Here is a 282160-nt window from a genome sequence, read left to right as displayed (position 1 = left end):
GTACGACCTTGATGATGCATCAGAGGTATGTGGCCATGGTCCTCATACCGCTGCAGACAGGGAAGCCCTCCAACAGAATGCCTCATTACAGCAACTCTTGATGACCCAGTGCCCCAGGCAGGGACGTGGAGGTGACCAAACCTTTATCTAGCAAGGGGTAGAGTTCTGCCCAGGGTGGCCGGGCCAGGTGGGGACCGCTGCCCCCTGGGCCTCGGACAGGTGGCCCCTGCTCTCAGCCTCCCTCATCCGAGAAATGGGAATGAGAAGTCCTACCCTGCAGGGGTGTGGGGAAGACCAAACAGGCCTGGGGTGGGGGGCCTGAGGAAGTTACGATGCACAGGGGAGACAGGACACTGGAAGCACACAGGAAAGGGCCAGGGCTGAGAAGACATCCCAGGTCCCCCAAGGGCACCCACAACACTATGTCACCTTTCACCATCAGTCTCTCCTAGCAGCCCTGTGTCCCTCACACAGCCCCTAAGTCTGGGAGAGGTCAGGATGGGTGGCATGCACATGCCTGCTTGCCTCTTCCCCGCCACCCCCCATCCCTAAGGAGTGGTTGTTTTCAAACGGGGCCCTCGGGTGCACAGGTTAGACTCTGCCAGGAGCTCTTGCTTGGAACCCGCAGGGCGACAGGTGCCTGTGAGCACAGCCTGGGGACAAGCCCCTGCTATCTGGTCCAGGACTGGGACCGTGATGTCCCTCCCTTGGGTGAGCACTGATTTAGCCACAGGCAGACAGGGCAGGAAGGGGCCCCAGGTGTGGAGAGAGCAACTGACACAGCTGAGTGGTAAATGCAGAGCTGATCTCGGGGCCCCAGGGTGACAAAATGTATGTCCTCCTCAGTCTCCATGGTCCCCGGGACACAGCCTGGGCCTGTAATACAATCTCACAAAACAAGCCTGAAATCTCCCTTGCCCTTCGTCTCTGGAGTTATTGTTACCAGGAGGTTGGTTTCGTGTTATTTGGTTTTAACCTTGCTTGTAATCCAAAACCCAGGCTTATCTGAGCCAAAGTAAATAAAATAGGGAAACTCCAGGATTCCTAACAAGACCCACATCCCGGAGTAGGGAGGGGGCATCTCTCTGGAAAAGAAGATGATTCTGCTTTTGGTTTTTGGTTGTTTGTTGTTGCTTTTGTTTTTGTTTCTTCGTGGAAGCCACGTGAATTTGCCATGCTAAATAGAAACTTCCAGAACTAGCCTTTTGAGGATCTTGCCATTTTCCCTTCCCATATGTTGGTAACATTTTCAGCAGAAAGGCAATGTAAACAGGGTTTTTGTTTCCTTTCCACCTTGACAAACAACCACATTGAGAACCGAGAAATCAGATGCCTTGTTTCTGAAACCCAATTCGTTTTCTACACTTTTGAAAGACTGGATCTTCTGACATTCTTTTTTATTTTTATTTTTGAGTTTATTTATTTATTTTGAAAGAGAAAGAGTGGGGGAGGGGAAGACAGAGACGGAGGGAGAGAATCCCAAGTAGGTTCCACGCTGTCAGCACAGGGCTCGATGTGGGGCTCGAACTCACCAACCGTGAGATCATGACCCGAGATGAAATCAAAAGTCAGATGCCTAAACTACTGAGCTACCCAGGCGCCCCTGGATTTTTTTGCATTCTTCAACTCGGGCCTTGATGCAGGACAGAAGAACATCTACAGTGAGCGAAACTCTAACACACTTTCTGTGCAGAAGGTGTGCCCACTGCCCCTCAGAAGTGGTCTCTGAGCTCCACTCCATCATGTGTGCTGAGACCATGAGGAAGAAAAGGAAGATGAAGGTAAGGAACTGGAAGCATATTAAGATCCATCAAAATGAGGGGACCCTGGGGGGGTTAGTCAGTTGAGAATCAGACTTTTCAGATCAGGTCATGATCTCCTGGTCTGTGGGTTCGAGCCCCGCGTTGGGCTCTGTGCTGGCAGCTTGGAGCCTGGAGCCTACTTCAGATTCTGTGTTTCCCTCTCTCTGCACCTCCCCCGCTCACACTTTGTCTCTATCTCTCAAAAAGTGAATAAACGTTAAAAAGTTAAAAAAAAAAAAAAGATCCATCAAAATAAAAACAAAGGCCCTGTGGCCAGCGTGGTAGGAGCAGGAGAAAGGCAAAGAAACCCACGCAGCCTACACACATTCCTGCACCCCCTCTAAAGATACAAAAAGACATCTGTGTTTCAATATTCAATTTCTGAACCGCTTTTCCTGGACCCCTGCTCTGAGTAAGCTGAGACACACTTGAATGACCTTTAGTGACCCTCGGTGACCTTTGGTGAAGCCAGTTTCCCCCGGGGGCCAGGGCTACCTGCTCCCCAGCCCCCCTGCCGGAGACAGACTGCCAGCCAGAGGAAAGAGCGGCCATGGAGGCCATCCAGGGGTCTTCGCAGGGGGACGTGGATTCCCCTGAGGCTCCCGTGGCCACCCAAGGATGCCCTGCCTCCCTCCCCGCCATCTTGCTCAGCAGTGCCTGGTCTGCAGCTCCAGGGGTGCATGGGTGGAGGCCACCTGCTCCCAGAGGTCTCAGAAAGCACCCTTCAGGGCACCCCGCCAGGCTCCACTTTGAACCAGCAGCCAACGAGGACGCCCTGACCACAGGGATGGCTAAACCACCAGAGCCGCACAGGCGGTCAGTTCTGCTGAGCGCAAGGTTACCAGGGAGCAAGGCTGGCGCCACCAGGACAGCCGTCTGGGAGAGCGAGGCCCCAGGCTGTATCCCAAACCCAGCTCAAGAGGCCGGGTCCTTCCACGAGAGACCTGAGGACCTGCTGTGGGGCCAGAGTCACTGAGTCGAAGGTTCTGGGGCCCTGACGTGGACGGGCAGTGGACAATGCCAGTGTGGGCTCTCCCTCACTGCCCCACCGCAGGGGATTTCTGTGTGCCCAGGAGCCCACTCTCGTTGTTGGTCCAGTCCCCGCACTGCTGCCGACCAGACACGCGGAATTCAGGCCGCTGGCCTCAGCTGGGACACAGGCCCCTGGCCGGCAGGTCAGGCAGCTGAAACGGCCCAGAGGCTGCAGCCTTCCAGCCTGGAGGGGAGCCCATGCAGCTGGTGGTGATTCACTCCATGCTGAGCAGACGGTGGAAACGCGTTCTTAGGGGGACCCGTCCCTTCTCTTTGAATATTTATGTATGTATTTTTGAGGGGGGAGGGGCAGAAAGAGACAGAGAGAGAATCCCAAGCAGGTCTGTGCTGTCAGCGCAGAGCCCAACGCAGGCCTCGAACCGGCAAACTGTGACATAGTGACCTGAGCAGAAATCTCGAGTCAGGCAATTAACCGACTGAGCCCCCCAGGTGCCCCCTGGGGGCACCCGGTCTGATGAATTTCCTTTGTTTGACGGACTTCTTCCTTGAGAGAGGGGACAGAGTGTGACACCAGAGGTCACGCCACCCGGGAGCGCTGTGCCATTTAAAAGTCCCAAGCCACCCAAGGCGAGGGTTTGTCTCATCGAACCAACTTGTTAGAGCCCCAGGATGGGCCACGTACACACCCTGTGAGGGGCAGAATTGTCTCCTCCCCAGATTCACATGTTCAAGTCTGGACCCCCGGAACCTCAGAATGCGACCTGATTTGGAAACAAGCCCGTTGCAGATTTGGTTACGTTGAGATGAGGTCATGCTGGGCCTCACGCTGAGGTCAGGCCCGCGGTCCTGGGTCAGAAATGACCGTGTCCTCATAAAAAGGAGAAGTTGAAAGTCCCGGAAGCAACCTGTTTCATCTTTTCATGACAATGCAGGGGCACCTGGGGGCCCAGTCCTTTAAACGTCAGACTCTTGGTTTCAGCTCAGGTCATGATCTCATGATTTGTGAGATAGAGCCCCACATCGGGCTCTGTGCTGACGGCCTGTAGCCTGCTTGGGATTCTCTCTGCCCCCCTTTCTCTGGCCCTCCTCCTGCTCACACTGTCTTTCCCTCTCTTTCTCTGTCTCTCTCAAAATACATAGATAAACTTTTTTTTAAAAGCAGGGTTTTTTTAATTCTTCTCTATAATAATGTTTCTTTTAATATAAAAGGCATGCATTTTCCCCAACTGACTAAAACTGAGCGTCAGAAGAAAACGGAAAAAAGGACACACGTGAGCTGAAACAAATGTGGAGGGAGGGAGGTGCGAAGACACAGGGCGGAGACACTGTCCACAGCCAAGCAGACAAGGCTCAGAAGCGACTAGCCCTGTGGACTCCTGTTTTCAGACTTGGAGACTTAGAGCTGAGACGGTGTCTGTCTGCAGTCCCGACCCAGTCTGTGGGTTTGCAAAGGCAGCCTGAGCCAACTGGGGCTGGGTCCCAGGATCAACACGGTCCCTGGATCCACACGGTTCCAGGATGGACACGGTCCCAGGATCCACACGGTCCCAGCGCCAGCACCAATGCATCCCAGCTACCTTGCAGGTGACAGGAGAGGCCCCACTTTTGACTTCTCAGAACACCCAATGCAAAAATATTGGTAAATATTTTCAGCACCAAGATTCCATGCCGGTGACTTTTCTTTAACTTTTTCAATCCACAAAAACAACAAACAGGTCATTATTGTCCATAACCCCTTCCATAAACACTTTTCAAAACATCAGTCTGTTCATATAGTTACTATTGGAACTCCTGCACTTTCTTGTTTCCTCTAATATGAAGCTATTCTGCTGCTTTAAGATTTTATTTTTACGGAGCCTCCACACCCAACAGGCTCGAACCAACAACCCTGAAATCAAGAGTTGCATGGTCCACAGACTGGGCCAGCCAGTGCCCCTACCCCGCTATTTTAAAAAATATACACAAGAACTGAAGCATCTTTGGGTGTTTGGGTGGTTCAGTCGGTTAAGCGTCCGACTTCGGCTCAGGGCATGATCTCACGGTCCGTGAGTTTGAGCCCCGCATCGGGCTCTGTGCTGACAGCTCAGAGCCTGGAGCCTGCTTGGGATTTCTCTCTGCCCCTCCCCGGCTCACGCTCTGTCTCTGTCTCTGTCTCTGTCTCTCTCTCTGTCTCTCTGTCTCTCTCTGAAAAAAAATGAACATTAAAAGAAATTTTTTTAAGTAAGTGCAGCATCTTTTCAGGAGCCATCATTTGACCCTTTTTCAAACCTGCCTAGCAGAGGTCAGCTCCTAACCTTTGACCCTCTGATTCCAATTAACACTCCTACAGACCTTTATGGCAAAGCTGGAAACAAATAGTGGATGTGTTGTAATTATACAAAACCAGCCAGCATCAATCTCGGAGACCTAAACAATTTCCAAAAACAAGAAGGGCTACTTTACCCCTGGGGCTTGATAACTATAATTTCTTGCAATTTCAGAAAAATATAGAATCACGGCCAGCGTGTTGTTTCCAAAGGGGAACTATTTTTTGACACTAAATTGGGCTGTTAGCACCTACGTTCATTAGTGGACGAAAATTCAAAGATGTTACAAAAGCAGGGGCACCCGGCTGGCTCAGTCGGTAGGGTTGTGAGTTCGAGCCCCACATTGGGAGTAGACATCACTTACAGAAGAAGAAAGATCTACAAGGAAAACACACACACATACACACAGAAGCCCTGAGGTTTGCAGTAGTTGAAGCTCAGGTTGAAAATCTGTTCCTCAAATGTTAAAGAGAAGAAAAGTCGTTTCCCAGATGGTGTTTTTAAGGACCAGGCCCCAAGGCATTGGGCCAGGAGGAAGGTTCAGAGCAATGTGGCCTGGGTTGGGGTGGGCTTATCTGGGGCTGTCCCAGGGGAGTGGGGAGGCGTTGGAGTCTGGCCTTGTGCCAGTGGGGAGCACACCACAGCCACCACAGTCTTGGGGCTTCCTGAGAGCTGGGCCAGGAGACCCCGTAACCCTTGCCTGTGTCTACGAGCATTCTGCCACACGTGTGGCCCTCGAAAGCGAGAATGTGGGGCTTTATGGGTAGCGAGGGCCTGGGGTGTGGGGCCAGCAGGTGGAACCTGGTTCCTGGTCAAATGGTGGCCAGTACGGTTTCGTGATTTCCGTCAGCCCCCTCCGACCCACAGCTGGGAGCGGACCCCCGGTTTATAGGACCATGATGCCCTCATATTAAAGTGCGCCCCAATCCCCCTGCGCTAGCCATAAGGTTTGCATGCGCTTTTCATCGATGGAGAGAGGAACTAGAAACACAGGGCAGAGAGGAAGAATCTAACCCAGGCAGGAGACCCAGAGAACAGTCACTGTTCCAGGATTGAGGGGCGGGGACTGGTGGCGGGGGCGGGGACTGGTGGGGGGGCGGGGCTACTGCCATCCACCTGTGCAGGCTAAAGGGTCAGCCTGTGTCTTAAAAAAATGCGGGAAAGGGGAGCCTGGGTGGCGCAGTCGGTTAAGCGTCCGACTTCAGCCAGGTCACGATCTCGCGGTCCGTGGGTTTGAGCCCCGCGTCAGGCTCTGGGCTGATGGCTCAGAGCCTGGAGCCTGTTTCCGATTCTGTGTCTTCCTCTCTCTCTGCCCCTCCCCTGTTCATGCTCTGTCTCTCTCTGTCCCAAAAATAAATAAACGTTGGGAAAAAAAAAATTAAAAAAAAAAAAACGCGGGAAAACCTCAAAAGGTACAGAAAGAGGACGTCCCAGCAGCGGATGCTTGGCTTTCCTTATTTCTTCTTGTTGCTGCTATTAAATTATTAGCATGAGAGGCAACGAAGCAGATTGACTTATGTTAAAATGAAATGTAAAGGTGTGTGTGTAAATTCATGCGGCAAGGCTCGCGGCCGGTGGCCATTTGCGAGTGTTGGCAAGGTTGATCCGAAGTGGCCCCTGCGGATGCTCCCGGGGCACCGTCAGCTGCTCTGGACGTTCCCAGAGCACTGTCCTCATCCGACCCAGAATCCGGGAAACTCACTGCAGAGAAATGACCTAGCAGGAGATGCGTCCTCCAAGTCTAAAGATGTCATGTGGAACAGTAAGATCTAGGAGGAAACTTAACGTCCAGCGTAAAGACACGGTTTAAGAATTTATGTGTATCCAACCGACCTCCTAGTTTGCAACAAAACCGTTAAATTCAAAGACCGAAGGGAAACTTTTAAAATGTCGGGCTTCCGTGTTAAGGGATGGCAAAAAGCAAAAAGCTATGACTTTAATTATGTAAAAATATCACATCATGGGAGTGCCTGGGGGGCTCAGTCGGTGAAGCGTCCTATTTCTGCTCAGGTCATGATCTCACGGTTTGTGGGTTCGAGCCCTGCGTGGGGCTCTGTGCTGACAGCTCGCAGCCTGGTGCCTGCTTCGGATTCTGTGTCTCCCTCTCTCTCTGCTCCTCCCACCGCTCACACTGTCTCTCTCGCTCTCAAAAATAAAAAAAAAAAATTAAAAAAAATTTTTTTAATAATTTTTTCCCAAGAAGAGTGGAAAGTCACCAATCTATGGAGCTAAGCACAAAGATGAATATAAGGGTACTATTCATCCATTCTACACTATTCTAATTTTCTGTCTCAAGCGTCCACGATGAAGCATTTTCTAAAGGAATGATAGAATAATAAAATATCATGAACCAAAGGGGTTTTTTTTTTCTTTAAAGAAAATACAGAAGCAGCGTGAGGTGATAGCTCACTGCACTTTGGGTCTGCATCACCTCACAAAGAGCACCTGCTTCAAATTTACTCTGCAAACGGTTGGAGGCCGCCTGCCCCCTGGGGTCGGGGGCTTAGCCCACAGTTTCACCGATCCCCCCCACCCCATTGGCAGAGGCAGGAAGCCCTGTGCACAAACCACTCGCGGGCTATGGCTGGGGGCCAGGACACAGCTTGGAAATAGGTCAGTTTGGAGCCACTGGCACAAGGCTGGACTATTTCCAGTGCAGTGGGCACGGAGGGCTGGGAACACGTTCCCTGCCTGGGGCTGCTGTTCCCCAATGCGCAAGCAGAAGCTGAGCCATCCTGGGCCCTCCCCTATCCTCCGTCTCCAAGGCCACCTCCTTCCAGCACCTGAGACCTCCCAGCACCACCATCATCGCCCACGTAAGAAAATGATTCCTGGGGCACCTGGGTGGCTCAGTCAGTTGAGTGTCTGACTTCGGCTCAGGTCATGATCTCACAGCCTGTGAGTTCGAGCCCCCGCGTCGGACTCTGTGCTGACAGCTCAGAGCCTGGAGCCTGCTTCAGATTCTGTGTCTCCCTCTCTCTGCTCCTCCCCCCCCCCACCCCACCTTATGCTCTGTCTCCCTCTCTTTCTCTCAAGAAATAAATGAACATTAAAAAAAAAAAAAAAAAAGAAAACGTTCCTGCTCCTATATCGGGCACATATGTGGGCACACGGTGGGCACTAACTCACTTCATCCTTGCATTCAGTCTCTTCTTACAGGGAGGAGAACCAGGTCGGGAAATGTGCCTACTCAAGTGAACTAGGAAGTGGCAGAGCAGAGTTAGGAACCCAGGAGGGCGGGCTCCCCATTCTCCACACCACACCCCGCGCTCCCTGCGCCCTGTGATGTTGCCATTACAAGCAGTGCTGTGCCGAATAGCCTGCCACTAGTGTCATTTCCCGCTTGTGCAGGGATATCTGTGGGGTTTATCCCCAGAAACAGGCTCACGAAATATGTGCTTGTATATTTCACTGCTTTTTCTCTGTCCGAGCTGTCAGCACAGCGCCCGACGCGGAGCTCGAACCCACGAACCACGAGATCATGACCTGAGCCGAAGTCAGATGCTTCACCGACTGAACCCCCCAGGCGCCCCCTGACTTGAGGGCAGGACACAATTTGTCTGGCACATCCAGCATCTAGCATCTAATGGAGATTCAATAAATACTGTAGTCCTTTCTTCCTTTACTCTTGCAACCAATATTTATCGAACACCTATTGCGGGCAGATACCGTCTGGGTGCTAGAGAACACGTTGGCGAACAAATCAGAAAAAGTTCCCTGCTCACATGGATCTGAGATACTGAGGCAGGCTCCAGAGCAAGCTGACAAGTCAGTAAATCTGTGGCATGTTGTGAGGTGATAACTACATGAGGCAAAGAAGGGCAGCATGCAGGACCACACTTCAGTGAGTCGACATCAAATGAATGAGTGAAGAATGTCTATCTGAATGTCACCGTGACTAGGTATAAACTGACATTACAGGCTAGACTATCCTGGAAACGGCCTCCCTGAGCCGACAGACAAAAAGCCTGAGAAACTAACTTCCACCTGTGACATTTCTTCCGCAGGAAAATGGGCTCCGTTCCTCAAAACCTCTATGTCAGTAAAATTCGACTTTTGACTTACAAAGTCAATATGATTATATTATATAATGATATACATGATATAATGATGTCATTATAATATGATGTTCATGAACTGAAAAACACTAAGGCACTAACAATCAGTTAAGAGCAGAAGCCTCCTTGTTAGCTCCTGATCTTAAAACTTGTCAGGGGTGCCTGGGTGGCTCAGTCGGTTGAATGTCTGACCTCGGTTCAGGTCACGATCTCACGGTTTGTGAGTTCGAGCCCCGCATCGGGCTTTGCACTGACAGTGCAGAGCCTGCTTGGGATTCTCTCTCTCTCTCTCTCTCTCTCTCTCTCTGCCTCTCCCCCAACTTATTATTCTCAGAGTGAATACATAAACTTAAAAACATAAATAACTTGTGCAATCAAATTTCCAACTGAAGTCGTTAAATCTTGAAGGTCTTTGCATGAGAAAGAACGCATCTTTTTCGACATTTACCCTATTTTGAGAAAGAAGGAATATTCCGGATATGAGAAGTCAGCAAAATGAAATTCAATGTCAGTTACTGAATGGCTTCAAACAGAACAATGCGTCAGCAGGGAAACCCAGTGTGCTCAGTGTGGACCTTAGAATCGGAAACCCTGTGACGGCCAATCTACGTCTGCTGAAAACGACACTGAGACGCTGTTCATTTCAATCTGGCAGCGTTACAAATAAAGGCGAGGTCATCAGCCTAATAAGCCGGTGATTTCTGCTCCATTAAACCGCACGCACACTTACAGGCTCTTTGTGTAACACTAACACAAGCCTGGTTTGAGCAATTCCAATCTACTCAGGCGCCTTGCGATGTTCCCAAGAGATGAGAATTAGGCTCAAGGTGTGATATCAAATAGCCCCAAGTGGACGTGTCAGGCCCGCTCTGGCGACAGACACCGCTGCCTCCCGCCGTGGGGTCGCATCCGTAACATACTACGCATGCCTTGTCCCCTCAACCAGGGGGATGTGCAGTTTCATTTTTAGAGCTGATGCCCCGAAACACTGATCACAGTTCAAATTCCATCTTTATATTTTGGGGGGGGCGGTTCTAAGCTAGCCCTTTTCGCACCAGATGGGCGCAGCCTGTATCTCATCCCCCCCGGATTTCATGCCGGTTGTGACAGTTCAGCTATTTTGGCCCTGAGGGCAGGTTCTGACTTCCAGAGACCCAGCCCCCCTCCCACACTTCCCTGCAGAACGGGGCAGGCCCGCCAGGCCCACCAGGCCCCCCACCCCGGACCCTCCGTCCTCACACCGCACTCTTCCCTTCCCCGGGACCCTTGGGAAGCGTGCCCCGCACGCACTCACCGGGTGCCTGAGTCTGCAAAGCCAGTTCTTCCAGATCAGGGCTCCGAACTGGCGCCCAGCCGGCCCCATGCCCGCTCGCGGTCAGGAAGCCAGCTGGAGCCTGGGCTTATATCTGTGGGGCTGGGGGAAGGCTGGGCAGCATTAGTCAATCCCAACAAAAGTGAGGCAAGACAGATTACTAGTAGCTGCACACGGCAGGCATCAAATGTCCCTCTTGTTCTGCGTCTGTTGAGAAATCTTGCCTTTTCACGGGCGGCCCTGCATTCTGGGAGGGTTGGGTTACCGGAGGCGGCCCCCAGGGCCCTTTCCCGCGCAAGTTTCCAAGAGCGCACACCACTGATGACAGCGGGCGGGAGGCAGTGCTGGAGGTGACGCGGCCCCCCAGTCCTGATGTGAATTCAGTAGAATGAGTCCTCCCCTCCCCTGGCACCAGCTATCACAGAACTAGCCAGGACATTTTTGGAGGTCCCCTGGCAGAGAATCCGGGGGAAAGAGATGGAGAGCAGTACTGGTGTTCCCCAGGGGACAGTAGAGGGGTGGTTAAGTTCAAGGTCGGCTGTGCCCCTGTGCGTCCTCCTCCGTGACCCCTCACTTCGCCCTTTTCTCCCAAGGGGCCCATGCTTCCTACAACAGGCAGAGCAGGGGTCTGATCAGCCTCCCCCAACCCCAGGGCCTGTACATAAACCCTGGGTGGCGCAGAAATGATGAGGGAACCTTAGGCAAGCAGAGGGAAAGCACAAGCCAGCACCCCTACCCCCCAGGGGGGATGTGTGTGACATTCCTCAGGCACTCTGGCTGCCCAAGAACAAAGGAAAAGAAAGAAAACAGTTAACTGATAAGAGACCACAGTCCTGCAGTCTCCATCAGTTTGCAAATATCTTAGTAAATTACAAGAAAAATTACAAAATTACAAAAAATTACAAAAAGTTACAAGAAAAAGGCAATCTTACCCATAGCTTCAGCCACGGAAACCTACAAACTCATTCCCGGAACCCCAGCATCACCCTCCCCTCCGTAGTGATGTGGGGAACACAGGCAGAAGGAAATGGCAGGTAACATTAAATGCCCTCATAACCTGCAGCCCACTGACAGACACTCGAGGCAAGTACAGAGCAGCACGTTTGTCCAGAAACCCCTGCCCGAGTCATGTTGCCTTCCTAGAGGGAAAACAGCCATAGCTAGACAGTGGGGTGGGGGTGGGGGGCCTCCAGGATCCCCTGGGTCCTCTCTAGCACATCAAAGTCCTTCTGGAGGCCTCCCTTCGCCTTTCCCTCCCTCAACTCCACAGTATAGAACCAGTCTCTCCTCCCAAGCCCAGCACAGCTCTCTCTGCCCTCGGGTCCTGTCCCCGTGCTTTAATAAAATCACCTTTTTGCACCAAAGACATCTCAAGACCGTCAGCTCTCAACCCCACCATCACCCCAAAACCTCAACAGTGAGACAACAAAGGCCAGCCCCTCCCCCGTCTGTCCTTCATCACCGCTGCCCCGTGAAGGGGGCCCTTGGCAAAGCGCCTCTCTGGCAGCCTCGAGGAGCAGGAGGCCGGAATCAGCAAGTCTGCGGGGCCCCCGGGGCCCGGGCTGACTCTTGCACACCTTGTCTTTCTAACGGGCCTGCGGGATTCAGCTGGCCTGCGCTTGCCCCATCGTCCCCAGGCCCAGGCTCCCAGTTCCTGTTGCCCCCGTTGTGGTCACAGGGGTGAGAGGCAAGCCGACTCTTGTGGTCCTCCGTTTCATAAAGCAATTTTCACAAGCTGAGAACGCTCCATCAGTGGCTTTTGCAACAGGAAACAGGGGTGCAGGCTTCAGCAAAGGGATTGACTCAATTATCCCAGAAGCCTATTTTTTTAAAAGAACATCATTTTATTTTTTTATGTTTTTTTTTTTATTTTTTGAGAAAGCGCACGCACGAGTGGGGGAGGGGCAGAAAGAGAGGGAGACAGAGGATCCCAGGCAGGTTCTGTGCTGACAGCAGAGACCCCGACGTGGGGCTCAAAACCATGAACCATGAGATCATGACCTGAGCCAACGTCCGACACCCAACAAATGAGCCCCCAGGCGCCCCGAGAAAGGATTTTTTAAGTCAATTTCAGCACCCGTCTCTTGCCAGCTCACAGGCAGGCTCACAACAGCCTCACCACACGGCGCCCCGGACGGGTCTGCACTTGGAGCCCAACAGTCCTGACCACATTCACTCTTCCCAGTGTTCTCACCTGCTTTGTAAAGGAGCCGCAGCCAAGGTCTCCTCCCCAGCGGCTCAGGCTTATCTTACCTTCTGGGATAGGCTCATGCGGTCCACCCCTGCCCTTCTTGCTCCCCGAAAACACGAGGTGGGGCACACACAGGTGCACACAGAGGTTACGGCCTGACCCCCAGCTCGTTGGAGGAGGTCATCCGGAGGACGTGACCCCCGGCTGACCCGGGGGAGCTGGACTCTGGCATCTGGAAACTCCTCCCCACCAGCCTCCCCATCCATCCCCCCGCCCCCCCAGCTCCCAGACGCTGCCCCCAGGACTCAGCCCCCAGTGACTTGGTGCTGACACCATCTGTAAGGTGCACGGGACTGACTGAGCTCCCCTAAGGCCTCTTTAGAAGCTCTAAGATTTGGGGGAAGAGTGGAGACCTCTCCACCTTGCAGCACCCAAGACAAGCCTCGGGTGTATGCCCCCTCGCTCCAGACACCTGCTACCCACCCATCTGAAGTAGCCGCTGCAGTTGTCCGTCTGTCTGTCTCCCCGTGCCCTCCGTGCACAGGCAGGTTTCCGGGACGCTCCCAAGGGTGTGAACCAACAACACAGCCATGGCTCTGACCCACTGACCCACCTCCATCCCTTCCCTTCCCTTGGATCCCAAAGTGCCCTGAAGAAGCTGTAAGGTGTTAATAATAATATAATGGCAGTAAAAGAGGGTTGGTTGGGGGACAGGAGGATGAAGCGTAAGCTTTAGTTCTGTGAACTAGGGAATTAGGTGACACAGGGACAGTCACTGTCCTGCACGGCACCCCCTTGCACAGAGTTGAGTAGCTGCTAAGAGGTGGGGTCCCCACAGGACCTCCCCAGTGGGGGCATTGGCACTTCTCTTTCCACTTCCATCTTTCCAAAAGATGGAAGGAGCCTGGACCCTGGGCCCCCACACGTGGGTGGAGAAGCCCCTTGAACAAGGATGCTCCGTGGGCAGGAGACAAATGTCCCTGTGCTGAGCCACGGTGAGGGCATTTGCAGGATACAGCAGCCAGAGTGCAGAGTTCTCTCTGGAAGCTCGCCCCCCTCCTTCCCCTTCCTGACTCCCCCTCCCTGCTGGGGCGGTGGCTCCTATAGGTGTTGGGGGGGTGGCGCTCCAACAATCCCGCCCCTGCCAGCATGGGACACACCGGCTTCCTGCTGCCACCAGGCCAGCTCTTCTGACGCATGCATGAGTTCCCCACATTAAATGTCCTGTCTTTATTGCTCAACCTGATTTCTATTATCTTCATTGACCCTGACAGATAGGGAGCCTGCCCAGTGCTCCATAAAACCAGCTCCCAGGGCAATGACTGCACCCGGTTTGAGCCCAGCCTGTCGTCATGGGGAAGAGAGTGTCTCCCTCTCTCTCTCTCTCCCTCTCCTCTCTCTCTCTCTTTCACTGAGGAGGCACAAGTGGCTAGGGGTGCCTGGGGGGCTCAGTCGGTTAAACATCTGACTCTTGATTTCGGCTCAGGTCATGATCTCACGCACACGAGGCGCATGCGTGGGCGGCTGTAGGGGGCAAATATTCATCTAACCATTAACAAAAGGAACCCATCCGCCCTCACTCGGGGGGAACTCGTGGCTTTGGAAGCCACTCCCCGCAGTCTCCTCATTTGCTGCAAATAACAGTATTCCTCTTGTGACAACGCAGCCCGGTGCAGTTTGTGACTCACCAAGGAGCAAACTCACTGTGATTTGGTTACAAGGATGGGGGTGCCCGGCGCTGGCTGGATTTCCAAGGGAAATTCTGGTGCTGAAATCAGCCAAGCAGGAATTCCCAGCCTGGCTGTGGTTCCTCAGCTGCGTGACTCAGGCAGGCCATGGCCTTAGGGTTCCAATCAGCACATGAAGTGACCACCACAGCTGAACCACGAGAAAGCACCCCACCCAGCTCCTGGCAGAAACGGGAGTCTCAGAAGTGGCTGCTCGGGGGTCCTGCCCGTGCTGCCTGCTCCCAGAGTCCCCTTTGCCAAGATCCACTGAGTTATTGCCCACAGCCTGATGCCAGCCCGTTGCCCGGACGGCCACCTGTCCCACCTCCCTCCATTCAGTGGACGAGACCCACAGACGGAAGCATAAATGTTCAAATGTCACAATCAGAGGGAAAAACCGTGGGGCGCCTGGCTGGCTCGGTCAGAAGAACGTGCTACTCTCGATCTTGGGGTCTTGAGTTCAAGTCCCACGTGGGGTGTAGAGATTACTTAAATAAATAGAACTTTTAAAAAAAATAGAGGGGAAAACCGTGAGACCAGGCTCATCAGCCCCTCTTCTTACAATGCACAAGAGCAGCTCCAAGAGTCATCAGGAAATGGGAAGTTTGCCATGAAACCTGCATCATAAGGAGAGTCGAGGAAGAAAAAGTTATGGACTCAATTGTGCACCCCAAATTCCCATGTTGAAGCCCTAAAACCCAGTGTGACTGTATTTGGGGATGGGGCCTCCCGGGAGGTAATTAAAGTGAATGCAGTCCTGGGCTGGGGCGGGGGCGGGGGGAGTTGATCCATAGGACTGACATCCTTCTAAGGAGAGGAAGGGGCACCTTCCTTTACATGCATGCTCAGAGGAAAGTCCATGGGGACACAGCGAGGAGGCAGCCATCTACACTCCAGGAAGAAGCCAGCCTGGCCCACATCTCGATCTTGGATTTCCAGTGTCCATCACCGCGAGCCCCCCAGCCTGGGGTGTCTTGTTCCGGCCACCCCAGGAAATGAATACAGAGGGTTTGCAGAGCAGGGTGGAGCCGGGAGCTGAATTTGCCTCTGTGTACCTGCAGGTGAGGAGGCTGGCTCAGGACTTCAAGGTCAATGCTTGCACCTTACCCAGATCCAGGAGATTCTCTGACCCTGGAATACACCGAGGAAGCCACAGGTTGCCAGAAAGGTCTTTGTTATACAAAGGATCCTGAGAATGAAACTCCCTGGTTATTTCTCAGGTTGAAGTTTCCCCAGAGGAGAACTAGGCACACCGTGTTGACATGGTGTCATGAATGGGCCGTGCAGGGGCAGGCTGTAGGCCACAGGCACTAATCACTGCAGACCCCAATTACATATCCACCGGCCCTTTGTTGTAAGACCTTTCATATTGGTTTATAAAAATGATGCCTGCGGGGCACCTGGGGGGCTCAGTCGGTTAAGCGCCTCCTGATTTCAGCTCGGGTCATGATCTCACAGTTTGTCAGTTCCATCACCATGTCAGGTTCCACACTAACGGTGTAGAGCCTGCTTGGGATTCTCTCTCTCTCTCTCTCTCTCTCTCTCTCTCTCTCTCCCTCCCCTGCTCACTCTGTATCTCTCTCTCTCTCTAAAAATAAATAAATAAACATTTTTTAAAAATGATGCTTGGTCTTCTCAGTGGTTACACCTGCCCCCAGTGGCTGCTCTTTGCCACTCTCTCCCCAGCCCCCAGCCCTTCAACCCACCACCACTCAGCATGATCTTTCGACTTAATGTTTGATTTCTTGTCCAGGTGGATGGGAAGCCAGGGAAGGAGGGTTGAGTCCAGAACAGAAAGGGCAAGGACAGAGGGCTGAAAACCACCCCCACCTCTTTCCCAGCTGGCTCCAGTCCAACACTGCTGACTGCACCTGAACTTGAATGTAGGAGATTATCATACACACAGTTGGCTGGTCCCTTTGAAAGGTTATGGTAATGCAGCTTGAAAGTTCTAATGTAAATGATTCAGGATTTTCAGGTAAAATTGCCTCTTTGTGTCCCTGAAAAAGCTTGATTAAAATTAGGGACAAGCTGCAATTAGAAAGTTTCCTCGTTTCAAGAACTTTCATAACCCCCATTGTTTCTTATTTAATTGTAATTTCTAAACCTTAAAAAAATAATAACTTTGTGGGTAATTTAAATGACTTACTTCTCTCTGGTATCAAAATTCTATCTTGCTAATTTCAATTATTTCTCATGAATCTGAATGAGTTTCTCTTCTTGCCCTAATGGAAAATCAGTCGACCCTGTATCTGAAGGAGATTTGTTCAAAAGACAATAAATTGATAGGAACATGTGGTTTCCACCTTCTAACGTTATCTGGTGTCCAGTGACCTAAGAAAATTAACAAGAAATCCTCAGAAATCTACCAACAATATTGACGAAAAAGTTGCCCAGACCTATGACCTCAAATCTCAGGGCACTGAGCAGAATTCTCCTCTTAGTCCCCTCTGGCCGATCGGAGACCTCCATCAGTTGGCCTTGGGTGGCATTTCTCCAGGTGAAACCGTGAAAGGCAATTTCTGTTTACACTGAGGCCAGAGAGTCTAATTCCAATTAGGAAGCAGAGGGCAGCACAACAGAACGAACTCCAAATCGAAATCCAAAGTGGCAACAGACCCAGGATCACCGCTCTCCCAGTGTCCGGGTGAGGGCGGTAAAGGGCTGGAAATAAGGAGAGCCTCCCAAGTGGGAGGGAACAAGTCGGTCGTTTCTGTGTCACCGGTCTTGTGTGTCCCGAGTCTTGGAATTTCCAAAATACGTCTGCATGCATCCCCTGGGGTGCTCACAAACCTGCAAAGGAGGCAGGAGGCAGGGGGCAGGTGTGACGGGCCATACTCCGGGTGCACACACGGAGGCTCCGCGCTTCCCTGGGAGGGGAGAGGCAGCCGGGGGAAGCTTGCACGCAGTCCATCCCGGCCCTGTTCCGACTCTCCGGCAGCCCCACGAGGCTCCGCGCCCCGCCGCCGGCCGAGGGGTCGCGGCCGTGAGCGCGCGCGCGTGCACACTCACGCGCACGCACGGGAGCTAGCATCGCTGCCGCCACCGCGTACCAAGCCCTCGGCTACTGCGCCTGACCTTGTTCATTGGTACCCACACCCTCTCAGCCCTGCCTGCCTCGGTCCTAGACCCTCCGCAGGCGGGCTCCGTCCTCGCGCTCAGGCCACCTTGGCTCCGCGAACCCCGTGCTCTTCCAAGCCGAGGCCGGAGCCGTGCGCTCCCCTTGCCGGAGTTCCCTCACCTCTCCTTCCGCCTCCCTGCCCGTCCTTCCCGGCTTCCGCCCCCCGGTCCTGCGCGTCTTCCAGTCTCCAGGACCTCACGGTGCCCAGCGCAGTCTCCCTGCGCTTTGCCTGTGCCGGTGCACCTGCTCCCTGGGCGACTCCGGGCAGGTTCAGGGCTCCGGTTCCTGTGCGCATGGCCCGCTCCCAGATCCGTGCCTGCTGTGCCCTCCTCCCTCGCCATATTCCCTCTGAGGACCCCCGAGCCCCCCATCACATTCCCCAGAGGGACCCCTGCCCCACCCCGCATTTCCCTGGGCATTCCCAATGAGGACCACCCACAGGCCTTGGCACCACTGCGTCTGGGTCGCACTGCTGTGGTGCCTGCATTCCAGTGTGGTCTCTCGTCTCCACTCCACCCCCGACCCCATGCCCCCCTCCAGCCCCTGTGGCTGTATCCTGAGTCCTGGCCTCGGGCCCGTCCCTCCCTAACTTCCAGGATCCTGGAAGCACCGCGAACGTGTTGCTGCTCTCCTCTCTGTCGCCCACACTGGGTGACACCCTCAGGTCTCAGGCCGCACTAAGCGTCTCTGCCATTCTGCTGTCGTGAAGCCGCCTCCCAGGCTTCAGGAGGCAGCAGGCCACCAGTCTCCGTGAAACTCCTGCTGGAGATGTCAAGGCAAGGGAAGGCAGGGTGGCTGGGGGGCGGGGGGGGGGGGGGGGGGGGAGGGGGCCTCCCAAGGAACTTTCCCTGTCTTCCCCCCAGTAATCCCATCCACTTACATCACACAACTTTATCCAGGCTCCTGGAAGCAGAAAGCAACCAAAATTCTATGAATATTCCTCCAAAATAGTCTACCTTCTGTCGGGACCAGGGACCATGACCTTTTCACTTAAAAGCCAGAACAGGGCGCCTGGATGGCACAGTCGCTTAAGTGTCTCTTGGGTTCCGCTCAGGTCATGCTGTCACCATATCGTCAAGGCTCTGTGCTGACAGCTCGGAGCCCGGAGCCTGCTTCGGATTCTGTGTCTCCCTCTCTCTCTGCCCCTCCCCCGCTCACACTGTCTGTCCCTCAAAATATAAATAAATAAATAAATAAATAAATAAATAAAAGCAAGCCAGGACCTAGGGTAGATAAGAGCAGACAGATGGGTAGAGAAATCACCCTAACGGTGACCCGTGTGGCGGTGAGGGGGGGGCGGGGAGTTCCGCCCGGCCTGCGGGACTGAGAGTTTAGGGAGCCCACATCCTGGAAGTGTGAACAAACACAGATGGGTAAAACCACAGAACGGAAACTTCTAGCCAGGGACCCTATGGTATGGAGCTCGTGCCCCAGCCACCCTGCCTCGGGGACCCCGCAGGTGAGTGACCCACAGGCTGGGTCGTCTGCTGCAGGAAGTGTGCGGCTGCTTAGGGACACGCCACAACCCGTCTGCTCCTGCCCGGCGCACCAGGAGACACTGAGCTGGAAACTGCTCTATGCGCGACATCCCAGAGCAGCGGACAGGAGAAGGAGATCCTTACCATGCACGTAAGAAATCCTGGGTCCCTCTGAGCTACGCGTGCAGGGAATGGACACGATCCAGACACTGCGCGGGCCCCGGCTGGACCCTGGGTGGCACACGGGTGGAGCGGACCGGAAAAGCAGTGCAAAGCGCTTGAGAACTGAATTAACACTGGAGGCACAGCCCGCAGAAGATGGGTGGAGGGCCTCCTGCGTGGCTCAGTCGGGTGGGCGTCCGACGGGTCTTTTTTTTTTTTTTTTTTTTTAAAGTTTATTTCTTTATTTTGAGAGACAGCTCAAGCAGGGGAGGGGCAGAGAGAGAGGAAGAGTCCCAAGCGGGCTTGGCACTGTTAGCTCAGCCCGACATAGGGCTCTAGCCAGCGAACCGTGAGATCATGACCTGAGCCAAAGTCAGACGCTTAAAAAGTCAGACTGGGCCACCCAGGCGCCTCTCTTTTGGCTTCATTATGTTACCAAATGAGAAAAACCCTTCCAGTTTTGCAAAATGTTTGCTAGACTGCAGTTCAAAGAATGTTTAGCAATTTTCCAACAGACAATTCATTTTAGAGGCATTTTACAGGATAATTTACCCATTCTTAACTGTTGTAAAGGTATATCACAAAGATACATTGTGGTTTAATACAAAAAGGAAGGGAGGGAGGGAGGGAGGAAGGAAGGCAGGCAGGAGGGCGCCTGGCTGGCTCTGTCAAGTAGAGCGTGTGACTATTGATCTTAAGGTCGTGAGTTCAAGCCCCACATTGGGTTTAGAGCTCACTTAAAAAAAGGGGGGGGGAGGGGGGGGGAGGGAAGAAGGAAGCAGGGAGGGAGAGAGGTACAGAAAGAAAGACAACGTGGCCATTAGGTAGCAAACCAGAAGGGGAGGGCGTGTGTCTTCTTGCTCTCAAAGCCATCCATGACCTCTCCCACCTGTGCCAGAGTGCTGCCAGGCTGTTCACACCCAGCCCTGTGGTTTGAGCATAAGCTCTTTCCCTGCAGGTGAGGCCAGACTCTCTGCAGGGAAGGACTGGGCCATCCATGGGCCCCCAGGAGCCACAGCAATCCACTAAGAACAAGAGAGAGGGGCAGCAGGTCTGAAGACACAGTGTGGCCCATGCCCTCTGAGTTGCCATCATCCACCGGGGTGCACGTGTCTCTGGGGTTCATGATGTGTCTCTCACTCAACCAGAGAAAAGGCATCATGTAGCCGTCCTGGCGTTACAAGGACACATGGCCCTTGGGTGTAAGAGCGTCCAGAGCCAAACCTAGCCTAGCAGCACAGGGAGAAAGTGTAAGGGCTCCTCGGGGAGAATCCGGAGACTCCTGGGCCGAGAGGATTTGAGGAAGAAATGGGAAGCAAGAGTGAGTTCCTCCAGGTGACAAGGGTTGGTGAGGCTTAGCTCCTGTGCACCTGTGCCTGTGGACCATCTACCTGTCATCTCCACATAAGCATTCAGAACTGGAGCCATGATATGCCACGTTTATTCGAATAGAATTTACATTGGATTTCTATTCAAGTGCAAATGTGAATAGATTTGAAAAGAACCTTCCTTTTTTCCTTACAGGAAGTCTATTGTGACTGACTTGGCAATAAGGATGGGTTTTGTCATTTGGAGCATATGACACACACCTGAAAATTGAATGGACTGAATGTTCAGCTCTGAGGCCTGATGGGATATATTTAAAGCAAAGGTACAATAGCGGCACCTGGCTGGCTCAGTCAGGGGAGATCACAACTCTTGATCTCGGAGTCACAAGTTCAAGCCCCAGCTTGGGCATAGAGATTACTTTAAAAAAACAGGAATCAAGCAAAGGTACAATAGACATCCAGGAATGGCATCCTTTGCCTCTGCTAAGCTTATGATAAAAGTTGATATAAGCTGATTGTTAAATTGTCAAGAATTTTACCAGCCAGTTGTTAATACCATTCTTAAAAATGGAATTGCCTGACCATTCAATAAATTATGGGAAAAACAAAAGGGACAAATGCCCCAAACTCATCACTTTCCAATTATCTTACTGCATTTTACTGCTTTTATTTTATGGAAAATATAAACAGACTTTTATACCCGTTGAATCTGTACAACATACATATGACACCGCGCCTCATCCCAAATCCCAGCGACCGATGCCGATGGCTTCTAATCCAACATGGCAGGAGGGTCTGCACCATGGAAACTGGCAAACACCGTATTGTTGATTTTCTAGCTTAAAAAATGGTAGGGAAATGTAACAGTACAGATTAAACATCAAAGCCTGTCATGTCAGTAGCTGTTACCTTGTGAGTAACATACAAGCTTGAGAAAATACTCTTCAGGGGCACCTGGGTGTCTCAGTCGGTTGAGCGTCCAACTCCGGCTCAGGTCATGATCTCGTGGTCTGTTAGAGCCCTGCATTGGGCTCTGTGCTGACAGCTCAGAGCCTGGAGTCTGCTTGGGATTCTGTGTCTCCCTCTCTGCCCCTCCCCCGCTCATGCTCGCTCTCTCTCTCTCTCTCTCTCTCTCTCTGTCAAAAATAAATAAACATTAAAAAAAAATTTTTTTAATGCTCTTCAAATATTTGAAGACTATCATCCATCTGGCATTGAAACGGCTCATGTATTGATGGACGAGTAGAGTTCCAATATGCTGATGATGGAGGAGGTTTCCGTTAATTGGTGTAAATTGGGATTCGAAATTGGGGCACCTGGGTGACTCACTCGGTTAAGCGGCCAACTCTTGATCTCAACCCAGGTCTTGATCTCAGGGTTATGAGTTTAAATCTTGATCTCAGGGCCATGAGTTCAAGCCCTGCATTGGGCTCCGCACTGGGCATGAAGCCTACTTTTTAAAAAAGTCATGGGGCACCTGGGTGGCTCAGTCGGTTAATGTCTGACTTCAGCTCAGGTCATGATCTCATGGCTCATGAGTTTGAGCCCCGCATCAGGCTCTATGCTGGCAGTCAGCTAGGAGCCTGGGGTCTGCTTCGGATTCTGTGTGTGTCTCTCTCTCTCTGCCCCTCCCCTGCTTGCGTGCACACACACACTTTGTCTCTCAAAAATAAACAAACAGGGGCGCCTGGGTGGCGCAGTCGGTTAAGCGTCCGACTTCAGCCAGGTCACGATCTCGCGGTCCGTGAGTTCGAGCCCCGCGTCAGGCTCTGGGCTGATGGCTCGGAGCCTGGAGCCTGTTTCCGATTCTGTGTCTCCCTCTCTCTCTGCCCCTCCCCCATTCATGCTCTGTCTCTCTCTGTCCCAAAAATAAAAATAAAACGTTGAAAAAAAAATTAAAAAAAATAAAATAAAATAAATAAACAAACATTAAAAAAAATTTTTAAGTCATTTCCCAGCAGATTGCACATTAGATTTAACAATAATAAGTGTATTGAGGAAGTTTGCAGATTAGACGGCAAGTCTATCTGTCAAGTCACAGTTGCATTGCAGCTGTGGGTGGCTAAGAGTTCAGCAAAAATCAGTAAAAGCATTCTGCGAGAACCAGCAACTTACAATAAAGATGATTGCACATTTTGTTATTATTTCTAAATTGTACATTACACGTTCTTTATATCAGTACAATGTATGATAAGCACAGACGTGTATATACACATACATGATTCTGGGGCGGGGGGGGGGGGGTACTGAAATACAGAGAATTTGTAGTTGTCCAAAGTCTAATAAAGCGAACTTGGAGGAAAAAGGACATCACATCACAGACAAGTTGGAGCATTTGCAAACAGACTTGCCCACAGTTGACCCTCAACAAGCAGCAGCAATAAACACAGTCCCGCATTTTACAGGGGATGTGACCCTCTCTCCCCACCCCTCATGAACCCAGCTCAATGCCCTTTGTGGGGACAGCACACTGCCTCATCAAAGTCCCATGCAAGCCCCCCAACTTCTGTGAATTCCCATGTCCACACGGGAAATCCGCAGGCTCCTCCCCATCAAAGTTGGGGGGCTTCAGCTGGTCCCCTGGCCATCTCCCTACAGCCTGGGGAGGGTCCCGGGGCTCCCTTGTTCCCTCGTCCTCCACGGGACCAGGGATCTGCCTAATACAAAGTCAGACTGGCAGGTGGCCCCTCTCGGTTCCCAGGGATGCGTCCGGGCTCCAGGTTTTCTTCCGAGTATGGGTAGGAGACACCCTTACAAACGATTTCCCTGATCCAGGTAAATTTCCCTCACAAAAGGGCAAGTTCTACTCTTTTCAGAGCTTCGGTCTCTGCAGTTTCTCACAACAATCCTTGTGACAAAGGGGCGCGTTTTGGGGTGGCCTATCGTGCCCCCTTCACAGACATGCCGAGGCCCATGCAAGCCTCTCTAGGAACGAGGGAGGCGACATCTGTCTGGACATAGCGTCTGGTCCATCTGGGCACCGCGGGCAGGGACCCGTGCCGCACAATCCCTGCGGGGCAGATACGCAACAGCTGTAAACCGTCCACAGGGTGGCGGTGCAGCACCTCCTGAGAAAGGCTGTACCGTCCTTGAAGCCGCTTCTGATGGTCAACGTCTCTCCTTCCTAAAACCCCAACCCCCTGGAAGAGCGTTAGCACAATCCGTTCACAGACCGCCAGGCAGACACCGGGACTCCAGCCATGACCGTGACCTGCCAGGGTCGGATCTTTCATTCTCTCTCTCCTAGGGACCCTGTTAAGGCTTTATTATTACTTTTTAATATTTATTTATTATTTTTGAGAGAGAAAGATAGAGAGCCAGTGGGCGGGAAACAGGTAGATGGGGACAGAGGATCCCAAGCAGGCTCCACACTGTTAGCACAGCGCCCAATGTGGGCCTCAAAGGAACTCGCGAACCGTGAGAGCGAGACCTGAGCCAAAAGCAAGAGTCAGTTGCTTAACTGACTGAGCCACTTAGGTTCCCCTTTCCTGGTATTAAAAAAAAAAAAAATTTATTTGAAGTCATCTCTACACCCAACTTGGGGCTCAAACTCATGATCCCCGAGATCAAGAGTTGCACCCTGTAGGAGCTTAGCCAGCCGGGCTCCCCTCTGTATTAAAGCCATGGGGCGCCTGGGTGACTCAGTCAGTTAAGCCTCCGAATCTTGATTTTGGCTCAGTTCATGATCTCAGGGTTTGTGAGTTCGAGCCCCACATCTGGCTCCGTGCTGACTATGAGGATCCTGCTTGGGAGTCTCTCTCTCCCTCTCTTTCTGCCCCTCTCTGGCGCTCTCTCTCTTTCTCTTTCTCAAAATAAACAATAAATAAACTTAAAATAAAAAATTTTTAATGCCAAAAAAAAAAGGAGTATTTGCCTTTTCCAGAAGGGACCGGGTGTGAGAAGGGCCAGCTGCAAAGGAGGGTCAACTTAATGGCAACTGCCCCTCGGCTTCCTGCACGGAGATAAAATGATGCCCAAGGGGTTTTTCAAAGAGTTAAACGTAGAAATGCTACATGACCCAGTTGTCTACACTCCTGATACACACTCCAAAAGAATGAAAAGAAGGAACCGGGACAGGCATCCGCATAACCGTGTTCACAGCAGCATTTATTTGCAGCAGGCAGAAGACAAACTAGCGGTGTGCCCGTCGACGGATAAACAGATAAATGATGTATATGCGTACAATGGAATATCACTTCGTCTTTAGAAGGAACGAGGTTTTGACTTACGCCATTACACGGATAGACCTTGAAAACTGTGAAATAAGCCAAACTGGTAAAAAAAAAAAAAAAAAAAAAGGGAGGGGTATGATTCCACCTTCCTGAGCGGAATAGGCAAATTCAGAGGGATTCGGGGTTACCAAGGGCTGCGGGAAAAGGGAAAGAATCCGTGGTTATGGGCAGAGCTGTGTTCAGGCTGATGAAAAGTATCCTGGCTGCAGAAAGTGGTAGTGGCCGCACAACACTGCAAAAGTAACACCACTGAATTATCCACATGGATGATTAAAATGACAAATATTTAGGTTACGTATCTTTTACCGCGATAAAAAAAAAAGAAAGAAAGGGGGCGCCTGGGTGGCTCAGTAGGTTAAGCATCCGACTCTTTTTTTTTTTTTTTCAGTCTATTTATCTACTTTTGAGAGAGTAAGAGAGGCAGGGGAGGGAGGGAAGGACACACAGAATCCAAAGCAGGCTCCAGGCTCTGAGCTGTCAGCACAGAGTCCAACACAGGGTTCAAACCCATGGACCATGAGATTGTGACCTGAGCCAAAGTTAGATGGTTAACTGACTGAGCCACCCAGGCACCCCTGACTCTTTTTATCTTTATTTTTTGTGTATTTATTTTTGACAGAGAGAGAGAGAGACAGAGCATGAGTGGGGAAGGGGCAGAGAGAGAGGGAGACACAGAATCCAAAGCAGGCTCTAGGCTCTGAGCTATCAGCACAGAGCCTGACATGGGGCTCGAACCCATGAACCATGAGATCATGATCTGAGCCAATGTCGGATGCTTCACCAACTGAGCCACCCAGGTGCCCCTTGACCCTTGATTTCAGCTCAGGTCATGATCTCATGGTTCATGAGCTCAAGCCCCATGTCAGGCTCTGCACTGACTGCACAGAGCCTGCTTGGGATTCTCTCTCTCTCTTCCTCTTCCCCTCCTCAGCTCGTACACTCTCTCTCTGTGTGTTTCTCCCTGGCTCGTGCTCTCTCTGTCTCTCTCTCTGTCTCTCTCTCTCTCTCTTTTTCTCTCTCAAATAAAAATAAACATTAAGAAAGAGAAAAAAGAAAGCAAGAAAACCACGTGCTGTCTGCAGCACAGCCTCCCTGGCCATGACTCCCCATCACCGCCGGGAGACATCTGAGCAACTTGTCCCCAGTCCCTAAGCAAAACCAGCCACTCCCTGCCCCACAAAGCATCTGTTTCAACATCCCTGGCTCTCCCTCCCAGCAGTGTGTGCTTTTTCCATTCTCTGAACCCTTTATTTATTTATTTTTAACGTTAAGTCGTCTCTACACCCAACGTGGGACTCAAACTCACGACCCTGAGATCAAGACTCTCATGCTTGGGGCGCCTGGGTGGCGCAGTCGGTTAAGCATCCGACTTCAGCCAGGTCACGATCTCGCGGTCCGTGAGTTCGAGCCCCGCGTCAGGCTCTGGGCTGATGGCTCGGAGCCTGGAGCCTGTTTCCGATTCTGTGTCTCCCTCTCTCTCTCTGCCTCTCCCCTGTTCATGCTCTGTCTCTCTCTGTCCCAAAAATAAATAAACGTTGAAAAAAAAAATTAAAAAAAAATTTTTTTAAAAAGACTCTCATGCTGTTTTGACTGAGGCAGCCGGGCGCCCTGCCCATTCTCTCAAACCTTGAGAACATGTGCCCAGTTCTCTCACCGTAAAATACAGTCTTTGGCACATGCCTGCAGGGGTTTGTGATTTTATCTTTTCCTGAAAATTCTCTTTGTCACTGCCCCTTGCACAACCGGGGAGAACCCCGAGAGGCGGTGGTGTGGGTGGGGCCTTCCTTAGCTTTCGTTTCTCCTCTGTGACCACATTGTGACATCTGCCTGGAAAGAATTCCATGCCTAGCCGCTAGCTCCCCGAGGCTGGGGTAGCCCGTTGGCATAGACGTGTATTGCTGGCTACACAGAAGCGGCGTTTCCCCTGGACACATGAAGTCAGACCAGACTTCCTGGCTTGGGCCCCTGCAGGGTCACTCAGCTGGGTCACTGTGGGGAAGGGGGACAAGGGAGAAAGGCCAGGCTCACAGACTAGCCCTGCCCGCTCAAGGGGAGCGAGTTCTCTGAACAGAAAGGCTTGCACCTAAGCTGCTGGTCGCCCTTGTGATGAGACAAACACCTGTTGTGATTCTGTGTCGCTGCCCAGGCATCTGACAGCAGGACAACTTCCCCTCGGGCCTGGACGGTCACATTCCCACCTTCTGTTCTATTTATTCCCCTCCCCCCCCTCCCCCCAGGCACTTTCCAAACAACCACCTACATCCTCTGTCCCACCCCCTTGGCAAGTACCAGGTGCTGGTGCCCTGTGCTCCCCAGGGGCCATGTCCTGGGACAGGGGACGTGAGCCCCCACCCCATTTCTAGGACCCTAAGTGGCAGGACCTGTGACTTTACCTCCTCAGTGTGAAAACGGCACAGTTGGTGGCTGGCTTGTACCCCCCTCCCCGACCCCCATCCAGCAGGCCACCGTCCCCATGCAGAATTCAATACACAAGCCATGTGTCCCCGCACAGCCTGGTGACCCCGGGCGACCCCCATCCCGGGCCTCAGTTTCCCTCCTCTGCGGGATGGGAAACAGAACACCTGCTTCTCAGTGGGCAGAGACAAGAGAGCTACCGTGTCATTGAAAATCCAAAGATAGTATCTGATGTTTGATAGGCTGATTAATACTTAACACCACTCCTTTCCCCAGCCCAGGCCTAAAACTTCTTTTGTTTTTCCTCGTAAGTTTATTATTTTTGAGGGAGAGAGAGCACTAGTGAGTGAGAGGCAGTGAGAGAGACAGAGAGAGAGAGAGAGAGAGAGAGAGAGCAGGCTCGTACTGTCAGCCCCGAGCCCGAGCTCACCGAACTCGGGGCTCGAACTCATGAACCTCGAGATCATGACCTGAGCTGCAATCGGATGTCTAACGTGCTGAGCCACCCAGGCGCCTCCCAGGCCTAAAACTTCTGTGTTTACCATGCCAGGCTCTGCGCCAGGCTGTGCACTGTAGTTTCTGAGACTCTCCGCACCCCAAACAGAGGGGAAAATGAAAACATGAACCGGCCACCTTTCTCTCCTCTGTGACAGAGAAGAGAAGGGACAGGAGGGAGGGGACAGGAGACTTCCCCCTGGTGGGGCCCTCGTTGGAAGAGTGTGCGGGATTTCCAGTCGGCGAGAGAAGAAGATTAAGCCAGGCTTTCCCCTCTGATCCCAGCTGCCCCGCCCCAGAGGCCTGGGACCTCAAAGGCGCCTCAGGGCTGCGGTGCGGGTTCATCGGGGCTTGCAGTGACAGTGCCCGCCGATGGCAGAGGTGGGCGCCCTTCTGAGACCCCAGGGCTGCGAGGCACCTGGTCCCAGGACGGGCTGCTGGCTGTGGGGACGGGGCCCAGGCCCGGCCTCGTTGGAAAGCATAGCTGCCAGATAAACTGCCCAGTCTGCCCGTCGCACCACTAGACTGAAGGAGCTCACCCTGGTGACACCGGACATCCTGGGCCGCGGCCTGAGCCAGGCCAGGGAGAGAGGGCTGGGTGGCCAGGTCGGCAGAGAGCAGCGGGCCGGCCATCTTCCACACAGGCCACAGGTTCACTGCCGAATTGCTGTGCTGAGATCTTTTCTGCTAACACCAACAAAAATGTGGAGGCCTGTGCTCCCTCGGAATCCCACCCACTTTCTAGAGGCCAGTAATTCTCTGCAGGAAGAGCAGCCAGCCTTTGGCCAGGCCTCGTCCTCAGGCCTCGGGTGGCCCGTGTGGGCGCGTCTCAGCAGAGCCGGGAGGCCCCCCAGGCACGGCCAAGCCCACGTGGTGCTGTCACCCTACTGGCCACTGCATAGGCCACACGGACTCTCAGAACTGGGGGGACTGGCATGCCAGAAATCTGTAGGCCAGACTCCCAGGCTGGAAGCTCAGGCAGGAGTTCCCTGCTGCAGACTTGAGGCAGAATGCCTTCTTCTCCGGGAACCCTCAGGGTTTGCTCTTAAGACCGTCTACTGATTAGATGAGTCCCACCCATTTTATCGAGGGCACTCTGCTCCTCTTAGACTCAAGCGACTGTAGATGTCAACCACACATACAAAACACTTCCACTGCGACAGCCACGCTGTCGCACCACACAGGGCAGCACGGTCTAGCCAGGTCAACACATGACATTAACCATCACAGGGAACCACAGCCACTTTGGGAGGAAGGGTCTGTCCACTGTCCTGGCTCCGAAGACAAGGAAGCAGATGCTTGACCTAACGTAGAAACTTGCTGCCCCATGACCCGGCTGTGGGGCCTGCCTTAGAACGTGGCGGCAAACAGTAGTGTGTTATGTTAACTAATGGTATTATGAGCGGATTTGAGACCCAACGTTTTCCCAGTGCTTTGCATGCTAAATATTTTCACCTTGCCCCTTTCTCCTTCTGTACAAGCCGGGGGATCATGGACGTTCCTCAGCTGGACCACGGACTGCGATCATGGGGAAGAAGCTGATGGGCTGACAGGTGGGAGATTTGTTCTTGTTCTCTACCTCGGCCAGGTGCAAGTGTGAGGTCAGGCCCTTCAGCTGCAAACCAGGACCCCGACACCCACAGAATGAACGAGCAGGCCAGTCAGGGATCAGAGGTCACTGGAAACGATGGCCCTGAGAGTCAATTCTCGCAGACAGTGTGGGGTTACGGGAAAGGCCTGGGATCATGAGGGCCTCAGGTCCAACCTCAGCTGTGTGGCTTTTTTATTTTTATTTTTTTAAATGTTTATTTTTGAGACAGAGAGAGAGAGAAAGACACAGAATCCGAAGCAGGCTCCAGGCTCCCAGCTGTCAGGACAGAGCCCCACGTGGGGCTCGAACCCATGAACTGTAAGATCATGACCTGAGCCAAAGTTGGATGCTTAACCGATTGAGCCTCCCAGGCGCCCGTATACGGGGACATTTTTAACCACAGCTTTAGGAGACTCACGTTCCCTCTGAGTCTTGGGGGGCTGGAAAGCCCTTGGCCCCGACGCACAGCTGGCACCTGCCTCAGAAAATCAGCATCTACACAGACCTTCCACACTGCCTGATCCTACACCAGACCCGGGTGGGGGCTGCCTCACTCCGACTCTTGATTTCAGCTCAGGTCATGATCTCACGGTTCAGGAGTTTGAGCCCCACTCCAGCTCTGTGCTGAACATAGAGCCTGCTTGGGATTCTCTCTCTTCCTCTCTCTGTCCCTCCCCCACTCATGTTTTTTCTCTCTCTCAGAACAAATAAACATTAAAAAAAGCCACTTGTGTCATTAATGCAGGATTCTTTGCCTCTGAAATACAATCCAATTCCCTAAATTCCAAAATTTAAAATGAGCACAAAGACGTACAAAAGGAGATTTTGAAGGTGATTTTTTAAAAAGATTATTTATTTCAGTAATCTGCATCCCCAACGTGGGGCTCAAACTCAGGACCCTGAGAGCTGAGCCAGCCTGGCACCCGGGTGCTGATTTTATTTATAGCAACTGCAACTTGGCGTCTTCAGAGATCCCGGGGGTTTCTGGCAGCCGCGAGGCGCTTCTTGATGAAGTGACCCACCAGGCGCTGCGGCCGCTCCTGGTACTCGACCAGCACTTCATGAGGACTGTTGACCTGGTCCCCTTCCAGGCGGTTCAGCAGAGTGACACAGACCACGGCCACTGCAGAGACCAAACGCCACATCCACACAAAGTGCTGGGTTTCCAGCTTGCCTTGCTGACCCCGGCCGAGGCATCCCCTCTGCTGTCCCCGCAGGATCAACCCCTCAGCCTTCACTTCCAAAAGAAGCTCTCGAGCAAATCCCAGGACTGGCTCAGGGTGGGAGGAGCCCTATCCTGCCTTCCAAGGCCAGGCTTCCAGGGATTCTGGAAGGCAGAGCTGGACCCTGCCGGGGACACGAGGAACTCGGGGGTGGAACCCTCAGCTGCGTTGGCAGCTTCCTGACCTGAGCCGAGGTGGGTCTTTCTCATCCCACTTAGAGGCCCGGGGGCTCCTGAGGGCCCTGCAGCGGACTGTGTAACGGTCAAGGGTGTCTGAGCACAGGGCTGGACGATGCCAACCCGTCCACACGTGCCTCGGGGCTGGTGGGTGGTGGGGGCAGGAGGAGGGCCCGGACGGGGGCCTGGAGGCTGAGCCCTGGAGGAAGGACCCCCGTGACCAAATGCTCACCCACCTTGGAGGCCGCACGCGCTGCACATGGCAGCCAGGACCGAAGACTCCATCTCAATGTTGCGGATGCCGGCCGCGTGGGCCGCCTCCAAGTACTCCTGCTTGTCCTTCTCTGAGTAGGAGCAGAGGGCACCGTCCAGACGCCCTTGCCCTGAAGACACATGGAGACGTGCCAGCGTTGACTTGGGTGTGCTCACTACTTGCACGCAGTAAGCGCCTACTGCGTGCCTGCGACGTGCTTCCCGCCGGGACACGGGGACACTTTGGATCCCCCCAGGCCCTGACCGCCCTGGAGCCCAAACCGCCCACTCATAAGCAGAGCGCTATGAATGCCATGGAAACATTGAAGAGACAGGAGTCCAGGAGTGACGGAGACCCTCCCCCGTGCAGGAGTCCCCCGCCCCCACCCCTGGGAGGCCAGGCCCATCCCCGTCACCTTCATAGAAGTCAGAGGTGCACATAGTGTTCCCCAGGACCGTGGGGAACTCCCGCAGGTCTGCACCGCACTGCATCAGCTCCTGCGCGAGCCGCTCATCCAGGTGTGTCCTATGAACCACCCGCTTCCCCAGGACCATCTGCTCGAACACGGGCTTGAAGGAGGCATCCACCGCCTGGCGGGTGACGACCACAGAGCCAGGCTCCAAACCTGGAGGGAGAAGCAGACGTCGTGGCCACACGGGGCAGACAGGGAGGGCACCGCAGAGCAGAAAGGAAAATGACCCATCTACACCAGAAAATACCGGGACGCCCTGTAATGTTCGAAGAGGAAATCGCTAAGGATCGATTTTCTGCATCAAATTCTTTTTCTGATGACTGAGGTAAGACATTAGCATTTTTCTTTTCTTTTTCTGACGATAGAGGCAGAGAATATGGAAGAGCGAAGAGCAAAGAAAAAGAAATTGCCAGGAGGCCCTGTCCCTGCCTGATGTGCCGCGCCTTCCAGCCACCACTCTGTAACTGGCACCCCGCCGCTCAGGTGACCACAATGTGCCGAACTGGTCCCAGTTTTGTGCTTTCTCATTATGTAATATTTCAAGGAACTACAAACATAGGCAAGAAATCTTGTGCGTCCCAAACCCAGCTCGGGCAACGACCGATTCCCAACCCATCCTGCTCTCCTTTCATCCGCGTGTTACTAGGTTCCACGTCGAATGCTTTCTGGGCACACCTTCCTGGGGTATTTTGCTATTTGTAGGGTCATTCCTCGGCTCTCATTCCTTGATCTTACAATAGCTTCGTGTGGGATTTGACCACGAGCCTTTCCTGATACTTATCCGAATGGGAAATTGGGTTTCCTAAACATTAGGAATGGAGGAGGAGGAAGCCAGTGGATGGTTCTAGAGCCCCCAGAGTGGCTGTTTTCATGAAACATTACAAAGTATGTTCTCCGCCCCTGCATGTTTATCTGGACTTTCTCTCCCATGCTGTTTTGGTCCCTCCTGGTCATCGAGACCCTCCTCTCTGCAGCTGGTCCCACGCTGGGGTTGAAACTGAATGGTGCTCAGCGCTCTCCTTCCTTCATTAGCCTGGGGAGTTCATGCCCTTCCTGATGTCCGGTCACCCTCAAGCTGGGGTGTGTGAGCCCCTCCCCTTCCTCAGAGTCCCTGCTGGCTATATGGGGGGGGGGGGGGGAAGGGGGCTGTCTGTTCTCACGACCCTGTGCTTCTTCCCGAGTGGTGCCCCGGCACCCGCCCACCACCCTTATGCTGGTTGGAATTCGTGGAGATGCCACACCATGCGTTGTCACCAGCATCATCTAGGGTCTGGGTCAGCTCTCTAGTGGCTGTTTTTATGGGGCTATTTTAGGGGACTCAAAATCGACACCACGTGTTCCACCACGCTCTCTGATCATCAACTGTAAAAATCCCTCCAGAGCAAGAACTCAGAAACTCAGATCTTTAGGGTCTTTGGCAGACGCTGGTGTGATGTGCACACGCTGTGAGTATCCATCTGGCGGACGGCACCGGGGCCGAGACCAAAACCACTCAGGCACCCGTACTCTTCCCTGAGAACAGCTTAAACATTGACTTCTAATCCTTCAAGCACCGGTATTTACACAGCAATCTGTCTGTACACATGAGAAAACGGGATAATGCATCCAGAAGATTTGGGGTCTACTGCAGTCTCCGCCCCTGGTCAGAAAACCTAAATTCCAGAAGTGCGGTCAGTCCAGGAGAGGTCACAACCCCACACATGCAGGGCAGAACCAGTAACAGCTGGTATAGGCTCCTCCGGGCTCCAAGCCCCCCAGGCAGTTCCCCGCAGGGAGACGCCCACCAGGCACAGGGGCACAGGGCGGGAATGTCTGAGTCAGAGAATGATCAGCTTCTATAAAGCAAATGTGCCCCAGGGGCCTTGGCTCTGAACTCAGCCTTGGCTTTCTTACAACATCCTGTTCTCTTTGCTCTCTTTGTGGCTTTCAGGGACAAAACAAAACCCGTTCAGGTTGGCCTGGGGACCCTTTAGGCAACTTAAGGACACTTATCTTAACTTTGGGTTCCATCTCTGTCTTTGAGTTTCCTGTTGGTTTTCTCCTAAGGTGCTTGAATCCTTGCAGGGATTGGGGAGCACAGGGGACAGGAGAGAGGCAGAGAAGAAGCGGTTAGAAGGCACGGAGAGAGGCAGGCAGACAAGGAGACTCCACGGTCGCCCCCAAAAGGACGAGGCTCTGCACACGCTGGGCTTAGGGCCCTTCCGCTACCTACTTGGGCCTAGTGGTCCCGGCCGAACCGGAAACAACGAGAGCTTCTCTTCGTGCCTCCTGCCAGCCAGCTTCCTTGAACAAAGCCGGGTAGAGAGCTCTTCGTACCCAAGCCCGCCCCACACTGGGTCTGCAGCGGGGACACTGGCCCTGGGCGGAGGCCCTTGGCACACTCACCGATCCCACCCGAGGTGCCGATGCGGATGACAGTGACGTCGGAGCAGCGGGCGTGGTACAGAAGCTTGATGAGCTCGTGCAGCATGACTGAGGTAGAAGGGATGCCGATGCCGTGCTAGAACCGGGAGGGACATCGCGTTACCTGGTTGGGGGGGGACAGGAGGCGGGGCGAGGGGGCGGCCAGGGCGCTCTCTGTGCATCGCGCACCGGCAGGGAGATGACATGACCTTCCAAGTATAAACCTAAAACCTACTGGGGCGCCTGGGGGGGCTCAGTGCAGTGAGCGTCCGATTCTTGACTTCGGCTCAGGTCATGATTTCATGGTTCATGAGTTCGAGCCGTACATCGGGCTCTGTGCTGCCAGCACCAACCCTGCTTGGGATCCCCCTCTCTCTCTGCCCCTCCCCTGTACTCTCTCTCTCAAAATAAATAAACTAATTAATTAAAACTATTGACACTTTGGGAAATGCAAACGTTTGCATGAAGGGGTCGCACAGCTGGTCCCCACATCTGCGAAGCAGGTAGCAGCCCAGGAAATGGAGGCTTGGCGGGGAAGCAACAGCCCGCTACTTAAGCGCCAGGTAAGGAGCGTCCCCACCAGCCGGAGACGCTGCACAGATGCCCACGCCACGCACAACTGTCACAATTTTACATGTCCTGCTTCTCTCCCTGCGCTCTCTGCTTCTGCCTCAAAAAGTAACGGCCGGTACCTTGGCTACTGGGTGCCCGCCACCTCGCTGGTCTATTTCAGAGGCCCTCCTAGGGCACATCTCCCACGAAGCCCTTCCCGAGTGCCCACACACGCACAGGCACTGCTCCCAAGGCTGGGGCGAGCTCTCGCACCTATGTTGATCACGTGTGACCTTGCATAGCTCCTGCCTCCACGAACTATCTGGAACTGAACACCGTCTCCACACACTGGAGTGCTCTGGACGGTTCACGCTGCTAGAGACGTCTCACCCTGCCCCCAGCCCGACAGCATAAACAGGTGTCGAGGGGACCAGGCCTGTGTGTGTGCAGAGAGCAGGAGGCGGGGGTGACAGGGGGCTTGCGGAGCCCCAGGCCCAAGCCCACCGTCAGGGCAGGTACTCACGCTGACAGACAGCACGGGGCCCACTTTGAACATGACGTAGCGATCGGTCCCCACGCAGATGTTGGGATATTCTGCACCTGGGTGGTCAAGGCCCAGCTCCTTAGCCATGTATTTGGTGAACGCTTCCATCCGGGTGGGGCTTCCCCCGACACACACGAACTGCAGCCAGAGAACAGAGCCCCGTCAGCACAGGCACAGAGCACCATGAAGGGTGCTACCTAGATGCAGACATCAGCATCACCTAGACGTTGCTGGGGAAAAAGCCCTCACAGCTCCTGTGTCCGGGGAGCCCAGTTACGTGTGCTATTGTGAGTGATGCAGAGGCTTGTGCGTGATGCACACTCGCTCAGTGTGAGAAATACCGGGTCACAGTTCTGCACGACACAGGGAAACCAGACCCTTGTTATCTCTGGGGAGCTAATTCGAGGTTCCATGCCTACCCGGCCTCTGTCCATCAAGTGCACAGCTCGGCCGATGTCCTGGAGGGAGCCTCACCGTGCGACCAGGGCCCCCCAGCCCATCTGTACAATGGACTTCTAACCAACATCTCCCACCCAGACGTCCAAGAGCCCAACGGCCAAAGTATGGAAAGAGCCAAGGGCCCAGTGGGAGTTGGGAACTGGTAGAAATCAGGTGCGTGGGTGGCGCTCAGAGAAGTAAAACTTAAAATCTGCAAAGTATTATATATACAGTCTTACTTTCCATTTTATTTTACACAAGAAGAAAAAGTAAATGAGCTGGTTTTAAGGAGTTTGATGATGAAAGATTAGTTTCTAAACATGACAAAAGAAATCCCCACCACCTAGAAAGGTTAAATTCAAACGCATGGAAAGTAAATACATTAAGAACACAATGCACAGCAAAGAAAAACGACAACAGAAGGACAAAGCAACCCACTGATATCTGCAAATGCACACAATGCACAGCAAAGAAAAACGACAACAGAAGGACAAAGCAACCCACTGATATCTGCAAATGCCACATCCCATAGGAGTTAGTCTCCAAAACATATAAGGAATTTATACAACTCAACAGCAAAGAAACCAAATAACCCCATTTTAGGGGTGCCTGGGTAGCGCAGTTGGTTAAGCATCTGGCTCTTGATCTCGGTCATGATCCCATAGTTCGTGAGTTCAAGCCCTGCACCAGGCTCTGTGCTGACAGTGTAGACAGCACAGAGAGAGATTCTCTCTCTCCCTCTCTCTTTCTGCCCCTCCCCAACTTGTGTTTTCTCTCTCTCTCAAAATAAATAAACTTTAAAGCAACAACAAAAAAAACCAAAAACAAAATAATCCCATTTCAAAAAATGACCTTAATAGACATTTTTCCAAAGAAGACTTCCACATGGCCAACAGACACATGAAAAGAGGCTCCACAACACTCATCATCAGGGAGATGCGAATCAAAACCACAATGAGATACCACCTCCCACCTGTCAGAGTAGCTAAAATCAACAACACAAGAAACAACAAGTGTTGGTGAAGATGTGGAGAAAGGGGAGCCCTCGAGCACTGTTGATGAGAATGCAAACTGGGACAGCCACTCTGGAAAACAGTATGGAGGGTCCTGAAAAAGTTAAAAATAGGGGGCACCTGGGTGACTCGGTGGGTGAAGGTTCCGGCTCTTGGTTTCAGCTCTGGTCATGATCTCACAGTTCATGAAATCGAGCCCCACTTTGGGCTCTGCGCTGACAGCATGGAGCCTGCTTGGGATTCTGTCTCTCCCTCTACCCATCCCCTGCTCAAACTCGCTTACTCTGTCTCTCTCTCTCTCTCTCAAAATAAATAAATAAATAAACTTTAAGAAAGATAAAAAAATAAAATTAAAAGTAGAAAAATCATATGACCCAATAATTCTACTACGGAGTATTTACCCAAAGAAAACAAAAACACTAATTCAAGAAGTTGTATACATCCTTATGTTTATGGCAGATTTATTTATAATAGCTATACATCGAAGCAACACAAGTGTCCATGGATAGATGAATGGATAAAGAAGATACAAATAAATGAATAAATGTGTGTGTGTGTGTGCACACGTGTGTGTGTGTGTCCACATACAATGGGATATTACTCAGCCATAAAAAAGAATGAGATTTGCCATTTGCAACAACATGGATGGAGCTAGAGAGTATAACACTAAGTGAAATAAGTCTGTCCAAAAAAGATAAATACCATATGATTTCACTCACATGTGGAATTTAGGAAACAAAGCTAACTGATTAAGAAAAAAGAGACCAACAACAAAAAAAAAAACAGACTTTAAGTACAGAGAACAAACTGGTGGTTACCAGAGGGGAGAGTGTAGGGGGGATAGGGGAAGAGGTAAGGAGGATTGAGAGGCACAGACTTTCGGGTACGAAATAAATGAGTCATGGAGATGAAAAGTATGGCATAGGGAATATACTCAACAGGATGGTAATAACATTGATGACAGATGATGATCACATTATCATGGCGAGCACTGAGAGATGTACAGAATTGTTGAGTCATGATACTGTGCACCTGAAACTAATTTAACACCATATGTTAATTATACCCCAATTAAGAAAATACTATTAGTTCTAAGTAACCAGAGAAAATACCTCTCATAAAAAAAAGAATACATGGGGAGTCATCTCATAGCTGGAAAGGAATACGGTGGCTGCTAAGACAGACCCGCGGAGAAGCAGGGAAATTTTGAGTCATTCATTGTTTTGATTTTGAATCTAAACATTAGTCCATCTTTACCCACAGGGATCAGACATTTCAAAAGTCCTGTGCCAGGATAAACCAACACTGAGGAACTCAGGACTCTGTGGGGGAAATGGGCTAGAAGTTGCATTCAGCCAAGTAAGCCATTAAAAGAACAAACATGCACTTTAAATTACAAGGAGACACGTGTAATTACTCGCTTATTCTCCCTTGTTCCTCTACAGAATGTTTTGTAACTCCTTTTCTCAGAGTGGAGCATTAGGAAATTTATTTTATATGGTTTCCATTACACAGTGAATTTATAAAAGATTATTTAGGCACCAATATGGCAGAACTTACAAGGTTTCCTTCATAAACTCATTAGTTTACATATTTTAAAAGCAACGGTTAGCAAAAATCTGAAGATATAACTTGATGAACTTGTCCTCTGTGCCCATGTCTACCAGTATCACCTATGACGAGACTGATGTTAAGACAAATCCCCAGAATCAACAGCCCTGCCTTTTACCTTCACATCTCCAAACATAGCAGGGAGATCATGCGTGCTGGTGCTGAGATGGAAGTGGTACAGGACATCTTCTTGCATTGTTGCTACATTTGGGTTGGTGGGTTGTACAAAGTGGCCACTGTCACAAAATAGAAAGGCGAAAGGTTTATAGAACACCAGCACCCAGTGGCCAAAGTGAGAACAGAAGCATCCTGTGTCAGTTGAGATGGGACACCCTAGCACCACAAATGTTCCCACCTGCCTGTGTCCGTTCTGCCCCCTTCTTCCCCACATCTCCTCCCCACACCCCGGGCCCCTGTTTGGAGGAGAATCACAAAGAACTCAGAAGAGCCAAGAAAATAAAAAGATCAAAGTGCTAAATCACCCTATAGAAAGTATAGCCAGTTGCTACCCAACCCAAGTTCATTCGACACCTGAACTTGGCTTTATTTTCAAAATAATACATTCACAGAGGAAATATGGATGGGAATAAAAGAAAAAAGAAAAAAAAGCTTCTTGTTCTCCCTTCCAGAGGTAACCTTTCCAATCTGTACGCCTTGGGTTTAATTTTTCTTATCTTATTGCATTAGCCAGTACCACTCCTGTACAATGTCCAACGGGAGGGATGAGAGAAGACATCTTTCCATTTTGGTTTTCTTTCCAGTGTGGCCACTTGAAAGTGTGTGTGGCTCACATTATTCTTTCTTTCTTTCTTTCTTTCTTTCTTTCTTTCTTTCTTTCTTTTTAACATTTTATTCATTTTTTGAGAGTGAGAGAGAGAGAAAGAGTGTGAGTGGGGGAGGGGCAGAGAGAGGGAGACACAGAATCCAAAGCCGATTCCAGGCTCTGAGCTCTGAGCTGTCAGCGCAGAGCCTGATGTGGGGCTTGAACTCACAAACTGTGAGATAATGACCTGAGGTGAAGCCGGCCGCTCAACCAACTGAGCCACCCAGGAGCCCCTCACATTATTATTTCTATCAGACAGCACACTGCCAGCCTAGAATAGGGGTCAGCAAACCTTTTTTCATAAAAGGCCATATAGTAAATATTTTGAGTTTCACAGGCCACATGGGCTCTGTCACAACTCAATCCTGATGTTGTCACGTGAAAGGGACCAGAGGCAAATGCAAATGTGTGTGGTTGTGTTCCAATAAAACTTTATTTACACAACCAGATGTGTAGGTCTAGACCACATCTCCAACTTGACAAGCTTAAACACGCCTCCTTTGACATCTGTGCCTGCCTGACTCCCAGAGGCCGCGGTGCTCCCCACCAAAGCCTGGCCTGTCGGGCACCAGGGGTGCGCAGACAGACATGGATCCCAGTGAGGGCATTCAGAAGCTTCTCATTCTTCCTTCCACGCCTGACCTTCTGCCCAGAACCCACTGATCTGTTTCCTCCTCAATTTAACTCTGTAAGAAACAAAAAACAAAAAACAAAAAAAAAACAGAAAGAGATGTAAGAGAAGAGGCTCTCAGCTGCCTGTGACTTGGAAATTCCACCACATGACTGCACGGGCTGGCTTGAGTCTCTCACACCCTGTAAACCAAGCCCATCAGAAAAAGTATGCTGCAGAACTCCTCCGGGGAGATGCTTTATGGGACTCAGGTCCCCAGCGCAGTGGCTGTTTCCTTGGGGGTGTGAGAGTTCGGGACATGTGCCCAATGTTTCAAAATCTAACTGAAAACACACATTTCCCTACCAAAGAGATGTGCTGGATAGCCATAATGCCAATAATGCAAAGCAGGCTCCAGGCTCCGAGCTGTCAGCACAGAGCCCAACGCGGGGCTCAAACCCACAGACTGCCGGATCGTGACCTAAGCTGAAGTTGGCCCGTCACTGTCTGAGCCACCAGGCACCCAACAAGCAAACATTTCTAAGAATTTTAACTCGATAAGCAAGCGATGGATGTCTTGCAACGTGAGTCGTACGTGGCACCGAATGACACATGATGACAACTGAGCCAATGGTCCTTCTCTCTCTCTCTCTGCGGGATTGTGGGCGATCGTCTCCCAGGCTCGGATGCTCGGTCTCAGGCTGTGGTGTTTGGCAGAAATCAGTGATTTTTCAGCACGTTGGAAGGTGCCCACAACTGGCACTGGTGTCTTTTCTGTCACTTCAAAGCACCTGTGGACAGTCCTTTGCTTTTCCAGACAAGAGTGAGCTTAGGAACGCTTTGCTTCATTCTAGCTCAGGCTGCCTGGGGACAGAGACCCTTTCCTCCGCTGCCTTATTACCAGTTACAGTAAATACAGTCTATAACGAGAGTTTATTGATACTGCACTATAGTCAACATCCGTGCGAGCGTATACAAGGGCCCCCATGCAGAAAAAGATCCCAGGGAACCAATAGACAGCAGTGATTCCATTAGTGATCGTGAAAGTCGTCCTACACAGTAACCCTCCTCTCTCGTCTCCCTCACACAAGCCACAAAGGCTTTCAAACAGGTTAATTTATTTTTCTATTCTGTATTTTCCTTATTATTGTGTATTATGTGACAGTATTGTAATCATTTTTACATGGATATTTTTGGATTTTGGAGCGAACCATCTGGCAAACCAAGGTTTGACTGTATTGATTTTGGCTTAGGGTGCAACAACACGGGTGATCTCCTGGGAGAGCAAGCTATCCATATGACTAAGTCATGAGTTCCTGTTTGCACCAATCACTCCGCCAGACCTGAAAAGTCACTGTAAGGCACTTTGTGCCCCAAGATGCCCAAAATCGAGTAAGGAAAACAGATGGGAGCAAACACAGCTACAGTATGGTAGTAACTGCGGTAAGACAGAGAAGGGCACAGCATTCAGGCCACGACAGTGTCTGTGGCCTGCGGGGCAGATCCAGCCGGAGTCTGATTGGGGTTTTGTAGGCACACGGCCTCACTCATCCGTTTACACTGTACCCACGGCTGCTATGAAAATTCTGACACCTTCACACGGTCATGGCGTCCTAAGGTCTTCTCACGACAACCGTCACTGATGACAGGATGGTTGCTACATGCCTTCGGGATGTTATGGTCACGGAGGACCAAGTAGAAGGGCTGAGCGGCAAGCGTCAGAACTGACAAAACAGGATGTGATTAAGACAAGTTTGCCACATTATTTCAAAATGGGAAACTTTTTTTTTCCCCTCTCTGATTCCAGGAAGAGAAGGAGAAGGAAACAGAGCATTACTATGAAGAACACCAATGCTTTTATATATTTTTCAATTCTTTATGTTTTTATTTATTTTTGAGAGAAAGAAAGAGACAGAGCATGAGCAGGGAAGGGACAGAGAGGGAGGGGACACAGAATCCAAAGCAGGCTCCAGGCTCCGAGCTGTCAGCACAGAGCCTGACGCGGGGCTCGAACCCACGAACTGTGAGATCATGACCGAGCCGAAGTCGGACGCTCAACCGGGGCTCAACCTGAGCCACCCGGGGACCCCCTGCAATGCTTTTAAAATAGATAAATTGGACAAGGACCATAATGAACCAGACCATGTCAGAACTTACTTTTTAAAAGATGTTAAAACAAATCAAAGACATTACTTGGAAAGCTCGTTCTCTCCTCGACATACAATTTCCAGTCACTTTATCTGGCTTTGTCACTTGACTCATTTAACAACTATTTGTGAAACACCTGCTCCGGAAAGGAAATGCAAAATGGATGCAAACTGGCTGATTCTACAAGCTGTCCAGGTGCCTCGGGACAGGTGCTCAGGGACTAGAAGAGGCGAGAAGGGAGTCTGGGGCGGCGGGGGGGGGGGGTAGGGAGAGCTCAGGGCAGCCAGCCAGATCCGACCCCAGCCACGCATCAGGCCCCGTTCTGGACACAGATACAAACGTTAGTACCTGGGAGGCACTTGGCTTTGCGGTAGAACTGATGTAACTAATAGTTCACGCATGGGGAGCCTGGGTGGCTCAGTCGGTTAAGCATCCAACTCTTGATTTCGGCTCAGGTCATGATCTCACGGTTTATGGGATCTGGTCCCACATCAGGCTGTCTGCTGTCAACATGGAGCCTGCTTGGGATTCTGTGTGTCTCCCTCTCTCTCTGCTCCTCCCCTGCTCACGCTCTCTCTCTCTCAACAATAAACATAAATTTTGAAAATCGAATAGCTCACACATAAAAACCTACTTCACACTCACGACTGCTGTGGAAGCTGGGTTCTATCAGTACCCTTCACCATATGGGCTCACTTCAACGTGAATGTTTTTCATAAAAGGCTGCACTCGTGAGCTGGCCTCGAGCTCCTGACACCACAGCCGCCTCGCGGTGGTGGGCAAGGACACACCAGTGAGGGAGCGCAAGCAGAGGGCAGGCCAGGGGCCACTCTGGCTGGGTCCTGTCCATGACCTTGAGCCCAGCTCCAGGGCTCCCCCAGGTAACCCCAGCAGAGGTGGGGGACACCAAGGGGAGCGAGGAAACCAAAATACTGTTGGATTCAAGCCCAGGCAGGAATCAGGATGAAAGCAAGAAACTCTCCCTTGGCCAGCAATGCACAAATAGACATAGAAGATGGGCTGTAAGGATCACCAGCTGGAATCACGGAAAACCGTAAAGAAAGTATTTACAATTCCGAACCCCGACAGGGCCAGGAGACAAGCAGGGGCCGTGTTTCGGAAGGGGCCCCACCAGAGCCGTTCTGAGCCCAGAGCTGCCCGCGTGGCCAACACCACGTGTCCCTGGCACCAGACGCCAGGGCTCTTGTCATCTCATCCCCAGTCTCTGTCACCAGAATCAAACGTGTTACCGTACGGTGGCTCTCGGAAAAACATGTGTCACACAGTAATCGCCATAAACGTAAGGATCTAACCAGCCTGCGGTCGGCCGGAGCCTTACTTGTGATTGTCACGTTTCTTTGTTTGGAGTCCCGAGGAAGCCATTCTCTCAGCCGGGGCAGGAGCCTAGGAGAAAACAACACAGAATGTTATTTAAAAGTTTTGGAGGGGGCGCCTGGGTGGCTCAGTGGGTTAAACATCTGACTTCAGCTCAGGTCATGATCTCGCAGTTTGTGGGTTTGAGCCCCCCATTGGGCTCTGTGCTGACAGCTCGGAGCCTGGAGCCTGCTTTGGATTCTGTGTCTCCCCATCTCTCTCTGCCCCTCCCCCACTCGTGCTCTGTCTCTGTCTCTCAATAATAAATAAACATTAAAAAAATAAGAATAAAAGGTTTTTTTTTTAATGTCTATTTAATTTTGAGAGACAGAGTGCAAGCAGGGGGCGGGGGGAGGGGGCGGGCAGAGAGAGAGACAGAGACAGAATCCGAAGCAGGCTCCAGGTTCTGAGCTGTCAGCACAGAGCCCGACATGGGGCTCGAACTCACGAGCTGTGAGATCATGACCTGAGCCGAAGTCAGATGCTCAACCAACTGAGCCACCCAGGTGCCCCCAGAATATTATTTAAAAATAGACTCAGGCATATAAGAGACTCTTAAGAGCTTATTTGGCAAAAATCTATTGGAACAAGGCAGCGTCAGACTAGAAGCTGTCAGGAAGGCCCCAGGAGAGAATTAAAGGGAGCAGGTACGGAAGGGGAGCCAGGACATGGTTGGTAGGCAGATCGAGTATAGCTTGTCCTCAGGGATTTGACTTGACACCCTCGAGGTGTTGACAGGCTCAACACCAGGTGTTGACTTGGGACCTGGGCATCAGATCTGACACCTCTGTCCAAGGCCTCCTTGTGTAATTAACTTAACAACAGCGAGTCCCCCCCCCACCCCACCCCACTCACCCCCACTGGAGGAACCCAGGGCACTCTGGCTCACTGGCCTGTGGAAGCCCAGTGCTGAAACTCTGTGCACACTCACATCAGGCCCCATGTGCGCTATGTGACCTGCAGGGTTGCTAATTTCCAAGGAGCTAGCAGAAATACACCGGAAGCCAAGTTGGGCGGGCATCACCTCTGGTTTCCCAGCCTGGCCCCACAGACCACTCCCGGCTGCCCACCCCTGTGGGATCTCAGGCGTCAGGGACAGCCCAGAAAGAGGGGTGGGGGTCGGGGGAGAGGTCTGAACTGTGGGATTTCCAGCACCTGCCAAGGAAGGGGAGAAGATCCGAAGCAGGCACAAGTCAACCCTGTCTTACTACCATCCTAAAGCCGGAGGAAGAAGAAACCACAGATGCGGCCGCGTTCAGTTCCTGGGGCTCGGCCTCTTGTTCCCCTCCCCCATCTCTCTGTCCACAGACGCAAGGCCCCGGGGCTACTTTCCTCTGCTCTCTCTACACCTGCCCTGTCTCCACCCCCTCCTTCTTATCTGTTTTACCTTCCTTTTCTCCTGATGCTCCCCTGCATTCTGCATCCTGAACCTATTAAAACCGGCTCCTTCAAAGTTCAGCCTTCTGAGGATATAAATGGACTCCCAGTTTCCTATGGTCCCTGGACTGAGGCTGAACTGGGGGCCAGAGTTAACGAGCTCTCCAACGTGGCCGGGGACCCCCATAGGTTTGCTGAAGAATTGCACGTAGTTATTCAAACTTTCCAACCTGGCTTCTCGGATTTGTATCAGCAGATCCACACACTGATTGCTGGGGCCAGCCCAAACACTGGATGAAGCCAGTCTGGTGGAAACATCCCGAGCAGGAGTTAGAGCAACACACACCCGAATTTTGGCAAGATGCTAGAACACTCACTCACTGGAGCAATTATAATGGCTTTTCCTAAGCCTGGTGACGGGAACAAGGTTGAGGCGTGTACACGAAAGCCTGATGAATCTGCTCATGGTTATGATGATGGACTCCAAACTGACTTTAAAGACATTCTGGTCTTCCCTTTAGCTATTGAGTCCACCCAGGCAGTATTTAATTCTCTGCTTATCAACAGTTATATCTCTGTTTATATCTCTGTTTATCAAAGATCCAGGATCTTTCCCTTCCAGTTAAAAGGGCCAGGCCGGAATGGGAAACTACGTCCCTTCCAAATTTAGTTATCCTGGCAAACCAGCTTGGTTGCACCCTAGCCAAGTCTCATTTCTGCTGTTATTACAAGCAACCAGGATATTGGAAAAAAAGACTGTTAACAAATTTAGGCGTTGTAGGTGCTTCTAGACCGCTAGCCAAACTTTTCAACGTCCTGTCGGCCCGTCGCTGGTAATCAGCTCGGAGAATCCACTCTCCAGACTGGGAATGAACCTCCGTCCTTACTGACACAGGACCTATACCCTCAGTGCCCAGCCCCACTGCCACCCGCCCAGAGCACCTGAACAGTTCAGTTAGTGAGGAGGGGTCTCTTACAACTCAACAGTTTCCCATCTCTGAACCTACTCTCTTTGAGACATACTGACTCTGCCTTCTGCCCCTACTCATTTATTGGGTTGAGACTTCTTAGAAAAGCATCATGCCAGAATTTCTTTTTCCCCAAAGGGGAAGATAGTTCTAGAACTTGACAGTAGTCATCAACATAGCCAACCAGGGGATTTAAATGACCCTTTGACATCTTTGATTTGCTCTGTCTCTGACAGGACCACAGCTGAGTCTGGGGACACTGGTAATTTGTCACGAATGGATCAGCTACCATCCCCTTTAGGGGCAAAATCTTTAACTGATATTGGCACAGTCCACAGAGGACCTGCCAATACGGCTCAAATAGATCCCTCAAAACCTGTCCTTAGAATAAGTCTATAGCCTATAAATGAAGAAGCCCTTCAGGGTGTCAAGCCCATAATAGAGAATTACAGGTCTCAGGGCCTCATTATGGCCGGTACTAGTCCCTGTAACACCCCTACTTTATCTGTGAGAAATCCCGATGGCCAAGGATGGAGGTTTGTTTGGGACCTCGAGGCAATCGATAAGACTGTTATCCCTCAAAACCCTTTTATTCCTAACCCCCATACATTCCCAACATCCATGTCCACTGAAAGCAACGTTTTCACGTTTTCATAGGTAACTGACCTATGTGGTGCATTTTTAGTGTTCCAGTTGATAAGGACAATCAGTATCTTTATTTTCTTTAAGTTTATTTATTTTGAGAGAGAGAGAGACAGACAGAGACAGAGAGAATCCCAAGCAGGCTCCACATTCTCAGTGCAGAGCCCGACATGGGACTTGATCCCACGAACCATGAGATCATGGACCTGGGCTGAAATCAAGTCAGACACTCGACCGACACAGCCCCCCAGGCACCCCTCCCTTTTTCCTCTCTGCATGTGAGAGGGAGGGGGATGCCCTGGGAGCCGCTCACCCAAAAACACGGAGACCACCATCACCCCATGGGGTGTTGTACCCAACAATTAGACCCTGTGACTCAGGGATATCCCCCTGGCCTCACAGCCATTCCTGCCACTGCCCTCTCAGTTAAGGCCACTGAAGAAATAGTCACAGGTGTTCCTCTAACCATCCCAGTGCCCCATGCAGGAGCCCTCCTAAGTTCTCCTGACGCTCAAGACTTTTCAGCCTGTCGCCTCACCTCCCGTGACATCATCCTGGTCACTGTTCCTCTTACAATGACTCTTTCTGGTTCCAGGATCCTTAAGCCTCTCACCCCTCTCCTCTCCATCAAGGATAAAATCACTCACAGTGGCCTCACATTGACAGATCACCTGTTGACTCCCGTGACAATTCACAGGAAACTGCTCTAGTCAATGCAGCCTTTCATGGTTTACTGATGGTCCTTATTCAAAGCATCAAATGTCACACTGGATGTGCTATACAACTCCCCTGAAGTCACCAAGACAGCACCTTCACCTCAGGCTCCTCTGTTTGGCCGACAGGCTGACTTATGTGCCCTAAATTGAGCTTCTGTTTTAGCCAAGGGCAAAACCACAAACATTTATGCGGACACTCAGTGTGCCTTTGGGGAAGCTCATGATTTCAGAAGGGAAACAACAGTTTTCTTACCTCCCATGAGGATAAGATTCAGAATGGCTCCAATGGGTGCCGGGGTGGCTCAGTTGGTTGAGTGACTGACTTCAGCTCAGGCCATGATCTCGTGGTTCACGAGTTCGAGCACCCCCGAGTCGGGCTCCACGCTGAACAGCTCAGAGCCTGGAGCCTGCTTTGGATTCTGTGTCTCCCTCCTCTACCCCTTCTCTCCCCCCCCACTCTCTCTCTAAAATAAATAAAAAATATTTTTTTAAAATGGCTCCTATGTCCAACATTTACTAGGTGCCATACTTTTTGCTGGGGGCTCTAGTTATTACTAAGGGTTCCAGGCATTTAGCCTCATCCCCCTGAAGGCCAAAGGAAACCACTTTGCTTATATTTCCACTGAAAATGCTGTGCTAAAGGAGACCAACAGCAGGACCCCAGTCATGGTCCAAAGATATGTTTTTCCAAATGACGGCCTGGAAAAATTGACCAGAGATGCCCAACAATGGGCCCCATAAAAGGAGAATCAATATTGGAAATCTGACAGTTGTTGGTCTGATAAAAAGAGAGAACTCAGGTGTGGACCAAAGAACAATGTGGCCATACCAGAAAGTTTTAAATTCCCAGTATTCACAACTGTACACACATTAAACCATTGGTCTACCGTGAAAGGATAGTGTTCATGAACCAATATGGCGGGAACTCTGCTTGTCCCACTGGCCAAAATACAATCCTGGGAAACACCCATACTGCCCAATGGACCGTTTGAGGTTTGGCAAATGGGTTTCGTGCAAATCCCTCCATCTCATGGATATAAATATGTTTTAGTCATGGATCATATGCTTTCTCTCTTATTGGAATGAAGTCTTGCCTTGTAGACAGACCCACACCTTTTCTGTGACTAAAATCCTATTAGAAAAGATTATCCCCTACCTGGGGATCCCCTCTTGAACCACGCAGTGACCAGGGAACCATGTTACTGGCCACGTGTTTCAGCAAGTCTGTGCTTCTTGGCTAGTTTCACACTTTATATCCGATTAAGCCCACCTGTTGCGGGTAACTGGTGGTTTTAAGGGAAACAGATATATACATACAGTTGAGCCCAGAACAACGTGGTGGGGGGGGGGGGGGTGCACTGGAAAATCCGCCTGGTGCTTCTGCCTTTTGATTCCTCAAAGACTTAACTGCTACTAATAGCCTACTATTGACTAGAAGCCTTCCTGAAAACATAAATGGTTGATGAACACACATTTTGTATGTTTTATGTAGTATATACTATACTCTTAAAGTTGGAGAAAAGAAAATGTCATTTAAAACATCATAAAGAAGAGAAAGCACAATTACAGTACTGTCTGTATTTATCCAAAAAAATCCACATGTACTTGGATCTGCACAGTTCAAACCCCTGCTATTCAAGGGTCGGCTGTAAGTGGTCTTCATCCAGTTTCCCAGAGTGGTGAACGCACTAAGGGGTCTATTGTTATGTTAATGAGGTGGCTTGGAAAGCGCCAGAAGGTGGAGGCTGGTTGCCAGGGAAACCAATCACGCTCTGTCAGCCCCACCTCCCACCTCAAGGGTCTGGAGGTTGAATCAATCACCAATGGCCAATGATTTCATCAGTCGTGTCCATGCATTGAAACCCCCATAAAATCCCAACAGGCCAGGGTCTGTGGAGATGGGGGGACAGCGGGCCCTGGGGCGGCAGGGAGCTCAGCACCCCCTCCCCAACCGCACCCTGGGCAGCTCTCCCTTCCCTCTGTTCCTGACTTAATCCTTTTGCAACAGACCAGCGATCTAGTGAGCGATCTGTCCCCCGAGTCCTGTGAGCGGCTCCGGCCAGTTCGCCAAACCCAGGGAGGGGTCGTGGGAGCCTTTGGTCTGTAGCTGGTGGGTCAGAACCCAGGTGACACGTGGACTGGTGTCTGGAGAGAGGAGGGGCCGTGCTGGGGGACCGGGCCCTCAGCCTGGAGGGTCTGACTGCCATCTCTGGGTAGGTGGTGTCAGAAGTGAGTTGAATTCTCTGACGCCCTGCTGTCATCAGAGAATTAGTGGCAGGAAACCCACGCACACGTCAGAATTGTAATCGGTGATCAGCATTTTAGCTCCTAATTCCAGGCATGCACAGTATTCATCAAACAGATTTATACAGACGGCTGGGCTTCCGCAGAAGTCTGGTTTCCAGGAAATGCAACCATCAGCAGGACCATGCAGAGACTGGCCCCAGGTGGCCCCGCTCCCCTCCCCTTAGGGCCCTCACTGCACTGAGAGAAGTGGGGCCTGGGGTCTTACATCTGTGTCCCCAGGGCCGATGTCAGTCAGTCAGGCAGTGTTCCCTGCCAGAGCAGTACATGCTCCCAGCAACGCGCCTCCCCCGAAACCCCCAACAACCTGCACCTTCCAAGATGCTAATTTTTCCTCTGCGGGTGGGAAGCTGGGCAGCACGCAGAGAATCGAAAGAGGAAGAGTTAGAAGTGCTTTCCCGGGAGGCGGCAGACAGAATCCAGAAACGGAAACCAAGCCGCAGAGAAAGCATCCTGTCCGGTCTTGCAGAGAAAGCGCCACTCCCACACCCGCTTGCTTTTCTCGCTTCGGAAACAGAGAGATCATCTCCCTGCCCCGTTCCAGACCTTTCGCCCTCCTGAGTCCACCCCGGGGCCTCTTCCCCTTGCACCCTTAGTGCCGGCAGGCCCCCCTTGCAGGCCGCGAGCCTCCCCAAGACTGACCCCTCTCCGTGCCCCCACCCGGCACACAGCAAAAGATTTAAGCAACTTGGTGCCAAGAAAACCGCAGACTTCGGTGACCCTTTGGCTGGAAAACCCCCTGCTAACTGAGGCTGCTGGCAGGCAGCATGGCTGTGTGTGCAGGGTTGTGTGTGTGTGTGGGGGGGGGGTCCTGGTGTTCCGACCAGAGACGCGTTTCACTCTCCAAAGCATACATTATACAGTCCCCCTGATGAGAGAGCATGGGGCAGGCTGGGGGCCAAACACAAGCTAACAGCACCCCTCCCCCTCCCCCCCCCCCCACCCGCCCGCCCAGGTGGGATATGTGATATTCCTTGCACTCTCCTGGCCGCCCAAGAACAGGAGAGAGGAAAGAAAGCAGATGGTTGACTGATAGAGATCACAGTCATGCAGGACAAGGGTCTCCTTCAGTATATGGAGAACTTAGTAAACTGCAAGAAAGAGGCAATCTCATCCAGAGCCTGATCTCCAGAAGCCTAGAGACTCCGTTTTCCGGAGCCCTAATATCACCCTCAAGTGGGAAAGGTGTTCAAGTGCTTGCCGTGGTGATGTGGGAAACTGAGGCTAATGAAACATCAAATCCCCTTACTGCCTACGGCTCACTGACCAGTCCTTGAAACCGGCACAGTGACCTCCTTCGAGGGGCTCAGCTGCCTCCACGATGACACTTTGCGGGGGACAGAAGGGAATCTCAGCTTCACATCACCCCACCTCGAGGACCCTGTAAGTCTCCTTCCTTTATCTCAACTGCCCCAGGACACACGCTGGCATCATGCTCCAGGCTTAGGGCCCCCGATATACACCCGAGGGGTCTCAGGACTGAGGTTTTACAAACGGTAATAAATGGCGTTTCCCTGGCCACAGCGACCCCCTGAAGGTCCTGGAAACCTTGCTTCCAAAATTCCTAAGAGACTTACTCTATCCCTGCCCCCTCCCAAGCTGAGGGTATGTGACGAGTTACCCATGACGACCCCAGTGCAGCTCCTGCTGCCAACGGGTTGCAGGATTTTATTTTTTACCTCAACACCTAGTGTAAGGGTTAAATTGTAGTGTAGGGCTAACCTATAGCTTGAGAGATAACAGCTTTGTGTTGACACTATAGCTTGAGAAATAACAGCTTTGTTTTGACACTGAAGGTTAAGAGATAACAGCCTTGCTTTACTCTTGTAAATTACGCTTCATACTCTCGTAAGTTAGGCTTCACCAATTAAGGAAACAAAAGTTCAAAGAAAAGAGCATCAGAGGCAGGGTCAAGGAGATCAACTGGTTGCGACTTAACGGCAGAAAGTCTAAAATAATCACCCCATCCGGGAACTGTTTCCACCTCATCTGGAAGCTATTTCTTTTTTCTGTTCCCAGGTGATGATAAAATGAGGTGGTCGGCTATAAAAACCATGTACCACTCTGATCAAAAGTGTTGGTCCTGATCGGTCGGCCTTGCCTCTCATTGCAATAAACTTTGTTGTGACTGTCACTGGTGCCCACAGCATTCTGTTTTAGGAGTCGTGTGGATGCAACACCAGGATTTGTGGTCTCCCCACTTGGAAGAAGGAAGGGGTGGACACAGAGTGAGCAGGTACAAGGTTATTAGAGCATCAGATCTGGAAGGAAGAATACTGGGGAAGCTCTCTTTACAGAGAGGGGGCGCTCAGAGGGAATGCCCGTGACTAGACGCAAGGCTCCTTGTTTTAGGAGGTTCTGGTCAGCATCCCCTTCTCTTCCCCCTGGATCCTCCTCAGGTCCCACCCTTACTGGCTGGACAACTCCAGGTGCTGGGTGGTCCCTTCCCGATGGGCTCGACTCCATTGTGCGAGGGGTCAGACTGGTCATACTGTTGCCCGTATACACAAGTTTTAGGGTTTAGTTAGGTATTTTCACTGTCAGATTCCTGAGAGGAACCTGAGGGGGAGTAGGTGACGTCTGTTACATTCTTAAGTGGGACTCTACTCCCCAAGGGGGTTGCTGTGGTCAACCGCTCCCAGCTCCCAGCATTGTTCCAAAATACATGCTTTTGCCACCCAGGGACCTCAGGTCCTTTCTCTATTTTATCCTATTTTTCCCTATTATACAGGGGTCCTGTCTGTGCGCTTTAATAAAATCACCTTTTTAAAAAATTTTTTTTAACATTTATTTATTTTTGAGACAGAGAGAGACAGAGCATGAATGGGGGAGGGTCAGAGAGAGAGGGAGACACAGAATCCGAAACAGGCTCCAGGCTCTGAGCTGTCAGCACAGAGCCCAACGCGGGGCTCGAACTCACAGACCACGAGATCATGACCTGAGCCGAAGTCGGATGCTTAACCAACTGAGCCCCCAGGAGCCCCTAAAATCACCTTTTTGCACCAAAGACATCTTCAATAATTCTTTCTTGGCTCCAAATCCCCACCATCACCCCAAAACCCCATCACCTCTGATAAGGGAGCATTAAGTCAAGCTAACACACACCCTCCCCCACCAGGTGGGATGTGTGTGACATTCCTCAGGCACCCTGGCTGCCAAAGGACACAGGAAAGGAAAGAAAACAAACGGTTAACCGATAGAGACCACAGTCCTACAGCATGTGCGTCTCCAAGAGTTTACAAATATCTTAGGAAATTACAAGAAAAAGGCAATCTTACCCATAGCCTCATCTCCAGAAACCTACAAACTCATTCCCGGAGCCCCAGCATCACCCTCCCCTCTGTAGTGATGTGGGGAACACAGGCAGAAGGAAATGGCAGGTAACGTTAAATGTCTTCATAACCTGCAGCCCATTGACAGATACTTGAGGCAAGTACAGAGCAGCACGTTTCTCCAGAAACACCTGCCCGTGTCACGTTGCCTTCCTAGAGGGAAAACAGCCATAGCCAGACAGTAGCACGGCCTCCAGGATCCTGTGGGTCCTCTTCAGCACATCAAAGTCCTTCTGGAGGCCTCCCTTTGCCTTTCCCTCCCCCAACTCCACAGTATAGAACCAGTCTCTCCTCCCAAGCCCAGCACAGCTCTCTCTGCCCTCGGGTCCTGTCCCCGTGCTTTAATAAACCACCTTTTTGCACCAAAAATGTCTTCAAGAATTCTTTCTTGGCCGCCAGCTCTGAATCCCCATCACTCCAAAACCACATCACCCCCACCTGCCCACAGAAAGGTCAAAGCCAGGAGGAGGTAAAGGAGGTGTCTCACTTCCCAAGATCTTTCTCCCTAGACCAGGCAGAGCAGAGGGTGGAAACCAGGAGCCAATCCACCCCTGGGGGCAGCTCCCCACTCACCTGGATTCTTCCAGCCGCAGCAGGTGAACGGACAGGTGAACAGGCAGCGTGGGGAGCAGGTGTAAAAGAAAACCCTGGCGAAGAGTAAGAAAGAGGGAATCACTATTCGGACTCAGCACTACGTTTGCATTTTGAAGGAAGTTTTCAAGTTGGAAGAAAACACACAAAGCTACATTATGTTTTCCGACCTTCAAAGGAATCAGGAAACAGGACTAGTCCCTGAGTGTCGTTGAGGCCAGGCTCAGCCCAGTGGGGGTTCAGGGTATTCTAGAAAAGGAGGCACCCCTGTGCCAGGGCCCCTACCATCAGCATCCACCACGTGCATTCAACTGCAGCTCACGACGTAAAACCCAGACAGAAGGGCTCCCCAGGACCCTGTCTTGGGCACAAGAGGGAGCACCAGGGGAAGTGTCAGATGCACTGATTTTCAAGCACCGCCCACCCACCCCCACCCCCGGTGCGGTTTCATAAGGAGAGGTCACTCATCAACTCAGCGAAGATTTCCGATGACCGCTTTTTACATCATTTTGCTGATTTAAAATCGTCGTGCACCCTGGACATTTTCCCTCCCACCGAGAATAGGTATGGCACATTCCCAGCAACACACACTGGTGGTATACAATGGGACCTTTCCAGTCTGGGCAACTCAGAATGAACGCGACACTTCCTGTTTCTCGCGGGACTGAGAAAAGTCAGCTTGCAAAACCCAGTGACTGATGTAGCCCACTGTTGGCTGCACTGTCCCCCCTGCTCGCCATGAAAGGGCTCTGCCCCCCTCCTCAGTGGCCACTGCAGAGCAGGGTGAATTTAGGTGCTCGCCTGGTGCTTTCAGGTCACTTCACGTGTTTAGTCACAGAGTTAAGAAAGGCACGAACTATCTGTGAGGTACCAGAAAGGGCTAAGCATGGCAGGCAGGGGTCACTTGACTTGGGGCCAGGTCAGAGGCCAAGTGCTCAGGCGGTGAATCCATAAAAAACTTGAGCAGCACCTGGACGTGGCTGGGGACTCCTGAAAGGTTTGGAGGGGGCAATGACGGAGATGTGTCTTTGTGAAAGGGTCCAGAGGAAGCCACTGTCACATAACAATTATTCCCACCTGAAGACATAGGAGTTTCTGAAATCCCTTGTCTGCCTAAAAGTGGAGCCTCCTAGAAGAACTCAATTGTCATGAATTAGGTCCTAGGGAGCAATGCCAACTCTTCTTTGAAAACCAAAACCAAAACCAAAACAAAAACACAAAAAGACACTCTCACTATCTTATCTCCCATCTATCCACTTATCTTTCCAAAGTCCTTTGTTTCCCTAAGTGCCCCTTCTGCACCTCCCCAGAAGTCCTCTGTTCTCCCAGAAGTGTCCTTCTGCCCCCTCTATGCCCTATGAAGATGGTAAATAAACCCCCCAATTTTTTTAAGTAGACTTCATGCCCAGCACGATGAGGGGCTCAAACTTACAACCCTGAGATCAAGACCTGAGCTGATGTCAGGAGTCAGACGCTTCAATGACTGAGCCACCAGGCACCCCCAAATTCTAACCACCTCTTGAGCCACATTTTTCTGTTAACTCCCATGTGCATACATAACTAAAAATCCATCTTTTCTCCCACTAGTCTGTCTTGTCATTTTGATTTGCAGTCCCCCAAGACACTACCTAAGAGGATAGAAGTTTTTCCTCCCCGACACATGATTCCAGCAGAGTTGGATGGAGGGACACAGAACATGAGCAGAGACATGTTAAGAACAGAAAGGCAGGGTATGTTCTGGATCCAGGAGATGAAATCGTAAGGGCTGACTGGAAGGATGAGGCTTCAAGGGGTGCCTGTGTCGAGCTAAGATGACAGGGAAGGACCCAGTGTCACTTACTAGGCATGGGGCTAAGCTGGCTGTTTCCCATGACACCCTTTGGTTCTACACAAGGTGGCTGTGGGCATCACCCCACGTGGGAAATGAAGCTTGAGTTGTTTTCACAAGCAGGTTTGAAAAGTGAGAGATGAGGCTAGCTGGGGGGAAACAGGGCAGGTGGGAATTCGGGGCCCAAGTCACATCCCCGGAACCAACAACTGAGGGAAGTCCCAGACACGAGAGGGACATCAGGGTAGGGAGGGAATGACCATGGCCACGTCCTATCCCTGCGGAAGGAAGCACTGATTCAAAATAGTCTTTCAAAAGTCTAATCTTCCCCGGGCGCCTGGGTAGCTCAGGCGGTTAAGCATCCGGCTCAGGTCGTGATTTCATAGTTCATAGGTTTGAGCCCTGCATTGGGCTCTGCGCTGACAGTGCGGAGGCTGCTTGGGATTCTCTCTCTCTCTCTCTGCCCCTCTCCTACTCATGCTCTCTGTCTCAAAATAAATAAGCATTAAAAAAAAGTGTAATCTTCCAACATTATCGGCACTGGACGACGGTTGTGACACTTTATGTCCCTTCGTCCTGAGGAATGGAGCTTCTGTGGAGAGCAGACAGCAGACACCCATTCCAAAGCCCAGCCAACAACTCAGCAGGTGAGGTCAGGCCGGAGGCTACTTGAGGCACTGTACCTTCTGGCTTCGTACCAGGATACTCAAACTTCACACCAAGGCCAGGATACATCCTGCTTCCTGAAGAGAAGACTCCCCTTACCTCCCCAGGACCCCACGGTCTTCTCTACGCCAGGGGAGCGGTCTTCTCTACGCCAGGGGAGCGTTTCCCTGGATTCCTGGCCCCAAGGTTCAGCCTCCCAGAGAAATTGGAACCTGGTTCCGGCTCTCAGGATCCTTTGCTGTGAGCGTCTGGGGTCTCCCCACTACCTGTCGCCAGATCCAACCCGTAAAAAGAAAAACCCACAAAAAACCCTGTAGTTGTGTTTGGTTTTCTTTTCTGTTCTTTTTCAGTTTTAACCATCAAACTAAAAATCAGATAGGTGGGTTACTCTGTGTAAATAACTTGGTGTGTATAAATGTTTATGAAACTCTTTTGAATGAACATAGAGAGCAAATGTGTGTGAGTGTTCGTGTGTGTGTGTGTGAGTGTTCGTGTGTGTGTGTGTGTGTGTGTGTGTGTGTGTGTGTGTGTATGGGAGAGAGAGAGGGAGGAAAATGAACAGTGTTTATCTTCAGGGAGTAGGAAATGCTGAAAGTTTCATTTTGTTTTATATTTGTGAGGTTTTTCATATTATTATTTTTATTTAAGTAATCTCTACACCCAACCTGGGGCTCAAACTCACTCACAAACTCCAAGGTCAAGAGCTACTCGCTCGGCTGACTGAGCCAGCCAGGTGCCCCTATTTGTGTTTTTTTTTTAAACACTGAGTTTGTATTAATCTTATGATCAGTAAAGATAACAAAAGAAGTCCACTTGGACAAAAGCCCATGGGAAAAATTCATTTTTTTTTTTTAACTAAAATGTTACTGGGGTGCCCACCATCGTAGAAAGTCCTGGGACTGCGAATGTGATTTGTTGGATCATGAGGCTTATGCAGAGAGAGAACTAGTAGGTCAACCTGGCCTCCAAAGAGGGGAGAAAAAGGGCAGAAGGATGGAACATTAGGGGACTTAGGCCTGGTTCAGTGAGAGGTGACAGTGAGAGGACAGCAGCCTTAAAGGGTGGGGCAGGGTGTGAAAATCCTTTTAGGGGTTTAAGATTTAGACTTTCATTCTGGTTCAGGGAGATCACTAATCCTTTAAAGGCCGAGTTTACAGCCAAGGAAAGCAACCAAAGGTGTCTTTAACCCTGAAGACACCAGGAGGGTGGAATGAGCTAGAGGGGCCAGGCCTCACTGGGCAGGGCAGGGCAGAGTAGAAAAGGACAAAGGGACAGGGAAGTAGCAGAGGGAAAGGGGGGCCGGGAAGGACACCACAGCCTGAAGAGTGCCTCAGGGGCCTTCCAGGATATTTCCTGTTCTCCGAATTTCAGAATTTCTGGGTCACCCCTCATGGAGGGCAGCAGCCTGATGTGGGGTTGACTTCTGGCATGGGCGGCCAGGAGGCTGCCACCTGTGACATTGGGTCAGCCGGCCAATTGGGTCACCTGGCCAACCCCTGACCAAGAAGAGAGACAGACCTGTGGTCCCCGCTGTGGGCGTTTCTAGGTCCCAGGACAGTTTACCATAGACACAAATTGTGAAAGGACCCGCACGCAGGGACCAATTCTACGTCCTCTAATTTTTTACCGTGGTTTCTCTTTAGATCTGCAGGACAACTAGAGGTCAGTATTTCATGCTGCAACACTTGTTCAACACTGGTTTCAGGCATACTTCTGGCCATCGAGACTCTGAAAGTTTAGTAAGAAAGAAAGAAAGAAAAAAAAGGGGGAACAGTCCCAAAACAGACTCACTTGCCCCAGGACAGCAAACCAAGACTCAGATATCTGTTAAATCAAAACCAAATGGAGACCAGCCTTAAAAATTCCGAGCAGAGAAAAAGGTTAGTCATACGAAGTTTGAGTTTGCAAGACCGACCCCGCCCCCCCCCCCCCCCCCCCGCCCCCCGGCCACTTCCTGCCTACGCCTCTGGAAATGCAGAGCAAGATTCCCACTCTTTCCCAATGTCAGTATGAGGCAACCACGGACCAATTCCCCACCATTTAAGAACTTTCTAATATTGCAGCCAAGCGCTGCGAAGACGAGCCACCGCCTTCCCACTCGAACTCTGGCATGGCGATGACCGTAGACCTGTGAGTCCTATCCTATGCTCTGGTTCCAGTGCTCCCTGCTTGCAAACGGTCTCTTGGCGTGTGCCCAAAAACTTTTACTAATTGCTACTCTGGTGAATCATTGGTTTTATTCTGTTATTTCTGAACTTTTGACAGTTCTAACCTATCAACCTCTCAGGAATCTGACCTTTAACCAGCCCACCTGCAATTACCTGGTCTCCATAGTGAGAGACTCCGGCCCTACCCCCAAAGCAAGGTGACCTTGGGGGAAGGATCCTTTCCTTGTATAATAAGGTTTGTCTTGTCCAGTCCCCTCCCTCTTCCCTCACCCTTATGCCCCCTCACCCCCCATTTCTGCCTATAAAAGTCTTCCTCTTGTGCAATTCCTGGGAGCTCCTTTCCGCTTGCTGGATGGGACGCTGCAGCGTCGGTAACCAAATACAGCCAATGAGATCTTCAAACCCACTCAGTGGAATTGTAGTTTTTAACAGTAAAAATCATTCTCCAAAAGGTAACTTTACTTAACCACTAAACAAAAAGTGGGGGGGGGGGTTCTGGGTGTTCTCTGGTTTGAGCTGTGGAGAAGCCGGTCCCTGCCCCGCCCGCCTCCACCTAGAGGTCACACCTGCTGCGTCTCGGGTCTTGGGAAAAAGGCGGCGGTGGCAGGGTCAGGAAGCACACCCCTCTCCCACCCCACCCCCGCACGCTCTGAGCGCTCTCCCTGTGCACCCTGCTCCCAAGTGCACCCCCATCCCCTCTCCCAGAACATTCTCCCCATGCACCCACTGAGTGCTCTCAGCATCCTCCGGGACTGTACCTCCTCCCGGCACGCCTGCTCATCCGCCCGCCGCACGCGCTGCTCCCCGGTTCCCCGCCCCGCACACTCCTCTCCCTGCACCTGCTCCCCACCCCTGGTCATCCGCCCCGCGCGCCCTCACCGTATACTCCGCTCCTCCTGAAACCTGTTCTCCTCGGACCCCGTGCCCTGCTTCCGGCGCGCCCTGCTCATCCGCCCCACGCGCGCGATGTTCCCCGGTCCCCCGCCCCGCACACTCCTCTCCCTGCACCTGCTTTCCACCTCTGCTCATCCGCCCCGCGCGCCCCGTTAGCAGTGCACCCTCCCCGTACTCCGCTCCCCGAAACCTGTTCTCCCCGGACCCGGTGCTCTGTTCCCCGCACGCTCTGCCCATCGGCCCCGCGCGGGCGCTGCTCCCCGGGCCCCCTCCCCGCACCCCCTCACCGTACACTCCTCTCCCCGCCCCTGCTCCCCACCTCTGCTCACCCTCCCCGTGCTCCCCCTCTTCTCCGAGTACTCCCGTTGCGCACACCCCGCTCCGCGCACATCCTTCCCAGCCCACGGCAGGTGACAGGGAAGCCTGGCTCCGGAAAGCAGATCCCCGAACCCCGGCGGGGACCACTCACCGAAGCGGGGACCCGCAGCGTCAGTTTCGGATCTAAGTTTGAGCGCTGAGCCTGGGTCATCGCCCCGCCGCTGCCCCCTCCCCGCCCCGTTCCGGGAAGGCTGCCCCCAACTCCGCCCAAAGTTGTTTCCTCCTATGGCGGGTGAGGTGGTGAGTCACCGGAGACATCCCGGTTACTCATTAAGCCTCTCTGCCGTGAAGATAACCCCTTGTCAATCTTGAAGAGCAAACAGCAGAGGTTATCCAGCGGCAAATGGGCTTGTGCCAGAAGGGGCAGACCAATTACCAGTGCGGCAAGCAAACTATGCCCACGGAGCAAACCCGAACTCAGAATCCGCTCCCAGAGGACGCGGGGTGGGAGGGGCTGCTTTGAAGGAACGTTCACTGGAGGGAAATGAGAGGCAGGTGGCCTTTCCTCAGCTGCAGGTGATGGAGGTGGAGGTGGGCTCTCATTGGCTGGCGGCTGTTGCCAGGTAGAGAGGAAATCTTCATTCTTCCTTCCGCGGACTCTGCAGGATGCGGCCAGTGGTCCTGACCTCCGTGGAGGAGCCCAGGTCTGTAGGGGTTGCCCCACCCCCAGCTCCAAAGCCACCAGAGAGAAGTAACACGCGGAACCAGCCCTGGGTGGGGTGGTGTCAGGAAACGGGGGCGGGGGGTGCCCGGGCCATGTCCGCTGTGGTCCGTTAATCTCTCCAGTCCCTGATCTGGATTTTCTTCTGAGACTCTGGGTTGTGGGAGCTCGCTAGTAACTGGGCAAAGCCAGGAGATGCTGGCGCAAGAAAGGAAATGACTCATTCGGTCGGCAGCCTAGACTGCAAGGCCTGGCAGCCGCCAAGACTGCAGGCTGACCCGAGCTGCCCTGCAGGTGGCCTGCACAAGCATCCAGCGCCCGAGAGCTCGGTGCCTGAGGATCTCTGGCGCAGAGCACAGCCGTGGCCCGATGACCACGCTGCACCTGACCTGGAAAATCAAATACCCAGGACATATGTGTCAAGGGAACGCCCAGTTAATGCAACAGACCAGAAACGAGATTGTGACCATCTCTAAACCACACCTGAAAGCCCCGCCCACCGCGAGGCCACCCCCGGGCGCCTCCGAGCGGCGCTGCTACAGGCCAAGATGCCAAGGACACACAGGCCAGCCCCGAGGGCCTTGGACTTGTGCACAGAAGTGCTCTGAGCAGCCTCTCCCTGAAGCAGTCATGCCGCAAAGCCCACTGACGACGAATGACACCCACTCCTGGCGGACTGGCCAAGGAGTCATTCCACACCACTCAAAGTCCCCCACAAGGAGCTGAGAATGTTGCAGAACCATTTGTGGAGGCTGGCTTTTGCTGTTGGGTACCACTTCCCAGGTGCAAGTGCCAGCCACCCTTCCTCCCATCGCAGCGGCTCTCCAGCATCCTAGAGCGCTCAGAGGGTAGAAACCTCAGAGAAGGGAGAATGGTGTTCTTCAGACAGCCGGCAGGCCCCACGGCAGGCCGTGGAACAGTGTCGTGGATCACAGCCAGCATTCTGATTGTCGATGGGGAAGAATGGAGAAGAAAAGCATCTCCACTCCCGCGGGGAGGAGGCAGGTACCTCTGTGTCGCACAGTGTGGCCCCCAGAACATTTGTAGGTGGCCCCGGACACCAGCTGGATGCCACCAGCTGATATGGTCTTGGCCTCTTTGTCTTTACCTGTATAAGGGCCACTTGTCTCCTAAGGGGGCCATCTGAGCAGGAAAGCCAGGGCCTCCGGGAACTGTCCAACCTGGACCCCAAACACGAGGGGCAAACACGTGCCCCCAACATCAGCCCGCCCGCTTGCTGCTACATAGCTCTGTCCGCACTCAGTTTTCCGCACACCCTTCTTCCCATTCCATCCAGGAATCGTAGGAGTTAATTTCTTTTTTTTTTTTTTAATTTTTTTTTCAACGTTTATTTATTTTTGGGACAGAGAGAGACAGAGCATGAATGGGGGAGGGGCAGAGAGAGAGGGAGACACAGAATCAGAAACAGGCTCCAGGCTCTGAGCCATCAGCGCAGAGCCCGACGCGGGGCTCGAACTCACGGACCGCGAGATCGTGACCTGGCTGAAGTCGACGCTTAACCGACTGCGCCACCCAGGCGCCCCTCGTAGGAGTTAATTTCTTAACTGGCACTCAGCACACCTTACAGCCCACAGTGACCGTCCCCTCGTCTCAGTCTATCAGATGGGAAAGATGCCCCAGATAGATCTCTGTTGTGTATAAGCCACTTGTCTGTGGCATTTTTGCAAGGGCAGCTCGATAGGGTAAGAAAAAGTTGTAAGGAATAATTACGGAAGGGTGTCTCGTAGCCTTTGCCCCATTGCCCCCCATGGGGACATTGTGCGGATCCACCCAGGGTTTGACATTAACACAACCCACCAGTGTCCCCTTCACATCGCTGCACGTTTTCTCACACTCGTATTCGTGTTGTGTTCACTTCTATACAGCTTTGTCACATGTGTGACATCGCCACAGTTGAGATGATGAACTGTCAGTTACCGAAAGAACCCCCATGGTGCCCTATCCCCACCCCTACCCCAATCCCCAAAACTGTTAAGCCCTAGTACCTGCTAATCTGCCCTCAATTTCTAAGATGTCTCATTTTTTTTAATTAAAAAAATTTTTTTTTAACGTTTATTCATTTTCGAGAGACAGACTGTAAGGGGGGAGGGGCAGAGAGACAGAATCTGAAGCAGGCTCCAGGCTCTGAGCTGTCAGCACAGAGCCCGATGCAGGGCTCGAACCCACAAACCGTGAGACCATGACCTGAGCTGAAGTCGGATGCTTAACTGACTGAGCCACCCAGGCGCCCCTTTTTTTAAATTTCTTAATGTTTATTTATTTTTGAGAGAGACAGGCAGACAGAGTATGGGTGGGGGAGGGCAGAGAGAGAGGGAGACACAGAATCCAAAGCAGGCTTCAGGATCTGAGCTGTCAGCCCAGAGCCTGACATGGGGCTCCAACCTGTGAACTTCGAGATTGTGACCTGAGCCGAAGTCGGACGCTCAACAGACTGAGTCACCCAGGTGCCCTTGAACTGGCTTTTTCTACTCAGAATTCCCTGAAGATTTGTCCACAGTGTATGTATTAGTAGTTGGTTCTGGGAAAATTAATAAAAGGAAACTTCATTCAGAATAGAGTCTGATGGACAGCAGGGGGCGCTCTCACACCCTAGCACTTGTTACCAATTCCAGACCCAACAGGAACAGTGGCACCTTGCATCGGGGTACTACTTTAGCTACTACCTTTACTGTCTCAGTGGGAGGAAGGAACACCCCCGGCCCCCCGCCATCCCCCCAACAGCCCAGCCAATGAGAAGCAGGCACAGCCCAGCCAATGCGTGAAAGTCTCAGCTCAGCCAATGAGAAGCCACTATATTTTGAGTTCCCAGTTTATTCTAATGAGCTTCTTGTTATCACAGCCTTCCCAGATTCGCTTGCCTCTGTGAGAGTGGTCCTCTCCTTCGTTTTACAGATTCACCTCTGGTTCTGCATGAAGCTTGGTTGTCACAGAGTGCATTTCTCTGCTATTCCTAAATAAACCCATTTTGCTACTCAAAAAACAAAAAAATGGCAGTTTTATGTTTAAAGGCAACAGTTGTTTTTTACCGAGCATTGTGCCCTGATGCAGACTATCCTCTTTAACCAATCGCACGCTGAAAGACAGCCAGGCTGTTTCCAGTGTAGGCTATGAAGAATAAAGCTGCTGTGAAATTTCACGTACAGGTATTTTGTGTGTGTGTGCGTGAACATACATTTTCATTTCCCTGGGATAAATACCAAGAGTGCAATTGCTAGTTGTATGGTAATTACACATTTAGTTGTACAAGAAACTGCCAAATTGTTTCCTGTGGTAGCTGTAATATTTTGCACTTTGCCAGCAATGGATGTGAAATCCACTTTCTCCACATCCTCACCAGTATTTGGTGGTGTAATTATTTTTTACCTTAGCCATTCTGATCATTGTGCATTGATCTCTCATGGTTTTTACTTTGCACTCTCCTGGTGGCTAATAGTGTTGAGCACCTTTTGATGTGCTTACGACATCTGTATACCCTCTTTGGGGAAGTATTCGTTCGTGTCTTTCCCTCATTTTTTTAATGGATTGTTTGGAGGGTTTGTTGTTTGGTTATTCTTGTCGAGATTTCAGTGCTCTTTGTATATTCTAGATGCAAGTTCTCTGTTGGATAGATCATCTGCAAACATTGCGAATATCTTCTCCCAGTCTGTAGCTTGTTTTTTGTTTTTGTTTTTATTTTGTTTCATTTTTTGTCCTCTTCATATGAGCTTTCACAGCGAAGAATTCTTTTTAATTTTGATGAGATCAATTTATCAGTTTTCTCTTTTCACTCTTTTGCTGTCAAGTCTAAAAGTGATTTGCCTTGCCCTAGATCCTGAGGACTTTTCCTGTGTTTTCTTTAAAGTTTTATTGTTTTATGTTCTACATCTTAGTTCATGATCTATTTTTATTATTTATTTATTTTTAATTTTTTAAGATGTTTATTTATTTTCAAGAGAGAGAGACAGAGAGACAGAGCACAAGTGGGGGAGGGGCAGAGAGAGAGAGAGAGAGAGAGAGAGAGAGAGAGTGTCACAGAATCCCAAGCAGGCTCCAGGCTCTGAGCTGTCAGCACAGAGCCTGACTCAGGGCTCGAACTCATGGACTGAGAGATCATGACCTAAGCCAAAGTCAGATGCTTAACCGACTGAGCCACCCAGGCACCCCTCGTGATCCATTTTTAAACATCATGATTTGGTGACTCTGGCTTTTGGGTTTTTGTGGGTTTTGTCTATGGATGGACGGTGGCTCCAGAACCTGTTGTCGAAAAGACTGTCCTATGGCATTGAATTTCCTTTGTTCTTTTGACAGAAGTTAGTGCAGCGTATTTGTGTGTGGGCCTACTTCTGGATTTTCTGTTCTCTTCTAATCAATCATCTGTGTGTCTCTCCCTTTCTGCCAATGCTGCAGTATTTTGATTACTGTAACTACATAGTAAACGTTAATATTGGGTAGAGTAATTTTCCTGCTTGAATTCTTCTTTTTCAAGATTGTTTCAGCCATGGGACACCTGGGAGGCTCAGTTGGTTGAGCGTCCAGTTTTGGCTCAGGTCATGATCTCATGGTTCGTGGGTTCAAGCCCCTCATCAGGCTCTGTGCTGTCATCTCAGAGCCTGGAGCCTGCTTCGGATACTCTGTCCCCCCTCTCTCACTCTGCCCCCCCTCAAAAATAAACATTTTTTTAAGAGGTTGTTTCAGCCATTCTAAGGCCTCTGCATTTCCATATAGCTTTTAGAATAAGCTTGTCTATATCTGCAAAAATACACCCTGGGAGTTGGATAGGGATTGTCCTAAACCTATAGGCCAGCTGGGTCCTGGCAAAGCCAGGACTCAGCTCCTCCTGAGTCCCTTCAGCTCCTAGTTTGCGGATGGTTTTATCATGAAAGAGTATTGTATTTTCTTTTCAGATGACTTTTCTGGGTGAATTATGATGATCATAATAATGATGATCATGTTTTTTTCCCCTTCATTCTATTAAGGTACTTTATTACATTGATCGATTTTCATATGTTGCATCAACTTTGCATTCCTGGAGTCAGTCCCACTTGGTCATGTCCTAGAATTCTTTCAATATGCTGGCAGATTTGCTTTGAAACTTATTTTGTGGGCTTTTTTTTTTTTTGAGGATTTTTCAGTAATTTGTTCAGTACTTTCTTGTGATGTCTTTATCGGCCTTTAGTATCAGGATATTCCTGGCCTCATAGGATGAGTTAGGGAGTGTTTTCTCTTCCATTTTTGACCGAAATTGAGAAGGATTGGTTTTAATTCTCTAAATGACTTTTAGCATTTATAAGTAAAGACATCCTGCTTTGGGCTTTTCTTTGATTGGACAGTTTTGGTTTTGGGGGTTTGTTGTTGTTTCGTTTTGTTTTGTTTTTGTTACTGATTCAGTCTCTTGTTATAGATCTGTCCAGATTCTCATTTCTTCTTGAGTCAGTTTGGTAATATGCACACTTCATCCTGATTATCTCATTCTGTCGGAGCACAGAATTGTCTTAGTATTTATTCTCTTATAGTCCTTTTATTTCTATAGTGTTAACGATGTCTCACTTTTATTTTTCATTTTAGTGATGAGCGTCTTCTCTTTGTCTTAGCCAGTCTACTAAAGGGCTGGCAACTTTTCAAAGAATGAGCTTCAGTTTTGTTGATTCTATTGTTTTGTTGTTCTCTGGTTCGTTTATATCTGCCCTAATCTCTTTTGTTTCATTCCCTCTGCCAGCTTTGGGTTTAGTTTGCTCATCTCCTCGTTCCCTGAGATAGTAAAGTCAGGTTGTTGATTTGAGATCTTTCTTTTCTTTTCTCTCTCTGTCTCTTTGTTTTGAGATCTTTATTACTATTTAATGCAGGCATTGCAGCTATAAATATCCCTCTGAGCCCTGCCTTCACGGCATCCCATACGTTTTTGTACGTTGTGGTTTTATTTCATTCATTTCCAAGTATTTTCTAATTTCCCTGTGATGTCCTCTTTGACCTGTCAGTCACTTCCCAATGTGTTAATTTCTGCATAATTGTGAAATACCCAGTTTTCCTTCTGTTATTGATTTCCATTATTCCTTTCTATTATTGATTCCAATGTGGTTACAGAACATAATTTGCATGACCTCCCACACAGTTGAAAATCTACATATAAGTTTCTCCCAAAAGGCTTAACTACTAACAGCCTATTGTTAACCAAAAGTCTGACCCATAACATCAACAGTCGACGAACACGTTTTGTACCTTCTATGGATCACATACTGTGTTCTTACAGGACAGTAAGCTAGAGAAGAGAAAACTAAATGAAGAAAATCATAAGGAAGAGAGAACACATCTGTAATGCTGTCCTGTAGAATGTCCACCTGTCAGTGGACCCGCATAGTTCAAGTCCAGGTTGTTTCAGGGTTGACTGTCCCATTTTTGCTCGATATGACCAGCCATCCACACTGTCTCATGCTCACACATTTCCCTATGGAAATGTTTCCTCAGTTTGCTCACACAGCACAGATGCCCAACTAAGTATCTCGTTTGAAGAACTACAGTTCGGGCATCTGGGAGGCTCAGTCAGTTGAGCATCTGACTCTTGATTTCCACTCAGGTCATGATCTCACGGTTCGTGAGTTCGAGCCCCGCATCGGGCTCTGTGCTGACAGAGCAGAGCCTGCTTGGGATTCTCTCTCTGCCCCTCCCCTGCTCACGCTTTCTCTCTCACTCTTTCTCTCTCAAAATAAATAAATAAAACTTTATAAAACCACATTGCAATGCTAATTACGTGTAGCAGTCGCAAAATTTATAAAATAATAAAATTCAGTCTGATTAGTTAAAAAAACCATTGTTAAAACTACTAAATTAAATATTAAAATGAGACATAGTTTTACTTAAATGATACAAAATAATAAATGTGTAATATGAATTTCAGCCTATGCAAAAAAGATTAGCAAACATTTTAAACTGGCATATGATATGATGCTTTCACATCAGGTGTTTACAACTTTAAGGCATAATGATAGTAGTGATTTTTTCTTAGTGTAAACTATGTCACAATATTCTCAAGTTTTTTTTGAAACAGAGAATATCATCTCTATAGGTATTACAGGACCAAATAATGGAAAAGACTGTGAGTTTCTTCTAGTTAAGGGTCTAAATAGGTTGACTTCAATAGAAATGTCACCAATGGAGACTCACACAGGAGCAGGTGAGGTCAGATGATGATGGGTTGGGGGTGGGGGGGAAAGGGGTTGGTTCCAAGACACCGGGACACCCCAGGCCAGTGAGACGCAGCGTCCCCAAGCCCCATGATTCACATCCCAGAGAAATACAGGAAGCGACACCCAACATTGGTACCATCTATGCAACAGTGATGCCCAATCGGCTAGAAGGTAACTTAGTTCATAAGAATCTATGCTCGTCAAATACAGCAGGAGCCTCAGAAGTATAGTTGTGATGCAGTCACATCTTTTTCAGCCATCAGAAAATAATCGCAGGGGCTTATTTGAGCTCTCCTGGTATGGATGCCGATGGAGATGTGGTCGCCCCTGCGATGCAAAAAGGGAAGAGATGAGTTGACGGGGAAAGAGCAATAAAGACCACATTTTTTGTAAATTAAGAAGTTTTTTAAGGAAAAATTTTTAAAATTTTTTTGAGAGAATTTTTTTTAAGTTTATTTATTTTGGGGTGGGGGGAGGGGCAGAGAGAGAGGGAGACACAGAATCCGAAGCTGGCTCCAGGCTCCGAGCTGTCGGCACAGAGCCCGACGTGGGACTCGAACTCATGAACCGCGAGATCATGACCTGAACCGAAGTCGGACGCTTCGTCAACTGAGCCACCTGGGCGCCCCTGTATATTAAGAAATTTAACCTATTAATTTTAACTAAACGAAAGCACATGTTGGGGCTCCTGGGTGGCTCAGTTGGTTAAGTGTCCAACTCTTGGTTTGGGCTCTGGTCATGATCTCCTGGTTCATGGGATCAAGCCTCATGTCAGGCTCTGTACTGACAGTGTGGATGGAGCCTGCTTGGGATTCTCTCTCCCTCTCTCTCTCTGTCCCTCTCCCACTTGCTCTCTATCTCTCTCAAAATAAATAAAAACAAACTTAAAAAAAGAAAGAAAGCACATGTTTCTGTACCTACTTTTGAAAACTACTCCTGACGTCTACATAAAAATGTAACGCATGGTCCCACCCACAAGCCAAGCACAAATCGTACGGGAAACCTCTGTCTGCAGCCCGTGCATCGCTAGACAAGGGCAGGGGCCCCGTCCATCTTCTGGTCTGTGTCCCGGTGTGCTGAAAAGGCCCCGCGGACACTGACAGAAATGTGCTGAGCTGAACTCGAAGGGAAGGAGCAGGCAGGACGAAGGGTCCCTGTGCTTCCCCAGCCCCAGAGGACACGGCCTGGCTCCTTCCTTTGCACCAAGTGCCTTCAGCAATGCTGGCTCTTTCAAACTAGAAATTTGGGCCAGTAGCGACGGGCCAGCTTTCCAGCACACCAAAGACACACCTAGAACGGCTGCAAAAATTGCAGTAAGGAAAAAAAAAAACAAAAAAAAAAGCATCAGTAAGAAGCCTGGCTGAGATCCAGAAAGAGCCAGGCTCTCAGGGGAGGACTTTCCAGTCAGAGGGAAAAGGCAAGTTCTGGGTTGGCTGTTGTGGTTGATCAAGTTAAAAGCCAAGACCGACAGGAGAAGAAACAGGAACCAGAAGAGAAGGGCCCGGGGCACGGGAGATTCTGGTGAGGACAGGAGCCTCAGCGACCCAGGGGCAGGGAGGCAGGGGCACCCAGTCACAGGTGACAAGGGCTGTATGGCTTCCCCAGCCTTTCTGTTCCTCTGAGATCAGATGATGATTGGGGGGGGGGGGGGGGGGGGGTGGCGGGGAAGGGGTTGGTTTCCCCTTTCTCTACTTTAAGCACAGGGATGATGTAGCACCTGCCATGATTTGTTTCCTGATAGAAAAGTTTATAAACTTGTGCTAATATCAGGCGAGAATTCCTTGACTGGATCATCTATTTCACTGGCAGTAAAGTAAGTTCCACCTACTGAAGGCAGTGCAGAAAGACCATGACAATCATCCTGCTATATCGCTGGGGGGGGGGGGGGTGCGGGGGGGAACCTGTGAACCTGCCGCCCATGCGGGAGCTCCCCTGCGCCCCCACCGCCCAGGGCCAGGTCATTCCTGTCCCATTATCGAGACCTCTGTCACCGTGTGTAACCAAACGGGTCTCGGGACTAAACCAGGGCGTCTCTCTCTCTCTCTCCCCCCGCCCCCCCCCCGCCCCCGTCTTGGAGAATGCGCATAAGACAGCAAAAGAATCTTGACGGACTTGCTCCTTCTCTTTGTGCCCCCAAACTGTGTTCCCAGGACGCTGATTTTTAAGTGTCGCTGGCGCCCCCTTGCGGTTAGAACACATGCAGTTCGGAGAAAGACGGCCCGGCTGCCCAGAAGCTTCAGCTTCAGAGCTAACTACCTCCGTCCATCGATATTTTTGCGTGGGGGACACTTTTCATATTTGGGCGCACTCGGTTTCTCTAGAAGTACTCACTTGGAGAAGGAGAATCTGTAACAAAGAACAAGTACAGGAGGTCAATTTAGTCAAACAGAGTTGGTACTAAATGAATTAGCACTTTGGGGGGGCACCTGGGTGGCTCAGTGGGTTAAGTGTCTGACTCTTGATTTCGGTTCAGGTCTTGATCTCACGGTTTGTGATTTCAAGTCCTGCATCCGGCTCTGTGGTGACAGTATGGAGACTGCTTGGGATTCTCTCTCTCTCTCTCTCTCTCTCTCTCTCTCTACCTCCCCCCACTTGCACTCTTTCTCCCTCTCAAAAATAAATTTTAAAAGCATTAGTACTTTAAATTTTTTTAATGTTTATTTATTTTTGAGAGAGAGACAGAGCACGGGCAGAGAGAGAGAGAGACACAGAATATGAAGCAGGCTCCAGGCTCTGAGATGTCGGCACAGAGCCCACATGGAGCTTGAACTCACGAACCGTGAGATCATGACCTGAGCTGAAATTGGACGCTTAACTAACTGAGCCACCCAGGTGCCCCAAGAATTAATACTTTAAATAATCACTTAAAAGACTTCGTAAAAGGCTGTATCACTGAAAACACTGAGCCACAGAACACAACCAACATGGAAAAGTTCGAAAGTGCACTTTTTATTGGCATCAAATGTGAACTTGTCACACATCCATTTTACGACGGAGAGAAGACACATCATCAATAGAAGTGGCCGGGCCCCCGTGGTGGGGGCACGAAGCAGGTGCACGGACAGCATCCCCTCACGTGGGGTCTGTCGGGAGTGGCTACCCTCAGAGTAAGGGACTGGTGGGCAAAGGCAGGCAGAGACCTTGCTGACAAACATACACATAAAGCACTTCAGATGCTTGTAGAGACATAACACATCTCCTTCCTTCTTAACCAAAGAAATGAAGCCTCAAGAGAAAAAAACAAGCTGCCTATAGGCAAATGGCCAATAATCACCGAGCCACAGAAAGTAAACAATACTCGATGGTCTTTACGATGGATGTAGCCAAAACTAAGACTAATTCCACCCGTCGCTATCACTGGTAAAAATCAAAACTAATATAGTATTTGGAACATCTAATTACAGGGACACTTCCAAACTATTCAGAATTTAATAACAAAGTTTAAGAAATGTGGATAATGGGGGGAGGGGTTTATACCTGGGTGTATCAGTTGGTTAAGCGTCCGACTTCGGCTCAGGTCATGATCTCACAGTCTGTGAGTTGAAGCCCCACATTGGACTCTGTACTGACAGCTTAGAGCCTGGAGCCTGCTTTGGATTCTGTGTCTCCCCCTCTCTTTGCCCCTTCCACACGTATACTCTGTCTCTCTTTCTCGCTCAAAAATAAACACTAAAAAAAATTTTTTTTAAATAAAAAGAGTTAAAAAAAAGAAATGTGGATAACAGAATAATTCCAAGTTTGAACCATGAGTTCTGTGTACAGACCTGAGGGCTTCTTATGAACCTGCCCCAAAGGGGACCGGCTGCCTACACAGAAGTTCACACATCATAGGGGCCAGGATCTTAGATCAAAGGACACTAAATGTGATATCGTTTGGTATCTTATTTGTCTGTGTGTATGTGACGTATTGAAAGATTTGAAATTAAAAGAAAACGTAAAGGGACACCTGGATGGCTTAGTGGGTTAAGTCTCTGACTCTTGATTTCGGCTCAGGTCATGATCTCAAGGTTCGTGGGTTTGAGCCCCACGTCGGGCTCTACGCTCACAGTGCACGGGGAGCCCTGCCTGGGATTCTCTCTCTCCGTCTCTCTCTGCCCCTCCCTTGCTCTCTCTCTCCGTCTCTCTCAAAGCCACAGCGATCATGACTCATGCGATTCGCGTGAATAAAGAGGACAAAAGCAAAACCTGTACAATCCTCCTGAGTATGTGTGACCTCCACGCTTCTGTAGGATTTTACGTGGTGTTTAGATTACTCAGCTCGAGATCCAAAATGAGACAAGAAAAAGCCCGAGGGGCCGTCCCAAGGAACAGAAACCACAGCAGACAGGGACTGCGGGGTGCACTTCACCTTGAGCGTCCTCGGAGCCCTCGGGCAGCTCTGGGTCTGGGTTCGGGCCTCCACCCTGGAGCCCTCCGGGGTCTTGCGCAGACGTGGACGGCGGGGCTGCTCCCGGTGTCCGCAGGGCCCTCCCGTCCGAGTCAGCTTGTTGCTGCAACCACTCATCTTTGTACCCATTGCTGATAAGTTTGGAAAAGTTGGTGGGTGAACTGGTTTTTTGCCCGGGCCTCAAAAAGAGAGAAATTAGTGCCAAACTTCAGTACAAAGGTTAATGACAATCCAGAACAGTCCGCAGTGAGCATACTGCTAATAACTTGGATATGTTATCGCCCCTTAAAACCCAACGGGGATAATTCTCTGTCTCTGTCTCTCTCTCCCTCCCTCTCTCTCTCTCTCTCTCTCTCTCTCCTTTCTCAATGTCTCTCTCCCCGTGTTCAGCATAAGAAAATACACTTGGTGGGCACTTGGGTGGCTCAGTCAGTTAATCACCCAACTTCAGCTCAGGTCACGATCTCATGGTCCATGGGCTCAAGCCCCATGTCGGGCTCTGCGCTGATGGCTCGGAGCCTGGAGCCTGCTTCGGATTCTGCGTCTCCCTCTCTCTCTGCCCCTCCCCCACTAGTATTCTGTCTCCCTCGCTCTCAAAAATGAACAGATGTTAAAAAGAATTTTTTTAAAGCAAACGCACTTGCTATCATCCCTGTATGTGCCGAGAGCCTGCAGAATCCACCTTCCACCACCTGTCTTTGGGACATCCAAGCAGAAAACTAATGATGATGCTTTTCGCAGGGACGAAACCTTCACACCCCCCTCCCCTGGTCGTGATGGGTTGCCCGGACTCTACCATTTCTTTCACAAATGATCGCTTTCTTAATGAGGTCTTCCTTGACATTAATGATCATCTGCCGGTTGAGCCCCTGGCTGGTTGACACAGTGGAGCCTATGGCTCCTGGCCTGGGGGTCAAGAGTTCGAGCCCCACGTTGGGTGTAGAGATTACTTAAATAAATAAACTCCAAAAACAAAAGATGATCTACCACTCTCTGTACAGCTTTGCCTTCTATCTGCCATTAAGTCAGCGACTGCACGTTCGCGGGTCTCACCTACGCTGAAGAGTGACAGGGGCCTCGGACGTGGATGGAGTCGCACAGGTGACACAGGTCACCTGCTCTCTCTGAGCCTCGGGCTCCTAACCTGCAAATCGCTCTGTGGTGAAGGGTATTCCCAGTGTCCCCCACCCTCTAAGTATATATTTTCTCCACCCCCAGTGGCAGCATGGTGCTCTCAGGTCTGTCCTGCTGTTTATCTCCCACGGGACCGGAGGCTGCAGGAGGAACCAGTCGGATAACTGGTGACGTGACTTCTGGCACTAACTGGGGTTCTGCCAGCCGTGCACAGTCAGAGCACCCACCGCCAGCTGCGGACACGGGGTCCAGGCCTTGGTGACAGATAAAGTCAGGATGGGACAACACACTCACGTAAGGCTGATGGCCCCGAATTTAAAAGGCGAGCCTCGCGGAGGACAGGGTCCCCAGGGGCGTCTCAGGCAGGACACAGGCTCACGGAGACAGAACCACTGGTTGGAGAAGTTCGGCACCCACACGGCAAAGACGTGGATGGGGACGGCTGTGCTCCACGGGGCCACGACGGATGTCAGGAGGGAAGGACCAGCGAACGAGGAGCCCAGTGGGCGAGGCCGGGCTACGGGGCGTGACATCAACGTTGTGTCTCCGACACATGTTGCCAGGAAGCCAGCATCATTAGGCCGCCACCAGCCCAGCGCCTTGTTGCCATCATTGTCACTTTGTCCCCCAGACGGAGCACCGAAGAGACCAAACCTGAACCTGACCCAGACAGCACTCGCTCTGTCCGTGCACTTACATGGGAGGGAAGGACAGTCTGCTTCCTGCAGGCTCTTTGGGGCCAAGCGGGGTCCCCACTTTGCTCGGGTACTTGGAGTTGATGGCTGGTAGCCGCACCTGTTGAGGGAAAACAGGAGAAGAAGACTCACAGACGGTGGAGAAGGACCGCCTGTGAGCGTGGTCATTACGTCACCGGCCACACAACTCGACAAAAGTCCCATAAAACGGTTACGTCGTGGAGACTCTCCGTGATTCCGCAGCAGTTGCCGGGCCTGGCTGCAAAGGGCCTTGGGAGTGTGGGGGCCACGGACCGGCTCTGCGTCCTGATGGTGGTGGAGGTAATACAATGGATGCATTTGTCAAAACTCCTGGAACGGTGCTCGGTAAAAAGGTGTAGATTAGATTGTAACGAAATAGGGGAAAATGCTACGGGAAAACAGAAAAAAAATGAACAGAGAAACAAGGACACCCACAAACCCAGGGACGTATTGCAAACATTCACAGGAAGACAAAGGGGGGCCTTTGGGAAAGACGAGACACGATCCTGCAGGTGTGTGAGACCCCATAATGCTGGCCGTCCACGGGTGACATTTTGGCCGAAATATTGTCTCCTGTCTGCCACATGTCAACTCTGCGTCCCAGATCCACGCCCGGAGACCCAGAGGGGAAGAGCGGGGGAACAGCCAGGCCCTCACCAGAGGCTGGGGTTGGACACTCGTCAAATCCAGCACAACCTACTAGATTCACTTGGTGGCTCGCACCCGTCCACGTTCAAGGTCTTACTCTAGCCGTGCCAAAGGCCTGCGGGCTGTGGGCGGTTCCGGCGAGCTGTGCACGGAAGCAAGGTGAAGATACAGGGCTGCTGTCCGGGTCGTCCCTGACGGGTGCCTGTCCCCCTGGCTGTCACCCGCACCTCTCACACAGCTTCCGTCAATGGCTCCAGAGATGACCCCGCCTGACGGGGGGCTGTGCGGCCTTTAGCATTTCAAAGGTCCCCTAGACCTGTGCTGTGGCACTCAGAGATCCTGAAAACAGTCCACATCGGGGCGCCTGGGGGGCTCAGTCGGTTAAGCATCCCACTTTTGATTTCAGCTCGGGTCTTGATTTCACCGTTTGTGAGTTCCAGCCCCGCATCGGGCTCTGTGCTGACAATGCAGAGGCTGCTTGGGATTCTCTCCCTCTCTCTCTGCCCACCGCACCCCCCCCCCCCCGCCAAAATAAATAAATAAATAATTTTTTAAAAAATCCAGGGACACCTGGGTGGCTCAGTCAGTTAAACGTCCTACTTCGGTTCAGGTCAGGATCTCACGGTTCGTGGGTTCTGGCCCCGCGTCGGGCTCTGTGCTGACAGCCTGCTTCAGATTCTGTGTCGCCCTCTCTCTCTGCCCCTCCCCTCTCTCAAAATAATAAACATTTAACACACAGAACCATGAACGAGACACACAGCCATCGGCTACATGGCTTATTCAGGGAGCCGCAAGCAGGGGGACGCTGCTGTCAGACGCCCGTCACCTTTTTTTTCTCCTCACGTTCCTCCGCCTCCCTCTGCCAGACAGTTTTCACGTCAAAGTCGAAAGGCCCTCTTCTGGACTCATAGTTACCGTTGTTCTGATCGGGGTTAAACTCTTCATACACCATGTAATCTGGCATGGAGATGGCAGGGATCCTGCAGAAACAGGTGGGAGCACCCAGCCTGGTGCCACTTCCTTGCCCCCCTCCTTTCTTCCTCCCCTCCCCCCTCCTCTTCCTGTCCCTCTCCCTCCCTCCCCTCTCCCTCTTTCCCTCCCCCTCCCTCCTCCTTTCTTCCTCCCCTCCCCCCTCCTCTTCCTGTCCCTCTCCCTCCCTCCCCTCTCCCTCTTTCCCTCCCCCTCCCTCCTCCTTTCTTCCTCCCCTCCCCCTCCTCTTCCTGTCCCTCTCCCTCCCTCCCCTCTCCCTCTTTCCCTCCCCTCTCCCTCCTCCTTTCTTCCTCCCCTCCCCCTCCTCTTCCTGTCCATCTCCCTCCCTCCCCTTTCCCTCTTTCCCTCCCCCTCCCTCCTCCTTTCTTCCTCCCCTCCCCCCTCCTCTTCCTGTCCCTCTCCCTCCCTCCCCTCTCCCTCTTTCCCTCCCCCTCCCTCCTCCTTTCTTCCTCCCCTCCCCCCTCCTCTTCCTGTCCCTCTCCCTCCCTCCCCTCACCCTCTATCCCTCCCCCTCCCTCCTCCTTTCTTCCTCCCCTCCCCCTCCTCTTCCTGTCCATCTCCCTCCCTCCCCCTCCCTCCCCTCTCCTTCAGGCAGGCTTGGGGGACTCTGTGATCACTTATGCCACACCCCTGCCCAACTGTGGACTGCCTCACCACCTGGCGGGCTTAGTCGGTTAAGCGTCAGACTTTGGCTCAGGTCATGATCTCATGGTTCATGGGTTTGAGTCCCACATCGGGCTCTGTGCTGACAGCTCTGAGCCTGGAGTCTGCTTGGGATTCTCTCTTTCTCTCCCCCCACCCCTGCTCAATCTCTCTTTCTCTCAAAATAAATACACAAACCTTAAAAATAAATAAATGAATGAATGAAATGCATAGTGAGCTACCCTCTCGCTACAGAGATGGCCCAGGAGGCCTTGGGATACTCACTGCCTCTGCTCGGCCGTGGGCGGCTTGCTATGGTGAATGTACCAGTCCGGCAGGGAGTACGCAACCGGGGAGGCTTTCCTGGTCCCGGCCACCACCAGGTGCTTCAGCAGATCTCAGAGCCAAAAAGACGCAGCTGTGAGCACACAGGTCACCATTGACAGCGGTGTGTGTGTGGGGGGAGGGGGTGCCCTGTGACTTCCAGGGTCACCTCTGGGCTCTCAGGTGGGCAGGACTGTGCCTGGTCCCCACCTGCCCGTGCACGTGCCCAGATGTGCGCCCCTCCCCCCAAATCCTGCCCAGCTACTGAGCTGGCACCCGTGTGTGCCGACACCCACCATCCCAGGTGACATCCGTGGGGACACGGGGACTGTGGGCTGGCTGCCCCCCTCACCTACCCCTGCACAGTCCAACTGCTCTCCATGGCTGTGCAGCTGTCCTCGCAGGCTTCCCAGGGAACGTGGGTGAGGGGAACTGGTAATCAGGGCCTCCCCTTGGAGTCCCAGGACAGGGACAGAGCCTGAGACCCACCCTGCTCCCAAACCCCCTGCCTCGCTGGGGCCCCAAAGGGGTCAACAGGAAGGCGGGGACGGCGCGGAGGGGGGGGGGGGTCTGGCCCTGCTTGCTCCTGAGCCAGCTGTCACTGATTGCTTAGGATCCGTAGGGAATGTTTAGCACTTTATGTCGCTTTTGGTTTTCAGATATTTCAGATTAGGGGAAAGTGGCAGGAACAGCATGGATTCCTCTTGGCCTCCTCCAGATGCTCGTGTCTCATTTCACCTTTGCTGCCTCCCTCTCTCCCTCCCTCTTCCTCCCCCGCCCCCATTGGTATTGTCACTGTCCCTGCTGTTTGGGGGCAGTTAGGGACCCCCTCGCAGACTTGAGGGCGGCAGGCTCTAGAGGACAGTTGTCACATGATCCCAGCCCACGATCTGCACCAGGAAGTCAGTGCACACGCGACTGTCTTGTCTAACCTGCAGACCCATCCAGATTGTGCTGGCGATCCTATTGACTTTCCCTAAACCAGTGGCGGGGGAGCGGGGAGGGGGGTGGAAGGACATCACAGTCCTGTCCCAGCCTTGCATGGAGAGAGTGGAATGGATTGTTCTGGACTTTTCTAAAGCCTTTCGGGGCTGACCCCTGCCCCTGCTCGACAGTCTCTGAGCATGACCAGGCAGTATTTCTCGGACAAATCACAGGTCGAGGCAGACGTTCCCCACCATCGCCGCAGACACCCGTGCAGGGTCTTTGTTATTGAAAACACATTAGAACCCGGGACGAGGGCAATGAGGATAAGCCGTGGGAATGGGCCCTGGGAATGGGCCACGGGTATGGGCCACGGGAATGGGCTCCGGGAAGGAGCCACGGGAATGGGACACGGGAATGGGACACGGGAACGGGCCACGGGAACGAGCCACGGGAATGGGCCCCGGGAATGGGCCATGGGAATGGGCCATGGGAATGGGCACTGGGCACGCTGGAGAGCCGGCTGTCCCCACAAGGCCATCGAAGTCGCAGGGACACACCTTCTGCGAGTGACAATGACATGGGGCGGGTAACCCCTGCAAAGGTGCCTCTCACAAGCCAGTTCTGCACATTCAGTCTCGTCAATGCTGTTGTCAACAGTGGGCACATCCTGTGGGTTACACACGCCCCGCGCTGCGTCCGCCACCCCTGGCGTCCCAAGGCTTTGGGCAGAACTTCTAGGTTCTTCAGCAACATATTTACATGGAGGAAAGGGTGACCAGCGCGACCCAATCCCCTTGTCCACGCAGCAGGGACCCTGGGGCGTGCGTGAGGTTCTTACCGGGCCGACCGCCTCGCTTCGCGAGCTTCACATACTCCGAGTCGGTTTCCTTGATCCAGTACCTGCGCGGCCCCGGCAGGTGCCCGTTGGGAGGCTCACTCAAGTCACTGAGGCCGGGTATCTGGGAAGCCGGGGGGGCGTCCATGGGCTTCTCGGACCGCTTCACGGGAAGGTGGTAATACCAGTCTGGAGGAGAGGGGCCGGAAGCCCGCTTGTTACCCAGAGTTCAAGTTGGTGTGCCCCACTGCCCACAACATAGCTATGCCAGGGAGAGCATCTCACCCTCCACAGGACACTAGCATGGGAGAATCCACCATGGGACATTTGTACAGGACACCAGCATGGGAGAATTCACCATGGGACATTTGTATAGGAGAAACCACCACGGGACATCACTATGGGAGAAACTTCCACAGGACATCAGTACAGGAGATACCACCATGGGACATTTGCACAGGAGAAACCACCACAGGAATCAGCACAGGAGACACCACCACAGGACATTTGCACAGGAGACACCATCACAGGAGACCAGTGGGGAGAAAATGCTCTCTTTCGAATGCCTGTGCTGAGGTTGTGTGGGTTAAGCCGCTGATCCCACCCAAAGGAAGATCTCCCTCTATGAGGCCCTGCTGTTCCTCTGCTACAGGCTGCACGTCTGCTCCAAAGAGGTAGCAACAGGGTGTCCTCCAAGGTACCAGATCCCCTCCTGTGTGTCCCCTGCTCTCTCTCCTCTGTGGAACTGGCAGTAAACTGCATTTCTGGATATATTGGGGAATACACATTCCCGCAAAGTCCACACTCACTTAAAACACTGCAGGCCAGCGTCCAGGACATGTGGCCAGTGCTGGCCAAGATCTGTTGAACTCAGTATACTAAAGACGCTGAGATACAAAACCCATCACAGCAGCAGCAGCCTCAGAGAGCGAGGCCAGCAGCCTGACAGGAGCAGGAAGAGGCAGGACCGGGCCCCGTGGGGAGACCCCCCCCACCTCCCACATCCCACGCCCTGGGGCCGGAGCCCAGGTGGGCCACCTCTCAGACGTGGGAACCCCAGCACATAAATCTCTCTGCTCCCTTCATCTGCGTTGAGGCCATAGTGGGGCCCCACGAGCGAGAAGTCACAAGTGCGACTCTGACAAGCAGAAGCCAGGACCTCGGCCAGGCAGCCACGTGTTACGGGAGACCTCCTCGGACTGCGGGCACATGAGGTGGCTGAGCCTAGCTCCCAGGAAATCTTAAGTGGGTCCCGCAGAGTTGGAGCGCAGTGAGCACGGACCAAGGGGACAGGAGGTGTGGCACTGCACGGATGAACCAGAGGAGAAGGAAGGCAGCCCGCTGTCTGCCCTTCCTCCCTTCCTCGGTCTGAACCCCACGACCCACGGGGCCCCTAAGTGGGCACAGGAGCTGAGGGCGTCCAGGATGGCCCTGCCAGGCATGAGAGGTGGGGGTGGAACCCCAGAGACCTTCAGTGACCAGGGTCCACCTATGATCCCGCAGTGAGAAGACATTGGGGACACCCGGACTACGGGTGCTTCAGGTGACTCTGCAGCAGAAACGGATTAGTCCAAATGTAAGAAAAAATATCCCTGCTGATTGAAAACTTGGGAAACAAAGTGAAGGAAGAATGTAAAATACAACAGATGCCATTAATGTGACACACGCGACTTGTACATTTACGAGCACTTATTGGAATGCGCTGTCACAGATTCGTGACCTTCAGGGTCTAACACAGTGCCAGGCTCCCAACAGGTGTGATGAATAATAGTATGTGTCACCTAGGCTGGGCCATGGTGCCCAGATTTTTGGTCATATGTTTTCTAGATGCTTCTGTGAAGATATTTTTCAGATGAGATTCACATTTACGTTAGTGGACTCTGATTAAAGCAGATCGCCCTCCATAATGTGGGTGGGCCACATCTAACCAGTGGAAGGCTTTAAGAGAAAATGACTGAAGTCTTCCAGGGGGAGGGAGGAATTTTACAGCTCTTCCCTGCAGATCCTATGTGAGCTGGTTCCTCTTTCAAGATAGATGATAGATAGATAGATAGATAGATAGATAGATAGATAGATAGACGTCCTATTGGTTCTGTTGCTCTGGAGAACTCTAATACAGTAGGAGCACAGGAAACCGTGTTGAAGAAGTTGATTCATGTAACACACAAGGAACTCACGAATGATTGTCTTCTAAAGGTAAGAGCTTACACATCCGATTTCCACCTGTAACTAAAGCTGGGTTCACTGCATCAAAACGAATGATGTTTAAACATAACAAAAATTAATGTCTAAAGGACAGTAATGAGCTGAATCAGCATTATGCTTTTGAGAATGGAAGAAAGCACTGGGAAAGGTCTAAAGAATGGAGCAGAAGCTCACAGATCATTGGAGCTTTAGGAGGAAGCACAAAGCAGCTTCCTACACTCATCATATTCTGCTCAAAAATTTTCTCTTTTAGAAGGAAGGCACGCACTCTTTGCTTTATTTTTCCTTTCTGTGTTTTGATTACTAATTAATCCACAGGGAACAGTGTACCTTCCGGTTCTCATTACTGGAAGCTTCGGGCAGGCACTGAATCTACTCCAGTAGGGCATTTATAACTGAGCAAAGGAGCACACACACCACACATACACACACACACAGTGAAAACAATGAGAGCTGTCTTGTAACTTCCATAACTTAGAAATTATTAGTACTTGTATAGCAATTACTATCATTACTAAGGTGATCAATTAGTATCATTTGGATTTCTTTGTTTCTTTTTTTCTTTTTTAACCACCAGGTTGGGTATCATGCAGGTATTTTTTTTTAAGCAGCTCTTTTTATTCATTTTTATTTTTTAGAGAGAGCACAAGCAGAGGAGAGGAGCAGAGAGAGAGAGAGAGAGAGAGAGCGAATCTTAAGCAGGCTCCGCGCTCAGCACAGAGCCCAACACACGGCTCGGTTCCACGATCCTGGGGATCCTGAGCTCAACTGACTAAGCCACCCAGGCGCCCCTCCCTGACTCCCCACCTGCAGGACAGGAGCACCTCATGTTATCAATAAGGAGAAGGCAGACAGGGGCTCTGACACCCAAGACCAGGGGCTGCCAGACTTCTAGTCACAGGGCAGGATTACGTGCCCACTTAGCCCCGCAGACAGCCATATTCCTGCCTTTGGGCTGCGGCCGCCTTGCAGAGCAGGGGTTAAAGCCTGGGCGGAGGAGTCCCCATGGGAGGTGCCATCCTGGGCTAGTGTGAGGTCTATCAATAAGGGTTAATGATACCTCGTCAAGTCATTTTGAGGTTAAGGGTCAGTGTATAAAAGTGCTTAGGATGGTACCTGCCGTTTGTCAGTGTCCATTGGTGTTGTGTATACAGGGGAAGCCACCAAGGCTTGGAGAAGTCACATATAGGCTGAGAGCCAACGGAGGCAAAGAGGAACCTGTCAGCCCTCCCCCTGAAACACACACCCATGTGCCCAGCACAGCCACGGTGTCACCAAAAGCAGTCAGTCAGATCTCACAAGCTCATTTAGAAATGCCACGGCCAGGCTTCCTAACACCTCTGAGCAGATGTGAGTGAGGCAGGTGACTGCCAGCTCCCGCCCTGTGGCTCCCAGCGGAGCATCAAATCCTCTTGTCCAGCCTTTCATCCCGCCCTCACGAAAGGGGGAGAACCCTCACAAAAGGGGGAGAAATCGGGGCCCTAGGTGGCTCAGTCAGTTAAGGGCCAACTTCAGCCCAGGTCATGATCTTGAGGTGCTTGGGTTCGAGCCCCGAGTTGGGCTCTGTGCTGACAGCTGGGAGCCTGAAGCCTGCTTCAGATCCTGTGTCTCCCTCTCTCTCTGCCCCTCCCCTGCTCACACTCTCTCTCTCTCTCTCTCTCTCTCTCTCTCTCTCAAAAATAAATAAACATTAAACAAAATTTTTAAAAAGGGGGGGATCAAAACAAGAGTCCCAGACAGACCACAGCATGCACCTCTTTTTCCTTCCGTTCTGCCCAGCTTCAAACCCTGCTGAGTGAGAAGCCCCACTGCCCCACCAGCCTCCACCCAATTCTTTTTTTCTGCATCCAGCACGTAAATGTGGAGACGATTAAAGTACTAGCGGGAGATGGGTGGTGAGATAGGAAGTCCCTGGATCAACACTGGAGGAAGCAGCTTACCAACGGTCAAACCATTTACAGGAAAATTGCAGAGATCTTACCCCCCAGCAGCTGAGACAACACTGGGAAACCTGGTTTTCTTTTGTCGAAAATAAAGAAAAAGAAGACTAGCTGTGTTTTTGCTTCCCCCCCCCCCCCTTTTTCTTTTAATGTCTCCCTTTAAGCTGCTTTGACCCTGGGGCACAGAAGCAGCTCTCTTTGAGGGTATCCCGTTAGTTTCACCCCAGCCCCACGTGCCCACACGCTCAGGACGCTGGGCTGGGGGCCAGCCCTCCCTCGGCAGAGCGAACACGAACGCGGGCTCTGTTAGCTGGACACTCACCGCAGGGAGCATAGCGGCTGGCGGCGCCCTGCAGCTCCTTGTTTGTGTTCCTCATGCGGGCCTACAGGCGACAGGCTGGACCAGGTGACCACGGGTGAGGAGGGAACCGCCCCTGGTGCTGACTGTAGAGGCCACTTCCGAGGGCCTGCCCTCTCCGTCCACCTCCACCTGACAGGTATGCAGGCTCTCGTCATTAAGGAAGGGCATACACGACCCCATGCAGCAGGGGCATGTGCATGCTGGTATACAGCAGGAGCACGTCCATGCCTTGTATACATCAGGGGCACATGCATGCTGGTATACAGCAGGAGCACCTCATCAGGGGCACGTGCAGGCGGGTACACAGCAGGGGCACGTTCACGCAGGCACACAACAGGGGACAGCAGGTGACAGCCGGTACGCATCAGGAGGCCATCCACACAGGTATACAGCAGGGGCATACACACTCTCGTATACACAGGAGCATATCCATGCCAGGTATACAGCAGAGGGAAGTCTGTGTCCGGTACTCAGCAGGGGCACACTACACGGGTACACAGCAGGAGTTTATCCACACGGGTATAAGGCAGGGGCACGACGACACGGGTATACAGCAGGAGGCCATCCGCGCGGGTATACAGCAGGAGCACGACCACACTGGTATACAGCAGGAGCACATCCACGCCGCCGGGTATACAGCAGGGGCATGTCCATGCGGGTACACAGCTGGGCAGCGTGTGATCGCGTGGCGGCGGGACTCATGCAGGTGGCCGGGTGCTCTCCGGGCACGGGGTGACAGGTGGCCCCCGCCCCGCCCCCTGCCTCCCGCCCCGCTCACCCGCCGGTCGAGGGTCTCCCTGAATGCTGTGCGCACCGCCGGAGACGACTCTGCCCACGGGCGGCTGGGGCCAGCGCAGCCCAACCCACACTCCCAGCGGGTGCGAAACCACAACAACATGCGTCGTCCCGGCAACGCCCCCGTGGCCAACCGGTGGGCGCGGCGGGAGCGCCCGCAGCCAATCGGAGAAGCCAGGGGGGAAGCGGCCGGCCAATCAAGACCAGGGGCGGAGCGCGGGCCCCTGTCAACCGCCGGGGCCCGGCAGGGGCGGAGCCAGGACGGGGAGGGGGGCGGAGGCGGGGGCTGCGGTTGGGGGCGGGGCCGCGCTGCTGGAGGGCGAGGCCTGCCACCTGGTCGCCCAGGTGCTCCACCCCAGGGAGTTCCCACAAAAAACTAGACCGAGATTTGCTTGTCAATCTCCCGTTTATTTAATGCATTTGTAAAACCAGGAGGAATAGGGGCCCCTGGCTGGCTCAGTGGGAAGAGCATGCGACTCTTGATCTCCTGGTTGTGAGCTTGAGCCCCACGTTGGGTGTAGAGATTACTAAAAAAATAAACTTAAAAAAAATAAAAATAAATAAGAGGATGAATAAGTGCCTGGGAAAACGGCAAAGAGCCATTTCTGCTAATCGCCTATGGGTAGTGAAATGATCATGTAAAAGTCCTTCCCCATACCTTCTGTGTTTGAGAGAATTCCTGTTTTGCAAATTGAAAGACACTTTTTAAAAAGCCCTTGGCCACGTTTCCGCCGCAGAACGTTCAGGTTTCTGCGGAACACGTGACCCCAGTGCGAACGCCCCGCCTGGATTTGGGGTCTGCACAGGTGCGCGCGCTGGGACTGACTCGGTGGCGACAAGGTATTTCTTGTGACCGGAACGAACCCTGAGTGCGGTTCACCAGCTCTCAGGTAATGTTGTGATGAATTTTCAGGGTGTGCAGCCCGCCCGGTCATGCGGGTAATCCAGACTTGGCGTTGCGTTGTCAAATGTTTGCTCCACTGTGCGCAGAGACCAAGAGTGACAGGGGCTTCCTTTTACTTGTCACAGCATCGTGTGCCAAGGGGATTGTAGGGCCAAGAGAAGGTTGTTTTTGAGAGTAGTTGATCGTAGTACGCCTGAAACGAATTCAACACTGTCTGTTAACTACCCTGGAACTAAAAATTTTAAAGTTTTAGAAATAGGCGTGCCGGGGGCCTCAGGGTGTTAAGCACCTGACTTCTGCTCAGGTCATGATCTTGCAGTTTGTGGGTTCAAGCGTCTCAGAGCCTGGAGCCTGATGCAGATTCTGTGTGTGTGTCTCTCTCTCTGCCCCTCCCCTGCTTGTGCTCTGTCTCTCTCAAAAATAAACATTAAAGAGCAAAAAAATAAAATATATATATATAAATAAATAATTAAAAAATAACCAATAGATAAGTAAGTAAATAATAGTTGATCCTAGTAACTGCAGGGGTCCTGACTAGCCAGTATCTTTGTCTGTTTAAAAATTTTTTAATGTTTATTTATTTTTGAGAGAAAGAGAGAGAGAGAGAGAGAGAGAGAGAGAGAGAGACAGAGCATGAGTGGGGGAGGGGCAGAGAGAGATGGAGACACAGAATCTGAAGCAGGCTCCAGGCTCTGAGCTGTCAGCACAGAGCCAATGCAGGGCTCGAACTCACAAACAGTGAGATCATGACCTGAACTGAAGTCGGACGCCCAAGTGACTAAGCCACCCAGGCGTCCCAAGTTGTGTTATTATATAGTCTATCAGAAGCCAATGTTTAGAACAAGAGTTGTAGGGTTTTCTTTTGTATCTCAAAATGAGATGAATTTTTTTAAATTTCTTTTTTTTAGCATTTATTAGTTTTTGAGAGACAGAGAGAGAGAAAGTGAAAGCAGGGGAGAGAGGCCGAGAGAGAGGGAGACACAGAATCCGAAGCAGGCTCCAGGCTCCGAGCTGACTGTCAGCACAGAGCCCGATGTGGGGCTCGAATCCATGAACCGTGAGATCATGAGCTGAGCCACCCAGGTGCCCAAGAGATGAATTTTTTTTTTTTAACAATAATGTAGTATTTTGCTTCCTTGCCTCATTCCGGGGAGTAGAATGGGTCCTAGTCATTTTAAGAAATAAATCAGTGTGCCGGCTTCACTTGCAAGGTTTCCAAGGCATGTGCCTGGTGGTTAGATCCCAGTCAGGAAGGGGCATCACTGAGGGTGATGAAGACATTGGCATCATTGAGCGTGATGGCAAAGACCAACCGTGTGTCATGTCCCACCCTGACCCTGCACCCAAGTTCATATGTTGAAACCTCACCCCCAGTGTGATGTTGTTTGGGGGGGTGGGGCCTGGGGGGGTGACCAGGTCAGGAATGGGGTGATTGTCACGCCGTGGTTTCATGTTTCTTGAGTCTGAGCCCTACCTCGGGCTCTGCACTGTCAGCAGAGAGCCTGCTTGGGGTCCCCTCTCTCTCCTTCTCTGTCTGCCCCTCCCCTGCTCAAGCTCTCTCATTCTCTCAATAGTAAACAAACATCAGAAAAAAAAAAGCTGAGAAAGGTCATTTAAGTTGAAATCATACACACACCGTTATGTTATTCAAGGATACATATTTGTGTGATAACATTTTTAGAACCACATGGGAATTGTGCATAGCAAGGTCCAGATGGTGGTCACCCGTGGGAAGGAATGGAGAGGCGTGCGATTGGGGAGTGATGTTTTGGGGTCTCCCATTGTGTTTGTGGTATTTCACTTGGGAAAAACTCTTGAAGCAAACACAGCAGATTCCTGATTTGTGGCGGCAGAGAGGAGGGTACAGGGGGACCTTAGCACGACACGGGCTGCTCAGAAGGCATCGCAGTAAAGCACGTACGCATCGCTCAGGAGGACCCAGTGGCGGGTGGGGTGTGGCTGCAGGTGCACCAGCTGACCCGGCCATTAGGCCATTATGATGTGTCACAGAAGGTGATGTAACAGGAGAGTGTTTAGCATTTCTACATTTGCTCACTCACGGTGTCTCCCTCCAAGGCGTCTTACCCGGGATGTAAGACAAGAAACGGAGCAAAACCCTCTCCGTAGAGCGTCATGCTGTCCGTAAAGTAGGAAAGAGCCAGCGAACGCCGTCCTTCCTTCCCCCGGCTCCCTGCCACCTCGTGGGGGGAAATGAGCGGAAGACCGAAGCCAAGAAGGGGGGCCAGGTTTTTTAGAGGTCATTCTGAAGAAGCCAGCGTCAGCAGTGGACTCGGTGACGTGCTCCGGGGGCACGGACGCCCTGACTTCAGTGGGTATGTACCTTTGCAGAATGATTTCCACGAGGTCTTATGTTCCACATCCCACGTGCCAGGCGTGCTCTGTTTACTTGGAAAATAACCCAGCAAAACTCATGCCCTTTTTAGAGAGAGGCCTTTCCAAAGGTCTCCTCTGTAGGTTTCTCTCCATCACAGGACTTCCCGTGGGATGCTGGGTCCGCGCTACGCAGGGGTTACTTTGATTCCGTACAGCCGACTGGGGACAAGGGTTGTGAACAAGAAGCCATTGTTTTAGAAGAATGAACCAGGGGCTCCCGGGTGGTTCACTTGGTTGAGCATCTGGCTCTTGATTTCATCTCGGGTCATGATCTCACGGTTTGTGGGTTCGAACCCCGCATCGGGCTCTGCGCTGACCATGTGGAGCCTGCTTGGGATCCTCTCTCTCCCTCTCTCTCTGTCCCTCCCCTGTGCGTGCTTTCTCTCTCTCTCTCTCTCTCTCAAAATAAATACACTTTAAAAAAAAAACAAAAGAGGGGCGCCTGGGTGGCGCAGTCGGTTAAGCGTCCGACTTCAGCCAGGTCACGATCTCGCGGTCCGTGAGTTCGAGCCCCGTGTCGGGCTCTGGGCTGATGGCTCAGAGCCTGGAGCCTGTTTCTGATTCTGTGTCTCCCTCTCTCTCTGCCCCTCACCCGTTCATGCTCTGTGTCTCTCTGTCCCAAAAAGAAATAAACGTTGAAAAAAAAATTAAAAAAAAACAGAAGAATGAGCCATAGGAGCAGCAAGATTAGTATTTTAGTTTATGAACTTAGAGATGATTCCTGTTTTTGCCTAGCCGGTCCATTCTCTGGATTCTGGCACTTAGCACTGCGGTTTAGGACCCCAGACACAGAGTGTGTTTATTCCATCCTTAGGTGAGACATGACCGCACGGCTAGGGGGCAAGCATTTTAAGCCCAATAACTGTGTCCTCACAGGAAGAGGCAACAGGGAAGCTGTGCCCACTTGGGTGAGCCAAGACCCAAGCCCCCTTACCTGCCCCTTGTGCACTGCCTGCAGGGGTGGGGCAGGGGGAACAGAAATGAAAAGGAACAAAGTGGCCATGCCAGTGGTAACAGCAGAGCCCTTGCACAGGAACAAACCTGTCAGTGAAAATGAGGCAGGGCCACAAAGTCACGATACAAGAAGCCAGCACATAACAGTTACACCGAAAGGTAGCAAAGCGCCCTCGCTCCCGCACCCCACAGGTGGCAGGGCTCCGCAGGCCAGGAAAGGCAGCCAAGGGGCTTTGGAAAGCAGAGTCTGACAGCCAGGATGGTAACGAAACACATAATTAACCTTTGGCGAATGTGGTAATGTGGTCCTTTTCATTCAATTCAGCCCATCAGGCGGGCTCACCTGGGCTGTAAATCCATCTTTGAATGATTCTTTGGGCAGTGGACCCCCCACATGACCGATGAGTGATATTGAAAGAGGAGGTGGTTTCAAAATACACTTCCCTGGGGGTGCCTGGGTGGTTCTGTCCGTTAAGCATCTGACTCTGGATCTCGGCTCAGGTCGTGATCTCACGGTTCCTGGGTTTGAGCCTCGTGTCGGGCTCTGCGTTGACAGTGCAGAGCCTGCTTGGGATTCTCTCTCTCTCTCTCTCTCTCTCTCTCTCTCTCTCTCTCTCAATCTGTCAAAATAAATAAATAAACATTTTTTTTTTATTTACAAAAAAAGATGCGCTCTCCAGGAGGGAAAGGAGTTGAGAAAACCTTCTGGGTTGGGGGGGCACAGTCTAACCGCCCTGGATAGCCAATAAGCAGGGCTGGTATTTGCAGAGAAATAAGGTATCAAAGACCCTACCCTGGGGGGAGTTGGCTGGCTTGTTCTAGTCTCTCCTGCGGTATTTGAGTGGATCTGAGCTGCTCCTGACAGCACAGCTCAGGACCAGATCGTGGACAGGGTGAGTCGGTACATCACTTAAATGGTCACCAGACTCTCCCAAAATTAGCACAGGTTTACTGTCATTTGTGCATAAAGTTAAAGAAAGAGCAAGGGCACCTGGGTGGCTCAGTTGGTTAAGCAGCCGACTTTGGCTCAGGTCATGATCTCGAGGTTCCTGAGCCCCACGTTGGGCTCTGTGCTGACAGTCAGCTCGGAGCCTGGAGCCTCCTTCGGATTCTGTGTCTCCCTCTCTCTCTGCCCCTCCTCCTCTCCTTCTACGTGCAGATGATACAGATAATCCTTTCTACTTTCTTCTGTGTTAGCATCTAGGCACACGTGGAAAGGTCCAGACATACACAAGATGTAAAAACGAGCGTAACCATAACGTGTGTGAAAGTGAGGGATGTGGATATCTGTTCAAGTATGTTGATATACCATCCCGGAAATTTTTTTATCCCTCAATTCCTGAGATTGGATTAGGAACTGAATTAGTTCGCAAGACTTGACCTAGAATAAGCACGTTTGTGGCCTTCGTTGTGGTGGTTAGTTTCGAGTTCAAGTTACAGGTTACTGGATCTCTACCGTTAAGTTCTGTTTGTTTTTCTCCTTTCTAGGTTAATGCAGTCATGGAAGATTGTCATAAGCACAGTGTCCATGGTGACCCTTCTTCTTATAGGTAAGTCTTACTAAGTAATCGTCCTGAAAGCCAGGTCACGGGACGTTTCTGTGTGGGGAGGGTGACCTCGGTGGAATGACTCATGTTTGTAAAGAAATGCCAAAGAAAGTCCTGGAAGTAAGTAAATGCTACAGATAAACGGGCAACAAAGACATCATCCCAGGGGTGAAGAAATGGCTGAACGTGCGGTTTGCAGCTTTCAGACTGAGGGTATCATGCATCACGACCCCTGGTGCACTGGAAAATTGCTCTTTGACAACTTTCTTTGGCATTTCAAGACAACTTGAACCACGGGAAAATCAAGGTTCCAACCCAGTTATTGCCGGGATTGCTATCTTATGACATGGCAGGATGCTGGGTGCCATTTTGTCATCATTGCATGTGGCTTCCTGGATGGCTGGGCTGTCCTGATGCTGTGCCTGCCTGAGGTCCAAGCTCTTTCTCTTGGTTGCGTTTCCATGCGCCTGCTGTGCCCCGCCCAGCTCCGCAGACCTCTATCTAGACCGAACCCTGAATATTCTGGTTCTTCTGGGAACCGCTCCCTGGAAGCTTTGCTGCTTGTCCCCATCGCTGCTGCCCTGGGGCCATTCCCCTCAGCTGGACATCCCCACCTTGCTGCAGTGGGATGTAGGCGACATTTCCCCAGGCACGACCCCAGACCACACGCAGGGAAGTGTCACGAGTGCTTGGTGCGGGCAGCAGAGATGTCTGCACTCAGGGTTTTCCGCATCTGGGAAATTGTACCCCACATTCTTGTGACATCCTTTGAGATGGAAATCCATGCATCTTCACAGCGGATGCCAGCTGCTTCTTTGTATGTCCCCACTGCAGCCTTGCACCTTGCCCACCAATGTTGCAGACCCATCTTAGATGCCACGGATGTAAGTGGTTTCGGTGGACTTAACCGGACTTGGGTTCTCTTTCTTTTTGTGGAGCTGAAATCCTCTGGATGTGAAATTAACCATCATAATGCGAGAAGTTCAGTGGCTGTCTCGGGGCTGTGCGGCCACCACTCTTAATTTGTGGACATTTTCACCACCCCAAAAGGAAGCCCATGCCCACTGACCGCTTGCCCCCCATTTTCCCTCCCCCAGCCCTGGCAACACCACTCTTCTCTCTGTGTCTGTGGATTTCATGTTCTGAATATAAACAGAATCACACAACATGTGACCTTCTTGTCTGGCTTCTGTCATTAAACCTGATGTTTTTCAGGTTCATCCACATTGTAGACAAGTCAGTATTTCATTCCTTTTTGTGGCTGAATCATATTCCACCGTGTGGATAGACGGCAGTCTAGTCGACTATTAATGGGCCAGGATTGTGTCCCCCTTTTGGCTGTTGTGGGCAGTGCGGCTCTGAACATATGTGCACGTGTACTTGTCTGAATCCCTGGTTTCAATTCTTTGGGGGTGTTTGCCTTCTGGTAACTTGCTGGGGAGGAGCTGCCTAACTGTCTTCCACAGCAGGTGCACCATTTCACAATCCCACCAGCCGCGCATGACTGTCCTGCTCCCCCCACATCCTTGTCAACACTTGTTGTTCTCCGGTTTCTGGAGCAAAGCCATCTTGGTGAATGTGAAGTGCTTTTGTGGTTTTGGTTTATATTTCCTGAATGACTAATGCCTTTTCATGTGCTTCTTTGTCGTCTATACATCTTCTTTGGAGAGATATCTACTCAAGTCCTTGGCCCATTTTGTGATTGGGTCCTTTGTCTCTTGGATGATGAGTTGTAAGTGTTCTTTATATATTCTGGCTACTAGACCCTTCTCAGATATGTGATTTGCAAATATTTCCCTTCATTCTTTTGGTTGTCCTTTTGCTTTTTACATAATGTCCCTTTAAAAAAAAATGTGTGTTTATTTTGAGAGAGAGAGAACTTGAGCAGGGGAGGGGCAGACAGAGAGAGAGAATCCCAAGCAGGCTCCATGTTCAGTGCAAAGCTCAACAAAAGACTTGTTGCCACGACTGTGGAATCATGACCTGAGCCGAAACCAAGAGTCAGATGCTCAACCTGCTGAGCCACCCAGGCACCCCTTAACAATAGGAAGTGTTCTGACCCATGAACATGGGTTGTTTTTCCACTTATTTATATCTTTGTTCATTTCTTCTAGCAATGTTTTATAGTTTTCAGTGTGGGTTGGAGAATGAATCTCTTGTAAGCAGTATATAGTTGGACCGTGTTTTCAAATCTATTTTGCCAGTCTCTGACTTTTGACTGGAGAGTTTAACCCATTTACATGTATGGGGGATAAGCTTCGGAATTCCCTGAGCCTGCACTGATGGGTTAACAAGGCATAAAGAATTACAAAGCTATAGGATGCTCACACCCAAGTTTGGGTAAACGAGATTAGGTACATAGGTATAAGAGGGCGGGGCAAACACCCCAATATAGAACAAAGGTATACAAGGTAACCAAGGGCAGAAGTCCCCCCCCCCCCCATTTAGTACTAGAGCAGAAAGCTGCTTTCACAGGAAGGAAGGACCAAATTAGGTAAACAGGTAAACCGGGCTATAGACCAATGCTCTATGTGTGATGCCACCCTGAGTGGAGCTAATTAACAAAAGAAAGGTGCTTGTTGACTCATCAGTGCAGGCTCAGGGAACTCCTAAGCTTATTCCCCACATACTTGTAAAGTAATTACTGATAAGGAAGGATTTCTACCATTTTGCCAGTTTTTTCTCTGTCTTATACCTTCTCTGTTCCTCATTCCATCCATTGCCTTCTGTGTTTAATTGATTTTTTGTAGTTGACTCTCTGTGTGTGTGTCTGTGTGTGTTTTAAGTAGGCTTCATGCCCAGCGCAGAGCCCAACATGGAGTTTGAACTCATGACACTGAGATCAAGACCTGAGCTGTGGGATCAGGAGTTGGACGCTTAACAGACTGAGCCACCCAGGCACCCCTGTAGCATGCTGTTTTGATCCTCATTTCGTTTTGTGTACATTTTTTTAGATATTTTCTTAGTGGTCACCCTGGAGATCACAGCGAATGTTCTCAATCCGTGGCAATATAGCTTCAATTGATAGCCACTTGGCTTCAACAGCATATAAATACTCTGCTTGTTCAACCTTCTCCCTCCCTCCTTCGTGTTATTGTCAAAAATTAATTCTTTGTACACTGTGTACCCATTTATCTTTTTAATCGTGTCAAAATTAAAAACAAGAGTTACAGAGCAAGACTACCGTAACCCTGGCTTTTATGTTTATTCATGTAGTTAGCTTTCCTGGAAACACTGATTTCTTCATATGACATTTCCTCTGTCATGTCTGTTTTCACTTTGGCCCGAGAGACTCCCTCCAGCATTTCTTGTAGGGCAGATATTCTGGCAAGAACTCCTTCAGCTTTTATTTACCTGGGAACGCCTTAACTTCCTCTCTAATTTGTTGTTTGTTTGTTTGTTTGTTTGTGTTTTTTAAAAAGTTATTTATTATTTTTGAGAGAGAGCAAGTTGGGGAAGGGCAGAGAGAGAGGGAGACATGGAATCTGAAGCAGGATCTGACAGCTCAGAGCCTGACGTGGGGCTGGGACTCACAAATCGTGAGATCATGACCTGAGCCTAGGTCAGATGCTTAAATGACTGAGCCTCCACAGGTTTCCTCTCCATCTTGAAGGGTAGTTTTGCTGGATGGAGGAGATCTTGGTTGGTGGTTTTCTTTTTCCTTTCCGCACGTTGAATATGCCCCTGCCTGGTTGCCGTGGTTTCTGCTGAGAAATGTGATAATCGTCTTATTGACGGTTCCTTGTACATCGCAACTAGTGTGCTTTCAAGATTCTCTGCCTTTGACTTTGGACTGACTCATAGCGTGTCTTGGTGCGGTGCATCTTTGAGTTTATCCTAGTTAGAGTTTGTTGAATTTCTTGAATGTGTAGATTTATGCTTTTCATCGACCTGGGGAGTTTTCGGCTGTTATATCTTCCCGTCTTCTTTCTGTCCCTGTGTCTCGTGGCTGTTCTGGAACTCTGGAAGTCTATATGCATATGTATGAGGGTGTCCTGCGGGGCTCCTAGGCTCTGGTTTCTGTATTCTTGTTTCCCTGCTGCTGCTCCTCCTCAGGCTCCGTGACTCCGATCATCTGATCCTGATCCTTGAGCCCGTTGATTCTTTCTTCCACCTGCTCAAGTCTGTTGAGCCCTCCAGTGAATTGTTCGTTTCAGTTATTGTGCTTTTTAGCTCCAGAACTTATATTTGGTTCCCTTTATAATTTTTCTATCGTTATTCTCATTTCATTCATGTATCATTTCTTTGGATTTCTTTCATTCTTTGTCCTTGATTTCCTTTAGTTTTTTTAGCATATTTAAGACAGTTGATTTGAAGTTTTTATTTAGTAACTCCAAAAAGTCCAACATTTGGACTTTCTTAGGGATGGCTTCGGTCATTTTTTTTCCCATTGGCTGGACTTCCACGTTTCTTCGTGTGCCTTGTAGTTTTGTGTTGGAAACTGGACATTTCAGTATTTTATTATTTTTATTGTTTTAAGTTTATTTATTTATTTATTTTTAAATTTTTTTTTAATGTTTATTTATTTTTGACAGAGAGAGAGCGAGACGGAGCGTGAGCGAGGGAGGGGAAGAGAGAGAGGGCGACACAGAATCTGAAACAGGCTCCAAGCTCTGAGTTGTCAGCACAGAGCCCGATGCGGGGTTCGAACTCACAGACCCGAAGTCCGACGCTCAACCGACTGACCCACCCAGGCACCCCTATTTATTTATTTTGAGAGAGAGAGAAGAACAGAGACAGAGAGAGAGTGCGTGCACACCCAATATCAAGGGAGGGACAGAGAGAGAGAGAGAGAGAGAGAAGGAGAGAGAGAGAATCCCAAGCAGGGTCCACGCCATCAGCATAGACCCTGATGTGGCTCAAACTCTCCAACTGTGAGATCATGACCTGAGCTGAAATCGAGTTGGACACTTAACTGACTGAGCCCCCGAGGCGCTCAAAATTTTAATGTGGTGACTCAGGAGTCAGATGTCCCCCCATTCCCAGGGATTGTTGTTATTCCTTGTTGGGGGTCATGGCCATTGGCTTAGTGATGGTCGCTGTTTGGTATCTCAGGGGACAATGGGTGACATGACACAGTTCCTGGAGTCACTGAGAGACAGCGCGAGGAGGGCCCCCCATGCCTCGATCCTGTGGCTCTAAGCTGGGGCGCTCTCTCAGTACGCCAATCCCCCACCTGCCAGCTTAGCCGTCACCTCCTGCTCACACAGAGCCCGCAGGGCCACCAGAGGTGCAAGTGTGGGATCGTGTCTACGGTCTGTCCTAAACATGTGTCCCGTGCTGGATGTGCATGGTGCTGCACCTTTTCCCTTCCAAGCCCTTATTCCCACAAGAGACTGCCTCCTCTCACTTCTCCCTCCCACGCTCTTGGGTCTGTCTGTCTGTCACTTGTCCCATTCACCATCCCTTTCCCACGTGGGCAAGGCCAGTTTATGTCCTTAAATCTTTTAACAGACATCACAGCCTACCAGAAACCCCTTCTAGCCCAAGGAAGCGGAACGCCAGGCAGGTCAGAACTCACCGTCTGTTTTAAGAACAAATCAGTATTAGTTGTCCCCCCCACCCCCCAGGAATGTTCCCTGCCATTCCACAGCCCTGCCCTCATGCTGGGGAATGGAGGGTGGCAGGCAGGGGAGCGGAAGTCCCACACTGCCCCTTAACAAAAATAATCTGCTTTTTTCTTCAGTCCTCTAGTTGCTTTAAGTTTGGGATTAGATTTCGGAGTCCAAAAATTGTTGGTCCTGTTTGCCTTTGCCAGTATCTGGACACTTAAGGGAGAACTGATTTTGTGAAGCACCCAATATTGCCATTTTCCATACTGTCACCCAAGTATCTGATATTCTTTTTATTTTTTTAAATGTTGATTTATTTATTTATTTATTTAATCTATTTATTTATTTTTGCACGTGGGAGAGAGAGAGAGAGAGAGAGCTCACACACACAAGCACGGGGCGGGGGCGGTCAAAGAGAGAGGGAAAGAGAATCCCAAGCAGGCTCCGCACTGTCAGCACAGAGCCTGATGTGGGGGCTTGAACCCCCGAACTATGAAATCATAACCTGAGCCAAAACTAAGAGTTGGACGCTTAACCAACTGAGCCACCCAGGGGCCCCCAATATTCTTTTTAACATTGTATGTATCCTTCACACTTAGAGAAATTCCTATAAATACGTGCAAAACATCATAAATGTTTGCAAACTCTTTAATCAGAGTTGGTATTTTCTTTAACAGGGCTTGGGAATCACATGTGGCTGAAAGAAACGGAGTTTCCTCAGAAATCCAGTCACTTTTATGCTCTAATTGCAGAATGCGGTTCCAGACTTTATAATTTCCAGGTGATCTTTTGTTACGTCATTTTGTATGTCACTCGTTTAAAACTTAGTACACCAGGTTAGATATTCACATGAAAACAAAGGTAACATTTGTTTTGCATGTGAATATCTAATGGAAATAACATAGGGATCAGCGTTCTAGTAAGTGGCTTTCTGGCTGAGAGACCCTGCAAATTCGCCCAGCCTCTGATCCCCTCGGGCTCTTGCCATAGACTGAATGTTTGCAAACTCTGGTTCGCCCTGTTTCTTCCCGTCGGCAATGAGGTGTCTATCCTGTGCCTGTCCCATCGCTGATTTCACACAGAACACGTTTGATTCCACAGTTTCACAGCTGGAAGGAAATTTGCTTCTAGGATCTCACCCGTATCTGACTTAGATGCTATTTTGAGGAGGCTGTGAACTTGATTTTTTATTTATTTAAAAAAAATTTTTTTTAATGTTTATTTATTTATTTATTTTTTTTGAGACAGAGAGAGACACAGCATGAGCAGGGAAGGGTCAGAGAGAGAGGGAGACGCAGAGTGTGAAGCAGGCTCCAGGCTCTGAGCTGTCAGCACAGAGCCCGACGCGGGGCTCGAACTCACGAACTGTGACATCATGACCTGAGACGAAGTCAGACAGTTAACAGACTGAGCCACCCAGGTGCCCCTGAGCCACCCAACCGCCCTGAGGCTGTGAACTTTAGACTTTTCAGTCAGGCTGGAATGAACTAAGACTTTGGAGGCTATTGGGACAGAACGGACGTGTTTTGCACCCGCAAAGGACATTAATTTGGGGTGCCAGATCAGAATGCCACAGACTGAGTGTTCCCTCCCAGTTGAAACTCAAGCCCCAGGTATGTGGAGGAGGGGCCTTTGGCCTTTGGGTGAGGTTATGGGGAGATCCCAGACCGCTCCCCGACCGTCGCTCCACCATGTGAGGACACAGCAAGGAGACGCTAAGAACCAGGAAGTAGTTCTCACCAGACGCTCAGTCTGCCGGCCTTGAACTCAGACGTCAAGCCTCCAGGACTGTGAGAAATCGGTGTCCGTTGTTCATCAGCCTCCGGTGTCCAGGGTGTTCTGTCACAACACCTGAGCTAAGGCAGCTCCTCAGGGGAAGCCCCAGCACGTAGAAAATGGCAAATCGTGTTAGCCACTGCCTGACACTCCGGATGGGCCAGCCTCCCCTTTGTCCCGAAGCCAGTTTGATCTCAGTGGGCTTAGACTGAGGCCAGACACGGTGTCCCCTCTCTGGCCCGCCCACCTCTGCCTCTCCTGCATTCCATCCCGGGTCTCGCCAACCCCACGTGCTGGTCTCCAAAGACCAGAGCAGAGAAGAATGACAGGAGCCGGGTGAGCCACTGCTCCGCGGAAAGAAGGCCAGACCGACGGACTCCACCCCGTCAGTGACCTTGCACCTGATTTCGTGGCCACTTCCCTTGGAGACCCCGTTTCCCGGCTCAGCCAGCAGCCGCTGGAGCCCAGTGTGTCTGGTCGTGTGGGGTCCCTACACGGGGAGAGGGTGCTGGTTGGGTCCCCTCCGCATTCCAACCCAGTGAGGGCCGTTCCCTGGGAAGTTCATAGGTTGAAACCTGGAATCGCTCCCAGTCGCAAGGAAGCTACCTTTCTGCAAACACTGAGTATCTGTGTATCCTGGGTGCCTGGGTCCGGATGAAAGAACACAAGGAAACCTCACAAGGAAGGCCAGCCTGAGGAATCCCCTCTACCACGTGGTCCTCACATCAAAGACCAGGATCCCAGGGGCTCCTGGGTGGCTCAGTCGGTTGGGCATCCGACTTCGGCTCAGGTCAAGATCTCACGGTTCGTGGGTTCGAGCCCCGCGTCGGGCTCCGTGCTGACAGCTTGGAGCCTGGAGCCTGCTTCGGATTCTGTGTCTCCCTCTCTCTCGGCCTCTCCCCTGCTCACATTCTGTTTGTCTCTCAACAATAAATAGTAAACATTAAAAAATTAAAAACTGGAACTGGGGCCAGATAGTCAGGTTATCACCAGGGAACAGAGATGAGAATTTGGCGTGGACAACAGATAATTCAGCGGTTACTGCCAATTTGGGATTAACTCCTATTTCGATGGCTAATTCTGTGGGTCAACTTCGCTAGGCTATGTGCCCAGATGTCTGGCCAAACGCTAGTCTAGATGTTGCTGTGAAGGTATTTTTTGATGTGATTAACATCAAGCTGACAGGCTGTGAGTAAAGCAAATTATCCTCCATCATGTGGGTGGGCCGCACCCAACCAGTTGAAGGTCTTAAGAGAAAAAGGAAGAACTTCTGTCTCCAAACAGCCTTCAGACTTGAGCTACAATATGAGCCCTTCTCTGGGCCTCCAGGATGCCAGCCTCTCCTGCAGGTGTTAGACTTGCCAAGTTCCCCAATTGTGTGTCTTTCCCTCTCTCTCCTGACACTGGTTCTGTTTCTCTGAAGAACCCGGCCTCATACACTCAAATTCCCCTGGCGGTTTCTGCCAGGGCTTTGCCTGCAGTGTTCTGCCCAGGTCTTGCAGGGGGGGGTCTCCTCTCTGACTTTCCAGACCAGCCCAAGTGTCCTCTCCTCAGAGAGCCTTCTGCGGCCAGCTAGACTGCCCGTGACCTTGCCCTGCACATCCCAGCCTCCACTTTGCCGTGGACACTTGGTTGACTTGCAGAGCCTCTTCCTGCCCCTCCGATCCTCCTACTGGAAGGTAACAAGCAAGAAGCTTGTCCAGAGCCTAACGTGGTCCCCAGCCACATGGGGGGCTCACTAGATACCAACACGAAAAATGAAGGTCTCTTTTCAAAAGACATTCTTCCCCTCTGCATCTCAGTTTGGGGGCAGACAGCACACCTAGCAGCGCCTTCCCCCTAAAAGTGCCTCCGGCTGAGCACCTAGAGCGTGTGTCTCATGAGGACAGGGTTTCTCTACAGTCACACTGTTGACCAGTGTTACCTTGTCTTACACACAGGAGAAAGCCCTGTTAGAAATCGCATGACACTGACTGGGGCTTATTTCTGGGTGACTTCTTTCTATGTTTTATTTTTGAGAAAGAGAGATACCAGCAGGGGAGGGGCAGAGGGGGAGGGGGACACAGAATCCCAAGCAGGCTCCATGCTGGCAGCGTGGAGCCCAATACGGGGCTCGAACTCACCAACCATGAGATCATGACTTGAACCGAGATCAAGAGTCAGACGCTTAACTGACTGAGCCACCCAGGCGCCCCGGGTGACTTCTTTTTAGATCCTAAGCTGTGGACCATAGAATCTGCTTTTATTCAATTAGTGATAGACTTTATACAACGTTCCCTTCTCTCTAGATACCATGTTATAATGGCATTTTATGTCTGCCTAATTTCCAGTGACTATATCTGAGTAAATATGTGAAAACAATCTCATATTCAATAATACATATTTCCAGACAATTGAATTGTATGCAGTTTTTCGATATTATAAACATACCCGTTGCCAAATCTTTCCAACCGTGCTTAATTTCTTACTTAGGATAAACTCCTGAAAGACAGATAAACGATTCACAGTTTTTTTAGTGACCTTTTTATTTTGAATCTTAATAACTTGATAGTGCTTTTCAAACACTGGATATGCCTCCAGGAAACTTGATTGGAACAGTTGAGGGAATTAATTGTATGCGTCACGCTGTGTGTGTGCCTATAGTAGGAGCCAGCTGAAACCCTTTGGGGGAGAAGCCAAAATAAAATATGTATTTTTTTAATCCTGAGACGTTTAGTTTTCAAGGAACCCCCAAACGCATTTAGCAGCAAATAAATGAGGGAGTATTTTCTGTATGGATATTTTTAAGTTTATTTATTTATTTTTCGCGGGGGAGAGAGGCAGAGACAGAAAATCCCAGGCAGGCTCCACGCTGTCGTGGGGCTCGAACTCACGAACCGTGAGATCATGACCTGAGCCAAAACCAAGGGTCAGACACTTAACCGACTGAGCCACCTGGGCACTCCTGTATGGACTTTTAAGGCCAAAGGTGAAAACAAGAGATAAAAGTTGAAAACATTTCCCGTACTGACAGAAACCAGAAAACTAGAAATAAATGTCTCTCCCTGCCCAAAATCAGCCCCCAAATCCACGTCCCTGGCAAAGGAAACATGTTGAGGGGAGCCTACAGGGAATTAAATTGCTCAGCAGGTTAAAAACATACAAACAGCGGGGGGTGGGGGGGTCATCTTTTCCGGGTGCCACACCGCGCTGCTTTTGGCCCCGCGGTCCTCAGAGGGGACTCTCCAATGGGATGCCCTCCGTGCCTGCGCTGTTTTTCCGCAGAGCCAGCTTGGAGGAGGTCAGGTCTTTGAGACAGAGAAGCGGTAACAGCAGAGAAGGATGGGGAACCATTGCCCAGACAGCGCATCGACGGTCACTGCAGCGGGTTGAAAGGTGACCCCCGAAGGCCAGTCCCGCGGCCTGAGAATCTGTGAGAGTGACCTCAATTTGGAAAGAGTCTCCTCAGACACACTTAGGGATCCTGGATTTCCCAGCCGGGCCCTTGACCCAGGGACAGGTGTCCCTGAAGAAGCGCCTGGCGGAAAAGGCCTGGGCGCCGGGCAGAGACTGGGTGAGGCAGCTCCACGCCGGGGAGCCGGGAGCCACCAGACCCCAGAAGGACCAGGAGGCAGAGGGTCCCTCCCGCCCAGCTTCAGAGGGAAGCACGGCCCTGCCGGCACCTTGATTTGACTTCTTGCCTTCAAGACCAAGAGAGCACCTGTCTACTGTTGGAGGCTGCTGGGTTTGCAGCCATTTGTAGGTGGGCCTGGAAGCCACGGGGCTGCATCACCCGTGCAAACAGGAGATGGTCCTGGTCAGACACCTGTCAGCCTAGATCAATGTCCGAGCTTCTTCCGATGATCGATGATCGGGTCCCTCCTGTAGAAAGGGGATGCCCCTCACTGTTTACAAGGACAGCCTAAGGCCGCAGCATGGCCCTCCGCCCCCCGCCCTCCCTCTTTCTCGCCTCCCCACTCCTCCTGCCCTCCCCCCCCCCGCCCCATTCTGTGTCCTCACAGACAGCCTTTCGGACTCCAGTACAACAGACTCCCCGCTTTCAGATCATCTCCCCTGAACGTGACTTTTCCTAGGAAAGTCTGGAAAGGACACAGGTGTCTCAGAGGACACTCAGCGTCCCACCTGCCATGAACGTGTATCAGGGTGGAAATGTGATTTCTCTCCCCTTTACGAATAAGAAGACTAACTCTATTCAGACAGGCAGGATTGGGACTGATTTGGTTTCTTTGTTTGTTTTCCAGGCCAGACTTCGTATGCCAAAGGAGCACCTGGAGCTTTTAAAGTGAGTGAGATTTTTCTGCCACGCGGGCCTTTCTGGTGGGACTGCAGCAGCGGGATGTTTTCGTAAAACTATAAAAATGAAATCATTCCTGCTTCTGTGGGTCATTCTTTTTTTTTCGGTTTATTTATTTTGAGAGAGAGAGAGAGAGAGGGAGTGAGCACAAGTGGGGGAGGAACAGAGAGAGGGAGAGAGAAAGAATCCCAAGCAGGCTCCACACTGTCAGCACAGAGCCTGACATGGGGGCCTGTGTCACGGACCGTGAGATCAGGACCTGAGCTGAAACCAGTAGTCGGAGGCTTAACCGACTGAGCCACCCCAGGCGCCCTCCCTGTGGGTCATTCCTTAGGGAGTTGTACGCTGAGAAGTGCTTTCAAGACGGATTACGATGAAAAAAATGGAAAACCAGCCTAGATAAGAAAATCAGGCCGATGGTTAAATACGTTCGAGATTATCCGTACAATGGAGAATTATGAAGTCATCAAAATAACTCCAAAACATATTTAATGTATTTAATGTGCAGCAGGACACAAAATTGTCAACAGGATCTCTACTTTGCTACTAACTTTTTTGCATGGAATAAAAAGTGTTAGAAACACACTAAACTGTAACAGTGTTTATTTCTGGAAGCGTTTTATATTTTCTAAACCATGAACATGTATTGTTTTACAAATTGGGGAGAAAATACTACATAAGTAGTGCTTACATTTTTCAACATAAGAGAATACCTGTTGTTGGGGCGCCTGGGTGGCTCACTCGGTTGAGCGTCCGACTTCAGTTCAGGTCATGAGCTCACAGTTCGAGCCCTGCATCCGGCTCTCTGCTGTCAGTGCAGAGCCTGCTTGAGATCCTCTGTCCTCCTCTCTCTCTGTCCCTCCCCTACTCGCACTCTCTCTCTTTCTCTCTCAAAAATAAATAAACATTAAAAAAAAGAGAGAGAGAGAAAGAGAAATACCTACTGGCTTGACATGTTCTTATTCGGCCCACCAGTCATTTTCAAACTGTCAAAATGGCAGAACCCATTCTTCAAGAGTAAAGTTTGGCACCCTCCTTGCCAGTGACAGTGACAGTGACAGGAGTTGCCCTGGACTGCAACCTCCAGCCCTCTTCAGGGCTCAGGTTTAAGACCACGGCTCCATGCCCCACTGGAGATGCAGGGGGTTCCCCATTCGAATAAGGTGGGGGTTAGGCTTGAGGATTCACACCATGAAATCACCCAGTCTCAGTCAGGGCGGCCAGAGCCCTGAGGGAGGGACATGCAAGGTTGGATGAGCCCCAGTTGCCTGGGAAGAGTGTGCCCTAAGCATTGGGCCGCCTTCCAGAAGCTTCCCCTGAGTGTCCTTGCCTTTCATCGGTAGTTAGAGGCAGTTCTTTAGACAAAGGGGTGGCCCTGAGCTCTCTCTCGAGACTTGGTCTCCGCTACAACATAAAGCCTCATCACTTCTTCCTCGGCCGCTCCTGAAGCCCGGCTGGTGATGGGAAGCCCCCACTCCCACCCTTCACACTGGGGGTCTCCATTCACAGGAAGGAAAGCCAGACTCTGGAGAACAACTTCCGAGAAATTCTATTTTTGATTGAACAAATAGATGTTCTGAAGGCTTTGCTTAGAGATACGCGAGATGGTCTGCACAACTACAGCGGGGACACGGACGGAGGCGAGGACCAGAACCCCATGGGGGCCATTGACGAGGTGAGGGAGGCTTGGGGGGGGGGGTCACACTCCACAGCTTCCCGGCGCAGAAAGATCGAGTGCAGGCTGTTATGTGGCTTGTGTCCTCCTCTCTAACCTTCTCCCTGACAGCAGCTTACCTCAGGAAAGCTTGCTACACACACCCAATTTTTCATCACTGCTGAATCACAGAGAAGACTGTGGCAATATGACTGACTTCCCGCCAAATAAATGACTGATTCTGTTTTATTTTCCAGGAAAACAAACAGAAGATCATTCAGAAGTGGCAGCCTCTGATGTCTATTCACACGTACTTAAAGAACAAAGCATTTTGGGGGTGCCTGGGTGGCTCAGTCAGTTAAGTGTCTGACTCTTGATTTCGGCTCAGGTCATGATCTCATGGTTGGTGGGGTTGAGCCCCATGTTGGGTACTGATAAGGTCAAGTGCGCCTGATTCAGGTCCATAAATAAAAATATTATACATTTTTTTTGTTTGTTTATTTTGAGAGAAATGAAAAGAGCATGAGCAAAAAGAGTGGAGAGGGAGAGAGAGAAAGAGAGAGAATCCTAAGTAGGCTCCACACTGTCAGCACAGAGCCTGACATGGGGCTCAAACTCACAAACTGTGAGATCATGACCTGAGCTGAAATCAAGAGTCGGACACTCAACTGACTGAGCTACCCAGTGGCCCTATTTTTAAAAGTATATTTTTAAGTTTATTTATCTATTTATTTTGAGAGAGACAGCATGGGCAGAGAGGGAGGGAGAGAGGGAATGATGTCTACTTTCTGAAGCACCCGGAAACCTCACCCTGACACCTGCTGTCTTTCAGACCCTATTTTGTCATGGCCCTGGGACAAGGGCTTCCATCAGTCACAGCTTGAAGGGTGGGGCTTCTGCTTTTTGAGAATCAGAATGCCCTTAAGAAACCAATATATTTTTTTAAGTTTATTTATTTATTTTGAGAGAGAGAGAGCAGGGAGGGAAAGGGGGCGTGGTGCAGAGAAATCCAAGCAGGCTCTGTGCTGTGATTGCAGAGGCTGACATGGGGCTCGATCCAATGACCTGTGAGATCATGACCTGAGGTGAAATCAGTGGTCTTCTTGCGTAACCAAGAGTCCTATATTAACTCAAAGGATGGATACTTTCTAACAAGCAGTCACGTGCTCTCTGTCAACTGCCTTGATTCCTGAATACTTACAGAATGTTCAAGTCTTTATTACTAAATGAGACCCGAATGATGGGGGGTGGTGGGGATCACAGTAGGACAGGCAGTCGTTGGGGTTTCCAAAGGGGCCTTCGGTCCAACCTTACTGGGACTTGGAGGGTGTCTGGACACATGTCAGCTGCCCCGGGGAGTGGTGATCCCACAGAACCATGAAGGTCATTTGAAATCTGTGCACAGTGCTTGGATGTGTGCAGCCCAGTAGATGTTCACTGTTATTGTTATTTGGCAGATGATGGCACGTAGGTCCAAATCGACAAAGCGAATTGTCAAAACTCAAACACTTGGCTGCGATTAACAGAAACCCCTTTTTGATATTTGTACAGGAAATGTCAAACTTGGTGAATTCCATCCTTAAAAAGTTGAGAGAAGACCAAGTCCAGATGGCTGACTATGCCCTTAAGTCAGCAGGTGAGTAAAAACTGGAAAAAGTTCATGCTTCCCAAGGGTCTCGATTCTCCATATGTGTTTATTAAGAAAACATAGTTATCTGTCCAGTAATTGAGAAGGAGGAAAAATGAGCAAATCTAGACAATGAGGCAGACTATAGACATGGTTGTAGTTGATGTTTTCTGGGTGCGCATCTCGGAGGCAGCAAAGGTGTGCGTCTTCATTAGCATGAGTCCAGGACCATGAAGGAAGCTGATGTGTCACAGTGAGGTTGGGGATGCAGAAAATAGAACAGGTGACACAATCATTACAACCTACAATGACTGCTAATGACTAATCTAAATGCATTATTCGTGATTGAATAATCGTGGTGAAAGACAGGATGTGTTCTAAATGTCTTGCCATTAATAAAATGAATGCTTAAGTGCTTAGAGTTTAGACCATGAGCCTTAATATTCTCTACCTGCCTGTGATAGCCTATAAACAATGTGTTCAGTGAACCATGTGGAAAGAGAGAAAGAGGGAGAAAGTGTAAAGCACACACAGTCACACTGGTATGTACCAACTGACAAAGCCAGATTTAGAGTGAGGCAATAAATCTGTATCCTATATCGAGTTGACAGCATTTGGACTAGAATGATTATACGGTGTGTGTGTGTGTGTGTGTGTGTGTGTGTGTGTGTGTGTGTGTGTTGAAAGAGACAGAGCAAGAGAAGAGACTTGCTGAACCTGAGTTCCCTGAAGTTTGGGGAGAATCAGCATTGAGATAAAGCATAGGAAGGTGAACTGCAGAATCCTTTTTTTTTTTTTCAGTATTGGCATTTGGAAACACCATTTTTATGCTTTCTTTCCCCTTCCCTATTGAATGTATTTATGGCTTCCATTTTGAAGAATTCATGATGACAAGTTTAAGTCCAGGGATAACCCACTAGAGTAAGGGAAAGCAGAAAATGGTCATGGTTTCTCAATAAATGTGAGACACGATACCAGCTTCTTGAGCCAAGATGGAGGGAGCCCATGCCAGCTTCCCATCCCCCCACCTCCTCCACCAACTGATTACATACGACTAAAAGTTTTGGACAAAATATAAAAATATATAATATTTATATTATACATATATAATATATATATTTATATTATATATATAATATATATATAAAATATAAAAAGTCTGGCTTTTTATCAGACCCAAGTCTGATGAAAAGTAAACAAAAGCAGGCAGATTGTGGAGGGCAATGAAAAACCCAGAAGTGACCCACGTGGGGGTGAGTTACACGTTTATGGATTAGAAGGGTCAATTAATTTAAGATGGCAATTCTCGCTAACTGGTCTATTGACTCAATCCCAGCAGAATTGTCTATACAAATCTACAAGTTGTTTCTAAAATGTATGTGGAATCACAGAGGAACCAGAATAGCCAAAACAGTTTTGAAAACGAAGAACAGGGGAGCCTGGGAGGTTCATTCAGTTAAGCATCTGACTTCAGCTGGGGTCATGATCTCGTGGTTTGTGAGTTCAAGCCCCGCATGGGGCTCTCTGCTGTCAGCTTGGAGCCTGCTTCAGATCCTCTGACTCTCTCTCTCTCTGCACTTCCCCACTTGTGCTCTCTCTCTCTCTCAAAATAAATGTTAAAAAAAAAAAGAAAAGGAAGAACAAAGTATGAGGATTGACATTCTCTGATGTTAAGGCTTATTACAGAGCTACAGTAATTAACAGAGTGTGGTCTTGCTGAAATCAGTGGAACAGAATAGCGAGTCCAGAAATAGTCCCACACATAGAGGGCAAGTTGATTTTTGGCAAAGGAGAAAAGGCAAGTTAATGGTGCTGGAGAAGTGAGACATTTTCAACAAATAAATCTCGACTCATCACTTACACCTTACAAAAATTAACTCAAAATGGGAGACTGACCTAAATGTAAAGTTTAAAGCTATAAAACTTCTAAAAGAAAGATCCTTGTGACTAAGTTCAGAAAAGATTTCTTTTTTAAAATGTGTATTTATTTATGGGGCGCCTAGGTGGCTCAGTGGGTTAAGTGTCCGACTTCGGCTCAGGTCATGATCTCACGGTTCGTGGGTTCGAGCCCCACGTCCGGCTGTGTGCTGACAGCTCGGAGCCTGGAGCCTGCTTCGGATTCTGTGTCTCCCTCTCTCTCTGCCCCTCCCCTGCCCATGCTCTGTCTCTCTGTCTCTCTCTCTCTCAAAAATAAATAAACATTAAAAAAAATTTAAAAAAATTAAATGTTTATTTATTTGGGGAAGGGGAGGAGCAGAGAGAGAGGAAGAGAATCCCAAGCAGGCTCTGTGCCGTCAGCAAAAAGCCTGACATGGGGCTCGATCTCATGAACCATGAGATCTTGACCTGAGCCAAAATTAAGAGTTGGGCTCTCAACCGGCTGAGCCACTCAGGTGCCCCTGATTGAAATGTTCTAATATTGATTGTGGTCATGGTTGTACAACTCTGTGAATAATCGAAAAACCACCCACTTGTGCTCTTGAAATGGGTGAATAATGTAGTATGTGGATTTTATCTCAATAAAGCTGATTAGAAATTTAAAAATAAATGAATGAAAAAGTGAATACATATACATTCTTAAAAAAAAAAAAAAACCTATATACCTGGGGCGCCTGGCTGGCTCAGTCAGTAGAGTGTTTGACATTTTATCTCGGGGTTGTGAGATCTCAGGGTTGTGAGTTCAAGCCCCTTGTTCGGTGTAGAGATTACTTAAAAATAAGATCTTAAAAAAAAAATTGATCAAGAAAACCTGCTTAGGGGCACCTGTGTGGCTTGGTAGGTTAAGCATCTGACTCTTGATTTTGGCCAGGCCATGATCTCATGGTTCATGGGATCAAACCCCATGTAGGGCTCTGTGCTGATATCCTGGAGCCTACTTGGGATTCTCCCTCCCTCTCTCTATCTCTCTCTCTCTGTCTCTCTCTCAAAATAAATAAAATTTTAAAAATCTTAAAAGAAAAGAAAACCTGCTTAGTATAAAAAAAAAAGGATGCCCAGTTACATGTGAATTTCAGGCAAACAGCAACTAACTTTTAAGTATAAGTATCTCCCATATATTGTATGGGATATGCTCATACTAAAAAATTGCTTATTTTTTTTTATCTGAAATTCAAATTTAACTGGGAGTCTTGTATTTTTACTTGCTAAATCTGGCAACCTTAGGTGCACAGTAACTATTTCAGATTCTGCCATCTCAGAAAAAATACTGGCAATTGGATACTCAGTCAGGTACATGCATTTTTAGCTTTGTTTTGTGATATCCAGATACAGCTTGAGGAAACGATTTGCATTTTCTTAATTTCTTGTGTCTAAACTACATTTTGCTTCTAAACTGAAATAACCTGAAGGGATAACATTTGACGAGTATACTTTTGGATTTCTTCGGTTAAAATTAAAGCTCAGTGAATCTACAGAATTGCTCTTACGAATATAACTTGTGGATACATTTATAACATTGTCGGGTTTTATGCTTTTTTTCAAGTAGATTGGGCTGACATAAAGTCTCATCACACGAGCTGTGAAAATATGGGGGTCCATATGTCTAAGTAATAAACGCTATGCACATGATATTTCCACCTCTGATGCAACTGCTCTGGAATTCAGTTAATACCAGTTTCAGAAGTTTTGTGAAATTACACGGAACAAACATGATTTTCTCAAAGTGACAACATCTCAGCAGTAATGAGAGCCAGAAGTCATACTTTCCCAGCCAGTTCCCGAGTGTGAACCTTAACTTACTTATAATCTGCCTGGGAATACTTTGCTAACAACATTATTAAAATACAAACGACCGGGGTGGGGGGTGGCTCAGTCGGTTAAGCTTCCAACTCTTGGTTTCAGCTCAGGTTATGATCTCACGGTTTGTGGGTTCGAGCCCCACATAGGGCTCTGTGCTAACAGTGTGGTGCCTGATGGGGATTCTGTCTCCCTCTGTCTCTGCCCCTCTCCTGCTAGCTCCCTCTCTATCAAAAATAAATAAATATTAAAAAAATGTTATTTCTATATACATATGTATACAGTTATATATTTGTATATGTATATATATATATACATACAATATATATACACATTTATATATATATATATATATATATAAAAATGACTGGGGTGCCTTGGTGGCTCAGTTGGTTGGACATCTATCTGACTCTTAATTTCACTTCAGGTCATGATCTCATGTTTCGTAATTCATGGTATCGGTTCCCATGTTGGGTTCTGTGCTGGCGACTTGGGATTCTCTGTCCCTCTGTGCCCCCCTCTCTTTCTAAAAATAAATAAATATCTCTTAAAAATAAAATAAATAAAATGCAAGTGACGTGTTTGGGGTTGCATAATGTTTTATTTTTTTAATTATTTTATCTTTTTAGGGGCCTCTGTCATTGAATCTGGGACCTCCGAAAGTTACAAAAATAACAAAGCAAAACTTTACTGGCATGGGATCGGGTTCTTAACCTATGAAATGCCCCCAGATGTTATTCTTCAGGTAAAAGCTAGACTAAGATGAATCTATTATTTTAGGATTTTGTTCTTATTATGTATCATGACAATATTAACACCGAAACGGAGGCCACTCTGAACTTGTCACAGAATCTGAACCCATCCTCTTGCATTTCAATAGTCATCAAACTATATAAATTTTTTCTTATTGTATGAGCAGTAAATTATGATTGATTAATTATTAGTTGTTTTTATTATTTTAAGATCAGTAGACTAGATGATTTGACTTCTTAAATAGGACAAAGACATTCCATGTCTTTTCCTTACGTTGATTCTGCGCCCCACCCCCCTTTTCTTTGAAAGCTTCAGTCTTCGAACAAATACCTGCTCAAGGTGCATGTCCCCTCAGCTCCCACACTGTGCTACATGCTGCTCAGGCCAATGCATTCTTACAAAGTCCAGTTACAACAGGAGAAATTTCCAAACAAGATTTCTGCTAACATTCAAATTCAATTCAAAAGGCTCTGGACAGACATCAACAGGTGGTGGGGCTCTTCTTAACTATAACCTACAAACCTAAAGTCAGTTCTCAAGGTAAGAAGCCCTTCAGGAGCAATCGTATGGATCTCATTCCAGACTCTAGATCTAGAAAGTGGTAGACGTCATTTTTCTTTCTTACAACGACTGCCATCTCCATCGCCACCACCATCATATCTTTACCACCCATGCCAACCCGCCACCTCCTAGCTGCCCACAGTCTAATTAGAGCAACAAAAGAAAACACCGTAAATCAATTATCTAATCATATAGTATATAATCCTGCAATAAAGGGCTTTGTTTGCCATAAACATAATGTGCTCTGGAAGAACAACCGAACCCATAGGTATCTTGGCAGTTTTCCTGCGTGATGTGTACCCATAAAACGCCTTCATGTTATGGGCGTACGTGAGATCTGTGGTCAGTAGTGGTTTGCTGACCAATGTTGCAGCGGTGGATTTATACAGCCACATAAGAGATTAACTCCATGTTTTCTTTCCAGCCAGATGTCCATCCTGGAAAGTGCTGGGCCTTCCCAGGTTCCCAGGGTCACGCCCTGATCCAGCTCGCCAGGAAGATCACACCTACTGCTGTTACCATGGAGCACATCTCCCAGAAGGTGTCTCCCTCAGGAAACATCTCCAGCGCACCCAAGGAATTTTCCGTCTATGTGAGAGGCAATCAAAATCGGTGTTCCGAGGGGTTATGATAGGAGGGGGTGGCTGGGAATCAGACGCTGGGATGAGCAGCTAACCGTTTTTATCACTGTGAGAGAGTTACTTGTTCCCTGGACCTCTGCTCTGCCATCGACAAGGCAAGGATTGGACCAGATACGTTCTATTACTTAATTTTTTTTGCTTTTATCAAAGCTATCTGTGCACAATTTAAAAATGAACATTCTTATATGCTTATAATTCAGCACTTTCTTGTGCCAGGGCTCTCACCCCAGGTTTCTACTCTCTGGAAGCTTCTGCCTGTGACAGTTTTAGCCACTCCTTTGGCTACTTGCCTTCATATCTGTTTTTATTGTTACTTCTTTTTAAAAAATTTTTCTTTAATGTATTTATTTTTGAGAGAGACAGAGACAGAGCATGGGCGGGGGAGGGGCAGAGACAGAGAGAAAGACACAGAATCTGAAACAGGCTCCAGGCTCTGAGCTGTCAGCACAGAGCCCGATTCGGGGCTCAAACTCAGGAACAGTGAGACCATGACCTGAGCTGAAGTCTGATGCTTAACTGACTGAGCCACCCAGGCGCCCCTGTTACTTCTTTATTTTTAAGTTTATTTATTTATTTTGAGAGAGAGAGATAAAGCACATGTGGGGGAGAGGCAGAGGGAAAGGGGAGAGAGAGAGAATCCCAAGCAGGCTCCACACTGTCAGCACAGAGCCCGATGCAGGGCTGGATCTCATGAACCGCGAGATCACAACCTGAGCTGAAATCAGACACTTTAATAGACTGAGCCACCCAGGCACCCTTACATTCCCTTTTTGAAAAGTAATCTCTTAGGAATGCAAGCTGGTGCAGCCACTCTGGAAAACAGTATGGAGTTTCCTCAAAAAACTAAAAATAGAACTATCCTACGACCCAGCAATTGCACCACTAGGCATTTATCCACGGGATATAGGTGTGCTGTTTCAAAGGGACACATGCACTCCCATGTTTATAGCAGCACTATCAACAATAGCCAAAGTATGGAAAGAGCCCAAATGTCCCTCAATGGATGAGTGGATAAAGAAAATGTGGTATATATATACAACGGAGTATTACTCGGAAATCAAAAAGAATGAAATCTTGCCATTTGCAACTACGTGGATGGAACAGGCGGGTATTATGCTAAGTGAAATGAGTCAGTCAGAGAAAGACAAAAATCATATGACTTCACTCATATGAGGACGTTAAGAGACAAAACAGATGAACATGAGGGAAGGGAAACAAAAATAACATAAAAACAGGGAGGGGGACAAAACGTAAGAGACTTAAATATGGAGAACAAACAGGGGGTTACTGGAGGGGTTGTGGGAGGGGGGATGGGCTAAATGGGTAAGGGGCACTAAGGAATCTACTCCTGGAATCATTGTTGCACTAGATGCTAACTAATTTGGATGTAAATTTTAAAAAATAATAAAATAAAATAAAAGATATGTATATATATATATATATATATATACATACATACATACACACACACACAATGGAGTATTACTCAGAAATTAAAAAAAAAAGGTACTCTCTATACCTAATGTGGGGGCTTGAAATCACCACCCCCAAAATCCAGAATCACACTCTCCTCCCACTGAGCCTGCCAGGTGCCCCTACTTCTACTTCTTGATCTTTCAGTTTTGCTTGTAATCCATTGGTATCCTTTGATGAAAAATGAAGAGTAGCCTCTTCCGTGGCTCTCCCAATCTCCCCAAAGTTTTATGTCTTACTTTTTCATAAAAAAAAAACAACAACAAGTGTATTGAGATGTAATTCACACGCAAGCAATTCAAATACATAAAATGTACACTTCAGTGGCTTGTGGTATATTCACAGAGTTGAGGATGCATCCCTACCATCAATTTTAGAACATGTTTAAAAAATGTTTATTTCTTTTGAGAGCTCGAGTCAGGGGAAAGGCAGAAAGAGAAAGAGAGAGAGAGAGAATCCTAAGCACTATCAGCACAGAGTCTGATGTGGGGCTTGATCTCACGAATTGTGAGATCATGACCTGAGCCAAAATCTAGAGTCAGATGCTCAACAACTGAGCCACCCAGGCGCCCCTGGAACATTTTTGTTGCTCCCGACAGAAAACGTGCACTCGTTAGCTGTCACCTCTCATCTTCCGTCTGTCATTCCCCGCCACCACTGACCTACTTAGTCTCTGTAGAGTCACTCATTCTGGATATTTCCTATAAATGAAATCATAGAACATGTGGTCCTTCGCGAATGGCTCCTGTCACTTGGGATCATGTTTTCAAGGTTCATCTGTGTCATAACGTGTCAGCACTTTATTTTTTCAATTATTGAATAATAACTACTTCGCTGGGTGGATAGACCACGTTTTACATATCCATTCATCAGATGATGGGTGTTGGGTTTGCTTCCGCTTTTTTGACTGTGATGAATAATGCTGCTGGGAACGTTTGTGTACGAGTCTTTGTGTGGACACTGGTTTTCTTTTCACTCAGAACTGTACCTGGAAGTGGAATTACTAGATCACATGGTAAACCTGCATTTCATGTTCGAGATGCTGCCAGACGGTATCTCTTACTTTCAATCGGTATGCAGTGTTTTTGATGTAACCGTGTCAGTGATGTTCTCATTTGAGCCATATCGTATACGAGTTTCTTTGTGTAAGGGTTTTGATGTTCCTGAGGACAACAAATGTCTCTTTTTAATTCACTTTGCTTGAGGCACCTGGCTGGCTCAGTCGGTTAAGCATCTGACTCTTGGTTTCAGCTCAGGTCATGATCTCGAGGTTCATGGGATCGAGCCCCACGTCGGGCTCTGTGCTGATAGTGCAGAGCCTGTTTGGGATTCTCTCTCTCTCCCTCTCTCTCTGCCCCTCCCCTGCTCTCTCTCTCTCTCTCAAAATAAGTAAATAAACTTAAAAAATAATTTGCTTACTTTTCTATATCCCTATCACAAAAACATTCATTATCTCTCTTTCAGGAGTGTCAAAATCCTGCCATTATGTTCCTTCATGTCAGACAGTTTCTAAGTTTCTTCTTTATTTTACTTTTTAAAGATGTCCTTCTTGGGGCGCCTGGGTGGCGCAGTCGGTTAAGCGTCCGACTTCAGCCAGGTCACGATCTCGCGGTCCGTGAGTTTGAGCCCCGCGTCAGGCTCTGGGCTGATGGCTCGGAGCCTGGAGCCTGTTTCCGATTCTGTGTCTCCCTCTCTCTCTGCCCCTCCCCCGTTCATGCTCTGTCTCTCTCTGTCCCAAAAAATAAAAAAATAAAAAACGTTGAAAAAAAAAATTAAAAAAAAAAAGATGTCCTTCTTGTCCGCATTGCCCCCTCTTATCTGATCTGCATGAACTTCATCTCTGCATCCTGGGGATTCAACGTAATCACCTCTTCTATTATTTAAAAAAAAAATCTTTTCTCTCTGATTCTCCTTTGTTTCTTTGCTCCACCTTCTGAAAGATTTTGCCAACTTGTATCTTAACCCATTTGTTGAATTCTTCATTTCTGCTGTCATGATTATTCCAAGACTTTTTCTTTTTTCTGTAAATAACTCCCGTCTTTAGAGTCTAAATGTCTTCATGGATACAGTATGTTCAGTTTTGGAAGATATTAACGGAATTCGTTTCAGTTCTGTGGTGTTTTCCTCTGTTCCCTCCCCTGTTTTTATCCCCAAATACCACTTTTCCTATTTGTTGAAAGTGGCTCTTCTCTCGTGTCTGGTGATGCTTTTCTGTCGCATTTCAGAGACAAAGGGTGAAAAGCTAGCTCAAAGCTCTGCACACTTGGTGTGTGAGCTTCTTGGGTGGGTGGTCTGCTTGGGCTGTTTCTTCCGACGCCCCTAGTGTGATGCAAGGTTAGGTTGACCCTCAAGGAATCCCACAACCTTGTTGCGTGGGGATTTCAGCGTGACCAGCCACACGCTGTGAGAACAGGTGCATGGTACCCTCCCCCCCCACTGCAGCCCCCTCCCAGCCCCCACCCCAATGACCCCGTCTCTGCCCTTTCTGGATACTTGCAATGACAGTATCGACATGCTGTTGGTCCCGCTACACACAGGGTAATTCATGCTTTCTCCAGGCCACTCCACCAGTCACCAGGTGGCTATCTGCAGACTTCTTGTCTTAGTGCCTGTTCCCAGGTGTTCCCTGTTGGTTTATGCCTTTCTTTTTTTTAAGCCTTTAAAAAAATTTTTTTAAGTTGATTTATTTTAAGAGAGAGTGTGAGTGGGGAAGGGGCAGAGAGAAGGGGGGACAGAGGATCTGAAGCAGGCACAGAGCCCGACACGGGGCTCGAACCCACAAACCATGAGATCACAACCTGAGTCGAAGGCAGACACTTAACCAACTGAGCCACCCAGGCGCCCAATTTGTGCCTTTCTTCAGCTCCCCGGTGACCCCATCTGGAGGGGGTCTCACAGTTAAAACATGGGCGCCTGGCCCGCTCTGTGCACCATTGGAACGCCTATAAATGCCATGATTCTGGGGTCACAGGACAGAACAGAAGCTGCTCCCCTTTGACGCAGAGCCTGCTGACACCTACAGCTGACTTAGGTTGGATCTGAGTGGGTCGAACCCCACCTCAGAGAGGTGCACTCGTTTGCTCATTACAGATGAATTATGGGTAGCCGGTCAGGCAATAAAAACCACTTCTCATCCTTTTTCTCTTAGCAAATTTATGAAGCAGTGAAATTAAAGCAGTGATAAAGAAGGCGGCAATGAAACTCGCACACCTCCCTTAACAGGATAAACTACAGCTGGCCCCCCGCCCCCAGCAGTGGTGATGTTTGACCAGCCAAAAACTTAACTACTAACAGCCTACTGTGACCAGAAGTTTTATAATACCATAAACGGTCGATGAACACATAGTTTGTATGTTACATACATTATACGCTATATTCCTCCAAGGAAGGAAGCTGGAGAGGACAAAATGTTATGAAGAAACTCACAAAAAGGGGCACCTGGGTGGCTCAGTCGGTGAAGCATCTGACTTCGGCTCAGGTGATGATCTCGAGGTTCGTGAGTTCGAACCCCACGTCAGGCTCACTGCTGTCAGCACAGAGCCACTTCAGATCCTCTGTCCTCCTCTCTCTGTCCCTCCCCCACTTGCTCTCTTTCTCTCTCAAAAATAAATGAACATTAAAAAAGGAGAAAGTCAAAAGGAAGAGAAAATACAGTTCTGTACTATGTTTACCAAAATAAATCTGTGTATATGTGCATCCACATGGTTGAACCCATGTTCTAGGGTCAGCTATGAATGAGGTTTGAGTTGTATGTACATATAATTGTGGCTGCATTGTTTAATCATGGTGTAGCCGATTCTTTTAATAAAATTATAATGGGGCACCTGGCTGGCTCAGTCAGTGGAGTGTATGACTCTTGATCCCGAGGTCATGGGTTCAAATCCCATGTTAGGTACAGAGCTGACATGTTTAAAAAATTGTGATAAAGTTTACATATCAAAGTTACATAGCATATAATTTTCATTATAAAACGGTTGAACTAATGGACCCTTCGTGCATTGTGTTTCCATGATTTGGGGAAACTAATGACAAAGTTTAGATTCACAAAATTAATTTCCACCAGGCTGTCTCCTCTCAAAAAACTTCCATTTTGAAGGGTAGAGAAGGAAGGAAAAAGCCCAAGGGAAATAGCATACAAATAACACTATTTTCTTTCAGTCAACAAAAGCTTACTTTTTGGAGTTACTTGGCTTGTCTGAGTCTGGCAATTGGGTTAAATTTCGCTCATTTTGGAAAACATTGGGTCAGCATGGGAACTTATCTTGTGTTTCCTTCATTCAAAGTATGCCAACAGCAAATTCAGTTATTAGACCAGAGTTAATGCTGGGATTTGCTCTGGTTCTCTGTCTCTATCATCTATCATCTATTTATCCACCATCTATCATTTACTTATCTATCATCTACGTATTGGTCAATCTGTCTATAGATAGATACTATTTATTTATCATCTATTTATCATCTATTTATCATCTATCATCTACTTATCTATCATCTGTCTATCAATCATCTACCTATTGGTCGATCTATCTATCCATCTATCATCTATTTATCTATCATCTATCATCTACTTATCTATCTATCTATCTATCTATCCATCATCTACCTGTTGGTTGATCTGTCATCTATCCAACTATCATCTATCTATTGAATAATCGATCGTTTTATCGATTGATCTACCTATCGTCTATATGTCCAGTCAGCCCTGTGGTCAACCCGTTTCTTGCCTCACAAGCCCCCCAGTTAAATGCCTTTTGGGTTTATAGGGCAGAACTGGCGCCTAGCACAGCACCGCGCCCTGGTAGACACCCAAGGTGTCTCGTGAATTGTGGCTACTTGAACAGACAACAGGCTCCGTTTATTCAACTGAGCATCCATTCGTGACACGCCCCCATGTCTGTTGTTTCCTTTCACAGGGCATCTTGAAACACTGTGAGGGAGAAGAAATTCTCCTGGGTCGGTTTGTGTATAACAAAACAGGAACCACCATTCAAACATTCACGCTCCAGGTAATGAGAGCCACGGGAAAAGATGGGGTATGAGGAGCTCCATCCCCAGAATGGGTTTGTGGGGTTGATGCAAAGTGCTGTGAGAGGATAATTATGACAAAAGTGTGAGCTAAGGAAGGCTTAGCTGAACTTTAATTTGTAGCTCCAAGTGCTACATGGATTTTTTTAAATTATTTTTTAAAGTTTATGTATTTTTGAGGAAGAGACAGAGAGAGTGAGCAGAGTGGGGCACAGAGAGAGAGGGAGGGAGAGAGAGAGTCCCAAGCAGGCTCTGCACTGTGAGCACAGAGCCCGATGTGGGGCTTGAACTCACAAACTGTGAGATCATGACCTGAGCTGAAACCAAGAGTCAGACACTTAACCGACTGAGCCCCCCAGGCGCCCCATGCTACGTGGATTTTAATGCAAAACACCAGGCAAGTACCAGAACATGTTCTAAGCCAGATTCTTCCTTATTTGCTACTCCCCCTCCTTTTTTTTTACTATAATTATTTTCTCACTCCTTCTCTTACCTCTTGGGCTCCCTTGATAGTATGTTATCTCCCATTGGGTAAAGGGGATAGAGATGGTTGTAGGGAGACAGGAACTCAGGAAGAGAGAATAAATACTTCTATCACACAGAGTGAGTGATACCTCTCTTCCTAACTCAAGGCGGGGAAATGCCACCTGGTAAGATATAAACCCCCTGAAAGCCATTAAGGTATATGAAATATATTTTCGTTATTTCTCATCAGCCACAGGAAGACTTAAGACGGCATCGCCTAACGTGTCAAAATAAGTGTGCTGCGTACGATACCTCTCGGCCAACGCTGAGATAATCTAAGTTGAAAACACTATATGTGTCAGAAACGAATGACCCAGTGGGGTTTCCTATTTGATTGTTTAGCCGTGTCTCCCATTCCCACACGGGGACCCCGTGGGACGGGCAGAGGCATTTGATGTCCAGACCACCACATTATCTCCTTCTCTCTCACCCTTCTTATGAGCCCTGTACTTAAAGAAACTTGTTTTCCCATCCATTAGACTGGTGTCTCATAAAATACTGTTTAGGAAGGAAAGAAAGCATCCACAAATTCTCCATTAGATCTGCATACCTTGGGATTCTTTGAGATGGTTTTCTTTATAAGGCATTGATTTGTATCTTCTCTTTATTTTCAGCACGAAGTTTCCGAACCTTTATTATGTGTGAAACTTAAAATCCTCAGCAACTGGGGTCACCCGAAGTACACGTGTTTGTATAGGTTCAGGGTCCACGGCACCCCAGGAGAGTACGCCTAGAGGAAGCCAGGCAGACGGCTGTGACCACAGGTCCAGAACATGTGACTCGTCTTCCTTAGATTCATCGCACCCATAGGCATTGAAATGGGGGTGGGAGGGGAACCTCAAAGTGGTTCATACCTGCCCAGAAAATGTGAATGAGTTTTACTTGTAAAAAATACAAAAATAAATTCAATCTTCTTGTGGTAGTGTAGCTTTTGAGGATGCATCATGTGGAAGCACTGAAAATAAGTATGTATTTGGAAGAAGCTGGTATTAGTCAACAGTCTCCATTATTCATACAAGCATAAGCATACGAGCCACGGGTACGCACCGTCACGGCTATGAAGTATATGTATATTTAAAAGTGATCGGACAGTGACTGCAGGCACTGGGTCAATGCAACCAGGTAAGCAGAAGAAATTAGAGGCAAAAATTAGAGAAAAAGTCTGTCCCTGACTATTTGCAGACGGCTTGATGAATTCCTTGAAATGAAGTGAAGCCAACTAAGGAATACATTACAAACGAGGAAGAAGCTGCAGGAAGTTATTAGATACAAAATTATATAAATCGACATCAGGGCCCCTGGGTGGCTCAGTCTGTTAAGCGTCCAACTCTTGATCTCGGCTCAGGTCAGGTCACGATCTCACGGTTGGAGAGTTTGAGGCCCCACATTAGGCTCTGCGCTGACAGTGTGGAGCCTGCTGGGGATTATCTCTCTCTCTCTGCCCCTCCCCCTCCTCTAAAATTTAAATTAAATAAACAAACAAAAATATTTACAGATGAAATGATATATTTGGGGTATGTTTTAAAATTATATACAAGGAGGACATGCGTTGGGGGGGTCAATGAAGAAGATTGGCTGTAAACGATCATTGAAGTTGAGTGCTGGCCTACGAGGGTCCACTCACACTATTCTGCCTACATGTAGCACCTGTATTGGATATTTTCAATTTTAAAAAGTTAAAAAAAAAAATTACAAGACATATATACCTAAGAAACCGAAAGAGTTGTGCTTTGAACCAAATTGATTCTGAGGTTCAAATGGAAATATAAACACATTAGGAAGCCAGGAACCCTCTGAAAGAATCAACAGAGGGAAATAACTCTATGATACTGTGATTTATAATAAGAAAGATACATTTGGCCTTCGTCTGCATTTCTGGCTCTGAGCTCCTAAAACGCTGGCGATTTATGAGAGCATCAGGGTGTCTCTTATTAGGCCAATGAGGTGACCTGGGCTGGTGGGGGGAGGCACCTAAGGACCGTAAAACATCCTGGTTGCCATGGGTGAGATCTCACGGACCGTGAGATCATGACCTGAGCCGAAGTCGGCCGCTTAACCGACTGAGCCATCCAGGCACCCCAGTTCTGTCCTTTTATAATAGATCGGTGATCCAGTAAGTAAAGTGTTTCTCACTCCTCTGACCCACTGCAGCAAGTTAACTGAACCCAAGAAGAGGGGCCATGAGCCAGGAGCACAGGTGACACCCGGGCATCTGTAGCAGGGGTTGGGGGAGAGGCAGCCTTGTGGGACCCAGCCCTCAGCCTGCGGTTCGGACGCCGTCTCCAGGCAGACAGTGTCAGACTTGAGTTGAACTGTAGGACACTCCCCTGGTGTTGGAGAATTGCTTGGTGTGGAAGAAGAAAACCCCACACACTGGGATTGGCATTCCGGAATCATTTAGGAGAGAGAGAGAGATGCTAAATAATGGTGTGGTACCAGAACATTGACAGACCCGTGGAACAGACAAGAAAGTCTTTCTGGTATGTCAGAAATGGATCCCTATCTGTGTGGGAACAGTGTATGTGATGCAGGCGGCATCTCAAAAGGGGATGGAAGAAACAAGACTGCTGGGGCGGCCGGGTGGCTCAGTAGGTTAAGCATCCAACTCTTGGTTTCAGCTCAGGCTGTGATCTCACGGTCCATGGGATTGAGCCCCGCATCCGGCTCTGCGCTGACAGTGTGGAGACTGCTTGGGATTCTCCCTCTCCTCTCTCTCTGCTCCTCCCCCTCTCGCTCTACCTCTCAAGAGAAAAAAGAAAAACAAGACTGGGCTTGGGGCAATTATCTGCTCATTAGGAAAATAAAGTTGCAATCATATCGCTCACTTTACAACATGAGGAACTTCCAACACAGTAAAAGATTAACAGGTGTAATTAAACCATAAAAATAAAACAAGAAACCCTGTGGTAATTCCTGCATGGCACTGGCTAGAGGAAGACCTTTCCAAGTATGATTCAAGCTTCAGAAGCCACAAAAGAAAAAAACATAAATTCCACTACATCCCAAACAACAACAACAAAAAACCTCTGCATGGCCAACAAAACCTTAAACAAAATAGGAAAAAAAGACTTGCCATTGATATCAGAAGGACTTACTTTCCCATATGTCAAGAGTCTCAAGAAGGCAACAATAATATCAATAGGTACAGAAATACAGCCCAAAAGTATGAACTGAGGGCTGACAGAAACACATAAAAAAGTATTCAAATGTATTTGTTTTAAGAAAAATGGAAAAAGTGACACGGAACCTTGTTTCAGCAGTGAAATTAGAACAATTCAAAAGTTCAATCACACTTTAACGGAAAGGCTTTGGAAAAACAGGCTCCCACACATTGCTGGTGAAAACGTGAACAGGCACAACCATGACGCAGGGAACGTGGCGATATCTAGCGACATTACAGATGCGTATACCCTCTGACTCAACAAGATGTCATGTGCAAAAAAAAAAAAAAAATACATGTATATACATGTTTGTACCTAGAAAGTTATTCATCAGCAGTGTTTAGCAGGAGGATTCCCACGTGGGTGGGAGCAAAACGTCCCACTGCATAATATTTTGTTTTCAGATCATGGGAAAACATTACCTACTTAGACATCAAACCTTTTTTATGACATGATCTTTTGCTTTCTTACATAATGGTTGTAAAGGAAAAACTCATTTCTGCCGTGTTTCTCCTCTACTCTCACACGACGACCTGACCACTTTCTGACGCTGGATGTGGGCTTTTGTTCCCCCAACACCAAGCAAGTCTGTGACACCAGCTGGGCATCCTGTGGTTCAGCTCCGTTCAGACACTAACCAGAGCTGGTGCAGATACCACAGGTTAAGGGCTCAGTCCCACCAGACTCTCTTCACCTGCGATGCCAAGTGGCAGGTCCCCAGGTTCCCCACAATATCTGTCCAACTTGGCTACGAATTGGAGGTTCTCATGACCACCTGTCCCGCCTTGGATTCAGTTATTTGCCAGAACACAGAACTAGGGGAAATACGTATATTTACCAGTTTATTATATAATAAAGGACAAGGATGAACAGCCAGACAAAGATACATAGGGTGAGGTCTGGAAGGGTCCCACATACACAGGCTTCTGTCCCTGTGGAGTTGGGGTGTGCCACCCTCCCGGCACATGGATGTGTCCACCAATGCCGAAGCTCTCTGAACCCCGTACTGTTGGGATTTTTTTTTAAATTTTTTTTTAAGTTTACTTATTTATTTTGGGAAAGACAGAGGCAGTGTGAGCAGCAGAGGGGCAGAGAGAGAGAGAGAGAGAGAGAGAGAGAATCCCAAGCAGGCTCCGCACTGTTAGTGCAGAGCCCGACACAGGGCTCGAATTCACAAAAACCATTAGATCGTGACCTGAGCCAAAATTGAGAGTCAGACATCTAGCAGACTGAGCCACCCAAGCGCCCCCTGTTGGGACTCTCAGGAGGCTTCATCACTTCGGCGTGATCAATCATTAACTCCATGCCCAGCCCCCCTCCCCAGTCTGGGGAATAGGGGTGGGACTGAAAGTTCCAAGCTTAGGATCACAGTTTGGTCTTCTGGTGAGCAGCCCGTACATGGGGTGCACCAAGAGTCCCCTCAAAGGCGCTCTTATCACCCAGGAAATTCCCAGGGACTGACAAGCTCGGAGTCGGGAAATGGGGCCAAAGATCACATGTTAGAGCAGTAAGATGCTGCTAGTGTTCTTGTCACTTAGGAAATGACAAGTGTCTTCTGAGCTGTGTGCCGGGAGCCCCGGGGCGGACATATGTCCTGTCTTATCATTTCCCCGTGGCCCAGGGGGAAAGGTGGATATTAAATAAGTAAAGGGAGAATGAGAAACAGAAACAGAAGGAAGAACATTTTTAAAAGGACAAAATGCAGAAATGGGAAGTCGGGACGCTTCTGGCACAAGAGACCTGGGACAGGGGTCCCCAGTGTGACCTGGCTCAGTGCTGGCTGGGCACATGGGGGAAGCCCGTGGCCCATCTGAAAGCCACGGCCCCGTGAGGATACAAGGAGAGAAGACAGATGCCGGAGAGCTGGCCTGTGCCTTCCTGAGCGCGAGGACGCAGACGGGTCGCACTGGTGGCGGGATGTCAGCACCCATGTCGGCACAGGAAAGGGAAGCTTCAGCGCAGTCCTATCTGGTCCCTCTCTTGAGCGCAGGGTCCGCGAACCGAGCCTCAGGGCCACAGGATGCTCCCACCTGCTCCCAGCTGTCACCGTTTCTGCCAAACCAACGCACCTAAGGTAACCAGCCCGTTAGCCAAACAGCCTATGCTGTAACCGCAGCTCACATCCCCAATTCTCTGTAGTCCCCCATCTTTAAAATGGGAGTCATAGGGGCGCCCAGGTTACTCATTTAAGCATCTGACTCTTGGTTTCGGCTCAGGTCATGATCTTGCGGTTCGTGGGTTCGAGCCCCACATCAGGCTTCTGCACTAACAGCGCAGATTCTCTTGGGATTCTCCCTCTCCCTCTCCCTCTGCCCCTCCCCTGCCCTCCCTCTCTCAAAAATAAATAAATAAACATCTAAAAAAATAAGATGGCAGTAATAGCACTTGCCGTATGGGTGTTTGTTATCAAAGTGATATTATCAGGAGAAGGTGATGTAGAAGCGATGGTTATCTAACTCACCCTGCTGACAGATACTATTTCAATGGCACCTTGTATGTGGGACCCAGTAGCCAACAGATGCCCATGTCCCTTGTCCTTGGTACTGGGTGTCCCCTTCCTCAGAACCCCAACCCTGAGCACCATGCCTCATAGCTCTCGTGGGCTCCACAAATGTTAATTTAAAAAATATTTATGAAATGTACAGGGCTCCTGGGTGGCTCAGTCGGTTGAGCAAATGACTTCGGCTCAGATCATGATCTCATGGTTCATGGGTTCGAGCCCCGCATCAGACTCTGTGCTGACAGCTTAGAGCCTGGAGCCTGCTTCAGATTCTGTGTCTCCCTCTCTCTCTCTGCCCCTCCCCTGCTCATGCTCGGTCTCTCTCTCTGTCAAAAATGATAAACATTAAGAAAAGATTTATGCAATTTATTGAAGTATTTTTCCTTCCACGTCTAAAAGATGAAGTCGCTGAAAAGCTATTTAAGCAAAACCATCCCGTAAACAGTACAGTTGTCAGAAGGCGTGCTCTCGCACCACCTCTACAGTATGCACACCCTCATTTTACAGTTTTTTCACATAAAAGAAAAAAAGAGAGAAATATCGCCTGTCAGATCCGATGCAGAAGCTCTGAGCTGTGCCAGTCTCTTTCCCCTTGCTTAGGATTTCCAGCACTGCCTCGTGACAGGGGGACCACAGATGGGCCTCCCCGCAGGGACTGGAGGTGAGCAGTCACCTGCCCCCCATGGGGCGTGTGCAGCTTCCAGGACAGACAGGCAGTAAACGCTTTTATTTGCCACACTGTAGCTGTATTTCCATTTTAGGACTAAATGAGGGCATTTCCTTGCACAATACACAAACATAACAAACAGCACCAGCACTGTTCCCTAGATCCTCCTGGGACTGATTTACCAACCGCTGAGGTGTGGCCGGTTTTTAAATCCGAAGGCTGTTTACTGGCTGGACTGACAGCAAAGGGAGAGTGCTCGGTGCTAGAAAACTCAAGAGCACACAGGTTTCTAGAGATCACTGCTGATCTTGCGCCTCACCCCACACTCATTTGGAAAAAACTTGGGGTAGCAGTGTCTGTATATTTAATGATCAGAACTGGAATTATTGGTTTATTGAATCTATTTAGTTTAAGAAAACTGTGAGGCTTCATACAGAAGATTCCTTTTCCCATTCAAGTAAACAGCATTCCAGCTTAATTTTATAATTGCTGGGGCAAAATTCCCTCTATTATTTGGGCCTTTGTCTATGCAGAATGTAAAATCACAGAAGTCTTCCTGGCGAGTTTAAAAAAATCTTTTATTTTTTATGGCATAAAATTAAGTCATTTAAAGTAAAGAGCAGGGGCTTCTGGCTGGCTCCATTGGTGGAATGGGGTGACTCTTGATCTTGGGGTTGTGAGTTTGAGCCCTGTGTTGGGTGTACAGATAATTTAAAAATAAAATTAAAAAAATAATGAACATCAATATTGCATGAAACATTGTTTACAAAGATACATTCTTTTTTGAAACATTTTTTTAATATTTATTTTTGAGAGAGAGAGAGAGAGAGACCGAGCAGGGGAGAGGGAGACACAGAATCTGAAACAGGCTCCAGGCTCTGAGCTGTTAGTACAGAGCCCGATGCAGGGCTCGAACTCACGGACTGTGAGATCATGACCTGAGCTGATGTCAGATGCTTAACCGACTGAGCCACCCAGGCACCCCCCAAAATAATACATTCTTAACATGGGTAATATAGTATTTGGAAAACCATGCTGGATACAGTTGAAGGTATATTTCCTATTTTGTTTTTTTTAATTCTCTGCCATCATTTCTATCATGTACATTATAAGAATTTAACTGGGGGGGGGGGGTTCCTGGATGGCTCAGTCGGTTAAGCGTCGAAGTTTGGCTCAGGTCTCACGGCTTGTGGGTTCGGGCTCTGTGCTGACAGCTCGGAGCCTGGAGCCTGCTTTGAATTTTGTGTCCCTTCCTTGCTCTGCCCTTCCCTTACTCATGCTGTTCTCTCTCTCTCTCTCTCTCTCTCTCTCTCTCTCTCTTAAGGATAAATAAACATTAAAAAAATTTTTTTAAAGAATTTTAACTAGGATCTGGTAAAATTCATCTTGAGACAAACTTGCAGGATTATTGCTTAAGGTCAGTGCTGACATACCCCGTCTTTACCATATGAGAATGAAGGGAAAGCCCAAGCCTGGGGAGTGGAGCCAGGAGCTAGAAGGGGGAAGGGGCCCCTCCACACCATTACAGGAAGGAGTGTCAATTATAGCGCCCCCCCCCCAAGAGCCCACAGCAAGACATCAGTTACAGGCTCCAACAGGGAAAGGTCTAGATCCCAACTCCTACAAGAAATGTACCGCCCTTGCAAATCTTCCTGGAGAAAACTTACAGCCCAGAAGCCCTGCTTTTCTCTAATAGTCCGTCTTTGAAAACAAACTCTCCCAATTTCCTCCTTTTTCTCCACAAAAGAGCATTCTTCTCCTTTCTGCTATTCCTGTGAATAAACCCATTTTTTGGTTGTTGTTGGTAAAAAAAAAAAAAAAAAAAAAAAGACCCTCACTTCTAAGGATTCACAACCGGTGCTACTGATGAGATTATGAAGTGGGATTCGTGAGCCAACGGCTAAGCAATAATTCTTGAGACATTTTTGATGCAAAAAGGTGACTTTATTACAGCACGGACGCAGGACCCACGGGCAGAGAGAGCTGCGCTGGGGTTGTGAGGAGAGGCGGATAACAGACTTTTAAGTTAGTGGAGGGAGAAGGGTAAGACTTAAAGTCAGTCTCTGAGGAATCGGAAGCAAGGCTTCCAGGACCTCGAGGGGCTGGTGCCGTGAAGATAAGGTTACTTCCGGTCTCTAATGAGACAAAAACATTAAGGCACTGGGGGCACCGTGCGTTCCTCCAGGAAGATGACCCTCCGCACGCATCAGGTGTCTGGGAAGGTGACCCTCCGCATGTGTCACGTGTCCGGCAGTGGGCGGTGAGCCGTGAGGCTTCATTGAAGCTGCATTTCTCTTGCCTGTGTTTCCCTCCTCACTGCCATCTGAGCCAGGAGGGGGGTTATAAACTGCCCTACTCCAGAGAGGTATAAATTTAAGTGATAATATTATTTAATGTTGAAAGGTCACTGGCCACCCTAACAAGTCTTTTATAAATAAACTAAGGGTTTTCTTTTTAATGTTTTAAATTATTTAAGGTTTATTTTGAGGGAGAGACAGAGAGAAAGCACAAGCAGGGGAGGGGCAGAGACAGGGAGAGGATCTTTTTAATGTTTTAAAACAATTGGAAATAGGTGTCACAAAATTCTTTCAAAATGTGAATCCTCAGAAACAGTTCCCATTCTTGAGGATTGAGGACTCCAGAGTCACAAAAAGATCACCCTGGGGCTTGACCCTAGACCAGCCCATCCAGGGACTGACAAAAGATCCCACCTCTCCATGGGGGTGACCAGAACCAGATCCGGGTACACCCCTTCCCCCCCCCCCCCCCCCCCCCGCCCCCGGCTCCCACCTGCAGTCGTGGCCCTGGACCCCGCCTCCTCGGGACGTTGACCCCTCCTTCCCCTAGGGTGTAACCCTGAGTGAGACTGGGAGCCGCCTCTCTGGCAGACCTGACTCGATCCCTCCTCCCCGGTGTGACCTCATCTGACATCCGGGACCCCGCCTCCGCCGGGGCGTGACCCCGAGAGAGACCCCAGGACCTGTCTCTCAAGGAGACCTAACCCGGACCCCGCCTCCCCGGGGGTGTGATCCTGAGAGTGACGCGAAAACCGGCCTCCCTCGGGGACATGACCCTGGATCTCCGCCTCCCCCGCGGACCTGATTCGGACCCCGCCTCCCCAGGGTATGTGACCTGAAGAGAGACCCCAGACCCAGCTCTCCCAGACACTGACCCCAAACCCTGCCTAACCCGGGGATGTGACTCGGAGTGACACCGGGACCTGTCTCTCCCAGAGACCTGACCCAGACCCCGCCTCTCCCAGGGTGCGAGCCGGAGTGTGACCCCTAACCCTCCTCTCCCTCAGACCTGACCCCAAACCCTGCCTATCCTGGGAGTGTGACCCCGACCCCGCCTCCCAGGGGGACAGGATCCTGGATCCCCGCCTCTCCCGTAGACTTGACCCGGACCCCGCCTCCCCGGGGATGTGACCCCGAGTGACACCCGGGACCTCCCTCTCCCGCAGACTTGACCCAGACCCCGCCTCCCACGTGGGTGCGACCCCGAGCGTGACGCGAGACCCTACCTCCCAGGGCACGTCACCCGGGATCCCCGCCTCCCCCGGGGCGGGCCGGGCGGCGGAACCAATGAGCGCGCGGCGGCGTTTCCGGCGGGACGCTTAGGAAGAGACTCGAGTCCGCTGCCGACGGAAGCCCCGCGCGGGCCCGTGTCCCGCCATGAAGTTTCGGGCCAAGATCGTGGACACGGCGTGTCTGAACCACTTCACACGTGAGCGGGGTCGGGCCTGCCGCGGGGCGTAGAGAAGAGCGCGGGCCGGAAGGAGGCAGTGCGCGCGCCGGGGGGCGAATAGGGAGGGGGCGCGGGCCGCGGGACGACCGTGTGGGGGTGGTGCGGGGCTGTGACGGAGGCCGTGGGCCCGTGGGAGGGGCGGCGGCGCGGGGGTGGGGGAATAGGGGTGCACGAGCGGGGATGGTGGGCGGGAGGCCGCGGGAGGGGGTACGGGAGAGGGGGAGCGGGGATGGGGGCGGGGACCACGGAAGGGGTGGTGGCGCGGGGGTGGGGGGACAGAGGTAGGGTGACGCGGGTGGAGGGCGTGGGCCCTCGCGGGAGGGGTGGAGGTACGGAGACAGGGATGTGGGCCACGGGAGGATGGGGGGACGGAGGTGGGGGGAAAGGGATGGGGGTCGAGGGGCGCGGGGATGGGGGGCGTGGGGATGGGAGCCCGCGGGAAGGGGGGGACGAGGATGTGGGCTCGCGGGAGGATTAAGGGATGGGGATTAGGGGGCTTGGGGCCAAAGGGTCAGGACACCCCTCTCCCCCTCCCCCTTCCCCCGCAGGATGGGGCCATGGGAGTGGATGGGGCTTCTCTCGGTGAAGGATTGGGTGAATGGACCTGGGTGAGGACAGGCAGGCAAGAGAGCAGGTGCCAAGGATTGTTTACGGAACTTGATTTCCATCCCGGAGTTTTTTATCTTAAACCTGCTGCTGTCCCGGATGGACAGTGTATCCAGCACAGACATCTCTTCTGGTCGGGCTGCACTGGCCCTTGGCCTTGCGCTGCAGGCCTGGGGGGCCCCATTGCAGGCTGAGCGAGTGAATGCCTCACTGGGCTCCAGTTAACCTCCCCGCAGCCTTCCTTCTTCATTCCATCACTCCTGGTATGAGGGTTATTGGGGGCCAGTGTGACCGACCGTGTTAAAGCCCCTTTCAGTGGGTTATTTTTCCACCAGCAGTTTCACCATGTTCAGGGGGTTGTCTAAGCTCAGTTGTCCTGGTAATTCCTTGCTTTAACCCCCTGCTGCAGGAGTCAGCAACATGATCGCCAAGCTTGCCAAAACCTGTACCCTCCGCATCAGCCCGGATAAGCTGAACTTCATCCTCTCCGACAAAGTGGCCAACGGAGGCGTGAGCATGTGGTGTGAGCTGGAACAGGTGAGCAGAAGGTTCTGGAAGCCTGTGGACCGCACCCAAAGGCCACTGCAAAGGGACAGAGGACCCCTCTTTTCCTGCCCTTAGGAGAACTTCTTCAGTGAATTTCAGATGGAAGGTGTCTCCGCTGAAAACAACGAGATTTATTTAGAGCTGACATCGGAAAATTTATCTCGAGCTTTGAAAACTGCCCAGAATGCCAGAGCCTTGAAGATCAAGCTGACTAATAAACACTTCCCCTGCCTCACGGTCTCCATAGAGCTGGTGAGTAGGAGGGAGCGCTCCAGGACTTCCCAGCAGGGCTAGAAGTGGCTACAAGTCCAGGCTTTCTAATAACACGTGGAAAGCTAGTTGGTTTTATTTTTATTTTTTTAAAGTTTATTATTTTTATTTCATGTTTATTTATTTTTGAGAGAGAAAGACAGAGCGTGAGTGGGGGAGGGGCAGAGAGAGAGGGAGACACAGAATCCAAAGCAGGCTCCAGGCTCTGAGCTGTCAGCACAGAGCCCCTATACAGGGCTCGAACTCATGAACTGTGAGATCATGACCTGAGCCGAAGTCAGACATCCAACCGACTGAGCCACCCAGGAGCCCCTATTTATTTATTTTGAGAGAGACTGAGCGAGGGTCAGAGAGTGGGGGGGCGGGGGGGAGAGTGAAAGAACCCCAAGAATTTCATGACCTGAGCTGAAACCAGGAGTTGGATGCTTAACCGGCTGAGCCACCCAGGTGCCCCTAGTTGGTTTTATTAAAAGCAAAGATGTGCCCACAAATACTTGTTTTCTATTGGAGTCAGATTCCCTCGTGTATAAATAGTGCTGCAATCACACAGTACTCAGCTGGGACGCTGCCTCTGCCCGTGTGGGAACACTTCTGCCTCTGCTCCAGTCTGCGTGTCCCTGCATCTCTGTTCCTCTTAGAGGTGTGGTCCCTTCATCTAGAAATCATGGTTTTTATACATTTTCCCTTTTGAAGGGTTTTCCCTACCTCATCTGTAATCCCTTTAGGTGATCTCTTGATCTCCCAGAATTGCTGTGTGTTCAGTGCTGCTCCCAGAAGAATCTGACACCTGCTGTCCTCAGGACGTGCCCCCCTTCCCCCAGACTCACAGCTCACAGGACGACATTCTCACATCTTAATGTGTTGTTCAAAGCCATGTGTCCATCTTGGAGCCACATCGCCTACTCCCACTTTCTAAGTAGTTCTCCGGAGTGTCCCATTCTAGTCCAGCTCCCAGGCTTTGGGGACCCTGGGGCTCCTGCTTGGAATGTCCCCTTCTCGCTCTTTGAAACCCCCTCTCCCGTTAGTGCCAGTCCAGCGCCGCTCCTCCCATCGGCAGCCTCCCCCCCCCCCGCCCCCCCCCCCCCCCCCCCCCCGTGCTGTGTGTGTTGTGCCCCACTCTGGTGCGAGCGCTGTGCGCAGTTTGAAGTTCTTCCTGATAACGGATTCTTCACCTGTTCACTATGTGAGAGCCGATCAGAGTATTCCCCGCCTTAGGACAAACTTGTGTGATTCCTCACTTGTTTAAGGAGAAACAGGATAGTGACGTGTGATGCTTTCTGTCTAAAAGCGCAGGCTAGGGGTGCTGGGGTGGCTCAGTAGGTTAAGCATCCGAGTCTTGATTTTGGCTCAGGTCCTGATCTCATGGTTCATGAGTTGAAGCCCCACCTCGGGCTCTGCACTGACAGCGTGGGGCCTGCTTGGGATTCTCTCTCCCTCTGTCTCTGCCCCTTGCCCACTCATACTCTCTCTCCTTCTCTCTCAAAATAAATGAATAAATATTGTAAATAATTAAAAATAAATAAATAAAAGGGCAGGATACGTCAATCTGTTGTTTCACGGAAGCCCCTGGACATGGATAAACATGGTTCTGTCCAGCAGTGTAGACACTGCTGCATGCTGAGCTCACAAAGAACAGTCTCGGTTCCTTCAGCAGACGGTTTGGCTTCTGCCTCACGGCTTCACATGTAGTGAGGGACAGGGTTCCCCTCGTCCCCATCTTCCCACCATGTTGTGGCACAATCTGAAATGTTGCCTCTCGGAGAGGCCTTTCTTGCCCTCCATCTGGGAACCTCCCCAAACATTCATCTGGTCACTGCTTCATTTTCCTCCAGGCTGTGACCAGTGTGTCACATGCAGCTCAGACAAGGTCGTGTTTGTTTTCTTGCTTCCTGACCCATCTGTGTCCCTGGAACATGGGGACCGTGACTTACTCCTCACACTCCCGACTTCAACAGGGCTCAGCAGGACAGGCACCACGCCGGAAGTACTTGTTTTATGGACTCGGATGAAAGAGTCGAGAACATTCCACGTAGATGTGGGGTCGGCTTCTACTTATTCTTCAGTTACTCTGGTTTTTCTACATTGACGTTATGAAAACATGTTCTCTCTTGGCAGTTATCAGTGTCAAATAGTAGCCGCGTTGTGACACATGACATCCCCATTAGGGTCATTCCTAGAAAATTGTGGAAGGATCTGCAAGAGCCTACAGTCCCAGACGCCGACGTGAGTGATGCCCGTCCTCTGCTTGCAAACTAAATGGTGTGGTTTGAAGTCCCTGATTTTAGTTACGGTCTCGCCATACGTTTCATTTGAAGATTGTATGTACCTGGGAGGAAACGAGAGTCATTTTTAAAGGATTCTCCAGGGAAAAATTGGAATGTTTGCCTTCCGTTGTTTATATAAAACACCTTTAGACTGTGCTGCTCATGGTAGAAACGCCACACGCTTCACACGCAGGACAGAGAATGTCCTGCTCAGTCATAGCGCTTCCATAAGACTAACCTAGAGTAGTCCTTGGGGGCAAGGTCACTTCTGTCCATTTCCCAGAACTCGAGTTTTCCTCGTCCCATAAGGACTGGTGTCCAGGGTTCGTGTAAAAGCGAGGAGGCGGGGCTGTTCCGGGCGTGCTGCCAGGAGTCCCAGAGCCCCTGACAGTGAGTGTGGTGCCAGAGGGTCCCTTACATTTTGCTTACATCAGAGCAAGAAGGAATTGTGAAAATATATCGCATAGGCTATATTACTGGACTCTGGGAGGCCATCCACACTGACCGGGAGGAAGACCACGCTGTCTCAAGCAACATCGGGGGCCGGGTCTGAGGGTCTGAGCGCTGGGGCCCGACCCACCCGCAGCGTCTGTGAGGTGGCAGGTGGCCCTGCGGGCTGTGCTGAGTCCTGTCCCCTGGGCGTGCGCAGGTGCACTTCAGCGGGAGGGCCGCCCCCCTGGAACCGGGAGGACACCATGGGGACGTGGGCGCCTGGGCGTGTACCGGTGCACGTCAGCGGGAGGGCCACCCCGTTGGAACCAGGTGGACGCCACGGGGACAAGGGCGCCAAGGTGTCCCGGAGGCAGGCGGGGGTCAGTAAGGTTGTAGGGTTGTTTTCTTTTCCTAGTTTTGTTTTTTTTTTTTAATTTTAATTTTTTAACGTTTATTTATTTTTGAGACAGAGAGAGACCGAGCACAAACGGGGGAGGGTCAGAGAGAGAGGGAGACACAGAATCCGAAGCAGGCTCCAGGCTCCGAGCTGTCGGCACAGAGCCCAACACGGGGCTCGAACCCACGAATCCCGAGATCATGACCTGAGCCGAAGTCAGACACTCAACCGACTGAGCCCACCAGGCGCCCCTCTTTTCCTAGTTTTAAAGGAGCTCTGTTCCCACAACTTGGAAACAGGATTTCAGAGCTTCTAAGCAACTGCACGTTTCCGACATAGGTGGTGAGCGCCGTCTGTCCTTGGCTGCGTTAATGGTTTTTCTCCTCCATTCTGCAGGTTAGCATCTATTTGCCAGTCTTGAAGACCATGAAGAGCATCGTGGAAAAAATGAAAAACATCAGCAATCACCTTGTAAGTGGTCACTTGTTTAGCAAAGAGCTTTCCCAGCATCTTGGAGGTGTCAGGATCGGGCTGAGTGTCCTGGGAGGAAGCCTCGCCTGGCAGAGGTGTGGGTGCATCCTCGCTCACCTGGTGGCGTCCCAGGGTGCGGGTCCCCCTGCCGAGGCAGGCTCGAGGACCCGGCCTGTGGTGGAGAGCCTGCAGTCTCAGATGCCCTGAGAAGCTGTTCTAGTGCTTTTCAGCCCCCTTCGTAGTGGGAGCCTTTGTGTTTGCCCTGACCCCTCGTAGTCGTATTTATAGTGCGTCAGGGATGCTTTCAGCAGATTCTTGTGCCCCGGACAGAGCGTCACGTTTCATTTGCTGATGTGTGTTTCTTTAACAAATCATTGGTATCAGCACAGCCGAGCGTCCTGTCCACGTACCACGTGTCTCGGCGAGCGCAGGTCCAAGCTGTCCCAGAACGCCGGTGTCCTGTGACGGCTTTCACGTCGAGCCAGTCGTCAGGCTGGGGGCCTCCTCTGCGGCGAGTCCGGGCACCTGCAGAGAGGCTCAGGGAGGCCCACAGGGAAAACCAGGGCAATTAATCCAAGGATCTGGTTGTTTGTTCTTTCGGTCCCGTGGAAATGAGTCAGCAAAGTCGCTGAGACAGACCGAGTCATTGGAGGTGTTTTTCTCTTCTCTGGAATGTTTAAAAACAAAAAATTTGTGGCGCGGCCACTGCAGTCTGGAATACTCGGTGGAAAGTCAGGGTGGCCAAGTGCATAGTGAGCATGACTAGATGACCAGAATTCTGCATATGAAGGTCGTGGCAAGAGAATGAGGGAAGAGAGGGCGTTAGCACTCTCGCATCCCCGTCCCAGAGGTGCTAGGAGGCCCTTGCTGAGACTCACAGCCTTGTCCCCACCTCCTTCAGTGGGGGATGCGGCCGTGGGGCGGTGCGTGTGGGACCCATGTAGGAGCAGGGAAGACATGTGCGGGGTCCAGGAGTCCCTGCCGTCTGCAGGTGCCACCTCAGACTCCAGCCCCTGAGGGCTTGTCAGCCCACCTGAGCTTCCGGTTCAGGACGGGAGGTGTGTGTGTGCTGGGGTCTGACACGGTCCTGCCTGTGCCCATGGTGGGAGCTGTGTCCTGCTGTGCGTCACCTGTTAGCTTACAAGCCACTCAGAGCTATGTACATCAGCTTAGTGGTGACAGCAGGTGGAACAGTGTAGTGACCTGGTGGCAAAGGGGAGTCCTTGGGGCCACACAGACCTGGGCCCCCTCCTGGCCACACTACCCAACCTATGGGCCCTGTCCTGGGTGTCACCCAAAGTGGGCAGGATTACGCACCTTCACGGGGGCTTTGCGACTTTCCACAGATGGAGAGGTAGGTACCTTATGTTCAGTGCATTGAGTCAGCGCTGCAGAGTGGTAGGTAATTACCATTGAGAAGATCACTGGAAGAAGCAAGATCCCATCCAGACCCTTAAGAGACAGAGGATGTTGGTGAGGGCAGCATTCTGGTGAGTTCCAGAGTAGACATAAGTGGCCGGGGGTCAGAGACCCGTCATTTGTCAGTTCCCTCCCTGGGTAGTGGCAGAACGGTGGCCGTGCACCAGACACTGGCTGTGCTCAGGGGACGTAGAGCTAATCATGTGATGACTCAGATTTCTGGATTCGGAAGAAAGTGGAAGAGAGCGTTAAAGGCTGAAGTGAATCCGGAACCACCACGAGCTGCTTTCCTGAATTAAGTCTATATAAAACCACTGTTTTTCAAAAGCAGCGAGAGTTTACAGATTGTTGTGTGTTGTTTTAATCCCATATTATTTCCAGATTCTATGGGAATGTGCTTAGAAATACAACAATGTATTTCTGGGTTCACCAATAAAGTTGACAAGAAACACTTAACGTTTGAGGGCACGATTCCGATACTATGCAATAGTGAAGTTGGAGGACTGTTTTCTACTTAATGTTAAAAGCCTCAGGGGTGCCTGGCTGGCTCTGTCATGTGACAGAAAGCATGTGACTCTCGATCTCATGGTCATGAGTTCCAGCCCCACGTTGGGTGTAGAGATTACTTAAAACTATAACCTTAAAAAAAAAAAAATGCCAGGGTACCTGGGTGGCTCAGTCGGTTAAGCTTCTGACTTCAGCTCAGGTCATGATCTCGTGGCTCGTGAATTCAAGCCCCCCATTGGGCTCTGTGCTGACAGCTCAGAGCCTGGAGCCTGCTTCCGATTCTGTGTCTCCCTCTCTCTGCCCCTCCCCGCCCCTCCCCTGCTCACACTCTGTCTCTCTCTCTCAAAAGTAAATAAACATTAAAAAACATATTTTAAGTAATAATAATAAAAAAACCCTCAGAGATACTAGCTCAGTCAAGTTCAGAAAGGTTTTGGTTTTGTTTCTAGAATGAGAAATGCTTGGAGTTCACCGGTGTCAAGGAACACGAACGAGGGGTACTGAGCTGCTCACTCAGTGTAGGTAGATGTAGCTGCCTCCAGCGTGCAGGCAGGGCACCTCCACCATCCTGGGTCCCCCGCTGCCCCTTTGTCTTTCCATTGCCTCACACACCGTCCTGTATTGGTGGGTGAACAAGATGTTGACCTGCAAACTGCCACACGGGCTCCCCAAGACCTGCTGGGCGTTAGAAATGGGCAGATGCAGACTTGGGAAGAGAAATCAGATCAGATGAGTGAAACTGGAAGCTGTTCGGTGGCACAGATCTTACTATGAACGTCATTGGTAGATCCTGTCCCGTTAAAAAACCCTAGGGTTGGTGTGGAGGGTGGAGCTTGGAAGGAATGTTGTCTGACCCTCAGAAGCCTCACAGGTGGGAGAGAGGCCCCCGGGATGGGAGGGTGGGAGGTGGGTCCTGGGGTGGTGTGCTGCCCCTCACAGGCAAGGGAGAGGCCGGGATGGGAGGGTAGGAGGCAGGGGGGTGGGGGTGGGGTGGCTGGCACCCTGTGTGCTGGGAGTGTGGAGGGGCACCAGCGACTGGACGCTGCAACGTCTCCAGACCTTTCTGAACTTGGAAATCTCCCCTGCCAACCTCCGCTCCTGGTTTTTAAATAGAGGGTCACATTCCCACGAATTCTCAAGGTTTTGTGGTTATGCTGCATTTGTAGCTATGACCCAGGGTGCGGCCAGCTGAAAACAGGGCAGTTGGTCAGCTTCTAATTTCCTCGGTCCCTTCCTGTGTGTAGTAGTTGTCAGAACAGAGCGTGGTTCTACGGTCTCTGCCCATAGGCGGTGGAGATGCAGGTTGCACTGCACGGGGACGGTGAAGGGCTCACAGTCCTGTAGAGCGGCCATCTATCCGGTCACTTGGGAAGGACTAGTGGGGGCAGCACTGGTTAGTCTCCAGGTGCATGGGGTCCGGTGCGGCCCCTCCAGTGTCTCCCTGTGAGCGGGGGGCTCTAATGAGGGGGGAGAGTCCTGGAGAGGGACTGGGGGCTTTTCCATCCCCTCAGAAGCCACCATGAGCTGTTTGGGGCCAGTTTCCCTCAAGGCGTGGGCAGCGTCCCCAGAGGTGGCCCCTCTTCTGGCTCTCCTTTTGGACGACGTGGACTTCCTCGTGTTTTACCTGTGGCTCTCTCCAGGGCGTGTGGTCTCTCTGTTGCTCCATAATTCCTGTTTTCCGTCTGTCCATCCATCTCATTTCCTCTTACTGCACTCTCTGGGCCCACCTGCTGTGCCCTCCTGGTCTCCTTCCCTCTGCGATCCTCCATCCTCTCATCTCATCCGCTCCCACTCTGTGCCTGCATGAGGTCTGGTCGCCTCCCAGCTCCCCCGACTCTTGACTCAGGCTCTTTTTTCTCATCTGTCCCCTTGATGAGCCAGACCTAATCCCTTACGCTTCGCGTCCACTCTGTAGCACCTGCTGGGCTCCAGATGCCCTCTGGCCAGGGATTTCTCTCTCTCTCTCCCCCTCATCCCCCTGCCACAAGATCTCCATTTGGAGCCTGACCACAGACCTTTCAGGAGTTCTCTTAGAGCGTGGGTTTTCATTGTAGCCGTGGGAGCGGACCAGACGCTTTCTCGCTCCAGAACTCCGGGTTCTCAGTCCTGTTGTGGCCACAGCTTGTCACAGCACACTGCCGCCCCACTGCATGCCATAGCAGCCCTCCCCGCATCACCTCTTCCTCTTTCTCCTTCTCTCCTGTAAGCCCCACATCCCTGTTTCGCTCACCTTGAACATTTGCTCCCGGGATTTCTTCTCAGCACAGGCTCTTCCTGCGGCCTCCCCGCCCCTTGCCCCATGTGCCCTGCCAGGCCCCCCCCACCCCCCAACACGGCTTCCGGGCCTCCACTCCGGGCCCCCCTCTGGGCATTTCTGAGCTCCCTGTGTCGCTGGTGCTGGGTGGGTCTTGGTGCCGTTGTGGGGTGGCCTTGTCACCTGGTTTCGTGGAAGCTGATGTCTTCTTTCCCCCTTTACCCCTTTTGTTTTGCTTTGCTTTTTTAAGACTGTAAAATACTCAATTTGCAGATCATTGAAGCAAACCTAAATGGAGAATTGAACTTGAAAATAGAAACGGAGCTAGTGTGCGTTACAACGCACTTTAAGGATCTCGGGAACCCTCCGTCAGGTGAGTTTTCTGGCGGGTTGTGTTTTGCCTTTAATACGTTGTTTCAGGTGCACAGTTGCTGAGATCTCTGCCTGGAGAACGGGTGGAATTCGGCTGCCCGAGTTTCACACTCGGGGAGAGAATAGACAGCCGAGGCCAGAGCAGGGAAGGTCGGCCTCCTGGGCCTGAGGGCAGTGCCTGCCCCATGGTCCCCAGGAGCCCTGGCAGCTCTTTAGTGCCCATCTGCCCGCTTCTCACCTGGGGCGGCATCACAAGGTGCAGAAGGTCTCCTCCCTCCTGTGTACGTCCCAAGTGTTTATGAAATCAGATTAACAGATGCCTTCCTCACCTGACAGATTTTTCCTCCCTACACGGCGACAGAGACCGTGGGACCAGTTCAGTAGCAGGGGACAATGGGGTCACTGACCGGGTAATCTGTGCCGGCAGGGCTCGAGGCCTGGATGACACACTCGGCGGGTGGTGCCGCGGGCGCGAGGCAGGGTCCCGGGGACGTCCGCCGGTCGCGTGAAATGGGCTCAGCTCTGCGCAGCCTCCCTCCCAAACACAGGACTTTTACAGTCTGGATCTATCACCACAAGTTGGCTTGTCGATGACCCGTCGTGGCGTAGCGTAGCGAGGGGTTTTCACTTGGTGGCAAAGGGCATACGTTCCTGCCAAGGGAAATCCGTGTGATGCAGGCTTTGCTAATCGTTGTGCGCAGGGACTGAGCTTGGTGACACTCACTTTCTTTAGTTTGATAAATTGCATAGAGGGTCTGGTCTTTGGTGTTTGCCGGAGTTGCAAGGACCTGTTCTCTCGTTTCATTCCACTTTAGAACATTCAGTCTCGTATTAGCGCCTGACCGTCCCGCTCCTCCGTGTATGTCAGGGGACTGACACATGCGTTTTCTTCCACTGCAGTGGGGACAGCAGGTCAGATTTCATGTCACTGTAAGTGAAGATTCTCTGGAAATCTGCCACGTAGTTTAAAGAGAAGGACTTGATAAATGCTTGCTTAGCGTCTGGCAGCATTTCCAGGCTCCAAGAGCCGGCAGTCACGTGGATCATCGATCTAAACAGGCAGCTTGCCGCCTCCGGGCTCCCCCGACCCCCGAGCTGTGCATGTCGTTTCAGCCTCTGAAGACGCATCTCAGGATAGAAACCCGGAGCAGATGGCCGAGGTGCGCATCGATATCCGGAGGCTCCTTCAGTTCCTCGCCGGACAGCAAGTGAACCCGACAAAGGCCGTGTGCAGTGAGTGCACGTTTGGGTCGCCTGCGGGGGGTTGGGGGGGGGGCGGGGTGGGTCTCACATCTGCGCACTCTCCTAAGTGCAGAACAGCTCGGTCACGTGGGCCCGTTTCCCAGGGCAGTTTTCCCGGATTCAGCAGCACCTAGAGGTTCTGATCCGGGGCCCTGCAGCCACGCTGGCTCGGCTGCCTCTCCCGGCCACCACGCGTGGGTCTGCGCCTAAGGAGAAGATTCCGGAGGACGGCTGCTGGTCGTCCAGGCTGCTCTGTTAATCTGGCCCGACAGCCATAGCCCCTGACTCCACTGGACTTAGACTAAGGTCCCCTCGTATGCCTTTATTTCCCCTCTGTGTCTAAACCTTAGCAGTTCCTCCTCGACTCCCGTTTCTCCCGTTTCTCCTCGACTGCTGACTTTTCCTGCCAGCCCTGTGACCGTGGTGGGTCCTGTCTGTCTTCCTCAGCCATACACCTGCCTCTCGGCTCGGCATTCATTGGCCACACATGAGGGAGGGCTTACTCGCCCTGAACTGAACTCGAAACGAGGCTCTTTCTGTCTCCTTGTCACTCTGACCACAGCAAGTGGAAGGGAGCTACACCTTTTGTGGAAGAACCATCAGGCTGCATGCGCAGCACCAGTGGGCGGAGCCGGGGACGGCCGCCAGATCGTCCGCACCCAGGACAAGGAATAGAAGATGCTAGGTGGCTGTGCCAAGGAATGCCAGCCCTCCAAGAGAGACAGAAAGTGAAACAGATCACGGGTGGGCAGTTAGCGCGTCAGGAAGGCACTGGAAGGGGTGATGGGGTGTGAGGGGTTGTGTGGAGGACAGAGGGCCGGGGTGAGGGAGGGAGCTGGTGCAGCTGGGCCTTAGGGCGGGTGCTGGTGTCCACCTGCACCGAATGCTGAGAACCCTTGGCCTGGCCTGGGGCACATTCATGACGCTGAGGGCAGTGGCTGTGTCTCAGCGCAGGGTCCTCACAGACTCCAGACAGCTCTCCCACCTGCTGCCAGGCTCCTGACTGCTGCCGGGTGGCGTGACCGCGGTCCTGGCTAGCGGTCCAGGTGGTACCCGGGTCACGCAGCCCGACCCCATGCAGCGTGGCGGCATTGGCCCTGTGCACGCCCTTGCCCTCGCCCTCATGGCCCGCCCAGGACAGAGAGCTTGTCTGTTCTAGGCGAGACAGCCGTCTGAGCTGCCTGTGCCTTGGGGAAGGTGACTTGGAGTCCCCAGAAGTGGCAGATTGTGACAAAGCAAAATTGGATTGCTCCTACCCTTTCCTTAGTCCCTCAGCCCTGCGTCTGTGCCTATAGTTTCTGCCTCCGTGGTGGCGTCCCCCAGGTCCGCTTCTCCACTGTCCCGCCTCCACGGCATGCTGGCTGCCCTTTGCCCTCAGTCTCCAGCCGCCACGGCTCCTGGAAGGTGTTCCTGCTGGCGCCGTGCCCCTTCCCGACCTCCATCCCCTGGGACTGCTCCCTCCTCGGCTTGGCACTTGCAGCCGGCCAACCCTGACAGACTTCGTCCAGCCCCAGCCCTGCTTGCCTCTGAGGCCTGCCCTTGGCTCCCCGGCGCAGTCCTGTCCCCGCCCCCTCAGTGGCTGTGGTCCTGGCCGCTTCCCTCACTCCAGCGCTCACTGCTGTGGAATCGAGCAGAGTGATGAACTCCTCGCTCTGGGCTTGTGCACCTGCCATTGCATGGCGCGGCGCCTGACCCGGGCCCCTCCTGCGCTCCGGCCTGCGCTGCAGCCTGTCCCCCGTGGTCCGCGGGCCGCCGCGCTCGGCCTTCTCACCTCACTTAGCTTGCTCGTGGGTGGCAGACGCGTTTTCCTAGAACGACACTGATTTGGCAAATGAGGGCCTCTCACCAGGGTCCTGGGCCTCGTCTCCCTGGCTGTGGGCGGTCACGTCGCGGGGAGTGGAGCCGCAGCGAGACCAGGCTCCAGGAGAGGGGCCCCCGCGTGCAAGCGCCAGCTGCAGCCCTTGTGGTGACAGGTCTTCTTCTCTCCCCAGACATCGTGAGCAACAAGATCGTCCATTTTTATTTGCTCCACGAGGACGTCTCCCTGCAGTACTTCATCCCGGCCTTCTCGTAGGCTGCGTCCGGCCCCTCTCTTCCCTCGGTTCCTTGCTGGCGGGAACTGGAGCTTGCGGAGCACAGTTGGATAAACACACTACTTCGTGTTGCTTCTTGTTCTCATGTCTGTTTTGTTAAGACGCGGCAAAGAAAAGGAAGAGTTTCTTTATGCAGGCTTCAGGTAGCCGAGGCTTCTAGGAGCAGCCCGACGACCCTGGCTCTGCTCCCCGGAGCCGGATGACAGGCGAGGGCAGCCCTCCCGCTGCCTTGGTTGCGCAGAGCGTCACGGGGTCTGTGGGGGGCTGTCTGGCTGCAGTGTGTGGAGCCTTAGCTGCCGGTCCTCCCAGGTTCCCGGGGCCATTGTCCGTCCTGGGTCACGATCCTCCCCGTTCTGTCTCCCCCTGACGTTCGGATCTCGTGTCCCCCGTGGTCCGCGGGCTGCCGTGCTCGGCCTTCTGATGTTCTGGAAAGCACAGCCGCGTGTGTAGGGGAGGGACAGAGAACTCCAGTAGCCTGTGTTCGGGGCCAAGACCACGTCTCATCCCCTGGGGCCCGCCCCGTCACGTCCCACCGTGGCGGCCTCTCCTCTGCCCCGTGGATGGGGACGTCGTGAACAGTGTCTTAACTCACGTGACAAAGCCGAGAAGTAAGGCAGTTGCTCTGAGGAAGAGGAACAAGTGGGAAATCCGCAACGTGGAAAGTTTCCTTCATGGCCTCTTCTGAGTACTCGGTGCCAGCTAGGTATTTGAGTGCCTCTTCCACTGCTCGTCAGGTGAGTTCAGATGGGGCAGAACATTTGTTCACGTCACCCTAAGTGAGCACATCTCTCTTCGGCTTGTAGCAAAGTTAATTCTAGCTGCAGCGTCAAACTTAGAAATCGTGATGTTCAATGGGGCAGTGCCTGAAAATAGTTTACAAAAGCGGTTTGGCTCTGTTTTATTTTTTTCTGTTTGTTTTGTTTTGGTTACCGAAAATGTATTAGTCACCAACCTGGAAAATTGTTTACTTCTGATTATTTAAACGATTTTTAACATATAACGAAGATAGAATGCTGTTTGTGAGTGTAAGTTAGCAGTAAAGTAGCACATCCTTCATCTGTCCGACACAGCAGGGCCCGTTCTCTGCTCCAGCGCGTAGCCCGCGTTTGGCATTCTGTTGTCCAGCGTCAGGTGACATGGGCACAGCTGCTCAGACACCTGAGATTTTGCCGAGTGGGTTTTGTGACCTGCCCGGGGCCACACGGCTCGTGGCGGGGATGGGAGTGGCACCCAGGCCCCGGCGTCTGATAGGAAGCCCTCTCCTCCAGGCTCCGCTGTGCGGCCGGAATGATGAGTCCCACCTTTCAGAGTCCGTGTTCACCAGTCATTTCCTAAGTCTGGGAGAGTGTCATCGTCTTAAATCTGCTGTAGGAAAGCACGTTTACGTGCAGTTTTTAAATGTCCTAAACCACATGTAATTTCTCTCTGGTTTGTACAGTGTTTGTTTAAGTAATGCCGGATTTTGATGGTTTTATGGATGGCCCAAGTCTGTGCAGACTGGCCACGCAGCCTTCCCTGGGGGTCAGGACAGTGGGGTCTGTTTCTGATTCTCTGGAGGACTTGCGGCTTGGTGTTCCCCAGGGCCCGGCCTCAGGACCGGCCCCTCAGAGCCTTGAATGAGGATGGCTGTCCCTCCACCGCCGGGGAAGCTGGTGGAAACCGCAGACTTAGGGGAGCCCAGGGTGCTGCTTTATTGGGCAGTATACCAGGGTGAAAATCTGGTAGGTTGGGAATAGCGGTTTAGTCTGCTTAGAAACAAGCACGTAAGGGGCGCCTGGGTGGCGCAGTCGGTTAAGCGTCCGACTTCAGCCAGGTCACGATCTCGCGGTCTGTGAGTTCGAGCCCCGCGTCGGGCTCTGGGCTGATGGCTCAGAGCCTGGAGCCTGTTTCTGATTCTGTGTCTCCCTCTCTCTCTGCCCTTCCCCCGTTCATGCTCTGTCTCTCTCTGTCCCAAAAATAAATAAAAACGTTAAAAAAAAAAAAAAAAAAAAAATTTAAAAAATAAAAAAGAAACAAGCACGTAATTTGAAAGGTTAACTTCTTTCGGGACTGGCACCTGGGAGTGCTGAGGTGTCTCAGTCGTGTCCCGCACCCTGGAGATAACCCCTGCATGGCTGTTCTGTGCTCAGGCCCCCTCCTTCATGCCCCCGTCCCCTGTGCTGGCTCAGAGGTGTGCAGGAATACCCGACCTGGCAGCTCATGCGGGTCCCTCCGGGCCTGGCACAGGACCCAGTCCAGCGACCCTGGAACATGACCTCCACATTTTCCTGGGCCAGAACCATAGCTGTGCCCAGACAGGGAAGGTGTTGAATGGCATTCAGGTTGTCATGGGTGTGGCCAGATGGGCGGGGCTTCACTTTGAAGAGATACAGTTGTGTCCTTTTGTGTGGATTCCAGTGGGGGGGTCCACGAGGAATCCTGAGCCCCTGGGGTGTCCTTGAGCCAGCAGGTAGGAGCCCTCTGTGGGGGACAAGGAGATACCTTAGCCGGCAGACAGTGCCTGCTGGGGTCGGGTTGGATATTTATTACGTGTGGAGCCTTCAAGGAGCCTTCAAAACAGCCATGTGCCCTTTCATCCACTACTTGTGCTTATAGGAATTGACACACGGATTATAATCAGAGGTATTCTAATATTCTTGTACTGAAACAACATGAAATATCCTAAATATGAGTTTATGGGGGATTTGTTGAATTATCCGTGGTTCGACAGTATTTCCTACTCTAACAGCAACGTTGCAGAAGGAGCGCCCTGGCCAGCATGGTGTTTACGGTGCACAGTTCGTCACAGAAAGAAGCCCAGACACTCGTGTGTACCGTGTGACTCTGGTTCTGAGGACACGAGTGTCTATAGGGGAGAGAAGGGCTGGAAAACCTACACCAGCACCTACACCTGATCATTGCTGAATGTTTTACTTCGATCTTTGTAAACCAGGGTATTTTCTAGAACTCTTATGATGAGTTTTGTAACAAAAAAAAAATTATGTTTTAAAAGACTGAGCAATAATATTTGTTACTTGAATGCAGTCCATAATCACCTGGCAACTAGAGTTTCCGGAACATCGGACTTTAGATTCTGCATTTCCACATGCATCCTTTCCTAAGCAGAGAGCTGAAGTCTCACTAGTCGTGTTGCAGGAAGGTCACAGCACTGCGTCCGCGTCCACAAGGTGCTGTGCGTGGCAGCGTGATTGCCGCATCTGTGGTGAGGGGTGCGGACAGTTGCCAGCATCCAGGCTGGTGGGGCTTCCCAGGTCTGTGATGAGCGGAGACCCCTGGGAGCATGGGGCAGGGGGCCGCCTCCCTGAGCCCCACTGACCGTGCCCTGCATGGGGAGAGCCCTGTTCTCCCCGGGGAGGTTTGGGGAGATGCTGACCCCAGTCCCGGGCAAGGCCTCTAGAGCTGAAGTGCAGCCATCGGGTGAAAACCTCACACGAGACTGGTCCTGGGGGGTCTGCTGCTGGTCAGCAGTTACCGCACACTGTGACCACAGCTCCTGGCGGAGGGTGACCAGCCCAGCGGAACACCATGGGGGGGAGACCCCAAGTCTGGTTTCCTGGGCGGGGTCCTCCCCTGCTGGCAGCGGCCACTGGGGCTGAGCCTCCCCTCCTGCTCTGTCCTCCCCTCTGCTCCTCCTATTACTGGGGGCACACTGCTCACCTTCCGCGCAGGGGCTCCGCCAGAGCCTGGGGCCTGCAGTCTTGTCACATCGGAGGGTAACGCTCAGTGTGATTTTGGGGTGCTGGCTGGCTCCTCTGTTCCTAGTCACACAGGGGACCTCCCTTCCTGTTGGACACGTCTGGGATGACCTGGAGTGGGTGGGTGGTGGCACCGCTCGGCTGTACAGGGGCTTCGGGGCCCCACCTGCCTGAGGATTCCCGCCCCGGACTTGCATGGCCACAAATGAGTTTCCCACACTGATTTGCTCTCTGCTTTTTGATGTCTCAGTTATCTGTACACGGTAGCTGTGTTTGGTGAGGATGTAGGGGGCCGCTACTCCAGATAAAGGGACAGAGGAGTGGATGGGGCTGACACCAGTGACCGTACCCTGCTCACACATAACACGTATTTTGGACCCTAATAAATTCCCCCACCCTACGTGTTGCGCTTTTTAAATTGCTGCCTTGGAACAAGATACGTGCTAAAGTGGTTGTGTTAATTTACCGTTCGTAACGTATTTTTTAAGAGAAAAATCAAAGTGATCCCTAAATCTTTAGTGCTGAATAATGACTTCTGTGACTTCTGTGACTTCTGTGTCCTGTCCGTGGAATTGTTCTGTGCAGCTTTGCAGACGGAGAGGGAAAGAGGGGTGGAGGGGAGAGGGAGGGAGGGGGAAGGAGAGGAGAGGGAGGGAGAGAAGGAAGGAGTGGGAGAGCAGCAGAGGAGGGAAGAGAGAGGAGGAGAAGGGGGCGGGCGGCAGGAGGAGGCGGGGAGGAGAGAACAATTAGAAAACAGTCAGGCTGTCAGGATGTCCGCCCTGCCAAGTGGCCAGGGTACCAAGGCATTCGCGATCAACTTGTTGAGGTGTGTGAAGAGTGATCTGTGGATGTTTAGTTTACTTTTGAAGGCCGTGGGGGAATTGGGAAGATTTTAGAGGGACAGGTGCTGCGTGCTCATTCAACAAGTATCTGAGTGTGTAAGACAGTTGCTGTTTTAGTCGCAGGCATAGGGAATGTGTTTTTCCTACCTGGAAACCTGCTCGGAAAGTGTCCCGTGGGCGCCCTCTGCTGGCAACGCGAGGTGCCAGCTCTGTGTCCCCGTCGCACACTCTATTCAGGGCATCGCCTTGCTGGAGCTACGGTGGAGCCTCACGGTGGAGCCTCACGGTGGAGGCTCACGCAGGACTCACCCTCTGCCCTGCGCACGTTAGCACCAGGTGGCCGCCCATCTGGGGGGGCTGGGAGTGAGTGGGTGAGACCCCCCCCAGCTCCACCCACCCCCGAGCTCGCTCGTGATTGGTCAGCCGTCAGGGTGTTAAGGGCCAGGCTCACTGCCCCTCTCAGGACAGGGGACGGCTGTCCTGCGTGCAGAGGTTAGGGCTGCGAGCGGGAGGCCCCCTGGAAGCGGTCTGCATGGGACCTGGCTGGAGGGCGCTCGTCCGAGCCCTGCCCCTGCTCCTGCCCCTGCTGTCCTTGCCGCAGCCCATTCCTGGGAGCAGCCCAGAGGAAGGTAGGGTCCCCTTTACCAGGATCTTTGCCCTCCCCTCACGGCTGGAACTTAATTACCAAATTCCCCCCACGCACACTTCGGTGCTGAGTCAAGACAAGAGCATGGTTGGGGTGGGGCAGGCGCCATGGGGGCCCGAGGTCGGAGCATCTCGAGATGGGCAGTGCGTGCCCGTCCATGCGGGCCTCCAGGAGTGGAGCCCACGAAGACGCGGTTTGCTCCATAAGAGGTGGGGTGCCGGGCGTTGCCATTGGTGCCGGCCTGCCACGTGGGTACCTGGCTAAGCTCCGTTCAGAGCGGGGAAACTGAGTCCTATGGTAACAGCAGGGCCCGGATCAAACTGAGAGCAGGGAAAGGCCACCAGCCATGAGGAACAGCATTCCCGAGGTGTTGGGCGCTCGGTGTGGTATGCAGGTACGCGGGCCTGCCTGAGCGCTGGCGGTGGGGACCTCACGCAGTGCCACCGTCAAGCCGCCGTGTGTGTCTTAGCTGCCCTGAGCCTTCCCTGGAACCGGCAAGCCTCAGTTAAGTCGAGTGTTAGCTCAGAGGTAGTACCAAAACTGAGCACTAAATCCCAAATAGAATTTGTGGCTCCGAACAGTTCTGAGTAAATGGCTTTTGTTCATCAGAACTTAGCGAACACAAAGGAGGGGTGGAGGCGGCATAGGGTGCTTTGCCTTCCGGAAGGTTCTCCCAGGGGTTTGGTCCTGGTGCAGGGAGGGAAGTTGTGCGGAGAAGCCTCCAGGACTGGTGGGGGACGTCCTGGCAGAGCTTCCGTGGCTCCTGCCGAGGGGCTTCCGGGGCCATTTCTTAGAGAAAGCTGCTAACTGATTCCCTCTGGAGTGTCTGTACTGAGCACAGCTGAGAAGGCCCTGCAGAGAGCGCCACCCTCACCTCCGGGCGTCCTTCCGCCCTCACAAGTGACACGGTGGTGGCCCCTGTTCACCGGCCGCAGCGCTCCGAGCACCCACAAATCCCATGTCTGACACTGACCTTGAAACGTGGCTGATGTGATGGAGACGCTAAATTTTACGTATTTAATTAAACTCAAGTAGCCCAGGTGGCTGCGGCTGGCCCAGGGGACAGCGCAGGGACCTTATTCCCCTCGGTTCCTTATCACGCCCAGCATCTTGGGTTGGCTCTGACGCCTGGAGCTCCATCCCCGACTCCTGGGAAGAAAACGCCCGGCCCGGTCCCCTGCCTGCAGGAGCAGATGTTGGCTCACAGGGGTCCTCATATTTGACAGGAAGGTGCCAGCCCCAGGGCTCTGGAGAGGGACTGTTTGCCAACTCGGTGGGTATTTGCACACAGCTCACTTTAAAGCCCGTCACCGGTAAAGCCGGAAGGTACACATTTCCCCGTGGGGAAAGGACGAAGGGGGCCAGAGGCGCTGGGGAGGGGGCCATGTGCAGGGCCTGTGTGCTGAGCCCACCAGGGGCTCCAGGCCCTGTTTACTCACCTGCCCTGCTGGGCTGCAGGGCCCCAGCAATGTTCTAGAAATCACAGGATTCAGAGGAATTTGCCTAAGTCTAACGCGCAGCCTCCTTAGTCTTTCTCCAGGGACCCTCTCTCCCTCCCTTCCCCTTCCCCTCCCCCCTCCCACCCCCCTCCCGCAAGGAGCTTCCGGTGCCCCTGCAGCCTTCTCAGTCTTTCTCCCAGGATCCCCCTCCCCCAGCCTGGGAAGGAACTTCTGGTGCCCCCAGTTGACACCACTGTCTTCTCCAGTGACGTGCACACCCATAAACAACCCCAGGCCACACAGAAGGGCGGTCTAGTTTTCTAGGTAAAACACAAAATAAGACAACCTTTTGTAAGATCCTTTATATTAAACTAAAATGTCAACATAAAGAATCAAGGGAACTGACCAATAGTGAAAAAAGAGAGACGCTTATTGTGGGAGGACTCAGGCAGCCCTGGGGGCCGCAGAGGAGTCGGGGGAACGGCTGGGGTGGCCCTAAGGGTCCTGTGTGGACTCCCAGTCAGTCCTTCTCTCCTCCAAATGTGGTATCCGTGGTTGCAGTGTTTTCCCAGACTTATCTGCTGCCAGATGCCCTCTCCCCCTCGGGTGCTGGCCAGGGGCAGGCGGACACACAAGGACCCCCACCTACTCCAGGTGACTGGATGAGAGCAGCTTTGTGAGTTAGGGAAGCAAGCCTTTCTGATGGGGAGCATATTGCCAGTGGGTTTTCTGCTCTCCTGTGTTGGCTGTGTGTCCAGGAACGAGCATAATCTCCCCTACTTCCCTGTCTTCCAGGGGGCTCAGGAGGAAGCTGGCCAGCTGGCTGCTGTGGCCGGGGTCATGACCCGGGGACACCAGGAAGGACCTGGGTCCCGAGGGCCCAGGAGGCCTCTAAAGGCGTTTCTGATGACTCAGAGAGGTGAGCAGCCCTGGTCTTAGGGAATTTGATAAGCTGTATTTTATGTTACTATTTTTAAAGATTTTATTTCTAAGTAATACCTACACCCAGCGTGGGGCTCAAACTCGACCCTGAGGTCAAGAGTTGCACACTCCACCGACAGCCAGCCCGGTGCCCCCACAGTCTGTATTTAAAGCATGCATTCGGGAATTTTCTTAGGAATATTCTACTCTTGCTTGAGCATTGGGAAAGTGGGAACTTTTCAGGGAGTTTCTCAGAGAACTGTGCACAGAAATGAGCATTAGCCCGACTTGAACCCAGCCCGTGGCGGGGAGGACCCCCGTGACTTCAGCCTGCGTGCCTGGCCTCTGGCACTGCCGGTGCCAAACCTGCCACTTCTCCGTCTTTGTGCCACAAAAGGGCGTGAGCTCTGAAGGTCACTGCTGGACTGGTCATCACCTGAAGGACGTGCATCTGCACTGGGGGCCCGGGCTAGCTCAGGTGGGGTGGGGCAGCACGGGGGTCTCGGGGTGTCTCTGCAGTAAAGCCCAAGGAAGCAGGAGGATTTGGGCTGCGGGGGCTGTCTTCACCCCCGCAAAGTGCCCTTCGCTCTTCCTGCAAACCCGGAATGCCCGCAGGGATCCCAGAACCACCTGCTGCCCGCATGGATGGAGTGGAGCTCTTTTCTCATGTTCCTTGTGCGGAGTGCAGGGCAGAGCCCAGGGCAAGCCGGGCGTCACCAGGGCCACAGACTCTACTCCATCTTCCCTCCGCACACTCCATATGCACCAGCACAGCTGGGTCATCGACTCTGCCGTCGACCGCCTGCTGGCCATGTGGCTTCCACACCCCTACCCCCGACACAGGGTCAGTGAGGTGGCCCCCTTCGGGTGCCCGGCCGCTGAGAGCGGAGTCAGGCAGCCCGCACCTGCATGTGCCCTCGTGTCCCTTCACTCCTCATGCCCAGCCCCTCTCCCGAAAATGCTCCCACTTTCATCACTGTCCACCCCCCAGAGCCCTTTGAAGGCGAAAGGAATCTGTCCTTCAGTGGAGTTTGCATGAGCCCTGTGCCCACTTAGCGCTGAGTCTGTCTGGGCAGGCACCACCCTTGTATCGAAGAAACCCGTGTGAACAGAGGCCCCACCTCCAACCAGGTGGCCGTGGTCCTGGCTGAAAATTTCTCTGTCTTGTGTCACATCAGTGTTGCCCCCAAACTGGCTGATTTTGGCTGTGACTTTGTTCCCCCTGATGTTTTTATCGCCTTGTTTTTCTTCGATTCTAAATCGCTCCAGCCAGCTCCCAAGGCCTTGCTGCAGGCACTCTTGTCATGTGTGTCCCTGTGTCCCTCTGTGGGGTGATTTCTTTGTCCTTAGAAGGACAGGAAACATATTGAGGAGGGGGTTGTTGACCTCGCCCCTTGGGGTCTCCGGAGTCACTGAAAGCAGACAGCGGCTGGTCTGTTTGCAGAGAGGGAGGGGATTGTATTGTGCCCTGTGCCCACCACACCACGGAGTTCGACTTAACATGTCTGTGTGCCTGCACGTGCGTGTGTCCGTGTGAGTGTGTGTGCAAGCGTGGGGGGTGTGCTGGCATGTTTGTGTGAGTGCGTGCTTGTGTGTACGTGCTGTGTGCCTGTGTGTATATGTTCGTGTGTCTGTTGTGTGCATGTGGGGTGTGTGTGTGTGTGTGTGTGTGTGTGTGTGTATGTGTATGTGTGAGTGAGACTGTGGCGTGTGTGCTTGACTTCTGATGCCTCCCAGCCCTGAGATCTTGCGCTTAGGACCCACGGTCCACTTCCAGGCAGAACGGTTACGGGCACGGCCCTGGCTCTGCACCTAACCGGACTCACTGGAACCTTCTGGGGATTTTGTGATGTGTCAGTTTTACTGAGGAGCTGGGGGTGGGGTGGAAATCCTCTTGAAGGACCTTGGCAAGGAGCATTCCCAGACCTTAGACGGGTAGTTGGGGCAACCGAAAGAACAAACACGAGGAAAGAACAAGGCAAGGCGTGTAAATAGCTGTTCTGGCAATTTCCCCGCAAGGGCCCAGCCAGATGCAGATTCTTTTGCTCTCCTGCCCGGTGCCTCTGTGTGCGAGGAGGCCCCTGCGTGCGAGGGGGCCCCTGCTCTCCTGCCCGGTGCCTCTGTTCGCATGAGGGTCTCCGTGGCTTTGGGTGTGTCCACGTTTCACTGGCTAGCACCCATCAGCAGAGGTGTCTCCCATACCAACTTCTGTGAGGCTGTGGCTGCGGAGGAGGACGTCCTGGGGGCTGAGTCACCCCAGTGACCTGTGCCCCCTTTACCCTCAGGAAAAGGAGAGAAGCCAGGCAGATGGGGGTAGTGGTCCAGTCACAGCCAGAGCCAGCGCCGGGTCCCCAGCTTCGCCCCGGCCTGGCCGGCCCCGCCCCGCTCTGGAGAGGGAAGAGCTTCATTCCCGCTGCCGGGAACTGTTTGGCTCTCGCCGTCTTGTCTGCACAGCTCGGACATGTGAGCCATGCTGTCTCGCCCAGGGGCACTCTCATGAACACACATCCTCTGGGAAAGGGCCAGAGCAGGGCCCACCCTGGCCAGGGAGTCTCGTATTTAAACTTTCCTCTTAACCCCCCTCCCCGTTTTGTAGCGGAGAAGATTTTGACCTCTCCGGGCGCAATTGCTGTGCCGCCTGCACACCCCTGTACACCGCCCCCTCCCCCCCCCCCCCCCCCCCCCCCCCGTGAGGCTCCCCTGCAGAGGGCGGACCGCATCAGGTGTGGTCTGCAGGCTCTTGGCACCGGCCCCCCGCGTGGTGGGCAGGCCTCGCCGCAGGCCCCTGGTGTGGGAGAAGGCCCCCTGGGGCTTCCTGTTTGATCTGCTCCTGCCCTTGGCAGAGACCCCTCTAGTCTTGCGATACCATGAGATACCATGAGATACGGTGCGCACGATGCCAAATGGTCGTTTCCTGTTTTCATTCTCTTGCTCGCCTGGCCCGCGGAAGACAGGTGTGGTTAGGGGTGGGAAGTTGTCCTTGGGATTACGCAGAAGCTGAGCAGGGGCCCTCAGCCGAGGACCACCGTCATCAGAACCCAGCCTCACCCGGGTCCCCGAGGTCCCTGTCTGCCCTCTAGCGGCAGCTTCTCAGGGCACTGCATCAAGAGGCAGGTTTCGAGGTTTTGTAACAGTGGGGTTTTGTCTTTGTAGAAGCCTGGTTTAAATTAAAGGATATACCCTCCCAACTCCACAGATGCTCAGAGAAGTGAGGGATGACCACGAAGTCTGCATGTGTTTTCACGGGGAGGCGAGACCCAGCCCCAGGGAGTGGGGTTCACGCCTGCGGTGCAGACACAGGGCCCGGACAGCCCTTGGGTGACATCCCCGAATGGCACCCCCTGTCTGGTCAGGACCCCCGTCCCCACACCTCGGTTCAGGGCTATTTGACTCACTGCATGTGGATCTTCCTGGATGGCCAGCAGCCCCATGGACTCAGGCACAGGTGCCCCTGGCCCCGAGGAGCCACAGCATGTAGTGGAGCGACCAGTGCCCCATACTGGTCCTGGACACCACTGTACCCAGGGGCCTGGGCCTCTGAGCTGTGTCCCAGGCTCTGCGGGCGTCCCCTCTGGGAACGCGGGAGGGCAACGTGAATTGTTGCCTCTGTTTGCACCAAGTTGAGCCAAGTTGCCTGTCTTCCAGGGTCTCCCTGGTCTCACTGCAAAAAGCACCTGCACTGGGGTGCTGGGGTGCTCAGTCAGTTAAGCCTGTGACGCCTGGTTTCAGCTCAGATCATGATCTCACGGTTCGTGAGTTTGAGCCACATTGGGCCCTGCACTGACAGTGCGGAGCCTGCTTGGGATGCTCTTTCTCCCCTTCTTTCTCTGTCCCTCCTCTGCTTGTACTCTCCCTCTCACAAAATAACTAAATAAACTAAAAAACAAAAAAAAAGTGCCTGTGCTCTCCCTCCCTGGTCCTCTGTGGGGATTACAGGGGAGGGATGTGCTGGCACCATGCTTTGTGACTGTCACACGGTGCACAGTCTCATAACCGCCAGTCTGGGCCCTTCCTTTCCACAGTGGTCAGGTCCACACAGAGGAGTGTGGGCTGGCGAGGGGAGGTGCAGCGGGAGGGGGGCAGGGGCCTGGCCTGCTCTGCTCTCTGCTCCCCGCCCCCCCCCCCCCCCCCCCCCCCGCTGCTGACCACCTGGAGGTGGTGGGGAGGGAGGGAGGGACCCTGTTTTAATAGTAAAATGAGGTGAAAAATCTGTTTCGACTGACAGTGTGAAAACAGGCCCCAAACTTGGAAAATGGTCAAAAAACCACAGAAGCAACTTTCCATCCACGTGAAGCCAACTGTGTGCTTCATTAATTTATGCAAGAAATCCAGGTGCGGATGGCAGAGCGTGTGCTGGATGGCCATACTTGGTGCCCACCCCCGTTTGTCCCACCCTGTCAGGTACGTCCGGACTGCCTGCTGCTGGTCCTCGCGCGGTGCCCAGCCCCCGAGAGCAAGAGCCAAGGAGCACGGGGGTCCTCATCCCCCCTGCCTCCATGGAGCGCCAGTCGGTAAGGGCCTGGGAAGGGGAGCCAAGTTCACGGCACTGAGTTCATCCCTGCCTGTGCCTCGTGGAGGGACCGTCCTAGCTGGGTTTTCCGGGTGAGGAAGTAGAGAATAAGAGGCCGCTGGCTTGCCCCCAGCTTGCCGGCAGGTGACAGGTCTGGGCTTCAGGACACTGGACCCAGAGCCTTCCTTACCCACCTCTCCTGGGATCCCCAAACTCAAGAGGGCATCACCGGGCATTCACCGCGGCGTGGGGCTCGCTGAAACCAGATTATGGGGTTTCTGCTTCAGGCAGGTCTGGGTGGGGGGTGCCGTGGCTGGTCCAGGGGCTGCACGCTTGAGAACCACTGAGTCTGTGAGGCTCCCCCGACCTGGAGCCATGTGATGGGGGCGTCCAGGTTACTGGGGGATGTTTCACGGCCACAGCGCAGGACAGTATGTCCATTGTCTTTTAAAATAAAAATTTTAGGGACCCCTGGGTGGCTCAGTAAGCGTCTGACTCTTGATTTCGGCTCAGATCGTGATCTTCTGGTTCATGAGTTCGAGCCCCAAATCGGGCTGTGCATGGAGCCTGCTTGGGATTCTCTCTCTCTCCCTCTGTCTGCCATTCCCCTGCTTTCTCTCTCTCTCTCTCTCTCTCTCTCTCTCTCAAAATAGGTAAATAAACATTTAAAATAAAAATCTTAAATGGTTGCCTGAAACTTAATTTCCGGTGTTACTGTAGGTAGAAGGGAATGTTTGAGTTCTCGGCTCTGGGCCATGCACTCGGTTACACGTGAGGAACTTCACAGTCTAGCACATGAGCCAGATTTAATGGTGTGTGTTGGTGGCCGGGGCTCGGGGGTCGGTGTTGAAAACAACGCGAAACCCACTCTCCTGATTCTTACCTGACAATGGTGGCGAATGGATTTTGGTCATCTAACTCCTTCCTCCTTTGGTGATTTCTGTTCATGTAATTTTATGACCATGTATCTTCAGGATGTTTCCATGTGATTTTTCCAGTTTGGGGACGTTTTCAGTCGTTTAGGAGGTCAGATTTTTCTTCTGCTAACCTGACCACAGTACTTCTGGGAATCGATGGGTTTCAGAGAAACGGAAGTCACTTTATTCTCCGTGGTCGTTCACAGACGTGCTCGTGGACGTTCAGGCAGGGGACTGTGTCATCCCTGAGTTGGCATATTGGTCTGTGTGTAGTTTTGAAGAAGCCTCAGCAACGTGGCTGCGGGTTAATCTTGTTCAGCTTTTATGAGCCTGAGATATGAATCCACTGCACTCTTGACATTAAATAGGGGCGTTGACTCAGAAATTTAAATTGGATTCGATATCGAATCCGAAAGTTGGGGAAGGTTGAAGCCGGTGTTACTGCCTGGTGGTGCTGGGGATGGGCCAGCCCTGGTGGCCAGGCTCCAGAACCCACGGTTTGGCGTCCTGCCACCAGCTGTGAGTGTGGCTGATAGGGGCCGGAGGCTGGTGGTGAAGGAGACAGGACGGAAACCAGCCCAGAGCACCGCCTCCTTTCCACCCACATTCCCGGCCCCGCTCTGGGGGCTGCTGAGCATAGTGCCCTCCAGGCTCTGTGCAAGGCCAGGGCTCAGTGGGAATGTTTTCAAAACATCTACACGGCTAGAGAAGATGGCGTCATGCACGCCCTTGAACCCGGCGTCAGCTTTAGTGGTTTTCAACCGTGTGCAGTGCTTGGGTGAAACAACCAAATTCCGGGGCGCCAGCTGGGTCAGTCAGTGGAGCCTGCACCCTTGATAATGGGGTCATGAGTTCGAGCGTCACAATGGGTATGATGAAGTTTTGGGGTGATGATGGTGGGGGGTAGTCCGGAACTGACCGCCAAGAAAGAATTCTTGAAGATGCCTTTGGTGCATAAAGGTGATTTATTAAAGCACGGGGACAGGACCCCTGGGCAGGAGGAGCTACACTGGGGTCGTGACGGGTAACTCATCACATACCCTCAGCTTGGGAGGGGGCAGGGATAGAGTAAGTCTCTTAGGAATTTTGGAAGCAAGGTTTCCAGGACCTTCAGGGGGTCGCTGTGGCCAGGGAAACGCCATTTATTACCGTTTAGTAAAACCTCAGTCCTGAGACCCCTCGGGCGTATATTGGGGGCCCTAAGCCTGGAGCATGATGCCAGCGTGTGTCCAGGGGCAGTTGAAATAAAGGAAGGAGACTTACAGGGTCCTCGAGGTGGGGTGATGTGAAGCTGAGATTCCCTTTTGTCCCCCGCAAAGTGTCATCATGGAGGCAGCTGAGCCCCTCGAAGGAGGTCACTGTGCCGGTTTCAAGGACTAGTCAGTGAGCCGTAGGCAGTAACGGGATTTGATGTTTCGTTTGCCTCAGTTTCCCACGTCACCACAGCAAGCACTTGAACCCCCTTCCTGTGTTCTTAGGCGGCCAGGAGTGTCCGAGGAACATCACACAGATCCACGGTGGGGGTGGGGGTGGGGGGCTGTCAGCCTGTGCTCTGCCCTCAGCCCACCCCACGCTCCCTCATCATATCCCCCCTGAACAATTTTGACCCTGAGATCTTCAGGGTTGCTGCAGGTGGAAGGTCTCGTCTTCTGTGGCTTCTTCCCGCTGAGCGGGGGTGTAGAGACGTCCCCAGCCATACGGGTGAATATGGGTCAGCTGGGAAACATATAGGGGAGTTACAAAAGGCGGAGGCAGCTGAATCCAACGTGGGCAACGTGTGTGAACCTTCTTGAGTAGAGAGGATCATCTGCTGGCCCGAAGTCATTGCAGTGATGAGTCTTGGCACCAGGCAGGGAGACACAGGGGAAAACGGCAAAACGTAATTAGAACAACTAGAAAGATCAGCCCAAATAAGCCCTTTGGTAGCTGACGAACATCTTCCAGTCCAGGAGTTTGACCAATCACTGAAGGAAAGAGGGATTGTTTCAGAGCAAGTGGAGTGTCTGCGTCAGGCAGAAATCCAGAAACGTTTCTCTGGTCATCTGGAGCATACACACAGCATTTTGTTTGCACGAGAGTGTAAGTTCCACGTCGTGCAGCGGTCAGCACATCTCGTGCCATTCTGGTTTGTAGAACGGTTTTATGCATTGGAGTTATTTTCGTATTTAATACCGTAATGTTATCTTGAGAGCCGTTTACAGCCTCCACTGTGTAACAGGCAGTGCGTGGCCGTCCTATAGACGCTGCTTTGTTTAGTAAACACTCAGCTAATTAGTAAGAGGTATCTTTACAGAAACAAGAAAAACAGAGGTGAATGGTTAGAGCGCATTTCAAACCCAGTGTCTCCCGGTGCTGCCAGTGAGATTTTGAGATGTCAGGCTTGAAGCCTCCTCAGATGGGAGTGGGAGCACACAGCAGCAATCGGATTGGTCTTTCTGGCTTGTAACTCACAGGTTACACCACAGGTCTGTGGTGGTCCTTTTGAGTGGCCCATTGCAAGAAGGAATTGTTAGTAGAAATGGGGAATGGAGAACGAAGAAGAAAGGTACAAGCATCCTAAGAGAGGTTTGAGGTCTTCCACAGGCTCACAGAAATAAGAAGGCAAATTAGGGGCGACCGGGAGGCTCAGTCGGTTAAGCGGCCGACTTCAGCTCAGGTCATGATCTCGCGGTCCGTGAGTTCGAGCCCCGCGTTGGGCTCTGTGCTGACAGCTTGGAGCCTGGAGCCTGCTTCGGATTCTGTGTCTCCCTCTCTTTCTGGTCCTCCCCCATCTGCACTCTGTCTCTCTCTGCCTTTCAAAAATGAATAAATGTCAAAAAAATTTTTTTTTGAAAAGAAGGCATATTAGTTTGCTCATTGATTTCCTGTGAAGGGGGTACAGGTTTTATTTTAGGTACAGGAGCCCATGAAGAGTGCCCCTCTAACTTCACTGCATAATATGACCCAGCAGGGGCCCTTTTATTTTGGAGTTAAATCCCCTGTTGTATTAGACTTTGCATCCTTTGAGAAAACAAGGTCTTTGGGGTTGTATGGGGTGGGTTTCTAGGAACTGTCAGATCAGGTTTAGGGAGAATATTGTTGGCATGTTTAAAGATTTATGAATTCCCCCAGCCTGAAGTGAATAATTTATTAAAGCACTGTAGTCTTTATTGGCTGATAGGTCTACAGTGAGAAAAGTCTTTTTATGTACAACTGTTAGGCGAATCCATCCCATTTCCCAGTTGTTTAAACGATATGCCCATGGGGTCCTGTTACCATCCCCACAGGATAAGGAGAAGATTGTCCATACCTGTGCTATTGCGACAGTTTTTCTGATGTTTACCTCAAGTCGTCCAGTTTAGGCAAACAAACACTTAAAGACAATCGGAACTAGAATTTGACAGCCATAAGGGTGCGTTACAGAAACATGGTTTTTCTCTCTAAAAACCGTCATTTCCAGAGATGGCCAAATCAAGACCGATTCGTCTGTAGAACAAGTCCAGTTTTAACAAACTTGACCTAATTATTTACGTAAGTTCAGCAAGAACAGTGGTTGATCATATGGATGTCTTAAAGTTTGTTTTGCCGGAATCTTTTATACGGAATTCTCCAGATTGCACTCTTAGTAGCTTCTCCAGGCCAGAAGCCAAGCCAAGTACTTCCGTCAGACAGGCCTGAAATTCCTGTGGAATTGGGCAAATTCCTCTCCATGAGGTCCCCAAGACATCCTGCGTTTCCTGCACCTGCCAGGAAGTGACTTTCTTTGCTCACCTGGTGAGGCTGCTGGGAACTCCATAAGCAAGGTATCAGGCCCACATATCCCAGGGGCTTTATGGCTCCGTGTTTCATAAAGTCAACCTTAGCTCCTTAAAGCCGGATGGTCATATCTGAGTCTATGCAGGTCAGTCTCAAATAGAACATTCCAGGCAAAGTCTTGGTAAAATAGCCAGTATTTCCAGTGGTGTCCTGTTACGAGGAAAACAGATTTTTATTGAACTTATGCAAACAATTGTAATTGCCACGAAAGAAAGAACACTCCCTGAGACTGTTTGAATTTTAGAGGGTTTAGGTAGAGAGAAAAGTTAAACTGCTTCCGTTTATGGTCCAATACACCCAAATAGCCGTAGTTCCTCTGCAATAAGAGGTTAAAAGTGCAAACGTATGTTCGGTTATCAGAGCTTCAGCAACTCCATCCCATGTGGAAAAGACCCAGGTGTCCAATGAGTTCAGTCCCATTTATCATGCAAAACCTTAAAGTTTCAGGTTACCAAAGACTCCGAAAGCCATCTTAACAGTTACCCATGAAAACTTTGAGACAGACAAAATTAACCATCACCTTAAGTCATCTTTTTGCTAAGAAATTGCAACAGAGGGGCGCCTGGGTGGCGCAGTCGGTTAAGCGTCCGACTTCAGCCAGGTCACGATCTCACGGTCCGTGAGTTCGAGCCCCGCGTCAGGCTCTGGGCTGACGGCTCAGAGCCTGGAGCCTGTTTCCGATTCTGTGTCTCCCTCTCTCTCTGCCCCTCCCCCGTTCATGCTCTGTCTCTCTCTGTCCCAAAAATAAAAATAAACGTTAAAAAAAATAGTTTTAAAAAAAAGAAATTGCAACAGAGATAACACAAGCTTATTTGACTTTAGTAAACCTGGGTAGAATCGAGGTTTCATATTTAATGCCGATAACTCTAAACACAGGTCTATCTTAATTAAACCGGCAAACTTAAATTAGTTCACACAAATGTGTTTCACCTGTATCCACTTAAAAGTCAGTCAGGTTTTCCCCACTGTCAGTTTTTACTGGGACGCCAGTGGGGGAATCTGAAGTGGGTGGTCCAAGAGGGTGCTCTTTGCTCCTTGACCTTGAGGGTGGGAGGAGCCGGCAGTGGCTGAGGCACTGAGGATGGTACTGGAACCATCCACACCCCAGGTCGTGCCGCACCCCAGGTCGCACCCCAGGTCGTGCTGGAGCAGGAGCAGGAAGGAAAGGCAGAAGAGGCGAGATGCCACCAAGCAGGTAGAGAAAGAGCGTTCCAGGTTCTTGAACCTTGTCGGCCGGGACAGAGGAGCAGACGCCATGTCCCTCCCTCTCACTCTCTTTTCCATCAAGAAGGCAGATGTTTATTCGGCTTCCTGCTCGGCTCTCTGCCTCTCCTCCCGGTCACCAGTTGCTACTGGAATTTTTGGTAGCCCTGTGAGAGCCGGGCTTCAGCCTTGCAGGAGAATTTAAATGCACCATTTAGAAAGCCGTGGCCACCCTCCTCTCCTACCTGCTTCACATCATAGACAGACTGCAGCCTGGGTCAGAACGTCCAGAGGCAGGGACCCGCCCTACATCTGGGTTTTGCAAACTACAGGTTCATGGGCAGGGAATTCAATACAGTAGAAGGGAATCAGCAAGAGGAAAAAAGTGTGCGCACATGGCAGAGATTAAGCACTTAAAAAGAAATGCCACCAGGGGGGCCTGAGTGGCTCAGTCGGTTAAGCGTCTGGCTCTTTTTTTTTTTTTTTTTTAATGTCTGCGTTTTTATTTTTGAGAGAGCATGTGAGCAGAGGGGAGGGGCACAGAGAGAGGGAGAGAGAGAGAGTCCCAAGTAGGCTCCATGCTGTCAGTGCAGAGCTTGATGTGGGGCTCGAACTCACGACCATGAGATCATGACCTGAGCTGAAATCAAGAGTGGGACGCTTAACCGACTGAGGCCCCCCGCCAAGAGCCCCAAGACTATTTCTGGAGGAAGCTGGAACAGCAGTTAGGGGTGAAGCCCTGGTTTGGTGACTTGGCCTAAGGGGGTCCGTTTGGAACCCTGGCTCTCTTTCTAACATGTGTTCTGCCTGCTCTCGGCATATGGAGGCAGGTGGAGGGTGGACACAGGCCTGGCTGGGAGCTGGCAGCTGGGCGGGGCTGGGAGTGGGGAACTGACAGCTGGGATCAGGGAGCTGGGAGCCGGGCAGGGCTGGGAGCAGGGAGCTGGGAGCAGGGAGCTGGGCAGGGCTGGGCACGCCCAGAGCCCTCAGGTGGGAGCATCCTGGCTTATAAATTTGGGGGCATCTTCTTGGTCTTCATGTTTACCCAGCAAATCCCTGCCCAGTCCCATGACTGCGGTTCCTCCCATTTTGTGCCCATCTCCCTGATTCGGGAGCCCTTGACCTCATCCTCTCTGCCCTGAGCCCTGGAGGAGAGAGGGAGGGCCCTCAGGGTCGGGTGGTGAGCAGGAGCTCTGGCCTTGGACTTGCCTGACGTAGCCTGTGTTTGTTTACCTCTGAGACGCTGTGCCAGGTGAGGATGAAAAGGAAGAAACACCGAATACACACAGCCGCCCTCACAGGCAGAGCCCACGGGCACAGGACTCCTGACCCATCTGGAGAGCAGGGGGCATTAACCCGTGTGTGAGGTCGGGTCTCCTCATCGAACACTGCAGTCCCCACACCTCGTTTGTTCTTTTCCCCAGAGGTCCACGCTAATCCTGCGCCTTTTATGAACACCGACGAGTCCAGCCGTCCTCTGGGTGCGCGGACACGGGCGGAAGGAGACCCGGGACTGGAGAAACCACCCTCGCTGGAGTCGCTGGTGTCGTGGGACAAGGTATTGGCATCTGGGGAGCTCGGGTTTGCTCCCTGAGCAGCACGCGTGTCCGGTGTAGCCTTGGAAAGCCTCCTGGGTGCGGTAGGAGCCGGCCAGATGTGTTTTCAGCCCTGTGTGCCACGTCCAGGGAGCGGGGTTCACTTGCAGATCTGGAATCCTGTCGTGAGAAGCCAGGATGCGTTCCGGAGACAGAAGTGGGGACGGGCTGCACCCCAGGGGGCTCCCAGGGAGCCGAAACCCTATTTGGGGGCCCCGGGGGAGCTCTTTGAAGGCCTCTACTGGTAAGACTAGACTACCTGGACGTCTGAGCAGGTGCGTCTGTGTCTGGCTATCAGAACGGCCCACAGCAGTTGGGGTGGAGAGAACGGGACAGACGGTCTTAGTGGCATGAGGAGGTGGGGAGTGTCCTAGGAGAAGCTGGGGCACAGCAAGCAGCGTGGGGTGCGGCGGGCCCTGAGAACGAGGCTACATGTGCCCGATGCAGTGAGCTCTGACTGCTGCCAGCCCAGAGCTCTGCCTTTGTCCTGATGGGAAGGAGCCCCTTCTGCAGAAGCTCCCAGAACCTCCCCGCCCCTTGGCAGAGATTATTCTGCAGCTGTTTCTGGTACTCCCCATGTGGGTCCCCAGAACTCCTCTTTGGGGTTCCCAGTAACCCCCATGGGGTCCCCAGTACTCCTCATAGAGGTCTGCATGCAGTATTCTATACAGGGTCCCCAGTACTCCCCACGTGGTCCCTCGTACTTGTCATGGGGTTTCCAGTATTCCCCAGGAGGTCCCCTGTCCTGTACACAGTACCTCTAAGGGCATTTGTATCTGAAAATTAACCTCTGTCAGCCCATTCTTTTCCTGTTGGGAGCTCTTCCAGGCTCAGCTGCCACTTTGTGAAAGTTCATAGGGATCGTTTCAGGTTAATCCGGAAGGATGTCTGCAACGGGGAACTTGTAATGATCTGAGAGCAGGGTTCGGGAGAAGTTCGTTGGGGTGCGTTCCCAGACACAAGTGGACCCTGGTACCGTGGGTTTGTCGTGGACCTGGTGTGGGTGCCCCACCCACACCTGCTCTGGTGACCCACACGCTCAGCCGGCCCTGGGGGTTGTCCCCAAGGCCTTGGACCTCCTGCCCGTTTCCAGGCTCTCCTTGATCTTGAGCCCACCCACCCCTCCTCCCCCAGCCCCCATGGCCCTGCTCCCTGGATCCCCGGGGCAACTCAGCCTCGAGCAATAGCCAAGTGGGGCTGCAGACTGGGGTCCTGGACGGTTTGATGATTAGGCGGTTCTGTGGTGTGTTGTTGTGCGAAGTTGAGACTCCGGACTGAGTTTGTAAAATGTTCTGGTGCAGGGGGAGCCGGGGGAGAACGGATAGGTCTTGCCCACTTCAAGTCGTTACAGAGAGTGTTTCCAGTCGGTGGAGCTGGTCACACCACATTAAAAGTTGTGTGCCATACTGTGACTTGTAGGAAATGCCCATCTGGGCATCCGGATGACCTGAATAGATCTCTCATGTGTATGTGGTCTTCGTCCCCAACCCCCTGGACTTTGCAGTGATAGAGGGCGGGAGCGTGTCTTTTGTTACGTTAATGGAGACTTTAGACCCCTCCCCAGGGCTGGGGGTGGGGGCGGGTTGATTGCTGGGGTAACCAACCCTGTGTTTCCAGGGTTGAAACTCCAGTCCCCCCACCCCACCCCCAACCTCTGGCTCCATAAAAACCCAAGGGGATGGGGTCCAGAGAGCTTCCGGGTTGGTGAGCACGTGGAGATGGGGGGCAATGAGCCCTGGGGAGGTGGTCAAGCCCCATGCCCCCTCCTACACCTCACCTCCTGCAGCTTTTCCACTTTTCACCATATCCTTTACTGGTGAACGGGACTATACGGGTCTCCCTGAGTTCTGTGAGCCTCTCTAACCAATTAAAAGAACCAAGAACCAAAGGAGGAGGCCCGTTGGAACCTCCGGGTGATAGCCTGGGGCTGTGGCTGGCACCTGAAGTTGCAGGGGTGGGGGGCCTGGCAGACTGAGCCCATCACCCGTGTGTGGGGTCTGACGCCGTCTCTGGTAGAAGGCGTCAGAAGAGAGCTGAATTCTTGCTGGTATCTGAGAATTGCTTGGTGTTGGGGGTGACTTTGGAATTGGGTCTGGGACCCGTCAAAAATCATAGTTCATAGGTTAAATGTTACGTGAAACGTTAATAAGCAAATGTAGTTTTCTAGAACAAACACAAATGAGTAATACTGTTTCTTACCCCAAGTGAATGTTAAGGTTGTAAAACCCACTGCTGTAGTTCAGATGGCAGATTGGGGGTGATTTCGGTGAATAGATGTTGAGTTGAGAGTGATGAGACAGGACACACTGGGTGGGTGAGCCAGGTCCTTACTGTGACCTGACTCCTGGGAGACCTGGGGGTCTTTACCGAGTGGGGGAAGGCATATTCCCTCCAGCCTTCATGTCTTCAGGACAGAACTCTGAGGGCTGGCTTAGCGCTTTCTGTTTTCAGAGCGTCTTGTTGTCTGGAATAAAATGTGGGTACCCCTGATCAGAATTACGTTTTCGCTATTGCAGAATAAGACATTCGGGGCCCTTAGTAATGCTTGCGCATGGTTAGTACTGTGTCCCACAGCCGCAGGCCCTGTGACTCAGGTGTGGCTGGGTCCTGGGGGTCACAGCAGGAACGTGGCCGCCGGTCCTCCCAGTGTGGTGCTGGTAGGTGCTGGTACCGTCCTGCTGGCCGGCCCCACCAGCCTGGTTATCTGCCGTTCCTTGGCTTTCTCGAGTTTGCCGTTAGCACAACTGTTCCAACAGATTCTGCCCGACTGCCCACACTGTGGGCAGAAAACTCTTCCTGTCCGGGGGAGAGCACAGCCTGTAAGTTACTACTCAGGCCGCACGCTTTGGAGAGAGAAGGTTTCTAGACATTTCAAGCTGTTCAGAGGCAAACAATGTTTAAAGCTGCACTTGCCGAATTATTTTGTGGTCCATGGGCATAATTTGATGGGTGCTGTAAATGTAAAATGCGCACAAATGTAGGTCGAACCTTGTGAATGTTCTTTCACACCTTTGCAGCTACTATGCTCACTTTTCTGAGGCACTCCTTGGGAACTCTTTCACAGCCTGACACCCTTCCCTGGAGAGGTACCCTGTGGTGACTTTGCCCCAGAACAAAGTGCTGCATTTTCACTGTAAGCTTCCCCCCAAATTCCAGCCTTTATTCCGTTACTCATTACATACCTTTAGCAAGTTTGACTAAGTTTTTGACAAAGTTTCTAGAATACCACTTCCCAAACTTCATTAAATGGGGCTGCATTTTCCTGCGTCCACTCTACTATTCTTTCTGCAGAAGCGTCAGCTGCTTACGGAAGACCCACAGGAAAAGAAAAAGTGGGATTCTCCTGAATTCTGTCTCTGTGGGTGTGCTGGGAAGCTGGCACTCCCCAGGTCAGGAGCCAGGGGACCCTCGGCACTCGCTTCCTTTATGGTCCTAACACTGCCACCGATGCTTGTGGCGTCTGTGGGGCCTGGCCTTTCCCCACCCGGGCCTGTGGGATGCAGGGTACCCAATGGTCCCACTCATTCTGAGCTCTGTCTCTGTTGCAAACATGAGCATCCTTACTGTATCCCAGAAGGTAACAAACACAGGTTCTGCCTGGGTACTGACTCAGAAACAGGCACATATCCCACATCTACTCTGTGCCCACCGGTTCCGAGAATGAAAACGACAGGGCCCTGCACTCCAGGAACTCCCGCCTAGGAAAGCACAGAGCACGATGTAAATGCTGGGCTGCTGGGCTGCGGAAGCCTTGGCCGCATCCCTGGGGCCCAGGGGCCTGGTGGGGAGGGCTGGGTGCCTTCTCAGGGGCTGCGATGCTGCATAGGGTCAGGTCACGGGAGAAGTTGGAAAAGGCTTTATGGGCAAGAAGCAATGTGATGTTTCAGAGGTCCTGCGGGTAGCTGACCAACGATTGGAGTGTACGTGTGGTGGGCGAGGGGCAGAGGTGGAGGCAGGAAGGGAAACAGGGGAGGAAGTCGTCATGGGCTGAATTTAGGTTATGGTCCAACTTAGACTTAACAGGAACTGTATAATCCGCAGAATGGATCGTGATTTCCACTGTGTTCACGTAAGGCCTAAGCTCTTCCCCCCTTCCCCCTTTATTATTATTATTATTTTTTTTTTACCATCAACACCATTTTAAGGTGTGCAGTTAAGTGGCACTTAGAACATTCACGAGGTTGTGCACTGTCACTGCTCTCTTGTTCCGGGACATTTTCATCATCCCCCAAAGGAAATGCCCCGTGAACATCTCTCCCCAACCCCTCCCCCGGCAACAACTAATCCTCTCTCAGCCTCCATGGACTAGTTTATTCTGGAAATTTTGCATAAATAGGGAGAGTTGGAAAAGAAACCCTTAGCAGTAAGCTTGTGTTGTTACAAACTAGCTCAGCTGAAGGTAGAATTTGTGGGACCTGCAGGCAGGAGGCTAATGGAGGCCCAGGAGCTGGTGGCTGTCCCTGCCCCTGTCCTGTTCCCTCTGGCTGCTCCCAGTTCATGGCACCTTCCAGACTCAGGGAGGGGGTCTGCCTTAGCCTGAGGGGTCGCATCCCCAGGAAAGGGCAGGGCCCGCCCCCGGTCAGCAGGACTGGCAGGTGGCAGTGGGGGTGCAGAGAGGCCGGGTGCTGGGCATCTGTCAGCCTTGGCCTTGGCCCTCGACACCTTGCTGTGAATTCCTCTGGGGAGCTGAGGTCTGGTACTCAGAGCAGGTGGAGAGTGTGCGTGGACAGTTCGGTGAGGGCCTCCCGAGAGGGGAGGAGCTGGGTTATTAATTGGCTGAAACCACTTGTGCTAAACGTGATGTCAAGAATAATTGAAGCTTGGGCACTCAGTGTGAGGATGGTGGCTGCCTTTTGTACGTACGCCGAGTGGCGCACTGTCGGGGCTGGGGCTCTGAGTGTGGGCCAGTGAGGTGGCAAGCCCTGGAAAGGTCTGACGGCCATCCCCCCGTCCGGCTCCTCCCTGCCGTTTGGCGCAGGAGTCGTGGGTTTCGTCACAGGAGGCTGCGGCCGCCGGCAGAGCGGAGGCCAGCGACGCATCTTGGCGCAGTTGGCCCCAGGTGCCCGGCTGTGCCCACCCAGGCCCCGAGTTTGCCAAGCCCTTGGCATTGCCTTTCCTTCTTTCTCCTGCTTGGTCCTGCTTTGGCTCCCATAGCCCCTCCTGCCCCGTCCTGGCTCCTGGCTCCTACCGGTGTCCCTAACCGAGCCCCTTCCCCGCCTCCCTGACCACCACCCTAGCGAGGCCGCCACATCGGAGCCAAGCTCCTGCATGGGCTTCCCGGGGCCACCGACACAAATCACAAACCTGGTGGCCTAATGCAACAGAAGCTTGTTCTGTCTAATCGGTTTTCCAGGGCTGAAATCCACCTGCTGGCAGGGCCACACCCCCGGGGACTGCGGGCAGGGCTGTGCCTTTTCCTGGTGCTGGCCAGCATTCTCGCTGGTATGGACGCACACCCCAGAGAGGAGCCTCTGGCCTGATTTTCGGCAGTCTCAGCCCTGTGGCTACAGGAGGGTCGGGATTCCTTCCAGGCGACAAAGATCTGTAAGCAGCTCCAGCTGGGAGTTCGAATCTCTGAGCCTCTCCTTTCCTCCCCCTCGCATCATCCAGTGCAGTTAGAAGCTGTCAGCCAGTCTCATTATAGACGGTCTCATCTGCGACTTACGATGGCTCATCTTGGGATTTTCCACTTTACCGTGGTATGGAAACAATACGTATTCCATAGAAACTGTACTTGGAATTTTCCCGTGCTGGTGACACTCACTAGGACCTGAGCATCTCCCAGGCAGCCACGTGGTCACAAGAGTCAGCAACCGAGGCCCTGACCACCCTTCTGCTCCCACATAGCCGCTCGGCTTCTCACCTTCAGGTCCGCATTCAACCAGTTACATGAGACATTCCACAGCTTATTATAAAATAGACTTTGTGAGAAGAGCGTTTTACCCGCCTGTAGACTCGTGTAGGTGTTCCGAGCACATTTAAGGTGGGCCAGGCTCAGCCGTCATGTCCGGGACGGTGGGTGTGTTGAATGCATTTTCCACTTAACGGTCTTTTTAACTTATGATGGCTTCATCTGGATGCAACCCCCTCGTACGTCAAGGGAGATCTGTGCCGGTCAATTTGACAAAAATGTCCTATGGTGCCCACCTCTTGTAGGGATTCCACAGGGGCAGACAGTGGCACCACCCTGCCCACTCGTGTCTCTAGAGTCCATCCAATGTCTGGATCTAGAGTCAAGTCAGAAGATGTCCCTTGGGATTCTTGCCTCCCATAGCCTTTTTCAATATGGTAGCCGGGCTAACGCTTCCATACCATTGGTCAGATTATGTCATGCTGGTGCCCAAACCTGCATCTCATTCAGAATGACATGCAAATTCCCATCCAACCTCCCTGTCTCCCACATCACCCCCTGCTCTTCTGGCGCCTGCCACGCAGCCATGGCCAGCTGGCCCCCCAGGTCCCCAAGAACGCGGGTGCCACAGGAACAGGGGACTAGACTGCTTTGTTCTCCGCTGGTTCTCTACAGCCCGGCACAGCAGGGGCCAACCGCTAGTCTGTGAATGGAATAGTGTTACTTTCCCTAATTTACCGAGTTTTTGTAAGCAGCTCTCAAATGATTATTATCTTCCCCCTTGCAGAACATTCTGGAAACAACTGGTCAAGCACCATTAAGTGTGGTCAGCAGGAGAACAGGGGCTGCTTCGGATCCGGGCAATAGTGCCAACAGGTATGTCAGGGAGCCCTGGCTGAGCTCTGTTCTTCTGTACACGCATGGGGCCTTCCAAGGACCTGCCAGGGCCGGGGTGATGTAGGGGGTGCCGCCTGGGTTGCGGGAGAACGTGGACAGCACGCAGAACACCAACCGTGATGGAGGAAAGAGGACCTCTTCTTGCCGGTTGAGAGAAATAGATCAGGCGCCATGACCAACCTCCCCCAGCATGTTGGGAGCCATCCACGGGGGCACCGTGAAGACTGGGAACACCTCGGGCCTTGCCAGGGTCAAGGGCACTAGACCCTGTAGTGGGTGCGAAACATGCACACTTTAAAGCAGTAGCATTAGATGGGCCTTGAGCACGTGATGTGAAGTGGAATGAGCCAGTAACAGAAGGATAGATGTTGTGGGCGTCCACTTGCATGAGGTCCCTAGGGCAGTCAGGTTCATAGAGAAGGAAGATAGGGGAGGTGGGGGAGACCCAGGCCAGGGTTGGACCTGGCAGCCGTCAGGGTGGCAGTGAGGCCCACGGGACCTGAAACTCCCTGGGCATTCCCACAATGAGTATTTCTCCCTTCCCATGAGGGCACGGGTGCAGTCCTCAGAGGTTTTACACATGGACAGTAAACGTGGGTTACGTGGGTTGGGCTGAAGTCCAGACAGGAGGCAGTGGAATATCACGTGGGCCAGGACCTTGGCCAGAAGGCCAGGTGAGCCGGGAGCCGCTGTTTCCTGCCCAGGGTTGAGAGCACAAGAGCCAGAAGCAACCTTCCCCTGCCCGAAGAGAAGGTGCCCAGCCCTGTACCTGACAGCGGATGGCTCTGAGTGCCCTGGGCCTGAGCAGGGGATGGCATCTGAATTCCCTGTACCTGAGGGGGGAACAGCATCTCAGTTCCCTATACGTGAGGGGGGGGGTGGCTCTGAGTCCCCTATGCCTTTGGGGGGAATAGCATCTATGTCCTCTGTATCTGAGGGGGGCACAGTTCTGAGTGCCCTGTACCTGAGGGAGGACAGAGTCTGAGTTCTTTGTACCTGAGTAGGGGATGGCATCTGTGTTCCCTGTACCTGAGGGGGGACTGCATCTGAATGCCCTGGGCGTGAAGGGGGGTAGAGTGCTGAGTGCCCTGGGCCTGAGGCAGGGTCAGCTCTGGGTGTCCTGTACCTGAGGTGAGGCAGCTCTGAGTGCCCTGGGCCTGAGGGAAGACAGCCCTGAGTGCTCTGTACCTGAGAGGCCTGGGCACAGTTCCCCTGTGCGGCTCACCGGGCCAGGTATATGGGGTTGTGACAGGGAACATGATGGGGTCCCTCTAAGAGGGCCTCATCCTTGCTGGCTGTGGGTCACGGCCCTCGCATCCCTTTCCCGGAACCTGTGAATGGGCCAAACGCAGTGGGCAGCCGTCCTACACGGGAGTAGCCACTGTGACCTCACAGTGAATGCCGCGGAGGCCTTGTTCTGCCTCAGGGCAGCCCACTTCCCCTGGATGGCAGAGCCCCTATAGACAGTGACCTGCCTTCCGGGTCAGCCATCTGAAGCGGGGTCCCATCTGGGCACAGATTTTAGTCTGTGGCCTTAAATATGCTTCTCATCAGTGAAACTCATCCCCGGAACACTGGTTCGGCCTCTACCTGCAGGGCACCCTGGTGTCACCCGGACCACCAAGGAGCAGGTGTGGGTCACAGAGGGGCCCCCCGGGAGAGCTGGGGAGAAAGTCGTGTTCAGATGGGCCCCATGAGCGGGGAAGCGTGGCCGTCCTCACTGTCCCTTTTCCCTTTGTGTCCAGAAACAACCGGGAAACTTCCGTTACAATCTCCAGCTCCTGGAGCAGCCGCGGCCCGCGCCCCTGTCGCCGACGGATGTGTGTGGCTGGGAAAGTGAGCAGTGCCTTCTGTGGTCTTCCCCAGGTGGGTGTGTGCCTGACACGGCCGACTGTCTCCAGAAACCTGCTGGTGGGGTCAGGCGGCCCTGGGGCCTTTGGGCGAGCCATGTGTCCAACTTCTGGGCCTTCAGACCCCGCTCAGGCGGTTGGAAAGCACAACCCGATTGGATCCTCAATAAGGAAAATGTACAGCGCATTTTTGCTGTCGGCCAGAGCGCCATCGCCCAGCTGTCCACTTTGATCATCTCTGACCCTGCAAATTGGTAGTAGCTCAGCCGGGGAGCAGCGTGGACTCGGGTGATACGGGTTCCCCAGGCTCCTGGTGGAACGTGCTGGAGGGTGTCCGGGCGCTCTCTTGGCCGGGGTGCTGGCAAGCGTGAATCCTGTCCCCCTCCATGTGTGCGGCGCACGGGGCCGGCCTGCGCCAGCCCAGCCGAGTCAGGGAGCCCTCGGCCTCACCGGGGCGCTCTATTCGCCGGCTTTCTGACGTGGCGGAAACCCGGAAACCGGTCCTGACTCCAGACTAGGCCACGTCATCACCCCTCACTCCTTAACCTCTTAAATCCCAGTGCACCCGCCCCGTGGTGGGCTCCTGCAGCGTGACGGTGGGGACCCCCTCCTGCACCACGGGACGACAGCGCTCTGCAGAGGACGTGGCCCCCGACCTGCTTCCAGGGACTGACGTCACATTGGCCGCTGTCGCGATGGGGGCCCCGGTCGGGGCGCGTGCATCCGCTCAAACCAGCGCCCCGATTTCACATTCTCCCACCTTACCCAGAAGGTAGGCGAAGGGTGGCGCGGAGGCCACCGATTCGGGAGCCACACCCAGCGAGCCGGCGACTCACTGTCTTCCTGTCCACCTAGCGGTGATTGTAGTTGTGGCCAGCGCCTTGAGCCTTAGTGCCCTGGACCACGCAGGTGGCCACCGTTGTTCCCACCGCCCCGGCACCCCCCCGCCCCCAGCACTTCTCACCAGGTCGGTGATGCGATGCTGCTGGACCCGGGACCCCACTTTAGGAACCAGTGAAAGTCAGCCCTGCCCTCGGGTCCAGTAGCGCTTGCTTCTGGGCAGACTGCTCCCCTCCTGTCTCCGTCCCTCCCGGTTTACCATCATGCTCTCTGAAGCCGTCCTTCCTGTCCCCCCACAGCTCCCTCGGCCACAATGTCTCGGTGTCCTGGCCTCGTCCCAAGCAGCTCTGTCCCCTCGCTCACTGTCTCCCTGGGGCCATCTCCGTGCAAGGTCCTGCCGACACAGTCGATCCCGCCGTTCGTTGCTTCCCAGAAGCTGACACTTGGGCCCCTCTGAGTCTGGGGTTTCGGGTCCAGGTGGCTTCCGATGCGAGTCTGTGTCTGCTCCTGGATTTCGGGGACGGCTGTGGGGTTCAAGTGAGGATCCGCGAAGTGTCCGAGGGAACAGCGGTCACCGCCTTCCACCAGTTTGGGAGAGGTGGGTTGTCCGGCGTCCGTTTAGAGCACGGGCAGCGGGTGCAGACTCGGTGACACCCCACGCGTAGCCCCGGCCACACTGGGCCAGAGGAGACCCCGCTCCTCCCGGGGCTCCCGCACCCTCCGTGTCCTGGTAACACAGGCTCGGGGGCTGCACCGAGCCCGCCCCCGAGCACTTTCCCTTGCTTCGTCCTGCCAGCCCCACTGCTACCCTTCCCCACGTAGGGGAGGCGGGACAGGGGTCTGTCCGGCTCACACACCTGAGGAGCCACATGACCCTCCCCAGGGAAAGCTCTGAGCCACCGTGTGAACTGCTGACACTGTTCTTCAGGTGGGTGCACACACGCATGATGCTGAATGCTTCATCATTCGTACTAAAGTGTCGAACACCTTGCATGTAGGCAAAGTGACAAAAAACCTCTTTCTCCGGACACCATGGCGCTGGGACCATGCTGCCCGGAAAAGGACCGAGTCCCCATCGCCGGTGTGGGGGGCGGGGTGGGTGGGAATTCTGACCTTTTCCCGCTCGCCAGCAGCGTGCAGCTTCCCGCTTTCTGTTTATCTTTTAAAATTATCTTTTGAACTTGGGACATCCTCATAGTTCAAGCCCCCACCTTACAGAGGCATGTGTGGTGATGGGTGTCCCCCCTCAGGGACCCCTGCTCTCTATTCCTTAGGCCTCTGGTGCCCGTACATGACCCTCTCTCCTCCTGAACACAGATGAGCACGGCACTCGGAGCCCTGCTCCCCGCTGGCACACACGCCCGGCCACATCTTGGAGCTCCTCCCATGTCCCCACAGGACGGGCTTCCCTGCCCTGCCACATGCAGGGTGCACATTAATGTGCCCGAGTCTATTTAACCATGCTTTTTATCTGTACACATCGAGAGTTCTTCTAATCTTTCAATATCACAGACAACACCGCGGTGACTAATCACACGTGTGTGCCGTTTTGCCACTTCAAAGAAAAGAGGAATTATTGCCTCAAATGCTAAGTGCGTTTGTAATTTTTTTTTACTTATTTTTTGAGAGAGAGTAAGCAGGGGGAGGGGCAGAGAGAGGGGGGACAGGGGATCCAAAGCAGGCTGAGCTGACAGGCTGAGAGCAGCGAGCCCGATGTGAGGCTCGAACTCACGAACGGTGAGACCGTGACCTGAGCCAGAGTCAGATGCTCAACTGACTGAGCCGCCCAAGCACCCCAGGTGCATTTGTAACTTGACGGTTGTTACTAAACTGCCCGCAACAAGGGTTGGCTGGTTTCTAGTCCCCAGAGCAGCTCTCACTAGTTATTAGGTCCGACCGTGAGAAAGGGCCAGCGTCTGCCTTATTGTACCCAGAATAGCACTTTTGTGGCTTAACTCCCCATGGTGTTCGTATGAGCACTTTCGGTAATTACGAAGATTAGCCCTTTGTAGGTGATATAAGCTGCAACAGTTCTTTTTCTCAGTGTGTCGTTTGTGTTCAGGCTTTGCTTAGAGTTGTTTTTGCTTTTCATGCAGAAATTTTAATTTCTATCAAGTATACTCTATCTTTTCTTTTATGGTCTCTGAGTTTTAGCTCATAGAGAGGACACCCATCAGGTGTTATCTTCAGGTTGGTTGTCGTCGGGTGTGGAGAAGTTGCTGGTATTCGCTATTAACGTTGTTCTATCACTCTGAGTGCCACAAATCCTTAACCGTGAAGCGTATTCTTCAGTGTTTGTCAGTCACGTAAACATTATTTACAAGTAGTGATATGCCAACCCCGTACCCCCGGCCTGACACCTGTCCTTCCCTGTCCTACTTAATCACCTTGGCTGGGACTTCCTGAACAGGGGGCCTGAAGGGAGAGGATGGCGGCATCTTTGTCGCGAGATGCTTTTAGTGTCGCTTGTTAAACTGGGTACCAGACTTGGGACCGATGTAACTTATCAAATGTTAAGGAAATATTCATCTTTGCTCTTTTATCAAGGACTTTAACATTTTTTTAATTTCAAATTCCAGCTAGGAATTGAATACCCGTGTTATGTTAGTTTCAGGTGTACAATATAGTGATTCAGCACATCCATGCATTGCCCAAGTGCCCTCCTTCATCCCCAAAACCTGTTTCCCCCACCCTCCTCCCTTCTGGTGACCATCAGTATGTTCTCTGTGGTTAAGAGTCTGTTTCTTGATTTGCCTCTCTCTTTTTTCCTTTGTTCATTCGTTTTGTTTCCTGAATTCTACATATAAGTGAAACCATATTTGTCTTTCTCTGACGGGCTTATTTGGCTTAGCCTAATACTATCTAGTTCCAGCCACATCATTGCAAATGGCAAGATTTCATTTTGTTTTATGGCTGAATAATATCTCATTGTACATATGTACCACATCTGTTCATTCACCTGCTGATGGATGCTTGGGCTGTTTCTGTAGTTTGGCTGTTGTGAAAATGCTGCAGTAAGCATAGGCGTGTGTGTATCCCTTTGGATTAGTATTCTTGTATTCTTTGGGTAAACATCTAGTAGTGCAAATGCTCCATCATAGTGTAGTTCTATTTATAATTTTTTGAGGAAGCTCCATACCGTTTTCCACAGTGGCTGCACCAGTTTGCATTCCCACCAACAGTGGAAGAGGGTTCCTATCAAGGACTTTTTTTTAATGTCAAGAGCCATGGGGCACCTGGCTGGCTCATTTGGTGGAGGATGGGACTCTTGATCATGGGGTCGTGAGTTCAAGCCTTATTTTGGGCTTAGAGCCTACTAAAAAAAACTGAGATAAAATCAAGAGTCATCCAACTTGTGAAACCCTTTTCAATATCTGTGGAGCTGATCTTATGATTTCTTTCCTGCCTCTTTAGAGCTGTAAATATTAACCAACATCTTTCTATTTTTTATTTTTTTTAATGTTTATTTATTTTTGACAGAGAGAGAGAGAGAGCATGAGCAGGGGTGGGGCAGAGAGAGAGAGAGAGGGAGACACAGAACCTGAAGCAGGTTCGCGGCTCCAAGCTGTCAGCACAGAGCCTGACACACAAGCTGTGAGATCATGACCTGAGCCGAAGTTAGACACTCAACTGACTGAGCCCCCCAGGTGCCCCTAACCAGCATCTTAATACTGAATTGCCCTGGAATTCCTAGGAGGGAAAACCCACTGGATTTGGGGGTACTGTTCTTCGTGCTGCTGAATTCAGTTTCCCAACATTTTAGTTATGTTTCTTCCTCTGGTAATCACATGGGACTCGTCTGTAGTCACTAAGTTTTGTGCGGTTGTTTTGAATTTGGGGTATCGATGTTGTGTGGAGGTTTTCTTTATTTTGTTGGTCTTGAAATGGTTTAAATAGCTTTGGAAATCATTACTCTATTTTGGAGAATTTGCTGATAACTCTCTGAGACTGATACATACACACGCATATAGATGTGAATTGCCTCCATTTCTTCTATGCCACCTTCTATTTTATCCGTGGGAATTCATCGGTTGAGATGTTTTCTTCTTCTTCTATTTTTTTTTTATTTTATTTTTACAGGGGTGCCTGGGTGGCTCAGTCAGTTGAGCATCCGACTTCAGCTCAGGTCATGATCTCACAGTTCGTGAGTTCGAGCCCCGTGTCGGGCCCTGCGCTGACAGCTCAGAGCCTGGAGCCTGTTTCAGATTCTGTGTCTCCTTCTCTCTCTGCACCTCCTCCACTTGTTCTCTGTCTCACTCTGTCTTTCAAAAATAAATAAATGTAAAAATAAAAAAAATTTTTTTTAATTAAAATTTATTTTTACATAATCTCTACACCCAACATGGTGCCCAGACTCATGACCCTGAGATCAAGGGTCGCATGCTCCACTGACTGAGACGACCAGGTGCACCCCCCGATCCCCCACAACCTTTCTTTTTTTCTTTAAGATTTTATTTTTGAGCTCCTGGGTGGCTCAGTCAGTTGAGCATCCAACTCTTGATTTCAGCTCAGGTTATGATCTCACCATTCATGGGATCCAGCCCCATGTTGGGCTCTGCGCTGACAGCATGGAGCCTGCTTGGGACTCTCTCTCTGTCTCTCTGTCTCTGCCCCTCCCTCCCCCTCAGGATAAATAAATCAACTTAAAAAAATAAATGAAAGAGTTTATTTTTACTGTTGAAGTTTTCTATTTCTGTTGCAGTTAGTTTTTTTAAGTTACATTTTCTTGGGAAAGCATCCACTGAAACCCGGTTGTCGCGTGTATTTGCACGAAGTGAGCCAAGCAGGCGGTAACAGCTCCTTACGTTTCATCAGTGTTCATGGGTGTCTCCTTCTGCCGCGTCTTGTTTCTGGGTTATGCTTTCTCCTTGTCCTTGACTGGGTCAGGCACAGTTTCATTGGTTTGTTTAAAGGACCAGTCTTTGAATTTCATTAATTACATTCCTCCCCTAAGTTTATTAATTTCTGCTTTTTTTTATAAATTTTTTTTATAATTTTTTTTTATTGTTTAATTTTGACAAAGAGAGCACAGGTTGGGGAGGGACAGAGAGAGAACGAGACAGAGGATCTGAAGCAGGCTCTGTGCTGACAGTAGGGAGCCCAAAGTGGGGCTCGAACCCACAAATGGGGAGATCATGATCTGATTTGAAGTCGGACGCTCTGCTGACTGAGTCACTCAAGTGCCCCTGGAAAGATTAAACAAATATATATTTATTTATTTAGAGAGACAGTGGGAGTCGGGGAGGGGCAGAGAGAGAGAGAGGGAGAATCCCAAGCAGGCTCCGAGCCGTCAGCACAGAGCCCGATGCAGGGCTCGAACTCATGAACGGTGAGATCATGACCTCAGCTGACAGCAAGAGTCGGATGCTCAGCTGACCGAGCCACCCAGGGGCTCCCCGTCTTAACTTTTGTGGAGTGTTTTATGTGCTCAGTGGTCTCCCGCCTGCCAGCCAGCTCAGTGCCACCCCCCCCCCACTTCATTAAAGGGCAGTTGTGTGCCGCGTGTTCTTGTCTGTGCTTGTGATATTCACAACCACTGTATTGTTTTGCCTAGTGGTGGGGTGACCAGGGTCTGTCTCCATCCTTGTGAATGTGTACCACAGCAGAACTCCCGGGGCCCAGGGCAAAATGCAAATGCAGAGCCCTTTGTTAATGAAAATTATTAAGACTTTCACCACAGCGGAGCACTAAAACCCATGCAGGGCCCTGTGGAGTGTCCCATGCCCACGACGTGGCCCGCCTGCGGGGTGTCCCGTGCCCACGACGTGGCCCTCCTGAGAGAGAAAGTTGCCTCTGCTGTGTCGGTTCCCAGTGTCATCACCGTCGCTGCCCTTCCACGCAGGTTTGATGTTGCACATATTTTTAATGGTTCATCTAGTGGTCATTTTTCCTCCCTTTTCCAGAAGGAGTCTATACGCTCAAGGCAGTTATTCACAGTGAGTTCCGTGGAACTGAAAAGGAGCTCGGCCCCTATTATGTGGACATCGGCCCTGCGACCGTGTCCGTGTCCATGAACTCCAGCAGCATCCACAAGGACGGGCTTCTTGTCCTCACGGACTCCCACACAGATCAGAAAGGTAAGAGCCGCACCCGGGGTCTGAACCTCCCGCCCTCCACTCTGGACGCGGCGAGCCTCTGTGCTGGCGTTGTACGGTGCGGGGCATAGCCATTCCCATCCAGACACGCACTCCTGCCTCACCGCGCCTCGCTCAGCAAGCACTGATTGCACAGTACTGTGCTCTGAGGGGTGCGTCCAGAGTCCTTGTCTCGGGATTCACAGTCTAGTAAATGCATGGAGGTCTGCGTCTGAAAAACAGGAGCCAGGACATGGAGCTGCGTCCCCAAGGGCACGGCCAGGGTCTGGGAGGTTTCGGGAGGGATCGTGTGCACCTGCAGGGTAAGCAGTCCACGATGGGCCTTGAGGAGTGGGTCTGCCGCGAGGTAACGGGTGCGGGGAGAGCATTTGGAGCTGACAGCGTGGCAGTGAGTCTGCACACAGAGAGGAGGCCCGACGGGTGCTGCAGGCGGCTGAATGCTCACAGGGTGCCAGGCGCTCTTCTCCCGCTTCGCTCACATCGGGCCCACGGCCGCCGGCGGGGGCTCCCTTGGCGCTCAGTGTTGTAAGGGACCTGGCTTGGAGGCCGGTGGAGTGGGAGTGGAGGATCCCAGCCAGATATCAGCAACACGTGGGAAGAAGAGTCATGGGCGAGTGTGGGCACCCATCGGAGATACTCAGCCTCAGGGGATGGAATTAGGGGTTATGTTTCCCGGAAGCAGGGAAAAGGAGAGGCCAGCGAGGACGTGTCCGGATGACACTCATGGGGTCTTACACACCGACCCCACACTCTCTATACACTTAGACCCGTGAGTGCCTCTCTGTCCAGGATGTCACAAAACACAGGGAGGAGGCATTTTAGTCTGTGCCCTTGGGGTCTGCACTGGGAGTTGGGATCAGGAGACCCGGCACAGATGGACCACCCGAGTAGTCTCGTGCAGATTCGTACGTCGTGGTTCCTCTTCCCAGCTGGTGACTGTGTCCTGGTCAGAACTGAGTTGTAGGTGTGGTCAGTGAGATGCTGTCACTCTTAGACATGAGATATTTATTTTTCAGAAATTCTAAAACACTGGGGCACCTGGGTGGCTCAGTCAGTTGAATGTCCGACTTTGGCTCAGGTCATGACCTCACGGTTCACGAGTTTGAGCCCTGTGTCGGGGTCGCTGCTGTCCGTGCAGAGCCTGGAGCCCGTTTCAGATTCTGTGTCTCCTCTCTCTCTGCCCCCACCCTACTCATGCTCTGCCTCTCAAAAATAAATAAACGTTAAAAAAATATTCTAGAGCATTGATGAAGAACAAAATACCCACTGCATGTTACCATTGTTATAAAAGAGGATTTTGTCTCCGTGAAGAGAAGAGCTGCACAGAACACCAGTCCCTGAGAACAAAGACCCGTCTCCTCTCCTCCTGTCCCAGCAGACCAGTGTGCCCAGACACGACGGTCCTGCTCTGGACCCTGACACCATGTGGGGTGCCTGCCCTCCCGGTACATGCACACATGCGTGTGTGCATATATGTGTACGTGTGTGCACACGTATCATGTGTGTGCAGCCCTTTGCATTGCGTGTCCGAGGGGTGAAAAGCTTGCCCCCGCCTGACCCTGTTAGGATCCCTTGTGAAGTAAGACACTCCTTGGTGCGCACTGGGGAGGCTCTTTAAAGACGAGGCCATCCAGCAAAGGAATTAACAGTTACTGCCATGCCAGGCAGTTCCTGGGGGAGAAGAGAAAACACAGGATTCCCGGGAAAAACATTCTGTGACAGGGTTCACGTTCCGCAGGCTTGTCTGATTCCAAACCTCGGGCTTCAGAATTTTGAAATCCACTGGGATTCAGAGAGAGTAAAAAATGGAAACTGGGGACCATCTGTTGCTTGAGACAGAGGAGTGGATTTTTAAGATCGTCGCTACATTTTCTGTTTTGTGTTTTCCCGCGTAGGCACTGTCGTCACACATCGTTTTCCAACTGGGCCCTCGTGGAACGTGTCCTTCACTTCTCGGACACAAGTGGGCGGCGGCAAGGCGTGGAAACCCGTGACTGTTCGGTTCCAGATGCAGCGTATGTTCCCTTTCTGATTCTAGACTTGTCAGAGTCAGTCGGGATCACCGAGGGCCCCGGGCAATGCCAGTTTCCGCGATTAGCTCTGCTGAGATTTTCTTTTGCCCTTGAACTAGCTCTGTGTTTCCCTGTAGTTTGTTGTAGGGCTTTCTAGAAACCACCCACGTCGAGGCTTCAGCCTGAAGGTACGGGGTGGGTTATGGTGCAGAATCCTCTGGGAGCCCCTGACCCCGTACCAGACGCTTTCCAGGAGATTTCAAAGGGAATTGCCCCGTCACTTTAGGATTTTGCTGGCCTTTGCACTGGGGCCGCCTGTGTGTCAGCGGGCTCAGGATCCTGCCTTCCCGCCCGACCGTGTGGGAGGTGAGGAGGCTGGGGTCCCTGCATGGCCCGAAGCATCCGTACCTCCCTCACGTACACAGCCGTCTCTGTCTACACTAACGGAACCGTGTTTGCCACCGACACCGACATCACCTTTCTGGCTGTGACCAAGGAGACGGTCCCCCTGGAGTTCCTGTGGTATTTTGGAGAAGGCCCACCTGTGAGGACAACTTCCAGGAGCGTTAGGAAAAGACTCCGCATCCCCCAGTGGTCAGTCAATGGGCATCACGAGGGGTGGCTGCTGGCAGTGTGGCCGTAGCTCAGTGTACAGGTCTCCCCACCACGACCTCGAGCTACATTCACACTTAGTGCCGCTGGTGTGTCCGCGAATGGGACTTCAAATGTACATTTGTTTATTTTTTCATTTTTAAACTTTGATTTCTTTAAGTGTATTTATTTTGGGAGAGAGTGTGAGAGGGAGAGGGGCAGAGACTGAAAGAGAGAGAGCAAGAGAGAGAGAGAGAGAGAGAATTCTAAGCAGACTCTGAGCTGTCAGCACAGAGCCCGATTCAGGGCTCAATCCCATAAGCTGTGAGATCATGACCTGAGCCTAAGTCAGAGGCTTGGACGCTGAACTGACTGGGCCCCCAGGCGCTCCTCAAATGTGAATTTAAAGAAGAGGCTCCTTCCTTCCCGCTTGCACCAGGGGCATGTGTGGGGCTTTGGAACCAAACTTTCCTGGGTTCAGATCCCATCTCCCCCACCTGGGTAAATTCCCCCTCCAAGGAGGGGTCCCAGTGCTTGACCCTCCCCCCCCCCACTCTGGAGGTGACTGACCTAATGACCGAGGGGTGGCCCCCAGTAAGTGGGAAAGCCCTGTGGAGGACCATGCCCACCCCCACCTTTCTCAGGCAGTGAGGCGGGGTTCTCTGCCCCTGACCTGTTCCTGTCTCCCCCTTGCCCTACCTGCCCCCTCCTCGGTCCCCGCCCCACCCCCCCCAGGTACAGCGTGACGGTGCAGGCTTCCAGCAGGCTGGGCAGGGTGGCCTCGGAGCCCCACCGCATCAGGGCGCAGAGGAGAATTGTCGCCAATCGGCTCGCATCCCCATCCTCGGCTCTGCTCAACACCAGCGTGACCTTTGAGTGCAGACTCAACTTCGGCAGCGACGTCGCTTTCCTGTGGGACTTTGGGGACGGCGCCGTGGGCCCGGGGGGCAGCTCTGCCAGCCACAGCTACAGCAGGTGAGGGTCTCAGGCGCAGGCAGGGCCTTGCACGCGGAGGCCGGCACGTAAGGGTCTCCTAACCGACCCCGCAGCACATGCTGTTGGCAGATACTGAAGAGTGACATGTAAACCCAGCTGCTCCCCGGGAGCTCCTGGTCTGGGGACGGCAGGAGGAAGATGGACGTTCTCAGCCCCAGGAGGCACGGAGAGGGCAGTTGGACGAGGGGTGGGGGCCCGACGCGGGTAGAAGGGGCTCGGAAGACTGCGAAGGGCCTCTCTGTCATCCTGAGGCGCTTGGGCTGTGTCCTTTCATTTGGTATTTATTGAGCACCCACTGTTTACCTGGTGTGAGGCATTCTGGAGATCCACGCACAGCTAGGCCTGCCTGGGGAGGTGGACGTGCCCACGGGAAGCCTCATTCAAGGTTAGGAGTGGACGAGGCGCGGGCCACCCGGGTCCGGGTCTGAGCCTCCCGGCTCGGAGTCCTACACTCACTCCGATGGAGGGTGTCCCGGAGGAGGAGGGACAGACGGACAGGCTCAGTCTCTTCATTCCTGTGCGTTGTGGCCCTTCCAGGGAAGGGGAGTTTACCGTCCAGGTCCTCGCCTTCAACGATGTCAGCACCGCCTCCCTGAGAAAGCAACTTTTCGTCGTGCGTGAGCCCTGCCAGCCGCCCCCGGTGAAGAACATGGGGCCGGGGAAGGTGCAGGTAGGGCTGGGCCAGAACGATGGCACTTGGGGCAGTAAAGGGAGGCTCTGTGCAGCCGGCCCTCCGTGCTGGACGTGAGGCGGTGCTTCTGAGGGCCTCTGAGCGCCCAGAGCCAGGCCCAGGGGTCCTCCTTCCAGACTGATTGGGCCTGCATTCTCCCCTCTTCCTCTGGTGCTCAGAGCTGCTGGCTCTGAGAAGCTTTCCAGAAATTGCTGGTGCAAAGCACAGAAGTGTTGTCAGGAGAAGGGGATGTTCGGGTACACATGGTGTCAGCCAGCCCTTTCCTGAGCGCCTACTACGGGTTAGGAAAAGTAGGGCCACTTTTTATTCCTTTTGTTCCTTTGAGGCCTCTTGTGTGGAGCGGATTTCCCCTTTCAGGGCAGAAGTGTCCAGTGACACACGGAGTGAAAGCCTGGGACTCGGCTGCATTTGCCCGAATGTGTCCCGTGGTTTTCTGGCATCAGAGGCCGTTGATGGGCTGCTGACCAGGGTCTTGGGTTGGGGACCTCCTACCCCAGATGAGGCAGTGGGGATTGGGGGGTACACAGTCCCTCGGGCAAGGCCCGGGTGGTTCCTGGCCATGTGGGCCCTACGGGACAGTGACAGTCTCTTACAAGTGAGACCCATGCCCCCATGAGGCCAGCATGTGCCTAGAAGGTCATCAGTCTGCACGGGCAGTGGGCTCTCTGGGTCGGGGAGATGGACAGAAGGTCAGGGGGGACCCCTAACGTGGCCATTAGGAGCATGGGTCCCCCTGGAATCAGGGGAGAGGGGTCTGCGCTTAAATCCTGACTCTGCTCTTGGGTTGAGCCACCAAATGGGGGTTTTCCCTGGTTAAACAAGGTCGAGTTGACTCCACGCCATGTGGCTCAAACTGTGTATTGGCTGTGTGATCTGGGGTTCTCTTCTTTTTTTGTTTTCTAAGTAAGCTCTACACCCAGCGAGGGCTCGAACTCACAACCCTGAGATCAAGAGTGGCACATTCTACTGACTGAGCCAGCCAGGCACCTCCTGGGGTGGTTTTCCACAAAAAAGAGTACTCAAGTTTTTTTCATTTTTAAAATAAAACAACATTGACGAGTCCGTTTTTTCTTCGTAGTTTTTTTGTCTCAAACACATTTTCTAAGAGTGTAAAGAAAAACGGGAAATCATCTGAAATGCATCAGGAGAAGCCACTGTCACTGGACACACTTAACGTCAAAAGTCACATTCCAATTTTAACAAATACCAGTTTCTTTCTTTTTAAATTTGTTTTAGAGAGACACAGAGTGTACACACATGGGGGAGGGGCAGACAGGGAGAGAGGGAGAGAGAGAATCCCAAGCAGGCCCCTCACTGTCAGTGCAGAGCCTGACGCGGGGCTCGAACTCACGAGCTGTGAGATCATGACCTGGGCTAAGATGAGAAAACAGACGCTTAACCCACTGCGCCACCAGGTACCCCTAATATTTCTTGATTTTTAACAATACTGGGGCACCTGGGGGGCTCAGTGGTTAAGTGTCCGACTTCAGCTCAGGCCTTGATCTTGTAGTTCGTGGGTTTGAGCCCCGTGCCCGGCTCTGTGCTGACAGCTTGGAGCTCGGAGCCTGGAGCCTGCTTCAGATTCTGTGCCTCCTTCCCTCTCTGTCCCTCCCCCACTCACACTCTGTCACTGTGTCTCCTCAAAAATAAACATAAAAAAGTTTTAAACAATACTAACTTTCATGTATTTTACCCATGTGTTTCTTTTCTATGTGGATATCTTTTTGAAACTATATTTGTTCAGAAGTTTAAATTTCTATGGAATCAGATCTATTCACATTTTCCCTTTCATATTTTCCCATTAATCTTATGCTTAGAAGGATTTTTCCTCTCATGGGTATATAAGTATAAACATTCACGTATTCTTTCTTGTTTTTGTATATTGACTCATGATTTTGTCTTCAGGAAGAATGTGTATTTGTTTCAGTGTTTTGTATTCCAGCTGTAAGGGGCTCACCCTGTGATTATGCAAGAGGGTCACTGGTGCCCGATGTTGAGAGTAAGTTTTGATGCTTCTCTGTGGCGTCAGGCATAATGAACCTTTCGAGACTCTTTTCTCTTTAACCTGCAGGTATGGAGATCTCAGCCCGTGAACCTGGGTGTGACGTTCGAGTCTGCAATCCTCTGTGACATCTCCCAAGGCCTCTCCTACACCTGGACCTTCTGGAACTCCGAGGGGGCACGGGTGCCCCTGCCCCCTGCTGTCAGCACTCACGGGCAGACCCTCACCGTCCCTGGCTACTTCCTGCAGCCCGGGAACTACACCGCGCTTGCCAAGGTGGGTGACCAGCCAGCGTGCTTTCCACCAGCCTCCGAACAGGACCCCGGCCCCTGTTACCCCAGCCTGCTCTGTCCAAGAAAAAGAGGGCTGTCACAACAGGTGTGGCTGGGATCTCAAGAATGCTTGATTCCTTTAACACATTTTATGTCCAAATGCGGACAGAGTAATCGTGAAAATCTCCTTATTTGTTTAGCAAAAGCTTCCTGTGCACCTGCTTTGACCATGTCACCGAGGTAGTCCCGGGATGTTAAAGGTGTATTTGTGTCATCAAGGGGCCCGCTGCCTGGGAAGGGAGGGCATGTTAGTCAGAGAGCAGGGCCACCAGGGCACCCTGGTGACCAGGCTGGTGCTGACATTTGCTGAGTTTGGCTGGAAAAATGGTGACAGTAGGTCGTGGTCTCTTCTAGGAGAGTTGGCTTCATGGGGCACAGGACATGGGAGTCAGCAGCCAGGGCCAAGACCCTGAAGGAGACTAGGGCTCGCGAGGGGGCACAGGCTGGCAGGGCAAGTGGGGAACAGACCTGGTGAGGGGTCTGGGGTCTGCCTGGCAGGTGTAAAGCCTGGAGTGGAGACCACCGGTGCTATCCCAGCTCCATAGGGAGGGGGCTTTGTTCCTTCATCTGGGACATGAGGGCCTGTCCTATGCATGGGGACCAGCGTGGGTCCCTCAGGTCCCTGGGGACACCAGCACACACACTGGGAGCAGTGACATGTGCTTGCGTGTCTCAGCAGCATTGCACCGCGATCAGGGTTTCCAGATGCTTCCTTGCCACATCTGTGCTCGTCCCACCATGTCCTGGACCCCTCCCCAAGGGCCGGGTGATGGCCACAGTAGCACTGTTGCAGACGAAGGCCACAAGAAAGGTCAGAGGCAGCGGAGTGGGAACCACACTTTACTTCAGAAGTATTAATTAGGGAAGAGTTAGGAGTAGACTGAAGGATGGGACTTCACTACTGAATACTCTCTGGAATGTTCCATCACTCTGGAGAGCTCTAATGGTGAACTCAGAGGCAACAGGAGGCTGAAATGGCACAGTGGCCGTGGGCAGAAAGGCAGAACAGGTGACTGCAGGTGGGTTTACGGCCAGTCACCTACCCTCGTGATTACTCGCACAAGTGAAATGGAAAATGCAAAGGTCAAGACCGAGTGCATGGAGTACAGTGAGACTGCTCCTCATTTCCCTCAGGAGAGCAGAGTGTCCATTTGGGACACTTTCTGAGCAGCAAGGACAGGAGCAGGAGGGAGGAGCCCCAGCAGGCAGCCCTTGTGTTTTGGGAATGGAACAGGTGAAGGAGCCTAAAAACGAGACAAGGTTTGGTATGTCTATAATAAGCATCATAAGGATCTGTTAATTTTTAAATAGTAGAAATGTTTTATTAGTAATACTCCCTGTTTTTAAATGTTTATTTTTGAGAGAGAGAGAGAGGCAGAGCACAAGTAGGGGAGGGCAGAGAGAGAGGGAGACATAAAATCCAAAGCAGGCTCCAGGCTCTGAGCTGTCAGCACAGAGCCTGATATGGGGCTTAATCCCATGAGCCGTGAGATCATAACCTGAGCCAAAGTGGGATGCTTAACTGACTGAGCCACCCAGGTGCCCCAGTTATTATTTTATTTTTTTAATTTTTTTAAATGTTTGTTTATTTTTGAGAGACAGAGCACAAGCAGGGGAGGGGGCAGAGAGAGGGAGACACAGAATCTGAAACAGGCTGCAGGCTCTGAGCTGTCAGCACAGAGCCTGACGCGGGGCTCAAACTCATGAACTGAACCATGAGATCATGACCTGAGCCAAAGTCAACTCAACTGACTGAGCCACCCAAGGCACCCCCATTATATTCTTGAAATCACTTGTTCCTGAAGCGGTCTATATTTTTTCTTGGTTTAACGTGGCTTAAAATCTTTACTGTCCGTCATCACATCGACAAGACCAAGCAGGCGTTCCTGTTCTGTGACCAGTCTTGGGGGTCTCCTTGTCACTGAGGTTCTTGGGGAGCGACTGCCAGAAGGGCAGATTTCAGCTGGACAGATATGGCCCAGAGCAGACCCAGTGCGGTCATGGTGTGGACCGTGTGACCAGCCTAACCACCCCGTGTTCCAGCTGGGCACGAATGGGGTGGAGGACAGTTCCCAAGACAGGCGGTCTGGCCCCCTGCCCGAGAGGCCTGGCACGGATGCCCATCTCCCTGTGGTGTGGCTCCGAACCCTGCAGATTACAAGCACCATTGTCAGTGTGGTTAGAAACAGTCATTCATGCAGAGGCTGGTTCATACTGTGTAAGGTCACGAGTCAGTGCTCTGTGACCTGGCAAAAAGAGAAGCAGACAGGGCCGTGTGGACATGGGTTTCCTCTCCATCCTGCAGCTCTGAGCTAGCGCGTGCCGTTGGATAAGGTGCACAGAGATGGGCATCGAAATGATTGATGAGGCCCAGTGCTGGTAGCTTCATGCATCCAGCGCTTGAGAGTCCCTTTTCCCCAAGATCCAGACAGTGGGGTCACAGGTGCCCTCGCCTGCCCTATGTGGGAAGGGTCAAGGTTGCAGTCCACGCCTCGGAGCTCAATGGCTCCGCTGGTTGACACACTCACTCATCAGCCGTGTCGTTGGCGTTGAGTGGGCTATGGATGTGTCTTTGTCCGAGTCGTGGCGACCCAACTTGAGAAGATGCTTTTGCTGAGATCCGAGCTCGTGTCATCACTTCGCCTTCGGGGGCCACTCCCTCAGATGTCCAGACCTCCTGCCGTCACTGTCCTGACAGGTTCCCCCACCATGCACGTCCCCGTCTCTGGACGTTCCTGTTGGCTTCTTGGGCGGGAGGAGCTGGGCAGGCAGATTGGAGTGTCATCAGAGACGATGGATCGCCCTCAGGCCCGCTCTCGGGAGAACCGCCAGCAGGGACCGTGGGTACATTTTTGGAGAAAGTCACGGAGGACCCAGCCAGGACCCGTGAAAAGAGCAGCGGGTGTTAGGCTCTATTTGGTTTTAAAGTTGCATCAAACTTCTAAAAGAACCCTTGTAAATGCCTTCTTCATAAACTGTTCCATATTCCTGAGTTGAAGAGTATTTGTCTCAAAGTTCATTTACTTGCTTCAAGAGCATCGATCACATGGGGGTAGAAAGGTAGTTTGAAGGAAGTCGCCAGTGCCGTCCAAGACCACGGACAGACGGACAGACTCCCTGTCTGTGGAGTAGGTTTGGCATCTGGACTGAGTGGACGGGGCCATGTTACTGACGGTGTTGCTCTGTCCCCAGACCTAGGAGTCCCAGCTCCGTGTGCCCTCCAGATGCGGTGAGCGAATGCCCCCATCCTCACTGGCTTTAGCCACTCTGCTTCCACCGGGCACATAGTAGGCTGTTTGCCTGGCGAAGGTGACTGGCTGGGGTTGGAAATAACGGACCCTCTCGGTGCAGTGCTCGGAGCCGCTGTTGGAGCCAACGGCTCATTTAGATGCCCCAGTTTCCTTCCAGAGTCAGAGGAGCGTCCACCCTGGAGGGCGTCCTGCCCAGTCCCCCAGGTGATGCCCCCTTGTCGGCGGTGTTCCAGGTTCAGGTGGAAGGCAGCGTCGTGCACAGCAGCTACCGTGTGGGGGTGGAGGTGCGAGCCCGGGCCCCCGTGAGCGTCATCTCCGAGGGCACGCACCTGTTCATCTCCAGAGCCCCCTCGTTCATCATCGTCCTCAGGGGATCCCAGTCTTATGACCCAGACAGTCCTGGGGCCGTTCTCAGGTGAGCCCGGGGGCTGTGTGACCATCTGGGCTGGGCATAGCCTCTCCCCCTCCCCCCACCCATCGCCTTCTCCAAACCCAGGCCCAGAAACGTTGGGAGAGGTGGCCATAAATCCTGCCGCGTCATTCTAACAACTTAAGTGCCTCCACTCTTGTTAGTTGAACTGACGTTTCACCCGGGATCGTAACGTAAGGGATTTGGGGAAGGCGTGGAACTAAACACGTGAGCAGCTTTGTAAGTTGGTGTTTTGGAAAATGGAAGTTGAAATACTGCCTCAATCTGTTCTGGCTGCTGTAACAAACCACCCCGGCCTGCGTCGTCCATAAACCACACGCTTCCTTCTGTCCCCTCTGGGCGCTGGAAGGCCAGGACCGGGGTGCCAGCTGGCTCCGTGTCCAGGGGGGACCTGCTTCCTGGTTCAGAGCTGGCGCCCTCACTGTGTCCTCACAGGGTTGAAGGGGTCCGGGGCTCCCTGGGGACCATGTTATAGGAGCGCCAGTCTTTTCGTGGGCCCTCCCCCTTCATGATCTAATCCTCTCCCGAGGCCCCGCTCACACCTCACACAAACAGTCCGTCCCTAGCAAATAAGTTATTTCGTTACTAAAGTTCTTGCTTTGGTGTTCGGGGAGCTTGATCTCGGAGTCTCGCGCGTCCCTTAACGTTAGAGGCCCCGGCTCAGGTCTGGTGCCCTTGACCATCCACACACCTTCCCTGGTGGCCTCACCCAGTTTCCTGATGTGGACACTGTCCGCACCCTGCTCCCCCTGAGCTGCACCCTCCACGGACACCGTCCATGCAGCCCCCACCCAGACCACCATTGGACTCCCGGCTGGCTGTGCCCTTGCCCGTCGGGCCCTCTGCGGCCTTCCCGTCTGCTGATGGAAGGCCCTTCCTGTTATCGAGGCTGAAGGCTTCAGCGGCTGCGGCTGCCCTTCTCCCCCTTCGTGGCCGGTCTGTCAGGAAGACTCGCTGGCCCCGTCTGCCGTGAGGGCCGCGTCCAGCTTCCTCCCACGGGACGTCCTCACCGGTGCCCGGCTGCCCCCTGCCCACCGTCAGGCCCTGCTTCTCAGAGCAGCTGGACGCAGCTCGCAAAGCCCTGCCCCAAAGTCTGCAGCGCTGCCCGAGCACTCCCCGTGCCCCAGGCCTATGGCCACCTGTCCCCCGAGTCCTCTTCCTGCTCCGTGCTCCCCCCCTGCCCTCAGCGCTGGGGCGGTGGGGGTGCCTCCCGCATCTTCCCTCAGCTGACTCCTGGACCGTCCCCACCCCACTTCCTTCCGTCTGCGCTCAGACACCACATTCCCGGGGGGCTTCTGAGGGCCCCATCTGAAGCAACGATGGTCCCATCCCGACTCTGTGCCTTGTCCCCGTGACATCGGATATCCGCTCACCGGCTGTCACTGTCAGCAGTCTGTTCCCTCTGGGATGGTCCCTCCAGAAGGGCAGGGCTGCGGTTTGGCATATCCCCTGTGCCTGGCGCCCAGCAGGGCCTCAGTGAGTGTTTGTGAATAACCAGCGTAGACATTTGCTGCGTCCAAGTGTGGGCTTTGGCGGAGGCCAGAGGCGGCCCCTCAACTTGCCGGTGATGTGTACGCACTCTGGACAAAGCATGAAGCTGGCTGCGTACCTCCTGCACTGTGGCCTCAGGAGACAGCGGGGTCTTGGTCACGCTGTGCCCTCCCGACAGCCCCACGTGGCACCCAGAAGCAAGGGCTCAGTGTGTGTGTTTGCTGAGACAGGCTGAGTCTCCCCCTGGGAACGGGGATTGTTCCCGCCGAGCCCCGGGGAGGGTCATTCCCACAAGGGCCTGAGCTGGACAGGCTCTGGATACAGGGAGGGTTAGGACGGGTGTCCGGGTCCAGCTTACCTGCAGCCAAAAGAGGGAAGTGACCTTGAAGGGATGAGCAGGAGTGCAGATTTGGGGGGGGTGCTACAGGGGGGGTCCCTGAGGCTGCAGGGCCAGCACCTCCCTGGAGGGCGCTGCTTGTCTCCATGTGTCCCTGCCCCCCCCCCCCCCCCCCCCGCCCCGGGCAGGACCTGCCCCAGGCAGGGGTTGGGGCTGTCTTCCTGACTGTCGCAAGTACAGAGGACTGAGCGTGCCTGGTGCTCATGTCCTGGCCCAGGAAGCCGGGTGGGTACCTGGCGGTACCGCTCCCACTTTGGACACCCCCACCCTCCCTGCCTCAGAGCGTAAGCGCAACCTCACAGCTCCCTGCCCAGCTGCTCCCCTGGGGCCCTGGGAAAGCCCACTGAGTGACCCCGGGGTGGTCACCTGACAGGCCAGAGTAGGTGCGTTCAGCCCCATGGTGGCGTCCCGCAGGTATCACTGGAAGTGCACCGCGGCCAGCGCCCCTGGGCACCCCTGCTTCTCCGCCTCCTCTCCACACAGCCTGGACGCCGGGGCTCCCACCCTTTCCTTTCCTGCGGACTCTCTGAGCGACACCTATGACCAGTTTCTCGTGACACTGATGGTGTCCAGCGGCGGCCGGAACTCTTCAGAGGCACAGGTGTTCCTGTCCCCTCGCCCCAACTCGGCACTCAGGTGCGTCCTGTCCTGTGCTCCCTGCACTGCGGATCCAAGGGGTGCACCCTTCCGTGCTCTGCCCTATGGGTGTGGGAGCCACTGCATGCAGGAGCCGGGCCCACAGGAGAAAGGGGCTGACCAGGGAGGGCTGGGGGAATCCACGGTCCTCTGGCCCCAGGGCAGAGCCTGCTGGGCTCATGCTGGCACCTGGGTGCTCCAAGCGGGAGGGCTCCTGTGTCCGGGGCCTGAGGCCAAGCCTGGAAGGGGCTAAGGCATCTCAGGGCCTTTGCCCAGGGCCTTCCAGGCGTCGCTGAGCTGGGCCAGATGGCAGCGTGGAGGCGGTGCAGGTGGAAGGAGCAGAGAAATACTATGACCACAGAGGCCAGACTAGCACCTGAGTGAGTGCCCCACTCAGCGCCGGCACCATGCAGGCTGGCGTGCCCTGCCGCTGCTTCAGACTTCGCCTGGGGAGCTAGGTCCTGAGGAGCGGGCTGGGGGCAAGCGGGACGTCCGCAAGGACTCAGGCGAGCGGGACCGCTTCCGTACATGGACCCTGCAACAGGTCTAGGCAGTTGCCATCGTCATGTTGAAAACACGTGTAGTTAGAAGTGTGGGTAGCTGGTTCTGGAAGGCTTCCTGGAGGAGGAAGCAAATTGGCCGTGCCTGGCAGGACCAATGCAAAGGAGAGGACATGAGCTGTGGTACCAAGGTCGGGCAGACCACCGTGATGGAGCCCTGCCGCCCCCCAGGGGTTCAGGTTTGAAGCCATGAGAAACAAGTCTCAGCAGACAGAGTGGACACTTCTCCAAGGTCCATACAGACCCAGACTGCCTGCATCGGTTTTGAGTCGTGATGTGTGTTAAAGATGAAGGAATGGGGGTGCCCTGCTGGCTCAGTCAGTGGAGCATGTGACTCTTGATCTCTGGGTCATGAGTTCAAGCCTCACACTGGGTGTGGAGCCTACTTAAAAAAAAATCTTTTTTAAGTGAAGGAATGCCAGTACAGGGCTACAAGCCTTGGGCCATCATTTAAATAATTATACTAATAAATTAGGCCCTTTTTATTTTTTTTTTAATTTTTTTTCCACTTTTTTTTTTTTATTTATTTTTGGGACAGAGAGAGACAGAGCATGAACGGGGGAGGGGCAGAGAGAGAGGGAGACACAGAATGGGAAACAGGCTCCAGGCTCCGAGCCATCAGCCCAGAGCCTGACGTGGGGCTCGAACTCACGGACCGCGAGATCGTGACCTGGCTGAAGTCGGACGCTTAACCGACTGCGCCACCCAGGCGCCCCAATTAGGCCCTTTTTAAAAAAATACAATGTACCATATAATTCTGCTACTCATAAGATAGAGAATTTATTTGAAGATACTCACCATGTTCTAAAGGTGGATGTCTATCAGTCCTGTCAGGCATTATCTGGGCCCCTGTGGACCCTGTCTCTGCGAGGTCTGGGGCCAGACGGGCCTCCCGCATCTGGCCCGTCCCTACCCAACAGGCACGCGCACGTGGTGTATGGAGAGAGACGTGACCACTTACACGCAGACACACGTACGTGCACACATAGGGACAGCCCAGCCTGAGGCCCCTCGAGGAGCCTGCGTGGCCCCGTGTGCTGTGCTCCCTCCACCCGGACCTCCTGTGCTGGGGGGGCCGCGGTCTGACACGGGGGGAACACCTGCACCGCACACATGCTCGGGGAGTTTGGGGGGGTCTCTCTACCTTGGCCTGCCGAGGCCCCCGAGTCCCACAGGACAGAAACCCGTCGAATCAGGCCCGCGGCAGCAAACCCTGACCACCCATACTGCCTAAGGAACTGCGTTCCTCAGGGCACGTGTTGGCGAGTGCTGGTCAGCAAAGGAGCCTGGGGAAGGAATTCGGGGGGCTGCGGGGCTGCAGACCTGAGAGATTGGGTGGGGTTTCATGTGGGGGGCCCAGCAGACTGCAGGGAGCAAGGCTAAGGGCATGGATGCAGTGTCCCCTGGAGGACCCGAGGCCGTGTGAGAATGCAGAATGTCCTCGGCCACTGGGGGCGGAGCCCCAAGGTGAAGAGAACGCTCAGGGGGCATCCCTCCTGCGGAGAGAGTGGCCAGAGCGCCATCCTGGCTCTTCCCGAGCTGTGTGACCTGGAGGGATCGCACACCCTCTCAGTGAGCTCAATGTGTTTGCCTCCTGAGATCTGGCCCCCGTGGGTGGAGCTGGGTGAGGGCTCGGCCACCCCAGAGGTGCTCAGTCACGTTGGCCGTGACACAGACACCCACTTAACGTGGCTGAACGAGACCACAGAAGCACCCATTCCTTTCCCTAAAACCTCCAACCTGGTCTGCATGTCACAGATTCGTCCACATCTCCTGGGTCAACTTTAGAGACGTCTTTGTTAACTGGAACGAGGAACTTTGTCTTCAGGCTGAGTGCGAAGTCTGTGGCCAAGTGTCCGGGCTGTCCTACTCCTGGGACCTCTTCCTGGTCAACGCAACAGAAGGGACTAGTGTGGAAGGTGAGGTCGCTGCCCCTTCGTGTGTTAAGCGGGGCAGGACGCGGGGATTCACAGATCGCTAATGGCATGCAGACTCTGCCTCCTCTGGGCCGGCATCCCTGGTCCTGCCTGTCGCTGACTGTGTCCCCCAGCCCCTCTCCTTTATGCCCTTGGGGATGCCTCGCCCCCATCCCTCCCAGGTCCCACCGTCCTTGGGGCCAGGTCTTGCCCCAGCTCTGCTCCCCGTGCCCAGAGGGGCTTCTCCAAGACCTGGCTCTCTTGGGTGGAGAAGGTGGGTCTGGGCGCTGCCAGGATGGTGGTGAGGGTATATGGGATCCCGGGAGAACATGCCCACTCTGGGGTGGGAGGTGGCCTGCGGGTGCTGTGGCCGCTGGGTTTGAACCACGAGGGACATGGGTTCCCACCGGTGGTGTCTGTGATCAGAGAGATGGTGGTGAACGGCAAACAGAAGGGCTTTTATTTCTGAGCTGCACACGTCTGTTCCTATGACAGAAGCTTGTGCCAAGCCCTCAGAGACCCACACTTAACTTCTTTTGGATCCGTTTGGTGGGGCCGCACGCAGCTTCCCTACACGGAGCTCGGAGCCCCGCTGCCCTCACAGCTGGAGGGACACGGAGACTCGGGCAATGTGCACTTCTTCACAGCAGAGCCGTTCCCACACCCCGAGATAGTTGAACGTTTCTGAGGCAAAGCCCGTGGGGAACGCACTAGAAGAACCTGGGGCACAGACCCCGGTAGTTAATCTTGCAGCAGAGCCAGGGATTATCCCTTGTCTTTGTTGTCACAGAATTTTGCTGTCTCACGGCAGCACTTAAAAGCTGGCCACCGTGACACATCGTCTTTTACGTCTTCAGAAATTTTTCTTTGTTTGGCGTTCGTCCTTTCTTGTAAATTATCCTAGCACTTGTTAGCACTGTGACCCGAGACGCTGACAGGTGAGCGAGGGTCGGGAGAGAGTCCACGTGGCCGCATTGTCTCGAACATGTGTGGACGACCCGTGCCAGGCGGGGCCCCGAGGGGGACACATGGACAAATTGGTGGCCTGCTTCCATGCATCTGCTTCTCAGGGGCCGGACTGCCTGCCTCCGGTGAAAACCAGGCTCCGCGAATTTTCTCATACGTGTCCTTTTCAGATTTGCATCGGGTCTGTTACAACAGCACGTGATGTAATCTGTAAACCTTGAACCGCATAGCTTTTCTGCTCCAGATTTCTGACACTGTCCTGTGTTTGTTCAAGTTCCCTTTTGTAGGACGGTGGGGCTGCTGGGCTCTGCTGGGCTGGGGGCTGTTTCCAGGCCACCAGAGTCCAGTCCACCGTCCACGGAGCCGAGCTGGCCGGAGTGCCACACAACGGGAGCGCCGTTCTCACAGGAGCCGCCACAGACCCGGGGCCAGCCCGGCCTTTCAGCCGTGGGGAAGCCCTCCTCAGGGCCCACGGTCAACCGACACTGGGTTCCCACCACGGGTGACGCTGCGGCCCCGGGAGTGACTCCCCAGGACCAGGGCTCTCCAGGACCCAGCTCCCCTGGAGGAAGTTCGCCCTCCCAGGGACTGTCCCCTTCCCCCTCTGGTAAGTGCCACAGTCCCCTCATATTCAGGGCCGGGCCCAGACTCCACTGTCTCCTCCACTGTGGTGGTGACGCGGTAACACCCACAAGGACAGGATGTGGACTCTAGAAACACACTGGGGCGGCCCACGTGCTGCATCAGGAGGGTGGGTATTAATTTCAGGAGAGTCTTATGGCTTTAAATGACACGTTACGGTTTTCTCCTCTCGTGTAGATTTTGAAGCCTATTATGGCAATATCCAAGAAGCAGAGCTGTCCAGAGGGAGACAGCCCGCTGACTGTGAGTCCGTGCTTCTCCCTCTTTCTGGGGCTCCTTGGGTCCCTGTGTCCCCTCCTCGGGTCCCTGTGTCCCCTCGGGTCTAACCTCTGAAATCGAGAATTGCCCTCCGCCCCATGGCATCACGACCACCAAGAGCTCCCAGAGACAAAGAAGGAAAAAGCCCCGATTCCTCTGCATGGCACCGTCTCCCCCAAATCCTTATTTCCATCTCACCTACTTCTCCTCGGGCTCCCTGCGCTTCCAAAAGCCCCAGGCCCATGGGGGGTACTGCCCCTGTCCCACACCTCAGTCCCCAGAGCGTCATCTGCCAAAAACACCTCCCTTTGCGCCTTCCCCACTTGTCATCTTGGAGCGCTTCCTCCTTTCCGGTCAGCCTCCGTTCCCTTCCTCCGGGACGGTCCCACCTTCTTACCTTGTATCACCCCCACTCCTGTGACAGCCCAGCAGACTCCTCACTGCCCCTGAAGCAGGTGCGCAAGGTGCTCGCGGCTGTCTCCTTGTGTGTCCTGCTCTAGTCTAGCTCTTCAGGGGAGCTTCCCTGGCAAGTGCAAACCCATGTGCCAGACGATCACAGTGCCTGACACACCGGCACACAGTGAGTATGTTCTCAGATGGAGAGATGCACGGTCACTGGAGGATTGGTCGTCTGTGGGCAGGACGGCCGGACGGTCATTGGAGGGCATGTCTGTGGGCAGGACGGCCGGACAGTCATTGGAGGACGTGTCTGTGGGCAGGACGGCCGGACGGTCAGGGGACGACATGACTGTGGGCAGGATGGCCGGACAGTCAGTGGACGACGTGTCTGTGGGCAGGACGGCTGGACGGTCAGGGGATGATGTGACTGTGGGCAGGATGGTCGGACGGTCAGTGGACGACGTGTCTGGGCAGGACAGCCAGATGGTCAGCGGACGACGTGTCTGTGTCCCACCACCCCAGGCACCTGGACCACGCGGGAGCCCTTGCTCTTTCTCTGCCTCCGTCCCTGCCGCCTGCCCTCATTCACCATGTGACACAGCTGGAGACCTCTCAGGGCCACAGCATAGCCCCCCCTCCCCCGACCAGTCCTCAATGTCTTCCCGCCACATGCTGGGCCTCCCACCAGAGTGCCCTGGCACTTTCTGCCTCATTTCCCTGCCTTTCCCTTTGTCACCCCCTCCAGCCACATCTCCAACCTTCCAGGAGTGTTTACTTGGTCCCTGTCTGTGCCTTGCCCACACGGGCCCTCCCGGACCATGGCCCAGCAGCTCTAAGACAGCCCCTTCTCAGAGGGGCCCCTCTCGTTCCTCTGACTCCTCTCTCCCTCTCCTCCCTCCCAGGCTCTGCATTGTCTCGTTGCCTCAGGGTCTTACAGTACTGAGGGGGGCAGGGGAGCAAGGGGGCAGGGTCCTCCTGCACCCTGACCTGCCCGGGCAGCTCCAGGAGGCAGGGCCCCTGTCACTCTGGTTAGCAGCTCTGCCCCAGTCCAGCACCTGGCCTGGTGCGCAGAGGGTCTGCTGAACGCGAGAGGCGGGTAGAAGGGACGGAATATGCCGTCGCAGCACGAACCCACGTCATTCAGGAGGACGCACAGCAGAACGGGTACTGATGAAGGCTGTCAGACTGTCATTATGGCCTGTCCCTTACCATGTCGGCTTGTCTTCCCAGGGCCCAACCCCAGCCTCCCAGGATCAGATCCGAGTTCCAGTGTTGACAGGGGCCGTGGTGACGGGGACAACCTGCTGGGCCCCTTGCCCCCCACAGCTGCTGCTGGGCCCCCTCTCATGGTTGACTGGCCCAAGTCCCCGGTGGGCCGCACACTCTTCCACGGCTACACCGCCTCCGGTACGGCGCGTGTCTACACAAATGGGAATTGGCAGCTGGTCCAGAAGGGTTTGCTCGCCAGCCCCTTTCTTCTGCCACGTTTCCTTTCCACACAGAAGTACTTGGGGTCATTGAGCCTTTTCTCCTTGTATGTGTCCCTCTGGGGACGGCAGACGGGGCCCCATTTACGGGCAGACTTGGCCTCTGTAGCCCCAGGAGCCCTGTCTGCACATGGAATAGCTTGTGCCAGGCCGAGGCCGCGACCTCCACAGGGAGGATGATCACCCCACGGAGTGGGCGTGGTGGCCCCGCTCTGTGACGCACTGGCTCCACTCGGTGCTGGCTTGAGGCCTCTTGTGGGGAAGCCTGGGGCCACGTCTACCTCACTGCCGTCACACGGCTGCCTCCTCCCCTCTCCCCCCGCCCCCCGCCATGGTTCCCTGTGGAGACCACCAGCCTGTATTTTGGGTCCCTCCTGCCTTCAGAGTCAGCCCCTGCCCCCCAGGGAAGGGACCCAGTCCCCAGGGGACAGCGGTCACACCCAGGTTTCAGAAATGGTTTACAGGGTTCCTGCAAGATATAAAAATCGCTTTGAAATATCTTCTTTTTAAAATATTTGTTTATTTATTTATTTATTTATTTATTTTGGAGAGACAGGACAGGGGAGGGACAGAGAGAGAGTGCAGGGGAGGGGCAGAGAGAGGAGGGCAGCAGAGACACAGGACTCCATCTCACAAACTAAGAACGAATGATCTGAGTGGAAATCGGGAGTCGGACACTTAACCGACGGAGCCCCCCAGGCTCCCCTGCTTTGAAATTTCTTCATCACCCCTCACGAACAGACTGAATGTGCAAACTAGCCGGCTTGGAGACTGGACCTAATGCTACCGGTGCAGAGTGAGCTCTCACCAGCGTCGTCTCTCCCTCGGAGCCTAGTGTGACCCTGGGCCCGCCCCCAGCACCCCCACTCAGGGTCACTGCTGTCGGGCAGGGGACGCCGGAGGAGAGATTTCAGCTCCGAAAAGAGGGCGGGTGACAAGCATCTGGGGGCATTGCAGGGAGGAGCCTGCTGCACCCCTGCTTGTGGAGGTGCAGGGCGTCTGCCCGCTCCTCTGCCTTCAGAGCTTTCCCGTGACGGCTTCCATGTGCCCCTTCTCCGCAGGTATCACGGGACAGACTGTGACAATCAAGCCATTCACACTGAGCCCTGGGAAGACCTACGTCCTGCAAGCCTCTGTGGGTATGTTACGCTGTCAGCTGGACCTGGTTGGGGGGATGATGAGGGGTTTCATTACATTCATGTTTTTTCTGGAAATTTCAGCCACTTCAGAGTCTCCCGAGCTCTTGTCCCGGGTGTCCTGACCCTCCCTCCATCCCCACAGTCACTCACTGCTCATTGTTGCCTCCTTGTGTGTTTCTGATCCTTAAGGGATCAGTTGGGTATTTAGGTCACAGTAAAGGCTGAGGTGTTTGCCTTAAAAACACACACACACATACACACACACACACACACACACACAGAAAACTACATATGTATTTATTTTATTTTGTCCAAGACAAGTGCATTAGCTGGTTCTTTCCCTGCAAATTGGTCGATAACTCCTCCACATATTTAAAACCCAACGAGGTAGCATTTCTGTTGTTCTGTGGACACCGTTTGTTGAATACATGACATGTTTACCCCGCGTCCTGTTCCGTGTCCCTTCTGGCCTTCCCGTGACTCAATCTGACATCTGACTTTGGGGTCATTTTTGGACATTCTGCCCCATTTCTAGAGAGTTGTTGTGGGTTTTTTTTGAAATTTATTTATTTTGAGAGAGAGAGCACATGCAAATGGGGGAGGAGCAGAGGGAGAGGGGGAGAGAGGATCCCAAGCAGGCCCAGCACTGTCAGCATAGAGTCCAATGTGGGGCTCGAACTCACAAGCTGTAAATTCATGACCTGTGAGATCCCAACCTGAGCGGAGATCAAGAGTCCGACGCTCAACCGACTGAGCCTCCCAGGCGCCCCCTAGAGGTCTTTAGTTCCATAGAAGAAGCACAGAGGTTCTGACGGTTTACACGTACGTATGGGTTTGGGTCAGTACCCACACTTTTGGGCTCGTGGACACCCTGGTGCGTTTCCAGTGTTGTATTCTGCATTGGCTTCCTTTCTCCTGGGCATGTAGCACGAGGCTGACTTCCCTGTGAGACCCCTTGGTAGGGCCGGCAGGGTCCCTGGGCTTCATTCTCGTTCCCCGTCTCTGTTGACATCGTTGCAAAGGTCGTCCCGCCCCTTCCATGGGCGTTCAGAGACTAAACCCCAGGTGCCTGTGTTTGGTACAAGAGAAGCATTTCCCTGTGTTTTCCCAAATACCACAGAGCCAACCATTGGCTAGCCCTCCCTCCCTTTGCTGCTGACATTTGTCCAAATGATGAGCCTTAGGGCCATTTTCACAGGTGGGTCACACTCCTTCTGGGGGGAAGAGACTCGGCCTCTGTGCAAGAGGCCCAGCTCGTCCCGGCTCACCTCGCTGTGCCGCCCCCACAGCCACGCTGGCCCCTGGGCTCCCGCCCACACCAGGCCGGGCCGTGGCCCCCAGCTGACTTCCACGGTCCACGTGACCCTGGAGCAGGATGATAAACGAGGTTATCTCCAGTGTGGCACCTGCTGTTAGGATGATGGTTTACACATCTCATTCTTAGATGTTGTACCTCAAGAAAAAGACATCAGAAGTGGAAAAGCAAAACAAAATCTCATCATGGGAACAAACATGGAACGATTAATGATTAATCATCAGTCATGGTAGCAAATGGGAAATAAAATGTTTGATGCTTGGGGAACCATGGTTGTGCATATCGGACTATGTGTGTTTCCCTGGGGAGTTTGAACTCTGTATTTAGATATGAATGCAGTTGACAGAAGCCATAAAAAATGGCATTGGTGCTAAAGATATGTGAGCCACACATATCTGTTTGTGGATGAGACTTTGAGAGGACCCAGGTTGGGGGGGGTGGCGAGTCTGCGGTGAGGGGGAGCCCTGTGTCATTTAGTGTCTGTGCTCAAGACTTTGATTTCCATCTGCATGATCTGCATGTGCCTCCCGACCCCCGGGCCTGGGTGTGGCTGCCTGCACATTGAGTGCCTGTGGACGTGTCACATGATAGGTGCCGCGTGCAGGGTCCCCCCCTCCCGCACATGTTGCAATCCCCCGCCACCGGGTCCCCCAACTCGGGCTCTGACCCAATCCGAATCTCTAGCAAGTTCCCGGGCGATGCCGATGCCACTGTTTGAGGATCGCACAGTGGCAGCCACACAGTGTCCCACTGGGACCGTGCGTTCGTGCAACTGTAGTTCTCTGTCACGCTCTCTTCCACAGCCTCCAAGCATGGCTTCCTGGGGCGAGCTCAGCTTTATGTGACACTCAGGCCAGCTCCGTGGGCCGTGACCTGTCAAGTGCAGCCACATCGTGGCCTCGAGGCACACACCGTCTTCAGCATCTTCTGCATGTCAGGAAGACCGGTACGCGTGGCTGCCCCGAGTGCGTCCCAGAGGCAGAGGTGGCTCTCCGGGAAGATGCTGTGGGATGTTAACCCTGGGGTCTGGGGGTGGGAGTGCCGTGGCTGTGCCCTCCACCCGCTCAGGGAGACACCACCCGTTCCTTCCCCCACCCTGCCCCTTCCCTCAGAACCCACCGCCTGTGTCCCTGGAGGGTCGGATCCTGGCCTCCCTCGGGGCCCAGGCAAATGTCCTGGGTTGTTTTTTTTAGTTAAGTTTTTATATCCGTTCCAGTATGGTCAACATGCAAAGTTAGTTTCAGGTGTACCATATATTGAGTCAACATTTTTTTTTAAGTTTATTTATTTTGGGAGAGAGAGAGAATAAGCGGAGGAGGGGCAGAGAGAGAGGGAGAGAGAATCCCAAGCAGGCTCTGCACTGTCAGCACAGAGCCCGATGCAGGGCTCCAACCCATGAACTGTGAGATTACAACCTGAGCCGAAATCAAGAGTTAGACGCTTAACCGACTGAACCACCCAGGTGCCCCTGATTCAACATCTCTCTACAACACTCAGTGCTCATCACAAATGCATCCTTAACCCTCGTCCTTCCCCCACTCTCCTCTGGTGACCATGAGTGTATTCTCTGTAGTTAAGAGTCTGTTTCTTGCTTTGCCTCTCTCTCTCTCTCTCTCTCTCTCTCTCTCTGTTTGTCCAAATGCCCTGTTCTGACACCAAGAACAAGTTGCCCGAGCCCCCCCCCCCCCCATCTCCTGTCTGCTGTGTCCCCTTCAGCCCGAGGAGGCCCAGACCACATGTGCCTCTGTGACTTTTGGGAGACCCCAGGACAGGAGAGCACATGACCCTGAGTGACAGGCACAGCCAGTGTGTGGGGTCCTCTCAGCTCTGGGAGAGGGACCCCGCAGGTGGGAGGTCACCCCACGCACGTGTGTGCATTCGGGAGGACACGAAGTTAGTATCTGCCCCCAGCCTGTGTATAAACAGTGCCCTCGGGTAGAGTGAAGGAGGCAGGGGTGTGTACTTCCTGGGGACGTGATTCAGTTTGTTCACCTATACACTGTTTTTTGTTCTCCGTGGAACGGATCCTAGGACTTCCATTACAAATTCAGTTACTGGATAGGAAATGGGTCCAGACACACTTTGTACCGCGGGACAGACACCCAGTACTACTTTGCACTGCCCGCGGGTGAGCCCTTGGATGACTATAAAGGTAAGTCAGTCAGGCCGTGGGTGTGGGTTGCTGGCTGTGTTTGCTTACGGTCCTAAACCTTCCCCCTGGTTTCCCCAAACTACAAAATGTTAAAACTATGCATCTAGAAAATAAGTTCTCGGGGCACCTGGGTGGCTCAGTCGGTTGAGCGCCCAACTTCGGCTCAGGTCATGATGTCAGGTTTCATGGGTTTGAGCCCTGTGTCGGGCTCTGTGCTGACAGCCTGGAGCCTGCTTCGGATTCTGTGTCTCCCTCTCTCTCTGCTCCTCCCCTGCTTGTGCTCTGTCTCTGTCTCTGTCTCTGTCTCAAAAATATATAAATGTTAAAATTTTTTTTTTAATTTAGAAAATAAGTTCTTATTTATTCATCTGGAAAAGTGTCATGCTTTTTAGATGAGGTGGATTACCTACTTTCTAGTGTAGAGACATTAGCGATACTATAAATAAATTTCTTTTAAAATTACAGCTGAGATACAGTGTAAATGCTGAAGTGCCAGGGAACATCCTGTGAGTATGGATTAAACGTTTGAGACCAAGCCGCCCCTTGTTTACTGACAAAACATGTGGTCTCTGGTGAATCCTGCGTTGGTTGTAGACAGAACCCAATCGGGGGGCTCCCGCCGTGAAGAAAACACAGGGGTAAGGAAATGTAGAGTTGAGTATGTGTTGTTCCCAGAGCAAAAAGAGCTCTACGGTGCTGGCAGCTTCCCCGAACCCCGTGCCGGCGGGCTGCCCCATTCTCAGCCGGCCGCAGTGGCCTCCCTCCGCTGCGCGTATTAGATACCCCACCACTGAGGAAAGCGGCCTCATCTGCGGGACCGTGCCCATTACGTCAATCTCGGGGGCTGACAGGGTGTTTTTTAGCCTTCTGGATGATTCTGACGTGCAGGCAAGTTTGAGAGTCACCCATCTAGAAGTTTCTTTGGCCTGGCCACCTAAGAGTATTTCAGCCTGACGTCTGCAACTGGTTCATCCACCTGGTTTGCTTAAACCTCCTCTCTCCCCGAACCCCAGCCAGAAAGGTTTCTAGTTCAGGAAAGCCTCCCTGACCCCCAGTTAGACACATGTGCACCTTCTCCTGGCTGTAGGTGGGTGACACTGAGCAAAGGCCTTCTGAGCTGGACACCGATCCGCTCAGATGGGCACATCTGCCGTGTGTCCTGATGAGCACGGTGATGGCTGCAGGTGGTTTCAGGGCCTGCCTCACTTCTTCCAGAATGAAACCACACGCACCTTCTGTCTCCTGGAAAGTTTCCTCCAAATGGATGCTCGCCCCGCAGGCTCCCCTGCTTCCTGGTGTTGGGCACGAAGCCCTATGCTTTGATTCAGACTGGGCAGTGCCTCTCTCCAGACTCCTGCCCACAGGGCCATGTGGGACCCCGTCCGCAGGGGTGTGCAGACCATAGGGCTGTGCACATGCCCACCTAGGACGTCAGGGCAGGGCCTCAGCTCTGTGTTGGATGGATTTTTGTTTTGCTTTTTTAATGTTTATTTATTTTTGAAAGAGAGAGCATGAGCAGGGGAGGGGCAGAGAGAGACGGACACACAGGATCCAAAGCAGGGGGAGGGGCAGAGAGAGATGGACACACAGGATCCAAAGCAGGCTCCAGGCTCTGAGCTGTCAGCACAGAGCCTGACACAGGACTCAAACCCACGAACTGCGAGATCATGACCTGAGCCGAAGTCCGACGCTCAACCGACTGAGCCCCCCAGGTGCCCCCATGTGGGATGAATTTGTAGACCCATATTTCAGGCCACAGTCACTGAGCAATGTCAGGGTGAGTGACGTCACCCAGGTCATTCCAAAGACCCCACAGAAGTTACAGTTGTCGACACAGGGATGATCTGTTCCTTCGAGGACTTGACTTGAAGATTCCTACGAGGGGGAACGCAGGCAGACTGAATACAGTGCAGCAGACCCTTAATCCCAGCCCAGCCCATCTCTGGACTGAAGGTTCCATAGCCGCAGGGGTCAGGGTGGGGTCCACCTGAACTCTGCCGGCTCCCGCTGCCTTGCCTGCATCCCCTGCTTCAGCAGGAGGGCCACGTCACCTGCAGTGGGGTCCCTGCAGTTCTTGTTAAACTGGCTCTCTCGCAGCTGACATGGGGCCTCCCCGTATCCACGGGCTCAGAGTCCTAGGACAGGGGGGAGCCCAGAATTCGCTTGTAGGGGTGATGGGGTGGCCAGGGTCCAGGGACCACAACCCTCAAAATTAAGTCCCAAATCCTGGGCCCTGTGTTTTGGGTTGAGATGCTTTTATGAAAGCTCATGGCATGCCTCTGTTCTGCTCTTTTGCGTGACTCCTGTGGCCGGCCCCGTGGCTTTCATGGTGAGTGTCATCCACACCCCAGACCTTAGGCCTGCACCACAGGACGGAGTTTCTGACGCCCCAGAAAAGGCATTTCTGACCACGCTCCCATGACTTCACGCAGACGTCCTCCGCCTTTCTCCAGACTTGCCGTGTCTCTGTACGTGATTTAGGAGCGGCTTAAAATGTTACCCTAACGCCTAATTCTCCATCGCGGACTGTGGCTTTTGTCCTCTGGGCTTCCCACAGCTCCATCTTCCCCCTGGCCCAGTGCTCCCAGGCGGGACCGGTCCCATTTGCTGGTGGCCTTGAGCTGCCGGCTCCCAGGGCCTGCAGGTCAGAGGAGTGAGTGCCGAGGAAGTGGGAGTGAGCAAACCACCTCCTGGCTCCTGTGGCCTGTGGCTGTTGCTTCTGCTGCCTCTCGTGACTGCACCCGTGTCCCCAGATCTCTGGTGCTCAGTATCCCATACTGCTGTGGGGCATTTTACATTGGAACGCCAGACCTCGCCCCTAGGATGGGGCAGCCACACTCAGCGCCCACGCCTCACTCTGTTGTGAGGCACGGTGGTGTCGTTACTGTTCTGATGATGGCTGGCAGTAGACAGTCTGGGTCCTGAGGTGTTGGTATCCTCTGTTATGTTCCCTTCCAGTCATGCTGTCCACCGAGATCACAGATGGCTCGGGCTCCCGGGTACAGCCGTGTGCCGTGGCGGTGACTGTGCTGCCCCGTCTCCACGGGGGTCTCTGCCTGGACGAGGACATGTGAGTAAGCGGCACAGAGACCCCGGCGCGTGCCTGCGTTTCCTCGGGGCCGGGTCTCCCCAGGTCGGCCATGGGTGGAGTAAACGATGGCTCCTGGGGTCCCATCTTGTCAGGATGAGCAAAAGAAATCATCGTACTGAGACATCATCTGTGTGCCACTCGTTCACCCATATACAGAACACAGTCCCGGGGCGCTTGGGGGGCTCAGTGGGTTTAGCATTGGACTCTTGATTCCAGCTCAGGTCATGATCTCACGATTCGTGACATCAAGCCCAGCGTCGGGCTCTGCACTGACAGCACGGAGCCTGCTTAGGATTCCCTCTCTCTCTCTCTCTCTCTCTCTCTCTCTCTCTGCCCCTCCCCCCTTAAACTATATAAACAAACCTTAAAAAAAAAACATAACAGTGTTTAATTTTGATGAAGTTCAACATCCTAATTTTTCTCTTTTATCGCTTGTGCCTTTGGTATATCTGTAGGATTTACTCCAGTGTTTTTCTTCCAGGAGATTTCTAGTTTTCTCTCTTACCCTGAGCTCTCTGATCCTCTTTGAGCTAACTTGTGTATGTGGTGTGAGGTAAGGCTCCAGGTTCACTTTTGCACACAGGGATGTCTAGTCCTTCTAGTGCTGTGTGTTGAAAAGGTCAGTCTTATTAAATTGTCTTAGTCCTTTTGTCAAAAATCGATTGACTGTAAATGCTATGGAGTCTCAGTTAATGCTCTGTTCATCTCTATGTCTGATTTCATGGCACTGCCACACTGTCTTAACCACTGTAGCTTTGCAGTGAATTTTGAAATCAGGAAGCATGAATCCACTAACTTTGTTCTTTTTCCACATTTTTTTTGGTTATCCTGGATCTCCTGGTTATTGTTAATGTCTGCAAAAAGCCACCTGGAATTTTTATAGGGATTGCATTGAGTCATTTTGAATTATCATCGTTTTGAGAATATGAAGTCTTCTGATGTATGAGCAGAGTTTTCCCTTTACTTAGATTTTCATTTCTTTCAGCAACATTGTATAGTTTCCAGTGTATAGGTATTGAATATTTTTGTCAAATTTAGTTACAAGAATTGCATTCTTTTTCATGCTATTGTAAATCAAGTTGTTTTCTTGTTCTCTTATTTTGGATTTTAATTGCTAGTGTATAGAGATACAATTGTGTCCCACAGCCTTGCTAAACTCGCATGTCTGTTCTAACAGTGTTTGAACGCATTCTTTGGGTTTTTCCACATAGAAGAGCATGCTATCTGCAAATAGAGTTTTCCTCCTTTCCAATCTGGATAATTTCTTACTTCTGGCTTAACTGCATTGGCTAGACTCTTCCAGTTCAGTGATGAGTAGAAGTGGCAAGTGTGGAAATCCCGGTCTTGCTTCCGATCGTGGCAGGGAAACATTCCCGAACATTTAGCGTGACCTTAGCTGTGGGTTCCCTGGAGTTGTGTTTTTTTCAGGTCCAAGAAGTTCCTTTGTATTCCTAGCTTTGGGGTATTTTTTTTTCACGACAGGGTGTTGGATTTTGTCTGTGTTTTGCTAGATCCATCGAGAGGATTAAGTGGGTTTTGTCCATCCATCTGTTACCATGGTATATTACCTCGACTGATTTCCATACTCGAGTTACTCTTGCGCTCCGGGCACAGACCCCTCTTAGCCATGGTGTGAAGTCCAGCATAAGGACATACCATCCGGTCGGAGTGTGCACGGCACTGTGATTGTGGGTGTTGTCTTCCAGCTCCACCGTGAGGATGTGTGCAGACCTTCAGCCTGCTGTAGCCACACTGCCATCTACGTCCAGCCCCGCACCGTACCCCCTCATTTGCCACGATGCGTCTCTGTCATTCTGTTTGCTGGAGATCAAGGGTTTTGTGCAATTCTGATGTGCTGCCTCACTGGGTCTCTTTAGTTTCTCTTGCACAGACCATCTCTCCTCTGAGCCATTCTCTGTCTGCCCCGACCTCCTCACCCGCCCAAGAAGATTTCTATCACAAGTACTCCTGTCTCGGTAGGCAGGCCGAAGAGGTTCCCAGCATGTCGGAGCAATCCTGATAACTCCCCAATTTCCTTCAGATATAATTCCAGCCTGAAGCACCTGTCCACCCTCCAGCTGATGGGCAGTTACGCAGAAATCAGGAACTACATCACCATGATCGCCAGGATCCTGAGTCGCTGGGCTGCAGAGGACAGAAGTCCCCCGTGCGGCCAGTGGTCACGAATACAGGATGCGCTGATTTCTTCCGCATGCAGACTGCCTTCCGCAGATCAGGTACCATCAGGGGCAGGGCACGCTCGGTACCTGAGCATGGGCATCGGGTAGCAGGGCCTGACTCACCAGCAAGCGGCCTTACTAAAGCAGTCAAGAAAGAGGACCAGGAGGGTGTGGCTTGGGCGCGAGGCTGTGGCCTCTGTCACGTGTGCTCATTCTTCCACAAACAAATGCTGTCGGTTCACAAGAGAGGCCGTGCAAGGTGGTTACCACTGTAGGTCACTGTGATGTGACCCAGCTGACTCTGTCTTGTCAGTGACATGCCGGAGTTACGTGTATGATTATGTGCAGCTTCTAAGGAAATGGGCGTGTGTTCAAATGTCACTGCCCTTGGTCACTGCCCGTCTGCACCTGCTGTCCCTGATTGCCACTAGAGAACGCTGCATCTTAGAACATGTGTCATTGTAGTGTTGATCCTTCCTGAACGGGTGCTGTTCCTTCCTCCAGGACTCTCTCCCCCTTGTCCCAAGTTTCCCTGAGCTCTGCCCTCCCTCTCCTTCCCCTCCGGTCACACTCCAGGTGGGCTGGGGGAGGCGGACACCCTGCTCCCCCTGGGAAACTCAGGTCAAGGGGACCCTGGGTCCCTCCACGGTCCCTCGCCTCAGAGCCCCGGAATCCGCTCCAGCTGCAGGAAGGAGCACACGGTGAACCGTTTGACTTTAAATTGCATAAGTAACCTTCCCTTTTGCCTCCTTGTGCTTGCTTGTTTCTCCGGGTCAGGAGGAAATGCTTGATTCTGTTCTCCTGTTCAGGGACCTCCTGCGCTTCCCTCACAAGGTGAGTGCTGTTTCTTGCCAAGTGTATTTTCCTGCTTTTGTGCCTAACTGGGAGGATCTCCGTCCGTTCTCGAAGAACATACGGTGTAGGGTTTGACCCTTGAATTAGAAACGGGACTTCTCTCGCAAATTCACCTGAACAGCACGGCGCATCCCAGAACACGGGGCAGGAAGGTCTCCCTAATACAGAAGTTTGAAGACCCAAAGTAGAGACGCATTACAACGGTGTCGTCCATACTACACATACTTCTGGTTAAGGGGGTCGCTCTCTGCTAGTAATCTGGGTGCTGGGTTCTCCAGTCACGCCTTCTTTCTCCTCGCATCTCTGGCCCCACTGCCCCCATTCCCCGATGTTCTCACTGCCTGCTCACTGGGAGGGGAGAGGAGACCCCATTGAGGTCGTCTTCACCAGCCCTCAGAGCGAGCTGCAGTCAGGCCGGTCTTCCAGGGCCCCCCCTTGCCCTGGCAGGGATGCCCCACAGCCAGGAGGGCTCACCCCCTACTTGTGCTCAGTCCCATCCGGGCCGCCTCATCGCTCCCTTGCAGCAGTGTGACTGCTGCCCCCTGGCGTCGTGCGGGCCCCTGTGTGGTTGCAGGTGGTGGCCCCTCTTCAGAGCAGAACCTGCAGAAGGCGGGCTCGGCCCGCCCGGCCCGCCGTGACTCACACACAGGTAAGCTGTCGGGATCTGGCTGCCTGCCCCACCTCACCACAGAGCCTGCTCCTGACCCAGTACCTGCAGACTCCCGTGCTGCCTGGTCTGCCCTGCAAGGGACCCCTCTGGGCATAGCCTCTTTGCCTGTGACCACTGTGGGCGCCTCCCTTCTCTGTTGTTGCCTGGTGGGTGCACATGGATCTCATCATGGCCTTTTCGATTAAAGGCAAGTGATGTTGCTGAACTGATGGTCTCCACCCCTGTCCTGCCCAGGAACTCCTCTATGTAACCCCTGACTCTGCTCCCTGCCCCTCCATCTGTGCTCGCTGCATCTCCAACTGCTCCTTGCCCCTCCAGCTGTGCTCCCTGCACCTCCAGCTGTGCTCCCTGCCCCTCCAACTATGCTCCCTGCATCTCCAGGTGTGCTCCCGCCCCTTCAGCTGTGCTCCCTGCCCCTCCAACTGCTCCCTGCCCCACCAGCTGTGCTCCCTGTGCCTCCAGGTGTGCTCCTGCCCTTGCAACTGCTTCCTGCCCCTCCAACTGTGCTCCTGCCCCTCCAGCTGTACTCCTGCCCCTTCAGCTTTGCTCCCTGCCTCTCCCACTGTGCTCCCTGCCTCTCCCACTTGGTTCCTGCCCTCCAACTGCTCCCTGCCCCTCCAACTGCTCCCTGCCCCTCCAGCTATGCTCCCTGCTCCTCCAGCTGTGCTCCTGCCCCTCTATCTGTGCTCCCAGCTGTGCTCCCTGCCCCTCCAACTGCTCCCTGCCCCTCCAGCTATGCTCCCTGCTCCTCCAGCTGTGCTCCTGCCCCTCTATCTGTGCTCCCAGCTGTGCTCCCTGCCTCTCCCGCTGTTCTCCTGCCCCTCTGACTGCTCCCTGCCCCTCCGACTGCTCCCTGCTCCTCCGACTGTTCTCCCTGCCCCTCCAGCTGTGCTCCCTGCACCTCCAGCCGTGCTCCCTGCGCCTCCAGTTGTGCTCCTGCCCTTCCAACTGTTCTCCTTGCTTCTCCTGTTGTGTTCTCTGCCCTCCAGGTGTGCTCCCTGCCCCTCTGGGTGTGCTCCTGCCCCTCCAGCTGTGCTCCCTGTGCCTCCAGTTGTGCTCCTGCCTCTCCAAGTGTGCTCCCTGCCCCTCTAGCTGTGCTCCTGCCCCTCCATCTATGCTCCCTACATCTGCCGATGTGCTCCCTATCTCCCCTACTGTGCTCCCTGCTTCTCCAACTGTGCCCACTACCTCCAGAACATTCCCTCATGAACACAAGCTCCTTTCACTCCTCTGCACCCATATAACCAGGGCTGTGACACCAGCCCAGCCCATGACACAGGTGTGGCAGGAACGAGGTACTGAGTGAGGACATGGATGACTGTTACCTTGTTCCCTCCCTCCTGCCCGATCCACATCTGCATCACCTTGAATTGCTCCCCGTCAGTGACCTGGGGAGGAAGGCTGGCCCCCAGCAGGGACACATCCCCACAGCTGCCCGGAGCAGACCTCAGAGAAGACACTTTAGTCAGTGACTCTCACTTCACTGCCTTTAAGGCATTGGTGGCTTCCCAGCACCTTAAGGACAGAGTCCGTTCTCCCGCATCTCACACCTGGGCTTCACTTGCTCTGCGTCCTCTGCACTTCCTCTCGCACCTTCCATGGCCACCCACCATATTCCTGTCACCGAATATTCCTTGCACCCCTGAACCTATATGTTCTCCCTCAGCCTGGAATGTTCCTGCCCCTCTTCCCAGGGAAGATACCGTTTTCTCCTCCAAAGCTAGGTTCAGGTGATGCGTTCTCAGTGGGCTCTCCAGGGCCCCGCAGGCAGAGCTCACTCGTTCTGGACAAGTCTGTAAGTGACCGCGTTAGGGTGCTTTAGCACCTCTGACTGGTGATCACTTTCTGCACGCCTGTCTTTGACCTCCAGGCGACTTAGCCTGCTAGGATCGCACACCGGGTTGGGACAAGTAGTGGACCATCCCTGGCATGTCAGCAGGTTGTCCCCGTCATGCGCGCATGCACAGGTGTCAGCGGGTGGGCTTCCCAGGTTGACGCGGGCACCCTGGGTCCTGTCAGCCCATGCCCCCGAGGCTTCCCAGGCTGGAGAGAGGCAGAGAGAAGGGGCACCACTCATCAAGGATGTTGCCCATAAGTGCCATCCCGCACCCCATCACATCCCCCTGAGAGGACCCGTCACAGGGCTGCTCCTGGGCTCTGGGCACCTGGGAATGGAATTACTCCCCTGGGCCAGGGGGATGACTTGGTGGAAGCCGAAGACATCTGCATAGGTCCCGCTCCCCTGTCTGCGCACCCCGGGGTCTGCCACGGTCCTGGCCTCAGTGTGGGCAGACCTTAGCAGGGTTGTCATTTGCAGAAACCATTTCCAATAGTTTTGATTAAAAAGTAGCCAGTGTTGGGGCATCTGGGGGCTCAGTCGGTTAAGCGTCTGACTCTTGCTTGCATCTCCGGTCATGATCTCATAGTTCGTGAGTTCGAGCCCCGCGTCGGGCCCTGTGGTAACAGTGCAGAGCCAGCTTGGGATACTCTCTCTCTCTGCCCCTCCCCTGCTCATTCTCTCCCTCCCTCTCTGTCTGTCCCTCCCCTGCTCTTTCTCTCTCTCCCTCTCTCTCTCAAAATAAACTAAAAAAATGGCCAGTGTGAAAAGTGGGCATAATGTGTTCTTCAAAAGCATTTGTTTTACTTGAAATAAGAACTTATTATTTCAATTCTGAGAAGTGACTTTGTGTGTGGTGCCCGTAATGGCAGTTTCAGTGTGTTTCCAGGCAAGTTTCATCTCATTGCTGGTGAAAGAGTTTGAGGTCAGGAAGTGTTTCCAAGCCACGTTCTGGCTAAACAAGCATGGCTGTCAGAAAGTAGAATCTTAATTTTGTTTCATCGATACCCATTTACTTGGCAATTGCCGGGAGCTGCCAGGGCACAAAGGAGGGACACATTCAGTGCTGTCTTTGGGGCACACATGACGGACGCTAAATGTGGGAACAGACACGCTTCGGTAAATATGCCAGGTCCTGTAAGGAGGAGGGGGACAGGGAGCTCCAGAAACACGGGCAGTGATGCAGAGTACTTTGCCTGGTGGGCACTTGACGTTGGTTTTAAAAGAACATGGGAAAGAATCATGATTAATCCTGTCCGGTGCAGTAATGGCATCATGGGCACATCTTCAGAAAGAGTTCTCATGTCAGCCGTACACACTGACGTGTTCGTGCATGGAAACAGTAGAAACCACGCAATTTGTTTTTAAATATCTTCTTAGAAACCAAAGGAGAGGGAGAAAATCTCTTGTCGATGAGTAGTAGTCACAGCTGGGTTATTCTGTTTTCATGTATGTTTGAAAATGGTCCCTATTAGGAGTTTAGGAAAAAAGAGAGTAAAGTAGGATTTTGCCAGCAGACGCAGGGAAAGGACACTGCAGGGCAAGACGTTGATGCTTGGGGAACCATAAGAGGGTCGCTGGGTTCAGACCCAGCAGCGTCTTTGTGTAACGGTTATTAGAGACCCTTATTCTCTCTGGTCGTTTCATGGGTCAGGAGACCGAAGACCAGAAAGGAAATTGGCACCTCTGAATTTGGCCAATCTTCCACTAGGCAGAACCCGGGCTCGAACCCCGCCATCCGGAGCTCTGGTGCTGCATTTGCTGTTTCCAGGAGTGATGGAGGAGAGGAGACAGGTGCAGGGAGACTGGTTACGCCTTCGCTTCTCCCGCAGGTAAGCTTTACGAGTGCAGCTCTCGTCCTGAAGTCCACCCAGACGCTCCTGGCTCAGAGCCTGCTCTCGGGGAGGCCTGCGGTGGCCGAGGGCACGATGCTGGAGCTCATACTGCTGGTGTCTGCCATCTGGGAAGTGTCCGACCAGGAGACCCCGAGGAGCGTGGGCTTCCTCCAAGAAGAGGGCATTAAGGTCATCTCGGCCCTCTTGTTGGTAAGTCAGACTTCATCTTCGTTGGTAACAGCCATCCCCTCTCGTGGCTGCTTCTAGACGCCGAGACCATAACTGGTTTCTGAAGTTCCGTGTGGCTTGTTCTGGGTGGTCGTGGGTGCCTTTGGAGATTTTTGGTTTGAATTTCGAGTGTTTCGTGCGAATGCTGTAACGTTCACGATGAAACTTTGCTTCCGTTCCATCCTTCCGTGTTTTGGTAGAGTCCCTTTTGGGGTGTCTGGAGCAGTGCCTGACTTAGAGACAGCATTTCTCAGCACACTTTCTGCTTCTTGAGGAGCAAAGTGAAGTGATACAAATGATTTCTGATGTGCGTTAATGTGAAAAGCAGCCCTGATACATAACTACCTCCCTCCTGTCCAGACCTACTGGTTTAACCGATACTTGGGAAATCAGAAATACACAGATGCTCCCCTCATAGCAACTGATTAGCAATTATGCATTTAGAAACACGAGCTGCTCACCTCACACCCACCCTGCACTAAACCCCAAGGCATGCACTCCCGTCTACACAGCAAGACCACGCAGTATCGAGGCTCCTTCTGGATGGGCTGAGAAACCGGAAGGATAGCGGTTGTCGCAAAACGAATAGAAGGATAACGGTTGTCGCAAAGTGAATAAAATGTTCCAGGCACAGGGCCCGAAACCAAAGAAAACAGGTTGTGTGTTATTGGTATTTGGTGTTTACATCCCCGTATCACCAGCTAATCCAAACTACCTTGAGATGAGCTACCTTTTCATGACTTTGTCTCTCCCCTGCTTCTGGATTCGAGACCGCGTACTCATTTGTGCTGTGAGCGTTTGACTCTCTGCTGTTCCAGGACGGTCTCTCTGCAGCCAAGGAGCATCAGCTCTGCGTCAGCACTGGGCAGATGGAGTTCTGCACGCTTCTTCATCACGACCGTCAGGGCGCCGTGCAGAGCCTGGGCCCCGTGCGCGTGCATTTACCCGGCGGCCTGGCCGGACAGAGGCCTGCGGCGGCGGGGATGCAAAGCCCGTGTTACATTAGCCAGCTCATGCTCTTCAAGAAGAACCCATATCCGGAGCGACGAGCTCCCGGCCAGGTACCATACGGCGGGTGACCCATCCCTTCCAGTGAGCACCTCCTCCGTGCAGTGGTTACGCTTTGATGATGAAGAGAGGGGTCAGCGTGGCACGTTTCGCTCAGGTCCAAGAGCGGGGCCGCTTACAATGTGCGGTTGGCTCTAGTTTTCTCGGAAGAAGCTTTTAGCAAAACTAGGTCTCCCTGGGATCCCGGGACCTGGGCCCACTCAGTATTGCCGAAGGGGCCGTTTTACCTGTTTCTGCAAATCAGAGGAAGAATGTAACTCCGTGAGACTTGAGACGGGGCTGCCTTGGGCCCACTAGCCTGTACCTCTTGTCTTCCACACTTACCTCACTGGCCCCTCGAGGCTGAACCAGCAAGCGTGGCCGCTGGGTTCTTGGGGGGTTCGGCAGAAGAGGGGACAAGAGTCAGAGCAGGGTGTGAGAATGGGGAGGTCGGGGAAGGTGGGGCCAGCTCTTGGCGATTCTGGGAGCCCCTGCTTAAACTCCTGCGCCCAGAAACCACCTGCAGAACCCCATCGTCGCAGGGAGCTGGGAGGGCAGAGTCGGCATCCTCCGTGTGTTCCACACCCCCCGCTTGGCTCAGGTACCCGGTAAATGTCTGACGACTGAATGACATGCAGCTTATCTTGGTGAAAAATGCTCATCTGAGAAAACATCGACCCGTTGTTATTTTCTTAGGGAAATAGAAATGGCTAGTCAGCATATGAAAATCATTCTTTTTTTTTTTTACATTTATTTATTTTTGAGAGAGATGGAGTGCAAGCTGGGGAGGGGCAGAGAGAGAGAGGGAGACACAGAGCCTGAAGCAGGCTCTGGGCTCCGAGCTGTCAGCACAGGGCCCGACGCGGGGCTCGAACCCATGAACTGTGAGATCATGACCTGAGCTGAAGTCGGTCACTTAACTGACTGAGCCACCCAGGCGCCCCGAAAATCATTCAAATTAACAAACAGGAAATAGAAATCAAAATGATTTTTTTAACACGCAGCAGCACAGTTCTTTAGAGAGACTCGCTTCTAGGGAGGCACGGCGAGCAGGTGTCCACGGTGCATGTTCTCTGAGCAGCTTCACGCGCCGGACCTGTTGCTACACTGAGCCTACAGAGGAAGGAGAAAAAGAGCTATTCAAAGCAAGATGTGCTGTTTTACTTATTTATTCAAAACAACATTATGTGTGATCACCTAAATAGAAATGTATCTAAATGTTCGACAGAGGGATCCAGCTCACTGGTGATTTAAATGAATTATTATCCATGAAAATTGAAAGCCAGTTGAAATTACGTGAGTCGGGCTTTTAGTGACTTTGGAAGATTCTGTGCAAACAGTGAGGAGCATGCGTTGCGTGCCCAGTATGTGTCTGGGGCACAGAGACGGGTCGGGACGCAGCTCCCCAGACGGGTTGGGACGCAGCACCCCAGACGGGTTCTCTGAGCCACGGCACCACAGGCCAGCTATCCGTGTCTCTTCTGTACGCCTTTCTGTACCTTCCTGATTGTCTACGATCTGCCGCTGTTCTTCTGGTGTGAGCTGTTAAAGTGAAAAACGAAACTACTTTAGAGACTTTAGAAATTATTAATATAATAAGAGTAATCACAGTCCTGCCTTCCTAACCAGTAAAGGGAGCCGCGTTTCTCCACCCTGCCCCCTGCTGTCGGGTTCCCAGTACTGCCGCCCGGCTCCTAGGTGCTCCTGTCTCCACAGATTGGCCCGCTTGTCACCCTGTCCCTGTTCACCTGCTCCGGCAGAAGGCCCATCAGCAGGCAGCGGCTGAGGGAGCCTGTGGTCGTGGAGTTCGGAGAGGAAGACGGCCTGGTGAGGGGGTCTTGCCCAAGCCACCTCGACTTCACGTAGGCTGCGCGGCCTCATGTGCCTTGACTTTTCCCAAGGCAAATTTTGCTGACCTCGCTTTCCGTGTGGTGACAGGGTGAGAGGAGAAACAGGACGACCTTTGCGTTGCTTCAGGAGACAGTGAATTTTCATCGGTTCACCGGGCGTTCTGAAAGCCCCCAGGAGTCTCTGCAGATAAGGATAGAATTCTCTAGGCCCGTTTCAAGAGCGTTCCCGGTCATGGTGCTGGTAAGGTGTGTTGTGGGGAGGCCACCAGGGTTTCTTTCCAGCCAGTGACAAAGTCCTTGCCAAAAGCTACGGAGTAAATTTACTTTTAATTCTTTTTTTATGAAGTTTATTTATCTTGAGAGAGAGAGAGAGAGTGGGGAAGGGGCAGAGAGAGGGGGAGAGAGAGAATCCCAAGCAGGCTCTGCACTGTCAGCAAAGAGCCCGGCTTGGGGCTCGAACTCATGAACCTGGAGATCATGACCTGAGCCGAGATCTAGAGTCTGATGCTCAACAGATTGAGCCACCCAGGCGCCCCCAGGGAGTGAAATTCACTTTTAATGCAGTCCTGAGCTCATTGTCTGACAGAATTATGTGCCATATGTGACATGGTCACCTGCTCACAGAATAAGCTTCCTGCCGAGTTTTTCCTGATTTTGGATTCCTACCTGCTCAGCTTATTAGCATAAGAAACGCCCAAATACCAGTGGCCTCATTAGGGATCCACTTCTCTCTCACCGTGTAGACCTGGGTCAGAATCCTCTTTCTGTTTATTTTTCTAAGAAGAAAAAATGCGTTCAAAGGGATGTATCTGAGGAGACTTGGTAAACGAATCCTGTCTCTCAGCGATGTTGAGTCGGTGAGGCCTCGGGAGGCCTGTCCTATGGATAAATCACAAAGGAACACAGGTGAATGACCACCGGGAAGGTTTTTAGGAATGAATCCTGCATGAACAGAGCCAGCGGATGCCGCCGGCGCTGAGAGCTCACGTCCGTCTGGGTGGGCCCGGGGTTCTGCTGGATCATTTCTCCTCCCCGAGGGCCGCGTCCTTCAGCTGTCGGACAAAGCTTTCCTCCGTCTGTCCTGCTGCCCTGCCTAGGTGGGCACCTCAGCTAGGTGTGTCTTCCACAGGGTAACGTCCACACCGCATACAGCACGGACTCAGTGTATGTCGGCTGACCCTCATCTGGTCACACGAGCTAACCCACTGAGTGGGAAGCATGGCTCTTTGCTTTTTAAAAAAAAACAAAAAACACTTATTTATTTTTGAGAGAGAGACAGAGTGTGAGTCCGAGAGGGGCAGAGAGAGAGGGAGACACAGAGTCTGAAGCAGGCTCCAGGCTCCAAGCTGTCCGACGCGGGGCTTGAACTCACGAACCATGAGATCATGACCTGAACCGAAGTCGGACGCTTAACCGACTGAGCCAGCCAGGCACCCCAGAAGTTTTTATTTTTAATGCAGTGAAGGGAGGGAGGGCGTGTAGTTCTTACTGAGAGCCAGTGCTGCCGGGGGACACACACAGTGGCCCCGCGGAGTCCCAGCCCGCGTCCTTGTCCTTGCACAACGTCGCATGACAGAGGTCCTCAACAGGAAAAAAGCAAAACAAAACTGGACACTATTGCTTTGCTTTTCCTTCCTAGGTTCTCTGAGAAGCCTACTCCTTCCGATTTTCTCGTGAAAAAGGTCTACATCTGGGATGAGCCGATGGTACACGTGTATGTCCCTGCCGCTTCTCTGAGAGGTCAGTGCACAGGATCTCATGAGCCTTAGTTGTCCATGTGATGACAGCAGCTGTCGCAAGACATGCACAGACAGCGGGGACTTTCCTACTCCTGGTGGAAGTGTCATGCCACGTGCAGAGGCGGCCCGTGTGCGTCCAGGCTGACCCCGGTGTGCAGCGGTGCCCTGGGCTGTGGTTGCCGACCCTGCCCGTCTCCCTCTCCCCAGCACCTTCCACGGCTTCCGGTTTCTGCAGCGCCTCCCTTCCTGGCCTCCGCTACCCTCTGCGGACCCTCCAAACTCCTCTTTGGTGGACCTTCCCCGACCCCCGGGATCTCTCTGGTGGCTGCTCCCCTGACACCTTGTGTTTGCCTCTCCTGTTTGCTGCTCTGCCTCCCGGCATCAGGGCCATGACTCGACAGCCTCCCTGCAGCCCCAGGATCTCTCCCGGCCATCAGTGGGCAGGGCAGGGCAGGGCCAGTCTGGGCCGACCTTGTTTGCTTAGGCTCCTGAGTCTCTGTTGTTCCCAGAAGGCAAGAAACAGGCTGGCTGCTTCGGGGCATCCACACTCCGTAAGCATGTGGGCCCAACCAATTCCGTGGGCTGTGGACCTTGCACAAACATTGGCTTCTGGCTGGCGCACCTGTCGCCTCTGTTTTCATGTTTCTGTCGTATCTCTTTTCCTCTGAGAACCGGACACTGTGAGCTCCTGGTTTCTTTTCAGCATGGACAACATGGTTAACCATCTTCAGATTCTCACTGGCAGTTTAAAACACTTTGCCTTTGATGTTTCTTTTTAATAGTTTTTGTTTGTTTGTTTAGTTTATTTATTTTGAGAGGGAGAGAGCCAGTGGGGGAGGGGCAGAGAGAGAGAGAGAATCGAAAGCAGGTTCCGTGCTGTCAGCACAGAGCCTGACGCAGGGCTCAAACCCACGGATCGTGAGATCGTGACCCGAGCCGAAGTCAAGAGTCAGATGCTTCACCGACTGAGCCACCCAGGCGCCCCTCCATAGTTTTTTATTGTAAGAAATTTCAAACCGACATAAACCTAGGGAAAAAAAGAAAAAAGGTTGCAATTTATATGTCATTTCAGCATTATTTCACACGTTTAAAGATCACTACCTCCTTTTTTGGTGACCTATTCATATATGCCCATTTCTCTCTCAAGTTTACTTTTTCCACATTTTTTCTATATTTTTCTATATTTTTTACTTTGTTTTCATTGGGGTTTTTTTTGCATTGCAAACTTTTTTTTTTAATTTTTTTTTCAATGTTTATTTATTTTTGGGACAGAGAGAGACAGAGCATGGACGGGGAGGGGCAGAGAGAGAGGGAGACACAGAATCGGAAACAGGCTCCAGGCTCCGAGCCATCAGCCCAGAGCCTGACGCGGGGCTCAAACTCACAGACCATGAGATCGTGACCTGGCTGAAGTCGGACGCTTAACCGACTGTGCCACCCAGGCGCCCCTGCAAACTTTTTTTTAAGAGTAAAATTTACCAACTTGTTTTAAGTTACTCTTAGATTTTTTTTTTAATTTTTTAACGTTTTTTATTTATTTTTGAGACAGAGAGAGACACAGCACAAACAGGGGAGGGTCAGAGAGAGAGGGAGACACAGAATCTGAAACAGGCTCCAGGCTCTGAGCTGTCAGCACAGAGCCTGATGCAGGGCTCGAACTCACGGACCGCAAGATCATGACCTGAGCCAAAGTCGGACACGTAACCGACTGAGCCACCCAGGCGCCCCAAGTTACTCTTAGATTTTGAGTCCTAGTTAGAAATTCGTTCCTTATACCCACGTTCTGAAAGAAATCATTCACATTTAGGTTTTCTTTTGGTGTCTATATTGCTTCATTCGTTTGTGTTTAGATCTCTGATCGATGCTTCTCACTGCAGGTGGTGTGAGATACAGGTTGAAGTTCATAATTTTTTGAAAAATTTTTTAATGTTTGTTTTTGAGAGAGAGACAGAGACAGAGCATGAGCAAGGGAGGGGCAGAGAGCGAGGGAGACACAGAATCCAAAGCAGGCTCTGGGCTCCAAGCAGTCAGCACAGAGCCTGATGTGGGGCTTGAACTCATGAACCGTGAGATCATGACCTGAGCCGAAGAACCGACTGAGCCACCCAGGCACCCTAATTTCATGTTTTTACAAGTAGTTGGTTGTCTCAAAATCATTTATTAGGGACAGGTCTCCGGGTGGCTCAGTCAGTTAAGTGTCCCTCTTCGGCTCAGGTCACGATCAAAAAATTAATTAGTGTTTAAAAAATCTTAAGGGCAAATTTTAAATAAATGGACTGTTAAATTTTTTTAAAGATTTTATTTTTAAGTAATCTCTATACCCAAAGTGGGGCTTGAACTCACAGCCCTGAGATCAAGAGTTGACACAAGCCAGACAGGCACCCCAAATATTTTTGTATCTAAGCATAAAAGTCATCCAAAAGTGACAGGCTGCCTCCTCATGGTTACCTCACTATTCTTATCGGGACGACAGCAGACTCGGGACGTGCTGGTATTTGGCAGGAGGCTGAGGGGCCAAGGAGAGCAGGGGTAGGGTGGTGTGGAGTTGGAGAGGCTGACTCCTGCCCCATGCCCCCTGCCCCACTGCCCACTACCCTCCTACCCACTGTCCCACTGCCCCCCAGCCCACTACCCCCTAGCCCCCTCCCTACCTGCTGTCCCACTGCCCCCTGCCCCCCTGCCCACTACCCCCTACCCCCCTACCTGCTGTCCCACTGCCCCCCCTGCCCCCCTGCCCACTACCCCCCTACCTGCTGTCCCACTGCCCCCACTGCCCCCTTCCCACTACCCCTACTGCCCCCTGCCCCCCTGCCCCCTACCCCCCTACCTGCTGTCCCACTGCCCCCACTGCCCCCCGGCCCCCTGCCCCCTACCCCCCTACCCGCTGTCCCACTGCCCCCACTGCCCCCTTCCCACTACCCCTACTGCCCCCTGCCCCCCTGCCCCCTACCCCCCTACCTGCTGTCCCACTGCCCCCACTGCTCCCTGCCCCCTGGCTCCCTGCCCCCTACCCCCCTACCCGCTGTCCCACTGCCCCCACTGCCCTCCTTCCCACTACCCCTACTGCCCCCTGCCCCCCTGCCCCCTACCCCCCTACCTGCTGTCCCACTGCCCCCACTGCCCCCTGCCCCACTGCCCACTACCCTCCCCCACCCACTGCCCCCCTGCCCCGGCCACCTTTGGGGTGCATTATGCCTTTTTGCAAACTTCAGGTTGTATTGAGTTGGGTTTTTTTCTCTCCTTAGACACAAGCTTGGGATACTTATCCTTACTGGATGCTGACTATGACAGAAGCCCTCGGAACAAGTATTTTGCCAAGGCTGTCAACTACACTGTGCGTTTCCAGTGGCTCCGATGCGTCTTCTGGGAAACAAGGGAATGGAGGTCTGCAAACTCCTCTCCGCAGCCAGGAGCTTCTCCAGGGAAAGTGAGCTGCAGGTAGGGACGTGCTGGTGAGGACGAACCCGACTTTTACACCACGGCTGCATTTTCCTCTGCGTGGGGCCCAGCGTGGGGCCTCCCTGGCCGTGGCGCTGGGAAAACTGTGCGTCCCTCCCGTCAGCAGGTCTGGTCCCCTCCATGCTGCAGGATCTGGCTCTTGGGTTCTCTGTACCCTCCCCTCCCCAGGGTGACGGCACATGGTAGCTGTCCCCCCACATCCTCTGAAGAAATGTGCTGGTGGGTGGGGGGTGGCGCCTGGTGTCAGCCGCCTCTGCGCGTTCTTGGGGGCGCGTCTGCACTCGGGCCGTGGGGCGTCTGCTCTCGCCGCTCCCCCCCACCCCCCGTGCCCTGGCGCCCCACCTGCGGGAAGCCCCCCAACCGCGTGGTTGTGAAGGCAGATTTCCTGTGCAGGAAAGTCCCCACACGGACCACACTGGCCCTCTGGAAGATTTGGGTGTATCGGTCACGCTGCTCAATTAGAAATTCTTTATCATCTAGGCAGAACGGGCAGTCCTGTGAGAGGCTCTGCTGGGACCTTTCCACTAGAGGGGAGGGTACAGTGATCGGGCACGTTCAGAAGTAGAAATGGCCATTTCCTTCTTAGAATCGAGTCTCGGGGCGCCCAGGTGGCGCAGTTAGTTGAGTGTCTGACTCTTGGTTTCAGCTCAAGTCATGATCTCACAGGTCGTGGGATCAAACCCCATGTCCGGCTCTGTGCTGACAGCGTGGAGCCTGCTTGGGATTCTCTTTCTCTCTCTGCCCCTCCCCTGCCCATGTGTATGTTCTCTCTCTCTCTCTCAAAATAAGGAGGGAGGGAAGGAGGGAGCGAGGAAGAGAAAGAGTGGGAGGGAAGGGAGAATGGAGGGAGGAAGGGTGGAAGGAAGGAAGGAAAGAGGGAAGGAAGGGAAGGGAAGGAGGGAAGGGGAGGGAAGGGGAGAGAAAAATCAAGTCATGAGGAGCCGTGTTTTGTGGCGTCTGTTAGATGCCCAGCTCACGCCCATGTCTGCGTGTCTCCCTCCTCTTCTTCGGTTGTGCTGTTCAATTTATACGGTGCCCAGGCTAGTAAATCACCGGCCCTACTGTAACGGCTCAGTATTTACCTCTGATGTCAAACTGACCACGAACGCATTAACACAGCCGTTCATTCTCCATCACATCCCGCCGTCCGCGGGCACTTTTCCACAAGCCAGGAGCACGAGAATTGAACGCCACACAGGGTCTGCTCACGAGACAACAAGGGAGAGGTGGGTTTTAGTCAAACAAAGTCAGTCTTTTGGTAGGAGTGACAGTGACAGGGTCCCTGTACCCCGAGTCTGCTTAGTGGCCACTCATCTGCCCACAGCAGGGCTGGGACTTGAACTTGCTGTGTCCGGGCCTGAGCTGGACTGTGCACGGTGTGGACACTGAGGTGTCTGCAAAACAGGTGTCTGTTATAAGTGCTGCAACCCATCACCCTTCCCGACCCTCCCTTAATCCGCGTACGTGACACTGTCGACACGGCCCTTGACACACACGTGCCGTCCTAAGCCGCGTCTCCCTCCTAGCTACGATCGCCTCGCACCGGTCTCTGTCGCAAGAAGAAACCTGAGCGCCGGCTTTTCAGTGGAGGGCGTTTCCAAGCTGCAGAGGTGAGCTCCGTTTTCCAAATGAGAATAAAGTTTTGTTTGCCCCGCTGACTGAGCGGGACACCCGGGTATGCCCGAAACCCGCGTCCCTTACGGTCAGCTTGCCTTTTGGAATACCCGTGTCACCAGACTATCGTCCGGAACGTCACGTACATTTCTCTGTACTTACATCCGCTGACAAGAGTTGTATAAACAGGAAAGTCAGCGCACTTCCCGTCAGGCTGAGCCTTGGCTGGTCCTTCTTGCCAGGGAGGATGTGGTGGTTTGCTTGTCCTGGTTTATGTGTGTTCGTGGCTCCCTCTTTCTCTTCAAAAGTGTCCCATTGTGTTTTATTAATATTATTTTTGAAATTAGTTTGGTTTTTTGTTTGAGTGATCTGTCCACCCAACATGGGGCTCGAACTCACAACCCTAAGACCAAGAGTCGCATGCTCTAGTGACTGAGCCAGCCAGGTACCCTCCAAAAGTGTCCCATTTTAGAGAATAGATTTCGACTCAACCCTATTCTATAGCCATTTTTTGGTATAGAAACAGTGTATTTGGGGGCGCCTGGGTGGATCAGTCAGTTAAGCATCGGACTCTGGATTTTGGCTCAGGTCATGATCTCACAGTTTGTGGGTTCAAGCCCTGCATAGGGCTCTGTGCTGACAGTGCAGAGCCTGCTTGGGACTCTCTCTTTCTCACTCTCTCTCTGCCCCTCCCCCACTTGCTTTCTCTCTCTCTCTCTCTCTCTCAAAATAAATAAATAAACATAAAAGAAAGAATACGTGTGTTGAATTCTGAACTACGGGTAAGGAGAGTGTGAGCCATGGAGCGGGCGCCCTCTGCTGACTCTTCAGTGTCATGCACACAGAGGAGGACCGGGCTTGCCACACAGCAGGTGCCGAGTGGGTGTTTGCTGAATGAGTATCTGAATTTTCTGGTGAGCATTGGGTGTTAGGTTTCTGTGCCATATCTCATTGTGATGGGGAATCTGGCTGTACTTTATTAATCCTGGGGACACTGGGGTCACCAGGAGCCCAGTGACTGGGACTCAGGACAGCTGTCCAACTGTGGTTTCAGACAGAACTTCAGGGGGCTGAGCCGTCAGGGGAGGGGCAGCCCCTGGAGTCCTGCAGGGACAGGAATGTTCTGGGAGGACAGCAACCCCACGAAGCCAGGCCCCACACCCGCCCTTCGAAACCCCGTCAGAGGCCCGTAAGACTCCAGTCCAGGTTAGGGTGCTGGCACAAGTGACTTGAAGGGGACCCCACTCCGTGGGTCTGGAGCGTTCGGTGCCCCCTGCCCCTGGCCAGCGCTGGTGCCTGGAGCAGGTGGCAAGTGACAGGTGTAGGGGCGCAGGCAGCTGGAGCACGCAGGACAGGGTCTGCCGGGAGGGAGGGAGGGAACACCCACTGCATGCACGTGTGCAAGCCCACTACGGATGTCGCACGTACTGCTCAGCGAGACGGCTGTTCTCATCACATTCCTTTTTCTCTCTCTTTTTTAATTTTTAAAGTTTTATTTATTTATTTTGACGGAGACAGAGACAACGTGAGTGGGGAGGGGCAGACAAAGGGAGAGAGAGAATCCCAAGCAGGCTCCACGCTGTCAGCGCAGAGCCTGATGTGGGGCTCGAACCCACGCACCCAGGAGATCACGACCTGAGCTGAAATCAAGAGTCAGACCCTTAACAGACTGAGCCACCCAGGCGCCCTGTTCTCATCCCATTTCATAAAGAAAGCTTCTCAGAGACGGGACGTGAGCGACTGCCCCGCACCGCAGCACCCTTCTGACCCCGAAGCCGGCCGGTTCCCGGGATGCTTTGTCTGAGTCCCAGCTTCTGATCCAGCCGCCAGCGGCTTCCCCCAGAGGGGCTCTGACCCGTCCCGACACCGGACGGCAGAGGTCGCTCCCTCCACCTTCCCCTGTTGACCGGGTCCCAGCAAGAGTCTGCCTGCTTCTCCCAGTTATGGGGCCGACAGACGTCTACACACATCAGTGAAGACCAGCAGGGGCCCCGTGTGTGAATGTGAGTGTGAGTGAGTGTGAGGGAGTGTGAGCCAGCCTGGGGAGCTTTATCTTCATAATTTACTGTTCATTCCTCTCCTTCTGTTTACAGACACCCGGGAAACCTGCTTCCCAGTATTTTGATTGCGGTTTCTGTGGTTCTCTATGCACTTTTGGTTACCAAAACCAGGCGTGTGGATCGTCACGAGAGAGAGAAGGCGGGGTACATTTTCCTGCAAGAAAACACTCCAGCCGACCACCAGCTGTACGCGGTTGTTGTAGACACAGGCTTCCGGGCTCCAGCCCACTGTAGCGCCAAGGTAAGGGCTCATCGCGGGGCTTGCGCTCTCGTGTGCAAGGCTGTGGATGGCGTGAGCCATGGCATGGACACTGGCCGTCCCAGCTGCCCCTTTGACTCCGTCTGATGGCGGGGGGGTGGGAGGGAGACTCCTCTCCTGCCGTCCTGCTCTCCCTCACCTGCCTGTCTGTGCGAGCCCCCCTCCCCTGCCCTCAGGGCCGCCCCTTTGAGCCCTCACCCTCTCCACCTCGTCTGTGGGGAGCACTGCAGGCATCCAGCCCTATGTGAGGCTAAGGACGGAATGGGTGTGATGGGGGAGGCCCCGTGGGAGGAGCGGGGACAGTTCAGCAAGACGTTTGGGGACAGTGGCTTTTCTTGTGGAAAAAAACAATATGAAATGTCCACTTCATTTTATACCCGAAAGCACTTCCACAAAATTTAAAGATTAAAACAAAATACGGGGCACCTGGGTGGTTCAGTCGGTTAAGTGTCTGACTCTTGATCTCAGCTCAGGTCTTGATCTCAGAGTCGTGAGTTCAAGCCCCACGTTGGGCTCCAGGCAGGGCATGAAGCGTACTTAAAACAACAACAAAACAATATTTAGAAACTTCTCGAAGGAAATGTGTACTTTGCAATGGGGAAGGATTTTAAAAACTGGAAATACATAAGGAACTTTCTTAAATGGAAGAGTGACAGGTTGCACAGCCGCAGAATCAGGCGCTTATGTAGGACAGAAGCCACCCCAGTGAGGGGCAGCAAGCCCTCCTGGCCAGAGTGTGCACCTGCGGGGCTCCTGGTCCACCTCAGTCACTGTCACTGACATCTGGCCTCCCCTGGTCCACCTCGGTCACCGTCACTGCTCCCCAGCCTCCCCTCTGAGCTGAGGGAGGACAACACGCCCACTGTCCTGTCCCCTCCCTCCTGAGACAGACATGTGCCCTAGTGAACCCAAGTTGCCATCTGGTTTTCTAGATCAAATATGTAGAAATCCAGCCACCCTGGCAGGTGCTCCTTCACCGTCTCTCCCAGGGAAGTTGGGGAGGCGCCATCCAGGGATGGGGCGGGGGCGTCTTCTTGGCCCCTCAGGACTGCGTTGTTGTCCTTGGCCTTCTGGAAGGTTCTAGGAAGGTTGGGGGCTGGGAGAAGGTGCACACACAGGGTAGTGTCCTGTGTTCATGATCTCAGACTCTCACTCTTTGTCTTTGGAGGTTTACATTGTTTTGTGTGGAGAAAATGGAGTTTCAGAACCCAGAGAACTCTACTGTCCAGAGAAGCCCCTGTTTGAAAGGAACTCCAGACACACCTTTGTCCTGAGGTGAGCGCGGCCCATCAGACCCCGTGTGGCCTTAGCACGTGTCTGCAGAGGCAGAAATACCGAGCATCACTTCCCAATAAGGAGCACATGCACACAGACGGATTTGTAACACTGCTCCCAGGGGTGTGTGAAGTAGACTAGAGTCCGGTTAAGCGCAGGAGGGAGGCAGGAGGGGTGTTGGGTTTATCCTTTGGTGAGGGTCAGACGCCCAGCCCTTCCTATGGTACTGACAGCACTCAGTGAATTCGGTTCACCCTGCTTGGGAGAGCAACGCTATGTAAGACCCTGTGGTTGGACGGAGAGGGGTAATTTATCAGGAGTACAGGCTCCGGATGTTTCCAGAAAGCGTGGGAGAACTGCAAGGTTTGTTCTCCTGGAGAATTTCATGTACGATCCGTATGGGCTCCGAGTGTCCTGTGTTCATCAAGAAGAGGTTAACTCCAGACTAGTCCACGCCAGACATGCATGCATTAAGGAGTTTGAGTGGATTGGGTTCAGGGGCCCACGTGGACAAGCTGTGTGTGTGCTCAGCGCCCAGCACGGCCAGGGGCGTCACTCTTAGTGGCTGTGGGGGCCTGAGGGCCCTGTCCACCCACTACGTCCCAGAGCCCTGTCCACCCCCTACGGCCCAGAGGGGCTTCGTAGGTCAGTCTGTGTAACCCGTGTTTGTTGACATGTCCGATGTGTCCCCAAAGCGAGAATGGGGGCCGGTGCCGCCCTCCGGGGCCCCCGCCGCCCAGGCCTGACCAGGCACTGCTGTGTGTGTGTCCCCAGCACCCCGGCTCTGCTGGGCCCGCTCCGCAGGATCCGCCTCTGGCACGACAGCCGCGGGCCCTGCCCCGCCTGGTACGTGAGCCACCTCATGGTGCAGGAGCTGGGCACCGGGCCCGCGCGGCACTGGCTCTTCCCCGCCGAGTGCTGGCTGGCGGCGGGCCGGGGGGACGGCCACGTGCAGTGGGAGCTGGGCTGCCTTCGCCGGAGACCCGGCTTCTGGAAGGTAGGTGCCAACTGACCCACCAGCAGGACGCGGTGAGGTCCCTGCTTCTCCGAACAGCACTAAGAGTCAAGGTGGCCGCATCGTAAATGATGAGGCCACTGAGCTAGCCTGCAAGCCTAAAGGAATTGCCCTTGGGTTGTTGGTTTTCTTCCACAATAACGTTTACAGGATTACGGTGGCCTGTGGTCTGTGGTGACCAACGGGCTGCTAATTAGAGACGTGAGTGCCCTGGATTCCTGGTCACCAAAATGACCAGGAAACGGTCCAGGCATGGTCAGGGGGTCATGAAAAAAGACAGAATCCCCTAAAACCTCACAAACCAGCTGTGAAACTCGCTCTGCGTCTGTTCTGATCTTTCCCCATTTGTGAGTGTGTTTTATGCAGTTGTAATAACACTTATGCATTTCGCACTTTCTAGTTATCTTCAGGATTTTTGTTTTAGAAAGAGAGAGAATGAGCAGGGACGGGCAGAGGGAGGGAGAGAGAGAGAATCCCAAGCAGGCTGTGTGCTATCAGCTCAGAGCCCAGCGTGGGGCTCAATCCCAGGAACCCTGAGATCATGACCTGAGCCAAAACCAAGAGTCAGGCACTCAGCTGACTGAGCCACCCAGGCACACCCCCTTCAGTGATGATTTCAAAGCAAATTCATGAATTTTTCTGGAATAGCATTGAGCACCAAGCATTCCTTGAGTTGAACTGAACCTTGTGAACCACGTGCAAATCTGTACGTGGCGTTCTGCCCAGTACGTAGCAGACGCTGCCGGGCTACTGCGGACACCCAGGGGGATGCTCGTTCCTGGTCCTCGGTGTGCTCAAAGCCCAGAAAAAATTAACTGTGCTGTGGGGAGCATGCTGGGAAAGTTGATTAGGATCACCAGGGGAGGGGTGACACTTCCACTGAGCAGGAGGGGGGAGGGTTCCACTGGGGGAGGGGTTTGTGAACAGAGGCTCTGGGGAGGAGGGTGTGAAGACACTTGAGGGCGACAAAGGAGAGGCGGAGGGACAGCCTGTCCCAAAGCCCCCGAGTCCCAGCGCAGGTGGGGTTGCAGGGCGTCTAGGGCGCCGAGCGGACGAGGGTCCGCGGGGGCCTGCAGCGCCCACACAGCTCGGCGTCCGGCTGGTGAGCCAGGGGCATCCCCGCTCAGGAGGTCACTGCTCACCAAGCAGGAGCTCCTGTGGTTGGTGCAGATGCCCCAGGTCCGCCGCTGTCTCCGCGCTGTTCTGTTCCAGCTCTTGTATTCGAAGTTCACGGAGTATCTGGAAGACTTCCACGTCTGGACCTCCGTGTACAGCCGGCCCTCGCCCAGCGGCTTCCTGCGCACCCCGCGCCTCACCGTCGCCTTCACCTTGCTGTGCGCGTACGCGTGTCTCGCTGCCCTGGTCACCGCCTCGAGGCAAGAGCGGGTGAGAGCACTGACTTTTGTGTAAAGTGGCTTCCGATTCCCAGACCCACAGTGTGACACCTTCCGGACTTAGGGATTAGCAAAACTCAGAGTCCTAGGAGAGGTTTCAAGCAGGGGAGGGAGGCCATGTGCCTCGAGTGCCCCCGAGGTGACGCCCGGAGCTGGGGGGCCTGCGGGGTGGTGGCCTGCTGCATTACCTCTGCCACATGGATCTCGTGGCCTCCTGCTGCCACAGAGCAGGACTTTCCCAGCGGGGTCAGCAGCTCGGGCCGTCCTAGAAAATGCTCCTGGATTCTTTTAAGGTTGGCAGTTAATTCAAATTTTAAAAATCCTCTGACCACAAACAACAGAACAGTTCTGATGGCCACGTTTGCCCTTGGAATGCTAGCGTGCCCTTAGCAGCGCTGGCCTGGCCATCCCTCATGTGATGGAGAGGTTACTTGTACCTGAGCGCAGCCAGTTAGAGCGGAGACCCTGCTCTCCTGTGGGGAGCTCACAGGGTGACTTTGGGGTACGGGAAGAGAGTCAGCTTTGCTGCTTCTGACAACCTGAGGCCGTCCGTGGTCCCTGCAATGGCTGGGAACGTGCCAAGGGGTCCTGTCCGGCGAAGTATCCACCTGGGAGCATGGTGTTCCCAGTACACGTGATAGCAATAATGGATTGGCAGAGCTTTTTAAAAAAAGAGTAAGAGGTGTGTGGAGTTGGTAGGATGGCGGTACGTATTATCAGCGCAAAGGGAAGAGCCCTGTCCCCCTGGGACGGGAATGGGCCCAAGGTCAGCACACCTGAACTTGCCCTCCCCTCTGGCGTCACCCGGTGTGTGATCTTCTCAGCTCATCAACGCACTGGGGACACGGGTGCCTTCTGGTCAGGTGCGGCGAGGTGCCTGGCACTTCCAGTCAGGTGCGGCGAGAGGTGACTCGCAAGAAGGGGCACCCGGCAAACGTCTGTTCAGTCTGCAGAGATGCGTATGGCGGAAAAGCAAGAAGATTCCTTATGATTTTTCTGTTTTTTTTATGAAAGGTCCAGGATTCAGGGAGAGGGGCTTTGGTTAAACGTGGGGTACACACGTATCAAACACCTTTGTAGCTAAACTCGGAATGGGTCTGGGGGACGTGCGTCCTGCTGTCTTCCTGCAGCTCCTGTGGGCTCTGGGTGCCCCCGACACGGCCGCTGGGTCCTTCCAGACGGGTCTCCTGTGCACCCTGCTGGCGTCTCCCGCGGCTCAGCTCTTGTCACTGCTCTTGAGGGTCAGCCAGGTACCCGCAGCCCGTCCGCCTGGTCCTGCTGTCCCGGGTCCTCCCTCGCCGCGGGACCCCTGCCTGAACAGCCACCTTCTCCCGCAGGAGCCCAGTGGGCCACGCCGAGTGAAGCCCCACCTGCCCCCGAGGAGGGCGCCCATGGGGGCAGCACAGGGTAGGTGTGCGTTTAAAAAAGCCTGAAAGGTGAAGTCACGGCAGCGGCCAAGGATGAGGTCTGGACGGGGAGGTGCCAGGAGGGCCCCCTCCGTCCTGGCTGAGCCTCTTCAAGAGGCCAGTGCGCTGCACAGACCTTGTGTCTCCTGCGACCTTTGCACTGTGTTTGTTGTGGGGACAGTGAGTGTCATCTCGTGCGCTAAGAGCCCTCACAAGGGGTTGTGCAGCCCCCGCCAAGATGCCACGTGCAAGGGCCTCTCTGGCAGTCGGGTCCTGGGTCTCAGGGACCCATCTTGCTGGGGTCACAGGGAGGGGCATGTCCTGAAGGAGGCTCTCTCCCTGAGAATCCTGAATCCTTGGTTTAATGTCCTAAATCTACTCTTTTTAAATCAGACCCTAACTCCCATGGCAGGACACCAGAGGCTCGGAAGATACACAAGGTAAACGGAACAGCCAACAGGGCTGGCTCTCTGCTATCTCCCTCGGCTGTGGCCCGGACACGGCTGTTCAGGCCCAGGGAGGGATGGGGACAGCAGGGGCCAGTGCACAGGGCAGGTCCTGCGGGGAGAGAGGCCAGCTGTCATGAGTCCCCGTGGAGGCTACTCGAGAAGGGCTGTGGCTGTCAGAGTCGGGAAAGCCATGTGTGTACAAGCAGTGACGTTTGGAAGCTGGGCCTGGGGTGTGTCCGGGGGACAAGTCACTTGAAGCAGAGGCCCTTGTTGGCTCCTGGGCCCCGAGAGGGGACACGGGACAAGTCCAGACAAGCAGACACGGCCTGTGACCCAGGGCAGGCTGAAAGGCAGCTTCAAAGTAGCTCAGCCACATCATGGCTCTTCTTTGGGGACCAGTGTGACTGTGCTGCAGGCATGTGACTCTTGTCTGGCCAGCGTTTGGGGCACAGGAGGCTTCTTACGCTTTTGAATCTCTGCCTCCTTGCTGAGACTCTGTCCCCAGGTCTGAGTCCAGGACGCTCTCCCCTCTGCTCCCCTGCTTGGAGATGCCCGATCCCCACCCCCACGCGGCCTCTCTGCCCTCCCGCTGTGAACCTCAAAGCCCCACTGCTCTGGCAGGTCCAGGTCAGCCCCCTGGAGGGCAGGTGACACCCCACAGCTCTCTGTAGAGGCAGAAGATCTGGTCCCAGGGCCACATGCCTCCTCCCCAGACCCCTGCCCAGCCTGAGGCTTGAGGAGGTCCGGGCCCACCCCCTGAGAGCGCTCACAAGCCGTGGCTCAGAAGACACAGTATGGCCCCAGAGGATGGAATGCACTGAGATGTTAACCTCATCCTGACTTTGTATTTTGCAGCGTAACACTCTCCCTGGGCGCGCCGGGGCCCGCAGAAGGGCGGCAGGCGGTGACGATGCAGGCGGTCCGACCCCGGAGCTGGAGGCCTGCGGAGCTGACCCCCGCCAGCGGGCTGAGGGGGAGGAGGGGGCACAAGGTGACGTCAGGGCTGGGTGTGCGACGCCAGGCCCTTCCTGTCCTGGGCCCCTGAGGAGTTGGGCCCAATGACCCTGGATGCTCTGGTCACATGTGAACCAGGCCCATCGAAACAGCCATCAGTTTTGTTCCAAATTCCTGGCCGTTTCAGTGTTTACTTACGTGGGTCTGGTCATGCCTTTTAAAAAGTCAGGAGTAGACTTAACTTTTTTTTTTGAGTGTTCTGAGATTTGACGCTTTCAACTATTTCTGCTGCACAGCAGTGGGTAGCTGCAGCTCCAGACCAGGCAGGAGCTGAGCGCTGAGCCGGCAGGGACGGGGTCCCGGTGGGGGCAGCCAAGCAACCAGTCAGGGCCACCCAAGGGGCCGCCGGGGACCTGGGCCGGCAGGTGCACGTGGCTGCAGGGGTCGGGGTGGTGGGCTGTGTAAGTGGTGTTTCCTGGCTTCAGGCCACCCAGGGCCTCGAGTCCCGGCTGCAGGTGCCAGCCGCAGATGCTGCCATGCGGACAGTGTTGGTAGGGCTGGTGCCGGTGGTGGGCACAGCACCCCACACGTGGGGGATAGGGTGTCGAGCACCTGGGTTCTGTGACTGGTTGAGGCCCGGGGCCAGCGGCGTGCAGTGCAGGCACCTGGCCCACGGGAATTGGAGGTCACACTCACCCCAGGACGGCCACCTGCGGCCAACAGCTGGTCACGCACATGGGGCCGGGAGCCTGGGTGTTCAGCCCGGCAGACCAGACTCAAGGAGGTCGTCAAGGAAGGACAGCCCATTGTACATGCACCAAGGGTCCCCCCCCCCTTGCCTAGCGCCTCCTCCCCAGCAGGTGCTCCTTGGCTTCCACTGCTGGTGGCGGCCCTAGAGCCGCACCGCCTTCCGCCTCTGAACAGGTTGGGATCCTCCTATCGAGCAATCACCTGAGAAAGCGGGGCTCCAGCGGCCTCCTCTTGGAGACATGAGATGGGGGGTGGGGACCCTCTGATGAAGTGCTCGGCTCCAGAGAGGTTACGCAACGGAGCTGTGAGAGGCGCTTCTCCCAGGTGGCCCCTCCCTCTTCCTCCTCCTCCTCTGCCTGGCCCTGCTCTCCCCCCTCCTCCCCGCTCCTCCCCCTCCTCCCTCCTGCTCCTCCCACTCTTTCCCCATCCCTCCCCCCTGCTCCTCCCTCCTCCTCCCTCCTCCCTTCTGCTTCTCCCACTCTTTCCCCCTATCCCTCCCCCCGCTCCTCCCCCTTCTCCCTCTTCTTCTCCCTCCTCCTCCTCTCAGGTAGTCCTCCCCCTGCTCCTCCCTCCTCCTCCCTCCCCCACCTCCCCCCCTCTCTTCCCACCTCCTCTCTGCTCTTCTCCTGGCCCTCCCTTTACCTCTTTCTTCCCCCTGCTCCTTCCTTCTCCTCCTCCCTCCCCCTCCTTCCCCCCTGCTCTTCCCACTTCCTCTCTGCTCTTCTCATAGTCCTCCCCCCTCCTCCTCCCCCTCCTCCCCCTGCTCCTGCATCCTCCTCCTCCTCCTCCTCTGGCCCTGATCTCCTCCTCCTCCTTCCTGCTCCTTCCACCCCCTCCTCTCTGTTCTTGTTCTGATTCTCCCCTCCTTCCCCTCCTCTTCCTCAATACACATAGTGAAAACTATAAATTGTGAGGCAGATACAGCAGCAGACTGTGGCATAATTCTGGTAGAAAATCCTAAGTATAAAGAGCACCCTGCCCTGATAATGACCATATGAGAAATGCGTCCCCACTTCACCCAGACTGAAACGGTGGTTACTGCGTGCAGCCGGGTGCTCTGTAGACCTCGTTGCTCTACACAGAAACGCAAATCCTATAACACAGTGCATATGTGCAGAGGTGTGTGTATACATAAAAGGATTTACTGTCAGGAATTAGTTCATGCGCTCATGGAAGCTGGCAGTTCTCATGGACCCACAGTCCACAAGCTGGAGACCCAGGAGCACCAATGTTTCAGCTCAAATCCAAAGACAGGAAAAAGCAGATGTTCTGCTCAGAGGCCGTCAGGCAGAAGGAACTCTCTCTTACTCTGGAAGGTGGGCCTCTTGTTGTATTCAGGCCTTCACCTGATTGGACGAGGTCCACCCACACTGGGTGGGCACCTGGCTTTACTCAGTGGAGCCGTTTATTTTATTTATTATTGTTTTTAATTTTTTAATGTTTATTTATTTTTGAGAGAGAGAGAGAGAGAGAAATAGCTCACGAGTGGGGGAGCGGCAGAGAGGAGGGAAACACAGAATCCAAAGGAGGCTCCAGGCCCTGAGCTGTCAGCACAGAGACTGATGTGGGGCTCAAACCCACGAACCGCAAAATCATGACCTGAGCCAAAGTCGGACACTTAACTGACTGAGCCACCCAGGTGCTCCTCAGTGCAGCCATTTAAATGTTCATCTCTCTGGAAATTCCCTTGTGGACACACCAAGAATAATGTTCAACCAAATGTCTGCACACCCATGACCCAGTCCCGCTGACATAGAATTAGCAGGCACACTCAGATGGCAGGGGTGAGGTCTGTTAACACGTGTGCCTCTTCCCTGCTCCCCCTTAGTCCCCACCAGTGGGTCTGGACGACTTGCTGTGCTCCAGTGGCCGAGGGCACCACCGCCTTGGTCAGGCTTCGCAGCGTGGGCCACTTGCTGGATGGTGTCTGTGGCCTGTGGCTTGGGGACGGCATTTCTGGGGTACAGGTGAGCAGTTGTGGTTTTCAAATATCCTCAGGCCTTTGGGAAAGTCTCTCATTGATAAAAAGATTCCTTGCATTTCTGGGAACGCAAAGTGTGAGCCCAGATGTGGCCGTTGCTAATTTCGTCCTCCGGTCTCCCTCCCACGGCCCTGCGGGCGAAGAATCCGGATACAAATCCCCAAGAGCCCCAGGGCCTGGCTGGCCAGCTCTGGGACAGCAGCCCGACCCAGATGGAGCCCCGGGTGTCACCCGAGGCCTCCAGACCCTCCTCGGGAAGGAGAGGTCCAGCGGCCAAGCTCCCAAGAAGCTGGGCTCTGAGCCAGGCTACTGGCTGAGCAAGGAACCCTCAACCCCTGTCTGTTGAAGATGCACGTATCTCAGGGATTCTGATTCTGTCCATACGGTGGCCTCTCCATCTGGGTCCCCTGCTCCTCAGAGGGCCATTCAGCATGGCTCCTGTGGGCCCAGGAGGAGCAGCCATAAAACCAAGATACTTGCCCCTCTGCCCTTGACTCTTCCCTTTCTTCATGCATATATTGACTCACCTGGTGATGATGGACAAGTTACTTAAAAAAAAAAACTCTGTGCCTCAGTTTGCTCCTCTGTGAAATGGGAATATTCACAGTACCTAGTTTGTAAGATTTTAGAAGGAACAAATGAAGTCCTCCAGGCTCAGTGCTTTGCAGATGCAAAGTTTATTGTCATTATTATTACCCCTCCCCGCCCATGATCTCTGTCCCTGTGCTGGGCTTTCCTTTCTCTATTGCGGGGTTGACATCCCCTCTGGACAGATAAACTCCCTTCTTTGGGCGGAACAACAGGGCGCCCGCCGCTGCTGCCTCTTCCCCGCCACAGGCCCACCGCTGCTGCCCACAGTCGCACCATCACGAGGACGCAGACCCTCAGTCCTGGTGTCCTGTGCACAGATAGGCAGGTACTGACAGCTGCTCTCTCCCCGGGGACAGGTTTAACCCGACACAATGCGCACAGTGGCTGCACCTGCTGACCCTGTCCGTGCTGTGCTGTGTTTTTGTCACCCAGCCACTTCTGGTGAGTGGGGCCCTTCTGCTGGGGTCCCTTCCTATCAGCAGGGGCCTGGACGTGGAGCCAGGACTCCATTCAGGTGACGCGTGATGACATCTCTCCAACCCCATTTTTCACTCGAGGACACGGAGCCTTGGGACGCAGAGGCTCTGGACCCACCTCTCCCAGGGCGTGGGTGGGCGGGGAATCCTAGGCAGGTGACACTAGGGTGTGCCTGAGCCTGTGACCGGGACAGCTCCGTGGGTCACAGGGACGGGGGACGAGGACGGTGCCTTGTCTGATTTCTCCTTCCAGGTCGGCCTCGTGGCCTTGGGCTTTGCCTGGAGAAAGAGAGATGACCCACATTTCTTCACCGAGTCTCTGCGTGAGGCCACCAAGGACCTGGGCTCTGAGCTGGAAGGACGTGTAAGGTCCCCCATGGCCCACCATGCAAGCCAGATGGAGGAGGTGAGGCCGCCCTCGGTGCCGTGGTCCAGCCTCCGCAGGCCGGTCTGAACTTCCTCTTTGGATTCAAACTCGACTGCGTTTTTGGAGACCCGTGGGTGTAGTGTAGTTTCTCTGCTGCTTCATGTGCCCGTACGCGATGCGTGAGCACTCAAGACCTGTTTCCTTACCTCTGCCCCAATCCTGGAGAAATCAGAGCATCAAGAACAGTCGCCTATTGTATTTATTTTTTTTAGTTTTTACTTTATTTATTTTGAGAGAGAGAGAGAATCCCAACCAGGCTCTGCTCTGTCAGCACAGAGCCCAGCATGAGACTCAAATGCACGAACCTCAAGATCATGGCCTGAGCCTACTTTAAACTATTTTTTTTTAATGTTTATTAAAACATGTCTCTCTCGAAAGAGAGAGACAGAGTGTGAGCGGGGGAGGGGCAGAGAGAGCCAGAGACACAGAATCAGAAGCAGGTTCCAGACTCTGAACTGTCAGCACAAAGCCCGACATGGGGCTCAAACCCACGAACCATGAGATCGTGACCTGGGCGGAAGTCAGACGCTCAACCAGCTGAGCCACCCAGGCGCCCCATGAGCCTACTTTAAACTATTGAAGCAGATAAGAAGTAGAATTCTTGGCCATGATTTTGGAGAACTTCTAAGTCATGTGCATTTCACAACAAATCTAATTCTTGCTGCTTCCTCCCCCTCCTCCCATCAGTACCCCCCTTGTGTGTGCAGCCTTCTCTTGGGTGGGGTGGACAACACAAAGGCAGAGGAAGGTCTCCCGTGCGGAAGGGTACGGGCTGGTCCCCGGCAGGTGTCGTGTCCTCCTGTGGAATGACCAGGGACATGCCCCAGCTCACTGATGGGCCTCACCCCTACCTTTCTCTCCCAACTGCCATCCTTCCACAGGTGACCAGTGAGCCCTGAGGCTAACTGGCCTATGGCATGATTGCCTGAGTAACCCGTCGGCCCCCTGGTGATGGAGAGCACGTGCCATGCGTGTCCCCCGCCCTGACCACTTGTTCATACTCAGCGTGTTTCTCCCACCACCTCGTGCAGCGGGAGCGTCACTGCACCTGCTGTAAGATCAGTCACAGTGAAGCTGGGAGCAGTGATGTAATTAGACCGAGGCCACCTAGGTGGTGACGAGGCTCTGGGCCGCAAGGCTTGGCCACACGCCTGCTGCACTTGGTGGCCCTCAGCACACGGCTCTGGTTTCTCTCACCTTCCTGGTCTCTTTTCTTTCTCCTTCTGTCCCACGGACAGTCGCCGCCCCTGTGCGGCAGGTCTGCTGGCCCTTCTGTGTCTTTGGCCTCCGGTTGCAGCCCGGTCACAGGTGCGGCCCTGATGCGGGGCTGGCGGCCAAGTCCCCCCCTCCCAAGGTGTCCCTGGGTGCGTCCTGTCCTCCTTGGGACTGAGGATGGTGCGATGGCTGCAGGGGGTGGGAGCATCCCTGCCCCAGGGCCCCACTCACGTGACCTCCCGGGACAGGGGTCTTTGACTTCTTAGGCGTCCTGAGCACCTAACCCATGCCCGTAATCAGTCAGTGCCAGACAGCTCCCCCTGTGCAGTGACATTGTCCCCAGAGCTGGCAGAGACCTGCCCCCCCACCGGCCCGCTGCTCGCCCGCCTGCTGTATGTGACCCGCACAAAGTGGCTCTGCCCCCAGCCCCAGGCCGCATGAACAGTCCGGACTGCGGGACCTCCTGCCCTTATCTGTGGTCCCCGGCTCACAGCGCTGTCGTCCCCACAGATGGTGGCTGCCCGACAGCGAGCACGCCGCCTGCGCTGGGCATGTCCACCGTCCGCGGCCCAGCTCAGCGTCACCAGGGAGAGGATGAGGAGAGAGACCCGGACGCGGGTGGCCCTGAGGTGGGTGGTGGCCCGACGGGGTGGCTCTGCTCCCACCCCCCTGCAGAGGGGGCGCTGGTGGCCTGGGAGCGGGGGTTGTGGTATGCGGGTGGGGACCCAGCCGCAGGGGAGGGGCACCAAGGGGACGGTGGGTCCAGAGAGAGCAGGTTTGCAGGAGGCTGAGTCTTTTCCGTTTGCATGTGCCGTGACTAACAGTCTAGAAAATCCTACAAAAATGAACAAGAAAACAGGCAGAAGGGAATTGAGTCAGGTAACAGGCTATAAAACGAAAATGCAAAACGCAGGGCCCTTCACATACTTGAGAGGACTGTTTAGCGGGGCAGGGAAATAAAACACAAGAGACCCACACAGGCATCAGGTAGAGAAGAAGCGAGTGCAGCCGGAGGAACGTGAAGATGACTTAGAAACACATGCCCTCTTCTCCTTGACTGGGAAGAAGACACCCGTCTTCTAGAGTGCCGTCTAACGTTAGCTTACAACTGTAACGCGCTCTCAATCAAGGGCCAGCAGACCTTTCTGGTTTTCTTTTCTTTCTCTTCCTCCTCCTTCATCACTCGTTCTGGCCCATGATCAAGTCACTGTGGAAGAAGGAACATGGAGAACCAGCCAGGAAAACCCCAGAAGGCAGAGCCAGCGCGTGGGGCTCACTCTGCTGGCCGTGACGGTAAGACCGCAGCCCCCGAAGAGGGTGGCTCTGGGCACACGAATAAGAGACGGCCCCACGGAATGGATGAGGAAGTCCGGAAATTGACCCGAATGCAAATCCCACCCGATGCGAGTGTGTGACGAAGGCACCATCTCAGATCTTCAGGAAAACGAGGGAGCTTTTAACCAGGAATAATTGAACAGTCATGAGAGAAGCATAAAAACAGGGGCGCCTGGGTGGCGCAGTCGGTTAAGCGCCCGACTTCAGCCAGGTCACAATCTCCCGGTCCGGGAGTTCGAGCCCCGCATCGGGCTCTGGGCTGACGGCTCGGAGCCTGGAGCCTGTTTCCGATTCTGTGTCTCCCTCTCTCTCTGCCCCTCCCCCGTTCATGCTCTGTCTCTCTCTGTCCCAAAAATAAACGTTGAAAAAAAAAATTAAAAAAAAAAAACAACAAATAAATAACTGGATACTTTTGTCATAAGACGTGCAAATTCCAAGTGGATGAAGATTTAAATGTGAAAGCAGAACCATGCAAGTCCCAGAAGAAAGTGTGTGTCAATTTCTCTGTGACCTGTGGGTGAGGAAAACGTCCCTGTGACCTAAAATCCAGAAATAGAAGAGGAAACAAATCTGGGGACGTCAGACTCAAAGAAGAGACACCTGGTGTGACATAAGATGTCATACGTAAAGTAAAAAGACAGTGACAAACTAAGAGGAGTATCTTAACATACGAAGAGGTTTTAAAAAATGGAAAAAAGACCAACAACTCTTTAGAACAAAACTGGGCTCAGGAAGCCAACAGATGAGGGTAGCACTTGGGCTCGTAAGCAAGTGAATTGCAGACTAAAAGTGCAGAAATCTGCAGTGGTTGGTGGGTGAGCTGACGGGGAAGAGATGCTGTCACATAGCGCCCGTGTGAGTGTGGAATGGAACCGCCCCCATGGGGACCTGGGAAGCCCCGCACCGTCACAGATGCATTTGCCTCGACCCAGCGGCCCCGCTCCAGGAAGCGCGTCAGCAAAACCTCGAGATGACCCAGGCACGAGACAGGCCGTGCGGGACCTTCTGCCATAGAAAGAGCCTAAAAATAACCCCGCTGTCTTGCGGGAGGCCAGGGCGCCTGGAGCACGGGGACTGTCCGCACAGACGGGGGACACCTCTCCATTACAGGAGAGAAGCAGGTGGGAAAGAATGGACGTGTGGGCTACCCGCCACTCGGCCAACCGCTAGGAATCGAGTTTCTGTGCATCCGCTTGTGCTCAGTAGAACGAGGGATTTCCTACCACTTTAGGAAACTGCTACTTAGGGGACAGAAAAGGGATAGGATTTTCAAAAATTTGCCTCAAGATGAAAACATTTGACCTTACAAGCCTGCTCCCTAACGACAGAGAAACTAGAGAGAAAGTCATCCAGCGGGTTCCACAACGGTATTTGTCATTAGCGCAGCGTTCTTGTCTTCATTCTGAGCGCTGGTTCGTGTGGGATGTGGCAAATGAGGGATTCTGTGACTTCCTAATTCTCAGTGTGGGAGAAAGGAGGTGCAGATTTGAGTCTGAAAAAAGTTAAAACGTTATAGTCCTGACTTTGAACTAAAAGTGACTGTAAATATGTTGGGGCGCCTGGGCGGCTCAGTGGGTTAAGCGTCTGACTTCAACTTCAGTCATGATCTCGCTGTTCTTGGGTTCAAGCCCAGTGTTGGGCTCTGTGCTGACAGCTCAGAGCCTGGAATCTGCTTTGGATTCTGTGTCTCCCTCTCTCTGCACCTTCCCCACTCGTGCTCACTTGCTCGCTCTCTCTCTCTCTCTCTCTCTCAAAAATAAATAAACATTAAAAATGCTTTACAAAGGGGCGCCTGGGTGGCTTAGTCAGTTGACTGTCCGACTTCGCCCAGGTCATGATCTCACAGTTTGTGAGTTCGAGCCCCGCGTTGGGCTCTGTGCTGACAGCTCAGAGCCTGAAGCCTGCTTCGGATTCTGTGTGTGTGTGTCTCTCTCTGCCCCTTCCCTACTCAAGCCCTGTCTCTCTCTCTCTGTCTGTCTCTCAAGACTAAATAAACATTGAAAAATTTTTCAAAAAAATGCTTTAAGAATAAGTATGAAATAATAGTTTTTTTTTTAATAAGGAAAAAAGTTTTTTCTACATCTGTCTACCAAGAAAAGGCCTAGAAAAAACCCAGGGGCAATGAGCAACTGTAGCCTAGATCCTGGTGTACAAATACCATTTTCCACCCAAAAGAAACAGGTATCGTTGGATTTTATGATTTCAAGTCTGTGATAGAAAACGTGTAAGATAAGCCTGGAACATTTGGTAAGCAAGGAAACAATAACTAGACTCGGAAGCCAGTTTGAAGAGGCTTGAGTGGGTCAGAGATGGGTAATTAGACATAAAATCAGAGATCATGATAGAGATCGTGGTAACAATGAATTAAAGCTCATCAAATATCCATAGATTTGCCGTGACACCAGAAATGTAATTGATTTGCACCGGCAGATATGTGGGAACCAACTTTCAAAAAGCCGGTAACAAAGTATCGGTCCCGTCTTCCCAAACTGCCCCTGGGAAATCACATAACAGGGAAGGAATATTTCTCTTTACAGAGGTATTCCAGCTAACAGATGAAAACAAAATGATAGGATTGGACCATTTTTCAGCCTTTAATGAATGAACGAGTCTAAGCATCAATCATCCACAAAGGCCACCATGAAGAAAAGAAGAAAGAACCAGACATTATGTGTCTCCTGGTGGGAAACACATCACCCAGGAGGCAACCTACCCCAAAGGGCCTGGTCCTAGTCTGGTCACGTTTTTGTGCTAACTTGCAGCTGACAAGAGAGTACGTGCTGGGGTCCCCGGGAGTCAGGACAGAGAGAGAGGGGAGCAGCGACAGCGCCAGTTCCCTCCACCCAAGTAGGGGTGCTGCCTGAGGGGGTAAGAGAGGCCGAAGCAGGAAACCGTGAATGGAATCCACTGTATCCACAGAGCAAGGAAGAAAAACTATCTGATCATCTCGATAGATGCAGAAGAAACCATTTGACCAAATTAGACATTCATTCATGGGGAGAAAACATCTGTGCAAACTAGGAATAGAAAAGAACTTCCGTAAAACAATAAAGGGGATCCATGAAAACCCTACACCTAACCTCACACTTAGTGGTGAGACAGTGTGTGCTTTTATTTTTAAATTTGGTTTAATTTTTATTAATTTTTTTAAGTTTATTTTTATTTGAGAGAGAGAGAGCAAGCAGGGGAGGGACAGAGAGAGAGGGAGACAGAATCCCAAGCAGGCTCCACGCTGTCAGCACAGAGCCCGACATGGGGCTCGAACTCACAAACTGCAAGACCATGACCTGAGCTGAGATCAAGAGTCGGATGCTTAACCGGCTGAGCCTCCCAGGTGCCCCAGGGAGTGCTTTTAGGAATCAGAAACAAGGCAAGGATGTCCCCTCATCTCTCCCTGATTAAACCTCCTGTGATAAGGCCTAGCCCATGCCATAGGCAGGAAGAGGAAATACACAGTTTACCAGTTTGAAAAGGAGAAATAGCACAGCCTCTTGCAAGAGGACGGGACTAGTCCGTACAGAAAACTCTCAAATATTCCATGAAAAAGGCTCCTAGAACCCCTACGTGAATTGAGAAAAGCTGCAGGGGAAACGTCACCCTGCAGTCAGTTCTGTTCCCAAACACCAGCAGGGAACAGCTGGAATTTAAAATGCACAAAGGAATAGCGTATACAGTAGTACAACAGAAGTGAAGCTCTTGGATACAAATCCAAGAACACACGTGCAGAATTTGTATGCTGAAAACCACGGAACACTAATGAAAGACATCCAAGAAGATATAAAGACACGGAGAGACCTGTCCGTTGGCTGGGATCCTTGTGTGAAGGTGTGAGTTCTTCCCAAGTGATCCATAGGAACTGAGTGTACTCCCAACCAGCGTTCCGCAAGCTTTTTCATAGATCTTGACACGCTGGTTCTGAAACTTCAATAGAAAGCGCAAGAATTAGGGTACCAGAACAATTCTGGAAAAGAACAAACAAAGCCAGAGGACTGACTTTAGGACTTACCGTAAAGCCTCGACAACCAAGACACCATGGGATTGGTGATAGAACAGACCCAAAGATCGGGGACAGATGGACAGACCAACACAAATACACTCAGTTGATTTTTTGATGGGACATGAAGGCCCGTCTCATTGGAGAAAGGGTAGTCTTTTTAAAAATGGTACCAGTAGGGGCGCCTGGGTGGCGCAGTTGGTTGAGGGACCAACTTTGGCTCAGGTCATGATCTCACAGTTTGTGGGTTCGAGCCCTGCGTCGGGCTCTGTGCTGACGGCTCGGAGCCTGGAGCCTGCTTCGGATTCTGTGTCTCCCTCTCTCTGCCCCTCCCTGCTCATGTTCTGTTTCTCTCTCTCAAAAATAAAATGAACATTAAAAAAAAGTTTACTTATTTATTCTGAAACAGAGAGAGAGACAGGGAGAGAGAATCCCAAGCAGGCTCTGTGCTGACAGCTTGGGGCCTGGAGCTTGCTTCCGATTCTGTGTCTCCCTCTCTCTCTCTGCCCCTTCCCAGCTCACACACTCTCTCTGTCTCTCAACAATAAATAAATGTAAAACAATTTTTAAAAAATGGTACCAGGAGGGGTGCCTGGGTGGCTCCCAGTCAGTTAAGTGTCTGACTTTTGATCTCAGCTCACGTCTTGATCCCAGAGTGGTGAGTTCAAGCTCCATGCTGGGTTCCATGCTGGGCATGAAGCCTACTTTAAAAAAAAAAAAAAAATGGTGCTAGGAAAATTGGATTTCAATGTGTGGTAAAAAAAAAAAAAAAAAAAAAGAACCTCAGTACATACTTCAACTTATACAAAAATTCACCCAGGGGTTTCAAAGGTCCATTCCACGAAAAATATTTTGCTGGGTCTGTGCACACAGCCAATTTTAAACTGTATTTCTTACAGAGACGTTTGCATGCACACCCTCATGCTGCTCCTGCATTGGTTTGTACTGTGTGGGAAAGTCTCCCAGGATGAATATTCCCTCAATCAAGCTATCCGGAATGAGTTTACAAGGTAGGATGTTTGCTCAGACTTCTCTGAACCCAGGGCCACCGCGCCAAGGACTGGTTTGTCATGGACAGCATCACTGACGGGGAGGTCCTGGAGCCTGGGGTTCCAGGGTGAGGGTTACTTTACTCTGTTACTTTTTTTTTTCAGTAGGAATTTTTTGTAATGTTTGTTTATTCTTGAGAGAGAGGGAGAGAGAGAGAGAGCATGTGTGTGCATATGAGTGGGAGCAGGGCAGAGAGAGAGGGAGATACAGAATCTGAAGCAGGCTCCAGGCTCTGAGCTGTCAGCACAGAGCCTGACACGGGGCTTGAACTCACAAACCACGAGGTCATGACCTGAACTGAAGTCGGGCGCTCAACCCCCTGAGCCACCCAGCTGCCCCTACTCTGTTATTTTGAACAAAAGTCTGTCTGTCTGCTATTACAGGCCATCTGTCAGAGAAGAAAGGGATCCATCCTCTCCCTCGGGACACTTTCCTTTTACAAAATTGAGGTCCAGAGAGGGTGTTTCACCACTTATCCCGCATGTGAAATCTGGAAAAAATTGTCAGATTGGCTCGGGCACTGTTGTCCCCACTGTTGACAGGAGGCCTCTTTTTGGCAGACTTTGGGCACATTTATAGCATCTCAGTTTCATTAATAGTGAAACGATATTTTGAGGTGCCTTAAGGTCTGGCGCAAAGATGCTAAATCAGGTTATTGAGGTTGTTTTTGTGGGTTTTTTTTGGTTTTTTTTTTTTTGTTTTTTTGCGGAGAACATCTGAGTTTTTCAGCCAAAGGCTGCTGTGATTCATAACCAATGGCCGGAGTTTCAAGCAGTGGTAAGACCCTCGAGTTGTCTACCATTTCTCATATGCTCATTTGTTTCTTCCTGCTGTTAATAGTACATATTCGTTGTGGGTAAACACAGAAGAATGGAAACATAGAAAGCAGAAAATGCTCAATTAAAAAAAAAAAACCACTACCATCCAGGGGCAACCACGGACAGCATTTTGTTGTGCCATAATTTTCTCCACGTTTTGGTGGTTCCAAAATTGAGACATGAACTGTATCAATGTGGACACTTAATGTGCCCGTTCCTTTTTTTTTTTTGAAAGTTGTTATTAAGTGACTGTATTTTCTCCTGCCAAAAAATATTCAGTCTGAGAGTTCTTTTCAAAGAAGTTTGGCTTTGATTTCTGAAGTGCATGACACAAACTCATATAGATTCTTTACTGTGGTCAAGGAGGCGGAAATAAAATACCGTGTTCCAACATCTACTTTCTCTTTCTCTGGAGAATATTAAAAATAAATTTTTAAATGTTTATTTTTGAAAGAGAAAGAGACAGAGCGGGAGTGGGTGAGGGGCAGAGAAAGGGAGACACAGAATCCAAAGCAGGCTCCAGGCTCTGAGATAGTAGCACAGAGCCCGATGTGGGGCTCGAACTCACGAACCATGAGATCATGACCTGAGCAAAGTCAGGCGCTTAACCGACTGAGCCACCCAGGTGCCACTCTCTGGAGAATATTTTGAAACACATTCCTGGATTTTTTTTCTCTGAATTTGTTGCCTTTTACTAATTCAACTTGATGGACTTTATTTTTGTTGATGTCAGGGGGACATATGTGGGTGGCTGGCAAATCCATTTAATTTACCTATTACTTAAGGACATATTTGCTTTGGTCTTCTATGAGAGAGGTGGTGATTGACGCCCACCCAGATGATGGCTAGCAAATGCAGGTCTAGGGCCCACTAGTATTGGGAGCAGGACGTCCACGTTCATGAGTCTGGACTCTGTACTGAACACAGGAACACAGCTGCTCACCAGAGAATGTTCTAGCAGTGCAACTGCCCCCCCCACCTTTGCAGCAACTGTGGTTAGTTCCATTAATGACCAACTTCTCAGCTTTCTGCCCGCTTGCACACAACACATGTTGTGCCAGCAGGAGGCGCTGTGTGCAAAGCAAAGTGACCATTTGGGTGGTTCTCTCTGGAAAAGGAGATGAAAACCGGAGATATTTCTGGCTCGGATCGTTTATTTTTGATCTCCTATTTTGTAAGTCAGCATTACTTGACATACTTCTCATACGAGAAGTTCCTCTCGGTCCCCAAATCAGAAACATCACAGCTGAGATAATATTTGTGCAAAGTCTCACATGTAGAGCAATGGATATGCTTGGGTTCGTGGCTCAGATGCTAGTCCCGTTGGTTTGTGTAGACCTGTGTCTCCCACTGCGACGCAAAATCTCACTACCTCTGGATGTGCCGGCCACCAGGCAGGGGAGGGGTATTGATGTGTCCTGGCTTGTACTGGGATGCCTCAAGGGGGACCCTCTCCCCCTACCCTCCCCTGGTACCTAATCCTGAAAATTCAGCAGCTTTTCATGGTTCAGCGTTTGCCAGCATCCAGGAAGCACCAACTACGTCTATTTGAGGGACCGGACTTTGTTTGCTTAGTAGGGGACTTGGGCAAGTCCATTGACCCTGGGCCTGCATATCCCCATCTGCACAGCGAGGCAGCTGGGCAGCTTGATTTCTTCTGTCATAGAAAAACAATGATCATGAGATTGGGTTCCATCATATTTAAGTTTTATCTGAAGTTTTTCTGGACTCTATCAAGTCTCCAGGAAAGTCCCAAGTTAAACAGAAGCAAACCACCCAATAAGGTGCCAGTACATGAAATAATCACGACATCCAAGGGCCGTAAGTGGAAAATAGCCGCTGACTTTTTTTTTGCGACGTTTAGCCAGCTCTGTGGGCCTGATTGATTTAGTAGCTCTGATTCGGAGCGAGAACACTCTTGGATTGTTTGGCTCACCCCCTGCTCTCCGCACACGTGGAGAACAAGAAATTGTGTCCTTGGATGACTGGAGTTCATGTCACTTCCTAACTTCTCGTCGCTTTCCCACAACATGACCTCCTCCGAGAAGTGTCCCGGTCCCCCCTCCTCGTGGAGGGAGGCCCGGATGTAGTAAGACATGAGACCGGTTGCCATTGCCATGGGGGTATTAGGTGCACACCATCCTTGCCATGGCTACGGGTCCTTTCTGTGAAGCCACATGTAAAGACGTGTTTTCGAGGCAGGGCAAAGTATTTTGTCCTCTCTCTAAAGAAGTTTAACGTCTCATTTTCCATTTGACTGCAGCTCGGAGCCACATGTCTGCTACTCGTGCAGCCATGTGCAGCTCGGGCCCGTGCGCATGGCTTCACTGCGTTGTCTGAGCAAGCAGAAACCATCCGTGTTGTCAGCTCGAAATTCCGGTGGTCCCTTACTTCGGTTCCTTGCTGGAAAAGTGAAACAGATATCTGACAAGTCATAAAAATTAATTGGAAGAAAACCAGACCCACATTTGTTGACCCCCTACTATGTGTCGTCCTGCCCCCGGTCTGTGCCTATTCACTGAACACTCAGGCCGTCTTGGGAGGCTTGGCGGCCATTCTGGGTCTTTGGGGAAGAAAGGGGGAGGCCGTCCATCAGGCAGTGGTGTGGAGAGGGGGCTGTGTCTCTACCCGTGGGTCCCGGGGCCCCTGTTCCTCTGGTCCCCTCCTGGTGCTCACCCTGCACTGGCCACACCTCCCCCCATGCCCTTCCTTGACCTCACAGGCCCGTGCCTGTCTAAGCCTCTGCCTCACCGTCCCCGCCTGGAACACTCTCCCTCTTGACATCTGTGCGGCTCACTCCCTCGTTGCCTTCGGGTTCCTACGATTTAGCTTTCTCTCCTGAATGTAGACCCCTGACACAGCCTCCATTTCACTTATTTATTTGATTTATTGTTTGTTTCCCTACAAGAGAGCCAGGGCATGATTTCTCTCTCCCCACCTGTTCCTGGCACACGGTGAAGTTTGTACAGTGAACAGGTGAGCTAAGGGACAGGTGGCTTCATCACTGTGCGGTCTTCCCGCCTATCGCCAAGGAGCAGAGCACGATCCAGAATCACACCATACCCCGTGCTGGGGACAGCCCCACTTTTATTCCTGCAGGTACTGGAAACGTACATTACAGAAAAATAGCCTTTGGTTTCTGCTCTTGTGCTCAGGAATGCCAGGAGCTCCTCCTGTGGCCTGACAAGTGTGGGGGCCTGGTGGGACTGGAGTCTGACCACGCTGCTGGATGGCCTGCATGGGCAAGGCGCCCACACAGCCGGCGTGCCACGTGCTCAGGTGGGCTTCTGTCCGCCCTTCAACATGGGGTCGTTGCGGGGAAGTATGTCACGGTGGGCAAGATCGTCAAACACCTGACCTGCAACACTGCGTGCTCGTGAATGACTTCTAGGTTGTGGGCCAGGGGCTCCTGGCTGTGGGTGCATCTTGCTGCTTCTCGGCCCAGCACGAATTTGCTCCAGATCCGTGCACCTGCCTTAGTTGCACCAGCACCTCTGGACGCCTGCAGTCGCCAGGCTGGGCTGGACGCAGGGCATGGTGGCTCCACCAGAGCTTGTGGGCCAGTGGGGACAGAAGGCTAGATCAGTGTGCAAAATGCTGTGACACAGGACACAGGGCACCCCAGGACAGAGGGGGAACATCCAGGAAGCTTCCAGAGAGAGGCAAGGCTTTCCCCAAATTCTGAAAAAAAACTTACAGTGAATATATGCATTTCATATAATAACCCTGTCCCTTGTTTATCTTTTATGTTCTACCTTTTTTTTAGCGCTTATTTTTGAGACAGACCAGAGCATGAGTGAGGGATGGGCAGAGAGACAGGGAGACACAGAACCCGAAGCAGGCTCCAGGCTCTAAGTTGTCAGCACCGAGCCCAATGCGGGGCTCGAACCCACGAACTGCAAGATCATGACCTGAGCCGAAGTCAGACACTTAACTGACTAAGCCACCCAGGTGACCCTACGTTCTGCCTTTCTTTAAGAAAATAAAATGATTCTGTCCTTCATTTCTCAAACACCGTAGAGGTGACCCTTGAACAATACAAGGTCAGAGGTGCCGACCCCCACGCAGTTGAAATTCCACGTGTAAGTTTCGACGCCCTCAAAACTTAACTACTGGCAGCTCACTGTTGACCTTGTGCCTTACCAATAGCAGAAACAGTCGATGAACACATATTCCGCATGTTAGATGTATTATATATTGTGTCCTTATAATGACGGTAAGCTGGAGACAAGAAAATCTCCTTAAGAGAATCCTAAGGAAGAGAAAGTACATTGACGGTTCTGTCTTGTATTCATCTAAAGAAACCCACGTGTCAGTGGATCCGTGCAGTGTAAAGTGTGCTGTTCAAGGGTCGGCAGCGTTTCTGATTCCACTTTTATCGTATTCTATGCTGTCACGTGGATGACGCCGGAGACACTTTAGAAAAAGGCAAAAAGCAGGAGCTGCTGGGGGGGCGCAGTCGGTTGAGTGTCTGACTCTTGATCTCGGTTCAGGTCATGATCTCAGGATTTGTGACTTCAAGTCCCACATCGGGGTCTGTGTTGATGGTGCAGAGCCTGCTTGGGATTCTCTCCCTCCCTCTCTCCGCCCCTTCCCTGCTGTTCTCCCTCTCTTCTCTTCTCCCTCTCTCCCTCTCTCTCTTCCTCTCTCTCTCTCTCTCTCTTCCTCTCTCTCTCTCTCGATAAATTTTTTTTTTAAACTTAAAAAAAAAAAAGACAAAAAGTGACCATTTAGATTTGGTGCAAAGACCGTGAGGCAGCTGTGTCTTCCAGAGAATGTTGGTTAAATCCATCCTGCCAGGTAATCCTGTCGCTGGGGCTTCCAGAGGGTGGTGCACCACGCATTCCAGGCTTGCCGTCTGTCCAGGCATCTCCATGTTTTTTGTGGTTGTCGTTTGTTTGTTTTTTATTTATTTTTTAAAATTTTATTTAAATTCCAATTAGCCGCCATACAGGGTGATAATGGTGTCAGGAGTAGCAGGCGTCTCCATTTTTATTCTTCCTCCAGCCCAGAGCCCTTGGCGGGAAGTGCTACCTCATGGGCGCTTTGGTCATTAAACAGCTGAGAGCTTCCTCTGACAGCGAGTGCGAGGTGGGGTGCTCTCCTTCTTGTCACCTCTTTGCGTGAGCACGTGTGAGTGCACGTGAGAGTGTGCGTGTGTGTTTTCTCCTGAGATTTGCCATTTATGTATGTATGGATGGATTGATAGATTGATGTATGCATGTATTTGTGTGTGTGTGCATGTATGATTTATCTGTGTGTGCGCACGTGTGGATTTATGTGTGGATTCGTGGACTTAACATGGAGTTAACACGCCATGTTGCACTGGTTTCGGGTGTACAATACGCACTGGATACAGCAACTCTGTGCGTCACCCGGTGCTCCTCACAAGTGCACCCTTAACCCCCATCACCTGCTTCAGCCGTCCCCCTGCCCTACCTCCCCTCTGGCACCCACCAGTCTGTTCTCTGTAAAATACTCCGAGTTCGGAAAGTCTGGCAGACGTTCGGGCAGGAAGGCCGCAGGCCATGAGAAGCCTCGCTGGGAGCCTGGCTGTGATTGGAAACGGTCAGCGGCCAGGGTCTGGGACAACTGTGGGCGTCACCTGCCCTTCCTTCTCTTGCCAAACCTTTCCCGCGTCCTCTGCCCGTCCCAGCACGCTGGGCGAAAGCAGGACAGCCCCAAAATACTGAAAATGGTATTCTCGTGTCTCCTAGTGGGAGGGGGTACTCGAAGGTGGGCACCTCGCCCGAGTTCCCCGCGACAACGGAGCTCTTCTGACGTCCAAGCCCAGACAGGTGCACGGCCTTCACGTGGCAGAGTGGATCCTTCGGGCTCCGCTGGAGCCCAGGGGTGACGGGGCTTTGAGGAAGTGGGGGCCGTGTGTCAGGGTAGCATGTGCCCGTGTGTGGCCAGGTGTATACAGCCCAGGCCACAGGGCCGACTTTGAAACATGCATCTGATTATCCCTCCTACAGCTGATTATTTCTGATTATTTCTCCTACAGCTTCCCAGCCCACCTTCAGTGCTTACTAAAGACTCTCCTCCTACACGTAGCCCCCAAGTGGGAGCCACCGACACCAGCTCTGTGACAGATCCGGCCATCCAGGGAGTGGCTGCAAGTGGCCCCGGGGACTACGGGGCCAGAGAGCACTGGGTGCTCAGCCTGGGCAGCACAAGGTCAGTGTGATCCAGACATCAGCTCCGTCCACGCTTGCCCGTCCATCACTCTGTGCAGTGGCCAGATGCCAGGGGCGCGACCCGCCCTGGTCAGGGGCAGCTCTTCTCGCTGGGAAGTGACAGGAGTGAGGCCCCAGGCCGGAGGCCTGGTAAATGTAGGGCTTCAGTCTCAGCACAAGAAGGAAAAGCCAAACGTTCCCCCAGAATTTGCCAGAAGGTTGGAGTTCAGGAAACCTAATGAACATTTGTCCTCAATGGCTTTGTGCTGAGCAGGAGGCTCACAGGGCCGCAGTGGTCTTCACAGGGCCTCACAGGGCCTCACTGGGCCTCACGGGGCCATACTGGTATTCACAGGGCTGCAGTGGGCCTCACGGGACCTCACTGGGCCTCACAGGGCCTCACTGGGCCTCATTGGGCCTCATGGGTCCACACTGGTCTTCACAGGGCTGCACTGGGCCTCACTGGGCCTCACGCAGCCACATGGGGCCTCATGGGGCTCCACAAAGGAGGGCAGCCTCCCCTTGGTCTTGCGTTGTGCAGGTGGGCACCCGAGTCTTGGCCATCGTCCACAGCTGGTGGCCCAGCCCGGCCTCCCTGGCAGCTGTAACAGCCCATGGCCTGCACAGGGGTGGGCTGTCTGATGGCGACAAGGGCCCTGCCTCAGGCAGCCACGGTGACAGGTGCCTGTGAGTGATACCAGCAGCACAGGAGGGAAATTACTGCATTGTCACCAAACACAGACAGGCCAAAGGCGGCGTCTTTCCGGCACCAGAGTGAGTCTGCAGTAAGAAAAGAGGAATGAAGGTTTTAGAGGCCTTGCCGTGAGAGGTGGCCACCTCTCCCCGAGCTGTGCCCGTGCCAGATGCAGGGCCTCCCTTCTCTGGAGTGGCCCTGCCTCAGGGTCCCGGGCAAGGAGAGGGGGGACACACAGAAGCCTGTCCGTCCAGCCCCAGGATCCTGGGTGGCCTCGGAGGCCAGGGGCGCAAGGTCTGGGGTGGCGGCCCTGGCTCGCCCCGACGTGCACCACTTTGCAGGGCGGCGGCCCACGCGGCCCTGAGCGGCCTCAGGGCCAGCAGGTGGATAGACCGCAGCACCAGAGCCGTGTCCGTGCACTTCACTCTCTATAACCCTCCGACTCGACTCTTGTCCAGCGTGTCCCTGCGCACTGAACTGCTCCCTGCAGGGGGCCTGGCCCTCTCCCCACTGGTGGAGTCGGTGGCCATCTTCCACAGCGACTCGTCCCGGTGGTACCGCCTCACGCTTCCTGAGGTGGGTCCGCCTGCACCCGTGCCTGCTTGTGGGTCCCGGGCTCCACTTGGGGCGGCCCACCCGCCAGGCTCCCCACCGCGTCCCTGCTCCCCACGTTCACGCAGACCCGCGGTGCCGCCCCCTGTGACACAGGGCCCAGCAGGGGACGGTCGGCACCCTTTCTCTGCTTTGAGATGCACGTTGGCATCAGTGCTCCGCAGAGGGGTGGAGGAGCGTCCCGAAAGAGGCTTCTTCAGCTCAAAAGTGTTACCTGGGAGGGTCCACGGGGGCTCAGCACGGCTGACCTGCCCTGGGACACATCTTGTTCGGACCTTACTACACGTCCTGTCCCTGCTGCTGCTCCGAATGAACAAACACAGGCAAGCAGGAACTTCAAGAAATTGTTCATCAGGAGCTTCCAAGGCTCTGCCTGGCCCAGGAGCCGATAATAACACACATCTCACAAATTGTGGAAAGTCGTTCTCTGGAGCTGTACGAGGACGGGCCGGGAGGACCCTGCCGGGTGGCTGCATGCTGTTTGCACCACAGGGTCTGCCTGCGCGTGGGGCCCACCACAAGCTCACCTGTGTCCCTAACTGATGCCCGGCAGGGGGCAGCGGGGCGGGGGGGGGGGGGGTCCTGCGGGAAGGGTACCAACAGCCCCAGGTGCCTGGCGGGGAGCCAGCTGGGAGCGCAGACCTGGGAACACAGTGTGTCGTATCTTTGTCTCGTGTGTCCCTCTGTCAGCTGGTCTTCCTGGTGCTCAACCTGATCGGCCTGTGTCTGCACCTCTCCGGCATGGCTGAGACGGGCGTCTGCAGCTACTGGCACAGCCCGGGGCGCTGGCTGGAGGTAGGTTCTCCTGTCATTGTCCTCGAGAAAAACGGTACCAGAAAACCAGTGTCCTTACCTGAAAAGGAAGATAATTTTAGCAAGAAACGGGTTATGCTCTAGCTAATTCCAAGCATCTTGCCGTGTCCCCCTCTGTCGTGTTGATGACAAATAGCATGGGGTCAGCATCCATTCACTGCTCCTGCTGTTACTTTGCACCCCTAGCCATGCGGGTGCCATTGGGGGGGCCTCCCTGGGAGCCCCCTGAGGCACCTTCCTCTTCAACCCTACAGCTCACCGTGGTTGGAGCCGGCCTCGCCTACCACGCAGCCTCCAGCCACCTGGTCACTCTCACTGGGGAGGTGGCTGACCACTTCCAAAAGGGACTTTTCCACGAGTTTCTAGACCTCAGTCTTGTGACTTCATGGAATCAGGTATGGAAGGGCGTCCAGGGCCTCACGTGCTCTGTGAGGCTGCCCAAAGGAGGAGGTCATCCACGTTCTAGAAGGTTCTAGAAAAGGGATTTGTTCCATACTGAATGAAAATCCTCTGAGCCTAGGACAAGGGTGAATGGGACAGGGAAGGGCCTGGAGTCCTTAGGGGACATGTTGCAGGGGTGCATGTGTGTGTGTGGAACGTGACTCTAGAACACGGACTGCTCCAGTGACTCTACATGAGAGACTGAGACACATCGTGTCTGTTTCCTCTCCTCCTAACGGCGCCCCGGAGGTGGGTGGAGTCAGCTCCTCCCATGGTGCAGGAGGGCCCTGGTCCTGCCACAGGGACTGACCCCCACCAGCCTGGGCTCCATCAGAGGAGCAGGGCCAAGTGCACATCCGGGTGGGTGAGCCCAGGCAGGAGTCCTCGGGGGTTGGGGGGGGGGGGTGGTGCCCAGCACAGCCTGTGGTGTAGACAGCTGTCGTGGATGTGGACGTAGGCAAGTAGAGCTCTCATGTTCGGCTTCCTTGTCCTGCGGCCTCACAGCCACCCCCCTGACCCTGCAGGTCTTCTGGGAGCTCCCTTTTCCACCCAATGGGTGGCAGCCAGGGCCCCAAGTGACCTCACACCCCCAGGGTGGGCCCTCCCGGAATGACCTAGAAGAATCGGCTCTTCTGTGCCCCAGATGCTGACCAGCCTCTAGGCTGGCACAGGGCCATGCACGGTGGGGCCCCGAGGTCAAGCTGCACACACAGATGCTGGCCCAGAGCAGGCAGTGCCCTCACCCCTCTTCCGCGTGTCCATTGAATGTCGCCCTGTCCTCATGGCGCTGACCAGCTGTGTTGTGCTGGCTTGGTTTATCGTGTGTCCGTCCTCAATGCTGGAGGCTCCGGGGAGGAGGGTGGCCGCTTCTCTGAGATGGACGGTGGGCTCCTGTCTGCCTTTCGCTGCGTGTCTGTACTCGCTTGCTGGTCTCCCGAGCTCCGCCTCCTGTAATGGTGGCTGCCATGCTGGCCTTTTCCTTGCTGAGTGCAGGGAGGCACTGACCCCCGCTGTCTCTGTGCCCGCCTCGTCACAGCCTCACAGTCTGGGCCCCGGGACTCTCCATTGGGGCTAAAGTCAGCCGGCCCAGCTTGCCAGCCTGGCTACACTCAACACACGGCTGCCCCCCCAACCGTCGGCCTTGGGAAGGGCCTTTGCCTCCTCCGTGGCTGCTGTTGTGCAGCTCAGTGAACTGAAGCCCCGACAAGCTGTCCTGGTGTTTCTAGAACCAGCAGGGTCCCAACTCAGGCCTGGTCTTTCCGAACGTGTGTTATGATTTGTCCTTGGCCCTAGTCCATTCTGCAGACTTTGCTTACTGTCCCTCCAACACCTGGGACCAGGACGTCATCACATGCAGCGACTGCCTGCTGGGTGTTCCCCTCGCGCACAGCCGGCAGGTACAGCCGGTAGTTGGGGTGACGCGCTGACCCGCTCTGTCCTTTTGTCTCAGAGGGTGTCGTGGCTGCAGGGGACCCTGTCCTTCGTCCTGACGCTGAAGTGCATCTGCCTCGTTGGTGTCCAGACGCCGGTGGCGTCCTGCTCCTTCCTGACACGCCGCTCTTTAACTGGCGTCTTCGCAGCAGGGGTGAGGCTTCTCCCAGAGCCAGGGTCAGGTTCCCTCCACGATAAGTGAGCACGGCCAGCGTCCTCTTCTGTTAGCACCTTCTCTGGGTGGGGTGACGGGGAGGGACGAGCTCTCAAGCTGAGACACCCCTAGAGCCCCGGGCTTCCAACATCACCCCGTGGTTTAACATCACGGGTGCCGGTCGCTACGTGGTGAGTTGTGGCCGTGAGCACAGGAGCCCCGACCGAGTCCACGCTTGCTCTGTTCCGTGCCTTCCGGCCGCATTATTACCATCACTACTGCCAAAGCAGCCGTTCTCCCCCGCGGAGCGTTTGCTAAATGCCGGGACGGCGGCTGGGCTGTCTGGTGGTTCCCTCCCTGAACTGTCACAGCCAGGCCGCCTGCAGCCCGGCTCTTCCTCACGGGGAGGCCTCCACTCCCCTTGCTCCCGAGGGAGGGTCCAGGCCGGGTGATCTGATCAGGTGATCTGACTGTCAGGGTGCCAGACTCTACTTGCACATGGGGAACCAAGCACAGATCCCCAAACCCTGCTGGCTTCGTGCTCGACAGGACAGGCCCAGCAAACCAAGGCAGGAACAGCTGACCCCGGAGTCGAGACCTGGCTTCAAGCCCAACTGCACCTCTTCAGAGCCTGCTGTCACAACCGTGGGCCCGTACCCAAGCTCCGCCCCCAGGAGCGCATGGCAGGCATGTGCCTGGCCATTTACCCTGGGCTTGGAGACTGCGCGTACGTGGAACTCTTCTGACTACTAAACTGGTCGTTGTTATACCACTTCGCAACTCAAAAAAATTCTTTTTTGCTCAGAAGAACACAGAATATCATGAGTACATTGTCCAAACTAAGTGGCAGAGCCCCAACCGTTCAGAAATTATGGGATGCGCAGGGACAGGTGTGCGGGGGAACCACACTTGCTCGGCCCACATGGCGGCCCACTGGCGGCTGTGATTCCACTCAGAGTAAACAGCAGCGAGGGGAGCGCCAGCGTCTTCGTAGGGAGGCCTCGGGTGCAGGGCCGGGGCTAGGAGCACGGGAAATGGGGCCAGCGGGTGGGGGGGGGCTGGGCTGGGGCCCATGTGGACCCGTGACGACGGGCTGGCGGTCCATCATGCAGGTAGGGTAGACCTGCACACATGTGCACACACATGCACACGCTCACGTGCACACACGTGCACACTGGACCAGTGGTACCACCCGAGATTCCTAGATCAAGTCTCCCATGTGGCACAACAACCAGACCACAAAACTTGACCTGAGTTAAATGTAACTCCCTTTGCTTCTTAAGTGGTTTATTTTACTGATTCCTTGCCAGGTGCTGGAGACATGAAGCATGGCTGCCAACAGCTAGGGTGGGGTGCAGGGAGGAAGAGAGGAGAGATGGTACCTGGGCACTTGAGATAGAGGAGGGGGTGGAGCTGGTGGGCACTGGGGGAGGGGGAGGGGAAGGGAGGGAAGAGGGGAAGGGAGGGAGGAGAGGGGAGGGAGAGGAGAGGGGAGGGGGGGAGGGAGGAGAAGGGCTAGGTAGGGAGGGAGGAGGAAGAGAGGAGAGATGTGAGGGAAGGAGGGAAGGGTAAAGGAGGGGGAATGAGGAGGAAGGGAGGGGGAGAGAAGGGGGAGGGGTTAGGGAAGGAGAAGGGAGGGGAGAAGAAGTGGGGAGGGGAAGGGGAAGGAGGAGAGGGGCAAGTGAGGGAGGGAGAGAAAGGGGAAGGGAGGGGAGACAAGGCGGGGAGAGGGGAGGGGAAGGGAAGAGGAGGGGGAGGGGAGGGGAGGGGAGAGGTGCAGGAGGAGCAGGGAGAGAGGAGGGGAAGGGGGGAGGGAGGAGGAGGGGAGGGGAGAGCGAAGGAGGAGGGGTGAGGGAGGAGGAGGGGAGGGGCAGGGCCCCAGAGAAGGTTCAGCAGACAGAACCGGGCACTAGGGATGACAAGATCGACTCCCAAGAAGCTGCTTCCCCAAGCGTGCTGTTGTTTGGAAGCCTTCAGAAGCCCCCAGGTGGGTCTTGGGCTCCGCTGAACCAGGGCCAAGTCAGGTGAGTGATGGCGGGTTTTCTCCCCGCAGCTGGCAGGCGTCCTGATGCTAGCAGCCCACTCCCACCTGCACGCAGCACCGCCTGGCACCTTCACGGATGTCTCCCGAGGCCTGCCGTTCCGTTTTCCAGGAAGACACCAAAGAGACACGTTCCCCGGTCTTTCCAAGTCTGACCCGTGGGCCCCGGCTTGGTGCTGCGGGGCTTTCTTTATAGTAACGAGCACCGTGTGGTTGGGAATGGTACGTGCACCTGCCCCAGACTTTGAAGTCAGGGTCTGCCGTAGGCGTGAAACTCTCCTTGTCCGTGTGCACATCTCCACGTGGCCATGGCTCCCTGAGGCCCGTCTGCCCTACAAGGGGCAGGGGCTGGACACTCCTGCACCCTGAACAGGCCCAGCAAGACCGAGCATTGCAGCGTGCTGCCTCCTCCAGGGAGACCCCCAGCCCTCCAAGCGCTGAGCTGCGCCCTCTTTCCTCCTCTCGTGGTGGCTGCTAACTCTTGCCTTGTTATTTCAAACTTCCCATCTTACAAAGGTTTCACTCCATTAGCCAGCCTTCACCGGACAGGTTCTCTAACCTCGGGCTGAGTTTGGAATGGGGATCCGTTTCCCACCTTCCTACTGATCTGCCACTTGCCAATCTAGTCATGTCACACACACACACACACACACGCACGCACGCACGCACACACCAACTTAAACCCCCACCTTGACAATACTCAGACCTGAGTCCTTTTTTTCTTTCAGTGTTTCTAGCTTCCTGGTCACAGCTCATCCATCCATCTAGTCTTCCCTCTGCCTGTCCACCCATTAACCCGTCCCGCCCTCCATCCATGCACGCATCCACCCATTCATCCACAGATCCCTCCCTCCTGCATTTCCTCCCTCCCTTTTCCCTCCATTCCTCCCTCCATCTATCCACCTATCCATTCATCCATCTACCTATTCATCCGTCTATCCGTTAACCCATCCGTCTATTCATATGTCCACCTGTCCATCCACCTATCCATCCATCCACTTATTCATCCACCCACACAACCCATCTACTCATCCAGCCATCCCCCCACCTCTCCATCCATCCACCTATCCACGTAGCCAGCCAGCCAACCATCCATCCACCCACCCACCCACCTATCCACCTATCTATCCACCCACCTATCCATCCGCCTATCCATGTAGCCAACCAGCCAGCCAGCCAGCCAGCCATCGAATCATCACCCACCTCTCCATCTATCCATCCATTCATCTACTCATTTGTTCATTCGTGCACTCATTCCACAATTACTTAAAGAATACCCATTCTGTTTAGGCAGTGGTGAAGAGGACATTGTCCACAGTCCATAGAGGATGACACGAGTATAAACAAAGAATGGTAGCAATTTTTAAATTTTGATACATTTCCTTTATTGGATGTGTGATTTGTAACTATTTTTCCCATTCTGTGGCTTGTTCTTTTAATTCTTTTAATGGTGTTGTTTTGCAGGAAATTTGTTAGTATTTGTAAAGGCCAATTTACCAGTTTCTTCTTTTATAGATTCCACTGGTGTCCTATCTAAAACCAAATGGCAACGCCACCGTCACACGTATTCTCTCCTATGTTTCTTTTAGAAGTTTTGTAGTTAATAGGTTTTAGATTTAGGTCCGTTCTGAATTAATATTAGTATAAGTTTCGAGGGGTGGATCAGAGTTACTGTTCTTTCACGTTTGGGACATCCAGTTGCGCCGGCACCATCTTTAAAAAGCTCGTTGAACTGCCTGTGTATCTTTGCCACCAATCACTTCACTGTTTCCGTGATTCTGGTTTTGGGTCGTCTTTCCTATTCCGCTGACCCCTTCTTTTGCCAATCCCACACTGTCTTGAGTACTAGAACTCTATGTAAGTCTTAACGTGGCACAGATGAGTCCTCCAGATTTGTTCTTTTTCAGTTCAGGCTGTTCTTGTTCTTTTGCCTTTCCATATAATTTATAGAATCTGCTCGTTGGTATCCACAAAACGGCATGCTGGGATTTTGAGATTTCTAAGGATGTATAAATCAGATTTGGAGAGAATTGACATCTTCACGATAGGAAGTTTTTCAAGCCAAGAATCCTGTCTGTCTGTCTGTTTATTTACATCTTTGACATCTTGTAGTTTTCAGCACATGGATCTCGCACAACTATGCAGTTCTAAAGCCTACCTAGAAGCTTCCTCAAAGAACAAGCAAAATAGAGTCCCATTTGTTTTCCCGAGGGGACCAGGAAGTCCTCACACAGCAGAAGGGATAGTGGAGTTGGGCTTTGTTGGATGAGAGGGACCAGCTCACGGAGACGCCTGGGAGCAGGGTCTGAAGGCTGGAGTTCAGAGTTAAGCAGCCGTGATTTGGGGAACGATGCTTGGAGCGAGGAGGGCTCTGAGTGTCATGCTAAGATGATAAGGTGCTTGGACTTTATCATGAAGAATAGGAAGGCAGTGGTGCCCAGGGGGTCTCTGCAGAGACAGGCTCGTGTGGCTGGTAGAGGAGGAAGCCTCGGACCCACACCTGCTCTCTGAACGGATGGTGTCCTCTCCTCGGGCACTGGGCCTCCCTGCAGGGCTCTGACACGTTGCCAGGGGTTCGAGGGATTTAGGACCGAGCAAGGAAAAAGATATGACCACGAGAGACAGCAACACACACAAGCGGTACCTGGCCACATCTTGACAGGTCGCACAGCACAAGACCGTCCAGAGGCTGTGTCTCGGGGCCACCTCAAGAAAGGGAGAAGGGCAGTGGATGCAGGGAGAGTGGGAGGTGGTCTTCTGTGTGTCCCTGTGACCCAGTGGCACGAGGGAAGTCTGAGTCAGAGCTCCGGAGGGCGGGGGCACTGTGGGGTCTCACCAGGGGCAGCACCCTGTCTTACCAGGGGCAACAACTGTCCGGTGACTTTCTGTAGGGTATGCAAAGCAGGCCCTACATGGCTCAAAAGTTTGCTTGTTTGGACTATTTTTAAAACAGTCAAATGTGCAAAACTTTGAGTTTGGTGCCCACGGGCTTTTTGAGCTAACAAGTCTCAGCCTGCAGTAAAGAAAGAAACAAACTGGGGCCGGTGTGCGGAGACCACAAGGGCGCCTCTTCCTGTCTCCCGGGCACAGACACAAGCCCACGGTGGGGCACACGCATGCCCGGCAGGGCTGCTGAGGACCCCAACCCGATTTTACGTGTGGAAAGTGCACGTCACGTTAACAGTGTTTGTCCTCAGCTGTTAGATACGGAAACATCCTTTATGGTAAGATTTGTCCTCAAGGCTGAATCCATCGTGTGTTCTGAGTGAGCTTAAGGCACGAGAGGTGTTTTCCTGTTTTGCTAAGCAATTGGTGTCTTACTAAAAGCTCACAGGACAGCATCCTGACATGCGATCTCCACTTCGTAGTCTGTCAGGTTAACAAAGTCATGGTGGGTTTGGTAACATGCAATTTGTCTATCTTTTTTGTCCTCCTCCCCAGCTGAGAGGTTCCCTCATGACTCTTGTTCGAAAAAGAAAATCTTTCCAAAGCAAATCCCTTGTGAGTCTAGAAGACATGACTGCGTGCATGTGGGGACAGTGCCTGGCCTTGCTGGGACTGGAGCGGCCACAGCAGGAAGAGGCTGAGACGGTCGAAAGTCAGGTGACTGTGGGGCCTGGGTTAGGGGGCACAGTGGCACATTCAGAGGAGGCTTCCTCGCAGAACTTGGCTTTTGGTCATTAACCATGGTGGCGATTCTGTGCCAACTATCTGCAAAGGCAGGACATTTTTGGTTGAAATTCTAAGGCCTTGAGGGGATTACCAAGCACGTTCTCTTCCACAAACTCATTATGTTTGGATGACCCTGTTGGGTTAGAAAGGTGGAGTTTGTGGGCGCCTGGGTGGCTCAGTCAGTTGAGCGTCCGACTTCGGCTCGGGTCATGATCTCACAGTTTGTGGGTTCCAGCCCTGCGTCGGGCTCTGTGCTGACAGCTCAGAGTCTGGAGCCTGTTTCCGATTCTGTGTCTCCCTCTCTCTCTGCCCCTCCCCTGTTCATACTCTGTCTCTCTCTCACTCTCTCAAAAATAAATAAAGATTTAAAACATAAATAAATAAATAAAAGAAAGATGGGAGTTTATGATTCCCGCTTCGACCAACAAACACACACCACCCTGTCCCTGTAGAGTCGTCATTTGATTTTGGTTTCTGCCACCAGACCCAAACCTCTACCAGAACGTGGGGACTCAGGCACAGTGTTTGAGCCTAGTCACCCTGACACGGAGGCAGGCACATCAGAGCCAGTGTTTGCACGCCGAGTGCCCAGCTGTTTCATGACTGACAGTCATCCCTCAGCATGGTTCGTGCAGTCGTGATAGCGTGCGTTTTTATAGGGCTTCGTTCTGTGTCACGTGTTTACCATTCCTTATTGCCTTTAAGTCCATGTAAGAGTCCTCACGTAGACATTCTGAACCCTAACACTTGCCTGTACGTGACACAGTGAATCAGGGACCGAGGCACGCCTGTACATGACACGGTGAATCAGGGACTGAGATGTGAGGATTTGGGCCCAGCACCCAGGTCTCTGACTCCAGGGTCCAGTGAGCTTTCTATGTTTTTTTTTTTTTTTTTAAAGTTTATCTCTTCTATTTGGAGAGAGAGAGAAAGATGGGGAGAAAGAGAATCCCAAGCAGGCTCCACGCTGTCAGCACAGAGACCAGTGCGGGGCTCAAACTCACAAACCGTGAGATCATGACCTGAGCCAAAACCAAGAGTGGGATGCTTAACCGACTGAGCCACCCGGGTGCCCCTCCAGTGAGCTTTCTAACAAAGCACAGTGCCATCTAAAGTCAATACCAGTAAACGCTTCAGAAAATGAGAGAAAAAGAAAAAAATCTGGTTCTCGAAGGCACTCACTAATGTGATTTTCTTTGCTTCAGCATTACTACCTGGATGAAGTCTCAGATCTGCTAGAGGAACTTCTGTTGAAGATTAATGGCTTGTCTGACAGCCTGCGACTTCCTCTTCCAGAGCAGCAATCCTGTGATGAGACAGAGGCCAGGGCAGAAGGTGGTCCCTTGGGGAGCATTTCTGCCTAACAAGCCACTGGGGTAAGCAAATGAGGAATTATTTTTATCTCTTTCCTTTATAGCAAAAATGTTTTGTTTTTTTTTTTTAAGTTCTAAGGGAGGTACAAACTGGTTGCTGTTCCAAATCATGAATTCCATTTGCATAAATATTCCCTAAGGGTGGGTAAGCTGGCGGGAAGGTGTGCTCTGGCCAAAACTGAAGAACCACTTAATAAGGAAAAGTGTAGCAAAGGACTTCCAGCATAAAATAATAGCAGAAATACCTCTGTACTCCCTCACCCCTGATTACAGCCGTAATCAGCAAAGATAGTGAGAAACAGAAATGGAAATTCCATGCCCGCAGACCCCAGGAAATATCTGTGATCCAGAACGTGACCAAGAATCCCCCAAAATGACGGCCAATACAGTGAAAATTAGACCAAAGGGAGAGAGGACCTGGCCACTCCCAAGAGCACACATTCTTCAACCTCAATAGCACACGTGGGGGTCAGCCAAAGGCCCCTGGTCTGGAAGAAAAGAGCTACAGAAATCCCCTGGAACCTCAGCCCTCATGGGCTGAACGACAGCCTCCTGTTTCAGAAGCCGTCTGTTGATGTGGCGGCCAGTGGAGGGGCTGTTGGCGGCCCATGGGCCCAGAGCCACCCAGATTCACACACACGGGTTGGACGCAGTGAAAAGGCAGGGGAGCATGAGGCATGTTCTCAGGGGGCTCCCTGAGGTCCAGAGAGAGGCCGTGCAGCCCAGACACATGGTCACACAGCCCAGTGGTGTGGGCGTGCTCCCTGGCCGCAGTGAGGTGGACCCCCTCACGCAGAAGGGTGTGCTCATGATAAACTCAGATCAACCATGGGACCGTGCGACAGGCTGCTGAGAGAGCAGCTGTTAAAGATGATGGTAATGAAGGAGACAGAGACCAGGCCAGGAGAGGATCATCACGGACCCGTCAGGCCGTAGGCAAGTGTACTCCACGCACAGGCCTGAATGCACCGAAAGGTTTTACTTCTCTGAAATAAGAGTGCAAAGCCACGATGGAAGGTTGCGTGCACGCTCTCTCTCTCTCTCTCTCTCTCTCTCTCTCTCTCTCTCTCAAAAATAAACAAAAATAAGATAGAAAAGTGAATTTCTGCATTAAAAAAAAAACACAAAGGAGAAATTGACAGAGTTGAGGAAAGAAAAGGAGCAGATGGCCGGAAACACAGGCCGAGCAAAAGAAAAATGAATTCACAAGACAGACTGAAGGATACAGGTGGCAAATTTGAGAACACTCAGCAAAATGAGATACTTTTATTTTTTATTCTTTTATTTTTTTAATGTTTTGTTATTTGTTTTTGAGAGAGAGCACGCACACAAGCGGGGGAGGGGCAGAGAGAGAGGGAGACACAGTATCCGAAGCAGGCTCCGGGCTCCGAGCTGTCAGCACAGAGCCCGATGTGGGGCTCGAACTCACAGACCTGAACCGAGGTCAGATGCTTAACCGACTGAGCCACCCCAGGCTCCCCTAAAAGAAAAAACCTGTTTAAATGTGCATGTCAGTGGAAAATTAGGCAAATGGTAGGAAAAGCATAATTTTTACAGAATAGGAAATAAGTTGTGTGGGGAACTTAGAAGAAAAACAATCTATTAAGAAAGGACAGATGCCACTTACTGTCTTCGTTACATAAAATAACGGGACGTTCAGTCCAGAGTTCAGAAGAAATACAACTTTATGCATTTGTATTCACTTATACCGTAAGGTTAACGTTATTATTTCTAGACTTTAGAGAGAAAACGAAGGACAACGTGTACTGCTAAATCAGTGTTCAGGGGAAAATAGGGCCGATGCTACTGAGCAGCAGCAAATGAAAGTATGTCTTCAAGTGAAATCGTCAGGGAAACGTGCACGCGCACAGGCGCACACGCATCCACGCACACACACGCACGTGCCTGCACAAACCAAGACACGCAAGAAGAAGAAATCTGTAAAGATGAAAATGCAATTTAATTAAATCAGCAGCAAAAAATGACCCAAGATGAATCTCCACTTAACAATTAAGTAGAGGGGCGCCTGGGTGGCTCAGTTGGTTAAGCGTCCGACGTCGGCTCAGGTCGTGATCTCACGGTCCGTGAGTTCGAGCCCCGCGTCGGGCTCTGTGCTGACAGCTCAGAGCCTGGAGCCCGTTTCAGATTCTGTGTCTCCCTCTCTCTCTGCCCCTCCCCTGTTCATGCTCTGTCTCTCTCTGTCTCAAAAATGAATAAACGTTAAAAAAAATTTTTTTTAAAAACAAGTAGATACCTTATTAGCTAACATACAGCGAAATGCAATGGAAGAAAGTACATTAAATGTACAAAATAAAACTGAGAAAATGAAAATTACTTTATGGAAATAAAGTGAATTCTGAAACACTTGGAGCCCGAGAATGGCCCTCGGTACTCCTGCACCAAACTCGAGTCACGCAGAAACCTTAAGCAGCGAGGGAAACAGTTCTTCCAAAGGCACCTTGGCCCAGATGGTAGAAATCTCACCAGACTTAAAAAACACTTAAGTTCAGGATGTTCTCTGAACTGTTCCAGATCGCAGAGACAGAGAAAGCTTCCAGATGTGCTTCTATAGAGCAAAGTAATGCACTGATACCAAAACTGGGCACAAGTGTCTAACTTACAAAGACAAAACAACCACATGCCAGTCTTACTGATGTTGATACCAAAAAATCTAAACCAATAAAACCCTGTAGCAGTGAACCCTACTGATGGAACCAAGGCTTCCAGGAGCCACAGGCACGTATTGCCCAAAACGTGGAACCCTGTCTCCTACAGAAGGAGGGCGGGAAGTTTGCGGGCTCTGTGTGCCACTGGCGGGGGGCGGGGAGGGGGGCCTCCAGGAGCGGTGGGGGAGGGGTAGGTGGGCCTCCAGGGGTGGGGGCTCTTCTTTGACTCCCCTTGAGGATATGTGGGTATCTGAGTAGCTGGGGCGAAGCCGGAGTCCACAGAGCCCCTCGTGGTTTGTCATGGGGGAGAAAGGGGCCAAGAGATTGAAATGTTGTGTGTGACCGCTGCTGGGTTTGCACTTCACACCCTGGAATGCCAGAGAATTGGATAGAACAATTCTATTAAAAAGTTGCTTTGAGGGGCGCCGGGGTGGCTCAGTTGGTTAAGCGGCCGACTTCGGCCCAGGTCATGATCTCGCGGTCCGTGAGTTCGAACCCCACATCAGGCTCTGTGCTGACAGCTCAGAGCCTGGAGCCTATTTCGGATTCTGTGTCTCCCTCTCTCTGACCCTCCCCCGTTCATGCTTTGTCTCTCTCTGTCTCAAAAATAAATAAACGTTAAAAAAAATAAATAAAATAAATTTTAAAAAAAGTTGCTTTGAGTTACATCTAACTTCTTTATCATTGAGGAAATCGAAAAGCAGATAAATCAAGTTTATTTCCAAAATACATGAAGCACATTAAAGTCTGACTTGAGATCAGTTTTGTAAGATGGATAAGTAAATATTCAACTCACGTCTACACTGAGTGGGCTTAGCATCCTGTGCGGTGTGAAAAAACGGTGGAGAGAGCACACTCCTGCCCCTCCCTCCTGCAGCTGGTGGTGTCCCAGTGGACAGGGCAGTGAGGCTGCGTTCCAGCATGATGCCCAGTGCATGCTGATCCTGATTCCCTGGAAGCAGGTATCTAGAAATCCTAAAACAGGGCTTTGGGAATTAGTGTTCTCTCAGAAGAAGATCGTTGTGTTTGGAGGTCATGATCTGGGTTAAGAACGCAATCTTGCCAGGCACCTGGCTGGCTCTGTCAGTAGAGCATGTGACTCTTGATCTCGGGGTATAAGTTCGAATCCCATGTGAGGCGATTACTTAAAGAAAACCGGAATGCAGTCTTGCCATTTGCCACATTTGGGGCAAGACACTGAGTGAAGTAAGTCAGAGAAAGACAAATCCTGTATGATCTCACTTACATGTGGAATCTGAAAACAAAACAAGAACAAAAACCCAACCTCATGGGCACAGAGAACAGATCAGTGGTTGCCAGAGCAGGGGGTGGGGGCAAAATGGGTGCAGGGGTCAAAAGGTACGAAGTTCCATTTTAAGAGGAAGGAGTCCTGAGGATGTGAAGGCAACCCCGGTTACAACACTGTGTTTATGTCTGGTTGCTACGGAGAGTAAACCTGAAAACTTCTCTCTGCAAGGAAGACACATTTTGCAATAACGTGTGGTGACAGATATTAACTAGACTTCGTGGCGACCATCTTGCAACACGTGCAAATATCTGATCCCCGTGCCGCACACCTGGAGCTGACATGTATATGCCAATCAGAGCGACATAAGAGATGTTTACAAAGAACGTGGCATCAACGACCAAACGGGAAACAGAAAACACTGGCGAACAGAATCCAGCATCGGATGAAAAGAAAATGCCGTGATCATATGGGAGTTTTAAACCAGGAGAAGAAAGGTCTAAATATCAGAAACCAGATTAGTGACTTCACGAAGAAATGGCAGACACTACCATTTGATTTTCTCCATGACTACAGTTGATGAAATTCAACATCCATTCCTAATTTTTATTTTTATTTTTAAGTTTACTTATTTGTTTTTGACTGAGAGATAGCATGCAAACAAACAGGTGTGGGAGGGGTGGAGAGGGAAGAGAGAGAATCCCCAGCAGGCTCTGTGCTGCGAGCACAGAGCCCGACGTAGGGCTCGATTTCACAAACCATGAGACCATGACCTGAGCTGAAACCAAGAGTTGGAGGCTTAACCGACTGAGCCATCTAGGCTTCCCCATTCCTAATTTTTAAAACACACTCCTAACTGATATAATCAAAGAAGTAAGACTGTATGTTGAGTCAAGAGCCGGTTCTTTGTGTGATGGTACAACATCCCAAACATTCCCACCGAGGCAAGGACAAGGGGAGGTTGTCAGTTCTGAAGTCTCCTAGGATCACTTTTAAGGGATTTATCTCCTCCCATCCCTGGAGGCACTTACCTTGTGTATATATTTAATAGCTCACAGCTGCACTTAGGACGTGGTCGCTAGTCTTCCGTGCACACAGCACAGCCTGTTGTGAGTCCTCATACGGGCACAGCCCGTGGTCACTCACACCAACTCCCCGAGGTTCAAGAACAATCGCACTCGAATGCCAACAGAGGCGCAGAGTGCCTGTGGCTCTCACGTTTCTGCGCTGTGACCAGCTGGCCTGGAGCAGGACGGAACCAGGAATGTGCTCGGCACTGGAACCGGCCGAGCAGGCCGGACGGCACGGGACAGACCCTCTTTTGTATGATGTGATCTGAGGAAACAACCCGCTTGAATTTCCTAACCTCGGACCAGCTGGTTTTCATCTCAGCCATTAATAATTAAGATTCGTATCTTTATAAACTGGAAGGATTGGATGCCTGGAACTACCAAAGCCACCTGCATATCACACTGTCCTTTGTCTTCTCGCGGTGACTCAGTGCCGTGAACTGCCGTGGGGCTGCCCGCCTCTGCCGCCGTCCTCCTCACCCGCTGGGCGACCGTACAGTGTCGCAGCGCTCCCTCTCGCCAGCCGTGTCCGTTGGGCCCGGAGGACAGCGGCACACCAGCGGGTGCTTCTTATGGAGCAGGACGCCTCTGCCCCAAATGCTTCCTGATGCACAGGCCTCATCACCCCACCCCCCTGGGACACGCTGCTTTGCAGGAGTGGCCGGGCCACCGAGACTTCGATGCAATTTAGAGATGCCAGAACGGTTTTTCCTATGTATTTTCCTCTTGACTCACTTTTCTGAATATGGCTGAGCAAGGCAGGAGCATCTAGAAGGTCAGGAACGTCCTGACCGCAGGTTATAGTCTGCCTGAGCGGTTTGGGTCCTTTTTATTTTTTTATTTTTTTTAATATATGAAATTTATTGTCAAATTGGTTTCCACTTCGTCCTTTGTAAAAGAAGGAAAGAAGTGTAATTCATTAGCACCCACCTGCCAGGAGGGGAATTGGGCAGTTGGTGTAGCTGTGGAAAATCTGAGCTCGCTTCCCACATCCGGGTACTGGTGACCGTGGATGTGGGTGTACGATGGGGGCTGGTGCCCGATCCCCCACGGCCTCTGCTTTCAGAGAGGTTTGTGTGTGCGCCGCGTGAGTCAGGGACGGTCGTCAGGACACAGGGAGCCATGGAAAGGGTGGACCTCCTTCCCACGTCTTCCCCGAACTTTGCCAGTCTGTGGGCCATCCTAAAAGGTATGTAGAAGGCTTGACTCTCTTTAACATGGGTGACCTACAAGTGTCACAGACACCTGTCCAGGAAATGGCCTGAGCTTCCCCCTCACATCCAGGACTTTCTGTGATGACAGTTGGGTTCTATAAACACTGCCCTCCTGACTCACGATCCCAGATATCCGAACATGCAAAACTCAAATCCTCGAGAAGAAAACACGTGATGAAGAGTTTAAGGAAATACCGCTCGGCCTGAACACACGGGACGTATGGGTAGTCACACACCTGCGGGGTGGGATTGGGCTTTAACCGCGGGCTGGGTGGGCGTTGAACGGCGACCTGTCCTCCTGACATCTTGTGTCCTGTCCTGTGAAGGAGGCTCTCCAGGGGCCTCTCAGAGAAGGACCTGCTGCGCCCACACGTGCCGTGTTGTGCCCGGGCTTGCTACACAGTCACTCAGCCGGGTTTTCATTCGCCTGGCAGGCAGTGCTGTGCGGGGCGCAGTTCAGGGCCTGGGGACGGGGGTCCACCGAGCAGGCAGTCTTCCTGGAACCTGGAAAATACAAATCTCAGAATTCGGGGCAAAGTTCTGAGCGACTTTTGTCCTACCTGGATCTGGCACACGACATGTCTCTTCACCGGAAGCCGCGAGCAGCCATCGATGACGCAGACACTGGATTACAGTGAGGCGTCGGGGCGCCGGGCTGGCTTGCACGGTGGAGCACACAGCTGCTGATCTTGGGGTCCTGAGTTCTGGCCCCGCCCTGGGTGCAGAGGTGACTTTAAAAAATAATAAAATCTTTAAAATAAAGCAATAAAATGAGGTTTCCCAGGAAGAACGTACTTCCCCGTAATTCCCAAGATTCACTCGATACATGAGGATGAGATTGCTCCTGGATTTGGCTGATGGGACCCATCATCCCTGCTGGTCTGCCCGTGAGCGGTGTCTCACCTCAGGGCTTCCTATAGGGCCTGGTGCTTGGCAAATACAGAGTAATCAGTTATTGGCAAAAGGAAGCTACTAGAAACAGGGAAAATAAATAGGGCAGAATGTTAACACGTGATTCTGAGTAAAGGTGTAGGGGTGCTCAAGTGAACTGTTCTTGTTCCTCTTTGTGACATCCGAGATGATTCCCAAATGAACAGCTTTGGGGCACCTGGCCAGCTCAGTTGGTGGAGCGTGGGACTCTGGATTTCGGGGTCCTGTGTTCAAGCCCCATGCTGGGCAGAGAGAGTACTTAAAAAAAATAAAAAATAAACAAAAAGGCTCTGTTGAATCACTCAATGGCAAGATGACCAAACGCTGGAGTCCCAGTTACGGGTGCGATTAGCTTTGTTTTTTCTAAACTCTTCTCCACGCCTGTCTTGGAATTTTTCCCTTCCATTGGCATCACAAGAAAAGCTAATTAAGTTTAGGAGAACTATTCAGAAGTGATTTACAAATGTGTAATATATTAGAAGTGGAAAGAACCAGACAGAAATATTCAGACAGACAGACTTCAGAGATAAATTTCTTCTGCTTTCGGGATTATATGAAGTCTGCCCACGATAACTTCACAGGACAGACCGTTGTTGTTGGGGTTGATTCATTCCTTCCTGGCAGACAGAGCTCCAGCAAAGCTGAAATATTATTGTTAATCCTTTTTTTTTTTATTTAGATGTGTGCTAGAGCAGCACCGGAGACACTTGGATATAAACCAGGACTTCTGTGTTGCTATGAAAACATCATTTATTTACTTGAACCAAACGATCTCATAGTGGGAGCCAAGAAGGTTGAATTCCTCAAGACTAAACTTCACCATCAGCCGCCTTCCTTCTCGAGAAGTTTCTGTGTTAGCTTGGAGTCTTTCAAACTACAGTTATTTCCCAAAATAATAAGTAAAATACTGCACCTGTTTGCCAGGGTGGCTGCAGCAAAGTCCCAGAAACACAAGTGTATCATGTAATAGCGTGGGAGTCCTGGAATCTGAGATGGGGGTGTCACTGGGTCCAAATTCCCTGTTTTATAAGGACACAGTCACCTTGGGTCAGGCCCCACCCTCGTGACCTCGTCTTTTTCTTTTTAGGTTTATTTATTTACTTTTGAGAGAGAGGGAGGGAGGGAGAATGCCAAGCAGGCCCCATGCTGTCAGCACAGAGCCCAGTGCCAAGCTCGAACCCACAAACTGCGAGATCATGACCTGAGCTGAGATCAAGAGTCAGACGCTTACCCAACTGAGGCACCCAGGCTTCCCCCGTCATGACGTCATCTAATGCGATCATCTTCAGAGGGAGGTCACATTTGCGGGCACTGGAATTGGCACCCCACCTTTTGGTGGGGGATCCATCACGAAGACCTTTAAGCAACTGTAGATATTCAAAGACAAGGGTTATATCATTTTAATTCCAACTTTTTGCGAAATTTAATCCTGCTGATGTGATGAAAGAAAAACCAAATCCTCAAAAACTTCACAAACTTCCTCTTTTTTCCTCAGCATAGATTCTCCTGTGGGGAGACCTCACAGGACAGGTGTTTACATATTGGGACATGTTGATGATCATAAAAACCATAGAATAAATGAATCATCTGAGTTCTTTGGCTCTGAAGAAAATCAGGCAATAAGCAAAAATGAATTCTTTAAAATAGGAGCACGAGTGGGCCTCTCCTTAACACCACTTGGGTGTACTGGGGCGCCTGGGTGGCTCAGTCGGTTGAGCGTCCAACTTCAGCTCAGGTCATGATCTTGCGGTCCATGAGTTCGAGCCCCACGTCGGGCTCTGTGCTGACAGCTCAGAGCCCAGAGCTGCTTTGAATTCTGTATCTCCCTCTCTCTCTGCCCCTCCCCTGCTCATGCTCAGTCTCTCTCTCTCTCTCTCAAAAATAAATAAACATTGAAAAAAAAACACCACCACAGACACATGGGTGTCTGTGCTCCTCACCATGAGTAAGGACTCAGCCTGTTCCCCATCAGCTTGGAAATGAGGGTCCACCGTGGTAGATTCTAGTGTGGAAGTTCACAGGGGTTCTTACCACTCATGACGTGTCCTGAGGAGCTCTTCCCGCATTGTGACATCCAGGGACAAAGCAGGTAGTTTGCAGTGGGACCAACGGGAGAGGAAGAGCAGGGTCTAGAGCCTCCCTGGCTGGCATCCCCTGGGTCTTTCTCGGATGGAAGAGGAAGCGTCTTAATTACAGCAAGCGCCGTGAGCGTGCCTGACCCAAGAACGTCACCACTCGCTGCCCCCGTGTGGAAATTTATTGGACATTCAGAATTAAGGTGAATGTAGAGGGCGCCTGGGTGGCTTGGTCCATTGAGTGTCTAACTCTTGATTTGGGCTGAGGTCATGATCCCAGGGTTGTGGGTTCAAGTCCCATGTCAGGCTCCATGCTGAGCACAGAGCCTGCTTGGGATTCTCTCTCTCCCTCTGCCCCTCTCCCATTTGCACTCTCTCCCTCTCTCTCAAAATAAATAAATAAACTTAAAAAAATAAAGTAAATGTGGAAGGAAGCTGTGGAAATCTCTGGGATTGGGAGCCCTGTTGTAGGGCTGACCACCGTCACCCTGATGGCTCCCGCTACTGTGGATTGTCTGTGTAACAGAACTGGCTAAAAAGCACTAAAACACAGGCTTTGGCCTCAGAAAGGTAGAGGCCTTAGGAAAGCTTTCTCTGCAGTAAGCCGAGCTGAATCATTTTCCAGAGACCTGTGCTGGCCAGGGACTCCTTCCTAACTTACTACATTTCCTTGTGACTGTCTTCCTGGCCCTGTTGTCAGGCCGGGAGCAAGGAAAAGTGATCATCAAATTTCAGGAATGTGAGCTGACCTTGGAGCGACCTCAGCATGCCCAGTGCCCTGCAGACGGTGAGCACTTTTCCTTCCCGAAAGCTGCGGATGATGAAATTCATAATCCTCGCAGGTGGCTGATTTCTTGGATGCTGGGTCAGCGGACAGTGATGGCCATGACAGTAGGGGGTAGTCAGAATGGTGTGGGGGGCAGAGGGACAGACACACAGACCATGGAAATAGAGCAGAGAACCCAGAAATAGAGCCACGCAAACAGACCCAACCAACTTTTGACAGAAGTGCAAAATAATTCAGTGGGGGGAGAACAGCCTTTTCAGCAGTGGTGCTGGTATGATTGGACATCCAGAAGCAAGAAAAAAAGAGAGAGAAATAGTGCTTGAAGTCACTCACACCTTAGACAAAAATTAACTTGAAATGGGTCTTAAATGGAAAATACGAAACTGTAACATTTTTGAAAAGAGAAAAAGCAAAGAAGCAAATCAGCCTGATCTGTAAGAGCAAAATGAAAAGCTTTGTTCCATGAGCAACCCTGTGAAGAGGATGAATGCCTGCAAACTGCACGTTCAACAAAGGACTAGTATTTGAATATATAAAGAATTCTCAGAACACAACAGTAAATTACAAATAACCCCATTAGAAAATGGACCAAACCAGGAACAGACATCGCACGGAAGGGAATGTTCAGGAACTCAGGAGAAGATGTGAGTGTCAGTGGCCACCAGCAGGATGCAGAGCGAGACCACAGTGAGGTGTCACTCCGCACCCATAAGAAAGGCTCAGATCCAAGTAGTGACACTTAATGGGGCCGTGGATGCAGAGACCTGGCCTCTCATCCATCACTGGTGGGCATGTAAGTGGCACAGCCCCTCTGTGAAACAAGCAATGTCTTATAAAATGATACACGAAAACTTACAATCTGGAAATGGTACCAAAATGATACAGAAAAATGGAGACTGGCATTCACCCAAAACCCTGTGCATGCACGTTCCCAGCAGCTTTGTTTTAAATAGCCCTATGGGAAACCTCCCGGTATCTATTCACTGACTGACTAGCTAAACTGCAGGGACATTGCCTGCTGTGGAATACTATGCAGCAATGAAGAGGACCGTTATCCATGCATGCAGCAACCTGAGTGAGTCTCCAGAGAATTATACCCAGTGCAAGAGCCATGCTCAAAGGTTACATATTCTGTGCTTCTGTTCAAACATGCTTTAAATGGCAACATCATAGGGATGGACCACAGCAGATCCGGACGAGCAGGGGGCACACAGTGCAGCAGGAATAGGGCAGCAGGAGGGACCCAGGGGGTGAAACGTTCAGTATCTTGACTGTACAGATGTAACATCCAGGTTGAGATCGTCCTGTGGTTGTGCAAGATGCTGTCATTGAAGAAAACCGGGTAGAACGTATGTGGGGTCTCTACACGTTTTTACAATTGCACATGTATCTACAATTCTCTCAAAAGTAAAAAAAAAAAAATTAATTTAAAAATAAGGTTATCAAAACACGCAAAACTAACATAAATGCAAATGATGCTTTAAAACTAATAGAAAATGTCGTGCTTTTTCTAGCAGACAAGAGAGTGACCCCCATCAGAAATGCGCATTACATCCCAAGCTGCTTCCAGCACCTCCTTCCTCTGGCCCGGCCCATGGTTTATCCTGTGCCTCAGTTATCTTTTCAGGGGAAAAAGTTCCAGAGCACGAAGGTGTCTGACACCCTCCAGGGGGTGGCCATCCTGAGTGCTCTGATTTCTGCCTGATGAGATCCAGCCCCCATGATGCTATCCCACCCCCATGACGCTGTCCCACCCCCATGGCATCCCACCCCATCTGTTTCCGCCGCTTTCTGTTGTACCACGACGCAAATGGTAGGGGGGACGCTGCGCCATGGTGGAGTCTGTAGAGTCAGTCATTCTTGGAAGCTCAAAAATTCAGGATTATTTGCGATCAGAGTAATATGTTTGTGTCAGTAACCAGATACCTCCAGGGAGAACACCGGCAGGAAATGTGGGTGGAAGAGAGATCAGAGAATCGGCTGGACCCGAAAGGGATTCAGAAGGTCTGCCTGAAGCCGGAACCCCCCTCGCTGATGTCACAGCCCAGCCAGCTGACAGCCTGCTCCCGAGAAAGCAACACATATCCGCAGATTTTAGCCACAAAAGGCTCCCGGCATCTGAACAGCATCATACCCCAGACCAAAACAGACAAAGGAAAGCGAGTCTGCCCAGGACCACGGAATTCGCTGTCCACGGGCATTGCTACGTAACTTCGACTCTGCCCACTTGACCAGATGTGCAGCCGGCTGCTTCATGGCAGGACATCTGTCAGCGGTGTCCAATATCTCCTACTTCTGGACCCACATTTGCTGCCCTCACCTAAGATATAAATGGAAATCTTTGCGGTGCTGGGCAGGGCCGACGGTGAACTTGAGGCCTGCTTTAGACCAGATAAGTTATTTAACTGAGTTAAGGCTGTGAGATTCTCTGCGGGACAAGTGTCCTGATTTAATTACTGCTAGAAGAGCTTGTTAGCTTATCTCGTGTTTAAAAAGATGTGCTCACCACTTTGTTGTATGGGCAAAACTCCTCCCCTGGTCAGTGATGGTCTTGCCTCCCAGGTAGGGCAGGTCCAAGAGGGGAGGCCCCGCCCAGGTCAGTAGGACTCCTCCTACTTGGGGAAGACAGGGAGGAGAGGCCAGCGCACACGGACCGAGGAGCCTGTGCAGATGCAATGAAAGGGGAGCGTCAAGTCACCGATGTGTGCACCGGCCTACGGCCTACGGCAGCACCTCCGTGCCCGTGTCACTGCTCGGGATTCAGATGCACTGGAAATCTATGAATCTGAGGTCAGAGACCTCAGCACATCAGAGACAGAAGGGCTTTATTATTTGTAAGAGAAAGATTTTCTTCATTAAACCAAACTGTAAACCACAGTATTTTTTGATGACTCCTCCACCCCCCCCAACCCCGTGAAGTTGTCCCACCCCCACATGACATTGCCCTACCCCCATGACGTTGTCCCACCCCCTACATTGCCCCACCCCCACATGACACTGTCCCACCCCCATGACATTGCCCCACCACCATGATGCTATCCCACCCCCCATGACGCTGTCCCACCCCCATGGCATCCCACCCCCACATGACATTGTCCCACCCCATGACTTTGTCCCACCCCCACACTACATTGTCCTAAGCCCCAGGACACTGCCCCGCCCACACATTGTCCCATCCCCATGACATTGCCCCACCCTCATATATTGTCCCACCCCCACACATTGTCCCACCCACACATTACCCCACCCACACATGACATTGTCCCACATGACTGCCCCACCCCCATCCCCATCTGACTTTTCTTTGAGTCACTTCACCTGCCTGGTGACTCCTGGTCATGAAGAGGCACCAGGAGACACTAGGGGGCGCTGCAGGTGTTTCTGTCCTGCACCTGCGATTTACACTCCAAAGGCGCGTGGCACACTCCAGTAGAGTTTCGTGGACATAACGGTCCTGAGCCAGTGCGACGGGGGCCTCCCTGACCCTAGCCCAGAGTCACGTCTGCGTCGGGGGAGGGCTGTGAGCCAGAACCAGCAGAACGTCTGTGCGGCCTGGGCACATGCTGCGCGGCCGAGGGCAGAGCAGTGACCTCTGTGCCCGGCGGGACATCGGCAGAGCCAACAAGTGCTTATGTGTCCAATTGTATTCTTAGGGAAAAAACACCAACTAAAAATGCATTTTGTAGGTGAAGCTTTGATAATTAGCTGTGTGGTGCTCCTAGAAGACTGTTCCGGAAGATTGCCATCCAGGACGGCGGCCTGGCTTGGGGGTTCTCTTTCTTTACGTGTCCGTCAGTCTGATGCGCTAACTAGTAGGTCATTGTTGAAGCTCACGTTTCTTTGATTATTTGTGAAATCAAACACATTTTTTTATGTGTGCAGTCCATTTTGTTGTTGTTCGTGTACTTGGTCCACCTTTCTTTTTTATAACTTTTTTAATGTTTATTTATTTTGAGAGAAAGTGCATTTGCACAATAGCAGGGGAGAGGCAGAGAGAGAGAGAGAGAGAGAGAGAGAGAGAGAGAGAAGATCCCAAGCAGGCTCCACACTGTCAGCGCAGAACCCGATTCCGATTCAGGGCTTGATCTCACAAACTGTGAGATCATGACCTGAGCTGAAACTAAGAGTTGGACACTTAACCAACTGAGTCCCTCAGGTGCCCCACTTGGCCCATTTTTCAATTGGAAAAAATATTTACTTTTTTGTCTGATTATAAGAGATCTTTAGTAGTATGTTCATTTGCTAGGGCAGTCATAACAAAGTGCCACAGATTCCATGTGGCCTATGTGGAAACTGATTTCCTTGCGGTGCTGGAGGCTGGAAGTCCAAGGTCAGGGTGTCAGGACAGGTTGTCTTGCGGCCTCTCTCCTGGGCAAATAGACATCATCCTCTCCCTCTGTGTCGTGACCTTCTCTTATAAGGATGCCAGTCAGATGGGATTAGGGCCTTAATCACATCTTTAAAGGTTCTATCTCCAAATTTGGTTACATTCTGAGGTCCTAACGGGGAGGGGGACGTCAACATATGAAGTTTGAGGGGACACAATTCAACCCCTAACAGTAAGAATAGCAAATATTGTCTAGTTCGTTTTTTTCCTTTGAAATTCTAGTTGATAGTGAATAGTAACAAACCATATTTATACATATGCATTGCTTGCCACATGCCAGCCACTGTTCTGAGTTGTTTTAAATAAATACTAACTAGTTGGGGTGCCTGGGTGACTAAGTCAGTTAAGCATATGACTTCGGCTCAGGTCATGATCTTGCGGTTTGTGGATTCGAGCCCCGTGTCGGGCTCTGTGCCGAACGCTTGCTCAGAGCCTGGAGCCTGCTTTGGATTCTGTGTCTCCCTCTCTCTCTGCCCCTTCCCCCACCACTTGTGCTCTCTCTCTTGCTCTCTCAAAAATAAACATGAAAATAAATAAAAATTAACTAGTTGAATCTTCATACAACCCTGAGGAGTAGGTTTTGTTTGTACTTCCCTTTGTGTCAAGGCTTAGGTCACACAGCTGTAAGGGCGTGGAGCGGTACACGAGCCCCGGGCACTGGGCTTCTGGAGTCGGCATTTAACCACTGTGCCATCCTGCCTCTCGGGCTGAGCCTTAGAGTTCACGGAAATCCTACCCTGGATGTACCTGCCCACCTGCTTTTCCATCCTGACGGCTCATCATACTGATTTATTTCCCCCACTGCTGCGTATCTGAGGTTGATTTGGAATTTGTTTCAGTGTAAGATCTCTTCTCATTTTCTCTTTCTAGCCACCAGGCATGGAGGAGTGAAGGCGGCCGTGGCTGTGCTGAGGCGCTACAGACACCGTCTCGCCAAGCCACGCGACTACGTCTGTCGCAGACACCCTGCTTTTCCGCAGGAGAAAAGGCAAGGCTCTCAAGTCCTCCATTCGTCATACGTTTTAAGGCTCTATTCCGTGCAGTGCTCTGTTCCGTCTGTGAACAAAACCAACAAAAATGCCTGCCCTTGGGGTGCTTGCCTTGCAGTAGGTGAGGCGTGCAATAAACAAGATATACTACATCCATCAATGGGTAGTAAAAAATGTTATGAAGAAAAATCAAGTAAGGGATAGGAAGGGTTTTGTTTATTTTATTTTAATTTTATTGTATTATTTTTTATTTTATTTTATAGTTTAATTTAGTTTGAGAGAGAGAGTGTGTGTGAAAGCGGTAAAGGGGCAGAGAGAGAGGGAGAGGGAGAGAATCCTAAACAGGATCCTAGCTGTTGGCACAGAGCCTGACATGGGGCTCACACTCACAAACCCTGAGATCATGATCTGAGCTAACATCAAGAGTCAGACACTCAACTGCCTGAGCTGCTCAGGTGTCCCAGGAAGGGTTTTATTTTAGAGAGGGTGAATAGGCAAGGCCCTGTTGGACAAGGTGACATTTGATCAGAAACTGAATGAGGTTAGAGCAAGCCGTGCACCTACCTGGGGGAGAGAGATGGCAAGTGCAAAGGCCCTGAGGTGGGAGCCCAGTCGGTGCGTGAGAGATAGCGTGTGCATCTACAACATATGACAGAGAGAGAAGGGGCAGGGAGGGGAGGAGCGAGAGAGACAGGGAAGGAAAGTAGGTGAGGAGACCGCCAACGACCAGGTCACGGGGGAGTCTTGTGGACGCGTTACAATTGTAAATTTTATTCTGAGTGTGAGCAGGGAATGGCATGATAGGCATATTTTTAAAACCCTCGCTCTGCTCCTGCAGGGACAAGAAGCTGTAGGCAGCAAGAGTTGAGGGAGGAGGGCTGACTGGGAGGCCACAGACTAACCCAGGCAAAAGGTGGGGGTGGTTGGGTGTGAGTGGCAGTGTCGTCGGTCTGGCGGGGGTCTGTGTCAAGGTTAAGCTGTCAGACTCTGCTAACAGATTGGACTTCAGGTACAAGAGTCAGGAGAGCCCCGAGCGAGGTTTTGAGCGCAAGCAACGGGTAAAGTGGTATCTGTGTGATGGAATGGATATTTGACACGTCCATGGGGGATTCCTAGGGAGGAGACCATTGGTGTCACATGTGTGGAAATAAACCCGATTCCTATGTCACCTACAAAAAAGAGTGTGCTCCCTGTGTGTTTGAGACCCAAATGAAAAAAGGAAAATTTTAATATTTTTAAAATTTTTTAATATTTAGTTTTGAGGAGAGAGAGCACGAGTGCGGGAGGGGCAGAGAGAGAGGAGACACAGAATCCGAAGCAGGCTCCAGGCTCTGAGCTGTCAGCACAGAGCCCGACGCGGGGCTCGAACTCGTGAACCGCAAGATCATGACCTGGGCCGAAGTCGGACGCTTAACCGACCGAGCCACCAAGGCGCCCCAGAATATTTTTAAAAGAAAAATAGGGGGGCGCCTGGGTGGCTCGGTCAGTTAAGCGTCCGACTTCGGCTCAGGTCATGATCTCGCGGTTCGTGAGTTCAAGCCCCGCGTGGGGCTCTGTGCTGACAGCTCGGAGCCTGGAGCCTGTTTCCGATTCTGTGTCTCCCTCTCTCTCTCTCTCTGACCCTCCCCCATTCATGCTCTGTCTCTCTCTGTCTCAAAAATAAACATTTAAAAAAAATTTTTTTAAAAAAGAAAAATAGGAAAGATTGTTATGACCTTATTTATAGCCAGAAAGGGTTTTTTTTACCAAGACATAAGAGCAAAATTCAAAAAATTAAAAATAAATTGTATTATGTACAACTTTTCCCCAGCTTCGTTTAGATAAAATTTACAAATAAAATCATAAATACTTAAGATGTACAAGCTAACGATTTGGTAGACATATGCTCCCATACTTACTTTCTGCGTGCGTGTGTGTGTGTGTGTGTGTGTGTGTGTGTGTCTGTCATAATAACACTTAAGATCTACTGTTTTAGCAAATGTCAAGAATCCAGTACAGTATTACTATTGTCACCGTGCTGCACATTAGATCCCCTAAATTATTCATCTTACAACTGAAGGCTTGTGCCCCTTGACCAACATCTCCCCAGCACCCACCCCTTCAGCCCTCTGCACCTGGCCACCATTGCACTCTGTTTCTGTGAGTTCCAACTATTCAGATTCCACGCGTGAGTGATGTCCTACCATACTTGTCTTTCTGTGCCTGACTTATCACACTCAGCATAATGTCTTCTAGGTCCATCTACGTTGTTGCAAATGGCAGCATTTTCTTCCTTTTTGTGGCCAAGTAATATTCCACTGTGCATATACCCCTTTGTCTTTATCCAGGCATCTGCTGACAGACATTAGGTTGTTTCCATGTCTTGGTCACTGTGAATAATACTGCAGTGAACATGGGGTGCTGGTATCTCTCTGAAACAGTGACTTTGTTTCCTTTGGATAAATACCCAGAAGTGGGGTTCCTGGATCACAGAAGTCCTATTTTAACTTCTTGGGGGAACCTCCATGCTGTTTTCCATAATGGCCACACCAGTCTGCATTCCCACCAGCGGTGCACGAGGGCTCCCCTCTCTCCGCATCCTTGCCAACACCTGTTGTTTCTTGAGTTGTTGATTTTAGCCGTTCTGACGGGTGTGAGGTGATACCTCGCTGTGGTTTGGATTTGCATCCCATGACGAGGAGTGATGTTGAGCATCGTTTCATGCATCTGTTGGCCATCTGGATATCTTCCTTGGAAAAATGTTCAGTTCCTTTGCCCATTTATAGTCATTTTCTTGTTTGGTTCTTACTACTAAGTTGTATGTGTTCTGTATATATTAGCTATTAACTCCTTATCAGATACGTGTTTTGTAAATATTTTCTCCCGTTCTGTAGATCCCCTTTTCATTTTTTCGATGTTCCTTTGCTGTGCAGAAGTGTTTTTGTTAGAAGTAGCCCCACCTGTGTATTTTTTTTCTTTTGGTGTCAAATCCAGAAAAATCTTCGCATGGATCAATGTTAAGGGGCCTCTTCCCTATGTTTGCTTGTAACAGTTTTATGGCTTCAGGTCTTACACCAAAGTCTTTAATCCATTTCAAGTTACATTTTTGTGAGTGGTAGGGATCCAGTTTCATTCTTCTGCATGTGGACATCCAGTTATTTCCAACATTGTCTATTGAAGACTGTCCCTTCCCCATTATGTGTTCCTGGCACCCTCGTCAAAGATTAGGTGACTGTGTATGTGTGGATTTCTTTTTGGGCCTTCTCTTCTGTTCTATGGGTCTGCCTGTCTGTTTTCAGGTCAGTACTGTGATGTTTTGATTACTACAACTTTTTAATATCGCTTGAAATCAGGAAGTGTGGTGCCTCTAGCTTTCTTCTTCTTCTTCTTCTTCTTCTTCTTCTTCTTCTTCTTCAAGGTTGCTTTGCTATTTGGGGTTTTCTATGGCTCCATGTGAATTTTGGGATTGTTTCTATTTCTGCATGAAATGCCATTGGAATTTTGATAGGGATTGCATTAAATCTATAGGTCATTTTGTGTGTGAACATATTAACAATATTAATTTTCCACTCCAAGAACATGGGGTATCTTTCCATTTATTTGTGTCTTCTTCGATTTCTTTCTTCAGAGCCTTATAGTCTTCAGACTACTGATCTTTCACCTACTTGGTTAAACTTATTCCCCTAGTATTTTATTCTTTTTAATACTGTTATAGGCGGAATGTGTTTTTTTTGTAATGTCTTTTTTCACATTTAAAACTTTAAAATTTTTTTCTGAAACTAAAACCTATAAACAAAGCAAGAAGACAGCCATGAGGGGTGCACCTGGGTGACTCAGTTGAGTGTCCAACTCTGGATTTCGGCTCAGGTCATGATCTCACTGTTCATGAGTTTGAGCCCACGTCAGGCTCTACGCTGATAGTGTGGAGCCTGCTTGGGATTCTCTCTCTCCCTCTCTGTCCCTCCCCTACTCATGCACATGCTCTCTCTCTGTCTCTCACTCTCGCTCTCAAAAATAAATAAACTTTAAAAAAAGGAAGACAACCATGGGATGAGAAGAGATAGTCTTATTACGTAAAATTGACAATGAATTAGTATGTAACACGTCCAAAGAATATCTACAAATCCAGGTGAAAAAGGCAAACCCACAAAGACAGGCACAAATGAAGAGACTAAGAACAGAAGTGGAAACGAAACGATCAGTACAACGAAAGAACAAATGTTCACACTCATTGGAAATCAAGGAACCATTAAAATAAACTGCATTGTCACTCTGTATCACTCAGTTGGGCACAGATTGAAGCGTGAGATGACATGAGCGCTTGCCAGGGAACAAAGAAGCAAAAAGACCCCCATCTGCTCCTGGAGAGCTGCAAATTCCTACAGTCGCTGCTAAAAACAATTTCTTCTGTGGTCTTTGTGAGGAGACCAACGGGGGTACTGTTTGTACACCTGCAAGAGCTAACACAGGGGAGCTTTGGGAGACGGGGTCCTCCATGGGCTACCCGGTCCCTCTGTGCCTCACTGGCTGCACCCAGACCGCGAAGCCTTGACTGCTCTTGACCCACCATGTTTCAAAGCTGTGTTTGTAGGAAGGAGAGGAAGGGATCTCGAAGGACGATGTCTCATCCCAGAACTGAGAGGCAGCCCGTGTACCATCTGCTCTGCATCCACAGGGTCCCCCCAGGCTCAGGGACTTTCTCTTGAACTGGACCTGCTGAGTATGCAGCTGCCGCCCGGCCCCCCATGTCACCCTGTGGGCACCAGGGTTAGGGAGCCAGCGCACACATGTGGCACTCTGGCTGCTGCTTTGGCTGTGAATGATAGTCTTTTGTCTCTGACCCCAGAACCTCATGTCTTCTTCCAGCAGCCTGAAACTGGGACAGCCCATCTTGCTGGCCGGTAAGTGGGTGAGATCTCAGACCTTTCCTAGGTCTTGACTGAAGCAACCCAAACGTCCACCGTCACCACGATTAAAGTGTGCAATGCCTGTGAAATGAAACTCTGGGCATCAGTTAAATGAAGTGAATTATGCTTCATCTGTCAATGTCATTAACTTGCATAAACGTAATGTTGGGTGAGAAAAGCTTATTACAGGAAGATGCAGTCACATAAAAACTGGGTCCTTTGCTCCATACTGTGTACAAATGTGGTCATCTTTAACAATAGTACAATGATGTTCTGGGAATGAGAAGCATCAATTCAAGAATAGGGAATGGAACACAGAGGGGCTTCTCCATGTGTTTTAACTACTTTTTTAATTTACTTATTTGAGAGAGAGAGAGCAAGGGAAGGACAGAGAGAGGGAGAGAGAGAGTGAATTCTAAACAGGCTCCATGCTGTCAGCACAGAGTCAGACACGGGGCTCAAACCCATGAACTGTGAGATCACGACCTGAGCCGAAATCAAGAGTCATACATTTAACCGACTGAGCCACTCAGGCACCTCATCAGTGGGTTTTATTTCTTAGTGGAAACTGACACAAATATGGCAAAATGGTAGAATTTTTAAGTGGGCGGGTAGGTGTTGGTTATGCTGTTCTCTCTACTTTTCTGCACGTTTGAAATGCTCCCTAAGTTACAAGGCCAGTGGTGACGGCAGGGGTCTGTCTTGGACCCACGGCCTGGCCTCACATTTTCCTCCAAATACGAACATCTGTTCTCACAGTGACTTCATTAATGCTTCCGGATGGTACCTATTCTGCAAATGACAGGAAACACCTCCCAGCCCCCCAGCCCAAGAGCCTGGGAAAACCATCACTGACCAGCCGGACAGTGAGGACATCAGAGACACTGCTGGTAAAAAACCAAACCCAGAACCCAGAAGCTACATTAAAGTCCCTGTCCGCCGGCCCGGGCCCCCACCTCTCTTCCCCCGGACCCCTGCCTGGGGCCTCCTGCTCCTGACCGACTGAATCCGCAAAATGAACTCATGTGACACAGGCCGTGTGGACACAGGCTCTGCCTTGGGAGAAAAGATGAATCGCTCTGTGCTGGTAATCCGATCTCCGCCCTTCTGCTGGTAAATGGGGGAAAAACACACAGTACATTCTCCGCTCTTTAAAGCCGCAGCAACACATAAAAGGGCCACAGGGGCTGAGCTTGAATGGGGAAGCCACTGATCACCGTCAGGAGAAGAGAATGGAAACAGGCTCAGATTTATTCTCTGGTCCTCTCTGGGCCTCAACCTCCCCAGAAATACTCACCTTGTTTCACTTAGCGGGCCAGGGGCCAAAGGTCAACAGAGCGGTTCCATTGGCTCCCTGTGGTCCGGCAGACGGGCCCCACGGTGAGATGCCGTTTAAGACCAGAAGTACCTTCACTGAAGCACAGGGGTTAGGGTTAGGGTTAGGGTTAGGGTCAACCAGCCAGAACTGGGGGGTCCCGCCTCTTGTCCTGCAGGGGACATCCGGCGATTCAGATCCCAAGTAGAAGGGAGACACCCCGCTGTGCAGGAGCCTGGAGCGGCCGGGCGGCCGGGCCCACTGGCTGGTGGACGAGCCCACAGCCGTGGTCGGCCCGGTGGGCCTGACCACTCGGGGTCAGGAGGCACAAGGGCCTGCGACTGTGGTCCTGGAGAGGGCGTTAAAGCCACACACGAGTTAGTTAGGACTGGGAGACGATGCACCCTTCGTGGCTCCGAGGCCACGGTGATGCCACCCGCACCTGCGCCCGGGGCCGGCTGTGCCGAACTCGGAGCACAGGCTGCGGGAGAGAGACCGTTGCACCCAGCAGAACGCAGGGGGCTCCCCCAAACCAGATGGCTTGCCCCCGGCCGGGCAGCAGATTCCCTCAGGAGCCCGAAGGAGGAGGGAGACCCCACCCCCAAACTCCCAGAGGACTCACAGGAATGCGCCGGGGTCCAGAGGGCTCTCAGATTGGCCTCTTGAGGGTGGTGGTTAGAGGAAGCAGCCGCTAGCCGCACTTGCGTGTGTATACCTGTGCTGATTTGCATTGTCTGAGGAGACGGCCACAGGCAAGACATTCCTGCACCAAATGGAATCGTGTGTTTAAGGGTGTCAGTACACATGGCTGTGCTGCCCCAGAGACCCAAAGGGGGGAAGGAGGGACAATGTGCTCCCTGGAGTGTAGACAGCTGCCCACGCCCTGTGCGTCTCTGCCCTGTGTTCTCTCTGTGCAAAGTCCCCCTCAGTTTCAGGACCCTGTCATATTGGCCGAGGGCCGCCCAGACTTCGTCAAATACATCCGCAAAACTGCTTCCAAATAAGGGTTTCGATATGCGAGTTTCAGGGGGACACAATTCAACTCATAACCACTGCCGAATCACATCGTACAAAGACAGGGGCGGCGAACTCCCCTCATCCGCAGTGTTTGCCTATCCCTTCCTTACAGTCTCCCCAACGCTGGGTCCCATCTTTTCTTTCTTAATCTCTTATTGATGGGTTTTTCTTAAACTGGGAATTTATTCTTACGTCAATTGACTCTTTGGGTCCCTCCCTAAAACATGAGAGTATCTCTCCCCTCACATTGGCCGGAATCGAATAGGATGCCGAGGGCAGGCACTGCTAGGTGGACCGGTCCCCACAGGGTCCTTTGGCACCTCCACGTGAGCCCTCTTCTAGAAGCTGCCACCAGTGCGGTAGAACTAACATGCCACTTAGAGCCAAAGAACAGGATTCAAGTCCCGGCTCCGGCAATTTCTGTGTTGTTCTTCCAAAACTCTTGCAGGCTTTGTCACGTTGTCACAGGCAAGCTGGGGACAAATCGCCCTCCTCACCGGGTTGCTGAGGATCAAGTGGGCTCTCGTGGCATCGCCCTCTGGTGTGTCGCGGGTTCCCAGGAATGTCTGCGGGCCCGGGCCCCCTCTGCGAGGACCAGACTGTGTCCACGGGATAAACAGGTCACACTTCCCGGGGGGAGCATCTGCCCGAGAGCACGATTATTTATACGGATTGGCGGGTTTCTGCGTGGAGGAGGAGGCTTCATGTTCCGTGTGGCAGAATTGAATCACCCAGGGGAGTTCATGGACCTAAAATTCAATTACTTGTCATATCTTTTATTCACTCATTTCCTCCTTTCCCTGCTAAATTTAATTTTTCCTCATTCTAATGAAGCTCCCTGGGGAAATCAAATCATTGCTTTATTTGAATCAGAGTAATGAACCCGTGATGGAGAGGCACAGACGCATGTGGGCTTGAGGGGAGGTTCCCAATAAGCCAAGGGTGGTGTCGGGGCCAGCTTCCCCGGATCCCTGGAGGAAAGAGGCAAAGCCGTGCACATGCCCCCGGTGCGTTATGGTCGACGCAGAGCCCTGGCGGGCCGAGGGCCGAGGATGCCGACATACAAACCCCCCCGGCACTTTCCCAAAGGAAAAGACAAGCTTAGTTCAGTCACAACGCGCTCCGCATCTACTCTCAGAGATGAAGGAATAACCGTGCACAGGGCAGCGTGCCTGGAATCTGGAATCGCCTTAACCTCCTGCAGAAGACCATTGCCAACCAGCCCCACTGACGGTTTTCAAACGGGTTCTCGTTCCTCTCCAGATGAGGTCTGAGTCTGTCACGCCTCCCCCCCTTTGCATGTTCGCTGTGTTGCTGTGGCTGTGCGAACGGGCACGCGGGGCCCAGGCCGCCCTCCAACTCTGGTGGAGCTCCGCACGCACAGTGGCACCGAGGGATGTGCCTGCCTGCCTCCCCAGCCACTGACCCCTGCCTCCTGCGCCCCTGGATGTGCTGCCGGGCTGGGTGTCCCCTTGGACCCCTGCCAGGCATCTGACAAAGAAGGGGTTCCTCCTCTATGGGTCAGTCGTGTGCACACCCACCTTTCTGAGGTCTTGTCACCTGCCAGAGCACAGCCCAGAGAGTGGGACTCAGGGGCTGGTCCCTAGAGAGACACCCGCCCCCCCACACCCACGTGTATGCACATGCAATGCATATGCACACACACACACACACACACACACACATACGTGCACACACGCACACGTGCAAGCACATGCCCTTGTGTGCACACGCGTATGCACATGCATGCCTATGTGCATGTGCATGTGCACGCGTGTGCATGCACTTGCACATATGAAAACGGCATTGTGCGCACGTGTGCACACATGCATATGTGTGCACGTGTACATGCACATGTGCACGTGTGCGTGCACACACCCACACGCATGCACAAACACACGCATGTGCATGCACACATGCATGCACACACACACACAACCTTGGGAAGGATTATGAAGGACAGAGGAGTTATTGCGGGTTGTGCCTGTGGGTTGTGGAAAGAACAGACCGACGTGCGTGTGGGTTTATGTCTCTCACATCTTAACTCCCTGAGTGGTTTGCTTCGAGAAGCAGCACTGGAGCCACGCAGTGGTGTCCTCACTACCGCTCTCGTTTATGGTCTTTGTCTTCCAAACATCACATCCTTTCTCGGCGGCAATACAGGCCCTGCTGTTGCTCGAATGAAGGAGCAGGAAAGGGGGAAGCCAGAGGGAGAAAGAGCCGGAAGGAAAAAGAAACTGGTCCGTTTGCGAGAAAATTTAACAACATAATCCCCTGGTGCCACGAAAAGGCCGAGTTCCAGCAGCAACCTGTGCGGGGACCAGCATCACGGGGTCTTATCTCAGTAGGCGACCTGATAGCCGGCTCGGGGCTCGGCCATCCTCCGCACACGGGAGGTGCTGACGAGGGGCTGGGGGCGGCCCGCCAGAGGGGCCCTTGCATGTGCAGTGGGGAAAACGCGTAAGAAACACGCTCTCCATCCCGGGCACTTTTAGATGTATTATACGGCTTCCCAATTTTCGTATCAACTGCAGACCACACGACATTTTCTCCATTTTAGGAGAGAAAAAAAACCCAAAGTTTTGAACGGGTAGGTAACCCTCCCCAAAGTGTTCCCAAGTCCTGAATCTCCCCTTATGGCGAGGGGCACAACCATCAGCCAACAGCTCAAGCCAGAAGCCCGGATTCTCCCTGGACTTCCCCCTTCCTGCCGCCCACCTTCTCTGTCCAG

At 52.2% G+C, this 282160-nt stretch overlaps 6 protein-coding genes and 1 long non-coding RNA gene across 19 annotated transcripts in view; 3 read left to right on the top strand and 4 right to left on the bottom strand.

Moving 5' to 3' along the window:
• The window catches only part of ABCA13 (ATP binding cassette subfamily A member 13), a 395893-nt gene extending 385369 nt beyond the window's left edge, over positions 1–10524 (bottom strand). For 7 of the 8 annotated variants that reach the window (XM_047839515.1, XM_047839521.1, XM_047839537.1 and 4 more), the window contains exon 1: positions 10454–10524. In XM_047839515.1, coding sequence (XP_047695471.1) covers positions 10454–10522 — 69 coding nt within the window. In that variant the 5' untranslated portion in view covers positions 10523–10524. The remainder of the gene's footprint in view (positions 1–10453) is intronic. The other variant, XM_047839554.1, reaches the window with a different exon arrangement.
• Positions 10525–24564: 14040 nt separating this feature from the next.
• LOC125149349 (uncharacterized) lies at positions 24565–26451 on the bottom strand. The gene is made up of 2 exons (XR_007145901.1): positions 26365–26451; positions 24565–24942 (listed from the first exon to the last, which is right to left on the bottom strand). It is a non-coding gene; the product is annotated as an uncharacterized LOC125149349 (long non-coding RNA).
• A 3592-nt stretch (positions 26452–30043) lies between these two features.
• Positions 30044–58887, bottom strand: UPP1 (uridine phosphorylase 1). 3 transcript variants are annotated; one of them, XM_047849157.1, is made up of 9 exons: positions 58807–58887; positions 52764–52837; positions 42817–42881; positions 38015–38132; positions 34814–34972; positions 33721–33835; positions 31279–31488; positions 30847–30993; positions 30044–30334 (listed from the first exon to the last, which is right to left on the bottom strand). In XM_047849157.1, exons 3-9 carry the CDS (start codon positions 42858–42860, stop codon positions 30177–30179), a joined length of 951 nt encoding a protein of 316 aa, XP_047705113.1. In that variant the 5' UTR covers positions 42861–42881; positions 52764–52837; positions 58807–58887; the 3' UTR covers positions 30044–30176. The 3 variants fall into 3 exon arrangements, with proteins under 3 accessions (XP_047705113.1, XP_047705111.1, XP_047705114.1); XM_047849155.1 differs by lacking the exon at positions 58807–58887 and adding an exon at positions 56903–57011; XM_047849158.1 differs by lacking the exon at positions 38015–38132 and having other exon boundaries at positions 58807–58881.
• A 7273-nt stretch (positions 58888–66160) lies between these two features.
• On the bottom strand, positions 66161–82527 carry CA2H7orf57 (chromosome A2 C7orf57 homolog). Its single transcript, XM_047849159.1, has 9 exons — positions 82445–82527; positions 81628–81795; positions 77164–77349; positions 75360–75471; positions 74269–74422; positions 72776–72873; positions 70906–71123; positions 68889–68903; positions 66161–66884 (listed from the first exon to the last, which is right to left on the bottom strand). The coding sequence occupies exons 2-9, from the start codon at positions 81680–81682 to the stop codon at positions 66838–66840; spliced, it is 885 nt and encodes a 294-aa protein (XP_047705115.1). The 5' UTR covers positions 81683–81795; positions 82445–82527; the 3' UTR covers positions 66161–66837.
• Positions 82528–85402: 2875 nt separating this feature from the next.
• Positions 85403–116803, top strand: SUN3 (Sad1 and UNC84 domain containing 3). 2 transcript variants are annotated; one of them, XM_047848981.1, is made up of 11 exons: positions 85403–85698; positions 88202–88263; positions 94490–94593; positions 97118–97267; positions 99830–99870; positions 101392–101557; positions 103088–103172; positions 107528–107643; positions 108637–108804; positions 115240–115332; positions 116491–116803. In XM_047848981.1, exons 1-11 carry the CDS (start codon positions 85577–85579, stop codon positions 116608–116610), a joined length of 1227 nt encoding a protein of 408 aa, XP_047704937.1. In that variant the 5' UTR covers positions 85403–85576; the 3' UTR covers positions 116611–116803. The 2 variants fall into 2 exon arrangements, with proteins under 2 accessions (XP_047704937.1, XP_047704938.1); XM_047848982.1 differs by lacking the exon at positions 97118–97267.
• Positions 116804–125795: 8992 nt separating this feature from the next.
• HUS1 (HUS1 checkpoint clamp component) lies at positions 125796–138896 on the top strand. Of its 3 annotated transcripts, none has more exons than XM_047848984.1 (8): positions 125796–125930; positions 126967–127094; positions 127179–127355; positions 129489–129596; positions 130863–130937; positions 135391–135490; positions 136603–136722; positions 138723–138896. In XM_047848984.1, the coding sequence occupies exons 1-8, from the start codon at positions 125879–125881 to the stop codon at positions 138803–138805; spliced, it is 843 nt and encodes a 280-aa protein (XP_047704940.1). In that variant the 5' UTR covers positions 125796–125878; the 3' UTR covers positions 138806–138896. The 3 variants fall into 3 exon arrangements, with proteins under 3 accessions (XP_047704940.1, XP_047704942.1, XP_047704939.1); XM_047848983.1 differs by lacking the exon at positions 125796–125930 and adding an exon at positions 126471–126820; XM_047848986.1 differs by lacking the exons at positions 125796–125930; positions 129489–129596 and adding an exon at positions 126465–126820.
• Positions 138897–139050: 154 nt separating this feature from the next.
• Positions 139051–265129, top strand: PKD1L1 (polycystin 1 like 1, transient receptor potential channel interacting). Its single transcript, XM_047848980.1, has 56 exons — positions 139051–139558; positions 146242–146365; positions 158217–158350; positions 165026–165114; positions 166881–167001; positions 167546–167757; positions 168125–168423; positions 173729–173902; positions 175816–175935; positions 176358–176526; positions 177259–177498; positions 178057–178189; positions 180282–180488; positions 184029–184210; positions 186528–186749; positions 189068–189228; positions 190466–190798; positions 191011–191076; positions 192721–192897; positions 194039–194116; positions 196235–196377; positions 197463–197583; positions 200542–200653; positions 202716–202911; positions 203632–203688; positions 208049–208261; positions 209098–209340; positions 211043–211153; positions 211265–211422; positions 212816–212916; positions 216161–216353; positions 217901–217984; positions 220082–220289; positions 221476–221582; positions 222357–222579; positions 223810–223983; positions 225122–225241; positions 225329–225398; positions 225791–225837; positions 226702–226837; positions 229379–229517; positions 230479–230563; positions 230852–231004; positions 232751–232869; positions 238469–238579; positions 242593–242716; positions 244445–244528; positions 245445–245617; positions 246652–246886; positions 247613–247717; positions 247990–248130; positions 249627–249761; positions 251815–252024; positions 255244–255405; positions 256680–256850; positions 264653–265129. Exons 1-55 carry the CDS (start codon positions 139496–139498, stop codon positions 256836–256838), a joined length of 8256 nt encoding a protein of 2751 aa, XP_047704936.1. The 5' UTR covers positions 139051–139495; the 3' UTR covers positions 256839–256850; positions 264653–265129.
• The last annotated feature ends 17031 nt before the right edge of the window (positions 265130–282160 follow it).

Source organism: Prionailurus viverrinus, chromosome A2 (genome assembly GCF_022837055.1).
Source record: "Prionailurus viverrinus isolate Anna chromosome A2, UM_Priviv_1.0, whole genome shotgun sequence".
Classification (NCBI taxonomy): Eukaryota; Metazoa; Chordata; class Mammalia; order Carnivora; family Felidae; genus Prionailurus; species Prionailurus viverrinus.
This window is presented reverse-complemented; position numbering and strand designations above follow the sequence as displayed.

Coding starts and splice junctions, on each gene's coding strand:
- UPP1 (XM_047849155.1), bottom strand. CDS start 56,996: ATGGCCAGAAGTATGCCTGAAACCAGTGTTGAACAAGTGTTGCAGCAT. Junction 34,973..38,014: donor CTATGTTTGGAGATGTGAAG/GTAAAAGGCAGG, acceptor CTCTGGCTGCAG/TTCGTGTGTGTCGGGGGAAG. Junction 33,836..34,813: donor GCCCCGTGCTGTCTGTCAGC/GTGAGTACCTGC, acceptor TCCCGGTTCTAG/CACGGCATCGGCATCCCTTC.
- CA2H7orf57 (XM_047849159.1), bottom strand. CDS start 81,682: ATGAGGAACACAAACAAGGAGCTGCAGGGCGCCGCCAGCCGCTATGCT. Junction 74,423..75,359: donor CCCACGGCCGAGCAGAGGCA/GTGAGTATCCCA, acceptor CTGTTTCTGCAG/GATCCCTGCCATCTCCATGC. Junction 71,124..72,775: donor AGACTGTCCTTCCCTCCCAT/GTAAGTGCACGG, acceptor TCTCTTTTTGAG/GCCCGGGCAAAAAACCAGTT.
- SUN3 (XM_047848981.1), top strand. CDS start 85,577: ATGAGCGGAAGACCGAAGCCAAGAAGGGGGGCCAGGTTTTTTAGAGGT. Junction 97,268..99,829: donor TCCGATCCTCCTACTGGAAG/GTAACAAGCAAG, acceptor TTTGTTTTCCAG/GCCAGACTTCGTATGCCAAA. Junction 103,173..107,527: donor CTATGCCCTTAAGTCAGCAG/GTGAGTAAAAAC, acceptor TTATCTTTTTAG/GGGCCTCTGTCATTGAATCT.
- HUS1 (XM_047848983.1), top strand. CDS start 126,760: ATGCCTCACTGGGCTCCAGTTAACCTCCCCGCAGCCTTCCTTCTTCAT. Junction 126,821..126,966: donor TCTTCATTCCATCACTCCTG/GTATGAGGGTTA, acceptor CCCCTGCTGCAG/GAGTCAGCAACATGATCGCC. Junction 135,491..136,602: donor TCTCGGGAACCCTCCGTCAG/GTGAGTTTTCTG, acceptor ATGTCGTTTCAG/CCTCTGAAGACGCATCTCAG.
- PKD1L1 (XM_047848980.1), top strand. CDS start 139,496: ATGGCCTCTTCTGAGTACTCGGTGCCAGCTAGGTATTTGAGTGCCTCT. Junction 189,229..190,465: donor AGAAGGGACTAGTGTGGAAG/GTGAGGTCGCTG, acceptor TGTTTGTTCAAG/TTCCCTTTTGTAGGACGGTG. Junction 229,518..230,478: donor ACGGCATTTCTGGGGTACAG/GTGAGCAGTTGT, acceptor CCCCGGGGACAG/GTTTAACCCGACACAATGCG.